Below are 288,358 nucleotides of genomic sequence, written 5' to 3'. Positions count from 1 at the left end.
GGAACTATGAGCAGACTAATTCAGCATTTTCTTCATGGGGATGAATGTTGGGCCTTTAACAGTGAAAATGATTTGACCTTCCCCCCACCCCCAACCACCTGTTTGTGTGTTTGAGAGGATGTTACAACAGACAACACAAAAAAACCCCACGTGTTTTAAAACAGGACAAGCAAGTCCTCCCTTATTTCCTTGATATTTTTGATTAAAATACAGGAAAAGCATTGTAGGAAAAAACTTGAATTTCTAACCTATAAACAAGTTTCTTCCTTGTCTTTGTATTTGTGTCAAAAAGAACTTGAGGACAAAATATTTTCCACACTCCTATTTCATGTTTCTTTAAATGCTCTGTCAAAATTATTTCAGCTTGTGCTGCAAAGAGAACCTAAACAATAAATTTTTATTCTACACTTATCATGTTGCAAAAAAATTAATAGCCAAGTTAACTGCTGCTATAGATACCCTTTGCATAGCCCTGTCCTCAAGGATTTGAAGCCAAAATAATTATTGTTAAAGATTTATAATTTAAGCAATGTACCTTTGTCTTACCTGTCTAAAAGCAAGAAGCATAAAATGATAAAATGCTAGCTCCATCAGCAACCCTTGAAAAACTACTTTGGTTTCCCAAACTACTGAAGAAACTAGAGGAAAGGTAATTCTGGCAGGGGTTACCACAACCACCGACTCACGGACCCTCTACCCAAATCCTACCATCGACTCAAAAGAAGTAGGTTGAGTACAGGACTGAAAATGCATACTAAATTACATGCTAGGCACAGAGACTCTAAGCAATCATTTAATAAAATAATAATGCATCTGTATTAGAAAGTTGAATATGTCAATGTTTTATAGATAAGTAAGAGGTGATTTGAAGCTTTGGTGTGTTGTCTTAGGACAGGCACCCACATCTGTGCACGTATGCAATAAAAGGAAATACCTCTGCTCTGTGTGTGGGTTGGCTCTTTGCACACTGGGTGACAAACCCAACTTTTGGGACAACAATAATTTTTCTTCCTTTCAACTGCAGTTCTTATTACCTCATGTTACACACACAAAAAAAAAACAATTAAAAACTTTAAGACATGCTTTATGATGAAAAATCTCATGCTGCCTCTTAAGGTGATCAAGACTAGTCAGCTAATAACAGCTACAAAATAAAAATAAATTAAAAAAGATCAGCTCTAGAAGTTCTAAAATAAGGAAAAAAACAACCAAGTGAGATAATTCTAAGAGGTTTGTGTTTTTTTCAAGTAAAAAAAAAATCCACTTCAACCTTTTTTTTTTTCCTTTGCCTGGGAAATTTAGTGATGAGAAAACTGAGGGGACGTGGGGGTAGGTATACAAATAATGAAGGATATTTTGGTGGTCATTCACTATTTCTTGTTCCCTTAACATATAACAAGGAAACCAGCACCAAGTTGAGTGGCAGCAACGGCAGTAGATTTCAAACTCATTATATGTACTTTTTAAAGTGCAAGTAGAAATCTGTGAGCAAGAAAGTAGTACATTTCACTCACAGAATTAAGTATCTGTATGCTTAATAGAACTGTTATAGTTTCATTACACACCACTGACACAGCCTGGGGGACTTTATTTTGAGGAGCTCTATCCATGATGAACAATATAGATCTATGGGGTCTAGTCAGGAAGAGACAGAATGCACATTGTTCATGTTTTCTGCTGCTGATTTTCAGTAGCCAGTGGAGACCTGTACTCCCAATTTTGATCAGAAATTTTATTATGTGGCATATTCTGCCCACTGTATTTAATCTAACCATGTCCAAACCCCTTGCTTTAATTTTGCTAACCTTCAGTCACAGTCTAGGGATACCAAAATACCATCACAGGTGCCCAGCTACTGGAGGAGTGGAGACTGTTTGGAGCCTGGAAAGAGCATTTCAGTGTCAGCACGAGGCAGGCTTTGATAGAGGAATACAAATAATTTGACAGTATTTCACTAAACAGTATTAGCAGCCACAGCTAAACTGTCCTAGAAAATGAGCAAGCATAACTACAAGTAAAGTCAACAACCTACAAAAGCAGAAATTTATCAAGAGCAGTGACACCTTATATTACTAAAACCAGGACTGAGCATTACTCACAGAACCAGATGACTCTGACCAGCATCAGCATAAGCTCTAGATATTGAGCTAAAACAACTCAGGCCCAATGAATGCTTCCATTAATGTACTATTTTCAAAGTGCCTGTAAACATCCTTTTCCTTTCCTTCAATACCTTACTCTTTATGCCCACACTTCTCCTGTTAATCACCAACTTAGCTTTCCTTCCACAATGTGTAACCCCGGCAATTGGAATCTTTCAGCATCCAGCCTTTCTGTTTGTCTTAGGCCCTTACAGTATCATAACTTTTATATCTTCTGCACTAGGTAAATACTTTACACATAGTAGGGTCGTGGTACAGAGTAAGAAAAAACAATCTGAGATACCTCAGAAATGCCATATTTATTTTTTAATTTGTTCTTTCAAGCTTTTTCTGATTAGCTGCAAGAATTATTTCAATTGAGATGCCAGCTGTTCTAAGAAACTCAGCTGAGTCCCGCCTAGCCTAAACTATAAGACAGTCTGATATTCTCAGCTGCTTTGAACAGTAAGCTAAGTCATAGCTGGTTTGAGATTCAGAGCTAAGACACACCAGACCATGAGCTGTGTTGAATGTCATTCTGCCTCAAGTGCATTTGCAAAGCATTAAGCAAAGCTGAGTGTCTGAATAAAAAAAAAAAAAAAAAAAAAAAAAAAGCCCTCAGAAGTGACAATATCTATCATAACACGAGTCTTGAAATGCCTCGCTGTAATTGCAAGAAGCTACGTACCACATCGATACAATTTGTGATGTACTTATCACCACATCAGGCTAGCTGGGAAGATCTCTTCTCTACTACTTCTGTATTTTCAGAGATACAAGCCACAACAGAAATTCATCTGAGAATGAGCAGAGTTGGACATCATTGGCACTGCTCACATCTCAGTCATACAATATTTTCAGTTGTTAAGAAAGGTTCATTCTAACTAATGCTAGCAACATAATATATACTTTGTTAGGTGTGTTGTGCAGTTTGGAAGTCTTTATTTTTTTATCAATTAACTGATTCTCCATGAAAAAAAAAAATATCCTTTGCCTTGTGTCAGTCATACACTGTTCCCCTGACAGTCTGGGCTCTCTCTATAAACCAGTATACTCAGTCTGACTTTATCAGCTCTCCGTATGGCTGTAACCTTACTTACATTTGTTCCTGTATACTTCTGATTACATCAGAAGAGCTCTCAGCCTTTGGCTCAAGGACTGTGTACAGTCTGTAAGGAGAACTAACCCAACCGAGCCTCCTCAGGGTGGTCTGCTCTCCACCCCCATAGCTTTCCACAGCACCCTGCCCCGAGCCCTTGACACCATCCTGTCCTGCCAAGCCGCACAGCACAAGTGCATGTGTATATTCCATTTTCCTCTGTCACCTCCAGGACTGAGAGAGTGTCAGCGGAGAGCCGGTGGCATTCACCTCTCCCCAGCCACCAGAATGAGTCATAGGGTCTACTCTTCCAAGAAGACTGGATCCAGCTGGATCACATAATTCATTTAGAAGAGCTGAACGCTCTGCTTCAGTGTCTGCTGTGAAATCTGAGAAGACTGATGGACTATTGATGACAGCATAACTCTGCCCTAGCAGGAGAATGAAGACAGCCTGCCAAACATTGCTGATTTGCTAATGATGCTTATCTGCTGTAACCGTCGCACAGAATTGGAAGTGGCAGAGTGGAGAGAAGAAAAACCTCAGGGAAATCAGTTTGAAACAAACTTATAGAGTTGGCCAAAGGAGGAGGAAGGCTCAAATTTGTGGAAGACTCCTACTACAATTAGAAGTTCTCTCAAATAATACACGAAAACTTAGAGGTTATTTTGCAGATTTTGGCCATGGGCTGTCTTTAGAGCTGTACATCTCATGCACTATGTCTACTAGCAAAGTGGTTTGAATTAAAAAGAGCTTTTACAAAGATGTGCAAAACTTAATGAAATCTTTCTAGTCTTTGAAAGACGCAATTATTACTCAGAGTATCTATGAAGGTGGGGATGGAAGTGGTCTGTGGGAGGATGTACTTAACCTTGCTGGGGGGTCAGCACCGCTCCTGGGGCTGAGGACAGCTGGACTATGGGTCTCCATGTACCCAGAGGAAAGCAGATGAGTGAACACTCTGCCATGCCAAATTAAGACACAGCATTCATTATGGGCCAGATCCTGTGACTGCTTCATCACTGTGGTTGAGTTCGGCAGTACAGCGAACCTCCAGAATAAGGATCTAACATAGATTATAAAAGGTATGGTTGCAGTCTATTGAAGCTAAGAAATAAAGAATAGCAGGACAGATTTCCAAAGATAACTCATTTGTAAAAATCAGATATGCATCTATTGGGTCTAAGCTGTACTGTTTCCAACAAAGCATTTTCCACTATTTTGACAGTTCTCACTGACTGATCTGTTTTTACTTGGACTTTCTTCACCCAAGAAAATTCACTGCTTAGCTAGAAAAAAAAATCCGAGTTGTCCAGGAAAAGGGTACACAGTTCACCTATAAACGAGGCCTGACAGATTATCAGGGATAACTAGGGCATACAGAAAAGGTTTTACCGTTCTGCCATCTGGTACCACAGTCCGAATGATCTGCATTCCCCATGGAAATGGCCTTAGGGCAGCATGTATTTTCCTTGATATGGATCTTCCGTGTGCACTTTTATCCTAAAGAAGGCAGGAAGGGCTTCCTTTCCCAAATCTCTATTGTTAGTAAGTCTTCAGTAGCATTGCTGTAAAGGAGCATTATCTGATGTTCTTGCCATGTTAGATATATTCAGACCATATTTATTTCCTCTTTCTTTTCTCCTGTTCCCACTGATGTTGTCTGTTTTTGAAACACTGTTATTAAAATAGCAGTTGGCTGCAAAAAGTTTGATGAAATCTTATTTTAGTCTTAGATGCAGTTTGTGAAAATCCACATTCTTCTGAAATGGGATTCATCTGCTATGATTTATTTTTTATAGAATAAAACTGGAAAAAAGTTCAGCCAGCGTTGAAATATCTTTTTTGACATTTTTTGACTAGAATACAGCAGTGTTCTACATTGAAACAATAGCAGGTTATCCCTCTGCAGAGGGGAGATAAGAAGTATTGTAAATGCTTAATATCAAGAACATCAAAAGCTTGCTAATGACCTAAAAATAAAAAATTAATTGTTTAAAAATGGAAACATGGATGCTCACTGAACATAACTTAAAGTGATTTGCAGATAACATCAGAAAATCTGAGGCATAAAGTGACTGCAACGAGCAAAGGACATAAAAGGCAGTGAGAGAAGCTTTTATAAATACATTCAGGATAAAAGATGGAGAGCATTGCTCTGGTCTTAAGCAGAAATGGTGAAAAATGTATGAAGGAATGTAAAAGGACAAAGTGTTCGGAGCCTGAGCCTTCATAAAAAGAGCAGCTGTGACCAGATTCTTAACACATTTCAGTGGTCTGGAACACCAGCTAGAATTAGGAGAGACAGATAGCAAATATTTAGCTGAGACATGTACGTCATAACGGAGCCTGCTGAAATTCATCTTAGAAGATGAAGAAATAATTGAAACAATCTGAGGACCCTTTGAGGACACAGAGGACTGACAAGAACAACTACAGCACCCTTCTGCAGAAAGGGAAAAGGAGAAGCTGGGAAATTGTAGGCTAGTCAGCTTAAGTTTAATACCTGGAAAAATAACACAACAAAATGTGAAGCAATCTATGTATAAGCATCTAGAGACATAAACATGATAAGAAACAAGTAGCTTGTATTTATCAAAATAAAGTGTGTTACACCAAGCTAACTTCTTTCCAAGTGAATAACCTGGCTTTTCAGAATAACTTGCCTTTTTGTGTGGAGGAAAGTAGTAGATGAAATGGAGGGTCAGTGTAGTGAAGCTGTTGCAGTCTCAGACAACCCTCTCCACAAGCAAACTCAGGGAATTTGGCCTCTATTATATCACCATAAAACAAGCCTGTCGGCTGTGGAAAAGGCATCCCCAAAGAACAGTCAATAGTATTCTCATTTCAGCCTGGAATTGCGCCAGCTTTTGAAACACTAAAATCCTTCACAGTGTGGAGCTCCTCTTCTCAGCACACCTGTAATGGGAAGGGGTGATTTCTAGCCAGCAGTGAGAGCAGCCCCACGCAGAGGAAGCACACCAGACCATACCTGCACTTGTCCCAGTACAAACTGATGGAGCCTTGAGCAGATTTTTAGCCTGGAAGCAGTAAAACATCTCTGCAGGAGAGTGGCCACTAAGCCAGTTCTCTGCCCATGCAGGGTGACCGGTACTGGTAGGGATCTGTCACAACTGAGTTCCAGCAACCCACATGGTCAGTGACTATTCATGCAATTAGCAGTTTTACCTCCATCTATAAACCAAAGTGTTGCTAGGAAATAGTTGTTAGTATTGTGCTACACCACTGTGGCATCTGGCTATGCTGGATTTTCTCTTCCTTACTACCCTTTGGCCTGAGGATCCTATGACTTCAGGAGGTGGAAAAAAATGCCTTTCTCAGAGGGCATCTCCAAAAGAACTTTGTTCAGCATGTGTCATAGTTCAGCCCTGCTTGGGAGCAGACTACGCAGTCTCTCACTCACTGTCCCCCCCCTCCAGTGGGATGGGGAGGAGATGCGGTAAAGAAGAGAAGGCAAAAACTCATGGGCTGAGTTAAAAAAAAGTTTAATAGAACAACAGAAGGAAAGAAAACAGATACAGAAAACAAACAAACAAACAAAAACAATAACAGAAAATACTTAAGCACCTGACTTACAGTACAATAGCTCACAGCAGATCCTGACGCCCAGCTTCCTCCCAAATAACAGGAACGTTCCCTCAGCACCCTCCCCACTGATATACTGAGCATGACGTCACAGGGTATGTCACAGGTGACATGACATCACCTTGGGCCAATTTGGATAAACTATCCCAGCTGTTGGCTGATTAGTAACCTATCCCAGCTGGGTCCCCCAGCCACAGGTGCCTCCAGCTCCAGTTCCTCTCCCAGCTCAGGTGAAAATTAACGCTATCCTAGCCAGAACCAGTAGAGAATGTCAATAGAAAGGAAGGAGACAAATACCTGTCTCATGTCCTTGAGGTACAGCAAACAAATTAAATTTAGTTGTACCAGCCCTGTGATGGCTGTCTGGTAACACTTAGTCCCAGATGGGAAAGGCACATGCCCATATAAATTAATCCAGCTGGTCTTTACTGTTTATAATTTAAAGTATCTACAACTTTATCAGTGTTCACCAATTCACAGATTGTACAATAATATATTTATACTAATTCACAGTGACTGAACTGATACTTTTAGGTCATTAACTACAAGTCCTAAATTTTTATATATATGAAATTCTAGCAAAATAGATAATTTGGGAAGAACAAAGGGATTTTTTGAATCCACAACATGCGTTATTTTGCACATGTACATTTGTTTACAAGGAATATCAGTAAGTTACTTATTATATCCCTGAGTTACTGATCTTCATCAACTGAGATACATGAACTGAGCAATTAACTGAGCAAGTGAGGCATACATGCAGTTCCCTATAGTAACTTTAGCTGACAGGCTGCCATAGTGCATTGGATCACATTGGATTGGATCACATGTGCCTAAGCCCCATATTACATCTGGATGTAGCCCAGTATATTTTTATACATCTTTCCTAAACTTTTCTAGGCTTCTTTATTAATATATAATAACAGTCCTTTACTAATAAAAGCAGTTAAGACTCCTTTTCTTTTCTTCCTGTGTTCTTCTTCTTGTCTTTAAAAACAGGAGATCAAGTAATAGGTTCTATTCTTACCATGAAGTAAAAATACAGCTTTAATAATAAATATTCTGTGACTAAAATGCTTCTTTTTCTATCAGCTTTCCTATGGGTTGTTTTCTTTCAATAAGCAAGGTCAGGGACAGCTACTAGACCATGCAAGACTAATCTCTCCCTCAGGAGGGTTTTAAATTAGAATTTACCTTATCTGATTTAAGTTCAAGTAGAAGCTGATCTATAGGTTCTGCTTGCGGCCTTTGTGGTGCCACAGAAATGAGGTTATTAGCAAGAGTCACCTCAGGGCTTGTCTACAGGGGACACTCAAAAAAAAAGGGCTAAGATTTCATCCAAAGGCAAACAGTACAAAGCCAGAATGCCTGTAATTAACAACCAGTTAAGACAAAGGTGTAATGGTAGATGACTGTCCTGTGTCAAAAAGCAAGTGTTGAGACATCCTTAGCTTCTTAGATTCCTGCTCTCAGCTTGATGAGGGTGGAGAGCAGGGAAGGGAGAAATCTTCAGCACAAGTCCAAACTACAGCCCATATATATTACCTTTGTGTCAACAGAAGGTGTTTTACCAGATTTGTTTCTGCATCCCCCATCAAAGTAGTACCACCTACATTAGCAAAGCAACTTTACATAAAATATATATTTTCCTGTGGGGCTTGGAGGGGAAGAAGAGTAATGACAGGAGTCTAAAATTGCCATGCCAAGTTATCATCCACTCAAAGCCATTCTTAGCTGGAAAGGAACGAGGCAGTAGAAGAGGCAGTAGCTCAGTAGAAATATATTAGATGGCAGTCAAGAGGTCAAGGGGAAAGGGAAGAAGCAGCCTCTGGTTTGTCCACTTCCAGAATTATGAAGAAATCTTCGGTGTCTCCTTCCTCATTCATCAGTAGCAATGACAGAAATGCTGATGTAAAAAGGGTTTGTGAGTGTTTCTACTACAGGTTAAGTTGATAAAGGGGCTAAGTAGCTTTTTTTCCACCACACTGCGTACTGAGTGTTAAGGTAATAGAGAGATGCAGCCCCCGAGGCACTGAGTTTGCTATTGCTGATACCGCTGCTGAGACCTCATTAGGGATGACTTGCAGCTCAGAAATTTGCTAGTGTGACTGTGGGCCACCTGGTCTCTGGATTCAACAGACTCATCGGCTGTTTCTCTGTAGCACTTGTTCCTCTTTGTCCACCCAGCCTCAGCTGCCTCTTGTCACTGACTAAAATGTCAATTAATTCTTTCATCAGCTTTAGCACAAGAGAGCCTCTGGTCTACTCTTTACAATATTGGAAGGTCCTGGCATTTGCCAATTTGTGTGGAGCAAGCTACAGGAGAATTTAAATTTGAAATATAGGCTATGTATATTAGAAATTTAATTATAATAATCTCAAGGACAGTGTTTTCAACAGTTCTCCTGAACTAATTAGTAGACTATCTTTTTAAAGCTTAACTGTTAATAATTTTATTGTCACAGATAATACTTTGGAATGCAGCTAACAATCAGTGTAATTATATCCTTCACTAATTTTTCAATAGGTAACCCTAATCAGGATAACAGGCCTGATCGTCCCTTGCATTAGCTGGCATGTTGCATTGTTATTGTGCTTTGGAAGCCTCAGAAAAAAAAGCAAAACCTGGTTTGGGCAAACATCTCTCAGTGTCTGCAAGGTTTTCTTTTGCCTGTTTTCTCACCATCACTCTTTGCTACCACAAAACACTTCAGTGCTAACTCAAATATATCAGAAACCTTCTCATGCTTCTTTCAGGACAAAAACTACTGGCTAGCATTAGAAAACAAAATTTCACATTGTAGGATCAGAAAGGGAGGCAAATAAATGTTCTGAGGGACTTGGGGTTTTTTTGGGGGGGCGCACCTAAAAATTAGAGAAAGTTGAGAGGCAATATTAAGTGAAGCAGGAATGATTGTGCATGGGATGCTAATGAATTAATTAAGAATCATACAATAACCTTGATTTACCCAGAAAACAACAGTTTAACTGATCAAATATTTTTTATTTGAGATCTTTAGGAATCCCAACAATTTTATAAGTTGTCTAGAGCTTTAACAAAACCACATCTCAGAAATTTAGGACATGTAATAACCAAAGATGAGCGCACTCTAGAACAGAACTTGGTAACTTTCCACTCTGATGTTAAAGGCTAAAAAACAGTAACTTTTAACTTACCCTTAAAAATCAAGCTTGCACAGAACTTACAGTGTAATTCCTGCTCTTAGTCTTGCACTGACATTCAGTGTCAACACAGTTCATTCTAGCCATACACTTTTTACATATGGATTGATGGACTTGTCATCACTGAGAGCCAAATGCTGAAGTCCTTATTTAGCAACTAGCCAACATTTCCACAGGATTAAGTCAGTGGAAGTTTTGAGGTAGGTGTGAGTAAAATGCTGACTGAGGATGCTCCCACAGGGCATGATGTGTAAGTGAATTGACACAGCTTTAATTCGAATGAAATATACTGAAGCAAGAGTCACAGCTGAATGAAGTAGGTCTCAAATTCTAGAAACTCAGTCCCACTGGACTTTAATTTTTACCTTACATGACTTTAAATCAACTGCCATTAAATAACTGATGCTGATGTCCTTTTGACTTAAGCAAATACAGCATAAATTTTATGAGACAAAACAATATAGATGCCACCATCATCTTATTTTAGAATTTTATTTCTAAACTTTCTTAAATTCTGTAGGCCACGGTGAGCAACCGTATTTAGAGCTTTTGGGATTGTTGATAGCAGGAGAATATAGTTGGTTCAGGAAGGTTTATTAAAAAGCAGCCTTGGTAAATCATTTAGGATTAAGCAAACTACTCAGCCTGAATCCACATCGCCTGCAAATCTGATGTTTATAGAGGTCTCTGTATTGCCCAGACCTAACAAACTATTTTTAGTGGCTAATTGTCCAGCTGCATTACATCTTCACCTAGATTCTCTTTCTTAGCCAAAAGGAAATTGAACCCCCGAGGAAGCAGAAAAATCAAGCTGAATATTAAATGACATAGAAAATGCTGGAGTAGTGGGATATAAATGTCTTGCAAAAAAAGGAAACTGAAAAATCATCACAAGAAAATCTATCTATTTTAAGGAGGGCATGTTTTTTATATATAAAAAAAAAAATTTAACTTTTCTGTGAGAGTGTGTTGAAAAAGCATATCTAAGGGCTTTTGTGGTGGGATAAAGGAACAAAGAGGTATAAATTAAAGACCGGCTTTTAAAAAGCAGATTAGAACAGTAAGAGATAAATGCAAATGAAGGGTCGAAGCAGCATGAAGCCGAGAGAGCAAGGATGTGTGGAAAGCCCAGGGGAGGATGGAGGAATGGATAAAAGACACGCTGGATCAGAGGCTTGAGCTGTTACAGCAGCATCACTGAGTGCTGGATGAGATACGGGCTCCTGTCAGTGGCAGTTTAGGAGTATTAGGTTTGCCTGAGCCAGTCTGACATTTCCTCAGATGTGTTTATCAACTCTGTTTGAGGGCAGCTGGCCCCTGGCACTTTGCAGCTCTGAAGGGAGGAGCAAGAATTGATTCTTCATGATTGATGCTGCTGTGCTTGAATGCAGTCACTAATTCCTCTGCACAGCTGCACAGCCAGTTCCCCTCATCCCTGAAGCACAGCTGGAGCACAGCCTGTCTGTGCAGTGTGGGGCTGTAAAAGCCCCAGTTTACGAGGGACACCTGTAAGACTTCAGCAGTCTGCTTTTTCATCAGCTGGCTGGGGGGGAATTGAGCAGACACGCTGTTGTGCTAAGCAAGCTATGCAGAGTGAGGCAGAGAGATGACAATCACAGTGAGGACCTGGCATTAAAAATCCCTGATTCTGATGTCAAGGGTTTATCTGCTCAGTTCCTATCAGGTCCACACTCGGCCCTGTGTTGAGATTTCTTCTCTGCTGCTCAGAACTTGGAATGTGGGCTATTTGTGTTAGCACTTTAATTATAATAACCTCACAGGCAATGTTTTGAAAAGCTTCACTGAACTAATTGGCTGACTGACATTTTTAAACTAAACAAGCAGCAGTGGTGTTGCAGCATATTGCAGCAAACTGTCTCCAGTTACATCTCTGTTGCTGTGCTTGCTTAGCGCTCTCCGTCAAACACTAACTCCTTTATCATTCACAAAGCCCTCATTTTGGGTCTCTCCTTGGCTCAAATTTGGAACACGCAAACCACTTCACCAAGTCGGAAGCACAAGGCCAGATGGACCAGCTCAGGCTGACACGCTGCACTAGGGATTCCGTCAGCTCAGGCTTCCAAAAACTAGCTGTAAGGTACAGTTGGAGCAAAGCTCTGAAATGTTTTCAAGGGGCAACAAGGCGATTTTAGAAGTCATGACAGTGCTTTGCAGTTCTGCTCCCACTGTTGTGGTAGTAAGGAGCCTGCAGAACTATAGTTATTAAGCAGTTAATTATAACATCTGAATAATCTGCCCTTCCTTGACAGGTGAACAGTCTGCTGGCACACACACACATCTGATTGCCCTGGAGATCTGCTGCACGTGCACTGTGATTGTAATTTTGAAAGTTTTACACTGAATAATGGTTTCTATTATTAATTTAAAAAGGACCCAAATATCTTAGAATCATAGAATAGTTTAGGTTGAAAGGGACCTTTAAAGGTCATCTAGTCCAACCTCCATATCCCAGCATTTCCATCAGCCTCATGGGAGAATAGATCTGCAGAGCCTAGGAAACTCATTAAATATAAGGAAAAATATTACAATCATAGGAGAAAACTCTTCTGTTGAAAACATAAAAGAAGCAGGGAGACCTTTCTCATACCTCTTCTTAGTAGCCTGTTGACTGGAAGGGTATGTTACCAAAGGCAGGGCTCTGCACCAGAAAACAAAACTCTTTCTGATTCACTAAAAACACTTACAGTTTAACTGAGTAATGATCAAACAGCAGTGAACAATCTATAATACAAATAACACCCAGAATGGTAGCTGGATGCAAATACTATTGTTTCTTGCAACTCCAAGATTTTTAAAAAGCTTATATATCAAAGATATCTGGTTTTACTCTTCCAACTATCAGTAGTCGTCACAGAAGTCCACTTCTGCAAGTATGGCAGGTATTCTTAACATAGTCAGTTCCTGGGGATTTTTTTTTCATCCAGTTTCTAGAATAAAACAAGTTACAAGTAGTAACTGCAAGTACCTCACTGCAAATTAAACATGCACATCCCAACTTCTTACGCAGATAATTCTAACATGACAAGCCCAAATGAAGTAATACATTACTCAAGCTTAAAAAGTTATAAATAGCTGAGGAATTTCTAATCTACAAGGAAAGTCTCTCATGGATTACACTCCAATGTCTTAAATTTAAGCTTTCTCATGTTATTTACTTTGTTTTAAAAAACACACAGTGCTTTCAATGTAAATTAAGCATAGAAACTCTACATCCTTGTCTTGAGGAAGCCACTACAGAAGGATGTAGTCGAGTTTGAAGTACAGCCCCCTTATTGCACAGTTCAAGTGTATGGCTTTTCAAGGACGTATTTAGAATGGTCTTATCAATCTAAAAATATATTAGTGTGTTGGTAGAGACAGCTGTCTCTATACAGCTGCTACATGCAGTGAGAAATACGCATCCTTGTGGGTTTGTTCTTTATTAATTTCTATTACAAATGGCTTTTGGTACGGATTAATGTTCTTGCTGTGGCAATGCGACCTCCAGCACCAGTCCTCTGAAGGGAATGAGCAGACATATTCATAGCCTCTTTTCAGAGGGAACATACTGTGATTTGAGACTGTTTACATGTACAGGCACTGCAGTCATTAGCAGGTCTCATGGATACAGCAGGGGGATTGTATGCAACAGCATTTTTGTCCAAAAATAGTCTGTAATGTGGTGACCAAAAGGAACAGCTCCTCTGTTTATCTCCAGAAGAAACGAATGTGCTTTACTTGCAAGAAGCCAATGCACAGGCTCTGTCTGAGAGATAATCAGATACGTGCGGATGGGCAGTCAGGCACACACAGCATTAGTTAGCGTTCTGCCTGCTCTGTTGCTGGCAGAGCAGCCTCTCTGCTTTGAATAGAGGTTGACACAGTTGATACTAGCTTTATTTTATTGTAAAAGTTCTCCATTTACAGTCTCCAGATTAATTATTAAGGTAAGCTGGAACAGGATAAATGTAGAGAACTGGTCCTAGAGAAGCAGGCAAGAAAGTTGAATTATCTTTTTGTTTTTCTTAGTACTTTAAGGTAGCACTTCTAAATTTTATTTAACCTTCACTTTGTCCCTAAGACTACTTCTACTTGCATACTTATTTTTGGCCACCTGAAAGCCAGAAATACTGTAATAATCTGAAGAGTCCATTGAGTTTAGTTATGTCAGCAGGGATTTTTCTTTGTCTATACATAAGATATATAGATTCTAAATAAACAGTGCTTCATCCTTTCTAAACTCAAGCTCTCTTGCTCTTTTTTATCCATTCTCAAGTCAAAATAAATCACACACACAAGATTTTTAAAGGACCCTCCCCTCTACTGCTCTCTGGACTTGGTTATATTCAAACCTACTGTATTGTGCCTTGAATCTGTACTGCCAGGACCAGGCATTCCCATCCTTAGAGGACAAACTGCATGGAAAAAAGGCCATGTTTTACCTTAGGCAACATCTCTCTGCTGAAGTGCATGATCAAAACCTATAGACAGAAATCAATATTAAATTATAATCAAGGTTAGTATCACATATTGCACAGTTAGTGAGCTAAATATTTTGGGGAGCTGCAGTAAGACATTTCTTTTTGCTTTTCTTCTATTCTTAGTGTTAGGAAAGATTCCTGGAAAATACAGAAAACAGTATTTTTCTTTAAAACACAACAGTCACTCTCCTGGCAAACACTGAAGGATTTAGTTAATCTGCACGTTCTCATTAGCAAAGAGGCCCCTATTCTTTTTAAGGATCCTCATTCATATTCTAACATCACAGTAAATAACATCCATACTAGAAGCCAAATGGGTTCATTAGTTGTCCCTCCATCCATAGCTAACTGGCTCAGAAATATGGTCTTTTGCCAAGAATACCAGTAAGCACAGATTTATCTACTGTTACTCCCATGTGAAGATTGTCTCACATCATCATTCAAAGTTCTAATGCATTGAGCTCCTCCTTCATCTGGGGATGCATTTGGTCTGCATCAGGTCTTGAACAGTGTATTTTAATTACTTTCTTTTAAAAGGGAGAGGTTTCTTGTCAGAGGAGGAGGGAGGAAAAGGGGCAGGGAGACTGCTCAGTCTGGAGGTCAGGATACCAGACTGGATCAATATTATGGTGATTGTGATGTTCAGACTTCTTTCTACCCACCTTCAAATGACTCTTCCAAATTTGTTTATGACACCCTACGAAAGGAACTCTACACAAAGTAACAGGACCATTAAACTTGTAAATATAAGTGGTCAGGCATCAAGGTGTGGAACATCATAGAAGAGCCTGACTAGGAGCATAATAGCTTGTCACGCACAAGGGATTTTGTATTGTTTTAGCAACCAGAACAGAATTAAAAGAGCAATATCCGACTAAAAATAACATATTTAGAAGACAAACACTTTTTTTTTTGGTGTTGCTGTTAATACCTTAGGTTATTACAAGTCAACATTTTCACTCTTCATTGAAGACTTTCTAGATGGCTGTATCCACGTCAGGGGAAAAAATATCTCAACTTTCACTTTTTGGCTTTACCTGAGTGGCACAAATCCAGAGTCATCAAGCTTTAAGAACTTACAGAAAGTCCAGAAACACAAGTCAGAATTTCTTTAGTTTTTTTCCTGACTAAACAAATTGAAACATTCTTTATTAATCTTAGATTTTGAAAGTGCTTGGAGATTGGTAGGGGAGAGGTTGTTTGGGTTTTTTAGAAATTGATGATGTTTTGGCAGCATCTGTACAATTTTAAAACATGTGGAATATTGAAAGAGTGTTTATTTCATTTTTCCTCTGATGGCTAAACCAGTTCCACAGTCATTGACTTTGATTCCATATTCCCAGTGTCAAAAATGATACCACGCTGCAGTAAGCTATGCTTAGATATGTCAATTTAGTTACATATCTGGAAAGAAAAAAAAAAGTAGACTCATGAAGAAAACAGTCTCCTCTTGTATAAGGCCTCCTACTGTTGAACTGAGCAAGACAGGTATCAATTTCCTGGAAGAAACATAACAAAGAGGGGTCACTCCTTGTCTAGGATCAAGAAATGGTGTATAGGTGTCCCACGGGGGATGGAGAAGGCAAGGAAAATCAGCTCGGAGGAGGCCTGGGCACATCTCCCTGCCTTCCACTCATGCAGGTGTGTGAATGCGTTTGGGGCAGGGGAGGTGGCACGGATTGCTCCTGCCACTGGGCAATGCTAACAGACAGGTCTCAGAGAAAGGTGAGGAGCGGTGCCACCAAGAGAAACTAACTCGAGCCCTGGGCACAGCACAGCCACGCTCACGGAGGGGCCAGCATGTGCGGCTGGGCCCCGTCCCTGCCCCAGCTGCAGGAGTCTGCAGGGTTCTGTGGGGTCAGCTGTAACAGCAAGGCACTCAGTCTGCTATGGAATCATAGAGTGGTTTGGGTTGGAAGGGACCTTCAAAGGTCATCTAGTCCAACCCCCCCTGCAAGGAGCAGGGACATCTCCAGCCAGATCAGGTTGCTCAGAGCCCCGTCCAACCTGGCCTGGAATGTTTCCAGGGATGGGGCATCCACCACCTCTCTAGGCAACCTGTGCCAGTGTTCCACCACCCTCATGGTAAAAAAATTTCACCTTATAGCCAGTGTAAATCTACGTCCTTCTAGTTCAAAACCGTTACCCCTCGTCCTAATATGTATAATACGGGGGCAGAACAATTGTAACTCTTAAGTCCGCTATTTAAAACAGGCCTTGTAAAGAAATCTCTCTGAAGAATGAAAACCCAATGACACCAGCAGGAACCTCAGGATATAAGGCAGCAAGCACCAAAGCGCGCTCCCGCCTCCGCACAGAGGGGCCGAGGCTGCCCGAGCCCCCGGAGCTCGGCCGGGCCCCCCCGCCCCACCCCGCCCCACCCCGCCCCACCCCTTCACTCGCCCAGGCTTCCCCGCCCGTCTGCTCGTTACAACCCACCCCGCTCTGGGCCCAGCGCTCGGGTGCTGGGGCGGCCCGGGTGGACCCGCGGCCCCAGGGCCCCGCTCCCCGGGGCGGGGGGGCCGCGCCCGGCGCTGCGAGGCGCTGGCTCTCCCCCTGCAGGCCTCCGGCCGCATCGGCCGCGCCCGCCGCGGGGCAGCCCGGGCGCCCGTGGCTCCCTGGGGAGAGGCCTAAAATGGCAGCGGGAGCTCTGTGGCGGCGATGGGTGGCTTAGCTCCCACTCGCACTTCCAAACTGCCACCACGGCACACGCAGCAGCCTGTCAGCACTTTGTAAAAGCCTCCGTGGCAGCTCACATACATATATATCTCTGTCACACCAGGGGAGCAGCAGAACCCTATTCCTGTGGTATTTCGTGGATGTGGGGAGCACAGCAGCCAAGCGTGGCGTGCATGATCTTCCCTTCCACGGCTAAAGCGTCATCATTCCATCCCTTGAGCGCAGACACCGACTGTGCTGGACTGTGCTGGGTCCAGCTGCAGGGGCGCTGCCGGCGTGTTCGTGCTGGATGATCCTGCCAGAGACCGAACAAACTACGCGGCTTTTATGAGCGCACACGTAACTGCTGCTTCAGACCAGCAGTGGCATCCCGGGGATCTGGTAATGCTCTGGTTGGTGATGGCAAAACCCAGCTCCCCGACAATGGAGAAACTGCAGCCACGCCGTTCCCAGTCCCCCTGGAGAGAAGGGATCCGCCAAGGGATAGCTTTTACCATCACGTCCGTGAGCCTGCCGCAAGGACTGTGGGAGGACTGCGGGACCAGGGAGCTGGTGAGGATGTCAGTCAACTGGTGACAGAGATTAGGACAAAGCACTGCTTACCCAGATGGGATGGGGAGGCAATGTTGCAAACAAGAAGTCATTCCAAGCAAACCTCTTATGTGCAAGAATTCCAAACCACAGCAAATTCACATGCTTTTTGGGCCTTGTGGCGTAGCATGGCTCCTGCCATAAGGGGGAGATAGCCTGTCAGCCCCCTGCTCCTCTCACTGCGCAACAGCAGCTCGTACAGCCCCGTGCGTTGCCACGGCTCTGATCTCTTCTCAGCAGAGAAAGGAGGCTGGAGAGAAGCTGTGAGAGCAGCCGGGAGGCTGTAACGGCCTGCAGTGCCATGCTGCAGCCCATGTATCGACACGTGAAGACACAGCCTCCGGCCGCTGCCTGCCTGTTTGACCCCCTTGCAGCATGTGCGCTGCAGGTGGTGTCCGTTCCCCTCACCAGAGCCTATGAATTCATTTCCCTGCTCCATGTCAGTAACAACTGCAGTGGTGCGTACAGTGCTAGAAACGAAATGCCTTCCTCACAAGATTTCTGAAAAAACCGAATGTATATTTTTTTAAAGTGTGGTGCTCAAGCGGATATGTGTGGAGGTTTCTAGCTCTTTCCATAACCTAAAAACACACTAAAAAAAGGCACAGAATTATTACACATCCTCTGTCCAGCCTCCAGCACAGAAATAAAGCCAACAGCTCAGCTTGCCTGACAAGCTGTGAAGTCAGATAATCCTGTCCAGCTTATTCTCCACTCAGGGGCAATTTGTTCCTTTTAAACCCCTTAACAGCATTTTGCCAAAGCTCCCATCAGGGGAATTGTGATGTGAGCTGTGCTTCCCAAAGACATTCTTGTTCCCCCCCCGCCCCGGGCCCTCCCCTGCCAGCGCCAAGCACAGCCGAGTGAACTCGGTGACCAATACGACTGTTACTCAGATTTTACTCAGCGTGCTGGTTTCCAAAGTGATCCCCTTAACAAGAAGCCCGCGGAGCCCCCACGCACGCTCTAGTCCGCCGCCACCACCAAAATAAAGCTCGCTAATTATGCATGCAGTAATACCTAAAAACACACACAGGCCCCAGCGAGGATCGAACTCGCGACCCCTGGTTTACAAGACCAGTGCTCTAACCACTGAGCTATGGAGCCGCCGCTCAGCGTATTCTCCGCTTGTTCCTAACGGCCCAGCACCGGCCTTCGCCGCCGCCCCCTGCCGGCCGCGCCGCCGCCCCCCGGCCGCCCCTCCACCGGCCCCGCGCAAGGGGCTGGCCCCGCACAGCGGCCTGGCCACCGCCGGGAGGAGCCCGCGGGCCGCCAGCAGCAGCCCCGTGGCTGCGGTGCCGCTCGCTCGCCCGCCCGCACCGGTCAGTCGCCGGCGGCGCGTCCAGCCGGTCAGCGCCGCGGGTGCGTGCGGAGCGCCCAGACCGCAGCAGGGCCCGGGGGGCGTTCGCAAACCGAGAAATTAAACGGATGGGAAACGCACGCAGCCAGTCCGGCCAGAGGAAGCGGCAAAGAGCTTCGGTCGCTCACGGCTGGACTCACCTTTTTTTTTTTTTTTTTTTTTTTTTAACTAGGCGCAGATAAAATTATTTAAACTCCAGTCACATGCCTTTCCAAAAGCAATATGCAGGCCTCCGTCTTGATTCTGCAGGAATATCTATTTCCAGAGAATTCACACTTGGATCAGCAGGTGGGAAAGGGATCCGACGGGATAGCTCATAAACCTGGCTCGGCTAACAGACGTCTTATAAAGAATGTTATACAATTTGGGGAAATAAACCCCAATGTCCACAGCAGGATCAGGGTCTGCACTACTCTGGGCACTGGATGTATAAATATGTGATTTCTGCCCAAAGAGCTTTCCTGTCAAAGGATTTTCTCACATTAACCCCCTGATAGTTTATAATAAATGACAGCAGTAAAATTTGAAATTAAACTTTGAACAATTATTGCTGACTCTTGGAAAACAAAGCTCTGTGGGGCAGCTAGAGAGTAGATACAGTCAACAAAGCAACAGGGGGCAGGTCCATTTTCTCCACTGAATGACATTCATTACATGGGTATGAATTCAAATTGTGAAACTATTCGGTGCAGATAAGTGTTTAAATCCACTATGAGTTTCCTGTTAATTCTCTGTTAACTCTGGAAATAGCAAGAAAGTCTAAGTTGTGTTTCTAGTCATAATGACAAAGATATTCTTGTTAAAATTACAGATCTATCTATTAATCAGGCATTATTTGCTATGTTGTTACTTGCTAGGGACGTGTCTCCTCTGAGATACCATACTTGATGATAAGCCAGGTTGCAGGCTTTTCAATGTTCAAAACATTATTTTAAAAACCAACAAGCACACAAAAAGCCCAACAAAAAAAAATGCTTTATGAAAACTTGTTTATTGTTTGTTCTTTTAAACTTCTGTTGTGTTCTGCTACTGCATGTGACTGCTAAGGCAGAACAACCAGAACAGATTTCAGCAAGGTTTTTTAAGTCCTGATGGGGGTGGCCCTGTCACCCCTAGGCCAAGAGCTGCCCCAGATTCCAGCTATAGGACAAAGGGACCCTCTTTGAACAAGAATAATTGCACTGGGTTTAGTATTTAAAACCCTTATACCCTTAGTCCTCAAGAACTAATGGGCACTTCCACTGATAAAATTAACCTGGGAAAAGCAGACAATTCTGCACTGAAAAAAGTGATAGAGAATGCAGCTGATACTTTCTTTAGGAGCTGAGACTCACAAAGGCAGGATTGTACAAAACCGGTGTGAGAGCTGGCAGCGCAGCTGAGGCGATTGGCGCTTACCTTCTCCCTTCAAGAGGGACTGGCTGCTGGGCTGAAAGATGCTCACCTTCCTCACACGCCAAAATGTGTGGTACTTGAGGAGAGCACAGCTGAAAGTGGCAGCACATACCAATGGGAGGAGTAAAATATCTTCTGCATTCTTCAAAGGGAGCATTATTAAAAAACCCCTACAATGACAATTAAAAATAAATTCTTACCTCTCTTATCATCATCTTAAATGACTGAAAGCAAGGATTTGAAAGCCTGGCTTTCTCTTTCCTTGCTGTCTCTTTATTCTAGGCTCATTTAACAGCAATAAAACAAGATTGACTGGTTTTCATTTGGTCCTGGAAGACGTGTGTCAAAACCCCATAGCAGGAGTGCTGAATCTTGATCGAGCAGTTATTTAGTCCGAAAATGAATCACAAGGTCAGAGGTGTCTGAGAATGGTCCTGGTTCTCAAAGTGGAGCTAATTGTGCTTTAAAATTTTCATGTGCTGGCACTTTGTTGCTACGTTCACATCACTTTAGGGAATGTACAGATCTTCTCTAGAAACTCCTCTGATTACTGTGGAAATAAGAATCAACAAATAAACCAATAAATAATTTGCATCCCTACCAGTTATCTTCTATTCCTCTACACTCTCTATTTTATCTCTCCCCCCCCCATCTTTCAAACACATTTTCAGAGCCAAACCAGTATCTACTTGGCAATATTCCTTTAAACACATATTGTTATTTCAAGTCAATATTACTGAGTATTTCATCTTTTTATAAAAGGGGGCGACTCTTTGCATATGAAGTCTAAAAATGCTTGTCTAACTTCAGCTACCAAAATCTATTACGGCAGTAATCACTCCCTCACTAAGTCTGTACATCAGTGCCTGAGCTGGGAAACCCTCCATTTCTTCAGTGCATTAGTATTGACAAAGCTAGTCCTTCAAATACATTTTTTAATAACCTTTTTATATGGTGCAATATCACTGAAAGTTCACCACATTTATTTTTTGTCAGTTCAGAACAGTGGGATTTCATATGAAAGGGTTGAAAATATTTTTCTGTTAGTGCTCTTCATTTTAAGGGCCCCAAAACATTAATGCTGTGAATGTTAATATTCTGGCCCAATAAGTAATCTCGTTCTGCATGTATTGCAGTTGGGCCAATGGGAGAAACCAGAAAAGCAGCTTTGTGGATCGGGAGCACTGCCAAATTGCAGGGATCTCCTCTATGGTCGATGATTTCTCTCTCTTTTTTTTTTGTTTTTCAGATGTCACCGTAGCAGAACACTGGCATAGGCTGCCTTTCATGTTACCTGAGACATCAAAAGGAGGTACTGAGGACCTGCCTCTTTACTGTTTTCCACCTTTTTCAGGCACTGACACTCACGTCTAATGACTGCAACCTACTGCAAAAATAGCATCCCTGTGCGTGAGGGGCATGCTAGTCTTTGTTGTGTCGCAGGATCCAGCTGTAGCTTTCAAGCTCTTAGAAGCTTTAAGCCTCAGTCTAGACTGTCACATCTAGCCACATGGTAGACACGCTCATGCCTTGGACCATGGACCAGTCCTGCTCCTGAGCTCACCAGCTCACAGTGTGGGTTAGGAGCCATGACAGGAGGCTGTGGGTGGGGGCAGCAGGGCCTGATAGCATGTTCCTCCATTACATTGCACCCGGCTGCTGCTTTCCCACAGAAAGAAACCTCCTGTGCTGGGCACGTGAGGTGCCAAAGCAGAAGGTTCCTGCTGGAGCTGTGATGCAAATGTCTGAACAATAAGTCTCCTGGAAATGAGGAGGAAATGAAGTCCAAAGGGATGAGTTTGCAGAGTCAGCACATGAGGCTCCAAAGATCTGCCCCAGCCAGGTGTCTAAATTCCCACCAAAGTAAAAGAAGAACCAGCTCTTAAGTGGTAAGTTGGGTGGTCACCTCTCTGAAGCTGTGTGCACTTCAGGAGCCATCAGTGGGGCTGGCACTGACTGGAATCTTCCTGGCAGTCTGAGCAGACGAGCCAGGGAATAAATTGATTTGCCCTGCATATTTACAACATTGCTTACTGATTTGGTCCTTTGGTCAGGGGAGAGGTCCTTGGAAGAGGACGTGCCTCTGCTGTGAATTAACAAAGGATTTTGACATCATCCAGCGTCTTTCAAAAACATGAAATTCATTTTCCAGCTGTCACTCACAATTAATCTATTTATTCATGCAGGGGGATAAAATTTACTTCTCTCACATTACACAGCTGTAAAGATCACCTGGGCATTCACTGTGCCAGTCCGTTTGCCCAGCAAAGAAGGAATTTCCCGAGAATGGACCAAGCCTGCTTCCTGCAAAGGGACTGCCACAGCCTCTTTGTTTCCCATCACAACAAAAAAAAAAGTCCCTTTACACTTCCCTCTCTTTAATTCTTCCTGTGTTCACTTCCATTATTGGTTTATCTTTCATTAGGAGGGTAGGCCAGGAGGAAGGCTCGGTGTGTGTATGAAATAGTACTGCAGCAAATGAAAACACCAAAGCAAGTTTCTTTTTTTAATAGGCAAGCTGATAGGAAATGAGTTCCCTGTGGGACAGAGCCGGAGGGGAGTGGAGTTCATATAAGATTTTCTGCACCATTTCGTAGCTATCCAGTTAAGAACAGGCATCAAGCTACTGCAAGGGTCAACAGGTAATTTTCTCTGACACAGAGTGCATGCTGCTCATGCCATTAAACCATGTCAAGGTAATGCAGTGAATATTACACTGACTTGCCAAACGGCATTAACCGTAATGCTTTCTCTACAAGACTTTAAGGTGATGCCTCTTGGAATAATAGCGGCGTGAGGCTGCTGGGAAATCTGACCAAGTATTAGCATCTTTGCAAAGGCTTGAATCCTTCAGTCTTCTTGAAGCAGGGAAAAAAATCTCCCTGTGAACAAGCACTCTAATGTTCATATGAATATGAATAGACATTCAAAAGGAACGAGAATGGGTTATTAAATGAAATACAGGGCCTCACCAACAACAAAACCGGACTGGTTTTCCTTAAAAAGGAAACAAACAATCAAAACCTTGAATATTATTTCAGACAATCCTGGCTGTAAAATCAATACAGAGATCTGTCTCATCTCTAATTTTTATTTTGCACAGTGCAATATTATAAAGAGTAGAAGCAACTCACTCTGCCATTCCTATGGAAACAACATTGGGCATTATTGGAAGACCAGGAAAGTATGAAAATCTCTTTGAGAGCCCTGAGAGCAAAGGCCCATTTCAGTTTATATGGAATTTCAATGTAACCAGTACATTTCATCACAGGCCATATCGTATCTCCAAATTCCTGAGTTATTTTCACTATTTCAGGGGGGAGGGGATTATCACATCTTCCACTCCTTCATTTGATTTCAGCTGAGTCTCCCGGAAAGCAGTACATCACTCTTCTCTACCTACATTTTATGTTGACATCCTCCTGTGTAAAATGACAGGTGTGATGGGCAGATCTTGCTTGCTTACGCAAGACTTCTTTTTATAGTGTAATACAAATTCTTCTTGTTTCCTCTCCGCACTACTTTTAGGTGGCTAATTTAGAGTCCTGAGGCTGTTCTCGTTGAAACCTAGGAGCTCTGTGTCCCAGTAACAAGCTCTCTACCAATAGCACCATATTCTCCTGCTAAAACATCTCAGTTTTGTTTGGGAAAAGAATTCAAGTGGTCGCTTGGGCCATTTATTGAAACTTCAAGCAGTCTCCTGCTCCTGCTTGCTTACTGTCAACAGCAATATCTACTGTAAATTAAAACTCCACCAACTCACTTAAACGGGCTGCGAGGGTGATGACTTTATCATCACCCAGTTGAGCAGCATCTGAACCTCAACCTGTATTTCTGTACCTGTGGCCAGGAGCCCCAGTCCTATATTCACAAGCCACTGGGAGATTTAGAGGCCAGGGCTAAACAGCACCATCACAGCCCAACCTCAATGGTGTGGAGTTCATGCCAAGGTGAAATCTGCAGGAGGAAACAAGTAGCATTTTTCTCTCTGTTCTTAGAAATGAGACACATGGTCCCAGAACTTTCTTAATTATAATGAAGAGGTTGTAACTTCAGTAGTTTTCCAGATGGAATTTTGTCTAACAGAAATCACAGTTTTTGACAGCTAGTTATGATAGTGAAAGAAGAAAGTCTCTAAACTAGAAATTAATTGATATGGAAAGATCTGGCTTTTTAATTAAAAAAAAAAAAAAGTCCAGCTTCTGAAGTAGATAGGTTTAATTTTCCAAATATGTGTGGAGAGTTGCTTTCAAAATTTGCACCTGCACATGCCAGTATAATTTTCTTAGTGCTAACGTACTTTTTAAAAACATGTTCTCATGATCCCTTTTGCCTGGTTTCTATCTCTGTGATACTACTGAGCCTTGAAATGTAACTCTTTGGGGACACTTAGCAGCAATACGCTGGTGCTTTTCATGTATTACATTATTATTCTTTATTTGCACAAACGGCAAAAAGAACTTTGCATTAATATCACGATGACTCCATTCTTCTGGAAGAAAAGAGTACCTGACAAAAGTCATCATCAGAGCTCCTGGCAGTATCTTCAGTGTGAGTTATTAAGGACTATTCTGTCAAAAAGCCAAGTTTCTTGTTTTGAAAAAAGCCCAAAGAATTCATTTAAAATTACAGAATAAAGTGGCTTGGAGGACCTATTAAGCATTGTACAGTAAATAAAATCAGTCTGGTTTTAATACAGTAAATACCATTGGCTGCAAGTCATATTTTAGAATACATTTATTGTAAGAAACTACTTAGATAATGAAAGTAAAGAAAATCTAATTTAATTTTCATCATTTATGCAGTGTGTTTGCTTTTTTCATTTAATTCTGCTTGGATAATGAAAACAGATCGCTTTTTTCCCTTGGCAGTATCATTTTTCTGGTTGTCAGGCATTTGCCAAGGCTGCAGTGATTGGGTTTCAGACACCTCAGGGGAAATGGTTAAATCCTGTTCTCAGTGGAGGGGAGAGCAGGAGAATTCTTGAAAACACATATGTGTAATTTGCTCAGATCAGAGTCTGGCCATGACTGCACTGGTGACAGTCAGCCAAACAGCCCATAACAGACCATGCTGAGAAGGTGCGGGTCACGCATTCCAACCCTCAAAAATCAGTGCAAGACCTACCAGAAAGTGTGCCCATAAGCCATGTCAAAGAATCATAGAATCATAGAAACATTAGGTTTGGAAGGGGCCTTTAAAGGTCGTCTAGTTGAACCCCCCCCCCCGCAAGGAGCAGGGGCATCTTCAACCAGATCAGGTTGCTCAGAGCTGCATCCAACCTGGCCTTGAATGTTTCCAGGGATGGGGCATCCACCACCTCTCTGGGAAACCTGTTCCAGCGTTCCACCACCCTCAGTGCAAAAAAAATTTTGCTAATGTCTCATGTAAATCTCCCTCCCTCTATTTTAAAACCATTACCCCTTGTCCTGTCACAACAGGCCCTGCTGAAGAGTTTTTCCCTGTCTTTCCTGTAGGCCCCCTTTAGGTATTGGAAGGCCGCTATAAGGTTCTTGTATCATATCTTATATGTCCTTCCCACGCTCACAGCCAGGAGCCAGCGCTTGGGGTGGTTTGGTTTGGTTTCAGGAGCACATGGGTTTTGCTCAGGTTCCAGACACAAAGATCTGAACTGTCACTTCAGGTCCCAACAAGGCCAGTTCAATTTGTTCATCTCAGTGACTGGTTTGACATGACGAGCAGAACTTGGCATAAGTGAAGTCACATCTGAAGAATGAGAAAGTGACCCACAGCTGTAAGAGAAGATTTTCAAAGGTGTTTTAAGACCTAACTTCAACAGTGGGATGTAATTCACTGTCAGAAATTACAAGTCTACTTACTGTGACAATCTGGGCAGCAGTTCCTGGAGGACAGATAAGCACAAGCCTCTCATTTTTACAGTTTCTGTTAACTGGAGTAAAGTCCAGATGCAAAGACCCCTGTCCTTCAGTGAAACACAGCTACAAACTTTATCTCACTAATGGGCTGAAGCTGGATCTGACACCCCTGGATTCCAGGAAGGTATGGATTTGAATCATCTGTTTCAGTACAGTCTCATTTTTTTTTACTGTAAATCTCTGATATCTTCTAGTAGGATAAAAATCCAATTCGGTAGAATCCATTTTCAGGTCCTACAATGGTTCAGTACAAGAACATGAGGGATTACACCTAGGATGATCTTTGAGTTTACAATCCTTTCTCTCGAAGTTGTTAAGACTGTAACAGAAAGATTTTATTATGGTTTATTATTAAACATCCTCATTCAGCTAAGGCTGTAATAAGAACCTGATTTCCTGCAAATTGTTATACACTAGGGGGTGCAAACATCCTTTTAACGAGTCCAGAAATAAACAGTCTTACCAGTGCCAGCAAGAAAAGCGCCTGGTCCTGTACTAAAGCCTGCGTGGAACATATCTGATTTTTTAAGTCATGTTTGGCTCATACAGATGAATAAATAAGAGCACTGCTTTCAGTAACAGCTTTTGGATGTTTTCTGGGTTTATATACGGAGCAGAGAAGATGCTGACGTAGGAGTTACATAAGAGGAGAAGTCAGACCCAGCCTACTTTGCATGCTGTTGCCTACAGCTTTCTCATGTCCTGTGGTGACTCAGACACTGCTATAAGCTTCGCCTTAACTTTTTACCCCCACATTTTCGTATCATTGTGTGACGAGTTAGTCTTCTGACTCAGGCACTGGCTGAAGTCCTCATTTCAAAGCACTTATTCTTCTGTTGTTATATTAAGACCTGGCTCTTGCAAGTCATGGTGTGAGGCACAGTGGGCTAAGCAAGGCAATGTTGTTTCACCTGCCTGGGCTCCATCTGACAAAGTGTTGATTTTCTCAGCTTGTGACAACAGAGCATTTAAGCGCTTATTTAACAGGGAACGGTGCTGGTTCTGCTGGATGTGATGGCATTGCTCACATGCATAAGCATTAATCATGTGTTTGCGCACCTGTAAATGCACTGGAACAGAGTTGGGTACAAGCAGAGAGTTCCAGCTCCAGCAGCAGTAAGCCTTCAGTCCCTCTACTTATGCATCATTACTTACTCGTGCATCTCTACTTACAGATAAGGAACAGAGCATCTGAAGACATATCATCCTCTCACAATAATGCATTCTCCTTTTAGGTCACAGAAAACATTGTGCAGACACAAATAAATACTTATGAATGCAGGATCCCCTTGTGCAACATTTCTTTTGCATTTATTCATTTGCCCATTCCTTATCTCGGCAAGGCAGGATCCAGGTCAGAAAGTCCTTTCTTCTAAATCATGTACACAAATGACTAAAATCCAAACTCATAAATAAAGGTTGGAAAAAATCCCATGGTTTAATGCACTTAGGCTTTTACGTCTGTCTTGCGTAGACTCCATTTTTTCAGGGATTTTGCAGATGTCTTTGCATCCCAGACACAAATGCCATCTTGTGATTTATGGAACCCTACCTAAATACCTCAAACTCTCCACCTGCTACTTGGTACCGTTCCTACCATCAGCTTTTATTTCTGCAGTGTTTCATATAACCCTCTTTCTCCCGTATTCCCTTCTATGCCACTTCATCACTATATCAAAACAAAACAAGTGTATCAAAGCCAGTCTAATGCATTATGGTTAAATATTTCTTTCTAAAGGAGAGCAGACCATTCAGAACACCATTAAGATGGAATCCAAATTGAATCTGGTGCAGCCATAAACTATCTTAAATGAATGTTAATAGAGAAGGACAATTACTGTTGACTTCAGAATGCAAACAAGAAATTCAGACACTGATTCCTATCAGCCCATTAGAGATGGCTGAATTCTGCACACTGTTTTAACAGTTGCTTAGCAATGGAAAATAAGCTGTTCTGTCTCTTATCATTAGAGGTATAGTTAGAACAATACCTATTATTGAACTGAATAGGTATGAAATTAGTTTATATTGTTCCTCTTTTTGAGATGGCACTTGGCAGCAAAGTGAGTTGTTTAGGCTGCAGGCAGAAGCAGTGATTTTTTTTCCTGGAGCTATCTATGGAGATAAAATGAAACTGAGGCTTTGCTGTGGCTGTTTATCTGAAAGCATCATCAAAAAGACTTTGCTTGTGTGTGTTTTTGTGTGCAGGAAGAAAGAGGTTCTCATTCAAATGTCTTCTTTGAGTAAATTTCCAAAGATGTGACAGCACTGATGACTGGAGCCCATTCAAAAAGCAAACGCAGCAATACTGCTGTGCCACCTCCTCCCTCCTTCCTGCACGGGCACCTCTGATGAGGTACCTCGGCTCTGATCTGGGGAAAAATATGGTGATTAAGCCACCAAAGCCAAGATCCAGAAGGACATTTAGGCATTTGTCATTTGCTGTGGTAACTCCTATCTTTCAAGTGTGCACCTTCCAAAACGGAGTCCACACAGCTGTAGAATTCAACATCTGCAGCAACATTCACACCTAGCATGTGGGATGCGCAGTTGCCACAGCAGAGAATGCTTAGCAGGTCAGTCTGTTTTAATTCCTGGTGCTGCAAGGTCTTAATTACGTCTTTCTAGTTAGGATTTATACTCACAGCTCCTGCCTCCCACAGGAATTCCCCAACAACATGGTATTGTTGTTTAGCCGGAGTCACCACACGTTTTCTCACTCACCCTCCCCCTCCCCAGCAGGATGAGGGAGAGAACTGGGAAGAAAACTCATGGGTTGAGGTGAAGACAGTTTCCTGAAATAACAAAGGAAAACTACAATAATAACAGAATATAAGGATATTAAAATACACAAAAAGAACAATGTACGTTTTCTCACCACCTAATGTCCCAATGACCGATACAGCCCATCCCGAGCAGCAATCACGGAAATGAAACCGAGCAGCAAGCAAAGGAGCTAAAAGGGAGCCAGCAAGGTAGAGGGAACGATGCCAGCAAATGAGAGAGAAAGGTGGATGCCAGGAAGGCAGATACCTGCCCTGGCCAACCTCCACTTACATACTGAGCATGACGTTTATGGCATGGAATACTCTCTTTGGCCAGTTTGGGTCAATTATTTTGTCTGTCTTTCTCCCAGCTTCCTGCACCTGCACGTTAGTGAGACTTGGAAAGCCGGACAGTGTCCTTGGTCTCATGAACAACAACTCGTATCATCAGTGTGTTTATCAACATCTTTCACATATGAAATCCAAAACACACCAGCTACCGAGAGGAAAATTAACTCCACCCCTGCCGAAACCAGGACACATGGCTGCTTTGAGGCACATGCTTTACAAGACAAACTGAACTTGATAAGGGCTAAAGCAAAAATTTCAGATAGGCCAATAGGCCATAGGCCAATTTGTCATCTTCCAAGTCTGGTGCAATAAAGTATGAATTATTTTAAGTACAGGTGAGTAATTTCAACAGGAAGTCTGAAGAATACTTCCACTTTGCAATAGTATAGTTTTGTGGCCAGTAAGGTTTGGGTTTGAATATCTCAGGCTGAGGAAATAACTTAACTTGCATCTCTGTGGATTCTCTACCAGAGAGAACCACTAAGCTACTGCAGAGATAACATGCCACTGCTTACTCTTTCTCCAGCTACATTTTGTAGAAAACAGCAGCAGCTGCAGCTGTTGGACCCACATAGCTGATCCCTATAGATCCCTCAGCTCACTTACCGGATTTGATCAGGACAGACTGACAAAGGCACCCCTGTTTCTGACATCTGAGTGTAACTCTCTGTGTCTGTGATCTTATCTACCCGGCTTCTGAAGCTTCTCAGTACTGAAACACTTCTGTGCACAGGCAGAAGTTAAATTAGATGCCTCTGAGATGCTGTGCATGGGGTGGAGCAAGGGGCTTTGGGTGCCTCGCGCTCCACTGGCAACACTGCATGGAGACCAGGCCACAAAGAGGCTCTGAAGCTGTCGGATGCAGACATCCACGGGAAGAGAGGGCATGTGCCAGCTGAATTTAAGCAGCAGCTGAATATTGGTTTTGGATCATGGAATCACAGAATTGTTGGACTTCAAAGTGACCTCTTAAGATCACCTAGTCCAACGCCTCTGATCATCAGGGTCACCTGGAGCCACTTGTCCAGGGCTGTGTCCATAGATGGAGACTCACAACCTCTCTGGGCAACCTGTGCCAGTGTTTGACCATCCTCATGGTAAAAAAAAAACAAAAAAAAAACCCAACCAAATAAAAAAAAGTCTTCTTGTGTTCAGATTTAATTTCACGGGTTTTAACTTGTACCCATCACCTCTTGTCCTGTCACTGGGCACTACTGAGAAGAGTCTGGCCTCCTCGTCTTTATTCCTTCCCATCAGGTATTTATACACATTGGTAAGACCCCCTCCGAGCCTCCTCTTCTCCAGGTTTAACAGTCCCAGCTGTCCCAGCCTCTCCTCATATGAAAGGTACTTCAATCCCTTAGTCATCTTCACAGCCCTTGGCTGGACTCACTCCAGTAAGTCCCTGTCTGTCTTGTACGAGGGAGCCCAGAGCTGGACACAATTCTGATGCAGAACTGAACCAATCATGAAGGCAACTCCAGTCTCTCTCTGGATCTGAGATATTGTCTTCACACCAATTTACTTCTTCAGTTCTCAGCCCTTTGGTGCCGCTTCCAGGTGCAAAATGTAGCAGCGATGTTTTACGGTTTGCACACCTTTCCGTCAGAAGTAGGTTTGAAGTTACCAGATTCATTATGGCAACAAGCACCCACAATCTGGGAATGATTTAGGAATTCCTGCTATGAAAATCTCTCATGTTCTCTGAAAAGAGGTTCATTACCAATTTCACTGCCTTCCAAAAGGTGCCAGATGCTTCCTATTTCATTAACTTGTATTTCATTAACTTTTCATGTAACTTTCCAGTGTACTTCATGGAAAAAAAAATTATTCATTTTTTTTGCTTGAGCTACTGGGTTCTTATAATGCCTACAGTATTAATCAGTCATTTACACTGATTCAAATTAGTCCAGTTAATATTTTTACTAGTAATTTGATTGCATTAACGAGACACAGCAAGAGGAGTTTAACCTGAGCTGACAGTTGGAGTCACAGATGAAAAGTCTGATAGCGCATTCTTACCTGAATTCCTGTCCTGCAGCTAAATAACTACTTTCAGATAACTAAATGAAAAAAAAAAATTCTCAAATAGAAATATAAAATGGAGTGGAACTACAGAATTTCCTATTAAAGATGTGAAGGACTTCTTATGGGAGAAGCACAGCCAGGAAGATGGGCAGGCTGAAAAATGGCTTTGGCTGCTCAGTAACAAAGCAGCCCAGTATGAGAGGGAGCAGTCCAGGGGCCAGGCAGCAGTGGAGCCATCTCCTCACTTCTCTGGGTGTTGTGGGGCACCTGGAAGCAGGACTGCCTCTTAGGGGTAGGTGGGGGGATCCCAGTAACCTGGAACACCAGTGGGCTTGCCAGGGGATCTGAAAGCTGGGCTGGTCAGAAATGAGCTGTGGTCTTGGAGAAGGGCAAGAAAGGACAGAGCACCTGCCAGTCAAATCTTCTTGAAACCAGAACGTCATAAGTGTTTCCACCCCAGCTTGATGCGCAAAACCTCAGCTGACCCATACACATGCTTTCCAAACATCTACAGCACAGGTTTGCGTAATCTGCAGTCAGAAAAATAATGAGAACTGAAATGAGCAGGTGTTCTGGTTTTGTTAGTGAGGGGGGGCCTAAGGTGGTAGCTTCTGTAGGAAACTGCTAGAAGTCGCTCCCCTTTGTTCAGTGGACTCGGCCGGGCCTAGGGCGGACCCGCTGCTGGCCAAGGCCGAGCCAATTGGTAGCAGAATGTTCCATGATAATGCCTCTGCGATAACATATTTAAGAAGGGGAAAACAGGAAAAAAAAAAAGAGAAGATGTGAAGAAGCTGAGCAGGGGCAGAGGCGCAGAGGGGGCAGCGCAGGCCTCATGGGCCTTGAAGGCCTCACCCTCTGGCCTCTTGCCAGGCAGCCGACTGGGCCCGACTTGGCCCGGCCCGGCTGCAAGAAGTGGAGAGGAGATGAAATGGATGATGTGAAGAGATTCTGAGAGGCGTCTGCCAGCCTGTTGTGAAGAACTTTTCTTGTGAGAGGAACAGCTGCAGATGCCAAGGTCAGTTCAGAAGTGAGGGGGAGGAGTAATGCGGCTCCTGGCCAAGATTCCCCTGCAGCCTGTGGTGACGACCATGGTGGAGCAGGTTGTCCCCCTGCAGCCCATGGAGGTCCATGGAGGAGCAGAGATCCACCTGGAGCCGGTGAAGGACCCCACACTGGGGGAGGTGGATGCCTGAAGGTGGCTGTGGCCTGTGGAGGGCCCGCTGGGGCAGCCATTCTGGAGGGACTGCACCCCGTAGAAGAGATGACCCACGCCGGAACAGTTTCAGGAAGGACTGTGGCCCATGGGTGGGACCCCACAACAGAGCAGGGGAGGAATGTGAGGAGTTCTTCCCCCGACCATGAAGCAGTGGCATGAAACAATGCGTGATGAACTGACTGCAACCCCCATTCCCTCTTCCCCGCTGTGCTGCTCGGGGTGGGAGAAGGTGGTAGAGAGAATGTTAAGCTCGGGAAGAGGGAGAGGTAGGGGGAGGTTATCTTGTTCTCTGTCTCATTATCCTGCTAATTTTAGAAATAAATGAGTGTTTTTCCCCAAGTTGAGTCTGTTTTGCCCGTAACGGTAACTTTAAGGATTTCTCCCTGTCCTTATCTCAAACTGTTTTTCTTATATCATCTGTTTTTCTTATATCATCTCCCCCTATTCTCTCAGAGGGTGGGGGGAGTGAGAGAGAGACTGCGTAGTCTGGTCCCGATTGAGGCTGAACTATGACAGCAGGAGAACAATCAACAAAGTATTTGCTATAAATATGTAGCAAATAAGTGCTATAGCAAAGTAGGTAACGAGATTGTCCTGATCACATTTAAATTAATAACAAACTTTTTGCTTTTTTTTTTTAATATTTTAAAAGAATGGCACTGCAGAAATCCCAGTGTGCCACAGAAAAAAAAGACAGTGCCAGCAGTCTGATATTCCTGAGAAACTCAATAAGAACAAATCTCTGCTCAAAGAAGAGAAAGAAGACTGGAATGACTGAAATGGCTTGTGAACCCTATAGCAAACCCTCATTTACAATTGCCTCAAAACGGCTCTCAGCAGGGCCAGGCAGAGTTGGCACGTCCAGCTCGTGTGAAGGGGCTGCAGAGAGATCCCAGTTTTTTCTCACTGGGGAGCCTGTGTGTGCTGTAAAATGAGGGGAAGGCTTCCCAGTGGTGAAGAGTGATGGGGTAGATGGTATTTGTGACGGAATAAAGAGACAATACTTCAGGGTGCTTTGAACATGACCGTAACTAAACATTGGGGGTTTGATCCATCACATAATCCTGTGCTCTGAATAACACCAAGGAAGTCACCTAAGGCTACAAATGAATCTGTCCCTAAATGCCAACAGATGCTCCAACTCAATCTCTTGCCTTCTGTTGTGAGAACTCTTCACCAAAACTGTAATCTCATTAATACGCACTCCTGAGGCTTGCAAACTAGATTATGGCTTTAAAATACCAGGCTTTCTGGTGTCTCTCTCAAATCCTACACCATCTCTGTTGTTGTCTCACATCCCTGAAGAGATTAACAACATTTCTAAGGTTTCAAATATAGATATTTCTTTTGAGAGCTGTCTGCTTTGCCTAGCATGAGCAATGTTGTTTTCATCTAAATAGCTCTACCCACATCACTCTGTTTTTAAAGCTCTGACAATTGTTGTCACACCACAACCGTCTAATGGCAGGATCTAGAGTTCTGGGCCTAATAGCTGTCATCTACTGCAACCTCACTGAAAATTTTGATGGGGTCCTCTCACTTTCAGCAGCCAAGTCTCTGGCACACAGAAACGGTGTTTCTCAAATCCAGTGTAGGATCCTATTTATATTCAATATGGGAAATAAAATTGAAAAAAAACTCCAACAATGCAACATGGAATCCTGCCCACGCTAGAATTTTGCACTTCATTTTCCTGTACTAGGGTTTCACACACAGGATTTTGCTGCCTACTTTCACCTCGAAAATTGTCTGCTAATGTCTCACATTTTATAACAGCCCTTTATTATTTTTTCAAATATTAGCTTCTGTTTCATGAGCTCTTAAACCAAAATTTCTGAAGGAGGAGGAAGGTTTGTGTCACCCACCAGCACAGTGTGAACAGGAATCTCATGCAACTCTCAACAGAGAATCACCTTCAAGAGTTTGCAATATTTTTGCCACTGACGAGCTCTAGCCTGCACCTCAGCCCTCTGCTTTCCTCTCTCCTGCATTATGCTACTGCTGGCTGCTGGAATTTGAGGTTAAAAAAAATAAACAGGAAAAAAAGCTGCCTGTATGCAAATTACTGTTAATTCTACAAACAGATCTTTTTCTCCTTTAATGTGTTACTTACAGTTCTCTCAAGTGTTAATTAAAACAGCAGTATGAGCTTCCAGTAAGTTTTGTGGGGATTTAAAAGATTATTTTTTTTTAAAGATGAGAGCGTCTCTTTGAATCAGTCCTGCTATTACAATGCACTGCTAGCAGGAGGTTTTTTCCTTAACCTCATTACAAGAGAAATATTACACACAACATACTTTGCAGTTTGAGTTCCTATTGGAGGACAAAAATGGATACCGAAATTTCCTAAGAACTAAGCAGCACACATGCCATGATTACAAGCCATAGTACTGTTTCCCATACTTTGACATCTAAGCTTGGCCTTATCCAACTTCCCCATCAATCACCACACACTACTCTTTGGTATCATGTCATCGTATTTCCATAATCATTAATCATGTTACCCAATAAATGCTTGAGCAATTATTTAAGCTGCTCTCTTAACAGCTGTCCACTTCGCGTATTGCCACCTTGGCTGCTCATTTACCAGCGTGCCTTTGATCTGGGAACTGTTCAATCAGATCAATAACATGTAAGGGAAATGCAAATGGTTTGAAACAAGAGAAATTCTTTCATGTGGAATATTCACATTTGGAACAAGCCTTTCAACTCTGCAGCCGAAGCTTTTCTTTATAGTGATAAAGTTCTTTATAACGATTTAACAAATTACAGCTAGGTAATGGCAAAGCACATTGGATTTAGCAGCAGAGCAAGCAGTGGGTGTGACGAGGAGCTGGGAGCTCCCGGTCACACAGGCACTGGCAAGTCCCCTCCTTCCCGGTGACCCAGGAGATGGGATGCCAGACTTTTCCCTATGGGAGACAGATGTAGTGAGACACAAAGGCCATTTGCAGGTTCAGCTCTGTGGGAAACTGCCTCGTTTATCCCTGTGCCCATCAGCGGTCTCAGACATGCCTTCCCCATCCCTTTGTGGGTCCTGGTCCACCCTGCAGACCCTTTCCTGTCAAGCTCTCCTGCTCCCTTTCCCACCCTTTCCTGCCCTCCTGTGCATTGCTATCGCAGGGCCACTGGCTTTAGGGGATCGTTTGTGTTGGGCTGGTTTTGATGATAGGTTTTGTCATGTGTGAGAGGACCTCTTTGCCTTTGGGCAGATGTACAGCTCCCATCTGTCTGTCAAGAAGACGTGTGAAGAATAGGCAGATTACTGAATACAGTTTAGTATCTCCAGTGACTAAATGCCAAATACAGATATAAACTGTAGTGCACTTGGAAAGCTGATTAATTAAAAAGCCTTAACAGCAGAAATGCTCAAGTTTTGAATGTTACTTTATCAGCATCATCTTATTCTTCCTATACTGAGGGCACATTATCATCAAGTATTTTCCAGCCTTCTCTAGTGAAACTTGCATAAACATTTTAGCGTTTTGAAATCTCATTCCTTCTGCAGCCCTGTTTTCTAACGGTACCAACTCTCTTAGTCACAACTTACCATAGTGTTGTATAAATTCCCCCCTAAAGAAGACAAAAAGAGAGGAGGAAAAAATAATATACATCTTTATAAATTACTGTATTCCATGCTTTGTGTGTTGAAGTGAAGGCTGCGTGATAAATGATGCCGCATGGCTGCACTGTTCATCATTTTACCACAAACCTGCACAGCTAACATTTGTATTGCAGTACCACCCCGGGGCCTCCAGTCAGGCAGCCCCCTCTGCTAAATGCCATACACATATAATGAGTGACAGGCCATTCCTCAAAGACCTTACGAGCTAGAGACAAGAGATTCCCATAATCAAAGATGTCTCCTTTCTCCAAATGCATGAATGGTACAGTTTGTTTCCATGACACTTGTAGCCACAGATAGGCTGAGTGGGTGGGAGGAGGACAATTTTTATGATGCTGTAGGTAAGAGGCTGAAGAAAGAAGTCACCCTTCACGAGAGACGGAAAGGATGCAGTGGAGAGCACTGGAAGAACCTGGAAATACCCAAAAGCAATCTTCCTGCGGTACATGCTTCTGTGGTGCAGCAGCATGGTTTTACTGGCCTTCATTCGGCTTAACTTATTTGCCTCTTGCCTGTCTTTACCACTCATAAATAATTTAGTTCCCAAGTTCCTGCTGATAAATGCATGATATACACAGAAAGGTACAGGATTGACTACATAAAATATGAACAGGTGTTTGGGTACAATGCATTCTTTTAATATAAATAGTTACCAGGACATGATAATTTATGCAAGAGTTATGAAGATATATAGCTGTGTAATATCTGCATTGGCTAGTTAACGTAAGGAAACTTGATCTCGACTTCAACATTTTATATGACAAGGCTGGCCAAATCTAATGCAATTTGGTACTTTCCTCTTGACAAGGTACATCATAACCTATTCTGGAAAGACTGGAAAAATTTGGAAGACTGTCAAAAGGTTCTTGTTACATGCAATTTATACATCCAGTTGAAATCTAGGCCACCTTCTATTCAAAGCAATGCGAACACTGTCATTGAGTTCAAAATCAGTAACAAAGCCTCCAAACAGAACGTTACAGAATGGTTACGCAAGTGACAGAGACAAATAGGTGAGCTGAAAACTGACTAGTATAATTGGACAGTCATTTGTGGAATATACTTCAGATTTTCTGTTACTTCCACCTTGAAGTACTGCTCTGTGCTGAGAAAATCATCATTATTCCAAGGATTTTCCTTGAGACATGCACAAGAAATCTCTAGGCATAAGAAGGTGCATACATTACAACAGCAGGTCATGCCATGAGCTGCGATAAATGGCGTAGTTCCTTTGGCTTCATAGTTCCATGACTTCATGTGAGCAATGAGAATTTCTACCACTAAGAAATTGCCCATTGCATGTTTGTGAACAGTGCTGGGTACAGCTAAGTTATGAGATCTGATAACAAATGATAACGTGGAATTGTGGAGAAAGAGGCTGGCTGACAACAACTGGGGAGCCATTTAGGTGTTTAAACATGGGTGTCCAATGCCACTTTAAAATCCTTCAGCATTTCACAAGATGATGACCAGTATGACTCAGGTGATCTATATCTTTTTAGAAAGGATGCAAAGGAGGGACAGGTGATACCTTTTAGATTATGTGACTACAATAGCACTCAATAGCTGCTGCTCGGAACCCAAAACCCGCTGCTGACCTTTCTTGCAGAAGAAAGAAAAATGTTTCTAAGGGCTATGAAGCAGCAGCAGCTCAGCAAAAGCATGGAAACGTGAGTGGTGGCAATTATATATAGGAGGAATATTTAATCTGAAAGAACAAAGATTGGAAGTAGGAGGAAATAAGAGAGGAGACCTGGGGGAGGAAGGCATAGCATGGAGCAGATGTTCCCTTTGTGGTATGCGTAATGTTACCACTACAAAATCTGCTTCAGAGAGGGACATGGCCTGGCATGAACTGGGAGCTGCTGCTGATAGCAGTGGCTAGCAAATAAAGTGTGGTAAGGGGGCACAGTAAAAGGAAACGAAGCAGCAGCAGGGAATAAGATACGGTTGTAGAATGAGAAATAAGAGGTTTAAGTCCATCCCATTTTGTACAGATTGCAGTGGGACCATGGTGTTTTCTGATGATATGAGCCAGTACTCAACAGACTTGCCTGATGGACACCAGCTTATGCTCCTGAAGAAAAAAACAACCTGACCTTCCCCTGTGTTTATTCCTGAGATTCATATTCACTTGTATCCGTTCTCCTCATTACTTTTGAGGCAGGCGACAGTAAAATGAAGGTGGGTGACACTCTTTTAAATATTTTTTAAACTGAGATCTCCTCTTTTAATTTTGTTGGTTTCAAGGAATGGGATTTACATATTGATTTAGACAGAGATACTCAATACCATGCTACAGGAGTGCAGTGATTTTTACAAATGGCTTACAGACTCACTAAGAAGGAAGGCAACCAAAGATGCTAATAACAGCAAGCATCAAGCACCACAAATACTACCTGAGACTTGTAGCTTAATTCCAGCCGTATCATCACTAAGCTCTTTAACGGCTACTGCAATATCTGAATCTAACTGACTGTGTTTGCTTAAAAACAGTGAATCCTTTGTGCTACTATGACAGCTGCCCATGAGCTAGAAAAATCGTAAGTCAATTTAGCACAGGGCGATCGTATACAGTAATTAACAATTTCACCGGACTATGTCAGATGCTAAGAAATGAGACTGAAGTCCGGATCCTACTGAAACCAATATTCTTGGGGGCTTAAGGGGTCAGCTCTTCACTCTCCAATTTTTTTATCACCTGGATAAAAATTTTTAATATGATTGCACAAATTATATAACTGTATTGGTCTCTTGGCAAAAAGTATTTGCTTATATGAAGAGCTGTTACAAGAGCATGTCAAAATAAATGTTCCAAGGAACACACACAATTGTTCTGCAACACCCGACCTATTGTAATGTCCCATTTTCTATTAAGCAACTGTAAGATTTTTTTTCCTCCTTGGAAAAGAAAATGGTTGGTTGGATCATCTGTTGATACTCTATGGTCTGGCATGATATAGCCTAGCATTGGTACCCCTGGCTCAGATTTTCCCCAACAGCTCATCTTCTACATTCTTCTGAGGTGTAGCTCACCCAGATGCTTTGTTTCTACTTGTAGTTTACAGCTGCTACTAATTAAATTACTTTATTTCTTAAAAACTAGCTTGCACTGCGGGATGTTAATGTCTCTTCTTCTGGCATTGCTGGTTCTAAGCAATAAACAAAGGCTGCCACCAAAACCGGAGTGAAAGCAGCGGAGAAGCAGAAGAGAATGGCTCTGAGAAACTAGCCAGAAGTAATCCTTCTGGAAATTCCCTAATAACAGTAACTCCCCACCCACAGACATATCTCGTCTCACCAGGAAAAAAATTGAAGTGGGCAGCAGCGCACTGTTAGGGCTCAAGTGGAAGCAGACAAATGGAGCTCAAGCAGACGCAGTGACAAGACATAAAACTGCTTTAGAAATAACTTCCAGCAGCAAAAGTCTACCAGCAAGGAAGGGTCATTTGCAAGGGTTGTTTAGAACAAGGCAAGAGTAAACACTATGCCCACTCCCATGGCTTTCTGAGACAGATGAGGTTTTGAGGTTTTCTGCAGGCCACCAACTCCTCCTTCGGGAGCGATGGGCAAGATATTTCAGAATTCCTGTCTAAAACATGCAGTGAAGGATGTAGAAAGTAATACAATAATGTATTGAGTCAAAGGTGGGTCATCATCTTCCTCAGCAATGATATACATAAATATGGAATTCAAAGGAATCTTGGAGAGATCACACACACTGAGAACCACAAAAAGAAACTGTCTTTAGCTTATCTCTACCAAGTAAGTGGATGGGGCTCTGCTTTTAGGGTTTTGCTTCGTATTCTGTTACCAATTCTTATGGAATTATAAACCCTTTTCTTCAACAGCCATCTCCTTTGGAAAACAGTCTCTTTTCCTCCCCGCTGCAGTTGCTGCACGCCTAGGGACAAAACCGTCCCACATTAACCAGCTGTGTCAGAGTACCGGTTGGGAAAAAAAGCCCTTGAGTGCCTGAACACAAAAAACTACCAGGCATTTCCTCACACCGGTAACGCTGGGAAGCTGTGTCTGCCCCAGGCCTTGGCAGAAGGAAGCTGCCGCGGCCCCTGCGTGGCTGTCTGTCTGCATGAAGGATATGCTCTCTGTGGGAGGTCTCCACCTCCAGCCATGGGGTGCCAACTCTCGCAAGTTGATGCCCCAACTCTGGAAACACTCAAGGTCAGGTTGGAGGGGGCTCTGAGCAACCTGATCTAGTTGGAGATGTCCCTGCTCCTTGCAGGGGAGTTGGACTAGATGGCCTTTAAAGGTCCCTTCCAACCCAAACCTTTCTATGATTCTAAGTACTGGCTGTTCGGAGGAGCTGCCCGTGCGTCACGGCCCCTCTTGCGCAGCACACCTGGGCAAGGAGGGCATGTGAGCACTGCAGCAGGTACAGGAGTTTGATTTGAGGGACGAAGGTGGCATTTGGGTTTGATCTAGTAGCTACTACCTGACACTCACACCTCGTGCCATCCTTCTGTGTTGCAGATGATATACTTAAACCACCGATAAATCGGGCTATCTGCGGGGTGCCAACACTCAAATAACACTCAAAGCAATCTGTGCTGCGCAGTGTAAATAACCATGGCCTCAATTTTTTAATCCCTCATCTGTGGTCTCCAGTACACAAGATATGTAACACAGATCATTATTTTTTTCCATTCAGTGCTCAGCCAATTTTGGCTCACTTTTGTTTCTGGAGATCTCTAGTGTGCATCTTATGTGTTTAAAATAAATACACATTCCATAATTGGATCCTAACCAGACATCACTAAACAATCATATTTTTCATTGATACTCAAGATTTATTTCTAATATGAGTGGAAGGCTCTTCTGTGTGCTTTAGCTGATAACTAATAGAAAGTGTAGGACTATTCAGGGTCTCATTCCTCAGACTCCACTTTCTATGTGAATTGCAGATACTATAAATATGTAACAAACCTTACCAAGAAAAATAACTTTAATTTACACGGTAACCCAACTGGAGAAGCTACATATAAGCCACGCCAAGAAAATGTTCAGAAAAAATAGCTGCTCAATAATTTCCATTTATCATTTGCTTAGTCACAGTAAAAAAAAAAAAAAAAAAAAGTCTGTAATATCTTTTCCTTTAGTTGAAGTGCTGAATTTTTCTGAAAGGCTACATTTTTGTTCAGGATGGCAAAACTATTGTATTTTTGGTCCGTGGCTTTACAGTGGTTCAGGATATAAATTCAAATATTAAAAAAACCCCAATTACCTGGGCTAAGAAATTGAAGATTTGCAACCCTTTCTCACCTACCATTTATTCTTCTCTCAATGGCTGATGAAAATGGACCAACCAGCTTCATGCTCTATTTGCACCAATGCAAAGCTACACAAGTTGCATTCACAAATTTTCTGAGCAGGCTGCGAGTGGTAAAATATCCTTAAACCTGTTTTTTTCTCCTTCTCTTTTACAGCCAGCTTCATGCATTGATGTAAAAAAACAAAACAAAACAAAACAGGAATTATGTTTCTAGTCATTATCATGACATTTCATGAAACTAATATTATCTACTGTACAAGAATAGGAAGATGACATTATGTACTCTGCTATTTAATTAGCCAGCTAATAGCTTTACCGACCTGCTACATTTCTTCTTTCCAATCTGTTTTTTGTGGTTTGTACTTGCATGATTTTTTTCCCTATTTTTGCTTCTGTTTCTTTTGTGTATGAACAGACTTCGCTACACAGGAGCCTGCCAGCTTTCTCTTTGGACAGTGCTATCACACCTTCATAGTCCTGTGGGGACTGCACCAAGAATACCTTGTGCTCAGGTATCCCCAGTAACTCAGGCTGTCCTGCTTACAAGACACCTTCTATGGAATCAAAGTCTTTTCATTTCCCTGCCTGGACATGGGCTTTGGTTACACGTGTATTAACTCAGTGGAGAGAAAGAGGGCTAGGAAGACTGGGGAAGTAAAAGCTTGAGAAATAAACTGAGGAAAGCATCTGAGCTGGAGCAGCGCAGAGAGGTGGTGGCTGGCACAGGGCTGGTTAGGACATAATCTGTGGAGGACACCCATCTTCAGCCAGAATCTGCTTGGCGCACTCCGCGCCGGAGAGAGGCTGAGGCTCCCTTTCCCGTGGGTGGTCACTGCAGTCAGAGGACCAAGCTAACAATTTTGTGGTCTGTAGCTGTTTCTCCTTTCACTCTGCAGACCTCTCTCCCACAGAAACCCACTCTGCGCCGGATGAAAAGGGACCTATTCTCATACCACCTGCCTGCAGCGCTGTGTGGGATAGGGGAAGAATAATTTCTCTCCTATTCATGTCTTAGACTCCTGTGAGGACCATATTCCAGCAGAAAAATCTGACATCCCTCATGAGAGAAAGAGAGGAAAGACTTCCCCAACACATGCGCCGGTCATGCCGCCACCAAACAAATACAGACACAGGGGATGAGGGAGAATATGTTACATTTTCTGTTTGGGTTTGGAAACTTGCCAGCGTGACTATTTAATTCTGTCTCCTGATGCTTTTATCCCTCCCTTTTAAGTACGTTTTATGAGAAGGCAGACTAATTTCTAATGACCTTTCCTCTTGTTTTGTTTGCTTGTTTCTAATCATGAGAACTTTTGGATGAAAGCAGATGGCCAAAAGGCAAAAAAAAAGCAATAGATTAGCATGCCATTTACCCTCCAAACAACTTAAAAAATTCCCTTGTGTAAAGTTAAGAAGAAGAGGGATCCAGAGAAGTAGAAAGACTTCAGGATTTTTCTTTTTGTTTCCCCCCTGCATAGTCAGAGGAATAGAGAATATTTGTAAAAAGCCACCACGGACTGAGCCTGCAGTCTGATAAACAACAATAACCTTTTTCTTGACACTAATTCCTTTATTATATTTTTAGAAGAATTTAAAAGCCACTTATTTCTGAAAACTATGATTCCAGGAAAAAGTATAATTTTCACATTTCCTCTGATGTGTTGTATGCCCTGCTGTGTTATGACATTTCAAGTTTCATCAAGTCACATTAATTTACATTCTCACATGTTTTCTCAGTGGAACCTGCTCTTTGGGTCAATTTTCATTCATTGCTTGATCACTTTAATGTATTTGTATTGCTGAATACTTGGGCCATATTAACTGATCTTCCCATACCCCATGCTTGCAATTCATTAGCAATCATTTCCCTTCTCTGCACGAAAAAAAGGAAAAAAGAAATAAGAGACAGATAAAATGAGAGAAAGACGAAGACTTGGAAAGAAAGTGAACAGCAATTTAGTATGCAGCCTGGGATGCAGCCTGCTGTCACTCGGGATTTGGTTATATTGGGAATTTTCTCTGCTATGACCAACATAGACTGGTGATCCAGCAGGAACCTGTATAATAAATGCAGTTAACTGGTTTTAAACCATTCTTTATTTCAACCTTCTCTACTTGGTTAACTGCATTCAAAGCAGTGCAAGTCTGTGTTAGAGATTTGTGTTGGCATTAGGTAAAGCAGCCTGTTGGATCCCATCACTGCAGAAAGCCAACAAATTTTCCAGGCTCATGAGATGCTGATGTGAGGGAGAGCTGGGCACCAAGTCCCATTTATGGGCTTGTTCCTCAGAGCACCCTTTCAGTTGCCCATGCTTCAGTTTGAGCTTGAGGGGAGGCACAAATTCCCAGATTTGAGCCCCCTAAATTCAGTTTGTCCAGAGCGGCCAGCACAGCTGACATACAATATCACCATTCTTCATCTCCTGACATAGATAAAGGCCAAATGATAAAAATGGAAGTGAATACAAAATGAGCCATCAGGTGCTCAGAAAGCTTTGCAGCCTCTCAGTAAACTCCCATACTCTCCTCAGTAGAAGGGTGCTTGATCTGCTTTGGTACTGCTCTCAAGCCCTTACTGCGTACCATGATGAAAATCAGGTAAAACGGGCCCTGACACATGGTGCAGGCAGCTGCTAATCACCCAGTTCAGAAACCTGCAGCAAGGGTTTCAATGACAGTGCAAGATGTGAGCCTTTTTCAGCCATCGTGTAGCTAAACATGGTGTGGGTTGCAAGTCTCAGGCTTTGGGTGGAAGACGGCAACCTGCACTTAAAAAAGTTGTGTTGCCTGCAACTCTCCGTCAGTGAGGAGTCACACACATGTCTGAGATGATCATGCATCCTAGCCAGTTCCCTCTGCTATTAACACGCTCCCTTGAGTTACCTGGTATTGAAATCTTGCCTGTAACCCCATCTTTCTGAGTTTGCAGCCAAACCGTGCTATCTACAGGGAAGTGAAGCCTGCAGCAACATAGCAGGTTGCAGGTTGTGTTCCCCCACCGATATCCATGTGGATACACAACTCCTCCCACACCTACCCCTAGCCATGAAGACACCCCATAGAGTCCAAAGTATATAATGATGACCCCTGTCCTAAAAGCAGCTCCATCAATGGAAGGAGACAAGGCTAGGGGTGGGGAATTGTCCAAGACAAACATTTCTGGCATTTTGCATTGTCATTAAGTTGTTTGGAGCAATCACAGTGAGAGCTGGACTTCAATCCAAACCTCTCCTCCAACCTCTGCCAAGGAGCTGCCATGAAGATCAAACACTGGAAAACTCTGAGGGCAGAGGGGAGATTCCGAAATGTGACCACAGCCACAGAGACCCCAGCCTGCCCATCGTGATGTCCTCCCACCCCTGAATGAGTAGGAGGATGATGCTAAAGCTTCCCGTAGAGGGTTGACTGGAGCAGCCTGATGTACCAAAGCCTTGGGAAGGGGGGCAGGGAAGGCTTATCCTGGCCTGTGTATCATTGATGGCAAGCAATCCGGTGCCACGTGCTCAGTAGGAGAGTGATCATCACAGCCCAGGGAAAGCAGCGCAGATATGACAGCACGTCCATTATCCACTGGTCACTGGTGACAGAGTGGAATGTAATCTGACTGTTTACGTTCAGAGATTAAAGACAACAACCAGCTCCAACAGGACATGCTGTCCTGCGATGGAGAACAGAAAAGGATGCTTATGTAAAATGGCCTGGCAGCAGTGCGCAGGAGGTACAAGCAGACTCATTTTCTCCTGTGGGCAGCACAGAAAGGGATTAGTATTGTAGGGGTAGGGAGGCAGGAACAGGGAGAGAGAAATTATGAATCCAGATGTCTACTCTCTCTATACGGTTTCCAAGGGCTTTGGAAATAAAAACAGAAAAAAAACCCCACCATACTGTGCGACAAAGTCAGACATGTATGCAAGTAGTCCACATTTATTCAGGACTGAGGTTGTGTTACATGACCTTAAGCAAAACTAATCAGATGGAATGAGTCTCCCCAGTCCTCTCCAGCACCTGTGAACCTGAGGGGCCGATTTGGCAGAGCTAAAAGTCAGTCCCTCCCTTCCACTGGGATGCAGCTGTCTAAATGTCTTGGTCGCTCTTAAGAGATCTCGCAGTATAGGGTGGGAGAACTGTAAGGGAAGCTGGGGCTGGTGTGATTCCCCTCATTCACAGCCTTGGCAGCTACCATCCGTATTAACCCTGCTTCAGAAATCTGTGGCCATTAAATAATTCAACCCATTCTGGAACCTAAGTGCAAAAAGAGACAAGCTTAAGTTGGCCACAATACAGTCAATCAGAATTTAAATAGTATTGTAAATAGTATTTAAGCCTAATTAGAGCTGAGAGAAGGAATGCCAAAATGCCAGAGGCTGCCTTACCTTACCCCTTGGAGGAATACGATTCCTTGCACTAGCAGACTAGAAGAAAGCAATAGTTTATAAGCCCTGATGCCTTCCAAACACCAGGTGCAGCACTATCAATATCTTACCTAGACCACAATTGACCTTTTAGCTCCTTTTTGTGTCTTTTGTCATGGGAGGTACCAGTCATCTCTGCTACGATGAAAATAGAAAAACTGCCATTTGTGTGTGCCCAAAAGTTTATGAAATAGGAGAAGAGTATAAGAAACAAAACCAAGTGGCACTCTTCTTGCTATCTGTTCTCTGCTCCTGTCTTGAAGCCAGTGTCCGTATCCTTAAAGATGCTGTCCTGCTGGTGGTAAGCCGCAAGGTGGGAGCCCATCACTGGAAAATGTGCCAAAGTTTCCTCTTTTACTCACTGCCAGTTGACAGCGGGACAGAAAATCAGTCAGTCAGCACAGGAAAGTTACATTTTTAAGTGATGTGCACTGCACAGTATATGGAGACTGAGATCAACGGACGACAACAGAAACCTAAATTGACAGTACACTAATAATTGTTGGCATTAACTAATCAGATGGGATTTTAAAGTTCACACTGTGAACATTGATATTTGCTATGTGATGGGAAGGCAGTTTGAACTGATATTTTTTCTATTAATAAGTGTTTGAAAGGCTGTTAGAAGAAATTATTGCTGTAGTAATCAGAGCTCTCTGTGTGAAATCACTTCATAGGCTTTGAGTTTCATAAAGCAGGAGATAGTCTGTATTGACAATAGTGTGAGCCTTTACCTGGCCACCTAATAACAATATGAAAGTTGTCTTCGCTTTAAATTGTCTTTTAATTAATTCACCAATATGCTATTTTCATTATAATCTCTGGAAGACAGGCAGGGCCAGGGCAAGGACATTGAAGAAATTTGGGAGTTATCTGGAGAGGGGTCTCGGCCACCCCCCACTGATGGGCAATAACTCTGCCCTACTGCCTAGCCCTCCCACAGACTTCACTGGCTGGTACTGGCCAGGATGGAGCTACCCATAATAAACCATCCTGTGTCTCTGCCAAGAGCAACGGAACAAAGGACTCAGCCCTGTGTGTTTTCGATAAAACTGCCAGATGCCACCAGTTTACGTGCCTGCAGCCCTGAGGCACCCTGCATCAACAGCGGAGTGGGTGCAGTTATGATGCTTGTTTAAGCAAACACTGTCGCATTTCTCGTCTCACTAAGGAGGGTCAAACCGTATCAGATGGAATGGCATCTTTAGCCTGCAGTGCACGTCGGGTTAGATGGCTCCCTGTGTTTGCGCAGGTGCTCTGTGCATCTGCTGGGGTGTACGGAAGAGCCATGCTGGTTCTTACAAACAAACATGCTGGTTCATACAGATGAAAATGCTCTCAGAATAATAAAATCATAGAATCATTTAAGTTGGAAAAGACCCTTAAGATCACTGAGTCCAACTGTTAACATAACACTACCAGGACCAAGTGGCTACACACAATGGCTTCTACCTCTCACTTGGACTTGGGAAAAGTGTTATTTCCATTTCCCAGAGTGGAGCTGAGACTAATACTGCAATGTGTGCTGATGTTCAACAGTGCTGTGCTAGCTATTGCATGTCGAATCCAAACCAACCTTCCTTTTGCCAAAGAATTATATTTATGATGTAATATACCTAGAATATTATGCAAGAAAGAGTCTGGAAACCAGTGTTTGACACTCAGTCCATATCGGAATAAATCTTCAGTCGAGAAAAAAACCAACTGTTTACACCTTCTGATATTCCTTCTCAGCAGCCTGCTACAGAGGTGAAGAGATTCACCCTCACTTCAAATCAAAGCCTTCCGTTTTCTCCTTGTGTTTCCCACTCTCCTTTCTGCCTTTACATTATGATCAATATGGTCTAAGCTTAGGGAATATTATCAGAACCATGATTGCAACCTCTAACATTATAATCCATAGGGTTGCTGGGAGCATTAGAACGTCCAGGATAAATTAATTCAGTGTAAGTAAAAGCTTTGAAGCTAGGGGCATCACCAGGCTTTTGAAGCTTAAGCCCTGTTTAGATTACTTGATTAAAGTAGGACCAAAGCTTCACCAATCAATATATTTTGCTTAGGAGCAGTGTTGATACAGAAGCATATTTAATTGGATCTGCAGTACCCCGCCCAGAAGATGGTCCTTTAGAGCAGAACGAGACAACGTGCATGGGAGGGAGGGGGGTAAAATCATTGCCACGGTTTTGTGGGTGCCTGCCGAGATTACGTGCAGAGGTTGTACAGAATAGCCTGTACAAAGGAAAAGGGAGCATGGGAACGACAAGAAAATTACAGGCTTGGAAAAGAGGTAACTGAATCTTCTGTTAGTCTAAAATTGTAAAATATGGCCAAATGTAAATAGACGTACCTACAGATGTGCATTACTAAAAGGACAGCCCTGCTCTTCGGCCAATTTAATTTTTGCCACCGGCTTCAGAGTAACCAGGCCTGATGGTTTGGTTACCTGGATGGCAGCATCTCTGACAAGATAACCAACATCATAGTTGTGGACCAGTGTTGACAAAAAGGGAATTCTTTATACTGAAATTAAGAAAAGTTTAGCCTAACCATTAGATCATAGTTGAGAAATGCCAAAAATACAATCACATAATAAAAAATTTTGTCACAGACGAAGTTAGTGGTGCCGTTGGCAGAATTGTGGGCAGCCCTCTGGTTAAGAACTACCAAAGTCTTGGTTACAGGATGTGGTGGTTTGGCAAAAAGTGCCTGAGGTCCCGGGTCCACCCAGCAGACAAGGGAGCTTGCCCATTCTCAGCTGTGCAGCAGCTCTGCAGCGAGCAGACAGGAGGAGACCCTCAGAAATGAGCTGATCTCGGAAAAAGGCCATGCACGCAGGAGGCATGCCTTCAGGGCTGCGGGAAATGCAGACCCACGGCTTCCGTACCAGCACCAGTGATTAGAAACAAGGCTGTCATTTGTATCCCAACGGAAAACATAATCCATTTAGATTTCTAATTGAACTTGATTAGACAACTTTTTTGCAGCAGCAATTTAAATGAATTAGTTATATTTTCCAGCCTACTGAATAGATTAGATGAGCAAATCGTGTGCTAGCTCCATGGCACAGCACGCCCCATCTGCAGTGCCTAGGAGGCCTGTAGCTCTTGAAGGAGCACCACGAGGCCTGACTCCTCCACCTTGGTGCCAGCAAGCCGTGAAGACAAGCTGCCCCTAAGAGACACGGACCTCTCCAGCCAGAGCTCGGCCCCACAGTACCTGAGAGAGGGGAGCAGGCCAGACCTGGAGACACTTGCTAGGATACTTGTGTGTCTAAAAAGGATTTTGCTCTGCAGCATCCACCCCTGCACTGAAAACTTTGAGCATAGCACAGGGTGGGTTATCTTAGAGAAGTGCAGGTGTTTGCTTAAAAGACAATGTGAGGCAGTGCAGCCTTCCTTTGCCACATTAAGGATCTACGTAAAAAGATTTTCTGACCATTTACGCTGGACTCCCTTGGCCAGCACCGCTGCTGTCTGGCCTGCTGACCCACTGGCACAGCACAGAAGGCCCCCATGGAATGTGAAGTGCAAAGGTATCTCCAGCGTCTCACAGACACGGATCATCCCTATTGCCAGTGTTGGACAACGAATGCTCTACGTACGCAGTCCCGCTGACGTCTACCCAGCAATGCTGTACCGAGGTGTCAGGCTGGTCCTGACGGTGTTTTCCTGCTGTACTGTTCTCTGGGTAACTGAGCTCCACTGTTCAGAGCAGAGCAGCTGGGATGTGCTGACCTGTCCCCCTGGGTAGCTCGTTCGGCACCAACCACCTTGTATACCCGCACCCAGAGGGCCCACCAACCAGTCTCCTGGCCTCCCCACAGCTTGAGTGGGGCAGTGAGGTGTCTTGGATAATGTCAGAATTGGGACTCGGGTCTTTTCTATGAGTTCATACATCAGCAGAAGCCTGAGCAGCTGAAACCCAGCAATCTGATAAGACTCACCAGTAAGTAGACGCAAATGATTTGAAAAGACTCACTGGTACAAGAGTCCAAACGAAACACCCCAGCCCAGATGAAAAGCTGTCAGGGCAGGTCCCTCTCAGACGATTATCCCTTGCTTTGGCAGCCCCTCCGCATCCTCGCTCACACTGTGGCTCCAGGCTCTGTCCCTCTCCCTACCTAGGTGTGGGCTGAGCCTTCACCCCAGAATCCCAGCCCTGGCTCCTATGAAAAATTGCTATTTTGGCGACATACCCCTGCTCTTTGCAGCCTGACTTGTACCAGGGCTCCAGGCTTTTTCCTGTTCCTTACCCTGACCTTAACATAAGGAGTGGGCTAAGTCTCATCCAACAAACCCTGGCCCCAGTGAAAAACTTCTGAGGGGCTAATCCTTCTGGCAGCCCACCCCTTCCTTTGGCAGCCACTTTCAAGCTACTCATTTTGTCTCAAAAATCTGTATTTTACAGTAAATGTCTTCTTTCTAAAATGAAATATGTTTGTCTTTTTATTTTTATACGCATCAGACGGTTGTCCTCATAGCGAGCTCTCATGTATTTCAGTGGCATTTACAGTCTGCATGAATAAACAACTGGAGGCACTTGAAGGGATACAAGCTTTGCCTGCCTTTGAGCAAATAATCTTTTCTTCTGCCCCTGGACCCTGAACCAGAAATGATTATAATTCTACCTTGCAAACACAGCCAGGCACAAGTTATTACTTGGCTGTTTCAAGACGAATTGCTTTAAAAAATAATTTCTCCCACCTCTTGGAAATAATCCTTTTTTTTTTTTGCCACTGCTCCTTAACCCTAAACAAGGCCACTCAATGTAAGTGTCAAAGCTACTCATGGCTACTTGGCCATGCCCAGTCCTTACTTTTTCAGCAGTGACTTGTCCTACAGACCAAGGTCCCCGTATGATCCCTCCAGTCGCTGCAAACACCACTGTTGATGGAGATGAGAGTACCAGCGTGATGGAGGTGACTGATTTGCTTCCAGTTAGATGCATTGTCACAGACTATTAATTTTACTGCAGCCTCATTTGAAGGGAGTGGTAAAGCAGCAGGGCAAGCAAACAGCTACCGTCTGCATGGGTGCACTCGGTGCCCAAGCAATTAGGCTCCTTGCTCACCGAATTTCAGCAGTCCTCTGTTTTCACATGTGTTTACACTCCAGCTTACTAAAGCAAACACAATGCCTGGGTAAGGTGAGACCTGTCTGAGAGGTCAGACACCGGGTTAAGTCTGCGGGCTCTCTTTGCAAATAGCTGTAAAAACAGAGCTAAGAAAAAATGGCAAAAGGCGCTTACTACCCAGATTTTGTGTTTGAGGCAGTCAGCCTGCTAACACCTAGGACAGGTTCAGTTGCCCAAAATGAAGCCAAACAGGATAGTGAGGAAGAGGAAAGGAGGACCGAGACGTGACTTTTCAGGAGCAGAGATGTATGCTGACACGGTACCGGGAATCGGTTGATAATTCTCTTCCAAGTCATTTAACAAGTGGAATCATTTCAAGGCTGTGATTTTTTTCTCACTCGCATCAGCACTCATCAGCCTCCATCCAGCCCACTGGAGGTAACGGCGTTTAGGCTAACAGAGGTTCAGGAAAGCTCTCTGGGCACTAGTTTAATATCATTTAGCTTTGGTACCTGGGTGAGGAAGTCACAAAGGCCACTGGGCCCTGGATGGCCAGGAGCAGCTGCAGTGCCAGGACAGTGGCACAGAACAGGCAGCCACGATGCTTTAGAGTAGGCAAAACACTTTAAAAAGTGGCGAGGGAGAAGTCCCTCAGAAATGAAAAGGCTCTTAGCAGAGACAAAGCCACATTGGCTTTCTACATCAGATACCAAACACACGCTTCTGACAGGGCTTCTCACCCAGCCCTTTCCCCTTGGCTCATGGATGCCTTAGGCAGTACCAGGAGTCTCCTATGCTATCACCTTTTCCTCCTCGTCAGCCAGTGGGAGCTTTCCCTTCCCTTCCCCCCTACCTTGCTTGCAAAGCTCAGCAGTTCAAAATGGCTGACTGAATGCTGTTTGCAGCCTTTTAGACAATATTCTCCAAATCCTTTTTTTTTTTTCATGGTGGATCACCAGCTAGCTCTCGCTGCAGGCAGGGCTCCTCACCGCTGCTGTGCCTGGAGGAGACAGCTGGTGGTGGCCACCAGGAACAGAAGTCGGGGCTCTTCCCCTGATTGATGATCAGCTCCTTACAATGCCATATTACGCAAAGCCAGTTGCATTTGATTACACCCCAGGTAGCGTGGCTTCTGTAACCGAGACAGTGAATGAACTAGATTGGAATAAGCGAGAGTATTAATTAGTATGCTGATAGCAGAATAAAGCTATTTTTAAAATCACTGAACAGCACTGCTCTTTACTATGATTGCAGAGATTATGTAAGATGATGATTAAAATCAGGTCCCTGCATCACGGGCTGATCCCTGTTTTAGAGATGAAAAAACAAAGCTGCAAAGGAACAAGAGGAGACTGTATTATTTTAAAAGGCTCTCTGTTTGCCTGTCCTAATTGAGGGCAAAGCAGCCATGTCATCAACCTCTTTGTTGTCATTCTAACTCATCCTACTCTTTCTTTTCTATTTTGCCAATAAGCCATTTGTTTTTTAAGACTGGGTGTGGACCTATGGAAATGTCGGCTCAGGAGGAATCTGCTGTGTCATCCCACAACGAGCAGCAGAGTTTCAGGGTGTCCCTCATGCACAGCTTCTGGCTCCTAAAGTGCATCTAGTGAAAGAGTTTTACTCTGATTTGTTGATGTACTAACATTCATTCAAAAATCAGGAGAAGAAAAATGTCTGTGCTATCTTTTTATGTTGTCTCACTGATAGAAAACAGACAGATAACAAGAAGTTGTGTCTCAGCAGTGGGAAGATAGTGCGTTTCAGGACCAAGCTACCAAAAAGATGCTGTTGTTTATAATGACGGTTATTTGGGAAAAGCCTCTAGAAACTGATAGTCATTAAAGATATGGAGAGAACATTGCTTATTATGATAAGCAGAGATTTTTAAATTTTGTGTTTACAGTCTCCTGCACTGTAATGCTTAGATTGTTATATATACACAATCATTATTTGATTTCTTACACCACGGTGAATAGCAGCACTGCTGATCAAATATGAAGTGGCAACCAATCCTAATGCAAATAGAAATATAAACAAAACCTGCAGATTTATAGGCAATCAAAATTATGTCAAACAGCATAAGATTAAAAGCAGAGTGTATGTTTGTTATTAATTCTGACAGATGTTTACCACAGAGTGTTTTCCATGGAGTTTCTCACCATTGTTAATCATCTGTATTTTATGATGAAGTTTAAAAACTCTTTAATTATCTTATGCGGATTGAATGTGCCCAGTCAAAGCATCACGCTGTGTTAAAGAGGAAGATTTATTCCTTTATAATGTTTCTTTAAGAAGTAGACATCACAGAAACCATTGTTATGTGATTTCCTGGCATAATACAGGATCTAGAGCACACAGAACAAAGCCTTTTGTTGCTACTTACCTTCTCTTCTTTCTTTGTAGAGGACTTCACCAGACAGCATGCATATGCGAGTACAAGGGTCAAATGCTCCTCTGTACAGGGGAGTCAGTGTCACTGACTTTGTTGTGTAAAGAAAGGAGTTGAACATGGAGGCCATACAGACTAAGGCATTTTGGGCGTAGCCATTTTGTGTGAGACACCCTCTAGGTCCCTGCCCCTGCAAACAAGCCGGGTGAGCCTGGGGAACCGTGGTTTTTCTCCCATGAGTGCCCTGACCTGGTGAGGTCTGCTTTGCTCGCGCTCCTTCGGGCCCCGCAAACCTCGCGGCCCCGGCTGTGCAGCAGCCAGGCCTCGGGCAGGAGCCTGCTGGGGTATCCGGGCGGGGAGGCGTGGTGGCAGCTCTGCAGCCTCAGTGGGAAGCGCCCGGCCGGTGCCACCTGGGTTGTTTGGACTTCTGTAGCCAAAAAACAGTGATGTCAAGGCTCATAGGCCTGCGCGTGCCTTGCGTCGCACACTTGCACAACCACATGCCCCACCACACCTATTCCCACATGGTGAGGGGCAGGAGCCCTACCATCCGGTAGGTGCTCTCCCTCCACCCCATGCAGCCCCCAGGGGCTCCACCCCAGATCACAGCCATGGCACCTGCCCCCCAGGGTTTCTAAGGGCCAGGGCAGGCCCTGACCAGGCCAAATACTGCCGCCACCCTGACTGAGGTGCTGAGGGACTGAGGAGCTGCAGCAGCCTGGCAGGAACAGATTTTGGCACAGGGCTGGCAGCACCCTCTGCGTGGAAGCCAACCAGGAACCACCCTGAGCTAATCACAGCCACTTCCAGCCAGCTGAGGTCAATGACAAACCTGCTGGGCACCACGGTTGTGAGCAGCCAGAGGAGCAGGCAGTACCCCTTCTCAGATGTATATAATAAAGGAACCGGCAAATGCAGGGCTGTTGGAGATCCACTTGATGTCAAAAGGCATCTGCGTGCCCCTGAGGGACTGCAGCCCATGGGCCACCCACAGCAGGCCAGGAATGCCCTGGAGCAACTGTGGCCCATGCTGGAGCAGGGACACCCCTGAAGAAAGAGCAGCACAGGAACCAAGTACGCCCAAAGCAGCAGGACAACCAGCCAGCACCAAAGAGCAGCAGAGAGAGCTGGTACATAAATCACTCCAAGTGCTCATGCTGCCCAACAGCTTGTCAAAGGCATTTTGACAAACTGAACATAACCTGTAGTGGATATAAGGCTGTTGAGACTGGAGAGAAGGCAGGAGAGGTGTTTATGTAAGTGGTTGGTTTTGTCCTTTTCTAAATACCCAAATGAGCGATCAAAAGTCTGCGTTAATTGGCAGTGAAGGAAAATTTGCAACGTGAACTGCTTTGCCCATGAAAGGCAAATTGCAAGGTTGCACAAAAAGCCTGTAGCACAACGGGGACGCAACATATCTCAGACAGCAAGCCTGATATCATTAGTTTAAGGCCCTCATGTAATGCCCTATGTTGAAACAAGCAAGACCAGTCTCTTGGCAAGCTTACTGCCTTGCATATAAAGGCTAAAACATTTTCTGTGGAGTCTGCGGGTCTCCCTGCTCCTCTACGTGTCGCTACGGAACCATCCACAGAGCATGCTGCGTGATACGTGCTTAACTGGCAGCAGATGGGAGGGAGGATCCATTAGAGGAAGACGGTCCAGAGCATAGTTAAGTGTTTTTTCCTTCTCACCAGTCTCTTCTCATCTCATCTCCTTGGCTGATGTTTTTGCAGCAGCGTCTCAAACCAGGTGTGGGAAAGATTTTCATCTGAGAAAAATACAGAGGGGCTTTTTCTCTTCTTCCCTTAAAAAATGTAATCTATAGATACATAGGGCTGTTCATAGAACACTTTCAAACCACACTGTTTGGGAAATGATTTTATACGTAAGATTTTACTCTAAGGTTTAATTGGAGAAAGCCATGAGGCAACTACAATTTTTTTACACCCTCTGTTACTCACTCTCTGAAGAGATGATTTCTGCGCTGTTTTCTTCAGCTCTAGACTTAGGTTGGACTGCTGAATGCACACAGCGAGGCACCGACTGGGCAGTTTTTAGCACCAGTGACCAAAGAGCATTACTGATTCCTGCAGCAGTCCATGGCGACGAGGGGGGGCCTCGAAGTGTTTGAAGAGCAGGATACCTCCTAGGCGGTTACGGATCATGTCAGTTTAGGCAACCAGCTTTGAAGCTTTTGGCTCTACAGGATTTCCTCCTGCAAACAGTCCCTTCATGCCGCAAGGTAAAGGAGTAATGTGGTGAAAGAATTAAAAGAGTTCCAGTGCTGCAGAAACCAGAGTAAAGCCTTGGGAGGGCTGATGAAAAGATTAGAAAGCAGTGTTTTTCAGGATGTTATATATACACTGTTGGACATGTCTTATTACTGAATCTTTTCGGATTGTTGCCAATTAAAAAAAAAAGATACAATTCCCAGTGAAATCAGCTTTGTTTCCAGGCTGCAAAACTGACGAGAAGGGAAGATTAGGCCCCAACTTAACAGCAATTTAGTATGTCTAGCCATTTGCACATGACAGCAAATTAACATGAGCTGGTATCAACTGCAGTGGAGATACAGGTAACATCCCACGGGGGCTGGAACTATTTAAGGAATTAATTTGTAAAAAAATCACTGCTGTTCCTCTTTAATATCTGGGCATATTTTGAAGCCAATATTCACACAACTACAGTTGTTCAATTGATGCAACTCAGTAATTTTTATTGCAACTGGAAGACAATACATCACAGAAACTTTATGGTAGGTTTTGGGAAAGTGTTATTTACAATAATAATTGATGAAATAGTTTGTCTTTGGCAATATGATTACACATCAAGAAAATGTAAAATGCAAGTATGCCTCTAAATCAACATTTTCATATTTCCTAAAGATCAGCTGATTGCACTTGTCTTCGGACTGCTCATTTAGGTAAACACAAATACAACTTAACATCACTGTTCATTCCTCATCACAGTTTGTACTTTAATATTGATGAAACTGGCAGTTTCAGACGCCAAGTACAGGAAAAAAATTGGCTTATCACTGTACTAAACTAACTTATTGGCCAGTTAAGGTCCTGTGACCCTTAAGCATTGATAATAAATCTCTTGGTCTTTTGATTGCTTTATCACTTTTTTTCTGTAAAACAAAATATTTCAGAAATTACAGATCAGAGTATAAAAAAAAAATGTACAAGTCCATAATGCTTTTCATACACACACAAATCATTCCCCCCAACATTTTACATCATGGCAGTTTTAAGTAGTGAGTGTGAATGATGCAGGCATGGAACTGGTTATCAGATACAGGTATGACTTTCAATTGTCCCACACACATACTCAGGAATCGTACAATGCTCTAGTAACTTAAAAATGAACTCAAGTTCAATGTCATCTGAATGAAAAAAGAAAGTCTTGGGATTTCAGACCAGAGTAAACAAGTGAAAAAGCTTCCCATTTCTAGACGATCACCCATCCCAGAATCCAGCATGTAATTTTAGCATCCAGTAAAATCCCTTCTAGCACTGAGGGCCAGCACAAGTTGTCATTTATCCCTTCAACCCTCAGACGATGAGCTATTGTAACTGCTGGCCTGATCCAAAGCCTAATAAAATTCACTGAAAATGAAAAAGTGAAACAAAACCCCCTTCCACTGACTGTGAAAGGACGTTACATCAGATTGATTTCCCCCTCTTTGCAAAAGGAAACGTGATACAGTAGAAAAACCATTATATAGCTTCAGATAAATATACCTTGTTTCAATGCTAAAACAAAACCCAAACTCCCCAAACCAGGAAAGGCTACTTATTAGAACAACTCAAAAGTGACCTTTAAATCATTTCTGGTTTCAAATGTACACCAGCAAAATACAGCACCATAGACACATTAGGTTGAGACTTTTTCTTTTGGTCAGTGAAGCTAGTACTTGTTTGCTGAACTGTGGAAGAATTATAAGGTCATGTACATGATTAAAGATAAAGCAACCCAGCTGACAAGTCTCTGCTTAATTCAAGAATAACCAGTACTAGAAATAAAAATGCAAAAGTAAAAATCCCTAATAAACCACCATCAATTAATACTTTCTAAATAAAAGGGGATTAACAGATGAATTCACAAATGTATGCAGATTTATACAGAACACCGAATGTTGTGTGTAAATCCTTATAAACTCCAGCTCAAAACAGAAACACACAAAATGTATAGTTTGACGGAACACATCCCATTTCAGAGGGAAAGAGACATCATTACAACTTGGTAACTGTGCTAACTGCAATATAAACCAAACAGAAATCCAAAGTTTGGCAGATAACTAAGAAGAGGGTTATCACTTAGGTTATATAGCAAAGTGTTGATGTATATTACATAGAGTAGTATAAATAATAAAAAAGTATTATTTAAATTAGATCACAGTGCTGCATTATGTGCATAACAGTGTTTGATATATTACTGGAGGGCTGTGAAGAACACTACTAAAACGTAACTAGTCAGACGGTCAACACTGATTTTCTGTTACAATCAGGAGGATGTATGGTTCAAATGCTCTTTTGGTGGCAAAGTCAAGAAAACATTTCAAAATATTTCCTACAAAATACGCCAATGAGCTATTCAGGCAGTCGTGACATACCTGAAGGAGCTGGGTTTGCATTCTCCATGAAGTGAAGTAAAGCGCATTGCATCTGAAATTGGAAATGCACTCTCTCTCTCGTTTTATTCTGATCCTGGAGCATGGGAGAGTAATGTTTTCAAAAATGCCTAGGGCCAGATTCAATGAAAAATGGTAATAATAATAATAATAATAGTGAAACAGTAAAGATTTTCAGGAGCACTTGGGTGTCTATAGCTCCACTAACTGCAAAGGAGATCAGACACCTTTGGGTTCTAAAAAACCTGGTAGTGCCTATCATCTTTAGGTGATTTCGGAGCCAAAATCTCAGTGAAAATCAATCACTGCTACCAAGAAAAATGGGACAAAGTGTTGGACATTTTATCCCTGGTGCCATTTGGTGCACAGTTTAGGATTTCTTTCTCTGCTAAAGTATGTCGATGTAATTCTACCTCACTCCAGTGAAGAATGCAGCCCCCAGAGTTTCTCTGCATCTTTTCTAACAGTAGACAGTAATTCAGTCGAACACTGTGAGCCGATGCACCTCTTTCGGGATTCCCTTCTCCCGTTAAGGTGAGAGAGGAGCCAGAATATGGACCTCAATTGAATTGCCAGTGAGAAGAGAATGCAGTCACAGGACAGCTCTCTAGTCCTACGCGGCACACCCCCTTGCTCCCACATCAGGCTTTTCAGCTGTAAAACCCTGTGGTCTTGGTAGAACTGCTGCTGGTTTTGCCAGAAGATAAGAACCAGACCGCTTTCAGAAACAGCTATGGGGTGATACATTAAAGCTGTTCAAGACCTGCGCTTGAACTTTTAAATGCAGGCAAAATCTGCATCAAAATGCAGTAGGACATACAACTGCTTGCAGAACGCAAGCATGACTGGCAGATTTCACCTCCCTGCAGACGCCGGTGAGATCTGCTTGTCGCATTAGCTCTGGCCTGCAAGAGCTTCTTGCTGCAAAAGGCATATTCCAAAGGAACCTGCCGCGAAGTCCGAGCGACCCTGACAATGCACGCTGATGTGAAACTCGCCACTAAATGCTTGCTGACCTGCTGGGATTCCCCTAGCCCCGACCTGTCTTGGAGAAACGCTAATTTGGCAATACTGATACGGTGAGGAAAATGGAAAGTTAGAGATTTGCCAACTTTTCACCCCAAAATGGCTTAGTAAGGGAAGCAAACAAGCAAAACCAAACCACCTCATGTCTGGCAAGTGAGAGAGTTCGTAATACAGTGCAATTACCACTCCATTTTGGCATGATTTCGTCAAAGTAGAGACAACTGGATTGAAAAGTCGACATTATATATTTTTTTGGAAAACAGATCAGTCTCAATTCTTACAAAAAAAGAAAACTTTTCTGATGAACTAGCATCAGTTCTGACAAAGCTGCCATTGTCAGCCAGGCACAAAAATGTTTCTAAAAGTGACTCCTAAATATTTTATACCAATTCAAATTACGCTCTTCTCATTAACAGTCAGAGTAAGGGTCACTAAGGACAAGTTGTTTTTCAACTCCAGAAATAATCTGTTGATGGCATGGGCCCTCAGCCAAACTGCTGGATCCGGAACAGAACTTTGTAAACTCCTACTGAATAACACCTCCTCAGCAGATCAGACTAGGAGCAACAAATTTTACACGAAAATAGATGCTTGCCAACATTTTCGGTTTACCAGCAAGTATATAAAGGAGTTGCTGAAGTCTTAGATAGATTATATATATATATATATATCAAAAGATAGCCTGCCTAATTAGGTATTTATGCAAAATGACTGTTTTCTAGGGTGAGTAATACTAGTGGTAATTACATATTTAGCCACCAAGAGTCCACATTAATGAATGGTACTTCTTGTTCAGCAGATACTGATCTCATTTGCACCGACACACTGCAATCAGTGAAGCTGCTCTGGAATTAGTGCCGTGACTGCGGCCACAATCTGGCCACTGGCACACAACCACACAGCTTTCTCTGGAGGACAGAGATGGCTGAGCCACAGTTTGAGTGTATTTTCTGCCACTACATTTGACTTTTCAGTGTTGCTTTTTGATAAATATTAAACCACTCTCGAGCTGGTGCATCTATGCATTAATGAGCAAGGGTGGTGGCAAACAGATGCTGTAGTATTTTCTCCTTCAAATTACTCTTCCCAAAGTCCATACAAAGATGAAGGACCAAGTTTTCTCGTGCAGGGGTTGCGTGGTTCACTGCCTACAGACTCTGGCTGTAGGGAGCACGGATCTGGGAAGAAGCCAATTATCCCAGTCCTGTCACACAACGGAAAAGCTATGGCTCATTCATCTCCGTGCTACCTGCCCAAGGGACTGGTCCTTCCTGTTTTCCCCAACTTTAATATCTTAAGGCAGCCAACGAAAGTTAGTATCCATGTACTCCTGACTTAACTAATGCTGGGAATCAACCCTGCTGGCATCGGCCCCAGCAAACTGAGGGAAGCGCAGAGCTGTTCCTTGCACCATCCTTGGCTCTCCCCTTTCATCTGCATAGCTGGCAGTTGTGCTGGGCTCTGGCAGCTGCCAGGCAGCTCCTGGATCCCAGGACATGCTGGGCAAGATGGGAGGAGAGGCACCGTTTTGGTGTGCTGCCCCCAGTGGGCCCTGTTCTTTACATGACAAAATGCTTGTGGAGCACAGGACCGGGTCCAGACCAGCCCACCCTTCAGCCCTTCCACTTCCTAAATGAACACACACCACAGGCATCTCCAAATGCAATTTTTAGTTCACTCCATGGAGTGGAAAGTCAAAGCCTTCTCTAACTCACTCTTCATAAACTACATCTGTCTTGGTGAAATTGCTGCCTGAAACAGTTGTTAGGGATAGACATAAACCTGTATTCTTTTAAAGAAACCAACAATTTTGGTAAGTCGTTGGTGCCTGGGATTTTCTTCTTGCCTCTAGGATATTCTAAATGTAGAATTTTTCATGCCAAATTCACGAATCCAGGTGAGAGAGGCTGCCTTACTTATTTTACAGCTTTCCTCTGCTGTAGGGGTCTCCAATCTAATAGTCATCATTACCAGGAGAGTAGCACTATACCTGAATCACACTCTCTGTAACACTGGTTTTCCTCTGGACACCTCAGTAAGGCTCTTTACTAACTTCATTTTCTCATGGCAAATTAGCAAAGCTATTTTCTTGTCTACTTATTCCTGAATCAAATCAGAGAGTTTTCCTCATTTAACCTCCCATTATTCTCTTGATTCTGTCATACACACTCACTACTAAATTTGCCCTCAGATTATTGCGTCATGTTACACATGTACAGACGAAGAAAGGACACACTTTTACTTTTTTTTCTTTTTTTTAACCTTTTTTTTAAACAGAAGTAGGGAGAGGGGGGCTGAATGTGCAGACAAGGCAGTATAATTCAACCATCCAAGCCCTACCAGAGCATGAAGATTTTATTTTTTTAATATTGCAGAGTAAGTTCCCCAACAGTCAGTGTTTGTCCCTGAAGAAGGTTAAACCTTAAACACCTGCTTCAAAAAAACCCCAACAACAACAAAAAAGAACCAAAACAAAAACAAAACAAACAAAAAAATAAAACCCCAAAAAACAAACTCTAAGCCTAAGGGCTTAAAAATTAGAGGCATAGCCTTTTTCTCTATTTTCTATATTTATATGAAAATAATTCATGCTTCATGCTAAATACATTATTTACCTTACAAGAACTTTGTCATCTTTGAATAAAAAAAAATTGTTTGCTTTTTGTATTCCCCCCCCTCCCAAAAGGAATCCATGCAACGCGGATCAAATTTCTTCTGCTGGCTACGCTGGTTGAATCTGGAAATCTGTTGTCATTTTTGCACAGATGAATCCTGACTGACGGTAACTGCACACTCACTTCTGAGGGCAGTGTAGGAGCTCTTTTGTTGAACTTCTGAATTTTACTGTTCACCAATATGCTTTCCTTTTATTTTTTAATACAGAATACTAGTAATGGCAGGTTTTGTAGCTTTGTTTCCCCAGTTAGATCAAGGATTTGATCCACAGAAAAAGATTCTGATGTATTTCCTTCCTTAGTATCTACTGTAATTTCTTAGACTTGATTGCTTTTCACTCAGGCAGTTTAGAAGACATAGCTTGTTTTTCCCTATTATTTTTTGCACGCAGTGCCAATCTTCAGGCTTATGGCTTTTTGAACATTCTTTTAATTTAATATAGAAGACAGAATTCAATGATTAACGATGCTATAACAGTGCACCCCCCTCTTATTTCTTCTCATTATTTCACTGAAACCCATTGCATACATAGTTCAAATTTCCAAACTTAAAGTTATCAGTCTTCACATTATGAGCCACATACAGTACACGAAGCACTAAAAGTGCGTTACGGTTTGCGCCGTTGCCACCCGTGGCTGTCCGAAGACTTCTATGGCACAAGGTATCCAAGTGCCACTAGGTGGTTCTGGGTTTGGTGTTGAGAAGTATGTGCCTCCTCTTTCCCCCAAACCTCTTTATTGACATTCACTTCTAATCCAATCATAGGCCATTAAAAAAAATTCTTAAGAGCCAGGCCTGAATGATTACTAAATTATGCACAGCTCTTCTACTATAAGAGGGATTTCCAAGTGCCCAATTTTATTCTCATCATATTAACGCTGATGTCACTATGTATTCAACCATGCATTTTTGACAAGCCGGAGAAAGTAATGGCGATTTTGGCTTTTTTTTTTTTTTTTGTTAATTTTTGTCTTCAGGTAATGAAAAGCTTTTGTAAATTATCTGAGTGTCAGTATGAGTTCTATGGCTTCAATCTCCTTTAAAAATAAAAATCTTAAGGGTCCAAAAAAAAAAAAAAAGAAAAAGAAAAAGAAAGAAACTAAACAAAAAAAAAAGAAAGAAAAACAAAAAAGGAAAAAATTGCTGATATTGCCACAAATCATTAGAATTCACCTGACGTGCTGAAACAAAACTTTGTAAGTTCAAACAAATCATTGATTTGTTCTAATTTTTTGTGGTTTCCTTTTGCTCTTTCTGCCCCTTTGCCGTCCGATTGGTGATGTTGTTCAAACAGGATCGAATTCCTGCTAAATGCAGGAGCGATCCTGCTGCTTCTTTCATCTCCTCGTCGTCACTCTCAGGAGGCTTTTCTGTACGTCTCTTTTTAAGAGGCAGTGTGTCACTTGGTACTTTTTTCGCCTTCATTAAATGTTGCCTTTTCTTGTGCTGGGATGCATACCCACTGTCAGCTAAAGAATCCTTGGTCTCCTTCCGATTTTGCTTTTTGTCCTCCTCTTCTGTTTCACTATGGCTCTCGTGGCTCTGGAAGCTAACTTCACTTCCTTCACTGCTGTCTTGGCTACCTTTAGTTGCAAATTCATACTGGTCATCAGCAGAGGAAGAGGAAATGGAGTCACTAGCAGGTGATGTGCTCCTGTGGTTGGAAGATTTGGCACTGCTGTAGTTGTGATCCTCCTTTGGGTCACCGCTAACAACTGGAGAGCCACAGGACTGCTCGCTTTCTGTCCGCATCCGGCAGTTTGTAATTCCATTCCTGTAAAAACAGATCGAAGGAGTCTTAGAAGCCACAGAAGTGTGATCCTGCTTCAGTGCAAAAGATGATAAAGTAAAGCCAACTGACAGATAATCTGAAACTCTGACTATCAAAGTAATGTCCACGCAGGCAGGTGTCAAAGCCTGACTCAGACTGCTTGTGGATTGAACTCCACACATAAAACAAGCCAGAAGACATGTAACCATGTAACAGCACAAGAGGCAAGAGCAAGCAGGGGATGGTCACAAGTAAGTGATGTCTGAACAGTCCTGATTTACGTTTCAACTAACAGTTTACACTTAAAAAAAAAAAAATTAAAACTAAAAAATTCCCCTTATTTTACCAGACAGGTATTAAATAAACTCTGATGAGTTGCATAAATATCCTCTTTATCATATAAAATGATACTACCAAAACTGTGGGGAAGATACACTAACGAGCTTTCTGGAGTACTGGTTTTGCCTCCTCTCAAAGACTCTTTTCCAGGTAGGATTCTTCCTGACAGAAGGAGCAACAAAGTGTAGCACCCAGGTAGTAGTCCAGGCACATTTCTGATTGCGACAGTTTATGAATAATCTTAAAAGCAATATGATCTTAAGCCACTAGCTGCCAACAAAGTATTAAAATGTGTTTAAAAACAAATTGTAGAAAAAACCCTGGTTTTGCTCTAGAAGTTGTCATGCTCCCCTTTCCTTTTATGGTACTCGGCACTGTGGGAACTATGGCAATACGATACATTTAAAAACAAATAGCGTCCTCTTCTGTACTGGAATTAAAGCATTGTCACTGACTTTACAGTACAGAATACAATGCTTGCAAGTCTATTAAAGAATGGACTGACCCTGTGCTGTATTTAATTCCTGCTGAAAAAAAGTAGAGGAGGATGCTCATCAAGTAAAGGCATCATGTTTGCCACCCACCAGTTCACCAGCCTTGAACTCCTCTGTCAGTTAAAAAAAAAACAAAACAAGCAGACTGTTTAAACTACTAGATGATAAATGGCTTTAAAATCTAGTCTTGCCATCTTCATGCCATCACTACAGTGCTTTTGCACACTCATGGCAGTGTTGGATTAAAACCTTTTCTTAAACGCACATCCTGAAGACAGATATTTCTTAAGAGGAACAGCACAGTGAGATGCCCAGAGTATTACTGCTCTTCTACTTAAAAAATGGGAAAGTGCTTTAGGTTTCAGGGAATGGACCTCACATCTGGTTTCTTTACAGAAGAGCAGAGTATTATCCACTTCTGAAAGGTGGAAAATACAAGAGTGGTATATAATTCACGGTTCCTATTCATCTAAATGCTCTTGTCTGTAGAGCTTGCTGAAATACGAAACGGGCTTCCGTGAACCATGGACAGGACAATGCTAGAAGGTAGCAAATTAATCAGTCATTCCAAACGTTCTTATTTACAATATTTTCAAAGAAATGTATATAATAGAAGGCCCAGTTATTAGCAAAGAAAGCCTCCTGCCAACCTCTTTTGCTCAACAAAATTATTTTCCCCTAGATTTTCGAGTAGCTTTATGATCCATAAATTATATACAGAACCCAGAAGGAATACACAAAGCTCCTTCAATTATTAATAACTAAATGCAATGTCATTCATGATTGTGCAGCAAGCCAGCTGCATTTACTCTGTGATGGCTTGCCACTGCAGGGGTTGTCATTAGAGGATGCCAAATGCTTAAAAGGAGAAATCATCCATACTAAACTAGTTGTAAGGTGAATTTATAACCGACTCCTTAAGATCAGTCATTACAAGGAAGCATGTGATGCATTTTAAGTGACAGATTCTTCATTTTTAGGGTAAATTTACATTTAAAGATGTTAAAAATTACCATAAATTAGCATAAAATTAAAGTTACTTGATTTTACTAGGCAGCTAATAGTCAGAACAATGTGGCTCAATAAAAATCACATGCTACTAGTTTTCCATTAAAAAATAGCAATAAATTCTTGCTCCAGGGAAACAAACAGAGGACAGAATAGGTGGGAACTCAAATGGGATTCCTACTGACTAGGTTATTAGTGAACAAGGCTTCTAAAGGATGGGATTTAAATCAAGATGCCCATTTTCATGTTGTTAGATCTACTCCTATTTGTTAGTTTGTACTGAGAGACTATCAATAAAAGGCAGGCTACAGTTCCACGGAGCAGAGCAACCGCATGTCAAAAAAACATCTCCCATTTGCCCCGCTCTTGAGGGCCATGTGCCCATGGGACTTAATCCAGATCCCAGTCCTTTCAAAAAAGCCTAAAAACAGAATGAAAGGCACAGGGATTACAGAAACAATATCCCGGAGGAAGGTGTACTACTATGGGGTTAGCATCTCACAGGGAGGGACTGCAAATAGGGATGATGACAAAGAAAAATAGAAAACCACAGAAAAGTAAAAAAAAAAAAAAAAAGAAATAAATATTTTTTTTTAAATGGAGGAAAGGAAATACCAATACACTTGAGAAGAAAGGCATCTATGGTGGAACTGGTCAGGAAATGGATAGTATTTGCATCTCAGAAAAATCTTTGGTTTTCACTTACATTTTGAAAGATTTCCAACCAGTTCTGCTTGGGGAAATAGAAAAGGAAGAGAAAGCAGGTCAAGGAGAGAATTAGCAAAGGATATTCATAGAAATGAAAATTAGTTATATAGACAGAGTGTTCACATGTTCACATGTACCCTGAAAGTAAGTTCATCTGATTTGTATTTTGATACACAACAGCTCAAACACATACGATATGAAGAATCACTTACAACGGATATTAGTAGATTAACAAGAGTTAAATAAACTAATATCTAAACCATTCATATCCTGTGCACGCTTCTGAGACACTCTAAAGCTTTATCTTGCCCTTAGACACTCACACACTCACTAAGAAATAAATCTGTGATTCACTCAGTTCGATCTAGATCTTCAGGAGACAGAACTCCCCTGGGTTTCAGGGGACAGATTTTGGCCAGTGGAATCTATTTTTGCTCACAGTTCTGGTTAGAATTCTAACTTTATTACTGAAACAGTAATAGATTTTTAAAATAAATGCTTGCTCTGGATTATTTTTTTTTAAATTACAGAGGGGAAGAAAAAGTATTTAAGAATTCTGTGCTTATTATAACAATGAGGGGGAATTTATTTAAAGTAATACCTTATTTTTTTCCCCATATTTTTTTTGTTGAGAACTTTATTTCAGAATTTCCAGAAATTGTCATTTTTTCCAATGTTTTAAAGCAGTGCCTTGCTCTTTCAGGAAAGTCCATGGGACAGTCTCTAGAGCTTTTCATCTTGCTGACATGGACTCCTTTATTTGCTTGAGGGATCTTAACCATAGTTACAAAGCTAGAAGTACCATCCACAGATTCTTCTTAAAATATTTCAATTTGACTGTAGCACAATGATACAACCCTCAAGCACTGCTGAGGTAAGTTTGGATTTTTGAAAGCCCAACTCCATTCGCATTGTCAATGGATTGGAGTTCTGCTACTGATGTCACCAGGAGCCAGACGGGACTCACAGCAGCTGGATCTTCTCAAGTTAGTAAGGAAATAATGTCCTTTGTGCAGTCTTAGTGCCTCTGCTTTTCAAAGGGGTCTTCCTCAGGATGAGATTAAAGTAAGTCTCAGCCATTTTACCAAGGGCAAACACATCTTCCTTAAATTTCTTTACTAGATTAAAAAAAAAGGTAGGTAATCACATTCTGTTTGCAAAAAAGTTTTCCTGAAAATTACTTACTGTATTCCACACAAGAGACAGGTAAATTTCTTTCATGAACAAAGCAAACCTACGTGAAGTTTAAATATCACTTTATCTACTCTGATCATCTGGATGACAGATAATGTATACCCACAGGTGACAGTTTTGGCATGTAATTGGAAACACCAAGTTAAAAGATACGAAGAAAGCCATATAGGTAAGTTGGGTTTATGGATTTTGACATGTTCCAAGTTTGCTTAAAAAAAAAAAAAAAAAAAAAAAAGCAGCACTCTTTTCTACCATACAGGTAACATAATTTCAAAGGGAAATTCAGGACAGTCAGAACCTCTAGCTACAGGTATCTGAGCTGTTACTTAAAACCACTACATACCAGCAGAGAGGGGGATGAGCAAGCGTATGAAAAATAAGTGGTGCTCACTCGCTGTACGATGAGATCCTATCAGGGGTTATTGAGTTAAAAGTCAACAACAAGAAGTCAGTCACACTATTGATAGAAGCTCTTACAAAGGTATTTCACCACATAAAAACATATGCAAAGGACTACAGTAAATGTCAGTCATGAACTGCCGGCAGAAAGAGCACTCTGTCAGTATCAACAAGCAGGTCTAAGTTAAGACAAATGCAGCCCTCTGCATTTTGCAAAAAAAGAATAATCAAGTCAGCCAGCATTTTCATCCTTTTGTTACTGAAGAATTCCTTCAGCTACCAAGGATAATTCATCCTGCTCAGATGGGACAGGGAATGCAATGTAACAAGGATGATCTATGGTTTGTTAAGCTGATCACGCCAGTAATAACCAAGAACATTAAGAATAAACAATTAAGAATTTATAAAAGGAAGTACCTACCAGTTCATTTACCTAAGCAAAAAAAAAAAAAATCATTCACAGATAATTTAAGTATATAATTTTACTTATGTTTTGGCATCTACACTGCATATGTTACTTATGTTTGGTTTATTTAATCGCTGCTTGAATGGCTGCTTCAAGGGAGGGGAAAAAAAGCAAAAATAAAGCCAGCATGAGAAATAAAGTCACCTTAATGAAAGCTAGGCCTGAGGAATAATCCAGTAATTGCCCTATATATAACAAATATATGCCCTAAAATAATAGCAAATAACAATCTTCCATCTTCAAATAAAGTTAGGCACAAAATTCATTCTTTTCACACCCCAATGATCAGGAGCTCCACAAGGACTGTGGCATTAATAGCAGAAGAACAGATATTTAAAAATCTGCTCATTATGAAGTTGGTAAGGTTTGTCAGTGGTGCATTTTCAAGTGTTTCGTTTTTCTGGGGGTTGGGTTTGTTTTTTTTTTTTCAAAATAAAGGAAGAGTAGTAGCTCTGCCAGTGCCAATGCACTTGCTTTCCCTCGGAAGAGGGAACATCTCATCTTGGAAGCCGGAATGGAATTTTTTTTTTTACTTAGGAAACTCCCTGGAAGTTTGTGTTTGCATTTTACAGATAATTGTGAAATTCCTTCAGAAGCTGCAAACGTTTGCTGAGAAAGGAAAATTTTTAAAAAAAGGGGGAAATCCCAAGTAATTTCCCATTAATTCTTATTTTTAACCTGCAATAATTTTTAAAAACCAAAATATTTCTAACAAACACTACCAGAAGTAAGTTAATGTATTACCTAGGCACAAGTGGCACATAGAGAAGTTTTGCCGAAGTTTTCAACTAGCCTGTAACAACAGCTTGGATTCATTCTGGGGAAATAGGAGCTAAAAAAGGCAGTTAAGCAGTGGAGTCTCTCTCTCCATCCTGACATTTCTGACGCACTGACAAACAAAGAGAACAGCAAATCCAGTCAAAGCACCTTTACTGGGACTGGCTCTGCTTAGCTCTTCCCAAATCCTAAAGGTTTTACTGGCTCCTTAAGGTCTCCCACCAAGGTACTCTTCTTCCCTATTTTTCACTTCCATCTCACGCGCATTTGTGGGCTGGTGTTATGGGATGGGCTTTTCATGTGGCCTGCCCATAGAACAGACCACTGAACAGGCCACTAAGCCCTGCGGGCCAGGACTAGCAGCACCTTAATCTGGCCCAAAAAATGGAGATGCATGCCTACAGAAAAAGCACTGAAGACTAGAGCTTCATAAACCCTGGATTCCCTGGGAGCCCATTCAGTATCTTCTGTAGCAGTGCACATTTGGAGCAGAGGAGAAGGAAAAAAAGGCCTAATACATAAAAATTACCACAGATAGTTTGTAAAACATCTTTTGCAGAATAACTTGGACCAAATTACAAGGCCTATGCCACACAGCTGGCGAGATTCTCCGTGCAGTGAAATTCCACCAAACTCATCTCAGTGGATCTGCCCATGTCAGGCAGATGAGGCTCAGGCTCAGTAGGCCTACTGCACTGCGGCAGGACATGGACATAGACACAAACCACGCATGCACTACGGATAACCAAAAGAAGTCACAGACATCATGGTGGAGGCTGGCTGCTGAATGTACCGAAACTGTAGTTCAAACAGCTCTGATATTATTTCAGCTTCCAAGCTTGTGCTCTTCCAAAGGGTTGGTGTAACTGGTAACACCTTACTCATGTGGAAGGTGATTATATACGATAGAGCTTCTTGCACCTTGCCAAGATACGCATTGGCAGATGCACTGGCCACTTTAATAGAGACTATGCCTACTAAAGTGGACACAGAAGTCCTCCGAAGTAAACATGTAAAAGGTATTTTCCCATGGATGCACACAGTAAGAGCAAGAGCTCACCTTCAAAGCACAGCCAGCTCCTTGCTGCACGTAAGGCTCTACTGGCTTTGCTGGCTTTCATTGAGTACCTTTGTAAGTCAGTATTTTCTTTTCTACACATCCAGACTACCACTGCATTTGCTTTTAGATTCTCTCAGGGAACTGTATGGGGATATGATCTGCCAAAAATATAGATGATGGATCTCATGTTAGAGACATGCTACACGCTGTGCAGCTCTGAAGCGTTATTTTCCCCTGCTGTCTTCATGTGGGTCTTCGACTTGTCAGCCACAACATGGAAAATATGGATGGTAAACAAGCTAAAAGTGGTGTGAATAAAGTAAATAAAAAGCTACTGTCAAAACACATCCAATTATGCTCTGCTGTGGAGATTTAACACCAGAGGACGATTTCCAAAGTAAAAATAGTGTGGGATGCCCTTTTTACTTGTAGATTACTTTGGAACGAAAGGCCTATTTGTGCAATTTAAGCCAAATGCACAACAACATAATGATGCTCTCCTCAATTGCTATTCTCTATTCATGGAAAGTGGTGGATTTGTCGTGTTTGTTAAATACTTTTCAGTAGGGTTTTTTAAGCCAAACTACTTAATTTAATTGTATTTTATTTTATATACAAAAAATAATTATATGTAATTACATGGGAACAGTAACACATTGACACCTTGTGCAGGAACGAAATACCTACTACACTCAGTCACACTGTTGAAGAAGACTAGCACAGTGAACTTTCCAACTGATGGGAGCTAACATATCAGAAATCACAGATTTCAGCATCTTAGTCCAATGCTAGGGTTTTGGCCTCCCTTCTGAAAAACACATTAGTCAAAACACTCACCCAATTACAACTGCAAATTTAACCTAAGAAGAAACTGTTTTGACACTAATGGCATTCTGCACAACAGAACAACATACTGCAAGTTATTCACCCGCGGTTTGGGGGAACAACAAAACCAAAGACCATTATTAAGATGCTGAAAATGAAATGATGAATGACACATGAAATGAAATAAATAGCTCAAACAGCAAGGAAGTGCCAACAGAAGACCAGCACCTTACAGAAGAACCCGTAACTCCCACACATGGCAACTAAAGAAAACCAGTTAAAAGGTTTAATTTATTATGCAAGGATCCACTATCAACAAAACGCTAGACGTCCTCTATATGAATAATGAAACCCACCTTCTTAGGTGGTTTTAAGTCTTTCACTTACAGCACCGAAGGAACTCTTCTCAAGAATACACACATTTCAGTAAAAACTTCTTGGAAAGAAGCTGTCTGGCTTCTCAATACATAGGCAGAGACATATAATTTCTGCAGGTAACTGTAAGAGGAGACTGCACCACCCTCCCGTGGCTGACCAGCAGACCTTGCTCCTGGTGAAAGCTGGAAGAGGAAGTCAACCTTCTTGCACCTGAACAGGTCTAAATTAACTTCTCAAAAGCTTTCAAAGCCACTTCTCCCCCATCCTGCCCTCTTTCAAAGAATTAGAAGAGGGGATATTGCAGGAGCCCTTAAATACAAGCAGACATCATGCAGACCAGGAATATATTCATAGCAAGCTATTTCTAATACTGCCTAAGGCTGGAGAAGAGAACAAAAAGAATTAGAAATGTCTGCATTAACTAATTATAAATGCTTTTCTCTGAGACAGCAAAAAGGACATAAGTAAGGGAGGAGTAAAATCCCTAATTTCCCAAATCTACATTAGCAGGTAGCTGGTAAAGATCCTGTTCGACCTGCTGGGAAAAAAACATTAAGTGGTCCTCAGAAAACACATAAAAATTAACTATATACAGCCTTACAGCATAGCAATTTGAGGCTGTCTACACAGAAGGAAATTTTGAACTGGCTTGGAAGGAAAAACAGTTCTATCTCCTCCTTGAGTCAACCCTGATTATGAAACAGGATCTAAGCAGGAAATGCAGTTAAACTCAACAGAGAATATTCAGACCACTATGTCCTCCATTTAGCTTGGACATCTCATAAAAGTTATATATAATTAATGATGCAGTACTCCCACAGCTCTGCAATCCCCACTGGTGCAGAATATGCTCTGGCTGAAGCCAGCAGCAAAGCTACTGAAGTCGGTTGACCTCCACTGCTCGCAAGGCCAGACTGGTAATGCGAGATGGAGAGGAACTCTGCAGACTTCTGGAGGATGACCCTCAGGGCTGCATCCCTTCAGTGCAGCAAATGTGAAAACAACTGAAACAGTTGCCCATCAAAAAAATATGGATTTTATTCCAATTAGTGTCTTCCCCTCTATGTATTTTAAGCATCAAGAGCATATGAATGTCATAGGTTCTCTCTCTCTCTCTCCCCCCCCCATTTATTGGATGGAAATACTGCACCCAAAGGGCTAGACACTGATCCTCTGATTCTGGAAAGGGATAAAAAAATAAAGAGCAAATGGGGAAAAAAAATCCCAAATAAATAATAACAGAATAAGTAGCTATCAAGATACTTTATTTCACTGCCTTGCAGCCATTTTCTGAGATGAGAAGGTGTAATAGGAACGGCCCCGCAAAGCGAGGTCAGTGCTCATTATGAAACCCCACCCAAAATACCCAACTGCCTGAGCTGAAATAGCTCTTGCAGATACTGAATTCTGGAAGAGAGGGCACGGGCAGCACACTTGACCAAATTAATCTCTACTGTGACTGACTGAAAATGGACCTACACCTAAGGCAAACTGCTCTTCCACCAATAAACCATCACTGCTTTAAGTAAAGGAAACCACTGAACCACAGTTCTTACTGCCATCACTAGATGTCTCTTACTGGCCTGCCTTCTGAAAAAGCTGAGTATCTTCAAACAACCCTTTACCCTTGAACGTTTCGTATAACCTTGAAATAGAAGTTGTAGTGAAAGAAATTGCCTCACAAAGACCTAAGTTAATTACAAAGTGACAGCTATATGTTTAGTATCTTTCAGAATTTGCTTTAGTATTATTTATATTCTTCTAATTGGTATTTAATGCAAGAAAAAGGTCTTTAGGAAAAGGGAGGGAGGGAGGAGCAGGAAAAAGCATTTGCACTTAGAAAAACAGGTGACTCTAGGAGTTTCTCACCATCAACCATCTGCAATTTGCTAGTGAAAATAAAACTGCTTTCTACAAACCAGTGTGCAACAGGTGGATAGATCTGCCATGACTATCTTGCGAAGAATAATAACTCCTCAAAAATTTTAGGTGGCAGAGTTTTATTTCATTTAGAACCTCAGAAATATTAGCAAGTAGCAAAGTATCTGTTCACCAGAGCTTACATACACTTTTACATTCTCTGCACAATACGGATTTACTTCATAAAGATCCTGCAATGAGCCACTCTTACCTTACTGCAACAGCCATGCTTCCTATGGGGTTGATTGGCAATGGCCTGGCTCCAGGAAATATTCCTCTACTCAGAACTCGAGCTCCATTTTGTATCACTCCCGGAGGAACTAAAAAAAAAAAACACCAAAAAAAGAACATTTTTTGTTTTAAAGGAAAAGTTAGAAAAATGTGGGAGCAAAATGTGGAACTTAAGCTTTTCAATAAATTGAGAAAACATTAGAGAGGCTCGTGTAGTACATTGCTTACCTTGAACATCTCAGCCTCAGCTCTTGTGAATGCCATGCTATTTCCAGTGCTATTTTTGCGGCAAAAAATTTAACAGCAACCAATGATAACATGGCTCGTGAAACCTACTGCCTGACCTATTGCTGCAGATCACTCCTTGGACAACGGAATCGCTTTAGTTTTGTAATCGTCATTCTGCTGGAATGCATGTGCTTCAAGTCAAAACCAGCTACGAGCAAAGATGTAACTATTTCATCTACAATAAGAAACAATGACCCTTTACAGAGAAACAGAATATAAGCACTTCACTGCAAGAACATAGGTCATAGCCTTTTATCATCCCGGCTTACTTCCTGAGCAGCAATCTCTTGGCCTCTGTCTCCTCCAAAATAAAATATTAACTACAAATGTGGATTCACTAGGAAGGGAAAGACAAGAGGCTAAAAAGGCATTAGCTCCGTGCCACTAATTAGCCCCTCTCTCTTGCCCCCAACGACCTCTCTCACCCAGCCTGACAGCAGCCATGCGCCTCCAGCACACGGCCAGGTCACTGCCGCGCCTCCCCCATCCAAGGCCACCGACACCCAGCTGCGTAGGTACTGGCCACTACAGACAAGAGATTTCACTAGGGCCTTTCAACTTGGCCGCAGCTCTGGCCAACAAGATTTTAACCTACAACACAGTATTTCTTTTCTTTCCAGGCATGTTTCTGTATGCGGCTCAGTCTAGGGCAGCCAGCTCCCCAGCCGAAGGAACAGCAGAGGAAGCGCTACCAAGGCACCACCAAAGGAAGAATTTGTCCTTAGCAGGTCCCCAGCATTTTCCTCCTCCACTGTGGGATGCAGGACTAAGGAACACAGGTTTCACCCGAGGCACTTACCAGGGCCTTACGCGTAATGCCACTTGTTTGCACAGCTATTATGTCCCTTCAGGGTGGAACAGTAACCTCCAACAGCCTCAACCCAAACCTTTCTTTAGCATCCTCAGCTAGCCAGTTCACTCACTTTTTCTTTACTATAAGTCATCATTCATACCATAACTTCCCCTGAAGGGGAATGTCCAAAAACATGACAACCATGTCTCTGGCTGTATCATTTTTAAATGTACAGATATTATATAAATATATATAAGATAAATGTAAACCATACCACTTTATATACACCAACAGAATTTTATTTGTAAACAAATTACACTGAGACTAGAAAAATCATTCAGCCTAAGAATCAACACATACACTTTACATGCCCAACTTCAAACACTCAAAAATATTAGTGTATTCTGAGGTGGAGAAGGCTCACAAGTCCGTTATTTCTAAGCTGCTGAGGTGCATTTCAACTTCCTATCACCACCAAGCCAGATCCACACCTCCCTTCCTGCTATCCCGACGCTCACCTTGCTTCACTCCAGACCGCACAGATTACGCTCCCAGAACTAATCTTCTTTCTCCTGCGGGTGAGAGCACATCACCCCCCTAACCAAATCCTGTCACTGCCTTATACCCACCCGTGCTTTTGAGCACCTCTGAAGAACAGGTCACTTATATTTAGGTGCTTAAGTACAGTCTAAAATGGCTAAAATTACAGAACCTTCTTTGTAACAATGAGGGTCATCTTTCAATGACCAAAATAATTTTAAAATTGCCTTTTGCTATTTATACTTCACTACTTTGTGCACTTTTCCCCCCCAGCACTGGATTATGAGAAATCTATCAAATCTGTTTCACTCAGGGGACACTCTCAGGCTTTCAATGCTCTGACGTTTGGGTCTGTTGTTACTGTAGAGGGATGGTAGCTTGGTAAAAACTCCCAAATCTGAATTTCTTATTATATTTGTTTCAACAGCACTTAAGATGGCTAAAATACCAGTGTCATAACAGAAAAGCAGTCTGCTCAAGGATACGGCTACACTAAAATGCACAGGTAACAGATAAATTAAAAACAACAGAAAAACTTGCTAAATATCAAAATACCAGTAAAAAGACAGAATTTCCAATGGGCATGGTTCTTCCAACAGGCTTTCAAAAGGGACAGATTTTGTATTGCACTACACAGTACAGTTTCTCTATGTTTACAAAGTCCTGTTAAAATAAATGAACCAAGAGTTTTGATCAAGAAAGATTTGGTGATTTTCTCTCTAATACAAACCACGAAGTTTTATATTGAAAAGAAACATTTATGCATACACACAGAGCCACGTGTCAGTTACCTACGGATGTTGCCTAAATATATACACACCTAAAGCTTCAAAGCAAACACACTGACAGTTCTACTGCAAAAAGAGAGCAACAGGCTCCTTGATGCCCAAACTCTTCTCTCCACGGTTACCTCATTATCCTGGTCTGCTGGCAGTTAGCTGATGCTTATCTCGTCCTTGCTCCTCACCTACCTTCTCTGTCTGCCTTACTGACAACTCTCACCGCTTCTTTAAAAAATCCTGTTCACTTCCCCATCACTTCTCTAAAAATACTGAAAAATATCATGTCTCTTCTGCTTTACCTTCTCCGAGTTTCCTTTTTTCTTCTATATAAAATACGCTGCCAAGTCTCACAGCTTATGCTTTCTATATATTGACATCCCCACTTGAACCCATCCTCCCATCTTCCTCAATCCTGTGGAGGTTTGTAAGTCACAGTGTGCTATTCATGAACACACTCTTCAAAAGGTTCACATTTAGAAACACCCCCACCTCTACAAACACACTCTCTTCCCTTCAGGAATTAAAAACCGTTTTGTTTTTTTTTTTTAAAAAAAAGAAAAAGTAGAAATTCGCTGTCCTCTGAAAACATCCCCACAGAGATGGTGCCTATTCCTGCCTATGAAATCCACTTCAGTTACGCCCGGTCTGTTCAGTGTGCCAGCACTCACTGAAAGGCTTCCAGAGGACTGCCCGTGCCAGAAGGGGCCTTTGCTTCTCTCTGAAGTACCCAGCTGTACTCTACACACCGCAGCTCCCCATACCGAAATCGCCACTCAGAGTTCAAGAACTAAGTCAGTTTGCAACAGCAGTGTTACTGCTACTGATTTTTATTTTTGTTTCCCAAAACTCTCTGAATTATGATGCAGCAATACCACTACATCACTAGCTAAGTTACGCAGACAGATAAACAGAAAGGTTGTTTGCAAGGAGGACGCTGCATGACGCAGGGTATCCTTTCACAGTAAACAGCTGCAACCATAACTAGAAAAAAATCCAACACAACTTGCTGGTAAACTAGTTTCTAAACCTAAAATGAAAAGCAGAATCAAAATAATTTAATAGTAGAAGTTATTAATTTCTAGTTATCCACATAACCAATGTACCACTGTAAGACTGATCTCTATTGCTCACGCATCTCTATTTGTAGCATTTAAAGCTTCAATACTCATCCTTCCCAAAATGACACTAATTACTTTCTTTTTAAAAAATCTATGTATGTAAACTGCTAATACATTGCCTCTGCTACCCAGACACTTTCCCTGCCTTCGTGCAGGCTGTATGAAGATGGCTACTTACTATCACATGTTGGTACTTTTGAAGGATTGTGGATTATTTACTGGAAAATAAATGGTGCTTTTATTCCAAAGATATATTTATGCCTTACAAGGTTTAATTACATTTCAAAACTATACTTTAAGGTGAGGCATTTATATTTTAGATTGAAGATTCAAGGTGTGGAGGTAAGATAATTTACTCCAAGCCATATCATCAATCAGCGCCAGCCTGGACTAACACCTTACAGTCCAGATTCCTCTTTTCTAATGGCTCTTTAACCAACAGTACAGGCAGGTTACATGGTCCCCAGTTCCTAGGCAGAAGTGTGAAATGTAATTTACACCTCTTCTGTGCAAGTGCCAAGAGACGTTTATGTCTGAGAAACTCAGCTCAAGAAAACAATGCAAGAAGATCTGTGCATCTCTTTGATAAAGGTTTCCTCTTTTAAAAAATATTCCTAGTGAAACACAGAGTCTGAAACATCAAAATCATATTCACCCTTCAGCTTTCATCACTGCTATGCTTCCAAGGAGGCAGCAGATCTCATTCTGCTCTCAGAAAGCTTAAATATGAAAATACTTCCACTGGAGTACAGTTAAACTGCGTGCAAAGAATCTACCCCTAACAAGTAGACAAAGGGGGAAATGACTTTTGGATCTTGTGCTACTCTGGTAGAATTCCACAACCTGAGGAGGATCTGACAGCATTTCAAGTCTCCACGGGCTAACTGTGGAGAGAGGCAATGCATCCAATGTAAAAAATCAAGACGGCATCTCTGAAATTCTCCAACGGGGAAAATAATTTTTCTGTCTTTTGTAGCAAACTTCCACGTTACAGTTTAACAGACAATAAAGTAAATGCCATGTCGGAGAGAGAATACACCATAATCTGAATCCATCAAAACACTACCTTCAGATAGCGTTAAAAAGATTCAACCAAAATCCACTGTTGTTTTGTGGCCTGTACTCAGCCTCTGGAAGTGGAAAATAAGTAGCAGGCCAAATGATCACTCCACAGCCACTGTAGGATGTTTTAATTCAGAGCACGGTTTGTGTGCACATTAGCTGAGTAGAATATCCCAAACTATGGACTTCTTTCATCACAACCCTCGACAGATTGCATCCATAATCTCTTTATTACTTGCAAGCACCTGTGTGGGTAAAGCAAACTTCTCCCATCCAGCTGAGGTAACCACCTCATCCAAGGCCTTTGCAAGACTCAAAACTGTGTTAGACTGGGTCCTTCCCTGAAAACTTGATTGTCTAACACACAATATAGCAATTTGGCAAAATTGAAATGGAAAAGGAGGAGGAAATACTCAACGGATAGAGTCATCAGACACACTGACACCCCAACAGCTCACTAAATAAGGAAACCAACTTCTTAATTAAATGTTGGCACATGGAAGTTAAATGAAATATCAGTGCTGTGAGTGATCTGCTGTCAATCAAGGGAATTAAAGGGCTAACAAACATGTTCTTTATGTCATCTGAGAAACAAGCATACACTTCATTAAACTGCCTAGCTCAAGGTAGCCAACACTGAGACTAGTGAGGAAGACTGAATGATATTTATTGAAAATGAACTTTAAAAAAGCAGAATATTAGAGTGTGAAGATATCCCTGTAGGGACAGACTGGTTCCCTGCCTCTTCTGTCATCATGTGGCACATGCATTTATCTCAGGGCTCTCTTCCCTCCCTCATCTCATGAAGCACAGAAGAAATCATTACAGACAAGAGATACTACATTTCTGCTAATATCTGCCAGCTTCAGCTTCTTCTGCCAATCTCTCTTTCAGGTCAGTGTTTAGCAGAATACTTTATCTCAGGCTACAAGAACTGAAAATAGGAAATTGCTAATGATGTATAATTGATGGGACATCAGAAGTTGCCAAAAGCAAATGTTACCTGCCAAATGTGTAACTTTATTAACTTCAGTTCTCTTATCCCAGGCATGTATTTGATACCATCTGCCTAACTTCTTCTATTTCACTGCTCAAGGACAATTTTGCAGCTCTTAAATTCCACAGTGTGTAGTCCTAACAAACTGCAGATCAAGAATGCATCCAAAAAGCCGTTTACTCTAAAAAAAAACTGGGGGAGAAGGGGAGAGAAGTGTATTCTGATAATCCTATCACACTCATACCTTGTCTAAGGACATTTAATAAAAATAATTCAATCTTCTAAGGTTTTTTTTTTGTATGAGTAGAAGACCACAGCTAGCGATTCCTCATCTTGGTGATGCTGGAATTGCTCAACAACAAACTAAACCATGCTGCTAAATTAACATATGAGGGGTAGGGAGAAAGAAGTCAAAAGTACTTAATAAAAGTAAGTTTTGTTTCCAATTCTATTTCCTTACTTTAATGAGTTATTACTGAAATTCTGAAGTAAAGAAAAAAAAAATCCTCTTTAATAGAAGCTGAGGATGCCATTCCCCCCAAAATCCCAGCAAATGGAAGAGGAAGCGTCAACCCTATGACAATGTCTTTTCACAGTTTTTACTCTGATACAGAATTGTCAGCAAAAATATGAAACATTTTGCAGTCAATGATTTATCATTTTCTGATATAAAAAGTTAGGCTGGAAGTTGTCTAATACATGATAATAAGTGAATTGTCCAGAAGCAGTACAAACAGAACATTACACTTATCAAGTTTCATGCAATAAAAATGTCCCAAGAAAACAGCATGTTCTATTGGATCCTATTTGGAGGACTTCTGTCTGTTATTAAGGCAACTGTATACAAATTTTTGTCTTGATTCCTGTAAATGTATCTTTGACGTATACAATCCATTTGCATTAGCTTAAAAAGCAAATTTCATCGGAGTACAATTTTAGAAATGTAGAGGTACAGTATTAATAGATGTCTTCAGGGAATTACTTCTCCTCCCACCAACTGTAAAGAATATATATCTATTCTGGGTTTTATATGCTTTGAGCAAATAAAAGACTAATAAAGACTTCCAAACAGCAAGAGATGTCGATCTCACCTTTGGAAAGTCTGCTTTTCAAGAAGCACCTAGTAAAACTCCATGCTCCTGTCTTCCCAAACTTCTCTACCACAGCACTTCAGTCTCCTGTAAGGAACCACCCACAAAACCAGTGTTGCAAAGTCTCCTGAAGGCCACAGCTTTGCAGCTAACTTGGGTGAGTAGTGGCGAGCAGTATCGGAAACAGAAGGTGAATGTTCAGAGCTGAGAGGACTCTGCTTCCTGGTTTCTACTGAAACCCTTTCTGCAATCACTGTTTATAGCTGTTTGCAGTATTAAACTTCAGCTTGAGCAATGTACTTGCATTTCTGTGCAATTCCCAAATTATATAGCAACAGGCAAAGGACTGCTCATGAATTCAAAGCTATGTATAATATTGCTGAGTCAGGAGGTTCTTGATTTAAATCCAGATTTCCAGTATAATCACCTTGCCCGCAGCGCTGTTTCCCCAGCAGTAGCAGCAATACGCTACACACACTCCCCCTCTTACCGGTCCTTCCCTCAGAGCAAATGGTCCCAAGTTCAGGATGCCCTCACCGATTAAGAAGGTACTGCTACTTAAAATGCTTAGAGTGACTTGAATCTCATGAAGTCCAAACACACCGCAAAGCCACCCAAACTGATCTCCATTTTATTCACGGCAAAACACAACGGTTTGGCATGACCAAATGACGTGCCCGGGACGACACACTCTTAAGAGTCAGGAATGCTACACTGGAGTGACAGCTGGTAACGTTTACTTTCAAAACACTGGTAAGAACTGAAGTACTGAAAATCTTAACAATTGTACAAAACTAACCCATGGGCTTCACTGAGTAGCCATGACTTCTAAAGGACTTCTAAACTGAGCTTTACCATTGTTCACCATCTCCTTTTCCTCTGTCCTCTCTGTGAGTTAGATTCCTATCAGGGAAAACAAGCCCAGAAATCTGACGCAACTTGCCCAATACGGCCAAGCAAGTGCTGAGTCCTTGGCAGGTCAAAGTACAGTTTTCAATAGAGGTCATTTATTTTGGAACTAATATTCATGTACTGGTGTCCTGGTTTTCTGTTTACTAATAGGCCCCCCCTCACTTAACAAAACCACAACAGTTGCCTAAGACTTTCCTAAGACGGTAGGTAAGTGAGACCCAACTGCAATTCACAGCACAGGCTGATTTACTTCCTCAGGTATCCATTCACACCCCTCCCAAAATACTTCTCCTTTGTAATTTATAGGACCTCTGACGTTACAATAAAAACTTCTGCCCTTTCCTCCTGACACCAGCCAATTCTACCCAACATTTGGAAGGATTCATGAACTTCTGAGCAGACCCTGCATTTCAGTTAAAAGGCACAGAGGAAGGCCGCGTTACTTGCAGACATTAAGGAGGGAGCAATGTGAATGAGGAGCCACCTTTCTGCTTTCATCTCCCTCTCACTTTTGACATCTTGACACAAGAGCCCACTGGGAAGGTGACATGTGGAGAGAGATATGTCAAACTCGTAGAAGGCTAGAATTTCCCTCTTCAGAGCGACCTCTACAAACAAAAATAGCAATGAGCCATTTGCCAACCTGCAAGCTCTGATCTCTATGAAATGACAGCCCCCAAGTCTCCAAATCACTTCCACGCAAACACCTGCAATGCTGGCAAACATGCACGTGCGATAGATATCTGCAGTGCATTTACTGCAGCTTACTATGGATCTGCTCCCTTTCTTGCCTGCAATCTTCTCCTGCTCTCTAGTTCCTCCAGTTCAGATTATCCTGCCTTTTCCCCATCCTTTTCCATGCACATACTGCTTTATTTCTCCTTCCCTCTTGCCCCTGCACTCTCATTCTACTCCAGCTTCTTTTCTCATTTCTCTGCCCCACAAACCTGGCTTCTTTAAATTTCTGATCCTTTGAAGATCTTTCATTTTATTCTTCCCACTAAGCCCAATGAGAACCTCCACTCCCCAACAAAATCTTTCCTTTTTCCTACCTACATAGAGCTAGGATCGCTCACCCTTTTACCACGCGCAGTCCTTGAAGGCTGTTTAGGATAGGACGACAAGGATCACTCTTCTCCCTTTCCAGCATGGACAGTTTCTTGATACATCACGCTCTCTCCAGAGAGGAGCTTCTAAGAGGCATTTCTCTGGCAGGGTCACAAAGCAGGCCGACAATAGCTTTCCCTGGATGCACAGGAAATGCTTTGATGGTAATTGACTCTCTTCCCCAGGCAGAGTGCGAACCAAGGCTTCCCCTGGAATTCGGATTTTGTTGTGCGAGCTAGAACAGCAGTGGTGATGCTAGACAGGCTTGATAATGACTTCTATTTTAACTTCTACCTTTATTTTTTAGTGCCGTCTGTCACTTGGCATTAATACCATGCTTGTTGACCAGCAATATGTTTGTTTTGTTGTACTCCCTGCCTTTGTGTGGCTCTATTCCTGTATGCATTCCTCTAATACCTTCACTGCAAGCTCTGTGGGGCAGGATGATTCCCAGCCTATCTGCACAGCCCATTACAGGGGGGGGCCAAGGCCCCTTCAGTGCTAATACACAGCATGAAAACCTCGGGTCTGGTCACAGAACAAGGACGACAGTACTGGCAGGAAATGAGACCTTTCCTTGCTCCCTGGAGCCTGCCTACTGCCTTGCATCAGGCAGAGCAAAAAAGCAAAACAGGCAGGATGTGTGCAAGGAAGGAGTTGAAACAGTGCCCAAGTGAATGGGAAGTATCCAGATGGCTGTGGTAACTCACACGATGGGAGTCAAATCAAAACAAAATGAAAACAAAACCATATGCCATGTACCCTTCCCTCTCTTGCTCTCTTTCTCTCTCTGCCTTTCTCCTGGCTGTTGCCCCAGGTCTTTCTATCAGTACAGATAATAGTAGGTTACTCAATTACGTGTAGGTCATGAATAACAATAACCCCTCTTTTACATTAGAGATCATGGATTACTATTATTCATGTAACAAAGAATGTAATAGGAACCACAAAATTATACTCATGTAAGGGTCAAGAAAGTGTAAGGGTCTACAAGGGAAGTTACATTTCTCCATTAAATCCTTCTTTTTATCTGGTATGCTGTATACTTATAAAAGAGAATATTAACTTTACACGTCTATGTTGCTATATGCTATAGAAATATCTACTCACAACCTGCTTGTATCTCAGGGGGAGTATTCAAAAGCATCATGGCAGTGGCAGCATCAATGTCAGGATCTGGAAAAATCAACCAATAAATACATTATTTACAACTGGGCTAATCTTCTTGCCCCCGTTGCTAAACTATAGGTTCAACCAAATCTCTGTAGTGAAAAGGTATAAGAGCTCGTTACTCAGAGGGCTTGTTGATCACACACTGAATTTACCCCCAAACTTGCATGGGATCCCATTGCTACTATTAAGTAGAGCACAGCGATGAATGTCGCCAAACCATACTCATGTGTGCACAATACCTTTGCTATCAGCCTCATGAGTTCGCTGTTTAATTCTGTGGAGAGTTCGTGGATTTCATTACAAAGGAGCTGTGAAAGCAGGGGCAACACCACAATTTGGAAGCAACACACAGGGATGAGCTGACAGTAGAGTGGGAAAGCGTAAGGAACATCTACACGTGAGCAAGTACAGAAGATGACATTTGGTCATTTCGATTTGTCGATAACAATTTCAGCGATGTTTGAGAGTGCTGGAAGCCAAACCGCTACAATTAGGGGAAAAAAAAAAAAAAGAAACTAGCATTGCATCGAAGCACCAACTTATTTGCATCCTCATCCACTGTCACTTTAATATAAGCAAAAATCATCGGCCGGCTGCTGTTATTCTTCAATTGGTTTCTGAATCCATCACAACAGTCAGTTGACAGATGGTAAGTTACAGAGACAGAACAAAATATGATCCTTTTATAACTATATTCACTTGCTTCATACACAGCGGCTCGGCTGCTATGGAAATGCAGGTAGCTATGACAACAGTAAACAACCCCACAACGGCCACTGAATAAGCTGAAAAGAACATCTGCCCCAGCAAAGCGTCCCAGCTGCCCTGGGGCGCAACTCCCTAATCGCGCGGTGATGCCGTGTGACAGAGAAAGCTGCCTATGCCATGTCCAAACAAATGAAGTGTGCAATTGAAGCAGACATAAAAACGCGCACCCTGGCCGACTGCTGCCTCTGCGCTGCTAAACTGAATGACTAATGAGTATGCGTTTGTTGTTTGGGTTTTCTTTCTTTTTTTTTTCAGCTTGTCAGTATTTATACTAAATTACATACCAAAAAAATTCAATTTACTGCTAATAGCTTCATGGCACTTTATTTTGGCTATTATGTCAGAAAATTACTTTTCACTGTTAAAAATATATGCATATTTTTATATATTTCAAATTTATTTCCAGTGATGTGATGTGGTATAACGTCCTGCAATTTATTAACAACACAAATGACGTAGATAGGATTCACTTGACCAATTAAGGAAAAAAAGGGATTTTTTTTTTAATTAGTTTAAGTATGTACTATTTTTCTGTGAATATCTGGAAACACATTTCTAACGGCTACTCTGTTATTTAATTGCTGAAACAGTAAACCCAGCAACAGTGTAGCACGTGTAAAACTAAAGTTGAAGCAGCAGCAGACTACATCAGTATAAAAGGTGCCCACACACTGGAAAGCAGGTGCTTGTCTGTCCCCTTTTGGAAAGGGATCCAAAAGTCACCAGGCGACTACGGAGAAAAGTAGCTTTACCAACCCATGATGTTCTTCACATCTGAAGACACATCAAAAGCAGTATTCCTGCTGCTGAAAGTGTCATTTCCAAACAGCTTCGCTCCCAAACACGCGCCATGCTGCAGGACTGGGTCCACACACCACACAGCAAAAGTTCCCCTTTAGTCAAACTCAGGAGGGATAATCTTTCTAACATTAAAAAGCAAGACAGAGAGTAAAGAAGCCTGAGAAATAAAGCCAAACCGAACTAGAATTCTTCCATCTCTTTCATACCATAAAATCTGAAGAATGTTAAAACTTGAATTTACTGTATCATAATCCATACAGCCACCTTCAGCTCCCAAATTCTGTTTCGTTGTTTAAATAAGGTCCCACTGCTGGGTAACATTGTAGCATACTGTAAATTTTGCTGTTGAAAGAGTAAAAGGACACAACCAGAAAAAACACACTTTCTGCTGAATTTGAGTTTTCTTTGGGTAACAAACTCTGTGCTTTGAGATAAAAGTGATGCAACGAGTTCACCCTGACAGGTGCATTCTTAGCCTTCGGACCACTCATGGTACCACCATGTTCTCGTAATGACTTCATGACACTAACCCAAGCTGTTTACAACACATGACTGCAGCCAGCAGCTCTTTTCCAAAGCACAACCATGACTCAAGGCCACACTTGCTATGGTGTCTAGCTCTCTTTCTATCAGTACGTTCCTGGAGAAATCAGACAGCTATTCCATAATGCCTTGGCAGAGGTAAGAGGGCTTGGAGACAGGCACCCAGGGTGGTGCCAGTAGGATCCAGGATAATGTGCTTTGGGTTGTCCTTCTGCAGAGAGGAAAGAAAAAGGAGGGACTGGGTGCACAAGGACGACAAGGGCTGAGAGCCAGCAGCCAGAGGCCACACGAAGAGGTGCGGAAGCAATGTCCAAGGACAAACTGAAAGGCCAGTTCATTCTTGCGCAGCATTTATGCTTGCAGTTTGGAGGTGTTCTCCTGAGATGGACGTCAAGAAGAGCCAAGAAGCAGTCATGAGGAGCAGCACTGAAGGCTGGCGAATGCCAGTCCTTTGCTTGGACCCCCATTTCCTGCTTAGACTCCTCGTACCCGCCAGGGTACCCACGCTGATGGTCCTTTCCCTACAGTTGGGGTCTTCATGAAGTCTCTTCCATGTGCATCCTCTCACGTCTAGCAGTAAGGGCTGACCCCACGTGGCAGCCTGACCAGCCTGGTAACTGGATCCTCTCCCTTCTACCTCTCTGCCTTCGTGAAGCTGTAGATTTCATGACTGAGATTTCTGCCTTACCTGACATCTGTGATCAACACAAAGGCTCCTGAAGTTATTAACAGTGGGTGGTTAGTGAAAAATGATTGCAGGAACATCTTTCCCTAGGAAACCAGGTTAAAAATAACTACATATAGAGTTTCAGAATTTAGGAAATTAAGTATTTAAATGAATGCATTCTGTTATCTTTTTGTGAGATTAATTAAAGTGGTGAACTGACTGCATACACAAACTGTATGTTAATTTTTTGTTAGTGGAAAGTAGAAGGATGCCCAACTTTCCCAGTGAAAGAGGAAAGTAAGAAACAACAAAGAAAAGGAAGGATTGTGGGTGTTGTATGAAGAAAGAGTACGTCAAAGTTTCAAACAGGCAACACTGGAGAGTGACAAAAAAATAATGACAAAAGTTGCCAGCAGCCTAACAGACAACTGCTGTCTATACACTCAGTGCTTCAAGCTACAATCTGAAGTTTCAGTGCTAGGTCCCTCATCCACCAAAGTCACCTTCACAGGGTATCAGAAAGGACCTGGAAGAAACCTTAAGCACTTACACAAACTCGTAAGGCATGAAAGCATACATCCCAATGCAGGTCACAGAGGACAAGAGGCAGGAACTCCACCACAGCTGCAGTACCCACACTTGCACTGGGAGCCTACTGTTACTTTTGCCAGCATTGCTTTCAAAGACAAAACTTCTTTTGATGAAGATGACACCAAGGAAGGGTAAGTATCAAACCTCATGGCAGGTCTGTTCCCTGCATTTTGGACTCAGGCTTCTATTCAGCAAAGTGTTCAAAAGTGAACACCAAATTGGTAAGCAGCATCTAGTTCTTTCACTGAGGAACTAACCTTCAATTTATCACTCTGTGGCACTGTGATCCAGTGCATACTGTCAAGACGTGCTTTGAGCCAAACTTCACTCTGCACGTTACCTGTAGAGATCAGAATCTGTCCTGCACAGACATGTGAAGTGACGAAATAGCAGGCATGAAATATTTTGGCGTAAGATTACATACAAACATTCAGCAATGCAGAGGATAATCCTCAAGCAGCAGTCTGTTTGTTCTAGAATGGACAAAAATAATTAAAACCAAACAGGTACCTGAGAAAGCCGGATGTGACAGCTGTCCTTTTATTATGTTGTGATCTCTGATCCAAGTTAATTTCATAGAGAGAGGAAAGTGTTTTATAATGATTCCTATTAATTTGCTCTTTTTATTTCCAATATTGATCTCACTTCACTGAATGCTTCAAATCCATCCCCTTCCAACTAAATTGTAATCAAAATTAGGATATCACAGTCCTTCTTGATTTTGCTAGAGGGTACTTATTTTTACAGCCATACTATAATCTTTTAAAGAAAATAACAGTTGAAGCAGTTCAAAGCAACCATGGCCTGAATTTTCCAGCACAGATGCCTAGAGAGAGGCACTTAAGATGCACATTTAGGTACTACTAAAATGTTACTGCCAACTGACGTAAAAAATATAGTTGGTAAATAAACTGCACCATCTGCACACTACAACCATTGCCATGTTATCTCATCAGGAAGGAATTTATAAGATCTTTTAATTTAAAGTTACTACGTCTAAAAAGGATCTATTTTTGTAAAGAATTTTACTTCACCATCCAGTATGCCAGTTTCTGGCCCCTTCTACTTCTGCCTCAGCATCCTCCAGTGGTTTTTAAAATTCAAATACTCTCTTCTCGCTGGAATGTGTAAAACTTACTGCCACTGTACCCAGGAGACAGAAGTCCAGTTCATTCCTTTTCTAAAAGATCAATCTTTTTACTCCCTGCCTCAATTCCTAGCACAGTCCATTCCTACACACTTTTTATGATTTGATTTTTTTGCTATTTTCAATTTTTGGCAGCAGGAAAATGTTGCAAAAGCAACACTCTTGTCTTCCACCTTTTACTTTCATGCTTATTAAACTGCCAACTGAGCAAACAGCAGCTTGCCCCTGTTTAACTTGTCTGTTAACAGATGTGCCTTTTCCCTTTCCCACATCATGATGGTTAACCTTGCCATGAGTCAGGTTAGGTCAAAGAAATAGAGAATAATTTTTTTTTCTTCTATTTTTAATTTATTTTGCCTGATGACAGAATAAGAACATAGCTGTTAAAATAAAACAGCGATGTGTGAGATAGACAGAAGTACCTGAAGAGAACTGTAAGTAATGTAACTCTGTCAAACTCCTTGGTGTAGGATGCTACTGAGTCCACTTCTGAAACATTTGAATAAGGTTGAGTAGAGCTCTTAAAATAAACAGAATATTTGTGGAAGCTTACGGTAAACCAACAGGATTCAGAACCAAGATCTTGGGAAGAAACAAGAAATTACATTCATACCTCAGCCACAGTGCGCGAAAGACCAAGAATGAGAATTCTGGAAGCTATAACAGAGGCTAGGAGGAACCAATTTCACTAGCAATGCAAAACTGGTCTGGCAGTCACAGTGGTTCTCCCACTCCTTTGAAAGGATCTAGTGTGAGATACAGAAGAAGAAAGGTATGGGTCTAAACGAACCAATAATTTTTCCGGTTTTTAAGTTAATTTCCAGCAGTTTCAAGTAAGCTACGGCACAAATTATTCTGAGAGGTCTAATTTTCAAAAATACTGAACATTTGTAACAGAAACCTTCTTCCTGCCCCTCTATTTTGTTAAATTCATATCATCACGAAGCTATACATAAAATTTCCATTCTCTAACAATACTGTTTTATCAGCTGAAAATCTGTATAAACAAACAGTTACAACACATATTCTTGTTAAAAATAACAGCTTTAATATAAACAAAGGTAGGAGAAAGACTTACAAAAGGTCTTGCACATGCCCAAACTCAAAAAGGTTCATCTACCATTTGGAAAGCTGCATGAAACCAAAACATATAATCCTAACTTTTCATCTCAGCAGTAAAGATTAAGATCAATTAACTGTTAAAACAAAGACTCACAGCACTGATATATATTCTACCAGTGCAAGATACAAATCTTTTAAGAGACAGGTGATTAAAGAGAGATGAGATATACATCTTATACATAAAAATGGCATATAATAATACAGTCTCTGCTTAAAAACAAGGCAGAGATGTTTGCTTTGGTTTTGGTCCTTTATTTTTAAAATAGCTTTTCCTTTTGGTGTACATTACTGGGAAACTTAATTTTCAGTGCTGAAGAATGTGAAAATAAAATTTACCCATCACAAAGGCAACAGTAAAGTCTTTTTTGACTCCATCCAGCCTGTGTAGCTTATAGTACTGAACAGAAAACATCAGCTGCAGAAAGCACTATCCAGTGAGCCCGGTACAGAAGATGAGGGAAATAATTTGCTGTTTCATCATGTACTTACCTAATATACGACCAGGAATTTCAACCATCTTCTTAACTGATTGCGGCAGCCTCAGCTTCTACAGTGGAAGATGGGATTATAAGGGCTGTAACTCTTTGCAGCCCTACAGGTTGCACACGTTTTTTTGACCAAAAGATAGACATACACACAAACCCACATGCTCTTTGTCCCCATATGTGTGTTATCTATCTCTAACTGGGATTGTGTACGCAGATGTGTGTTATCTCTAACTGGGACGACATCAAGGTCATCACTGCTCAAGCGCAAGCTCTCATAATGTCCCTGCTGCTGACAACAAGTTTTTCCTCCAACAAAGTGGGGGGATGGCTGGCAGGAGGAGGAAGCCCTCTACAAAACTCTGACCATTTAAGATCAAATAAACCATACCTTATTGTCCCATACAAGTGTTTGTTGTCAGTGCTCATTTCCTTCTCATGCTAGTTCAAAATACATTTGTGTCCACCAGAACCAAGTATGTCTTTCAGTCCAGCAAGCACAGGACACATCAACTGGAAAAGAACTGGTGCATCTCGCGTAGTCCAAGCGACCCTTGGGGAAATGCTTACCATCCCTATCCTCTCTCTGTCACTGGTTTTACAGGAAAAGGAGGTTTTTGGGTACTTTCACGGTAAGATGAGTCTTCAGGAGGACTTCACCCAAACATCCCTACTACTGGAATCACCATGGCACAACCCACTGCATGAACATAGAATCATAGAATCATAGAATGGTTAGGGTTGGAAGGGACCTTCAAAGGTCATCTAGTCCAACCCCCCTGCAAGAAGCAGGGACATCCCCAACTAGATCAGGTTGCTCAGAGCCTCATCCAGCCTGGCCTTGAACGTTTCCAGGGATGGGGCCGCCACCACCTCTCTGGGCAACCTGTTCCAGTGTTCTATAACTCGCATTGTAAAAATTTTTTTCCTAATTTCCAATCTAAATCTACCCCACTCTATTTTAAAACCATTACCCCTCGTTCTATTGCAACAGGCCCTACTAAACAGCCTTTCCCCATCTTTCTTGTAGGCCCCCTTGAGGTACTGGAAGACCGCTATAAGGTCTCCCCAGAGCCTCCTCTTCTGCAGGCTGAACAGCCCCAACTCTCTCAGCCTGTCCTCATAAGAGAGGTGCTCCAGCCCTTCTATCATCTTCGTGGCCCTCCTCTGGACCTTCTCCAACTGGTCCATGTCCTTCTTGTGTTGGGGGCTCCAGAACTGGATACAGTACTTCAGGTGGGGTCTCACCAGGGCAGAGTAGAGGGGGAGAATCACCTCCCTCCACCTGCTGGCCACATTCCTCTTGATGCAGCCCAGGATGCGGTTGGTCTTCTGGGCCGCAAGGGCGCATTGCCCACTCATGTTGAGCTTCTCGTCCACCAGCACTGCCAAGTCCTTCTCCTCAGGGCTGCTCTCAATCCATTCCCCGCCCAGCCTGTATGTGTGCCTGGGATTGCCGTGACCCAGGTGCAGGACCTTGCACTTGGCCTGGTTGAACTTCATGACGTTGGCACAGGCCCACCTCTCCAGCCTGTCAAGGTCCCTCTGGTTGGCATCCCTCAGTTCCAGCGTGTTGACGGCACCACACAACTTGGTGTCATCGGCGAACTTGCTGAGGGTGCACTCTATCCCACTGTCCATGTCGCCAACAAAGATGTTGAACAGGGCCGGGCCCAGCACGGACCCCTGAGGGACGCCACTTGTGACCGGTCTCCACATGGACATTGAGCCGTTGACCACCACTCTCTGAGTGCGGCCATCCAGCCAACTCCTTATCCACTGAGTGGTCCATCCATCAAACCCATGTCTCTCTAGTTTAGAGAGAAGGATGTCATGAGGGACAGTGGCAAAAGCTTTGCACAAGTCCAGGTAGATGATGTCAGTTGCTCGTCCCTTGTCCACCGATGCCGTCACCCCGTCATAGAAGGCCACCAAATTGGTCAGGCACGATCTGCCCTTGGTGAAGCCATGTTGGCTGTCACCAACCACCTCCTTGCTCTCCATGCGCCTTAGCATGGTTTCCAGGAGAGTCTGCTCCATGACCTTGCCAGGCACAGAGGTGAGGCTGACCGGCCTGTAGTTACCCGGGTCATGGCAAAGAAAGGCTGCAGGAGGCGAACATAAATTCCACACTGGTTTCCGGATCCAGAAAGCAAAGGGGAAAATGTCAGATAAACATGAAAACAACGGTGAGAAAGGTATTTCAGGGATTTGAAGGGGAAAAAAAAATGCTACTAATGATGAGAAAAGGGGTCATGCATGTGACACCGCCAGTGAAAAGACTGTACATCATCTAACTAGGGAGCCAAATGCAGTCTGAAACCAAAAACAAGAGCAGAGAAGGCGAACGAAAAACCCAGCAGCTGAAATAGCTGTGTGCTAACAATGCAGGCAGGCTGACATAACAGAAGAGGAACTCAAGGCACTGGTGTTATTACAGGAAAATTCACAAACAGGGTGGAACAGCAATTATTATTGAAACAGGTGTCAAAAGGTCTGTGCTTTTCAAGGAAAAGAAATCTGGGTTTTATGCGGTAGGATACTGTCACGAAATAATGAAACAGTAGACTTTGGAAACAGAAGAAAACGTTTGGAAATGCCGTGGAAAGATGGTCAAAGACGACTTCTTAGAGACGCTGGATCTCCTTTTGGCTTCTTGCACCATATACGGACCTGGAGAGAGCTCTGCATCATTAAAGAAATGGGAATTATGTCAACATGGGAAACTAACTTCACGGATTGGAGAACAAATGCTATTAACCACGGTAAGGCCAGTTATTCCTGGATGTGACAGCTGACAAGTTTCTTTATCCACGTTGCTGAAAGAACAAGAACGGATTCTTTTCTGCTCTTTATCTTAAGTAATGGGGACGACTCTGGAAATGGGGACCATGAAGTGATTCAGTTTAGATTAAGTGGGAAGGATAACAGCAAGTCTAATTTTGTTCAAGAGCCATGATTTCCAAGGAGCAAGTTTTGATGAACTTAATGGTTCTTCTGGAATGTCTGGGAAAGAGACTGGGCTGAGGAACTCTAGACCTCAACCTGGGGGAAGCCGCAGTTTCTGCAACTCACTGTGCAAAGAGCTTGCTCCAACTTGTATCCCAAGAAAAGTAGGAAAGATTCATTCTTTGAATAAAAAGACCAAAAAAGCTAAAAACCCAAGCTGGATGAGTGAGCTGACACAGAAACCTGCTTAAGGAGAGAAAACAGAGAGCTTGGCTTGCTCAGTTAAGCAAAACAAAGGCAGAAAAGAAGTAAGACTATCAATACAATGAGGTGACCATGCGATGCGGGGGGAAGAGCAAGGAAGAAGAACTATTAAGCGCAAAGACAGTTTCAGTAAAAGCAACATTGGCTGAAGACAAACTTGCAAACAGAACATTTCTAGACAATGGAGCGATGGTATTTTGGGAAAACTCTTCTAACAGGAGCTGGAACCATGTAAGAAGTTTGAATGTGAGTTTTCAGAAGTATTTATGCGGTGTTGCTGCTCACAATGTGACCAAGGTAAAGGGACTCTCCAGAAGCTGTCTTCCAAACTCTGCTTCTCTAGGGCAGGTAAGCCCTCTGCAAAACTCTATGACAGAGAGGGAAGGAGCACAAAAGCACAGTCATGAAGGAACTATGCCAGTGGAAGCCTATTTGCACAGAAGGTCATCTACATAAATCTGCAGAAGCACCAGCATGATGTCTGGCACTCCAGGACCAGACCCCACATCACTTCATAACAAAGCTGACCTGCAAAAAACTTATGGGCCATGCTATGGATGCACAGGACCGATGCTTATCAGCTTCCAGCATGCGATGTGCCCTGAGCTGCTCAACTCGGGTGGGATTCCTGAAACTCAGTGGCTAACTACACTTGGAGGAGAGCAGTGCAGAGCTGGGGCCTCACACCTGCCAGTCAACGCAGTGTGGAGCAGTGATGCAAGCCCACAGCTGTCACACACAGCCGCCTGAGCTCTGTGGCAACAGCCGTAAGCAAGCAAGCAGGACTCCCAGTGTAATGAAGAGCAGCTGGCCAGAGGCTACTCCAGTAGCACTTGAACCACGGCACTATAAAGGAAAGCCAGTGAGCAAGCCACGTGAGACCTGGCTTGCAAGTGGTCTCATCTCTCCCTTTGCACTCCCATGCCTGCACATGAACTTCTGTTCCCTCTTGCCTTCCCTCTTCTGCTTTCCCCCGCGGGACAGCGGAGCAGGTCCAGACAGGAAGGGGCAGAGAGGTGCCAGCAGGCAGAGCCTCGTTCGTGGGGCACCGCGAGAACCAGAGGGGAAGGATGGTGGACCACAACTTAGGGAGGTCTGTGCACAGGGGGCTTCTTCATGAACCTAAGAAAGGCTGGGAAAATTGGCAGCAAGCTCAACAGTTTCCACTGTGGTGCACACTGTGCAACCCCAGGTTTCAAGCTAGAATTGCCACCAGAAGTACATAAAAAAAAAACCCCAGTAGAAGCATGACCAACCAGCAGGTACACAGACAGGCAGACAGTCTGCCGGAGCTCAATTCCGTACCACACAGCCACGACAGCCAGCCCAGGCTTGCCCTCCTGCTCTTGATTAGGTGGTTTTTTTTGCCCAGTAGGGACAGTGCATAAATGGAGGTGTGTCAGTACTAATTCTTGAGTAAATCACACCTGAGAGAACAGATCACTTCCCGTCTTCCTAAGATTGAGACCAACCAACAGTCACTAGTATGAATAAATCAATAAACAAATAAATCAAATTACTACTTTTGAAAACCTATTATTAAGCACATTAGAAAACTCTGCTGGGGCAGTGTTTTGCCAGTATATCCCCATTAAAGACCAACAGGACTAGACAAAAACTTACCCAAACAAAGGGAAGCAGACTAAAGCCTATTTTCCATCAGAGCACTTGACAACCGACATTTCACATTGCTGTGAGCCAGCCCCAGCCTGTCCATGGAGACGCTAAAGACTCACCCACGTCTGCGGATGATGGCTGAGCACTCTCCACAGGGAGCGATGCTCAACACGGCTGGAACAAGCTGCTCTTCTGCTTCTCAGAAAGAAATCGATGGAGGAGCTAAGGCAGCCCCAGCACCATTGCCACCATGTGACAAAACTCGCTCCACTCTTCCTGCAATACTCCTTCTAAACTTCTTTAATTTTCAAGTAAAGGAAACGACAGAAGAGCAGGAATCTACTGTTTAGGCTCTTTTGATTTTTTTTTGCTGGAGAGTTTCCCAAGTGGGCTGAGGACTGAGACACAAGCCAACGGTAAGGCAGTGCAGGAACTAACGTCATTTTTCAGGAATTATTATACAGAGATACAAAACCAAAGATAACCTTTGAGCATCTTGACATTCCCACTGCAGATGTCTACAAGATAACCAATGGAGCAGCAGAATGATTTTCTAATTACAGCAATCAATATTCTGAGACTGCATTGGCCTTTTTTTAGTGAAAGCTCCTGCTGAAAGCAACAGGGTGAACATAAGCTGCCTGAACACTGAAGACACTTTAAGAGTGAAAATAGTCAGCCTTAGGTTAGGGCTTAAATAGCATACATAATAATAGGATTTATTTAAAACCACTGCAACACAGTTTGTTTAGACTAAGCATTACACCCTAGTTATTCAGGTTTTTTTGTTTGTTTCTTCAATGCTTCATAAAAGAGATTTTGTAGAAGAAGTTGCAAACCTGCAAAAAACTATCAAACTTGCTTTCATTTACATTTTTCTTCAATTCAGTTGCATATGTGCCTCAGGTCTTCCAGTAAATACCTTGCTAATGCAAAGAGTCAGTACGATTTGCACTATATAGTAGCAAAAATTAAAGTTAAATATTGGCTTTGCTGGAATTTTTTACTCAAACATTTCAAAACCAGAGGAAACACGAAATGCCATGAACCAAAATGCTTTGAGAAAATAATTCACTGGAGTCTCTTGAGAGCGAGCACTAAGGCAAGAGTTTGCAGCTAAGTCACATTTGCAGGCCCCTTGGATGCCTCTAATGTGCCAAACTGCTATCATGTAGCTCTTTTCTATCCAAAATGGTTTAAACATTCTTTTACTTACTATTATCTGGTTTATTTTAATTAAAAAAGAAGGAGAGACACAGGATTTCACTTCTGCCAACTTCTGATTTGCTATGAACGATCCTGTTCAAACTCCTTGGACTCTTAATCACTGTTAGCTGACAGGTGAGGTTACTGGAGTAAGGAACGGGGGGCGGAATACAACCAGAATTCCTTTGCAAACTCTTTCAGATCCTCAGCTGAAAATTATAAAGTGTATTTACCTCACAGAGTGGCTGGGCTAAGGGGCTTTCGTCCTGTTCTCTGTATGTGGTGAATGGGAACCCAAACTGACTACACACACAGGCTGTGCCTAAAAGAAGTTGCTGGACATTTAAAAAAAAAAAAAATGAAGCTTTCTCCAGATTGTAGTGAGAGCTGTGGCTGTAGTCCAGGAAAGCACTTAAATGCGTACAGAAGCCAGAAAACCAGTAGTCCCTGTGGAAGAGGATCAGAGTACCAGCATCCTGCAGGGCTCAGCCCCAGACTTGAACAGCTGGGCAGCTTAACTACATAGCTCAGGACAGTTTTGTAAAAAATTAGTGCTTTCATTAACAAGAATTACAAGTGTGTTTTTTGCACCATTCTCACAGGCACCCAGCCAAAGTGGAAATGGTGCTAGATCTCACTTCCCCCGCAGCTCCCCAGCATAGTTCCCAGTCCCAGGCAGCCACGTCCCTGCTGCTGAGGAACGGCCACTGCTCCAGCCACGCTGCTGGCATGGCGAAAGCTGCCACGAAGGAGAGGGCTTGCTTTTAGTAAGTATGAAGTCTCCTGGTCAATTTTGTGTTTACAATCAAACAGAAAAATGCCCCATGTTTCTTTTTGTACTCCAAAATTCCAACAAACTCTAGTGAGAGCTGGTTTAATGATTTTAAGGACAAGTTTCTGCAGTCCCTGCCAGTGCAGCACACAGGCATCTCTCTGGTCTTTCAGAAAGTTCTGCTTCATGTACGTACAGGCAAACGCTTCGTACTACTGTTGCCAGCTCAGATTCAATTTCCTAGCGTGATCCGTGTGTCAGGTCCGTGTGCTTGTGAGAACAAAGCGGGGGCTGTCTGCAGAAAAAAATCTTAATAATGTTCAGTAGTCAGATCGATTGCAACAAAACAAGACAGAGAGAAAACATTCGTCCTGTCCCCCTCCCCATCTCTGCCTCTGCGCACCAATCGCTAACGACCGCCTGCCCTCTCATGGAGCTGAAGGGACAGCTGCCCACCACCACGCAGAGGCCTCCCAACTCATCTCACCACCTTTCACGGCCAGGAGACGATGAGTTTCCAGGCACCCCAGTGCCTCTTGAAGATTTCTCTCCCCACTCTGAACCTCCCTGCTTCTCTTCTTCCCATCTCCAGCAGGGGGTAGAAAAATCCCAAAGTATGACGGTGGCAGACCTCCAGAAAATCACATGCAAAAAGAAAAAAGCTCCTATTTATTTTTTACTTTAATGTCGTCATTTATAGGCAAACAGCTGTCTTGCACGCAGTCACGAATTCAACTGAAAACCTTATAGGGATCCTTCCCTTTCCCTTCCCCTAGCACATACCTGCTGCCCCAATTTAGAAACAATTATTCATAAATCTGGTGCAACATTTCATCCGGTACGACAAAAATGCTAATGGCATGTGTTACAGTCTTTGTAGAGCCTTTGTTATAAAAGCCACAAATATTCTTCCATTGGGAACACACCAATGAAAATATTTCTATTTTACGCAAAATAGTCAGTGAAATTCCAGTAAAGTTAGACACCTGGAAGTTACAGGACTGCTTAGTGCAGGAAACCAAGTGTTAGATTATACAACGATAATACAGATCTGGAAAACAGTGGAAAGCCTTAAAATGGCTGGAGGTAAGTTGTACCACTCACTTGTTTCAGGAGACTAACAGTGGTAATTATGCCTGATAAAAAATCAGTGTTGCTGGACTTGATACTGGCCGGGAAGGGCCTGGAATATGTAAACCCCCAAACTCTTAATTCTGGGAAAGCACTCAGCTACATCTTCCTTTATCAGGGATGAACGTAAGCACCTCCCTTCCTTTTAGTTTCAAGGAAAAGTACCTGGAAATATGTTTGAGTTTGGTCTTCATGTCATTATTGGGTATTTTAACAGAGGCGTGAGGATGCATTTGCAATGTTACAAAGAGCTTATTTATAAAGTTAGTTTTAGAACTGGAGAAACTTCCTTTTCTGCTCCTCTGATGTCAGCCAGCAACATCAAATACGATCTGGCCCTCAATCATGATAATGCAGCACAGCTTGCTTAGGCTTTTTACTGATGGGACTGCTTAGAGATTGCTAGAAAGGATGCTGATGGGTATTAACTATGATGTCTGTCATTTTGTATCTCTTGGTAATCCTACAGCTCTATCATTATGATAGCAAAGTGCTTCTCAAGAGTTTAAACATAGAAATGTTCTCTTTCCTTTCCAAACTTCTAGATTAAGTAGTTTGACTAAGGGTATATGTGTACATCAGAGAAAAAGAGACACACATGCATGTGCATGGTACTGAAGAAAGAGCCCAAAAGGCAGAAAACCGAATTTTACAGCAAAACCAGTGACAAGACTCTGGCTGAGCATGTATCCTATGTGAACTCCACCTTTCACGGTCCCCAAAGCTAAGGCTCACTGGAATGTAATTGCCGAAGGAGGTCACAGCTTTTCAGGGGGGAAAAAACTGTAGGAAACCTCTTGGAAAGCTTTGACTATCTGGACAACTATGTTGGCTTTTGAGAATGAAAATTAAACAGAGATATTTGTAAGAGCCTCTATATATCATAGTAGATTTTTTTTTTAAATCAGCTGCAGGGTTCTGTCAGAGCAGCAAATACACTTTTACTGGGAAGTCATTTAAGAGTATATACACCCCCAGCCCAACAGAGAGGATGCAAGTCCACTGTTACAGATGGATGGAGCAGACACTTCTCACTGTCCTAGCAAAATGGGGATCCAGTAGCTCTGAAATACTGAAAGGCCCCTAGAGCAGAGGCAGAAGCAACAGTTTGCCACAAGAAGGAATCTGCCTTGTGCTGTCCCATCTTCTCCACCACCACACTTTCGTCATTTCCTCACACAAATATGGATTTGCTAAAACAGACGAAAGCCCGGGTTGGAAAGAGCTGCAGGCCTGTCTCCCATGTTGGCTGATGCTGTCACCTCCATGAGATGAGATGCTCACATCTCACATCACCACAGTGCCACCAGCTGACCAAGTCTAGAGGAAGCTCCTCGCTGACCCCGCACAGATGTTCACTCTTCTCCAAATTTGCTCATTTGCACGTGTTCTTATCAAACCAACCCTTACCTGGCTTTGTGAATGCGGCTAGCTGACCACAATCACGTCTGAATTTCACAAGCTGGAAAAAGTGTCTTCCTTTCAGATAACCTAACCGTACCCACAGCTACTGCCATTAGTGACTCTCCCCTCTTTACCCCACAGGATGCAATCAAAAACATACTGATGGTCAAAACCTTTCACAATACTTAAACATCACTCCCCACTCCCCTACAATCTTTCTTTATTTCTATTTTCCTGTCACTCTTTGGCATGCATCAGTCCTTCCAGTAGGCTTTTTCACTTTTTCCACACAGGTAAGCACAGGGTGCCCATCACTGTGGTACCAGAGCTCCTCACCTCCGGACAGACGCCCCTCGCGCCCTGCTCAAGGACAGAACCACAATACGACTTTGCCCAGGACCCCCAGCGAGGCCGGGACAGGGCTGGGGCCCTAAGTTTTCATGAGGTCGGAAACAAAACCCCTCTGGGGCAGACAGCCGTAGCTGAACACTGAAATACAATGCGTTAATAAGTAGGTCAGCTTGTTCCTATAAAAGCAAGGGGTTTAATGCCGACAATGCCTGCCAGAGGGAGCAAGAAGTGACTGCAGTTTCCTCCGTTTCCCACATTCAGCCCCTTTGAAGCCATGACACTCCCCCTCTGCCGTTGCCCTCCCTGCGGCAGGGCAGGGCTTGCGGGGTCCCCGCAGCCTCGCGTACCTTGGCCCGCAGCAGCTCTGCCTTCAAGGGCTGCAGTTGGGAGCCACGGTGAAACCTTGCACCAGAAAGCAAATTCCAAGAAAACAAACACTATCACTAGGCAATTGAAATGCAGTTGGTAGCAACAAACAAACCGTCTGCAACAAGGATCTAGGGCTCTGTTCTCGCCAACAGGTTCAACAGGTTTTGAATATTAAGTCATCCCAAGCTTTAGCAGTGCCTAAAAGGGAAACGCTGCAGAGATCTTGTCACCTGGGGTTTCACCACTGTCCCTGCTTTAGTGCAGCTCCTCCCACCACTTTCTCTGCCTTCTGCAAGGAAGTATTTTGATCCTCTTTAAATTAGTCAAGAAAAGTTTTTCCCTCCCGTCTAACTAAAACATTTACGCGTCCCAATCGATTGCGCATGCCTGAGGCTGGGCTGCACACAGGCACCTGTGGGAAGGGGAGGTGCGGGGGGAAGCACCCTGCCCACAGGGGAGTGGGCGCACTTTTCAGTTCGCACTGAGTTTCCGGTTGTGCAACGAACGGGACGTTGGAGTGAAGGGTGGTGCCGAGGCAGCGCTGGCTCTTCACACCACAGCAGCGCACCTGGGCTGCCTCCTCTCCAGGCCCACCGCAGGCGACCCACGCAGCCACAGAATCATAGAATTATAGAATGGTTTGGGTTGGAAGGGACCTTTAAAGGTCATCTAGTCCAACCCCCCTGCAAGAAGCAGGGACATCTCCAACCAGATCAGGTTGCTCCTCTGTGATCCCACCATAAAAACCTGGGGCTGAACCTCACCCGCGCAGCTTCTTCACCTTGTCAGAGCCGATACAGAAGGCTCTCCTGAGCAGAAGGATCACTGCTTGCAAGGGACATCAGTTTATTTTAAGAAAGGCTCTGATATACTCTTGTCATTTTCTATAAATATAACAGCAGTCAATGGCATTTACTAAATATAGCACAAAAGGCAGGAAAGCTCATTCAAATGTTTCTTCTCCTCTCAGTGAAGCAGCTCACGACAATGCCTCTGCAAAGGGATCTCCACGAATCAGCCCAAGGTGGCGTCACGTGGACTGCAAGACCACAACACAGTGCCCAGATACCATCTGCTCCTCCCAGAGCTGGTCTCCAAAGCCTTTCGCTTTTGTAAACAACTGCTGGTCCATTTTATTTTGAGATGCTGCACAGTGTAGCAGAACACACTTACAGGCTGACTATAAACAAAAGCTTTATAGTCTGCTAAACTTGTTTTAAATAATGCATAAATACCAAAAAAGACACACTGTACTCTTCATCAATTTTCATGCAAACTCAGTTCTCTGTTTGTTGCATTTTCTGTTTATAGCAGCACACTTCAAACCACAGAATAAGTAGTATTATTTTCCATTCCATTTTAGCTCTAGTCCCGAAACATACGCTACATTTAATTACTGTTTTGGTAGAGTCCACCTACGCAGACGGGCTGTGCTTGCATGAATCAACTGGTATCTCTGGATTCAGAGTGCAGAAGAGGTTAAAAAAAATGAGGGCACTTATGTCAGCCCCTCCTTCCTCTCCCCTGCATTTCATCACACTGAAAGGGTTTAAAAGTAAAAAATTCCTTCCACATCATATAATCCTGGCATCTGCTGTGCAGCAAATCAAGCTCACTCATTTTGCTCTGTTATTCCCAAAAGTAACTGTACAGATTCGGGTCTAGAACTCCATTTTCCACTCCCTGAAGTTTCCAAATACCCGGTTTTCCTATTTAGGCACATCAGAAAAAGCAGTAAACACAGCTAGTAAATACAAAGCAATCTCCTCTGTCTAAGTGCAATTCTGATTGCATTACTTAAGAAATATAATTTCCTGAGGCTTTTTACTACCTGACTTTACGATACACATGATACGGTATCAACCTACCAACTTCCCTCTGCTGCCCCTTTCCTCAGCGGCCCGCAGCTCACCCGTGTCATTCCGCAGTTCAAATACGAAGCCATTACCAAGATTAAGGCACAGAAGGAATCCAGTCTAGAGAGTGAGTAGGTCGCTGTGGTTGTATTTATTCTTTAATAACAGTGGGAATAATTCGTATCACAGCAACAATTCTCTACCACTCCATTCATCAGTTTCAAAGTACAGTACATCAGACCTCCAGACAGGAGACCGAAGGCTCACTCCAGCTGGACTCTCTCTTAAGCGCTGGGCCTATATTCAAGGCTGGACTCTGGAGTAAGATATATGGGAACAGTCCTTCTTCACCTATACAGATGTCCAGCAAGCCTGTGCCAGCAAAGCCTTGGGACAATTTCTCAGATTTTTTAAAATGTGATTGAATAAGAAACAGAATATCCTGACTAACACCTTCATCAGATATATCTTCTTCGCAAAACATGGCAGTGTCTCAGTTACTAAGCTAATATCATCACTAATTTTCCGCTTTAACACGCATTCCTTCAGACCCTTAACTTAAAATTTTATTCCAAGAATCTTCCCATTCCTACAGACCTCACAGATGAGGCATTTTGCTTTCCGCTTGCTTTTTCCTACATGCCTTTATCCTGTGGCCTCAGCAACTGATGAACTACTAACTGGCTTTCCAAATCTTTACAACAGGGCTTTTGCCTTTTTTGTTTGGCTAATCTTTTCACATCTATTTGCCTTGCTGCCAGGACAACTAAACAGCAAATAAGTGATTTGGGTTCATTCAATAGATTCCAAATTGGGAGCCTGCCTATTTTGTTTGCTTTAGGGCAAAAGGAGGAAGCAAATAGTAGCTTTGTAAGTGAAGTTGCCGATATTCTTCTCTCCATTATGGCTGTGAAAAGATACAGAAATGCAAAGTACTTTTTACAAACAAAGTCACTTCATGCTGATCCAACTTGTTTCAATTCACTTTAATTTGATTCCACCTCTACAAATGGTTTAACTTTGACACCTGCTACGGTTTATTTGCATTGACAGGTTGTTTCAACTCGACAGGACAAAGTAATGTTAATAAGTTCCATTTAATTTTGAGGATCTGCTTAAAACGTGGGCAGGGGGCTTGCAACCAACAAACCCTGAGGCTCTCAGGGTGCCCACCGCCACCTTCTCGTGCCTATCATCTGACCAGTTCCCAGCGCTGACACTGGTTAATATTTTGAAGACCTCCACAAAGGTGGAAAAGAAAAAGCTACTTTAAAAGGTCTAAAAAAACCCCTCACAAAAGCATTTTTTAATAATTGCTCGCCAAGGATGCGATGCGGCATAATAATTTTGCAGAGCAGCTGCAGCTGGCAGTGAGGTCTGGCGTACGCAGTTCAGCCGCGGTTTGAAACAGGTACGGCTCTGAAGCACAGGCTCACTGCTCCATGACTTTACGGCAGTAATTTGAAGACTTCTTCTGCAACTTAAAAAATATTATGAAAAAGAACCCACTGGAATAAACATATTCTTTCATAAAATAAATGCATTTTAAAACTTTCAGAGTTCATTCAGCTTCTTCCCAGCCTGGCCCTGGCAACTAAACAAGTACAACACCCATCATGGCAAGAGGCCAGAGTAACACCACAGCTTGGAATCCCCTGTCTTTGACAGTCCACCCAACTGCATGAATGAGAACCAGCATTTCTTACACTGATTTAAAAACCAAACAATTCCCACATCTTCCCTGAACGGGAACTCTCTCTTACAAAACTCTGCAAGGAGCAGAGACCAGGAGTATGGGACACAGGGAGACTGAACTCACTGGGCTCCTCCAGCAGCGCAGGGGCATCTCCCCTTTCAGCCACCCCGTAAGCACCACAGGCACTGGCAGAGAACTACGAATTCAGCAACGGCACGCTGGGACGTAAAACCCCATAGCCACTAACACGCAACTATGAGAAAGTCCCTAACGGTGCCTTACTACTCCAGTCCTTATTGAGTATTTACTCGGAAACAGCCAGGGCACTGCTAAAAATAATTTAAAAAAAATAACCGAGATTATTGTTGGAGGGGAGGATGAAGGAACCAAAGAAGGGGAGAGGAGGAAAAACAAATTTCCTACCTGGTAACCACACCTGAAGACGTAGGAGAAAACCAAAAAGATACCATCTCAGAGGCCCAAGAAATCCTGGGCATCTGGTCACGCAAATACAAAAACGTATAACTGACATAAGATTGATGGACCTGGAGGGGCACGGAAGTTTAGTCCTTTGTAAAGCTGAAGGTAGAAAGGCAACCAAGAAGTCATGAACAGACCTCTACAGAGTTGACCCAGCTCTAGTTTCTGGTGTTGATTACAGCCCCGCAGAGACACACACCCCCCGCACCTCCCACATGAAGCTTCTCGCATTACACGAACACTACAAATGATTAAAAATTACATGAAATTTTACAAAATTACATGGTATGCTTCTGCTTCTGTTGCCAGCCCCAAAGTGTTTAGCACACTGTTACGCTATCAAGTTTTGTACTCTGTGCCAGTCGCTCCCCAAGGTGTTTATGTGAAGCACTCAGGCAAAATGAACAGAACATCTGTATTCTATTTGCTAATGAGCAATCATCATTTCTACAATTCTCCAGCCAGGGATTTTGGTGTTTGGAATACTAATGCCATTTAAAAAAATTAAAGGAAAAAAAAAAGTTCTGCACATCAGCACTACAGTTTCTAAAATACTGTTGCACTATTTACAGTGCAAGCAGTATTTACAGTGCAAGCTTCCATTTCCACTGCTTTCCAGTATTTTTACAAAATTAGAGCTTTCAGAAATAAAAACTTCGATGATATATACTTAATATATTTTCAGAATTAGCATCATTTGCAATGCAGCTCTTGCTTTAATTACATTTTACCCACACAGAGGCAAGGATTTAAAACAAACTATTATAAAAGATTTTCAAACACACCCGACTGAAGATCCCCTTCATTGCTTGCTTTTTATACTGCAGCAGCACCCACAGCAGGCTAGATGAAGTAAAAAAAAAAAAAAGGGTTATAAAAATACAGGCCATATTCTACAAATTGAATTACACAAAATTCCTCTGTGTGCAGAGAGAGTGAGGGTATGTAACAGATCTGACACTTGTGACATGTTTTGTCTGCAAACAGAAAGACCTATCAGCTTCCCTTCTAACAAACGGGCATTGGCATCACGTGAGGATCAGGATTATTCTGGTGGAATGGCCACATCACGAGAACAGCAAGGGAGCATTCCCGGCTGCCTCTCCTCACTGCAGCACTTGGGCATTTTGGATGTGAACCTCCTGTATCATCCTGTGCATGAGAAATCATTCTGCTGAAGCCAGTGAAGTTGAAGAGCAGCAAATGAGATCAGAATGGGGTATTAAAGTCGACAAACTCAATTAATGTGGCTTATGTAAGAATCGACTTTATACTCGCTCATGGTGCACTGAAATGTAGCTTACCAAGCAAGAGAAAGGTGACCAAATACAGGATTTGATTGATCTATCTAAGAAAGTCCGATGTGGTACTCACGCTCTCACATGAGAGCAGATGAGGGGAAAGTATCCTTGCTAGGCAGAAGGAAAACAGGACGTCAGAAAAGTCTGGTTTTCCGCACGAGAGCAGTATGTCACGATGCCCTTTCAGCCTAAAAATAAACACCCTCATCCTGTGATCCACAATCACATCAGGTAGGGTTCAGTCGCCAATGAGACACTCAAGGGCAGCTCTGCTCCCCAATAGGATGAGATGTCTCTGCCGCTGTAGTGAAGACATTGCGATGGAGCGTTTCCATCCTCGGCTGGGGAGGCTTTCTATTGCCATGGCAACTGGCAGCGGTCCACACACCACAGAGGACCGCATCCGTCACCCCGCAGGACAGGAAATGCCGTGCCATACTTAAAAGCCACCTTACTTGAAGACAAAACAAAACACAGGAGAGAGCGGGAGACCCCAACTCTTGTGGATGTCAGATTAAATAATCTGCTCATCACAAACCTCTCCCTCGCCCCACATGCTGGGCTGCAGACTGTGCCTTAAATCACTCTGAGGGAGGTGTTCTGTTCGACTAAAACACCTGACTGCCCTCATTTCAGTCAGTCAGACAGGAGGCAGCCTTTGGGTTTTTTTCATTATTTTCCTCTCTCCTTTCAAGTAGTCCCCAATCAACTTGGAAATCCTCGTTTCTCCTCCTCACAGAGCTTCCAGCCCGTGGCGGAGCCAGAGCCAGCCTGGGCGGAGGAGCTATCTGCCTCAGAAAGCAGCAGGCCCCCAATGCCCCCCACCTCTCAGCTGAGTGTGAGGCAGACCAAAACCAAGGCTGGATGACAAGCAGGAGCAAATAATTGTTTCTTGTGCCATGGTAAGGTAACATGCACCCGTCCTCTTCTGCCCTCAGCGTGCAGGCTGCCTCTGTCCAAGCCAAGGAAAGATGCACTACCAGGGCTACCTCAATTTGGTTAAAGCTGTCTGCCTCTGTTTAAGGAAATAACACAAATCTATTTTAATACATAGACGGCCACAAACTGTAACTCTCTTTCGCTTCCCCAGAACTAATTATATACATGTCACCAGAGTGCCATACATCTCTCTCTTTCCACCTAGAGAATACATTTTTCACTGCCGCTAACACATTACATACCGAACAGTTCCCTCCATGCAACAGTTTAGGGGAAAAAAACCCTAGTCCTTCGATTGATGTGTGAACTTTTATAAACTTACCTAGAAATAACACTGAGCTATGGTGGTTATTATTTAACAACACATCCAGGGAGGAAAAATAAACCACACACCTTGTATACATATTGATAAAAACCTTTCTTCGTACTGGGTTAGCAGCAGCCCGCACCCACACCAACAGCAAATATGAAGGACCGCCACGTACTGGCACTGAAACAAGCCAGCATGCCTTCACTGTGAAAGTAAAGCTTGAAACCACGTTCAAAGGCAAATGAAGTTAAAACCTGACCCACGCCAAACACAAAGGCGCAGTTCACTCGAAGGTACGGAATTTGTGACCTCGCAGTTTGAGCAAAGCTGCAAAATTACCTACAGAGGGACAGGAGATTCTTTTAAAGGGAAATACAAGAGTAAGCACCCAAAAGAACCTGGCAAACCTCAGAAGCTATTGAAGAAAACTGTTAAACTGACCACATATAAATGCCTGTGATAAACAAAATAGCGGGGAAACACTAGACTGAAAGACCAGACAAGAAAATAGTTTATGCAAATACAGAGTGCCTTTTATTTGCACATCAGGATTTCCCTGTCACCGTGAATAAAACGGATGCTCAGAAGCAAAATTATTTGTTTTCATCATGCAATGTCTTTGCTATTTTGTTAGAATATACCAGCAAATAAATATGCCAATTGTGTTTCAAAATGCTACAATCACAAATATTGATGTGTTTCCTCAACTTCAAGAACAGAGAAACAAAAGTAGTGTTGGAAGCTGAATGGCTCACAGTTATTAAAAAGCAATGAATTAGAACTGAACAAAAAAGCCCAAACAAACATGAAAAAGTACAGACAGGCCTTTGCCTCCTCTCAAACCTCCAGACATCCTCTCCCCCCTTGAAGTATGACAGCGTGCTGTGTTCAGCCATGTACCAAAAACACACTGCAAACAGAACAGGCTGCATTACTGAACCAGCATCAAGAAACCACCTCTTAAAACTAAATTTCAAATTACGCACGTTCACGAAAATTGAAAAATATAATGACACCAAGAAAATCTGATGGAATTCAGTATAACACAAAGAAGGCCAATAAAATTTTCAGTTTCTGTTTTAAGGCAAAGAGACAGATCTAGAGGAGGTTCTCACAGTCAGGCCACTCACTAATGAGGAAGTTTGATGTTTCGAGCATAAGAAAGATAATATATTCAAATTTTAAGCATGGGAATAAAGTCACCTACCTTCAAAGTACTTGTGACCAGCAGAAGTCAAGGGAGTTGAATCTTACTTTCTTCCTACACATTAACGAAGTAATGGCCACTCTCGTCATTACTGAACTAGTTTAAACAGTGCAAGATTGTAATTAGGAGAGAAAATTCTTACGCTAGTCCCAAAAGGAGACGCATACAAAGAGCATCCAGCAGCAGGACTGCAGGAAACATCTGATAACCAAATGTGTGCACACAACGTAAAATGGAGACATTTGTTTACTGACAGTTGCAAAGTAGGCTGAGCATTTTATTTACTGTTATCTCATTTTCAGTATTACACAGATCATTTGAAAGAGGGCAACAGGGATGTAAGTTTAACAAGCATGAAGCACGTCCGTGTGCATATGTTTATGCTAACAACCACGGGGAACTCCAGCTCTTTGCCTTCTGCCTTTTCCCGGTGTGGGGCTACAACAGCAGAACAGCTTCAGTGCACGCCAAGCATGCAGCGCGGGGTCTCTGCTCCCCACGTCTTTAGGCAGCGGCTGAAGCAGGCCAACTGCTGGCAGCCTGGGCCATTCCCTCTCGGCAGCAGCGCTGCCCGCTCCAGGCTCAGCTCGCAGCTCTCTGGCTTCTTCCCTCGCCAACCCTGCGAAGTGAGGGTTCAGTTCTTCTTGCCAGTCAAACTTTGGCTTCTGGCACGGAGAACTGGCAGAAAACACTTCTGCCAGTAGAAGGCAGAGCCATGCACTCTGTGTTCTACAGTCAAACTTTTCAGGTTGGGATAACGCGTTGGTAGGGTGCATTATCCATCTACTGCTGCGGGTACAAAGGCTTGAAATGAGAAGTCCCCAAAATGTCCTGCCCTCCCACATTGTCTGGATCCCTTTTATGATGGGACCATTCAACCAAGCTGTTGCGTCTAAGTTCAAACTAGGGAAAGAACAACCAACCCAATTTTAAATGATCAAGGTTGGGACAGAGACATACTGACAAAATCAGAAGGCCAAGTCAATGCGAGTGCCGTGCAAGTGACAGAGGATGTCTCTTACCCCTTCCTGTAAGACAGCATGCATGACTGCACAGACCCAAAGACAGACAGGCACCCTCGGTCCTTCCAACCCAGCCTCTCCAAGAGGCTCTGCATGAAGTCAGCCTCCTCCTTTAAGCGCACTGTGTTGGACAACGCCGTTTCCGAAAAGCGACTCACAGAAACGATTCTCGCTCCACCATTAGCACGCACGTGAGTATGGAAATTCAGACCTATGGCTCTTGCCCAGTTCCAGCCCTCCTGTACTGAGTCCAGGACAACAATTTTATAACGCGCTGCAGCATCCCGCACAGCTGTGTCAAAATGGCGTAACACTGATCGCCTGTGACAGGAGGCATTTGTACTAAGAAATTTCTGAAAGCAGTACAGTATTTCTTTGTGTGAAGTAGCCGAGAAATAATACTCTCATCCCCTCCACAACCTTCTTTTCCTTTGTGCACTGCCAAACAAAACGGGCCCAAAAACATGCTCTCTTTATTCTTTAACTGATGGAAACTACATTAGAGAGAAGCCCAGCACAAAGGAAGTTTTGGCAAGGAATGTGTCTTTTATGTTACGTTCCATAAAACACTCAAAGATGTATTGACTGATATTTACAAAAAGATGTCCTTCATACATCTACACACGGTGGCTGTTGCAACGTTGACTTCATCTGCACTTCAAACTGGCAACATAAAACATAACATTTTTAAACATATTTGATATAAGCAATTTTTTAAGAAACAAAGACTTGAAAAAAACCCAAAACAACTCAAGCTCTAGTTCTTTATGCCTGCATTTTAAACTAATTATAGCGAAGAAATGCCAACTTCAGTATTTCTGAGAATTACTGAAAACAGAAGTGGCCTACAGTATAAGCAAGCGGTCACAAATGTATATGGAGTCTTTGTTCTTAAATAAAACCCATCATAACTAATGACACAGGCAATCCTTTTAACCTGCTTTTCTGAGCCTTGCAGTTGGATTTATTCCCCCTGCTCGTCTGGTGCTTTGCCATGGGCAGCACTGATTTTCTGCCCTCCTCAGTGACTGCTGGAACTCGAAATCCAGAAAGCCCTATGGTTTCAAACTTGTGCTCCATTTTCAGCAAGAGCGGTCTGGAGTAGTTTTTGTTGTGAGACAGGAAAGAGCTAACAAATCCCACAAACACAGGCAAGGTGTGCAGCACTGTGCCAGAAGAAACAGCCCTTCCCAGTAAAATCTTTCCCTCACAGGTGTGAGCTAATCTATAGCTGTGGAGTTTTGCTTATTGCTGATACTATCACTGTGCTCTCAAATGCTTTAACAGTGGCAATTCTTCCCCAAAAGGCAGTCTTACCCACACAACAACGAAGTCGTTCAGCAGTAGCAATGCTAAAAAATTTTCCGGTTTTAATAAGGATAAATAATACACTAACACATTCGCCAATTCCAACTTCTTGCCCAGGTATAGTCGGCACACAGATCCCGTTTGGTCCCCCTGGGGCGGCGCTCACCTACTGCTGAACGTCCCGGTGCAGCAGGATCCTGCCCACCGCCGGCCAGGGACATGTCCACGTCACCTCTGTGGGGGGCAAGCAGAGGGCAGCAGGGCCGGGGCACGATCCTGGCGTGCACCATCTCACACTCTTGAGGAACCGGATCACAGCCAGCTCTCAGCAGGTCCCCAGGCGGGGTGAGGGAGCGCTGCTCCAGTGTAACACAGAGAGATTCACCAGGTGCCAATTTGTGTTTGCTGATGCCTCTGAAGATACACTCTAGTTAGTAAATGCAACTGTGCCAGCAAAAATGCTTTTTTTTGGTGGTACACAGTGTTCTTGCAAGGAGAATTTACCTGTAAAACCACATTAACAAACCCTCACTAACACAAAATTTGCCCAAGCGTAGCGCTCAGGAGGTACAGCTACAGTTCTGCATTTCTTGTAGAACAAAATATAGCACAACCCATCAAGTAAGAAAAAGTGCTCTGAATTATTTCCAAATAAGTACTTTTAAATATAGTAATTGCAGTGATGCTTTAAAAAGTTACTAATATTTCAAAATATTGCTGCTTTGCATATTGAATTATTTCTACTGCACATGCAAGAGTTAGAAGCTTAAAGATCTGGAAGGTCTTTAAAGAAATGAGCTTTCAAAACACTACAGAAACTTATTTTTCTTTATTTCTTTTGGCAAATTCAATCAGTATCATAACTCAGCTCTCCCTAATTTTCCTAAATCCCTCTCTTCCCTGAACACAAGAGAGGATTAAAACCAGCCCAACATTTGGGAAGAGTTTTAGGTTACAGACAAACCAAACATTTTAAAAGACAGAAACTGAACTGAAGTAATGACTCGTCACCCACTGCATCTCCCGAAATTTACCTCACAAATGCTTTCATTTCTGGAGGTATGGGAAATGCTTGCTTGAAAGATCCAACTAAAAAAAAGCCACAAGGAGCTGTTCTCCTCCCACTATACATGTGTTGCCCCCAGTAATGTGACTGGCAAACTCACCTGCACAGATGAAGTAAGTGTATACAAAGAAAATATTTTAAGTTGAATAGTAGTCAAAAGGCCCCTTAGATGACATGATAGTACTGCTGCAACCTCTTCAGAGTTTTAGTCTGTTTACTTTCAAACACGTGTCCCAGCGGTAAATCGTACAACTATCAGAGTGCTGCATAAGGAGCATGAGTCACTAGGAGGAAAAGTTAGATAGTCAGAAATCTGGCTTCTGTAACGTATTCCAAGACCACAGTAAAGCCTAAACTTTTCATAATTAACGTTATGTTACAGTCAGTAAATGATGTTTATGTAATTAAACACCCGTCAATACTGTGGGCAAAGGAGGGCCACTGCCAAAGTCAGCGGAAGCCTTCCATACACACGCTGCGCTGCCACGGCGTTTGCCTGGGCAAAAGCCCAGCAGAAATTCAGGCAATGAGTCGCTTCCCTACTGCATCTCTTGAACATTAAACTGTTACACCTTTTTATTTCACTTCCAACTGCTTGCCTCCTCCCCCATTTATCACTCAATACACCTCTTTGCGTTAATTGGTTTTTAAATATTGCTCACACTTAAAATTCAAACTCAGCCTATATCATTTACTTCCCAATATAACTTGATGTTCAGAGTAAAACACATAATTACTGTATAAAAAGTTGTACAAATATAATTAAAAAGAAGGTGGAAACTGTCCCCCCCACAATTAATTTTACAACATGCATTCCCTAACTAAGCTTAAAGCCCTCAGTTTATGCTAGTATTTTGGAACAAGCTCTTTTCTGCCTGTTCAGACTACGGCTACATGAAAGGGACTTGTCAGCCCTAACTTCCACAGTAACCTCTCAGCCTTTATGGGACAGTTTTCTTTAGATCTCCTTCACTGAGAACACGTGCAGTCTGAAATCCTTTGGTGAAAGCTCCTGTAACGCAACAGACTTCCAGGCGCCGAACAACTGGTTCTTCACGTGACGTAGCTGCACATCACATTTCTGTCCCTGCACACCAGCCCACCAGCAACCACACTGCACTGTGTGCACCAGACACGCAGGTCAGTACCAGGGCTCTGCGCATGGGCAACAAAGAGGTGGCTTTAGCACCAGTATTCATAAACTGTGTACATGAAAGCTGCTATGCTGCTGAATCAGCTCACATATCACTCTCTTATAGAAGAAGGAAAACAATTAAAACCTATATTTAGAGAAGGTAACACTGGAACACTGGCCCCTGCATCAACACGAGTAAAGATGCCCAGTGCAACTCTGGCACAAACTTTTTTTCTTTATTAATGTGTCTGTGTGAAATTAGGACTTCCCCAAAAACTAAGCAAACCAATACTGTCAAAACGTTAGAAGGGCCTAACTTTTACACCTAAAAAGAAAACAGTAAAAAATATCCCAAGACTACTCATACCAATACCCAGCACTGCTTGCTGTGAATACAGCAAGGTAGTCCTTACACCACAGGCTCAAGTAAGAGGAATCCGTTTGCTTTTATTCCGCTAACAGCCACAGGAGAAAATGACTGCAGGAATTATCATCAAATCTGGAGCATCATTGTCTTGAATTTGTTTACTCTCTCAGGAAACGTAAATTTTTATTCATACCTGGACAACAAGAAGCTCAGTTCTTCACTGCAAAGTTTGGGGTTAATTATTCTTGGAAAATAAAGATTTTCACAAAGAACTGAAGTTGTAAGATATTCTGGTTTTAGTTCAACAGGATAATAGTGACTTCCTTTCCTTTTTAATTGATCTCCCATGTAGTGTTTTGAGTCATTGCTGATTTTTTTTTATTTTTATCTACCTAGAAAATCACCTTTTTATAATACTGGCACAATAATATGTGCTGTTCTCTACAATTACATGGTTTAATTGGAGTGGTAGAAGAGAGAGGGGAAAAAAAAGGGAAAAGCAGAGCTGGGAAACCATGATCAAAACCAGCTGGAGTGGATATCAACAATTTGCTCCTGCTGTTTGTCCTGAGTAAACTGGTCAGTGCCTCATGGAGTGGGTACGTATCACTCTCCGAAAATAAACAACCAAGCTGTGCTAAACCACTGCCAATAATATGGACATGGCATCAGCGCAGCAAAAAGGCTCTGTCAGGGAAGAGAAACTTAGGCTAGCAACAGATGCTGCAATTAAAATGGAAAGAGCTGAAAGCTCCTCATTTCACTCCAGAAGTAAATTGTTGAACCATAATTAATGATCAGTTTATTAAATAAGCATCAGGCTTTTACGTCATAATTCTCCTAAAACCCTCAGCTGTTACATAACACACAAGACTGAATTTACATGGGCTACTTTGATTCTGAAACATCAATGTTCATTTACCCACCAGGGGCCCAGCAGGATAGAGTTTACCATTCCTTTTAAAGTCAAATGCAGTGTGATTTTACTTGCTCTTCGAGATTAGCTCTGTGTTTGCACTTTCACGTGTCAGGCCAGGTTTAAAGAATCACTTTCAGAAGTCCCTGGAACCCACTGCATTTATCACAGCAACAAAGCCACAGGAAAGGTCTTTTTTTTTTTTTTTATGTTTGCCTCGTGTTTTTTTTTTTCCCGTTCGTAAAAGTATAGTAATTTCTGGCATTCTTTTCATTTCGCTGTCACTTTTAACAGACCAACACTCCCACAAAGGCAATCCGTTCCATCACATTTACTGAGTCCTTATTGTGAGGAGAGACCATAGATTTGTCAGTGAAATGCTGAAGTTGTTATCCTCTGCTAATAAAACTCGCTGTAATACAGTGCAAAACAAACAGTTAATCCTAGCCAGTTTGCAGAACACAGTAAAAACAAGAACGTTCGAGGCGGTGACATCATCACGCTTTCTATGGTACTACCTGACAACTCAGCTTCAGTACTAACAGAGAGAAAAAAAAAAAAAAAATCTATGAGTTATGCTTGAAAATCCCTAATCCATAGTGGAGCAAAGAATCACAGGTTTTATAGCCCTTTCTACTAACTCCAGAGAACATGAGCAAAGAACAAAATACCACCCTGTCAGCTTTGAGAGAGCCGTTATGCTCCGCTACCCATCAATGCAGAGAATGATTAAGTCTTGATTCCTGGTGCCAAAGCCTTCAGATGAAGAAGCGAACCATTCATTTCCAGCCATGATCGCACTTAGCAAAGCAAGCGAGGGGACCAACAGGAGAGTATGCTCAGCTACTCAAGTTTATTGTGAATCGCTTGGAAGTAAGATTTCTTTCTACAATGATGTTGAAAAATCCATTACATAGAGGCCCTGCAGATATTTATTTATCTGAGGTTAGCATGGCTTCATGAAGAAGCAAGAAATACTTAGTTTGGATGACAAATCATTCCACAAACATTATTAATCCTCCGAGCGGTAAATATTTCAGGTTTCAAGAGCCAATTAGAAAGGTCAGCATTTATCTTTTTGTCTGTTTCTAGCCTTAATAACTTTTGCACTCTGCCTGTAGATTAATCATTGAAGGGAAAGATACAGAGGTTTATAAATAGGAAAAATAACCTAGGCATAATAAAAGAGGGTCAGACTGCGCAAAAATTATTTCTACCTGTTCTGGTTTTGATGACTATAGCCTACCTTAATCCAAAATCTAATTATTTGGATTAGATTAGACAGTGGATTTACTGAAATGCCCAGGCAAACCACATGCAATTTCATATTTGGGGCACAGGGTTGCATTTCATTTCCAAATCTCTTTTAATTCCCCACAGGCATTTGTAACTTATTTTTCCCATGGCAGGAAATATTTGTCCCTCTGTAAAAGTTTAAAAAACAAAATCCCTGCCTTTAAACCCAGGAGAAGACTGTTATTTGGCTTTCATTGTTATTCGTTTGCTACACTTGAGGTCATTGCAATTACTAGGAATCAAAGAAATTCTACAGTTTTTCAAGTGAGAAATATTTTGCAGGGAGATTGGTTTGTTGTTTTTTTTTGAGGCGGTATGTGCCTATGTTCCGTAAAAAGGCAAAGCAGCAAACATGGTATCAGCAGTACCCACCTCTGCCAGCGCAGGAGATCATTCCACCCGAGATGCAGAATATGGGATGTTACACAGAAGCAAAGATGCATACAAATCAGAGTTATGAATGCACAATAAGACAGCAAAGAAAACAAAACTGACCAGATAAGGAGAAACATGCTTCCCATGTAAACATTGTCTGATTACTAAATGGTAACCTTGTTTCTACACTTACCAGAAATAGGCAATCAGATCCATCTACAACAGGTTTAACTCATCCAAACTGGTTTCTTGATAAGTTTGTTCAAGTAGTCTTCATGAAGAAGAATCACTAAGCAATAAGTTAAACTTAACTGCTATAAAAAATTTGCTTTTAAGACTGATGACTTCTTTCTGTATTCTTGCACCAAATTCTTCCATCTTACATTGCTAATCTCTATTAACATCATTAACATATTAACACTGTTAATCTCTATTAATTCCTCCCTGGAGAGAATGAGGATATCTAAAATGTATTATTAAGAACAAAAGAAAAACAGTTCCCTCAAAACTATCGACATACATACAATCCCGTTGCTTAAAGAGGTCATATAATTTGGCCTGTTTGCTTCAGTACAGTTCTTAGAGCAGGCATGCACAACTCGCAGTTTGCTTCCAAAATATCCCCTTAGGAAAAGATCCTCCCAAAGATTTCCTAAATGCTCGTTTGTACACTGTGTGTTTTAATTAACGTACAGAATAGAAATTACCATTCAGATAAGATAATAATCCCCTGTCACCCCACCCCTGCATTCTGAAACTCTGACAGGTTTCTCAGCCCCTCATGCGTGCTGGTATTTCTAGCAATCCTCAGGCCCTGGTTCACATTAATTCAGCTGCAGCTGGAGAGCCTCGCCAAGGCAGGCTCTTCAATTCCAAAGTGCATGAAGGGCTTAATTCGAGTGCTCTGCCATTCGAGTACTTTAAAAAGAGAAAATACTGCAGGAAATAACAGACCTCATGGCTGCTTACGTGACTGCCCCAACAGCTGTACGGACAGAGTGTACGGCTCTAGCTGCCAGTACAGACACCTGAGCAACGACACCTGAGAAGCCGCTGGTCTCCTGGCTGAAATTTCAGAGAGCGCGCATGAGAAAGCTGAGGAACGCACAGCAGAAGGTGTCACTGGAGTCTGTCACATGGAAGCTTGCACAGATCTTACACAGCAGCCACGCCTGCAGCGAAGATTATCAGAGAAAAAGATACTCTCTTGGGTCACGGAGTACTAACGGGATTTACAACCACTTCACACAGACAACCTGTTATTCCCCTGTTCCTTTCCCCACTCCTTGGTCATGATGTGCACTTTCTCACTTGGCCAAGTGCAGAAGGTCTCTCATCCCCTTTACCACCTGCCTTCTTCTCATCTTCTGCAAAGCCATCTCACAGTAGATGTCCATCACTGACAAAGAAAACCTACGGCAAATTTCCTACCAAACTGAGAGACCACACAATTATTCATTCAAGCCTCTGAAACTCAGTGTTCAAAACACACAGGCAGATATTTAAGATTCTAGGGCACACTTCTAGACTATGATGGAAATCTCTCTCAAGATGGATTTTAAAAATGTATGCAGGAATCGAGGAGGGATCAGGGACCCTGTTGCTCCTGCCACATCTGATCAGCACAGGCTTGCCTTGAAGAAGTTGCTCAAACTCTCCATTTAAGCCAAACCCACTAAAGCAGGGTCTCTGTGATTAATTTGGTAAAGCTTTAAAGTACTTTGAAGATGTGGAGTGTTGTGTGTGGCAACTGCTCAGTTACTACCATGATCAAAGTAATTTATAATTCTTGAAAATATTCCATAATTTTTGAGGACAAAAACAATATCTAAGAGGTCCTATTTAGACATGTTACACTTAGATGTTAGGTGTCACAGGGCAAAGCTCTGTCATTTGGATTTCCTGCTAAGTGCCGTGTCACCTACAGGAAAGTACTGCCTGAATAAACATATTTGTATTAGAGTGACCAGATTATGAAGTGCTAAAAAATGCAAATGGTTTTCCTTGGTAACAGAAACTGAGCCAGAGTTTCATTTTCAGTGAAAGAAATAATAAATAATGACAGCATGTGTAAGGGACAGAGGCAAGAGGAACAAACCCTCACCTAAACAACTAATTAAGGGAATAATCCTTATTGTTAAATGGATACATCAGTCTCTACCTAAGTGGATTCCAACTTTTAGAATGGGTTCTCGAGTTCTTTTTTTTTAGTATTTTCTGAGCACCTCAGATAATACAATAAACATGCAGTCCATCCTGGTTCTGGCTGGGATGGAGTTAATTTTCTTCCCAGTAGCTGCTGTGGTTTGGATTTAATATGGGATCTGGTATGTGAAGAATGTTGATAATACACTGATGTTATGAGTTGTTGCTACGAAATCAAGGACTTTTTCAGCTTCCTAGGTTTTTCTAATGTGCAGGTGCAAGAAGCTGGGAGAGATATAGCCAGTACAGTTACCCAGACTGGCCACAGGAAGTATTCCATACCATAGATGTCATGCTCTGTATATGAAGGGGCAGTCCAGTGTGCAGAATTTTGGAAATTGCTGTTCCAAGATTGCTGCTCGGAATTGTTCCGAGACCACTCTTGGTTCTGCTTTGTGATCACTGCTCAGGATGGGCTCTATCAGTTGTTGGGTGGTGAGAAATTGTACGTCGCTCGTTTTGTATATTCTACTACTATTATTATTATTATATCTTCCTTTGCTGTCCTAGTAAACTCTCCTTACCTCAACCCACGGCTTTTCCTTTCCTTCCCGCTCTCCTCTCCACCCCACTGGGGAGGAGCATGCAAGCGGCTGCCTGATTAGTTGCCAGCTGCGATCAAACCACAACATCATCTCATACAGAACTGGCACGCAGCATACAAAAGCATGGCACAACCGGCAGTCCAGATTTTCTTACATGGACGAATAACTAACCTAAATGACAAGTCATGAAGGTGGTAGACCCAAAACCGTCAAACCCCAGATCCAACTCCACCCGCCAGAAGGTGAAGCACTTAAAAGCCAGGAAATGCTACATTTTGGTGGATTTGCAGAAGCCCCCCAAATCTCAGTTTCCACAGTTAATGCACTGAATAAAGCAGAAGACTAATGGAAAGAAAAAAAAAAAAAAAGATCAAGCAATTACATAATAAGAGGAACTGTATCCTAAAGTACACATAACAGGAGAGCTGAATTAAAATTGCACGGAAAGAAAATAAGCTTTTTTTTTTAACCCAAGCTATACTCTACTTGTAGTAGATAAATCATTACCACTAGCTAATTAACGCAACTGACAGTCAGCCCTGTCAGTAGTATATATTATGGCAAAACAGCAGCCTGATGGGTTCAGGAAGTGTAGAAGAAATACGACTTGTGAAACCACCATCACAAAGCAGCGTAGCAAAAGCTGGGATGAATCTTTGTGCTGGTATAACAAGAACAGCATGTCAAGATCTTCCCAAACTTCAGCACTTCTCCTGAATTCATGAGAATTAGTTAAATTGTGAGTCATTTAGGAAATGGAAATGTAGTACTCAATGTAAAACTGTTCCTTGCCAGCGCAGAGAATTCAAGCAGAGGAAAATGTACACCCAAATTCTCAAACAGGTGAGTTGGATGCAATGGGGCATTTCTAAAGACAACTTTAATACTTACCATCATTTACCCCAATTAGCCCTCATCACCTAGTTTTTCTTCACAGGTTTGAACGCTGCTTTTCAAATGGCCTCTTTTCAAAACGGCAGCTGCTCACACAGGGACTGAACTGAGAGATTGTTTTCTTTTATGGAGGCCACCTCACTATGCCCTTTGCAGGGAATTCCTGGCACCGGTCAACTGAGAATCACCACCTTCCCCATGGAGGGCTGACCGCAGCTCCCTGTCGTTCAGCCCTTACCGGTGAGTCTCCTGGCCAAAGGCAACTGCTGCTTTCCAACCAGCGAGGACAACAGGACACCCTCGCTTATAATTTTGCATGCAGTCTGCATACCTGGAGCTACTAGCACACAGGCTTTTTTTTGCTTCTGAATGACCAAATGTCATGCCTGCAGGGAAGACCTTCTACAGCCTTCAGCTTGTTGGCTTCCTAGGTAAATTCAACAGTGTTTTTCTTTCTGATTTGTGGTTAATAAACACTGAAGAAACACCTAAATGAAGAATGCAGGAAAGCAGACGTGTTAAGAAGACAGTGCCTCAAATGTGTTGGGTGCTGCACTCGAACACAACAGGCAGTCCCAGAGAGCGGTGCGGGTGGCTGTTTTAACCAGCACACACACAACCAGCGGAGGCTCACGGTGCTAATTATGGTTGCCGCACAGTAATTCACGCAATTCATCTTCTTTGGTAAGAATATTCCAAATCTCATCAAATTATCTGTGAAGTAATATATATAAAATAACCTGAAATGTGTGCCAAGCGTGGCAGGGGGGGTTACACATTTACAGACACAGTTGCTCACATGAGTTAAGAGTTCAAAATGAAACCACAACCGGTCCTTTTCAAACCAGAGTTTTCCAAGGCGGCAGACAGGCAGCTCCTCTCCTCTCTCAGGACCCTTGGCCAGCTGCCGCAACGCTTGGGTGTGCCCCAAATTGCAGGTTACGGGCTGTTCCAAGAAGCAGTTTTAAGATTCTTTGCATATTGTCTCGGGTCTATAAAGCTGTCCCTCCTCCTGTCAGGCTTACAGAGCACACTCCCCTAGGATATTATCTGGAAAAGAATTTCAGCTTATAAAACAGGTTTACCAGCTGAATAAAACATCTAGAGGAACTGTGTACTTTAGGATCTGTTTTCATGTAACAGACCTGTTATAAGGTACGTTTTTTCCTTGTTATTATTTTAAGCTAATCTTCAGTGAAAAAGGATATTATTCTGCTCAAAGTACTGCCACAACATCTCTATTTGTTCAGATAAACTCAAAAAACCCAAAAGATGCCTTTAGTTCGACTGGTACTTCACTATTGTCATCTATCTAAACAGCTGCTCAGTGGTCTTGTGTGCTAGCAGATCTCTTTCTGGACCTTTACATTTCATTTTCCTCCTCTTGCAAAATAAATATTTAAGATTTTTTTTTTTTGTGGCAGTTAATCACAGAGAAAGTAAAATATCAGTTTAAAAACTCAGCAATGTTTGTTTTATAATCTTTACTCACTGTCCTCCCAAGAGTAGAAACTAAGGGCTACCTGGAAGAGTTTAATGTGTGTCAGTCTTCAAGAAAACATCTACATGTAGACAGAGGGGGCATCTCGGAAGATAGCCGTCAAATCATGAAATGTTTACAAAATAAATCATGATGCCACTGACCTATATACACTTGCAAGTCTGGCAAGAGAGTAACTGCTGATCCTAGCAACAAAATTTCAGAAGGATTCATTTCAGAAATCTTCCAGTAAATTTGGATCCTGTTCTTCAGAGGTAATTGGAGCTCTGCTAGCCCCATCGTGACTGAACAGAAACGCCAGGGAGTCATGACCTTGCAGCGCTGCGAGCTCGCTGGGTTCTGTCCCCATCCAGTTCTGCCCTGCCTCATTTCTGCCTCCAAGCATTAAGCTTGGTATAGAGATGGTATAGAGAAATTAAGGGTTTGCAGGGTATTAAGTATCAATTGCAGCAGACTGTACCAAGCTGCTTCTCTTACCGTTCTGTAAGAAACTGTGCTCTGAGTACTTGTGTCGCACACGGGTTGCCTCGTCAGTGATTAATACCGTCCAAAGAACAAGTGTGAGTGCTGCACTCGGCACCAGTCGTGTCAAACCCTTATTCAGACACCAGTTCACCTTTCAGGCACCAGCTTCATTTGCACAGGAAGGGTAGAAACAGCTGTATTTGTGCAAAATACTGTAACCCATCTAAAGAAGCAGCTAAGTTCGAAAAGCAAAACCAAATAGAACACCTCAGAGACTGACTACAACCCAAAATAAATAAATAAATAAAATTATCTAATTTCTTAATCTATCATGCACCTTGGCCAGTGTTTCCTCTTTTATGCCTTTAAGCCACTAACTCACTTCTACGACGTTTGAAAATGTAGACCTAGTTATTCTTGTGGTTTATCAGTGTGACCAAAGCAAGCTGTGATATTATTAAAAATAAAACCAAGTCACTATAGCAAAATTTGCAAGAGACAGATCCAGAAGTAAACCTTGACCTCTCCAGACATCATGCAGTAAATAAAGTGTCTTCTACCTAAGACACAGTCATAGAAACCTATCTTTGTTCAGTAACAGAGTAAGTTGTTATTGACATAATGACACCCATGGGAACCGGGGAGGGGGGGGTGGGGGGGGAGGTGTGTGTCAACACAGACTCGTGATGGTCTTAAGATTAAACTACTTTTTTTTTTAAAAAAAAAGGTCCAAAGGACCTAAAGAGAGGACTGACAGAAACACAAAATACTAGAGAGAAGAGAATGTTTATAGAGGAAAAAAAATGGGGAAAAAGGTAGAGAAAGGACAATAGGAAAGCACATGGAAAGGACAATATTTGCACAAAAAAAGGTAAAACTTCGTATTTTGCTGTATTGATATCTCAAGCCTAGCATTTGGATGACTCAGAAAACATTTCCAAACAGAATGGAAATACCCAGGTTTCCCAGAAAAACATTAGAACATATTTCCTCCATGGATGGGTTTCAGAGTTTACAAGACTGGAGCAGATGCACCAAATCTCCAGCACAAAAAGGGGTATTTTTCTATATAACTGTGTATTTCTTTGTACATGTTCAATATATTAGATAACCACACATTTATATTTAAATGCACTTATTTAAATACACACACTGGCACAGACATATTAGTACACACACAGCTCATCAGGTGCTCTGGCCTTAGCTACTTTATTTTTTCTTCTCCAAGAGAAACAACTTACTGTTCTTGTTTCTCAGGAAGAAACAACTTACTTAATATACTAGTAACAGAAACTGACTGCTGAAACTCAACATGTAGTTCACAAAGTAGCATATCCTATTTTATTATAAAGAGAAATAACATATGTATTCACAAACAAGAAATAAATTCTGTTTAAAAGCTGCAAAGCAAGGACGTACTGTAAAAATACGAAAATGAAAGACACAGGAAGTGTTATTATTTTCATTCAAACTGTGAATATATGTAGAAATCAGGACTGGAGTTTCCCTTCGCTGTGTGAACAACTTTAATTTCAATTTCACCTTATCCTTCTCACGCACCGGAGCGCAGTATGATGAGCTAGGCATAGAAATAAATATTGTCAGAGAGAAACAGAATTTATTACCTTTACTGTATGCAATTGCAAGCACTGCGAGACTCTGACCTATAAAGAGAAAGGAAACTAAGAGAAATAACATGTACAAGGAAGCCAAGGATCCTACGGTAGTATTGCCAAATCGACAGAGGTTGCCCTAAAATAATTTAAAGAAAAGTAACGTTTCTTTGCTATTTTGTGGTTGGTATTAAATGCATTAAAGAGAGGATAAACTCTTTCACCAGCCTAAAAGTCTTAAAGATCCTTCCCAAAGATTACCTTTGTAAGAAAATGAGTTTATCCCATTCTGCTGATTAGAGAGGACTTTCTCGGTTCATCTTCCAGGATCCCGGATGCAACTTATCTTTCCTTTACGAAGAAGGAGGGATGAGAGGAAGAAGTGCTGTATACAGTAAATACACGTTCCCAATCTACTGCCTTGACAGGTGTACTTCAACTAGCTCGAAACCAGAAACTTAAAGCACTACTTACCCCAAAAGCAGCCCTAGCTTTCGTTTGAGGGTTTCTGAACACACTGTGCTTCTACTGATAAAGAAAAAAAAATCCTGCCTCCTTCCCTCTTGAAGACCCAGTTCAGTTTTGAGTCCGTTATAAATTGCAGGAAAATCAAGTGATGCATTCATAGTTCTAAGAATGAACTTGGCCATCCCAGAGCTACGCGTGCTCTCAAGTGTACAACTGAAGAAATGGTAAGATTTATTCCAATATTTGAAACCAACAGATTTTTTTTCACGTTTAGCTTAAATAACACACAGCAGTGAAAGGTGCAAGTCACTGACCAGCCTTCCAGTCTGAGATAGCCTCTACTTTTCACAACTGTTCAAATAAAATTAAGTTCTCTTAGTGATAGGTCATGTCCATTAATTTGACATTTCTTCTAGGTATTTAAGAAATGCCTTTTATATAACCAAGAACTTACCAATCTTTTAACCAGCAGCACAGAGATCTGCTCTGACCAGCAGGGAGAAATTCTTAGCATGTTAGGAAAAATTATTGCCAATGTTAACCATGAACAACATCAACACAGACAGCACAAAAAACCCACAAGATATGAACATCGCTTGGACTCGATCACCATCACTGTTTCCCCTATAATTTTATTCTCTTTACTAGTTATGAAGCTTTGGCTTCCCCAGGGATCCAGAAACACAATTGCCCAGCACACAAGCAGGTCTTAGCAAGAGAACATCTTAAAAATTCCCAGAGCTTCTGTGTCAATTCTCTCAATATAGGTCTGTCTCAAGAAACCCAACATGTAGTCAAGGAACAGCCCAACTTGACAACAGCTTTCTCTTGCTCATAGCAATCTGCACATAACCAAAACCACTCATAGCAACACAACTGCAATATTATTCTTATTTTAGTAATCTCCATGTAAAGCACAGGCTTACACCTCTCTCGTAGCTGTGCTCTCAAACAGACTCTAGAATTATGAAAGCCAAGATTACTTCTAATATCAGCCACCTTCACATTTTAGGAATGCCAAACATTCACAGGCTCTCAGCATGGAGCATATGCTCCAGCTCATCAGCCCAGAGATTTTGATGGCAATAATCACAATAATTTCACAGTTACGGAAAATAAATCTTTATATACTCTAACATTTTCCAAGTTACCATACAAATTTTAATGCTAGTTTCTAACTGTGACTTGTTCAGAGAACTGCTGTTGTAAAATGGGATCTAACTGGTGGCATGCTGCATCCCTGTCACAGGCCACTGAAATCTCCTGCTCTAAGCCCTAGCCTAGCCAGAAGTGGCCTGGCCCCAGATTCCACGTACAGGGAAGGTTTGACACTGACTGCTGCCAGACTTATCTCTGTATCTGCAGTGATCACGTCCAGGACTTCCCAGCTGCACGACAGCCCCGTAGGAGATGCTCTCACCGTGCCACCAGGCATCCAGAAACCCTGGGCACACGCAAACTCCCACGCTCTGAGCAGATTATAACTCCTGGTGCGGAAAAGAAAACATTGGAGGAATCCTGGATGCGTGGCAGTCCTGGTAAAGGAGAAAGCCACTGAACTTGCTGTTTCTCTTGCTGTATCTAGTCTACACCTTCCTTCACCCAGCTGAAACCCAAGGGCAGCACAGTCAGCTTTCCATTTGTAAGTCCCCTATGTGTTTCTGGCGGGGGGAAAGGGACATAATCTCTGGACAAAAGCACCTGTGCCAAAGCCTACAGAAGGGCCAGTCACAGAAAATACTCTTCCTAAAAAAGGTGAGATTAGCCACTGGCAATTTAAAGGAAGTAGATTCCAGTGTTCAAATCACGAAGTCACAGCCATATCAGCTGCAGCACCAACCTGAAAAGAAGCTAAGAACATATCTGAAGCCATTTAGCAGCATCCTTGGAGCAACGCTACCTGCAGACTACCTCAGCACGCTGAACTCTCTCTGGGCAAGGACCATCCAACTCCTCACCTCCTCCACGCTTTGGACAGCCTCCCCGTTCTTTCCCACACTACCACTAGTTCCTGAGGCAGCCAGGCCAGCACTGCGGGGACTTGCAGCGGCAGCAGCAGTTATTTCTCTTTAGTGTATATTGCAAAGTGCTGTTTTACTGCCATGGCTCACAGCAGTTGACACTGAAGGTAAAACACGCAGGTACGCACAGAACCATCCTCTCATCTGCCCAAGGTTAGCACGGCAGTAGGACCTGCCTTGCAGCACTCACTCACACTCTCCAGTTCTCAAAGAAAGTAAACAAAGCCAGTAAACTTCATCTTGAGTCACTCAGAAGTAATGATTTCAAAAGTCACGACACAGGACTGTTACAAAATAAGCAAAGTTATCTGTAAAGATAGCAAAGACACCTATGCAGATTTAAAACATAAGTCACTGAGTTTAAACACAGTAGGAATTTAACTTATCTTTCTGTACTCTGCCATGTGATCTACCATTAGCAAGACCTGTCTGCCGCAGTTCGTTTTTCTTCTTTCTCAACTTCAGAGGCCAAAGGTAGCTCAGATGTTTTGGTCATGGGTAATATAAACAGCCAGTGGTCATGTTTCCTTACTAATGGCTCTAACATCAACAGGCCCACACTTCAGACACTTAATAAATAACAGCTTTTGCCATTGTCCTACACAGTCAACTAGAAAAATCGTAATAAAAAGACTATATACACACTGCACAGCTAATGCATAGCACCCTATATACAAATGTCCTACACGGAGCTAAAAATGTCACACCAAAGCGACCATTTCTGTATGAATCCCTGCAAAATGCTCTCTCTCACCAGGATTTTTTTCCTATTGAATACATGGTGTTAAGGCCATTTTAAAATCCTCTCACAAACACAAGCCCTTATCAGCACCCTCAGGACCACAGCAGCCCGCCTAGGGTTCTACCCACTTTCCCAAACAAAGGAGAGCTCTGCTGTTCAAATTACTCCCTTAGGGACACGCTACATGACTCCTCTGACTTAATTTTACTTCTTCAATAATACCACTGCAAACATACTGAATGCTAATAATAAATAAATTATGCAAATATTCGGTCTCTACGGAAGCATCACGTGAATCATCTTCCTGAAAAGAAACTCCTGAAGAGATTGTCAGGTACTCTCCATGTGGGAAAAAAAAGAAAAAAAAAAAAAGGCTGGAAAAAAAAGCTGATTTAAATAATAATGCCATGTGAGTGAAAAGTGATCTATTGTAACACGGAGAGACAGTAGCTTTGCTGTTAATTCAACAGGTTGACCAAAGCCAAGTCGCCAGCAAACGCGGAGCATGACTGTCACCACAGTTTCAAAGAGGGTGGAATGGGAGCTTGGAGAAGCAAAATTTGAAGAGAGAACATGGGTAAAGTCAAAAGGTTTGGTGCTCTTCTGATGAAGGTAACTAAACTGGAACTAAACTGGAGACTGAAAACTCCGGATCTCCACACAAAACAGTCATTTATGGAATTAAAACAGTCAATTTCCAAGTGTATCTCTCAAAGTAAGGAGCTTAATTGAAACTTCAATGGGAAAAAAAAATCCCCAAAACCTAAACCACACTTCCCTGCAAAAGCTAACAAATAGCACTGTTAGGTTCCCCCTGCTTAAGGTTTTCCCAGTAGTGGAGCACTGGAACATGATACAGAGCTAATACTTTGTAGACTGACAGCTCTGGGCAGTGAGAAGCACTCTTATTATCCTCATTTCATAGAGCAGAAAACCAAGGAATTATAACCCCAAAGCAAAAAAAAAGTATTTCGATTCTCAGGGACCATGAGGCGCCCAAACACACATTAGCAAACTACTGTTTAGTTGGATTTGTGTCTGTCCCAGGGTAGTGTTACAGATCACAGCACCTAAGTACCAGTCCTAAGGCTGGACTGTCTTGCATCCCGTTTAGCCTTTCTTCTTACGGTTTTCTTTACATTTAACTATTATGCAATATTAATTATCTGTAATATATATGCTACCTTGCCATGTTGGTTTTTGTTTGCACTTCTAGGTAACAGAAGAAAATAAGAGCATTTCCCTCCAAGTTCGTTTTTCTTTTGAGGTGTAAGACATGCAATCCTGAAAGTTAAAAGCATGTGAGCCTTACTGAATCTTCCAGTCTTTCAGCTCTCCCCTGCTCCTCCTCTCCTCACCCCCGTCAGCTCCAGCAGGTACAGGTACCTTGAGTTCCAGGATGGGCTGCACCTCTCGGCCATGCGCCCAGGACTTGCACCTGCCCTGCTCGTGCAGTGGGAAGAGCAGAAGAACGGAATTTCCACCAGAAGAAAGGAGTCCACCGTGTCCATGCAGGCTCTCCGTATTATTAGGGAGAAAATGTGTGTGCTGCATACATGCAGGCACCTTCTATTTGTGAATTTGTTGTCAATGTCCATCTTGAAGGTCACGAGAACAACTCCTCCCAAATCTCTCCAGAGAAAATACTGAGTAGCTGGTATGGGCAGTACTTGTCTTCCAAAGAAACTAGTCTCTACTGTTTTTGTATCTTCATCCATAAAAATGGATGGACATTTTAATTTATAAGAGGGGATGATTCTAATTTAGTCTTCACAAGGGAAACCGGCAATAGTTGCCCCTTTCTGCCTCCTCCCTGCTGGCTTATTTCCACCTCAGCAAGTGCTTCTACTGATAGCTTACACTTGGAAATGTGAAGTCCCAAATCTGTGTTCTCATTTCTTACAATTACTCAAAGGACAATGGACTAAATGAACTGTTTGGTCATTTCAAGGATTCTCACGCTTATTAGAGAAGAAAAATAGCTCTATACAAATGTGTACATGTGTTCATAAACGAGCTGGCTCCCCACCTTTTTCTGTACGAGTTCTCAGATCCAGTCTGTCCATATTTTGTACAAAATAAACTTTCAGAATCAGGGATGACATTTCCTTTCTCTCCCAAATAAATTACCATTCTAATTCAAGAACAGAGTGTTCCAAGTGCTTTGACAATTTCCTTGAAGTCTCATGTTATGGACAGATATCAGATCTTAGTACACTAAAACATGAAAGTCACCATCTTGGATTTATGGCATCAAAGGCTGATATCTTGTCTGCAGCAGCAGTGCCCAGAGTTTACATTTCTACTCTGCAACAAACTCTGGAGTCACTGTCTCACACCGGTTTTGGTGATAACCTGACCCTGTGAAGACAGCGTCTTCCAACTTTTTCCTGACACAGCTCCTCTGGCAGTGCCAGCTACAACCGTGGCAACTGGACCAAGGCAGATGACACACGGGCTGCTGGAAGCATCAGTCAGAGATGAAAGTGTCTCATACAATGCTTCCCCAGAGGAGAAGAGGCCAAGCCATCCCCCATGTAAGCATCCTGTCGCTTGCTGCTCTGGAGCAGGAGGGTGCCTGTTCCCTGTGGCCAATGGTACAGAGAGAACAAAGCAGCTTCTAAGGTCTGGGGAAGACAATCCCTCTTTTCTCAGGCTCCCTCAGCCAAGAGGGATTGGAGGCCACATGCTTTCCCCTCTTGTGTTCTGCGAATGGGAAGGGGTTTTGTCAATCTTTTTTTTTTCCATCTTAATTAAAAGAGAATTGCAGCTTCAAAGGAAAGCCATGCAGTCTGAATCCAGTTCACTGACTGCTGCAATCCTGCTCACAGGTGCGAGTCCGGGTCTCCAGGATTTCTGGAGGAAGAGCTCATACCTTTGACTTAACATCCACAGCCAGCAGGTTTAAAGAGTACTGATCTTCAGAAGAGGAAGTGGAGAATCTTGCTCACACAACAAAGCAGACAGCACAGCAAGGATCACAGCTGTACCTCCAGTTGGTCAGGAACTGCTGGAAGCAGCAATCCAAGGTAGACCATCTAGTCACAGTGATGAAGGTTGTCTTTGTTTTCAGCTTCAACAGCAACAGGGATTGGATGACCCAGGTTCACTTTCCTTCCATGGATGAAGAATCACTAACTGTGCTACCATGAGGGTCTGCTTCTGCCAAGCTTTGTCTAGGAACTCAGGATGCTTACCCAAGAATGGCATTAAGCCTGGCAGATGTGTACTTCCCAGGGGAGTACACAGGTGGAGGCACTGCTTTCTGTCAGCTGCTGCCCAGTCACGGGGCTCTTGCATTTTCTGGGGCAACTCTTGCAGCTCTTGCACTCTGGTTTCAACCCCCACTGCAGCAGCAACAGCAACCGCAGATCACCATTTTCACTGTATGGCACTCACTCACAGGCACCTTGTGGTACACAAGTACTTCTATGCATGCTTCCTGGCAACTCAGGACAGAACAAATTCAATATAAGAAGACATAGGAATAAATTGCATTTAGTTTATTAAAGTGTGAGGGCAAATAAGGCAAAAAGAGAGTGGTAAGTTCAGTATTTTTTTCCCTCAGAATGAAAGTTGTATCTTAAAGAAACAAAACCAAACCCCTCCACGGTCCAGTTACATCTTACAAGTGGCACTCAGCAGCTGGAATTTACATGACTGCTGCTAAATGTTAATTTGAATATGTATTTTTAATTTACTCACGGAGAATGTTAGATATACTGAGAGCAAAATAGTATTATTACTACCACTGATCCAGGAGCAACTGCATTCTCAAGACTAAAACATGAGCTTATACCTAAGACCAGAGCAGAGGCAACAAAACTGACCTTATTCGAACATGATGCATCAGTTTCAAGGTCTTGAAGTTAACGTGATTATGTCCCCACATATCTCACCTAGCACAAGCTCCTGAAAAGTTTAGAATATGTCTAAATCTTTTCCACGATAAAGACTTTTTTCTGCCATACATTTTATTAAACAAAAATGGATGTTTCGACAACTGGGAACAGAAAAAACAGTGGAAACAAAGGCTCTCCATATAGTAGGTGTTAAAAAATGAAGCTGTCATATGAAATGAAAACACAGTATGTAAAATAACAAGTTACAAAAACTGACAGAAAAAATAAGGCAGTAAGAGCAAAAACCTGTTTCATCTGGGAATCCTGAAAGCTAGAACACAGCAATTTCCACAGACATACAAGTAAGTTTAGACAGAAGGTAACAGCCTGGTAAGGTTGAAGGTCCTACCTATATTATGTACTGCACGGGACTTCATGTGAAGACCAAAGAGCACAAGGATATAAGGAGCAATCCTCATCTACTAGAAGGAGCTCAACATTTCAAAAAGCACCTGAGCAAGTAACTTACTCAACACAAAAAGTAAATTTATTGCTTGTTTGTTTTGATTAGAGAGTTAATGCCAGGAACAACAGTACCATGATCCTCAAAAAAAGAATGGGAAGTAATCATCTTACATCTAATAAAATTATAGGCAAAAAGAAAACGGCACATATATATTTTGTCCAAAATTCTTCAACAAAGTCAGCCAGAAAGGAATAGAGAAATGAATCCTGCTCATGCCAAGGACATTACGGACACAGCACAGCTACAATTAATTTTCTCTTCCCTTTCTCTTCCCTTGTTACTCCGAGGTACACAAACAACAGGTTTCTCAACCACCCTCTCTGGAGAAATACGTTAAATGCTTTACAATGGTTAAGATTACTTTGCCAAATAGTTCAGGTATCAAATGAATGGAAACTAAGAGTGTCTACAAGTCCTTGGCTAAAAAAAAATACTACTTACCTTGTGGAATCTTTTTCTCTTAATTCCCCAGACCAGAATTAACAACTCAGAAGAAATTAGGTGTGACGAGTGCACGTGAACACCACATTCACTAAAATTTCAGAATTATTCTGTATTATTTTCTATAACACTCTCTGAACATTTTTTCAAATGTAGCAAAACATTTATCAAGTAAAAATAATTTCAAATCCTTTTGTTACCTAAACTTTTGCCAATCAAAAGGCAATACTGTAACTGGAATCCGATAATTGAGTAAATGTTTCATTTTCCTGTTTGCATTAAGCTGGACACAAGCACTGAAAAAAGACTTGAGATGGTCACGTAAGGTAGGACTCCACAAACCTCTCCACCTCCTCATCTCCTACCTCCGTGTACCCACTACCATCCCTCTACACAAGTCTTCTGGAAAAAGACAGAAGCAGCAAAGAGATGCATGTGCTATTTGCATGCAACCTGCTGAAGCCTGTACGTGAAAGAGCTTATTGCACGGAAAAATGAAAGACAGAAAGACACAGAGAAAGAAAAAAAGAAAGGTTTGGTTGAGTTATTTTCTTATTTTAAAATTAAAACCAGGAAGTGTTAAAAGATTACTTTAATGAGGTTTTTCTTCACACTCTCTCCTCCTTCCAACCTCAGTTGCATCATGAATATTAGAGTTCAAATTGGCTGGGTTTTCTACTTGAAATGGCAACGCAGAATGCCAACTCAGTTAAAGGTCTGTTAGACTTTGTTAGTTGCTTGAAAAGCCCGTCATCTCTCTCTTTTTCTCTATTTCTTTAATATGCTGAAATGTTTTGGGCTTTTAGGGTTTTTTTTCCCAATCTGAAAGGCAGAGGACCGCAGAAGAGAAGAGAGTGGAGAACAGCAGGCTCTTCTTTATTGGAGAAGGCTTTAAGCAACAACTGAGACAGGAAGGACTACGAAATAGTTGTTCTTAATTCCTGGATATCTTGCATCATATGAAGAAATAAAACATTTGTGCCATACAGACTTGACAGAGTAGTTTACATTTTACGAACTCAAATTACAAATACTGTGTATGTGCAGGTACACATTTAATATTGGAATTGTTGAACAACTGAAAACAAATCAAGCATAGCCATTCACAATAGTTTCTTTTTTTTTCCTTACAAAAAAAAAAATCTAGTTCTTTCCATTAGGAAGGACTGCAAAGGCAGTAGATCTATCCTATCAAGACAAAGCCAAAAGCTGCCAAACTCTACAGTTTATACCATCTCCTAGTGTTAAGAAATAATCTGAACATCTTAATGTATTTAAAATTTGTTTGAACAAATTTCAGCATAGATATTACATAACAGAATGATGCAAATTCTTAGATATGTGCAAGGAATCAGTTGAAAAATATTCTTGGGTAAACTACAGATGCTGGATTACTTTGGTGTGTGGAAGGTGAGCAGTACTGCCTGCCAATTATTTGCTTATGAACCTAGTTGTGAGTAAGGCTCCATCCGAGGTGATTTGGGTAAATGTTCCGAAGAACATTATACGGCATTTTCTTCCAGAAAGAAGGCCAGAAAACTCTAGGCACCATGAGAATGAACGCAAAACTGAGACACTTCATGGACAAAGACTTGCAAAGACCACAAAATAATCCTAAATGGTGGAAGCTGCTTTTGCACCAAAGACAAATGCATGGAGTCTAGGGAAACAGCCTTCTGCATTCCCAAGACACTTCCGTTAAGAGCGATGGTAGCTCTATGTACTCAATGGCAGAAATACAAACACACTTAGCAGTGAACAATGATTTTTAAAAGTGCCGTAAGATAGACTGAAAATCTTCACCTATCAAAACAGCAGTCATATAGCTTCTGTTTATATTGTCCATCCAATGGAAATAAGCTTTTTAACATTCCTCTATGAATACAAGCACCCTTAAACACGGCACATTTCTCAAGACAAACACTCTGCCACTGTTTTCCCCACTACAGCACTGCTACCCACCTCCGGGTACATTTTGCTATCAGCACAATTAGGGAGTAAAAGCAAGCATCTCTCTTAAGGAACAACCGGGCTTCATCCACAGAGCTAAAAGCAGTGTTCCTAGAACATTTCCTTCTGGGCATTCTTTATCCACACAAAGGAACAAAAAAAACCCCACCCTTTGCCATATTTTACAGTAAGCAGATTAATAATCTGAGGAAAGAAAAAAAGCAGCAACTTTCATAGACTACACTCACTGTATGCAGTAAATCGTCATTTTCAAGGCACCAGATGCGAATGAAGGAGACAGGTTAAAGGAAACAAAAAACATTTGGTTACTTCTTGCCCAGGGAATATTACAAAAGCTGTGCAATTTGCAAGAGGTATTTGTTAAGTAGAACAGTTATTCCAAGATGTAGTATCCATCACCTACCTTGTAGAAGGGCTCCATTTCTCTTGAAAAAGGTGCTTCCTGGCCAAATGGGTGGACCTGATGTGCTAAAGGTAATAAGAAATAAATGTAAAGAAAATCTCATTTACATTAAACAATTTTAAGTAACTATGTGAGTGAATTCTGTTTGTATTTAAAGCTAATGTAACATCATGGCATTTTTGCCTTCAAGTAATGGGCCTAAAATTTCACGTTAAAAATAGGTTAATTTGATTCAAGATTCATGTTCTCTTCACAGCGAAAAACCTCCTCAGCAAAGCACATACCCACACTTTCTTAGAGCAAGAGAAAAAATAATAAATTGAACTTCTATTGGACTAAATAATTAAATAACTAAATAATTAGATAACTGAATAATAATAATAATAAAAAACAAATCGATGTCAAAATTACTTACGGAATTCTCAGTACATCAAAATATATGCCTTTCACCAAAGCCATCTGCTAAAAACCCTAATGCTTTATGGCTTTCACTCAACCATAACAACGCACTACCCCAGCTAATGCATCAACTTGGAAAAGCCTTGGCCAGACACCAGGCAGTTTCTGTGCTTCCACCAGCGCACTTCGCCCACCAAATCCCCTCACATGCAAAGGTCACCTCACCGCATCAGCAAAGACACAGCTCAGTGAGCCGCCCGCGAGCAGCAGCGTTAACGAAGCCTGGCCTCTGCCGTGCTTTGTGACCACGGCTGCTCCCACGAGACACCTGGCAGGGTGGTGGCCATGGTGGGCCCTTGAGGCGCCTGGCACGTGTGAGTGCCTATCTAAACCAAAGTCCTCCCCTGAACTTGGGACACCACTGGGTTGCTCTTTCGCACTGCCTCCTGCTCACACAGGGGCTGCCCAAAGGTAACAGCCTCCAAGAGGCCTCTCCTTTGACACATGCAGCTGAAGGTCCAGAATGGATTCAAATATGGGAACGGAAAGAGGAGGAAGCACCGGTACAATCCTCTAAACCTTGTCTCCTTTTTTGCCTAGGAGCTCTGGGCAACAGAACTATGGAGTACCCACTCCAACACCTGTAGTTCCGGCAAGTCAGAGAAGAGGGGAAGCCGTGAGGAAGCGCCTAATGGCCGCCCGTGCCCCTGCTCTCCGGCAAAGGCACCAGAGCACCCCTGCACCTACCCACCACACCAGAACAGCTCCCCTTCCTGTGGCAGCTGCCCACAGCCAGGCCTGTCGGCAGAAGGACCAAACTCCCTGGACATGAAAGGCAACCTTCCTCTTTTCTTAATGGCGCAGATGATTGCTGGCCAGGTGCACCCCTCCTTCCAGTCCGGCACAGCTCGCCCTCCCCAGGAAAGTCCACAGGCAGAGCTGCCCACAGCTGCTCTTGGGGAGTCCTTGACGGAGAGGCACTATCTGCAGGAGTTCACTGATCACATCCTATGGCTCAGGACCAGCAAGTATTTCAAAAGCACGGTACCTAGGGGAAATAACTAAAGACAGGAAAGATTTGTTGCAGCGTTGTCAAGGCAGGTAGAAGAGATAAGATTGCCAGGGGGTCATTCCTGTAGTCATGAAACAGTCCTCTACAGCCTGAAGACAGTCACAGGTATTTTAACACATTAAGCTTTTATTGAAATTAGTATCATGAAACAAGGCTATCAATATATAAATAATTGCCCTACATCCAAATTTGAGCACAAATTAAAAGCAAGGGATTAAATATCCTTCAGTAAGACCACCATCAGGCACTGTGCCTCTTTAAGGTAATCCATCTTCCTCTTCGGATGCACAATGCGAATCAAGGCCCACATGCCATTTCTGTCCAAAGTTACTTCTGTCTTCTCTCAAGTTGACTACCACTACACAAAATGCAATGAAATGGAAAACAGATGTTGTGTATTACATTGACAGCATTAGTAAAGTTCTGATAAAATGCCGTCTAGAAAAAACACATAGCTTTCACAATTATTCTGTAAAGACTCTTGTGCTAACGTATAAAAACTTCACTGTGTTAAAATACAGACTGTGAAAGGATCCACAGCAATTACATGAGTAATAAAAGCCTTCGATACTCGTGAACAAAAAGGGGAGTTGAAAGAGAGAGACGTCAAAACGACCAAAAAGAAGTTAAGTGGGTCTACACTCATAAGTGCTGGAGTGCACTGGGGCATGCACCCGTCTGAATACACACGCTCACTTCATAGGGCTTAATGTACCCAATTGTTTGCGTTCCTTATAGTAAGCGCCAGCTCTTCAAGTGTTAGCTCCTCAACTCGCATGAAGGTCAAGAGCTGTTGAGGGCCTTCCTACTCCTGTAGGACAGGCTCACAGCTTTATAGTGCATCAGAGTCCAGGGTAATCTCTGGGACTGGACCCTGCCAGCTACAAGTAGCAAGTCATAGTGTAGTCTTCATACTGTATGAATTTGCCACAGAAATCAGAAATCACAGTATGGCAACTATACACCTCTCCAAAGCCCAAGAGAAAAAAAAAAAAAAAGATGAAATTCTGAAATGAAGCCATAGAAAAAATTTACTCCTGGGCTGCTGTATGCCTGTACGTGGGTGGAAGAGGGTTAAAGAAAGGAGTGAAAAGCGTATATATTTGAATAGACAAAATGTCTCCACTAGAGAAACAAAGCCATAGTGATTTATCTCTATTTTCCAACTTGAAAAAAGGCCCAAGGCTCTCATAAAAAACTCCATCTGATTCAGCACAAACCCACATGAACTAAGAAAATTAACTGTGCCTTCCCAGGGAAGGAAGCTAAAGAATTCAGCCATGTAAATAACGTACCGCAGCGACCGGTCAAGCCTTTCAAACAACAAACTTCTGTGTTTGCAGGGCTTTGCTGAAGTTTAGCTATGCCTGATCTGTGTTGGATAAATTCTTCTGTTCCCAAACTCTTGCACGTGAAGTCGCACATGGTATTAATTATTAAAATGTATTTCAAGTTGAGAAATTACAGAGTTAAACTATCTCTCACTTTAAAGTGCTCAAAAGCTGCTTCCTCTCTGCTCCAGATTAAGAAACCATTTGAAGAAGTTAATTCTTCTAAAGACCATCTATAATAAAAAAACATCTGGCCCATCGCAGTCATTTTTTCAAACAAATTGTTTCTTCCATTTACTCTATAAGCTACTGGAGAAGAGTGGCTGGTTCTCCTAACAGCGTATTCTGTATTTAGGCAAAATAAAAATGCAAAATCCAGTTTTAGACTTTTCTTTTGTAATCAATACATGTTATACGATTAATATTTATGCAATTAGCATTACTAATGGCAGTTTTTCCCCAAACTTAGCAACCAAACACACTGACTAAAGTAATATTTAATTTCTAATAAATCCCCACACAGCTACTGAAAGAAAAGTAGTAACTAGTTTTAACTCTTATATCAGTGTGAAGAAACTTGCGGCCAAAGACATTTTTGTTATATACAGATTTGGACTGACTTAACTCCCAGCAGCAGGGCACTCAGGGGAGAGACTGACTTGGATCAATCATAGAGAGCTGAGATTTCAAAAGTGCATCTTGAAAGAACATGAATTAGTACAGTTTATGGATAACTGACATGTGAAACACCTGCCAAGGACTGCTGGCTTGATCCGCAGAAAATACCATCGTTTCAAGCATACCCTCAGCCAAAGGGATACCCCAGCTGCAACAGTATTTGTAGCAGATGCATAAAACAGGATCCGGGGGTGTAAGTTCACCGTCACTGCGGCATCCGCGCACCACCACAGGGAGTAAATGAAGTATTCACAGGTTTGCTGAAAAGCAGTAGCTGAGAGAACCAACGACTAACAGCGTTTAACCCGTGAGCATCTGCTCGTGTGAAACGAGATACCTGGAACTAGGAGCCACCCTTGACCAAATCCAGCCTTTCCCAGATTTGCTATCGATTTTTCATGACAAGTGGGACTCCATTTCTGCACAAGGCAAGCAATGAACTATTTCTCCTCTGATGACACAACCAGTAGGAGACTTCATCGTGCTGCATGGCCCCGGGCATGGAAAGCCGCCTGACCAAAGGCTAGCAGGGACTTTTCTGAGGGAAGGCTTTTCCATAGGAAAACGTTGCTCTGCTGAAATCTAAAACATTCCATGAGAATGTGTTGATTTGGACACCACTTGTGCTGGAAACCAGGCCGATGTGAATGCTGGCTGGCCAGTCAGCAAGGGTTTGTGGCAGCCGGCCAGCCCAACCAGGAGCTTCCAGGGCATACAGAAGCAATAACGTGTGTGAGCCCCCCCAATTAATTATTTCTACCAAAATGTGTGCCATGCATTTATAAAAATCTTTAAAAGGTGCATAGGCTTCAAGAGACTTACAAACGGAAATAGAAATCCTTTGTCTTCTGGAATTCACATTAGAGCAAGGAGACTGCAGTTCGTAAAGTCAAGTGCTAAAAAAAAAGCCAGGGTATGAATTCTCTCTCACAGTTGCAGTATTTCACAACTATGCCAAAAACTCTCACAGGCCTCTTTGTCAGAGAGGCCTGATTAATAGATTTAAAAAACCCAAACAACTAAAAATTCAAACCAAATTCAATTGTGTGGGACTACATGCCACAATTAATGGATGATGAAAACACAGAAGAAAAGCAATAAATACAGTCCAATGACTGTGTTACCAAATATGTCCTGATGGTGATGGTAAGCAGGACACAGAAAGGGGGGGAAACAAACAAACAAGTCAACAACACCCTTGAATGTACACTTGAAAGGCTGCTGAAGCTGAGAGCTACTAGTCAGAAGAAGGAAGGCTCAGGCAGGGAAGACACTCCACACACACCTTGGCCCACCATGGCCAAGGGGCAGTGGGCTCAGCTGCTGGGGCACTGCTGGTGCCAAAGCCCAGCCTGGGTCTCAGAAAAGCCTGGAGCTCAGGGTAACCAGCTCAGGAAGGGGTGGAAAGACGAACGGTGTCAGCTGTAAGCTAATAAGGTGTTGCACACGATATAGCCAACACAGAGCCTGCAGTAAGCAAACAGCTGCTAGGCCACAACCAGGCTGCAGCGACACAGAGGATCCCCCCTCTCACTCTGACCAGTGGCAAAATGGATGGGCACAAGCAAAGATGATGGACTGGTGTGCCTCTACATCCAGCTCAGCCCACGGATTTTGAAAAAAGGTGTGGCAGGAAGAAACACAACTCTTCCCCTCCTGACAAGGACAGCAAGTCCCCAGTAATGCAGAACAAGTGGATGGGAGAGCACCCAATTCACTGCAATCGCCGCCCTTTGCCTCAGGGTTGACTGCAGTTATCAGGACAGTAATAGAATGGAAAATTCCCGGGAGCAGAAGCTGCAGCTGCCAGATGAAGGGAATGAAGGCATCGCTGTACCCACACTGTAAGTACTCCATCACCAACCATCCACAGTGCAAAATACTTCACTGCAAGGCTCACCGACACCTCCCACAAACAGTGAACTGAAGGAACTGTCAAGGACACCAAACCTAGAAACAACAAACCATTTTGTCAAAGAGTAACCAACAGAGCATCTTGCACGTATAGAAACCCATCTCCAAAAGTTTCAGAAAAGCAACTAAACCACAATTATTCTTACATTCTAGTTGCCGAGACAACACTAGCTGTAGGTGCCTTTATCTGGCTGTAGCCCATGAAACCCTGCGTCAAATGGCAGCAGGGACAGATGCTCTTGAGAGGTACATTCAGCTCCCAATGCAAGCTGGACTTGGACTGCAACCATAACGTCTATACATGGATGTCCAGTTAAGCTGGAAGATCATAGCTTTTACCATTTCTTAAGAAGTAAATTTAGGTTGGGGTGTTAACTGAGAAAAAAGCTTAAGTAGTATACTTTTGTGGGAATACAGCATCCTTTGGTGCTGGAAGATGAATAATACTTCCTTACGGCAGTTGCTCTGTGTAAGGCATGAGAAATATTCATGACTACAGCAACGAGCAGCCTTCTTGGCTCCCACACTGTCCAAACGTGGTTTGCAGAGTGGCTGTCGGACGGCGTGGGAGGAGGTCACCTGGTCCAAACCACACTGCCACAAGCTTGCAGAGTGAACAAGGGACAGAAGGCATCTCATTCTGGCTGATGACTCCTCTAGCACTTGTCAGCTCTTCACTGCTTGCACCAGAGAGCTCAGATCCTTCTACTGCCATATCAGCTGTTTTCTACACTCAACTTCAATGCCATTACCGGACAGGGGCTAACAAGGCTACTGCACTGCAAAGAGGGGTTAATGCTCTATCCTGGGCACACAACCGCAGCTGTATTAAAGAATTTATTACTCTCATCATAAATGTTGAGCAATACAGAGGCATTTAGATACCGTAGCACCTCTAACATGCATTTTGTTAACAAGGAAAAAAAAATTTATAACCCCTGTCAGCAGCTTGCTGGCAGTTAATATCACAATTAGCGATCACCTAGCAACAGGCAAGCAGGCTTCCTCTCCAATCAAAGGGAAAAAACCTCTACTAACCCGGGCTAATGACAATACGTAAAAAAAAAAAATAACTGGAAGGTACGTGTTAAGGTATTTCCTGATTTTAATGAAAATTGATTACTTCAGAGATTTTAAATATATAAACCCATTACTCCATCTTCTCGACTTTTCCATAACTGACAAAACATTATTCTTAAAGAGATTTATGAATTCACAACACCAATTTTTAATTTATGAAGGCTGATCTAATATTCTGGTAATGCTTCTCTTTCCTCTGCAATTCCCTCTTTTATTGTCTCTCGGTATCTCTCACTTACTGCGACATGCGAGATCGAAACTTTAAGCTCCTAGATGGAGTCTTTCTTGGTTTCTCTAGGGTGTCTAACACATTTTCGAGTGAATAATAAAATTTTGATCTCTTGCGCACTCTAAATGAGTTTTCTATATGACACGACTGCCAGAGGGATTACATCTGAATTTTTATTAAAGACAAAAGAAAAGTTGCTTGGGAAAGCTATTCACGAATGAAATGCCTGAAAATAAAATTTAATGTTACTTTTTGAAGGATGAAGTGGAAAGTTGGCCAATCTTAACGTTCTCCAAATAGCCAAAGCCATTCTCCTTCCTCTGTCTCCATTTAAAATAAGTAATTAAGCAAGAAAAGAGAGAGAGAAAAATAATTAGGATTAAAAAAGCTTCTCAAATTTCCAGAACTAGGGATAAAAAGGCTAATTCCTAATTTAAAAAAAAACATGTTCATGTGTCTTTTGGAGTCTATCAATGACTCTGCTCTGGTGCTCCAAAGCCCCTCTCACTGCTGACATGATATATGAAGACTTCTGGTCCCCTTGGTGAGACTCTGTAGCCTTCAGCCAGAATTTTGGTCTCTGCCAAGAGGTGAATATGTATTTACGGACAACAACAGAGGATTTTTTTCTTTAAATAAATAAAACCATAATGATTTCTAGAGTTTCAAGAGAGATGGCTATTTGAGGTATGCCAGCCATAGTGCAAAATGCAAATTTCTCACTAATCTGTGTTTAAATGTTTTAACGCATTTATTGTGAACATATTATAATTCCAGGCTGAATACTGAAAGTCCAGATACATTTGAAAATTCAGGGTGACACAATTGTCCCACGTTACTTTTAATTTTAAAAGATTTCTCTCCATTGGGAACTGGGGGATGCCAGCTATCAGCCTCCAGTTCTAATTCTGCCTCTACCGCTGAATCACACAGTGACTTCAGGCAAGTCATTTCATATTTTCTGTTTCAGTTTTATTTTTCTTCTTTTGTGTTAAAACCAGGAATAAGTTCTTACTGACAGTCTGTGTATCTCTGTGAGGAATAAAGAATTGTTAAATAACAACACAACAGGTGAGGGAAAAGTCTTTTGAAGTGCATGTAGTTAAGGAACAACACAGCTCACTTCTAGAGCACAGGTTGTTATTTGTTCCTGCTTTCCTTATTTTGAAGTACGGAAAAACACTGCAGGTTACTTCACATGCCGTAGTGCTGTGTTTCTTGTTATTTCACAACTGCTATTAAATGATTCCTAGACTATCTATCACTGGATGAAAACCTAGTGGTCATCGGGCTGGGGATTCTGAGTTATCTAAACCTGCTCATGTGCTACAAAGCACGCCTGTGCCAGCTCATGCAGGCACCGCAGGTCAGTCCCCTGAAGCCCAGATGAAGAGAAGATTCTGTTTACAGACAGCCATCAGCCTCTGAGATCACAGAGGACCACGTGGCAGGACCAAACGCCGAGCTGGCCAGTGGCGAGAAGTTTGATTCTCTACTCGACAAAATCAGAAACGGACTGCTCCAGTTTTCTGACAATAGCCTTCATTTGCTTCAGAATAAGTGAGGGGGAAAAAGAGCTTTTTTTCTGTTTTGGTTTTACTTGATTGGAATTGCACTGGAAGGAAAAAAAGTCTTTAATCTCAGATTCCAGAAAATAAGTGAGTCCTAGCAATTGCCTATATCTAGGCTCACCTTCATCTTCAACTGGATGTAAAGAGTCTGCTCTGACAGTTAATGCCACAGCACAGACACGGCTTTAGAAAGCTTCCACGCTGACCACCTGAGCAACCGCACTACAGTGAAACCAGCACACGCCCAGGCACAACGCTGTAAAGCTCTACTAGAAGCACCATTTCTCCCAAATTGAAACAGATTTAACTTTTAAAAAACCCAACGTCACCCAACTGACTTCTGTTACTCTAGTCAGTTTATTATTATGAGTCAGAATTCTCAGTTTATTATTTTTGCAGAACTTCAGACAGCTTTGCTGGTCGACCTGCCTGGATTTCATAAGTACTTTCTCTATGCGGCTCCCACTCATATTTCTAACCACGGTTTAACCATGGCCTGTCAGTCAACTGGACTTGAGATTAACGATACATGTAACTCCGCTAGAATGGCTTGTCACCCATTAGTGAGAATACGCTGCTTGTTAATTTTAAAGACACCGATGTACATTGAACACGCACAAAGTTACAAACGTGCACATGCAAAAGAGCAAATCTGATTTCCAATAAAACAGAAATAGATGGGAAAAAGGAAGGAGAGGCCTTTAAGTCCCCCACAATATGCTTCCACACTGCTTGCTGAAATTCTTGTTTATCCAGTATGGTGTGATTCCCCTTTTCACCAATTTAAGTACTAAGGAAACTCAAAACCAAGTACGACCCGAAGGCTGCTGCCAGTGTGAACTCCCCCTCCACCACTTGCTCCAAGCCAAGGCGCTTACCAGCTGAAATTTTCCGTATTTGGTCTTTCTCATTAATCTTGAATGAATGTGGTTCAGATGATTCAGAACTAATCTGGCTTCTGGAATTACAGCAGCAGAGGACAAAACGAATGTTTAACCTCTCCCCTGGAACATTTAACCTCTCCCAGATGCTGAGGGTATTTTTCCCTGGGAAGCTTAATGTGCTTATAGGCTCTGCAGCATTGCTGCAGAGGAGCGTGCAGAGATTTGCAGTCGCTGGGCCATATACCAAAGTGTTTGATGCACACGTCAGAAAGTTACGTAAAAGCAGAAAACACAGCAATAATAATAATAACAAAACGGAAGTAAAGTACTCACGGATTTAGAAAGCCCCAATTACCTTTTTTGATTAATCGCAATTCTATCTCTCCTTGCATATCCACTACGCGAGTCCTGCATTCAGTGGTCACACTCATCCCCTGGAAGACCAGTGCCTGAGGATCATACTGCACAGCATGTGAGGTGCTCACAACATGAATGACAGACAGTTTGTGGGTGCTTCTAACAAAAGTTTAATGCGTAAGTATCAAGTTATCCTTAGAGATACATTTTTAGAAGTAAACTGCTAAGGCATAAAAAATTTAGTATCAGTATTTGACAGTTTTCACTCACTCACTCACTCACAGTCCTGTGATTACTCAGTTTGAAGCACTCAGAGCTGTGGTTTAGGGACGGGGGAGGGACAGACCAACACACATGGAACTATGGCACCTATCAATGGTCTGTTCACCTCACAGTCTGGGTCTACAGAAGTAACAAAAGAGGGAAGAGGATATAGTATTTTTTTGCATTCGGAAGCATTGTAGAGATATTACCTAGATCAATCCTCGCGCTCACAGAGCTACAGAGATACTGTTTCCATTCACAGAAAGGAAAACATACACACAGAGATAACAATGTACCTCTAAAGGACCCAGTAAACCATGGCAGACCATGACCAGCCTCAAGTCATCCCTCCTCTCAGATCCAGGCCCCTGCTGACAGCCCGTGCCACTGTCGCTGTGGTATTAGGGCTCCTCATCACTGACGGACGTTAGTCGCACCTACAAGAGTTCAGCGTTTCTCCTAAACGGATCCCAAATGCCTCAGGTTGGACGCAGACGAAATTATCAGCAGAATTATAATATGCCCTGCGCCATGCTGTAAATTTAAAGCAAATGGCACAAGTTTAACCAAATCCTAGCCTATCGGCCCCAGTCCAGTCAGGAGAAGATAGGAATTTTCCATAGTATCAGAAAAGTCTTCAACTCAACAAAGTCTCAAGTTCAAGGGGCAAAGCAGATGAGACCTCACAGGTATGTACACTGCAGAAGTATCTTCCCTCTTTACAGTCTCCCTCAAAATGCAGAAGCCCCACTGAACTGCGGTTAGGAACTGTACATGATCTGTACCGCTCTGGTCTCCAGAACAAGAGCACTCTCAGTTATTTTTACAGCAGCAACAGCCACAGCACCCAACTGGTATCTTCTACTTAACATTTTCAAAACAGAGCTATGAAATAATGAATTTCACATGTTCTGCAAACCTAACTGTAAACAAATACTCGGAGGACTTAATTTTGACTTACTTTTAATTATCTTTAGCCACTTTCATCTTAGCAGAAAAATAAACCTTCCACTTGTAACGGGAAACAAAAGACAGTGTGCATCTTTCTCCCTAATCTTACCTCTCCAAACAGCTGTTCAGTCTGTTGAGAATACTAACATTGTACTTAATAATTTTCTAATAATTTTCTCAAGTTACAATATTACCTGCATGAATGAAGGAACTCATTAAGGAAAAGGAAAGCTGACCTTCACACAACTTATAGCAAGAAGTCACCCCTCTACCTTTAAGCCAGCGATTCCTCCTATGAATGATGAAGCTGCATCTCTACCAAGAAGGAGACTACTTTTCCAGAAACTGTCTTACAACATTGTTATTTCAACAAAACTTGGCTCTCCTGGTGGAATTCACAATCTGGTCTACGCTTCCCTTCATTTGCTGCTTTTCCTCAGCTCTTTGTGCAGAAATTGGATGTGACTCAGTAAGACAGGACTTAAACACTGCTCTTCACTCTGGGATTCGCAGCAGAAAGCAGAGCTGTAGAAATAAAGGCTGAATGAGGAAAGGTGATGGTGGACACGCAATCGCTTTCGCAATGAGATATTGGTTTCTACATCTCTGCTTTATCTGCTGTGATTTCATGTGGGGAAGGCTGAAAAAAACCATTCTGAACATGAAAAAAAGTCACAAAAAGTTGCAAATATCTAAGTTTACTGTTTGGATATACTGTGCGGAAACAGAGTCTAGGCCATTCACTCTCTCTTGATAAAGCTCAAGAAAGTTAAAGAATAAAACCAAATACGACAATCCAGCAACCCTCTGTGCCTCTCACTTAACAGCTCTGGTTTAACAGCCAGTGGAGGACACTGCAAGCTCCCTCCTTGACAAAGCAAGAGGTAGAAAGTCCCCTTGCTCAATGGGGCTCTGAGCAACCTGATCTAGTTGAAGACGTCCCTGCTCCTTGCAGGGGGGTTGGACTAGATGTCCTTTGAAGGTCCCTTCCAACCCAAACCATTCTATGATTCTGGGAGATCCATCTGCTGGTGGGAACCCCCAAACCAGAGGTATTTCACTAACGAAGAGCACAATCTTTGCAGGCACCAAAAGGAGTGGTTATTTGTTTGATACTGTGTAATTCTCCTTCCAGTTGAGTCAGTAACGGCCATGTGGTTGCAAAAAATCCTCATTAGTATTAACTAGCAAAAATATGTTCACAAGTGTATATGCACTCTCACTCTCTCTCTGTAATTAATCCCTGGAGTAAAGCTGTTCCTTGGATCACCTCAAATATAGAAAATCAATGAGTTAGATTACAGGAAACAATTAATTTTGGTTCACCGGTGTTTAGAAAGAGACACTAACACCCTGACATCCCCAGATTGCATTGAGCCCTCTAAAGCAGCAAATCACAGAAAGTAACAAACTACGCTTTTCAAACATCAGATGACCTCAAGCTTGCTCATTCCAGTGAAATGATACTAATCAGTCATAAAATAAACGGGACATAACCTTTTAAACATTAAATAGGCAATTAATTTACAGTGCATCCGTTTACTACAACCAATTAAGCGGAAATATTTTCTTCATGTGTTAATGTAACTAGTGACAAATCACGGGGGGGGAAAAATGGAACAAACGACTTTGCTGAACTCCTCCAGTTAATTCTCATGTTGGTGGTTTCACTGATAGTCAAGTCTCTTTTTTCAATGTCAGGTACAGTGCATGACCGAATTTTCCAGTCAACACACAAAGGACTGAAAGTAACTACGCATAAATTGGAAAGCAGCAAGCCCAGGCACTTGCAGCACTGAGCCATCCAGAGAGCCGCCTCTGCTAGGTGCAGCAAATACCACTTGCGGTTCTCAGTTCAACTGGAACCTGCTCAACCAATAACTTCTTTTTAGAAATCCCTGCACCTAAATTTTAGATCTCTAAATTTCAGATCATAGAGAAACATGACTTAAGTAAAGCAGGACATGGATGCCATCAGCAGAAATTGTCATCTCATTGTACTCTTTACCCTTTTCAAACCATTCTTCTGTCCTACTCCTAAGAGGACTTGTCATTCTGTTGTCTTAGCCAACCTCTGCTTAAACTATCTTCTCCTCCACATTAGCTTCTCTGCTGAATTCCTTTTGTGTTTTATTATTGTCTTTATTCTACTTCAGAAAGTTTATGGCCTTTAGCATCTCAGCATGGGACAACTTCACAACTAAGGTCTTATTAAAGCCATTTAAACAAGACTCATAGACAAGACAAAGAGCGTGTATTTCCTCACCAATTTGCATGAAAGCTCTGTTCATCTCACCGTCTCTTTCCCTCTTTTCTTGGAGGGACTCTAGAACAGGTTGTGAAGTCTAGAAAACAGCAACTCAGATTCATTAGATTCTATGAGACCAGTGTAATGGAATAAAAATCAAAATGGACAAAAATGTAGCACTTAACAACTGCCTTGATGGGAATTAAAACACTTGTTTACAAACAAGTCAAAAGAGAACAACTAAGCTCCAAGAACAGTATGCAGAATGTCCTATTTTAATGGTTTTGTCTAGAGAAAAAGGGTCCCCTGTATTAAAAGACAGGTTTTTCTCAAACAGCATATTCCCCATAGAACCCCATTTTGCTCACTACTCAAGCTACACTAGCTTGAGTGGCACGATGACGCCTGCTAACCTCTCAGCGCCACACTGGAACACAGCTTTAAGCATTTGCCTATGACAGCGGGTTTAACAAGGGCTCATGTGAGACACAGCAGTAAGTGAAATCAAGAGCATGGCAGAACTCACTGCTCCTTCATACTGAGAAACTCCCCTAAACTTGTGAGCATAGCAAACCGAAAGCAAGGCTTTCAAGCTTGCCTGCATAGGTGTTTCACACCGAGAAGTTCCACTGAAAAATAAAAGGAAAGAAAGAGAAAAAAGCTGGTACTAAATACACTCATGATCCCTCCACACCTTCTGAGTCTAAGTCACACCAAGAGAAACAGCTTCCTTCTCAGGAAGGGCAGAAAAAGAGTCACCACTTCATGCAGCCTCGCATGAACAGACTAAATGAAAACATTTCCTATTAAATCCACAACACCTGTAATTCTCTTTGGTAATTCTCCCTTTTATAATTCTCCTTCTGGAGGGACAGAGAGGGGGAAGACCTCTCTTTCTGCCATCTCCAAGCAAGCTCCAGGTTTCAGCCCCAGACACGCCTACTGTCACATGAGTGCGTCCTGCGGTCTCTTCAAGAGAGCAGCAAGGCTTAGTGTCCCTCCCGGAGGAAGAGAAGGGTGCACACCACCGTGGCACTGCAGGAGACAGTTCTTTCAGCTGAAGCAGGAACTCCCTGATTTGCATCTCTGAGCAGGCCAACAAACAAAAACCAGCACTGAAACTCATCTGTAGGATGGGTGGTGAAAGGGTGACTCCAGTGCTGGTCTCATAGTAACCACCAGGAAAAAAGTTTCCCCAAAGAAAAAAAAGGAGTTCAATCTGTCTCCCTTCCTTGGCTCCCCTTTTAAAGAATACAAATAAGCTTCCTGAAAAACAATGGGCCTTTTGATGAGGCAATAGTTTTCCTCCGTGTTTTTGTTTGTTTGTTGAAAACACTTTGATTTCGCAGGAAGCACTAACAAATGCAACCAGGGATCAACTTCGTTAAAGAACCTTAAAAAGCAGCAGGACACACATCTCCCACTTCAGCCACTAAACTGGATTGTCTCACTGGCTCGAGCAAAACTGCTGAATTATTTCCCTAACAAAAGAAAGGAGCTTTTAGGACTTATAATCTCATTTCAAATCCTTTTACCCGCTCCCTACTCTTTTTGGCCTTGAAATTGCAATCCTCTTTCAGGACTAATCTCAGGACTAATTGGTGCCAGCACTCCAGTTTTTCTTGCCCCTCCCTCTCGCATTGTTCAGGTGCCGAAAAGGACGGCGGGCCAGGGTTCAGCGCCCCTATAATGAGTCTGTTCCTACAGAGTAACTGTTAATAATTAGCAGGAAGCATTTTGTCTTTAAATCGCACAGCATGAGCAGCAAGATTTTGCAGAGCCAAAGAACTGCTTCACTGTTGCTCAAGCAGCTCCGCAAGTTTGTGGGTGATCTGCAGGCCGGGCACGCGGAGGGCTGAGCGGCGTGCAGGGCTTTGCGCCCGCGCCGAGCCCTGCCAGCCAGGCGTGCAGGGTGGCACAGACAGCACCGACGTCTTCCGGAGCTCTGCCGACAGTGGGAAGGAGGGAAGTGAGGGAGCGCCCTGCACACCTTGCTTCTGGCACTGTGGCAAGGTGGCCCTCGAGGACCGCGTCAAGGACATGACGGAGTTGATGTGGTGAAAGGAGAGCCTTTGTTTAAGAACTATTCCAGAATACAATTGCCTAAAGAATAATGCGCAAAGAGGAGATTTAAGAGAGCCTGCTACTTTTCAGCTAATGACTGTATTTGCAGGTACTGCCAAAAAGGAACAATGACTTCTCTTACCGAGGGACTATCAGTGTTGACCATTTCCCAGCCAGACTTGGAAGCAAAATCAGTTTTTCTGTAATTGGAAACTTCAATCTAGAGAGTGCATTAAAACAAAACCACAAAAAAAGCTATTTTCAACGGACATCTGTTTCCAGCAAACTGAAAGCTAACCTTGAGCTTTGATTCAGGCAAAATAAGCTAAAAGCTTCAAAAGTTTTTCAGGCTGGTGGGACTGCATCACCAAGAGTCCACAGAAAGTTCTAGCACTTAGATATTGTACAGTGTCTTCTACTGTCTTGAAGCTAAAGGATAACACAAGAAACTCCATCTGATGAAAGATATATTGCTTCCATCCTACTGCCAAGGAGTGCTCTGGAGTTTAAATGCAATTGCAACTACATCCACACCTGCATTCACTACTGTGCACCTTTAGGCATCTGCAAGCAGGTATGCTATGAAGAATATGTTAGCATTTAAAAGGTACAACTCACCTTGCCCTCCTGAACAATTAACTCTTCTTGTGGAGCAGCAATAAGAGACGGGCTGTCAGGTGCCAAAGCTCCTGCAGAAGCCAGCACACAAGACACAAAATCTGACTAGATTTAGGGAATCTACCGCTAGTGCAAAGAGGCTAGACCAAAGGTTTCTATGTAAAATGGCACACTCTGGCACGCTGAGCCAGCATCTGACTATGACGAGAAAAAAGCACAGTTGGTTACTGCAAGTACCCTCTAGAAACAATGTGCATACTCAACAGTCACACAGTAGGAACTCGTCATTTATCTCCAGTCACAGAAATCAATAGCAGGTTTGAACACAGAGCTAAAATTACTGATGATTTTTCTTCATTTGCACCAGAGCTTGAGATCAGGGGGTGTCTCACTGGCTTCTGAATGAAGATGGGTAGTAAGTATGCTTAGCTCTGTGCATATTACTATCCTCTGAATGTTGGGCTTCACCACCACACTCAAGTCACCCATCGCATGACACCTCGCTGAGGGAATCACGTTACAGAGATCAGCTGGAACAAGTGCATTTAAACTCTCCATCTCTTGAAAATGCAGTTTGCAAACCTCGAGCTCAGGATCCATCGCTTATTTCTGTTTGCCTTTGCGTCAGAAATCTCAGACAGAGGGCTCTCCTCAGGTCATCCAATTCAGCTTTCTGCCAACAGAAAACTCCTTCCTACAGTCAATTTTCTAGGTTTTATTGAGTCTGCTTTTCAGCACTCTACCAGATAGATTTCAGACCATTTCCTTTAAGAGATTAATTCAGTCTAATAAGTTCATTATTTGCACCTGGTCAGCGACCAAGGAAAGATAAGCCAGAGTCTGTGTACTTGTTTCCTCCTCATATGCTATTTAAATGGTAAGTTTTCCATCCAAGTGTCAAAGTCTGTTCACAACAGCAACACAACAGAGCCAGAGAGACAACCCCACAAAAATCGAGCGCCTGTGTTCACAGAGGGATACTGTTAACTTGTGTATAGCATCAAAGCAACCTCCTTTTTCTGCTCTGCAGTTTGAAAATCAGAAATCAGAAGACAGCAAGTGAAGATCAGTTCCTGTTGCCAGTCCCCTCTCCCCAGGTCAGAGGCCCTGGCACCATCTGCCTGCTTTGGTGCGGTCCAAACTCGTGAGTCAGTCCAGGCTGCTCTACTGCTACAACATTAGAGCATGGGCTGAGAGACGCAGCACCTTGCCGAACTGTGTCATGGGAATTACCCTCTCTCACCAAACTTGTGAAGACTAAGGAATCATGAAGTTGAGGTGCAGCACCTCTTTCCCCAACTGTTGCTTTACTTGGCACTGGAAAGTTTCTCTATAGCGTGTAAATGACTTGAAAACATAGGTTTGCAAGCCTAGAACCTTTAAGGCAAGCTTGCAGCACTCACCTCCCAGAATACACCTGAGTCAACACTAAGCATGGTGATGCCACCATGCTCTTCTGTGCAGAAACCCTGCTTTGGGAGCCAGTGTAATTTTACTAGCACAATACTATGTCATTTAACTAGCCCCAGTGAGATCATGGCTCAATTCTATATTTTCTCTGGTAGGAATGCTTTAAGAAAGACCTCATCCTTCCTTGACAAGCCCAAATCCCTTAAAAGAATAAACAACTCGCCAGGATTCCATTCACAGTACAACTGCACAAATGTCTTCATCAGCACAACTGAGAGGACAGTTTGCTATTGTGTAAGGGCAACAAGAGCATCTTAAAATGACTTTGCAAAGGAAAAACAAAGAACACACAAAAATAAGGGAAAAATCCCCAAATAAAAACAAACCAAGCCCCCAAACCAACCCTCTGCTCAGCAATCCGAAGATACTGCTCCAAGGATCCTCAAGCAGCTCTTTGAGAACTACTCTGGAGACCGCTGCATGCCACCGTCACATGTGGTATGGTTAAAGCTCAAGTATGCTTCTGTTGCCTTAGACACTGTTCTGGTTTTGTTAGTGAGGGGGGGCCTAAGGTGGAAGCTTCTGTAGGAAACTGCTAGAAGTTGCTCCCCTTCGTTTAGTGGACTCGGCCGGGCCTAGGGCGGACCTGCTGCTGGCCAAGGCTGAGCCAATTGGTAGCAGAATGTCCCATGATAACGCCTCTGCGATAACGTATTTAAGTAGGGGAAAACAGGAAAAGAGAGAGAAGAGAGATGTGAAGCAGTTGAGTGGGGGGCAGAGAGGGGGAGGCGCGAGCCTCGTGGGCCTTGCAGGCCTCACCCTCTGGCCTCCCGCCAGGCAGCCGACTGGGCCCGACTCGGCCCGGCCTGGCTGCAAGAAGTGGAGAGGAGATGAGAAGTGAATAAGATGTAAAAAGGATGCTGAGAGGCGTCTGCCAGCCTGTTGTGAGGAACAGCTGCAGACGCCAAGGTCAGTTCAGAAGGAGGGGGAGGAGTAATGCGGCTCCTGGCCAAGATTCCCCTGCAGCCTGTGGTGACGACCGTGGTGGAGCAGGTTGTCCCCCTGCAGCCCATGGAGATCCACGGAGGAGCAGAGATCCACCTGCAGCCCGTGGAGGACCCCACGCTGGAGCAGGTGGAGGCCTGAGGGAGGTTGTGGCCCATGGAGGGCCTGCTGGGACAGCTGTCCTGGAGGGACTGCACCCCGTGGAAGAGATGACCCATGCCGGAGCAGTTTCACGAAGGACTGTGGCCCATGGGAGGGACCCCATGCTGGAGCAGAGGAAGAATGTGAGGAGTTCTTCCCCCGACCATGAAGCAGCAGCGTAAAACAACGCGTGATGAACTGACTGCGACCCCCATTCCCTTTCACCCCCTGTGCCGCTGGCTGGGAGGGGAGGTAGTATAGATAATGTTAAGCCTGGGAAGAGGGAGAGGTGGGGGGAGGTTATCTTGTTCCCTGTCTCATTATCCTGCTAATTTTAGAAATAAATGAGTGTTTTTCCCAAGTCGAGTCTGTTTTGCCCATAACGGTAACTTTAAGGATTTCTCCCCGTCCTTATCTCAAACCTTGAGCCGTTTTTTCCTGTATCATCTCCCCCTATTCTCTCGGAGGGTGGGGGGAGCGAGAGAGAGACTGCGTAGTCTGGTCCCGATTGGGGCTGAACTACAACAGACACACAAACTGAACTCCTAAAGCTCTTGCTCCAAATCATTACAAAATACAGACCTCATCAATACAACTTTACCCCTGTTTTCAAAGGGGGTTTTGATGGTAATATCCCCAGGGAGAAAGAACAAGACTAGCTCTAGCACGTCCAGCACAAATTTCCATTCTTTTTTTTTCCCCAAAATCTGAGCAAGTCTATTTCTACATCTGAAGGCAAAAGCAGCAAAATATACTTAATAACCAAAAGATCTACATTGCTTTAGCAATACAGCTGATTATAGCTCTTAAACTATCATGGAATAAATGTGTTTGTATAAAGTCTTCCTTTTACATTATGTTATACTTTCAAGTTGCAAAATAAAATCTGGCTACTCCAGAAGCTTTGTTTGTTATTAATTCCCTTAAGTTTAGGAAATTATTTCATTCTTATTAATTGTTTTATTTATTTTTTTAATCTCATGAGAAAAATGGTTGACTTCATCTTTCATATGCAGAACAGCTAATGAGAGAACAATTCTTCATAGAGAGAAGGAACACCAATTAATAGAGATCTTAAATACTTGGGGAGCTGTTATGAATTTTGCCATTGATCAGACAGCTGCTTGGGAAAAAAAAGTCTTTTCATGGAAGTTACATAATTAAAGGTAACCCAGTTCCATTTTGTTTACTTTTGTTCCTCCATATGGTAATCCAGATTAAGCATAAAAATTAATGAAACCTAAAGGATGCTGAATTTGCTGAATTTACATCTCTCTTCCATGTACTTTTACTGAAACCTGCATCCTGCACTGCCATCAGTTAAGAATTCCCAGTGCTGCATGGACATTTAAAAGTATCACTACATTTTTATTAACTCAGTCTTCAGTGTCAGCATTGCTAGGCAATTACTTTTTCCAAATTTCACATATTCTGTCTTAAAAAACACCACCACCATCCTCACACAGAACTAAAACTCAGAATTACACACACTTTTAAACATGAAATGAAACTGTCAAAAAAAGAGCCTGTTCCACGCATCTTAATTTTTCAAACTAATCTTACAAAGTTTTCTATCAAGCCTATAATCACTGTTTAAACAGAATTTCTTTTGGAAGGATATATAATGGAATCCTGATAAAAACAGCTACAGAAAAAAAAAAGCAAGGAGAGGCATAGAGCTCTGCAATATTTACACTACCCAGGCAGACAACACAGAGAACACATCACTGAGGTTAAAAACTGCAGCGCAGAGAACTGGCAACAGCAGCCAGGTGTAAGGGGCCATAAGCAACAAACACAAAAAACCATCAGCTGTGTTAAGTTGGATGCCAACTATTACCTTTGTAAAGGGTAGAATAATAAACTACACCTATTCCACTTTCACAAATAAAGTCCATGTAGTACTGATTCTAATACCAAAAATATGTCAGACAAGCTAATGAAAAGAAAATTTAACAAGTGCACGCATGCTGCAGCAAGCCAAGAAAGAAATACATTTACATTTGTATTAGCAGGACCCATTGGCTCTGCAATCTTGGATGCCTTAAGAGCAGAGCAACGAAAAATTACCATACAAAACCGAAGCATACGCATGAGCCCACAGAGCGAGTTCTGGCAATTAACAGGAGGAGACTGCCAACAAAGCAGAAATGAATCAGGATGAAAAGAAAGGAAAGATCTTTTATAAAACTCTGATCCACATTCGTATCTGAGCTGGCCAATCTTTTCAGCCATTCCCCTTTCACAAAGGAAAAAATGATCTTAAAACAGAGAGGTGGAAATTGTGTCCCTCTGTAAACAGACAGGCAGGTGTATGTGACAACCCAACCAACTTCACCCTGCGGAGCAGAGCCAGGCTGCCCCTCACCAATGCTCCTCTTCTGGCATCTGCAAGTTACCCACCGACGAAATGAGCTTCTCTAATGTGTTTGCTAGTCAAACCGCTTCCACAAACCCACTTCAGACCAGTTGTCTCAAGCAATTCTCCTATCGCTGTTGCTCTGAGTATTTACTCTTTTGTAACGGAAATAGGTCACCTGCACTAGAACAGTACGTTTTGTTTCTAAGCAGGAGAGAGCAGCTTCCCTGGCAGCCAGGCTGCCTTTTGACATAAAAAAATAGACTGTATATACACATACCTGTGCACTGAAACCCCCAGGGGTTGGCACATTTATCACAAAAACAGCATAGGGAAAAAAAGCCTCAGACGCAAAACCGGGAATCTTATCAAAAGTGTAACAAGATGAAAACCACCCAACCGCATGAAACCCGCAGCCTGTTTGGCCCAGGGTTTCCACGACCCAATGCCAGAGATGGACGTTTCACAGAAAGTGGAAGAGTGGCACAGCACAGTAAATCTCTGCTTGCTGCTGCAGCGCATGGGGACTTGAAATAGCAGAGAGACCAATCCAAACCTAAAAATCCCACGAGGTCGTAGCATCCTCTTCCAGACGCATTTGTACTAGCCCCGGACATGGCAGTTACACAGAACTCCACCTTTCAGGAGCCTATTGCTTAATCCTTAGCCTCAGCACCTCTCTGTGGTAGCAAGTTCCACTGACACACTGCCTAACCCTCCCGCCCTCCTTTTTTTAACCAGTAGGAAAAAAATAAAGGAAAAAAAAAAAAAGACAAATGTTGCATTTTACAAACAGTTTCATAATTTAGAATCAGAACAAATGCCACCAGCGAGCACCCCACGCATACACACTGCCTTCTGGGCCACCTGGAATGGAAAGAAATCCAACAAGAGTTTCTTGAAATCTTTCTAAAGCATAACCCCTTAATTCTTATTTATGTTTAGATGTACCAAAATTGCTTGCTTCTCTTTAAACAACTGTGGGGTTCCCAAAATTAAGTCAAAATATCTGTGAAAAAATATAGTATAGATAATCAAATGTAACCTTCAGAGTTTCATCGTGATTTTACTGAAAAAGAACAAGAAGTGCAAGTGCTGGGCCGTTCTGTTTTGCAAGGAGGAAGAGGAAGGAATATTTTATCAGGCCACTGTAGCATAAAATACATTGGACAGGCAAAGTGTCATAGCTCTCACCTCCTGTCTTTCTACTTTGGGACAAACAGGTGAACAGGTGAGGAAGACAGTTTCTTCTCCCAGCCACACAGGGCTTTGCTGAGAATGGAAATTTCTCTACTAAGTACCCCCCACCTCCTCAAAAAAACAGTTTTTATATAAGTACTTCATTCTCATGAAACAAGCAGCTTGATTTTTCCAAGTCAAAATTCAAAACCCAAGTGTAAAGAAGTGACAGTATGAAAAAAGACTACACTTTTTGTTCCAAAACTTCAGAATGAGACATTTTAATACCGTTTAAGTCCTTTCAGTTTCTATTCCTCTGAGCCATGGAAGTTCCTGTAACATGAAACAACTCTAGCAAAATAGTTTAATTCGTACAAAATCCAGTTCCATCAAAACAGGAAGAAAATCACTTTTACATAGTAGCATCATACAATCAAGAAGACAGATTCACATACATAAAAAACTGGGTAAAAGAGAAATCCAGGTATCATGGTGACAAAGGGAGTTCTAAATGCCAGAAAAGACACGGTCAGTAATGCGACCTGCACCTGGCAACTCCAGCCCTGAGCTGAGGTTTCGTGACGTCAGAAGTGATCCAAATAGACTAAGCCGTTGAAACTTGTTTTGAGCTTTTTATCGGAGAATAAATATTTATCAAACAAACAGCTTTCAAGGGGAACTGTCTTTCACTTTAAGATTTAGAGCCACCGGCACTGCAAAACAGTGGAAAAGCTCCAAAAGCTGAGGAGCATAACGCAAGGCCAGATGGGCCACCTCGATCACCTGGACCCCACCTTGTCAGGATTCTCCACAGTCACAACGAAACTGGACCTTCTTATGTTCTGCTTCTCACTAACACTGTGCAGAGAAAAGAGGAATTGATTCTCACTGGCCATGCTCCTTTCCCAGGATGTTTTTCTACAGACAATCAGCATTTTTAGGCTGCAGTTGTCACCCTCTGTTACGACCTAGGGAAAAGCCAGGTCACTTGCAGTCAGTTCCTCCAGCTGTTGGACTCAAGTGGACCATCCCAAGACGATGAGGGGCTACCAAGCAAGTCCGCTTGGCCTCTAGTCTTTGCCAAGGCCATTGAACCTGTGTGCAGAACTGACGTTCTCAGGTGGCTATCACATGCGGAACAGATTGGTTACACAAACATTAGGAGTTTTGCATAAACTGCAACAGCTCCTTTGCACTTCAAACATGTTCTCTATTCCCCAGCATACATTCAAATGTTAGGTAAAACGATAAAAGGTCCAGGCAGGTTTTTGTTTAAGGCACAGTTGCAATTCTTGGAAACAGTCAATGCACCTTACTATTAAATAGATAATGAAGAGTTAAACTGCAAAATGCCTTAAAACACGAAGTGTAACCATTACAGAAAAGCCATCTTGTCCAAAAGATTCTGAAATTATCGTAACTTTTTCATTCATAAAAGTTTGTTACTGTTAATACGACATTAGAAACTGTTCTAAGAACGTCAGTCTTACAACAGAATTGCAAATAAGGTGACTTTCCCTGTAAATCTTTCTTACTACAGGAACCAAAGGAAAGAAGTCTACTAACTAACAGAGAAGTGAAGAAAATCTAAAGGAAAAAAAAAGAATTAACTTGAATTCTGCAAATAAGAAACCTTTTCTGAATTCAACAGCAGTAAGATGTGACACGCTATGATACTATTTGCGGCTTCTCAAGCTTCATGAGTCTGTTTTCAAATGCAGAAGTCAGGTGATTACCACTGCTATAATAGTGTATGATTAACACACGTGATGCTCATGTCAGCCACTGCTCATCACACAAACACTTGTTCCCAAGTCCTCATTTTCAACTACTAAAATTTCAGTGAACTGTTCCTGAATTGTGTAACACGGGCTTCCCCATTCACACAACTGCTGCAGCTGCAACAGCGATGCAACGCCTATCAGCGGGCTGAAGGGTGAGAGATGGACTGAACACCAAGTAGCCAAAGGAGCGGTGTGCTCCGTACTCTGCTTTTTTCCTGTACCATACGGCCTGAGCACTGCACAACACATTCCCTAACTGCACAAGAACACACCCTGGGAACAGTGAAGAGGAGGGATGGGGAGCTGCAGAAGACAATCTCAGAAGCACAGCATCCACCCGCTTCCAAGTTCCCGCAGTCAGCAGTTCACAGCTCCGTCAGTGAGGCTACTCTAACAACTTCCACTGGGAAATACCCAGGGCTAGAGAGGAATTTACAAACAAACCAGATATTCAAAACATGTCCCTAGACTTTCCTTTTCCCATGAAATGAATTGGAAATATCAATGGTACCATTCCAAGCTATCTTTGGCATAAGGCTATATTTATCTACAGAAGGCACAGTTGATGAAAATAAAAGAAGTCTAAAAAGCCAAGTAACCAGGAAGATTGTTCAACAAATGGGGCTATAAATAATAATAACATAAAGCAAGGAGCTGGTGTTTGCCCTGCATCTAGAGAAACATGACAGGCCAAGGATGCTGCTTTACAGTTCTTTACCAAAGGTCTGCAAACATGCAGTCACAACAAAGACTCAAAGAACCAATTCTTTATGTATTTAGCAAATGAGAATCAAGACATTTGTCCTATTTTGGGGGTATGGATGAGAAAGAATTGAAAACATCTCAGCTGAGAAGGCTCAGAAGCGTTTATGTAATTTTCAGAGGAATTAAGTTATGATTAGAGGGTTATTTGTATTTGTATTTCCACCAGCCGCTCCTGCTAGGCACAAGGGTGCTGCAGAAAGGATGCACAAACTGTTGTGTGAAAGAGGACAGACTCAGACTTTTTGCTCTTCTTTTTCTGTCCAGATCTGCTGCCACTTTTCCCAATTTATCTCCCTCCCCTCTGCCTCCCTCATAGTATAAGGTAGAAGAAAATTAGTTTTAAAGGTAAGATTTGATACGTCTTGTTTTCTGAAACTATGCTCAACAGGATACTTCCCATATCACAGAAGTGTACCAGCTAGAGAGCTGATAAGAATATGTTAGAAAACAAGTCCTGGATTGGTGAATCCCCAAATATTTATGCACTGATAGCATTACAGACATCCACTCAAGCAAAAGTTATTTATTCTTTGCAATTCCTACCTGGCATCAAGCAGAACCAATGTTCTTTAACTTGCCAGAAAACAGAAATAAAGCATCATAATCCCAAAGTATAGACGCTCTTCAAATCAAGGCATGTTATGGTGTCAGAGGGCGCAATTTGGAAGAATTTATGTTCCCTGTAATCTCTGACTATAAAACCAGCGAAACAGAATTCCCCAAAGACTCCACCTTAACACCATACCACAAGAAAAAAAAAACTATTTTGACTCTATCCAGGGAATAAAATATCTAGATTGATCTCGATAAAGGGGTTGCAAGATGCACAGAAATTAATATTCCACTGTTCTATGGTCAGCTTCATTTCCCATTGAAAGTAAAAACAATAATACAAAATTAAATCCATGTTTCCAGACTGCAAAAGACAAACAATTAATTCCTTTTCTAAGTCTCTTCTTGCAAGGAGACATCCTGCAGTGTCTTTCAGTGTCTCAAAGTTTTCGGTGAACGGGAAAAGGTTGTTTCACCAGCTTCACCAAATGGCCATAGATCGTTTCTGATCTCAACATATAAAGCGTGCGAATAAAAAGAGTGCTTATACATTGTCCAAAACTATAACCTACAACACGCTGACTTTGATGCAGGTTTACCTTCCTTAAACAACTCCAAAAGGGTGAAGCTTGTGACAGTAAAGCCAAAACTCACAAATATTTGAAGGAGTTGGTCCACTAACAGCAGTTTCCTAAGCAGCCGATCTACAATAGCCGTCCTCTGGCGGGGAAGACTTGGCTGCTTCACATCTGTGCAAAAGCTTCAAAGTTCCTCACCCTGAGCGGGTTGTATGCAACCTATGTTCCAACAGCACGGCAGTGACTGCTCCAGGAGATTCTGCTGCAGCCACGCGTGGGGGGACCGGGGGGGCTGGGACGCATGGGCGCTGCCTGAGGAGCTCCCACTGCACAGCCACCCCTTGCCCTTCCCACTGCACAGTAGGAGGACTTGTACTGGTGAGGTGGAAGCAGAAAGCTAGGAGCAGCAGTGGTAAGACTGCATATTTTCAGTCTCAAAATAGGCAAATGCAGGGTTTTTTTAGTTCAAATTCAAATGTAAGTGTGCACAGGACACCTCTCCTGTTGTTTACCGCAGGGCTTGCGGCAACGGCAGGTCTTGGCAGCTAAAGCTTTTTTCCTGAAATCCAATTTTCACAAATTTTTCATTGTGTCTCTAATAATAAATTTCAAAAGTTAAACAGAGGTTCATAATCACAAAGTCCCCTTTTCTTAATCTCTAACTCAGAATAAATATAAGGAAAAATATTTTTTGTCAGAAACGGGTATCAGAAGACAAGACACTGCAGAAGTGATGAACATTTAAAAAGCTCACAGCATTTCTAGTGAAGTCAGCAGCAGCTGACTGATAGTGATAAGAGACACTGAATTTGAGAAAATAGAAGCCACTCCAATACTTTCAAATCTCAGACTAGTAAAATTTCATAAAATGTTTGGTTACTCAAGCACTTGCAGGCCCTCTGTGCTCCATTGGCCTAGGCCTGTACCACACACTTCAACAAGGGATGGGGAAAGGCAAATTAGATCACGAAGCCATTCGCATTTAAATGAAATACTGTTCTGGAAAGTGACTCTACTCTAGCAGTACAGGTGGTTTTCTGCTGTCTCCATGTGGGGCCTCATCCCAGCACCGAGACCCCAGCAGCGCAGTTGGGGCAGCTCTGCAGCACCGGCTCTGCCAACAACTGTCGGGCACCACGTACAGCAACTGCGGGTCGACTCTGCTCTCCAACAACCAAAACCGCGCTGCAGTTGAGTTTTTGCTACACGTTCTCCTGTCAGTTCCAGCCCTACAGGGCTCAAGCCCTCTCTACAGAGGGCAGCCCGGCTGAAATGCAGTGATGCATGCCAGAGAAGGCACTTTCCTGATAAGTGTGCTTTGATGTGCACAGGTGGACTCCATGTCCAAAGCTCAGCACAAACCTAGTTCGGGACTAACTAGGGTCTCAGTCATTCCTGAAGCAGAACATATTAACCAAACTCAACCACGGAGCTGTTCCCACGGGAAGGAGCAGACTAAGACAGAACATAACGAAGCCTTTATGAACACGTAGGCTGGGGTAACACAAGAAAGAAATCAGTTTCCATCTTGGGCACGTTTGCAATTTCACCAGTTAGATGGCAACTTAGGACAGACATGTCAACATTTGCCACTGGTTTAACAAACTACAATTAGCAAAACACACTGGAAGAATAAAAAGCTGTGCAATAATGCTCCACAAGTCTGTAAAGGGATCTAGTCAATACTCCTAGGTAGTCACTCAAATCTTCAAATATTTTCATCCATCAGTGAAACTAATAATTTCTGTTATTTTATATTACATTTCTTGATAGTTTTCAGCAGTAGGAGAAATACAATTGAGAACTAGCCCCATATAATACAAACAGAGAAAAGAAAAATCCATGTCAAGATCTCCTCACAGCACTACCAGAAGAGAAAATCCCACCTACAGTTCAGTTAGAGTCAGAAAACTGGAAACAAAACATATAGATGAAGTATCAGGGTACTGACCTACATAGTTACTTAACCAAGTTTGTGTCTATAAATATATTTCAAGGTTGCTACTGCCAACACAATTGTAAATATTTAAAAAGAAACACATTAGACTAAAGCACCGATTTTTCCACACCAAGGAGAGAGATTCTTTGTAATGCTGTGTATGAGTGTTAGTTCACCTTTGAAATTCACGGTAAGTGACATGATATATGCTTCAATTAGAAGAACCAGACAAAAATCCAATAGGTTTTTTTTTCTGTTTGGCACGAGTATTGTTTTTTAAGAATACACATCCAATCCAACTAAAATTAAATAATTCTCATTACTCTCTTCCTCTTCTTCTTACAGCTTGCAGATAATCCTCACTCTGAGTCGCAGTAGCAATTCAAACTGTAGTCTGAAGTTCCTTCTTATGTACAAACGCTGCAGGGTTGCTTTTTTCCCCTAAACTATGCTCTTCATACATGGAGCCCAACGGAATCCAATCTTCCTGCTTTGAGTCATGTGTCCAATCTCAAACAATACTGGCATGACACTGACCCAATGCTGTAGTTTTGTTTAGTGAGGGGGGGCCTAAGGTGGTAGCTTCTGTAGGAAACTGCTAGAAGTTGTTCCCCTTTGTTCAGTGGACTCGGCCAGGCCTAGGGCAGACCTGCTGCTGGCCAAGGCTAAGCCAATTGGTAGCAGAATGTTCCATGATAATGCCTCTGCGATAATATACTTAAGAAGGGGAAAACAGAAAAAAAAAAAGAGAAGAGAAGATGTGAAGAAGCTGAGTGGGGGCAGAGGCACAGAGGGGGACGCGCAGGCCTCATGGGCCTTGCAGGCCTCACCCTCTGGCCTCTTGCCAGGCAGCCCACTGGGCCCGACTCGGTCCAGCCCGGCTGCAAGAAGTGGAGAGGAGATGAGATGGATGATGTGAAGAGATTCTGAGAGGTGTCTGCCAGCCTGTTGTGAAGAGTTTTTCTTGTGAGAGGAACGGCTGCAGACGCCAAGGTCAGTTCAGAAGGAGGGGGAGGAGTAATGCGGCTCCTGGCCAAGATTCCCCTGCAGCCTGTGGTGAAGACCATGGTGGAGCAGGTTGTCCCCCTGCAGCCCATGGAGGTCCACGGAGGAGCAGAGATCCACCTGCAGCCCTTGAGGGACCCCACACCGGGGGAGGTGGATGCCTGAAGGCGGCTGTGGCCTGTGGAGGGCCTGCTGGGGCAGCCATTCTGGAGAGACGGCACTCTGTGGAAGAGATGACCCACGCCGGAGCAGTTTCACGAAGGACTGTGGCCCATGGGAGGGACCCCACAATGGAGCAGGGGAGGAATGTGAGGAGTTCTTCCCCCAACCATGAAGCAGCGGCGTAAAACAACGTATGATGAACTGATCGCAGCCCCCATTCCCTCTTCCCCCCTGTGCCGCTCGGGGGAGGAAGGCAGTAGAGATAATGTTAAGCCTGGGAAGAGGGAGAGGTGGGGGGAGGTTATCTTGTTCTCTGTCTCATTATCCTGCTGTTTTTAGTAATAAATGAATAGTTTTCCCCAATTCGAGTCTGTTTTGCCCGTAACGGTGACTTTAAGGATTTCTCCCCGTCCTTATCTCAAACCTCGAGACGTTTTTCCTTATATCATCTCCCCCTATTCTCTCAGAGGGCGGGGGGAGTGAGAGAGAGACTGCGTAGTCTGGTCCCAACGAGGGCTGAACTACAACACTCAGCCACCCAAATGTGTCGGTTCACATCGTAAAACTCCTTCATAAATGGTCCCCCGTTACGTTTATACAGGATGCTCTAGTGAAGTTGTAAAGCTAAATTATCTCATGTGATTAGCTCTGCTCAGAAAAGGAGAATTTGTTGGCTCAGTGATCATCTTGCTTGGGATATTTTTACAATACATTCCTCCACTCTGTGCTCAATTCACCCCTAAGCTGCTTACGCAGATACTGAACAGAACATGTGATTCATTTGTGTATCCTTATTCTTTTAAAATATCTGATAAAGACAAGCAACAGGTCAATTTGCCCCTGTGGACTCGCACCAACTGATCCTTATAAACCTTGTAATTCCTTCGATTAATCCCATTCCTAGAGGCAGGAGTAATATGGGTGAGTTATCTGGTTCCCGACATATTTCATTAGTATCAGGTGACATCGTTTCTCCTAGTTGTGGGCTTCAGTTATGTAAGACGGATGGACAGCAAAACCTCTGTCACCCAAGGATTTTTTTTTAGACATTTGATCTTCACCATCAGAAAAATTTCCCTTAGAATTTGTTACTATGACGATGTATTGCTCTGGAGGGCTGACGATGGCGGAGTGGATTTAATTTTCCACCCGTTACTGAAGTCCTTGTACACATGAGAAAGCAATCACATACATACGGGATTACTGTTTTTCCAAACGCACAGGGAACATTCAACTCCCTGCGAATATATCAGAAATATAATAAAAAAATTATTTTGCCACTTAACTGCCAATGCGCAATTAAATTAATTCAGCAGTCACTGATGGCTTAGACCAGCCTCATGTTGATCTTCTGCCAGTCATTAGTAGATGAATAAACAAATATTTTAGAAGACCATGGAAAGATTAAGTTTTATTTGACAGTGAAACTGCTGAAACATATTAATCTAAAAATAACAGCGAGATCACAATTTCTTCACACGAAACCTGGCCTCCTTTGGGCCTCTATCTGCGAGGCACTTGCTCCTGCAGCCACGCAAGCTCTTTGTTTTATGATGCAGACATTACAAGGAAGACTTGAAAGCACTTGGCAGCACAAGCACTGCAGCATCAGCTCTGACATCCCTCAGTTTCCAAGGAGAGGAAGTTTCCCTTTCAGTTTTGAGACTTGTCTGCGGGTGTTTCGGTAGCACCCTCCTTCTCCCTTGCTTTGCCATTCGCTCAGCTACATCTGGGCATCAGTGAAAGCAGGCGGTCTTTCAAAAAGCTTCCTTACATCCCATGCTGTTTGGCAGGTGCCGGTACACGTCTCCTCTCCCACACATGAGAACAGGCTATGAGGTTCTGGCCACCCACTCCGTTAAAAGAGGGCAGCAGGACTTCTGCCGAGGCCTGTGGCTCCGCAGGCATCCTTTGCGGCGTGCGGGGCGGCCGGGAGCACGGCAGGCAGGTGGCTGTGCCAGACGCAGGGCAGCTGCCCCGGGGCAGGCTCCCTGGCACCCAGCACCCAGCCGGGACGTCACTGCAGGCTCGTCCCTGCAAGGAGCACTCGCACCAGCACTGCTGCGTCGCTGCCTTCAGCCTGACCTGGAAAAGCTCTCTGCGAGCTCCCGCAGGCAGCATCTGCCAGCAAATTGCACAGCGGTTCTGGCAAACCCAACCCATTAAGTCAACAGTCACTTCATGTATGAAAAACAAACAAAAAAAAAAGCACAGAGATCCTCCTGCTTTCAGCTGTGTCTGTTTGCTAGATTTTTTTTTGCTTGCAGGGATTAGAAGAGATCAAAATCCATCCATTTCTGTCAGATGTGCATTACACTTTTACTTGATATGAAAATCTCTGAATAAATCGGTGTGGGCATAATTAAAACACTCTTTAAAAACCATAGAAATTATAAAGTGAGGCTCTGGAAACAAACCTTGTTCAAACACACAAATTACAGTTTTAATGCCATTATTCAAATTATTTTTCTGTCCTTCTGCAAAGCACAGTGGCGGTGGGATCACTGGGAACGGGGGAAAAAGCAGAAGTGAAAAAAAATCCCTTCCAAAGGTGGTACTACAGAAAGTATTTTTCTAGAGCTCCACGAGAAGCAGAAGACAGAGCGGGCCTGTGCTGCAGCCGTCCCGCAGCCGCGCTGCCTCGGGAAATCCCGGGCGGCCGCTGCCTCCCGCTGCCGGCCGAGCGCAGGCCAGCCTCGCGTTTCAGAACAGCGGGAAAACCCCGTCCCCGCGCCCGCCGCTCTCCCGATCCCCGCGGATCACAAAACCCGGGACAGGGTCCCCCCCCATTTTCTAAAAAGGTTTCGGAGCGGCTGCCGTGGCTGCGCAGGACTGCCCGTTACCACGGCAACGGCGCGCGGCTGAGCCCCAACGGCCGCTCGCGCAGCCCCGTGACGCAACGGCACCTGCCCGGGCTACGCGTTGCCAGGGAGACGCCCGCGTTGCTATGGAGACCATCACGCTCATGGGGCGGCAAGAGCGGGCGGCGGCCTCTCCCGCGCCAGCCCCGCCCCCGCCCCCCGGCCCTTCCCGCCGCAACGGCTCCGGAAAAAAAAAATTTAAAAAAAAAAAAAAAATTCTCACGAGAGCCACCACAGTCAGTTCTTAGTCCTGGTGACGCTGCTGACCCCAACTACGGCCGGTTACCCGATCGTGTCGGGCACGGTACAGCCCTGGCCATGACTAGCAGTTCTGGCCCAGCTGCGACACGCTGCCACATTCGGAAAAAGTGAAGAAAACAATTTCCATATCAGCAGCAAGGAGAAAGCAGCTGTGCCAAAACCCAGTGTCTGCTTCCCCGCTTGGCGGATGGCAGCCATAGATGAGCTCTCTTCCTTCACTTACGCTAGTCATAAAGCAAGGGCCAGATCAAAACAAATGCAAAACAAATAAAAAAAAACCCCACCCCACGCCTATTTCACTGAAGCAAGGCAGAAGACTGGCAACTGGCCTCCCCCACGCCTCTCTGGGATAACCTGGAGGGCAGGAGCCCCACAGGGAGCGCGTAACTACAACAAAGGCTGTGGAGTCACCCGAGCGCAGGCCTGGCGCGGAGACCGACACGGGCACAGGCAACACAGGCCCCACAGCTCGCTTTGGGGAAAAATCCAGCCTGTTGCCTCCAAGTGAGGGTACTGTGCTTTCACCTACGGCAAAGCAGATAAACGGACACTTCAGAGATCTCCGTTTGCTTGTATGCATTTTAATTTCAGGTGTCCATTTGCCAAAAGGCCCTGCGGCTCACGCCGGAGCAGGACGGCAGGCTCCGCTCAGGGGACGGGCAGGTAAGGCATCCGACACAGGCTGGGCGAGGCCAGGCTGCCGCCAGCGCTCCCGGGCTTTCCTGGCTAGCACATTTCCAAACTGCATCGCTTATTACATTCAACGTCTTACCCCAGATTCATAGGCAACACTGGATGAAAACATTTAGAGTTGTAAAATGCATCTAGTTCTTACCTTTGATATGCCTGAGGAGATGTGGGAGGTGTACTGAACACATGCGAATATGGGTGATAGGGTGTCTTTTTCAAAGCCTGAATAAGATTTTGTCTATATTCTGGGTCTATACACCACAAGGACCCCTTTCCAATACTCTGCAAAGAAAAAAGAATTAAAAAAAAATCAAATATTTGATCTAACGGCATAGCCTTATTTATTTAGCAGTATTGTCAGGAAAAGCAGTGGGTTTGGGTTTTTTGTCTGACAGGAGTGAACACAGTCTGCTTGCCAGAGATTATTGCTCCATTAATAATGTATTGCAACTGTATGATTTATATCACACTTCTGGGGGCAAAAAAGTAAGAATGAATGTTTGGTTGCTTCTTCCACCCCTCTCTCTTGTTACTAGTTAGGATGATTTAATAATTTCACCATCACTCTGTATTGGAAAAATAAGAAGCTACAGTTGCTGTTAAATGGAAACTTCAAAGAAAAGTAGATTATTTCTGAAAGTTATTTTCTTCTGCTTTTGCTGTTATACTAACAAGAAACAGGGCTAAATGGGAGGGGTTTAAACATCCTAGTAACTACTTTAAAAATAAAAAGACTTAATCCTTCAACCACATAACATCAGTGCCATTATACTACAAGAGGAAGTTAATAATCTTTTCTCCCCTAAAGGGAAAAAAATACCCCCAAAACTCAAAACAACAAAAAAGAAAGCCCACAGAGTTTAAACCATTTCAGGGTGTTGTGAAATTGTGATCAGTTAAAACAACAGTTACGGTAATTACCCTTTCTGGACACACGGAGCAACTCAAGCAGTCAATCTGTAATGGGAAGACTACACAAAAATTCAGCAATTATTCTGCAGTTATGAGCAGTGCAATTTCAGCCCTTGTCTAATCCCACCAGAGGTCAGAGGGTGCAGACATTCCGAATTGTTCTGTGTGAGTTCTCAAACAAACAGAAAAACAACTTTCCCTCAGCTCCACTATACAAAATGATAGCTCGAGAGCAGCCTTGGTCTGCTCAAGCATATGTAAAACCGAACACCAATCCTAATTATTGACTGAACTCCACTGGCAGGCTTTCAAGGCATTATGACAAGCTTTTTGGTAAGTCTTGATGTCTTCCGGAACACGCAGGGGAGGCTGCACTACTGCCTCTAGCCAGTTTTCAACCCAGGGCCATCCCTTTTCTCAACTCCCAACTTTCATCAGCAGAGCAAGGCTCTCTGTTTCATGTGTTGAAGAACAAACACACACACACACCACACCAAAAGTGGGATATTATTTTCTAAAGCCACAAGGAAGACCAAAACCAGACATTTGTTTCCTTTCAAAAACTTGTCATCTTTGTGGAGCCCTACCAACTCCTAAGTGCTCCTCTGCCTCACAGATGGCTTCAGGATACACAGTGCAAAGTGCTTAGACCTCCTTCCAAGCTTACAGATAGCAAATCTGCACTAAATTTTCCCTTCCAAAAGAAGAAAAATGAAAAAGAAAAATCTTCTCCAGCATCACCGGATGGTTATGTGGGAGCATCTAGCAAGTTCACAGCACCGTGTGAGACTTGGCCTGAAAGAAAAGGGCTGGTACAACCTGCAGGAGCCATGACTGCTTTCAGAAACAAGCACATCTGCTGGAGGGGATGAAGAAGGAACCACCTTTTGCATGCTGCTCTGGTAGAACCAGGAACAGAGGGTCAAGCCTCTTCAGGATGGCAGGGTCCAAGCCCATCTCTCGCCTTGCTTCCCAAGACCCCCTATCAGAAGGCCACTGAACAGTCTAAGGGAGACATTCTCTGAAGGTGAAGCATGGCCCTTGCATGGCCAAAAAGCCAAATACTCAAGGGGCGAGAGAGAGAGCGCAGTAAGACTCCTGGGCTTTCGTCTCAGTAAATCACTACAGCAGATGACTGGAAGATCCACTGCTGGTGTCAGTGGTGGAAGCTGTGCCCCACACATCTCAGACTAGTTTGCAAAAAGGAGACTGTTATGTTTAGCCCTCCTTTAAACATGGGACAATGAGCCAGACACTTGACATGATCAGGCTAGTGACTTTTTAGGCAAAGAACAGACTCAAAAATACAATTCAAACCTTTCAAATTCAACTTCCGTGCTCCATCCAAGAGCCAGAGCAAGAACATAAAATTTCCTTTTAAGCAAGCGACATGCAAAACTAGGAATGTTTTTCAGGAGAAAACCTTTGCTGGATTCCTTACTCCTTACAGCATGGGATAAGCCTAAAAAAAAAAAAAAAAAAAGCTACACTTAAATACCATCTACCTTATTTGTACTTGCTGGAATAAAACATATTGTTTCCAAATCTTTGTTTTTTTCATTTGTTTCCAAGACAGACTTTTCATTTACCTGGAGAAGATTACCCACCAAAACCCACCAGACTCAGTTCAAGGGCCTTACAAGATGAAGTCACTACTGAAGAGTAACTTCAAAACCTTCAATTACTGTTAAGCTAAATTTGTTTGGCTTGCCCATCTTCTTGCAAAAGCCAAAAATAATCTCACTGAAAACCATAAACTCTCTCACACAAGAAGTATTGAGAAGAATTATACTCTTTGTTAAAAGAAACACTGGGAGGGCACATTTGCTGTATTTTCACTGCAACTGAGATGACTTATAATTTAGCAGCAAAAATAAATGCAATTTAAGGCAAAGCTCTCCAACCATGCAAAGTTCCTTTCTTAAGATAGTTACTTCTGTTTTTCCACAATCACGCAAGAGAGCAGACATTAAAAGAAAACTGAAGTGTCATCCGGTTAAGAATCCTTCTTGACTGTTGGAGGTGTGAAGAGCTTCGTTAACTGTCTGGTTAGATGTGTCATTAGTCTTCCTGTACACAGAGCAATCACGGGAAAGGAAATCATTGGAACTCAGACCCATCGGTTAGTGATTAATTTCCATCTTACGACACTTGGCGTGCTGCTTCACTACCTCCTCCAAGCCAAAAGTCAATAGTGGGTCCAATCAAAAACTAGCAAGGAATGAAAAAAAAAAAAAAAAAATCCCTGGATTACATTTGTCTCCCAGGAAACAAGTGACTGAGGAGTGGATAACAGCCCCCTGATCCTCTCAGAACTGGAGTGCTTTCAGACCTCCCGACACGCCGCCTCCTCCCAGGGCCAGGCGCAGCTACCTCCCTCCTGCCCATCACAGGTTACTGCTTCCGCATTCGTGCTTAAGGTTGTTAAAAAAGGAGTGTCACTACGAGTCCCCTTCATCTTAGCCAAGAGCAGGCTATAGCTGCAGGTAAGCTATTTCAGAGGTGCTAATGGGGAGAGAAAGCAACACATAAAAGTTACTCCATAGACGTTTATGACTGAATAGTTTTTCTTTAAAAAAATTCCTGATTATATTTTCTACTAACAAAATTCCTGTTACTTAATATATATGCAGATTATATCAGGATATTGTGTACTAAATCCCAACTTATTAATTAATTTGCTCGTTCTCCTATCTCAAACATATAAATCTGATTCCCTCCAACAATTAAAACCAGTGCATTGCCATGAAAAGGTACATGATACACTCAGTGTCCAATTGTTTTTTTCTCCCAATGGACTGCATATGTCAGTTTTTAAATCCTACTTTACACAATCTATTAGGATCCAAACAAAAATGTTTGGTAATCTATCAGTAGAACTGAAAAAAGTTTGACATTTAAAAATAAAAGAATCAAAATGCTGCTTGTCAGCTCTTTCAGTTGTTATAGTTGGGGATAACAGCATTACCCACTATTAAAACTCCTCACTGTAAAGATTTTGCTTCCACATACCTCACAATGAACTGCCTGGCCTTACGTATCACCTATCATCTACCCAAAGCTCAATTAAAAAAATTGTGCATTGAGCTCTTTCCAAGACCAATGGCTGGGAAAAAAAAATTCATACCCTGCCTATATTAAAATTCCAGCAAATGTTTATTTGAGGAATTTTGTTCCCTAGTTATTTTAGCATAGACTTCAAATCTGTTAGGAACGCAACTTTTTTCCAGGGTTGTTCTTTTCATTTCCATACAAACAGTCTGCCCAAAATAAAGCTTTGGGAAGAGAGCAGATACAGGAACTGCAAAACACGCAGGCTCGGAGGGACACTGGCAAATCCTACCTTCTGAAGCCCCGGTTACACGTTCGCTTTGAATCCACATGGGACTTTGCTGAAACTGGGGAGGAGCAGCTCCAGGCGCTCACATCTCTTGCAGCAGCATCACCACCGAGAGAGTCCCTAAGGGAACAGATCCCTAAGGGAACATCCCCCAAAACGGATGTAATGGATGGAAGGGTCTGAGCTGCTGCGGCTGCTTCCCCAGTCCTTGCTGCACTGTTCTCCTCCCGGCCCTCTTGTATGTGCCCAGATCTTCTTCCACAAGCTGATTTCAATCTTTCTCCTCAAAGAAAACTGTTTTGCTGGCACAATTTTATGTCATTTAAACTCATTAAGCTGGTTCACACAAAGGGTCTGATGAGCACCCACTGCTGCCGCTAAGCACGGGATGCACATGGGGAGCTAGGGACAGGAATGGAGCTCTCCCCTGCTGCAGCAGGTGCCGTGGTACTCTTGAAACAGCACACTGAGAAAGGAAAACAAGGACCGGCTGGACACAAAGCAGCTTGGAAGAGGAACAGGAAAACTGGTGTGACAGAGAGTAGGTGTACATGAGAGCCGAGGCGAGGTGGCAGACATGGCCCTGCAGGAAAGACCAGAAGAGCCATGCAGCACACAGCAGGGACAGGGAGATGCTGGGCAGGGATGCACAGTGGCCGTTGGACGCAGGGTAGGCTGGGAGGAGAGGAACTGAAATACAAGATCCACAAGTGCATGAGTGACTGCACAGCTCTGCACAGGTACCCAGGCTACGCCAGCAAGCTGAGAATTACTAAACTGAACTCTTTAAGGATCTCGCTACTTTAAACAAGCAAACAAAACCAAAACCAAGTCAACAACTCCCCACTGAGTACATCTGTCCTTTTCTTCTCCACTACCAAAATAAAAGGGGACAAGTGGCCAGGGCTAGACTCTCCTGAACCAAAACTGCCAGTGATCTGAATTAGCTATATGGCAGCTACCCAGGTTGAAGCAGTGTAGATGTACACCATCTTTGACAACTGTGCCATGGGTTACAGAGGTGCTTCAGGAACTGTAAAAACAGGCAGAAAAAGTACAAATTTCCTATTACTCGAAAAAAAAGAACATTTCCAACTAGCTTGTGAAGTCTCAAGCTATCAAATCTTGGAATCACACCACTGTGACTTATCAGTCCCTGCCTACCTCAGTGTAAGTTGTTGGCAGTCGTTAACACAGGAGCTGTGAATAACACTAATGACACTTTCTGCAGTGATGAGGAACCTTCTGGTGTCAGCATTCACCATTACTGATCTAAGGGTTTGCTCTCAGCACAGATGAAACCTACCATTGTTACAGCAAATTACCTCTTTGCAAGTAACAGCGGAGAGATTACTGGATATCAAAGGTTCTCACTCTACAGAAATATTTATCTTGAGCTCCTTGCACCCAGTTACCCTCCAACAGCAGGGTTGAAGCAAACCCTTTACACAGATTTGCCAACAAGTTTAACCACAGGAATGCCACAGAGCTTCTATAGGCGTCCAAGTATGCCATGTGAGCACAGAGCATTTCTCTAGGATCAAGTTTTAGTGAAACAGTTTTTGAAATGTATATTTCAAAAAAGAACTAGATGATAGAAATATCCATGATGTCACCACAGAATTTACAACAACTGCTTGAGTAACTACAGCCAGCATCAGAATATGAAAAAATAATGGTTTTAGACCAAAACAGATTTCTCTACATAAGGTATGACAGAGAAGAACGTTTTTCATCTTTTATGTCTGCACCACATCTAACATGTAAGCATGAAGTCATCAGTCTCCTGTTCAGAGACGTCACATCTCTGGAACCACTGCTGACTGCTCGTACCTGTGCATGAAACTGCTGGTGGTGCTGAGAGCATGCCCAGGGCTGTGGGGCAGCAAGGACAATCTCCGAAGATGGCACGATGGAAACTTCTGTCCATTAAAAGAATAGCTTATTTCACTTACCACTGGACACAGCAGTCACCCGAAACACAGAGCGGTTCTGGAAACCTTGACTAAAACAGGTTTCTAGTTGGTTCCCAGTACAGCAAACTAACACCAAGAATTTCTTCTGAACAAAATTCCCCTCTCCTCACCTTATGGGGGGGGGGGAAATCAATCTCCTAAAAGTGACAGATTTTTGTGAGGAGATGGAGAGGCAGGAGGAAGGGAAGTAAAATACTGCCCAAGTGGCACCTCATGACACCCTGCTTCTGGCTCTGAAATGCATCAAGAGGAACACAATAATCACTTCAAAACCCACCTCAGGAGGGAATGACTTGCTTAAGTAACTTTCTTGCACTACCCAGAGATGCCTGCCAAGTGCCTTAAAAACCATCCTGCAACACAACATAGATTACACAGCCTTCACCAAATATGCTGCTACTTTTGAAGGTTTGCAAACATTGTGCAGGCACTATAGGAAGCAAGCTGCTCACAATTACAAAATTCACCAAGATCAGAGAATGCAAGTCTACCGCAACCACTGATGCCGTGTTGAATCAGTACTGCAACAGCAAGAGCAGAGAGGCTTTTCAACATCCAAAGTGAACTTGTGCAACCAGGAACACTGCTCAAAGGCCAGCTCTGTGCTGGCTTCACTCGCAGATAGCGATGCCGAGAAGAGCGTGACTTACTGTTGTAGTTCAGCTACCCATCCCTCACGTTAGTACCACCCTCCTGTAAATGAAGGGCATCACTGCTAAAACAAGACCAACTCAGAATGGTAGTTCCTTCATTTACATCAGGCAGAATTACATACTAGTATCAAAACTGGAGAAAGACACTATACAACAAATTTTAAACTATTTAGCTGGCAAACACTCAGGAACATTTAAGATTAAGATGTCGAAGTTGGTCTGATGGTCTGTTTAAAACTCTGCTGGTTATCTTTACTCACTGGTATTTCAAATTATCAGGACAGACATAATGTTGCTTGCTCTGCTTGCCAACATGCCAACAAAACTGCTCTCCAGTTTTAAATAGTTTTTATGAGAGGTCACAGGTAAAGGAAACCTTTATCCTCTTTAACAGCTATGTACCTTGCACATGAGACTGCTGGGTTCTCTAGCTCTTTTTTAAACGAATGAAGTAATTTGCAGAAAGACACAAACAGAGCATTTGAATCTTCTGAGGTCAGCTAGTCAAAAAAAAAAAAATACAACTGCTAAGGAATTCTTAAAGAAAGAAAAACAAAGCCACTGCCAACGATTGCTATTATTATAAAACACATTCCTTAGATCCACTGTAATCTCACATAAAAATTACAAATAACTATTCATGCAGTTTCAGGGTAGCTTTTCTTCATTCTCTTCCAACATTTCTAGCACAGACCAGTGAAATTCTGTATGGCCAGTTTTGAAGAATCAGACTACAGACCTTAACAGTAATTTTAGCAATAGAACAACTGCATGGTAAGCATGTAATTTTCAGAAACCCTCACATAAATTTCCCCTTACCTATGAACTCAAAAGTTAGAAACTTCCCTCGCCCTTCTGAGGAAAGTTTGGCAATGTTATGTGACAGCCAAAAACTAAAGCATTTGCACTAAGCATAACACAATCCTCACACCCACTTCTGAATGTTTTCAACTCTTTTTTTCAGTAAGCTAGCAGCCACAGCTCAGCTCAGCTACAAAGCTGAAAAAGAGCTCTGACCAGCTAACCAGCTAAAACACAACTTCATGACCATAAAGACATGCCCATTTAATGTACGAAATTAAAGGTTTGATGGGAAGGCTTGCTGGAGTATAGTGTTCACCCCAAGTAAACCAGTTGCATCAAGAAATCACTGGCTTTTCTCAAGAAAACAAAAGGTTGGGGCTTTTTCAATCTTATTTTGCTTCAAGTAAAAACATCCATTAGTTCAAATCACGCAAGTCCAAGTCTCTGCTTTCATGCTCACGTCTCAATATTTTTGCCTGTTTGCTCAATGAGCTACCCCAGACATCAACAGAGCCATCAACCTCTTAAACTCCTGGTCTGCCTTTAGGAAACTGGCCTGATTCCACTCCAAGTGGTGCAGCGGCATTAACTGTCTCCATGCCTCTGGTGTCCTTTCAGTTATGAAATGGGCACTGGAGAGGCTGGGTGGGTAAGTAACTTCACTGAGAATGAGAAGTAGGATTACAGTGGAAAAGGACTGCTTAGCCTAGAAATAAAATAAAACAAAAGCCCCTAAACCAAATGGGAAGCCAAGCATGCAAACCAGCAACGCTACAGGAATAAAGAGGCCAGACTAGCACTGTGAAGTAACAGCTGGAGAAAAGGAAAGGCTGTGGCATTCCACAGCCAAAAAAAAACCCCAAAAACCTATTTCACAGGCAAGATGACAGTTGTTGTTTCCTGCAACACAAGAAAAGTGCTACTGAAACACACACTGTCCAGTGGTCTTCCAACCACTGGAAGTTCAAGTCTCACCAGCACAAGACATACCAGATTTGTTTGTACCTTTGGACTTGTATGTGCTATCAGAGTGAAGGGCCCGCTTGGTGAAGAGGGCCCTGCTCCCTTCAGTGGTGCCTTTAGAGGCTGGCCCCCACACAAGCCCCCAAAGAGCACCCCATAAGTAGAGCCATAGGGACAGGTCCTATGGCCTTGTCTGCCTGCCACAAGTAGAACAAAGAAACAGTGGGTAACATGTCACAGCAATGGCTGCGAGAGAGCACAGGAGTGACCGCATGGACAGTTCTAGTTTTAAGCAAATAAAGGCATTCATGGGCTTTTAAGCAAATTTTACCCCCTTATGAGTATAGAGAAGACAGAAACATCTTCTAGTGCGTAACCTGGACACTCAGCAAGTCTGAGCTGCCACCAAAGAGCACCAACCCAGGGCAGGTCCCCAGGGTCCTGATCTCACAAGGGGCACTTCAACACTGTGTCCGGAACAATTCTCTATCATTATTTCTGTCACAGTCACCCACTGCCAGACGGCACCATGGGCACAGCTGGTCCACTGCTCCTCCTCTAGCTCCTCCAGCACACCAGCACCTGTATGTCCATTAACACAGATAAGCTCACACGACACTATTGCCTACAGCCTGCAGTGGATTTGCTACACCATATTAGCTTCCTGCTGCTCTCACCATAAAACGACTCCTCCAACAGGCTCAGGAGATGTTGCATTATATCACCCAACTCCAAGAGTCACATTTATCTTGTTAAATACCTCCTTGTTGAGTTTATCTGCAAACCACCCTATAAAGCTCTTAGGCTGCCATATGGAAATCCTGCAAGCAACTGAAGAGAGCAGTGTCATTAACTGCCCTCAAACAATTCCTGGCTCTTATATAAAGTAGCAGGATGTTGTTTCATGCTAGTGCCTAGCAACCTCAGACATTCCCCAAAGCCTCCCCAGGCTAGGTGAAGTTCCGGCGCTGAAGAAGACAGGCTGCGACACTGCTAGGGAGGAACAAAGCGCAAGATCAAACAGACGCAGGGAGACCCAGCTGGGAAGGCAGGAAAGCCCAGAAGACAAGCCTGTCAGCATGACAGGCCATCACACGACATACTTGAGGGAGATTAGGTAGCAAGCACCATTAACAATGCCGTTTCAGCCTATAGAATTCCTGTATATACATAGGAAGTGTAATTATCCCTACTCAATTGAAAATAAAATTGAGGAGACACAGAAACAAAGGAATAAAAAAAGAAGTTAAGTGCTCAAGGTCACCTATAAAGTCAATGGCAAAAGAGAAAAGAAAAAAAATCCCAGAGACTCCAGACCAATAGTCCATTTAATAAGATGTGCTAATTTCATGTCAGAGGGGCACTCATTCAAATACTCACTGGTCAGCCAATACTCTTCATGTTACCTAGATCATAAAACTGGAAAAAAAATACAAATTGCCTTTTCTTACAAATATATAGTTACACTGTACATGAAAACCTAGTGACAATTTTAAAACACAACCCTTCAACCCACAGATATTCAAAAATTATTCAACACTTATATCTGTGCTAAAGGTTTGCAGGTCATTTTTTGCCTACCAGTGTATTAATAATGAACTAAGCCAGTGAGTGAATTTCCAGGGGAAGGGGTTAACAGCTAGCAGACATGGGTAGGAGGGAGTAGGTTGCACTAAATCCATTAGCAGTGACAAATAAAAATAGAAATAAGGAAGACCTGACAAAAGCTAATGGATTTGCACAATTTTCCCATATAACTGTTTATTTAATGTAGGGTTTTTTCTTGCTTAGTATTTAATATTGGTTCGCAAGACGAATTGAGGGGGAAAAACAGGCACTTTGATAAATGGTTTGAGAGGCTGCCTGGATGTGGGGTTTCCAAGCACCCCTGGGCTCTTTAGGGAAAGAAAGCTGTGCTCCGTCCTGAGCCCTGCTCAGCAGCTTCAACAGATCCCTGTCACCTGCAGCAGGCACACGCCGAGCAAAAAAAATGTTCTCCTGCAACAGAGACCTCACTGTGCACATCTATCAACAAACAAATTATTTCTGCCTCTTACATACACATACCCTACTCCGCCTGTGTCCTATTTCTACACCGAAGTCCAAAGACACCTATTTTTTACTATCATTTCTGTTTCTCTCTCCTCTTTCTCATGGCTGAATGAAACCTCAGAAAGCAAAACAAAATACCCTGCCATGCTGCAAACATCCTCCAAAATGAGGCAACTCCTTGACTACATTCAAAGCTTTCACCTCGCTCACACAGCACAAATCAGCCCAAACTCACCAGGGCAGGGCCTGGCTTCAGGAGCATCAACAGTACCCACGTCACAAGCCCAAACCTCACAGACTCAAAAAAACCTTGGGATTTCACCGCAACACGGTACCTTTGCAAGCAGCCTAAGCCACTTGTCCCTCCTCCCAAGTGCCAAGTATCATCATGAGGCTCTGGAGAAATGCTTCCTAAATTACTCAGTAAAGGATCCAAGCAATGGCTCTGCAACGAAGGCAAACTAGGGCAGGACCAGTTTAGTTCCAGGAGCAAACTGGCCTCCTGCAGCGAGGTCAAAGCTCAGCTGCTCCAGTAAGCACACTCCCTCTTAGATACCAGGCACTCTGGTGGGACTAAGACTGCAGCGCCTGCGGGAGAGGACTTTGCTCATCTGATGGGACTTGGCATCTTTTTTTTATTGTAATAAAAAAACAAGCAAGAAATCTTGCCCAAGAGCCACATCACTGAGACCTACACATGGCCAGACAGGGAGCAGCAAGCGCTTGCCCGGCCCAGCTGCAGAGGAAGAAAGAGCACCACCACTTTTGGCACTAACCTCTTCCCGCATCTTCTGGAGAGCTGGCCATAAAAACCCTCATGGGAGAAGCAGAAAAACACCTCAATTGCACCAAGCCTTCCAGCACAGGGAGGCTCTGACCTCAAGACTGCAAGGGAATTATATAGCCGGGTAGAGACAGGGAGCTGGCTGCTAAACTGCCTGCCTCCATCCACTACCATGTTGCAGGTGGCTAAAGCACCCTCGCCTGATCCTAGCTGTAACTTCGGTCTCCTCCAGCAGCTGCCCCATAGCCCATCTATACAGAAGAGCTTGAGGCTCTTCCCGCTGCAGCTGGTGAGATGCCCCAGCCCACCGGCAGCAGGAGACAGCCAGGGCTACAGCGTCACTGCAAGCACAAACAGGAAACACCGTGGCATGCGGGTTAAAGGCAGCACGTCCTCCCACCCTGGCCACGCAGGCAGCAAGCCCAGGCCCCCCAACCGCCCCGCAGGCTTAGCGCACCAGCCTGCAGCCAGCCCCAGGGGATGGGCACCCTACCAGCGAAGGCTGGGAAGGGGGAAGCAGGTGAGACATTGTCCTCAGCAGAAGGATGCAGTGGCAGGGGGAGAAAGAAAGCTACATTGCCAGGTCTCATCAAAATCATCCTAGAGGTAGAGTAAGCTAAAAGGAACAATACAGGCACTTCTCACTGTGGGAGCAAATAATTCAGCTGTGCTTATGTTTCCTCTCATTTTCATTTTAAGCCTGCTGTAGAAGCGCAGGCTTGTAAAAACAGTAAGAAGAGACAAAGTTGCTTAGCCTTCAAAGTTTATTCACAGATTCACCGAAACTGTACGAAAACTCCTATTTTTTTTTCTCCATACAGCATCTCAAAAACAGATTTCATAATTATAGTTTTGTTGTTGTTGTTGACTTGGGTGTTTCAAGTATCTGTATTTTTACAAGCATGGCTACATGGGCTGCAACCGGTAAAACGCTAAAAGTGGCAGATGCAAGAAAGCTTGGCGTGTGGAACTTCTCCAGCATAAGCCACTCAATCAAGCATATTTTAGAGTGGATAATTAATACTGCATTTCAGCTTCCCTGAGCACCTCTACCAGTAAAATAGATTTGAAAGTGTACAGACAGTTTATTAAATGTGGCAAAGTGATTACATTAGAGAAATAAGACGTAACCTCACTGGTGTGTGTGTGGATTTAAAGAAAAAAAAAAAAGAAAAAAAAAAAAAAGAAGAGTATTTAAATCTAGATTTTTTTTTTCCAAGGAAGCTAGCAAGTCCCTGAGCAAAACCTACAGCTTGAAAATAGGATTCACAGGTTTATTTATGTTATTTCCCAGGCAGACGAGTTTTGCATTAGCAGAGCATTAATCAAAGTCTAAATACTTAAGGATCCTGACTCAATATAGATTCTTCCTCTGTTTAAAGCCCACTTCATTTTTCCAGATGCTATTCTAAATCCCACAATGATTTTGCTATTTCATACAAAAAACAAAGGAAGAGTGGGTTTCCTCAAATTCACAGAAGAGAATTGAAAGTCACGTGATGCAGGCAGCAGAAGAGAGCCAGTCTGCAGATTCACTGAAACGAACCCAACAGAAATAGAAATGTCACTCTTCAGGGTGCTCTTTCAGCTAAGCTGGTAGAAAACAGGATGTGAGCATCAGTCACTGTGTGCAGAGAAGAGGTTATTCAGAATAGCAAGTTCAGGCACAGACCCGGTCTTTTACCCGGTAAGGAAAGAGTTGGAAGGTGAAAAAAAAAAAAAAAAAAAAAAAAGAAAAAAAAAAAAAGCTTTCAACCCACACACTGCAGCCCTGCCTACTTGGGTTTTCCCTCCTCTCTTTTTAACTGAATTATCTCACAAGCAGTCGTTTTCAAGTGCAACGTTCACAGGCAGCCCCCATGAAACAGGGCTGCACAAGAAGCCTGCATGTATTTCAAGTGTGCTGGGAGAGGAGAAACGACAAGCTCCTTGGGAAAATGAGACTGTGGACAACCTCACCAGCACCAGCAGCCCTGAGAAAAGAGGCTGGGACACCAGCTGAAAGACACACCGTCCACAGAAAGGAAGGATTACTGCTTGGCTTGAACGAGAGAACAAGAAGAAAAACAGAGTTTGGAGCAGAGGAGGGAAAAAGATAAGACAACACTGTTTGATGGAGTCTAGAAACCTCTGGAAATTAGAAAAGCTGTATCAATTTCTACATCAGGCTAACTCATCGTCTTCACCCTCCCACTCCTCAGTGTTTACTAGCAAGCTATTACTCATTCTGATCATCATATACAAAAAAGCTGCTGATCAGTATTGCACAAGGGTGATTAGTGCTCAGTGATTAAGGATCAGTGTACGAATTTATGTGACTTAACATGCCCAGAGTGGAAGGAAACAGGAAGACACAATTTCTGAGCAGACTCCAGTGAGGAAAATTGACACTTTGCCCAACATCAGATGTTGATGTTGTGAATAGTTCAGAAGTAACAAGGAAGAGAAGATGTATGAAATTCTCAGAAAGACAGAAAATTGTTTTCCTCCAAATTATTCATGATCAAATATGCCTTTGAACAGATCTACCATCTAAAGGAAAAGAAAATCTAATTTAAGGATGCCAATGCAAGGCTATTTTGATGACACAGGTGTCATGCAAACAGGCCTGCTGTGACCTGAGTCACTGCTCCAGGTCTCTTGTGATCTTTTTCTCTATCAGTTTCACACAGGAAGCCTTCATATTCGACACACCAAAAATAGCAGATGGTTTACAAATGAAAATCTTTCTTCAAAAAACGTTGCAAGTTTTTTCTTTTCTGAAATGCAAATGCACTTTCAGCACAGTGCAACGATGACTTAAAGCACTTGCCCCTGCCACACTCTCCCCGAGATGTTTATGAATGGTTCCATTTCTAGATGATGCAAGCAAGAAAAGAGAGAACTAAGGGGGGAAAAAACTACAAAAATAGCAATCAGAAATGAACACTTGAATGTGAAAAGCAACCGAAAAATAACATGCAAACTCTCTCACAAAGACACACATAGCTAGAAAATGAGGTCCAAACTGCTGAAGGCCCTATCCAAAGACTCAGCAAAAAGGAAGGGACACATTATAATCGACCGCATCTGTGCTACTGATGAGGAAAAACTTCGACAGCAGCGATCTTACCTTTCAGAGCTGCATAATGTACCAAATCCTGCTGAAAAACAGTAACCCGGCCCTTGAGCATGCTGGTGGTGTGAAAATCCACCATCGCTTGCTGCACAAAAGGAAGTCAAATACACCAACCCCAAAGCATCAGCCTGTGGAGAAGGGCTTGTCCTTCTCTTCATAGTCACATCCAGTGACCACAAACACTGATATCTGCACCATACAGAAGAGGATTTCTGTAATTGCTGTGTTTTCCTTGCAAAAGACTCTCCAAGGCAATACTAAGCACACCACCACCAAAAGAGTCTGAAAGAAACTTGACAGATTACAGCTTTACTGTAACCTCCAGAATCTGGCTTTAATATTGCTGATTTGTAGCATTTTTAGCATGTTGGGATTCCAGGTGTTTCTCTTAGAAAGTCATGAGATGCTGCAAAATCATGGGGAGAGGGCAAAAATACCAACCAAAACTGTTTCCAGTTGTGTTCCTCTCTGTAAAAGAGCCTGTAAAAGATCTTAAAGGCTCTAAAATAAGGTGCACACCCCCTTCCCCATTACTTTAAACAATAACATGATTTTTCGAGCCTATTTCATAACTTCTAAAGTCAAAATCTCTACATCAATAGCCCCCCACACTATCTTCACCATATCCATCTGTATTATTACACAAACATACCCCTAGATGCTACCATTCCTTGGTCTAACTTAAAAGCAATACAACGCAAACACAGATAATTTATTTGGGCAATTACAGAATTCCCTCCCTTTCCAAACAAAAGCATGTCTCTGTACACAGTGTGAGAAGGCCAAGGTTACACATGGTGCAGATTGAAAAGCCATTCAAACCAGCTCTGGAGCCGTTTTATTGTTTAACCTGATGCCAAACAACAGGAATCGACAGACAGTCAAAACAGGAAAAGGAGTTCACTGATGAAGCAAATTCTTTCCCTTTTTAATGCACATCTAAATTAAAGATTTAGAGTCCAAATCCAACAACAAGTTTGTGAACCCTGTTTTATAAACTGCAAGGAAATAAAACACAGTTGATGTGGCACACAAGTGGATAATTCTACCTAATTACGACACGGACTCTTGTCCCATCAGCTCAAGCCCAGGCAAACACATTTTTGGCATACTAGACACTGGAGGGTGAGTGGGACTCAAGTGCTGGTGAAGGAGCAGATGTTAATTAGCAAAAGTGGTTAGATCATAAGCATGTTTACTTTGAAACTAAAATAACACAAGTATTTTAGCTGAGGGGGAGGACATTTTCCTATTTTTTTCCCAGTCAGCAGAAAAATAGGATGAGAAAGTAAGATCTTCCCTACAATTTCAATACTACAAATTAAAATCAAAGCTTTCTAAATGAAAATTTTGTATTTTGTCTCAAACAAGAACAGAAAAGCTTGTCTCTTAATGGAAAGGGTCATAATTAAATTTCTGCTTTTCCAAATTCAAAATTATTCTGCTCTAAAAGCCAACAGCAAATGAAACATCAAAGCAGACTTGCTAAGCCAAGAACAGAGAACTTTATCCCTCCAAACAAAAGCTGCATTCCCCAAGAGGTATTGAAGTCTTACAGGTGTTTTAGCAAAACCTGAAAGGACAAAAAATTAGTCAAAGTGGAGGTGTTTTACTAAATTTCAAGTGCTGGTTTGTTCTGGAAAAACAAGAGAGATGGTTCAGGTTGGCTAGACTCTCAATTCAGAGTGATCTGTTTAGAATAATTGGTAACCAGTTGTGGCAACAGAACATGTCTGTTCTCAGGAAATTTTGCAGAGATGTACAATGACAGGATCTCGTTTTCCTAGCACAGAGACGCAAGAAGATAGAAAGCTTTGTGTGACAACCCGAATCCATACTACTTTTTGCTCCCAATTTACCTTAAAAGTGTTTGGATGTTCTAAAAACAATATGACTACATAATGCTTTTTATATATAAAAACATATCTTTATACACACACACACACATATACAGAGAGATACAAAAATAAATGAATGTAAGCAGAAAAGGAGGCTCAGCCTGAACAATAAAATCCCATTTGTCTCAATAGCTAGGAGCTAGCACCGTACTGAGTCTTCTGTGCAATTTGTCTCTTTGACAGCTTCTTTCCTCTTTCTCTGCCATGCAGCCAAAAGTCTAGAAAGTATCAGAACTTAATACACAATTGTAAAAAACAAATCTACCCTCTTTTACAATCGCTGGGTTTGTATATTTAACCCTGAGCACTGAGGGGGAAAACACCTATCTGTAGAGACGGGGTGTAAGAGAGAAAACTCAAATAAATTGGTGCAATGAGGTAATTATGTAACAATAAATGTATTATGTTAATTGCCAAACCAGGAAAAAACATTTTTGGGGAAGTTCATCTGACTGCTTCAAAACAAACCATGCAACGCCAAAAGCGCCAGCATTTGTCTGATTCCCAGCCATCCTTGCCACATCCCGACTCTCCAACTTCCCATCTCTCTCAGCTAAGACTGAAAACCTGCATTTTCCACACACACCGTGCATGTCTTCCCACAGCAGCTCTGCAGGCAAGCCAACAAATTATTTACACTATTTACCTACAGCTCCTTAATCCTAAAGTACTTCAGGAAGGGTGGAATTACATAAGAATCGCATCATTATTTCTAGTTAAATTTATAAATAAATATAATCTCTGAAGGGGATTCCTGCAGAACTATATACCTTTTGACCCAGGAGCTCTGTACCATTTTCTCTCAAACTCTGAGTGTAATTGTAGCTCCATCTGAGCCGGCAGCATGCAGTTCTTAAAGTCATCAAACAATCCTCTCCAGAAGCCTTCCAAGTGCTCCCAGCAGCAGAGAGGACCTCTGGAAGTGCAACGCTTCTGCATTACTCTAGGGCTGGAGAAAGCTGCATGCAAACTGTCAGTGCAAGGCAGTGGTACTGAGGAGAATCCTGCAAATACAGCTTTTCCTGCACAGCAAGGACTTTATTCCTAAAGATGAACAATGCAAGAACTATGTATTTCTCTCCAACAATTAAAAGAAAATAGATCTAATTGCAAAACTGCTATGTTTACTACGTTCTGTATCACTAAAACTTAACAGTGGTGTTTACCACCTCCCCCTCCCAATCTAAAACCAGATTTCCCTACTTTCACTGGAACACACATAGCCTAAGGAGAGGTGTGTTCCCACTCTCTCACTGAAGGGTGAGGAAAATAAATAAAAATATGTAAATGAAAGCTAGAGATAAGGTATCTAATCCTTAAGTACCTAACGTTAGCCTTGTATGAACCTCCACAGCCCCTGCAAAAGTTAACTGTAGGCATTTTGTTCAACTGTAAACTCAGAAAAACATTTACACTGGTTGCCTCATCTCAGTGAGTACCCTCCCACAGCAGGCAGCCATGGGATCTCATAAATATAGCTCTGGAGCAGAGCCTAATTTTCTGCTCACAGCTTGAATGAGTGTGAATTCAGCATTCAACTAGATTCTCTTACGCAAAATCCCATCATTAAGTTTCTGCTCCACGTACTGCCATAGACACTTTTCCATGCCATTGAGACTTCCCCGTACAGTTGCACATTCATTCCTCTGCTTACCAACAGTCATCTTTCAGGAAGTTACACGGGCATTTAAAAATCCTGCTGCCACTTAGCTACTGGTAAATTGCTACTGTTCACTGCTGCAACGAAATACAGTAATTCAGCATGCCACAGACAATGTTTTGGTATGTGAAGTCACTGGCCTAGGGCAGCAGTTTGGTTCCTTTTCTACTGTAGCAAGGAAAAATCCACTCATATTTAAGATCCTTGGAATGAGTTCTCTCGCAAATTCCTACATTGGTTCCCAGGATGAAATTTCCATAACACTCGGAATGGAATTTGAAGAACATAATTAACAAATTAAAATGTACTGTCTCCAAAATTGCTATTATGGATAACTGAGTAAGATCCAGAGGCATCATTTACGGCCACAACTGCTACTTTCCACAGCACTCAGTCCCAATTCTGCTGTTTTTTACTCAAGAGTAAATCAAAAGCAGCTCCTCTGAAGTCAGGAGTGCAAACTGGTGGGAGAACAGAAGAAAACAAGCAACGTTCCAGGATAAGAAGGGCAAATAATGACCTACCAAAAATTCAGGAGGAAAAAAAAAAAACTTATGCCAAAAGTAGGAAGGTCACTCCCCCTCTTCCTCCCTACTGTTGCTTATCTTGCATGACCTCTATCACTGATGAGTCTGACAGAAATTGCAGCTACAAGAAATTTAGGACTTTGTGGAAACCAGTTGAGTTGCCAGCAAGTAGATAAATCTTGTCAGCATCCAGACTGTTATAAATGTGCTTATTCTCCAGGAAAGATAGATAACCATAGTTTTATTGCCATTGCAATAATCTGCACTAAATGATCAGACACAGTAGCGATGATAAGTGTGGTATAGGGGCATTATCGCTACTACCAGGCATCTCAGCAGCTCCAGCCACTTGACCGGTAAGATCTGAAGGCAGGCTAAGAGGAATCACGGACACGATGGCATGGCACAGCCAAGGCACTCTGCCCGCCCTCATGTAACTCAAAGTGAGAATTGCTGTGAAGTTCAGTCCCAGATACTAATTTTACTCAAAAAGGAAAATATCTCTGGAAGCTCTCGCTAAAAGCAGCACAGCTGAGGAAGCTGCTTCTTGCCCTCATCTACAAGGCCAGTTAGTCCCAGGCCAGCCAGGCTCTGCCAAACGGCGAGTGTCTCAGCAGCCATCCACAGGGCCACTGTCCAACAGCAACAACGTTTCTGCTCCGTCAGAGGAGCTGCCTTTGTCTCCACAATTAAAGAAAATGCACAGTATCACTTCTGTGCCAAATTATTCCAAATCAGAGAAAACACACACAGGAATTAAGTCAGAAAAACACAAGACTGACATAAGCATTCAAGCAGATGTACATTTTACCTCTGAAGACATCAGAGCGCAAGCATCAAGGACAGGGACTCATAAGCGCACCTGAATGGACTGCCTGTGTTTCTCTGCTGCTCGTCAATTAATCACTACCAATCAATTTTGGCACCTCTTCTCTCCTCCAGCCCACCCACGATAATTTCTTGGCTCTGGAGCTGAGCAGGTACCCTGCTTTTGGCCAGCTCTGAGACACTGGAGCAGGTGGGGAATGCTTGGGAGAGGGACTGAAACTAATTGAATTAGATTGAATGACATGTTAGGAAGCAAAATTAAGTGGTTTTTCCCTTGAGATCAAAACTTAAATACTGAATCATAACAAGCCAGTTGCTACTACTGAAGAAAGCAAAATCTCATTGTTCTTAAACTACTTAAAACCAAACTGACTTAAACCAGAAGTACTAGAAAACCAGTAAGATTCATACACATCTCATTAAAGCAAACTTTCTTCAGTATCTTCCTTTACCTAGAAGATAGGAGACCTGACTTACACCGGTTCAAAATCTCAGACTATGAATCAAAAGATAAAAGCAAATACTTAGGCACAGAAATCTTTATTAGCTTAAAAAATACATATAAGGATGCAGCACAGTCTTTCCCTAGATGCTTACCAAGCAAAACTTAACCAGAGGCAGCCACATGGGGTTTTTTTAAGCAAACCTGTGTTCACAAGACTAACTATCATAACATACTGTTTTGTTACAGCTACATATTGTGTTTGCACCACAGACTCACCTAGCAATGGTCTGCCCAGTCCTGAAATGACAGAAGTGAATCACTTCTATACGCTAAACCACCACTGACCAACACACAAATACCAAAGTAAATTAAAAATAGTCACACTGGGTCCCTTTCTCATAAGGACTCCAGCTAGTGTTACCCTGGACCATTCATTTGTTTTAACTAAATTTATGATCAACATACAGCAATTAGCTGAAAATAACACAGAAGGTGCAGGTACGAGCAGCCTGGAGACTGCTTCTCTGTTGCCCAAGTGACTTCACCAGAAATGTGGAGCTGCTGCAAGAATGAGCCAAGGTTTCAGCTGCCCGGGTCAGCAAGTAGGATGCAGCAACTGCCTGAAACCAGAAAAAGGAAAGGAAGCTTCTCCAGCAACTCAAAGGCTACTTTCAGGCTGCCTGAAGAGTATTTTCAACCCTTCGGTTATTTTCAACTGCTCAATTACAATCAAGTCTTTTAAACGCTTTTCACAAGGTCTTCACCCAGGAAAAGCTGCCACACAGCACAATTTGCTGTAATCTTTCAGTCAACGTAAAACACTTCACTTCCCTTTTGGAAAGGAAGGAGGAAGTCTAAGGGACACATATTTTGTAACTAAAAAGAATTCTTTGATGTTTTGCTGAAGAACTGAAGTGCAAGACTGAAGAGCGCACACTCGGCCACATCAGCAAGCCCAGTTCATCTCTAATGTCCAGCCATAGTGCAGCCGCCATTGTGGGCCTACTGCTCAGGGGCATGTCTTGCCTCCAGCCACAGGAGTTTCACAGTGATCCCTCACGGGCCAGCGTTCATTAATGGACATGTAAAGCGCTCCTGTGCACGGACGTACTCCGGCTCCATCAGTGAGGCCTCTTGTGCTCAAAGCAGAGCACGGCCCCAGGATCTACACTTCCTCTGCTGGCAGTGGCAAGGGCAGCTTGTTAGCTTTCTGACAACTAGGAAGAAGAAACCTGTGTGGTAATGAGGACGTGAAGACAGCAGCATGGAAAAGGCTGACAACCAGTCTTATGGACATCTTTCCCTCTTCCATAACAGCTTTTCAGAGGACCCAAAGCACAGCTCCACTCAGAGCCACCTCTACCGCCAATATGAAAACCTCTGGGCAACATAAAAAAACAAACCTTGAAAGAATGAGAAAATACACGTGTGCACACACGTCCCCATGCAGTTTTATTAGGACCACTTCTCCCATGTCGTATGGGCCCAATCCAGCACCAAGCACATACCTGACCGAAAGTACAAGCAATCCCGGTGACTTCAGCACAGCCTGTGCTCTGGATGGTAAGAGCACCCCCTGCCCTTTCCCTTCTCCATCTTCTACCGCCACTGGGTCAGCTCTGAGCTGGCTGTAAGCCATGGGCACGGTTTCATGCCAAATTAAACAGAGCTGAGCCCACGGCCTATGCTGACACTGGTGCTCCTCTGACCGCAGTGACCATGAGCTAAGCAAGGAGCTGAAAATTAATCCAAAACACAAATAGTTTTCAGGCCACTCATTGTGTCATGACACACGTGCCAGTATGAGCTCAAGAGAGGCTGGTAATACAGTCCAGTCCCCCAGCAAAGGGAACAGGCAGCCAGTCTGGGCAGGGACCACGCCTGATGGTGGCAGCCCTGACCCCGATCACTTTTAAAACAGCTGTAAAACACCACAAACAACAAATAGCACAGCCCTACTCCTAGGGGAAAACCAAAAGAAATGTCTTCCCATTGTATTTAAACTTTTTTTCTCATTTCACTGTAGCCTTTACTTTGTGGTAGGGACCACATCCATTACCCCACCAAGCAGTCGTGCACCAATTCTCCCTGCTGCTGCCAGCCTCTATCAGGCAGGCCTGTCTTCCGTCAGGAATGGTTGGCCTCCTCAGCAATCCTAACTGGAGGTACACCCCAGCCTCCCCGTCATCTTTACTCCCTTCATTGTGTCGGCACAACTGCCTGTTGGACTGTGCCGTGACCTGAATCGGGGAATTGAGCTGAAAAGCAACTCGAGAATTAAAAAAAAAGAGGGAAAAATAAAAGTCCAGCCAGATCAGATCTCTGACCAACACATATGAACACAGAAGTTCATATACCAGGCAGGTGCTGGAGCAAACAGCCAGAAGTAAGGGAGGTGTGACCATGGCTGAAAAATGGACTCATCTATCCCACCACACCCCAAGCCCAACAGGTAAAGAACGGCCACTCCTGCCTGTCTGGACCCTTTCAGTGCTGCTTAACATGCTTTGTATCCTCTCTGCTGTGGGTTAGGAGCGCAGACACAGCCAGTTACTCCAGTTTATCTAACTTAAGTAACCAATCCCCTCTGGCAGGTCAATAGCCTGCCAATGTGCAACTAACACCCCAGTTACTCAGCAGGGTGCCTGCCCACAGGCTATCTTAACCAAGAGCAAGATAACATAAGCACCTTAGATATAAGGTTCAGAGGACTCTCTGGATATTGCCAGCTCTTCATCATTACTTGAAAAAGAACTGATTATGCTTTGTACAGCTCTAAACCAGTTAATACAGTCAGACTCCACTGCAAAGAGTAAGCTCTGATGTAAAGTCAACCAGCTGTAAGCTAGTGAAAGGCAAGCATGTTATTACCATGCACAGCTTTAGAAAATCTATTATTTAAATATTCTGTATAATTTCTTGGGTTTGCACTTCAAAAACAGAACTAAAAGGGTTCAAGAAAAGCTTTCCATAAATCATCTGATATCTGGAAACCCTGTGCTACAGTATGGTTCTAGAGATTTTTATGATTGCTCTGGAATGAGATGACCCTCATTTCTCTAAATATCAAATTAAGGAGAAAATTTCTGATACTAGAAAGGTTTTTATAATGACAGACTGGGGTATAAGAAAATGGATTTCAAAGATAAACTAGACGAATTCCAGCTTAAAACAAAAACAAAAAAAACCAAAACACCTCCTCTTAACGATTCGGGAAATTAACAGTTGGAGCAGCTTATTTAGGATATTATTTTATTAATGGAATCAATATAATCTGAACTCCTTAACATGAAGCTCAGGGGTTGGTTTGTTTGTTTTGGGGGGGGGGGGGGGGGATTTGGGCCTTGGGGTTGGTGGGTTGTTGTGTTTGTGTTTTGGTTGTGGGGTTTTTTTGCTTTTTTGGTTTTTTGTTCAAACACACACTAGCTCCACCAGATGTTATAGACGCAGTGAAATTCTGATGCTTGTGTTATTTGGGTCAGTCTAAGTAATAATATTAAAAATGGAGGAGATAATTTCTACCCCCAGAGCGCCACTGAGTTTTCACAGGAGATCTTCTCGAACAATAATGTTAAAAGAGGGAGGACAGGATCCTTCATGCCCTTGCCTTTGTGTATATGCAGATTGGATTAGGAGACTCTAAGGAAGAACAAGCAGGCTCCTTTCCCTCTCACTCCAGCTAGCGCTTATCTTTCTGCAGGGTTTTACCTGTCAAAAGTCCAGACATTATCACATCCGAGAAAAGACGTTGGCAGGATGGACTCCTAAAAAGTCTCCTGTGCCCAAAGGGGCCCCCACGGCTCTTGTCAGGTGCCCTGGCAGAGGGCTTATGAGAGGCAGAGCATTTGATGAGGACAAGCTGGATGCCAGCTCTCGCAGAACCAGAGGACCACTCGGGAGTCCTCAGATCTCAGAGCCTGCTCCAGACAGAGGAGGAGCCTGGCTGGATCTCCATGACCCAGTTATGGTCCACATACTTCTAAGAATAACTTTCACATCAAGCAAGGAGAATTTTCTTCTCCTATCCCCATAAACATATCCTTTACCCTCACTACATTTTTATTAAGATGTCCCTCAGCACGAGTGCCAAACAAACCTTTAAGAGACTTGAATTTCTTCAGTGAGCACAAAGCCAGGAGCATGTGTGCTTTCTCTACCTCAGACAACACAGAGCGGACACAAAGAGGAACCCTCTTGATAGGATGGATGCCCAAAGAAACACAGCAGAAAAGACAGCAGAATAGCAGAAAGGAGCATGAACTCTAACCGTGGACTGTTCACTGAGACAAAAAAAAATTGCAGAGAAGCCAACGAGGTCAAACATCCTTTCCCCTCATGTACTCATTTGATAATAATGATTGCGGAAGTTTGCATTCATAAAAGGCACAGATGTATCTGACACCCTGAAAATATAATGCTACCAGCCTTTGTTCAAAGCAGGAATCGCTACATGAATAAAACAAACCTTCAAAGGGGGAAAAAAAAATAGGGCTTATAACAAAATTTTTCACCAGATCCTTAGCTAGAGCAGCACTAGTGGGCGCAGCTATAATTACAGCAAGCCTACATAATGCATCTGAACTCGCTTAGCCCTTTCCCTGCAAGCAGGGAAGCTGCCACATCAGTAACTCCGTTGCTAGGGCAACTGCTTACTTTCCATATCAACTGCAAACTCGTTGCTATGGAGACACATATACAAGAAAAATTCCTCTCTATAGCCAAGGACCAGATGGTAGGGAAGTCAGGGAAGTCATGGGCTAACGGGCTCTACTAAATGGGACACACACTAGAGGACATTTAGATGCGTACTTTCACAATAGGATTAATCCAAATGACTGAATTCACAGGTCCAGCAGTATAAACAAAGCTAGGGAACTCCTCCTCTACTCCCCATCATGTGATACTTCATACTCTGGCCAACTATTATTAAACTGCTGAGCTCAATGCAAAGAGGTTTGTACAATCAAGGGCTCAGCATTTTCCCTTCTTCAGCCCGGCTCTCTGTCTCGATCTGGGAGATCAGCCTCATCGCAAAGTTACATGAATAGTCACTCTGTCGGCTTGCCAGGTAAGTCTGATGGCATTGCAGCTGAACAGCAATAGCGCATAAACAAATCCAAGGAGAAAAATGTCTTTTCCCAGAATTTCACAGGAGACCTAAAAGTACCAGGACAGGGCAAGTTCAAAACTTAAGTGATGCAGCCTGTAAGCCTTTTTTTTTTTCTTTTTTTTCTGCTACAAGCACATCAGGAAATGCAGTATTCATATGCAGGCAGAAAAAGCCATATACTATTAAATACATATTTAGCCCCATGAATATAAATTAGTGGAGCCCAAGATTGAGAAAACCACTATGCACAGGGAATTCAAATAAGAATTAAGTGTTCAGCAGAACTTTTTTAGAAAAACCATTACTGAAAGGCTACACAAACACTGGAAAGCACAACTAGGAGAGGAAAAGCTTCTAGCTTTTCACAATGTGTCAAGGCGCATCAACCAGCAAATGCCTGCAATTCCCAGCACTGATTAACTCCTTCCCCCTGCACTGCACATGTTTCAGAACCTATCTTGTAAGCATTTTATAACACACCATTTGCTATTTTTTTTTTCCCTACATAAAAACAGTTAGACAGGCAGACACCAAACCTGCAATTTGTCAGATCTGGCTGCAAAGGAGAAGAACTGGCATGAAACGATTCCTTACAGAGGAGAGTCCCCCCACTCCTTGCCCTGCCCCAAGCCCCAGCCCAAAACCAGAGAACCCTTTAGATGCACACCTTCCTTCTGAACAGTAGAGATGCTGGCTGCAAGGTACTCGAATTAACCCCAACTGTGCATGTGCACACACACAAAGGTATTCTGAAAGCCAGCAGTTGACGTTTACTGCCGCTTTCCAAGTCCACAATTAGCTGTCGAGCACCTGATTCAGCAACTCTGACCGAGTGCCAGTTCTGCGCTCGGGACTCTGTCTGCCACATCCCTTGGCCAGGACACAAGAAAAACCCAGCAGGGGATTTAAATGACTTGCCCTGCTGCATTTTATATTTGAGATTCTCATCTCATTCACCTTGATGCTGGCTACCTGCAGTTATTAGCATCTCCAGGAGATGGAAGAAATTCTTTCTCATAACCTGGGATTTTCCAGCAACGAACAAAACCCCACCTTGTTATTCATACAGGCCTGGCCTTCCACCACACCTCGCTGTCTCGCTATGTAACCATGGCTCTAATCACGAATTCGAGACGTAGGTGACTAGTCATGCATTGTGCTCCGCCACTTCCCCATGGAGAAGCAGCGCGTCGCGGTATTGTTCATATGAGCTCAGCAGACTGTCGGATATTTGACAGAGAGACATGAAGACAAGTTCCTCATAGGAAGGAAGCTGTAATCTAAATAGTCAACTTGTAAACAGAGGAAGACGGGTAGAACAAAATACAAATGGCAGTGTTAAACACATGCCTTGCCAGTTAAAATATTTGGGGGTTTTTAAAGTGTATTGTGTGAAGGTTTCTTACGGTCTGGGACAGGATCATAAGAGTCTGGTGTGGCACTTGTTATTATAGTCTCACTTCCAAACTTAAGACTGGTTTACACAAAACAAGATCCGGTTCAGGAACAGGTTTTTTAATCCCACAATCGTTCACAGCAACTAATTTATAAAAATACTAACATATAGTGCATGATCACCAATATGTGGACAGTGGATTTTAGAGAATGATATTAAAAAAAAAAAAAAGAGACAAAAAAATAGTCAATCATTTAAAAAAAGGAAAGCTTCAGAGAAAATAATGTTAAGTAATATAAAACGAAAAGCTGCTAATTTAGGGTAATGTATGACACTTTCTCTAGAGTTACTTGAGCTCCTATTTAAAGTTAAATCACACCCAAAATAGGGAGAACAGCACCACCAACAGAAGTCTAGTTCAGGGTAACCAGTTACAAGACAATCACAGCATTTACTTCACTGACATAGAAAAGTTGAGTGCATCTATTGTTTCTGCCAGGAGAAAGTGTCCACTTTCTGATCTTCAGCCAATTTTAGAGACAGACGGTCAGTGATGTGATTCTACCCACTATTTATTTCACTAAGCTGTGAGAAGGCCTGTGAAATTATTCAGCAAGCTGATATTTTTATCAGTATACTCATAGTTTGCCAAAGATTCATGCAGGCCACTGCTTCTGAAGATGGTCCCCTTTGGAAAACTGATATCTACTCCCAGGCTGACTGACGTGGTAGATGGCTACGCAAAGGACTGCCTCCACTGCTCAGCTCTCTTCCCCATTCCCTCACACACAGCCTCTTCCTGCAGACGCCGCTGAGGATTCAGCAATGAAACCAGGCGACAACAACAGAGATTCAAAAGCAAAAACGTGCTTCCCAGGCTTCTGCCACCACGCTGGTCGCAGAAGCTACACGAGCCCAGGGACGGTACAACTGAAATTTTAGTGAACAGTACAGCATTCACCTTTGACGCCAGACTTATCTCCTCTCTTTGAAGAGTTTCTCTAAAACCTGCCTGAAATGGAACGAATCTTCATCACTAAAATGCAGAACTACTTCTGTTTGTTTAAAATACAGAAAAGTTTTTTCAGATTACAACACAGACCGAGGAAAAAGCGATGGACTCTTACATAAGGCATACCCTTTCACTATACATTTGTATAAGCCAAGAACAGCAAGCAGCCTATTTATAACATGATTACATTCATCTCGTATAGCTGGAAACCATTACCACAGCATGATAACTAAAAACAATATTTAACCACTATGCATGAAGACACCAGCTGGGGGGAAAAGAAAAAACACACACACCAAGTACTTTCTTACAGATGTCTAGACAATGAATTTAACAAAATCAGAATGAGCCATGCTAAAGAAATGGTGGCTCTCTGAACTTAACGAACTACTTTACCAGGGACAGTGTTGCATATTCTGCATTTCACTGTTACGGACACGTTCTGGGATTAGCTGGTGAATATTTTCAGAGTCAGACAGGTTTCCATAGTTCCAAACTTACCTGACTTCTGTCTTTGTCCACTTTCTTAAAACACTTATTCAAGGATAGATTATGTCTCACAGAATTTTTCCATCCAGTGGGTGCGTTTGCAAAATATGGAAAGTGTTCCAAGATCCAGTTGTATATATCCTTTACGGGCAGTCTTTTGGTTGGCGAGTCCTCAATGGCCATAAATATGAGGCAGCTAAAGGAATAAGGAGGTTTGCAGTTGGGGTTCTGCTTGGCATCATAGGGCATGTCAGAGTGGGCAGGAGATGGTGGCGTGTCATCACCGAGGTCCTGAACAGGGCTAACGCTCCTTAACACCGAGTCTCCAAAGCTTTTCAGCAAGTTCTTGCTCTCATGTAACCAGTTCAAATTAGTTAGTTCTTCATCTTCCATGGCCCCTTTATCTAATCTGATGGCAGGCAAAGAGAAATCTAGGTCCTCGTCATCGTGAAGTGCCTTTGATAAATCGCTATCTTGGTAACGTTGGCTCAGTCCGCTGGGAACGCTAATTCCTGAGCCCTCTGGCTTCTTACTGGGAGGCATGACTGGACCCATTTAGACAGCAACTCCTGGGACAGCGAATCCAAAGCAAGGGAAGAAAGAAACAGAGAGAAAAGTTAGCTCACAAAAAGATACCACATAACATTTGACAGCTTTTCCCTTAACTGGTCACTCGGCCTTTTGCCACCTATATTAAAAACGACAGACTCACATAAATGCTCATACACAACCACTGAGTAAAATAAACTAAAGTCAAGACAAGGGAAGAAATTTCAGTCAATGGAGTAAAACGATAATCCCAATACACCTCAGTTCCGCACGTACGCAAAGCCCCACACAGGAAATCCTAAAGACATGTCCCTTTAATGAGGAATATGTGCATCAAATCATTGAATACTCCGATTGTATCACTTTAATAAGCATGTAGACTGAAAAAAAAAAAAAAGGGAAAAAAAAAAAAGAAAGGCTTAAGGCCAGTTGCTTCAGATTAAGTTCAGCTGTTTCACTTTTGAGGACAACACAACAGCATCATGATTAAAGTCACTCTGGCTAAAGGTTAAGGCAGACAAGCATCCAATCTGACTACAGTCGCAGTTGCAACAAAACTCAGAAATGACAGCAGAACTTCAAAACCAGCAAGGGTGGGAGAAGGGAGGAGGGAAAGCAACGCACGGTAGTTTTGGGATGAGGGCCAAGACACTGGGAAACAAGCGCCAGAGGAATAGAACACTTTAAAAATGTATGTAAACAGAGAAGATTTTAACATAAGCTGAACCGTATTTCAAACATGGTAGAAAACAGAGCCAGGAAGACTGCTGTGATGCTCAACAGTGGCCCAGGAGAGGTGGGATGAGCTGCCAGCAGGCCCCAGGAGGACCTGCGAGCGGTAACACTTGGAAAAACTTGAGCCCTTCAGAAGCTGGGCGCCTGCTCAACTCAAAAGTAGCAGACATGAGCCCAACAATTCTACTTCAGAAGCAAGAGACTGGCTCCCTTAGCTTCTCCATACAGCAAAACTGCCAGGATCTAGGCCTGCAGATGTGAACAGCAGTGAAATAAAAATTAGAAAGAGTTAATAACAGATTTTAAAATGATGAAACTTCCTGTACAAATGCTGAACAAGAGCAAAATGACTGCCTGTATCTAAAACATATCCTCAGCGGTTTCCTGAAGTAACGCAGTCACACAGTCTATACCTTAAACGAAGGGCAAAAACACTACAGGTAACAACAGAATGAACCATGTACCTACAAGGAAAAAAGAGCAACACAGCCATTCTGGAAAAGGGAAAGAGTAGACTATCTGTATTTTAGCTGTTACAAAGGGGCAAAAAAGAAAAGTTCCTTCTTTCTATAAACACTTTACACCAAAGCAGCCATTAGCAAAAAAAGAAACATACAGAACTTTTATGCACAGCAGCCCGTTAACACACACCACCACCCAACAAGCTCGGCGAACACGTGTGGTTTTACACAAGTATCTGGAAGAGGAAAAAGTACCGAGGCAGATATAAACACCGAGAGGCCAAACTTACGTAGGTCCTACTTCCTAGCTTTCAAAACAGCGTCCAGCACGGCCAGAAGGTAAACACCAGCATCGCCGGCATCCAGGGGCACCGGCATCGCCTACCTACACCGCAGCACACTCAACTTTTGACTCCAAATGGAAGTTACGTCCCATGAGCTTCTAAACAGGAAAATTATATGATGGCTGACAGTAAAGTAACTTAATTGCACTGTTGCTATGACAACACGCTGCTCTCTTTCTGTTTAATTTGCTTATTTGCCAGTATCCTCCCAAAGGGCCGTATCATACCATCCCCCTTTATTTTTTTTTTTCTTTTCCCTTTCTTTTTCCCCCTCTCCGGGCAGCGTTCTTCACGGGTGCCGGAGCCACCGGGCGGCCCCCTCGGGCCGGCTACCGGCGCCCGCAGCGAGGCCCGGCGGAGCCCGGCCGGAGAGCGCTTCCCGGCGGGGCCGCCGCGGACGCGAGGGGTGCCCGGGGCCGGCCCCCCGGCCGCGGGGCTCGGCCGTGGCTGCGCCCGCGGGGTGGAAGGGGGGGGCGGTGAACGAGGCCCGTGGCGGCCGCCGCAGCGCCCCGCCGCCAGACAAAGGAGCGCCGGTCACATGAGAGCCATGAAATGTTGGGCGAACATTTTTAATCCGCTGCCAATTGCGGGTGCTCCACCGGGTACCCACACCGCCGCTCGCCCGAGGGGGCCTCCCCGCCCGCCCGCGCCGGGCGCCACCGCCCGCCTCACCCGCGGCACGGCGGGGGCGGGAGGAGGGGGAGAGACCGGGGTGGGGGGTGGGCGCACCGGGGCGACCCCCCCGCGCAGGGCTCCCACCGTACTTGCCGCACGGGGGGGTAGGGGGGAAGGCGGGGGGGCGGGCGCCCATTGGCCATCGCCGCAGCCAATCAATGGCGTTGCTAGGAGACTGGGACTGCTCCGGCCGGGCGAGCGAGGGCGGCCGGCGGCGCGCATACCTCCAATGCCGGCCAGATGTCACCGGCCCGCGCCGGCCCCGCCGCGCCGGGAAAGCAACTTCTCCCCGCGCCCGCCCCGCTGCGCGCCCCCGCGCCCCCAGCGGCGCCCCCTTAGCCCTCTTTTGTACAGATATGTGTCTGCCTGCGCGCGTGTGCGCGTAGTCAAAAAGTCCTCGTCCGAGCAGCCCCCGGCGGGACCACCTCGAACCGGAGGCGGCTCCGCGGCTCGGCCGGCTGGGCTCGGCGGGGGACACGGCGGCGCGCGCGCCGCGGCCGCGCACCAACTCCTGGCCAAGTTGTGGCGCGGAGGCGGGCCGGGCCGCGCCGCGCCGCTCCGGGGCGAGCTCAGCCCAGCCGGGCCGGGCGGGACCGCGCCGCCCGTCAGCGCCTTGCGCAATCCCCGCCAACAACAACAACAACAACTCCTCACCTGGGGGGGGGCGGTGGTTTCACCGCGGTCCCTTCATGGCTGCGACGCAAACTTTCATCTGACGGAGCCCGGCATCGCGCGCCCCCCGCCTCAGCCCGAGCCCCGCGGGGATCCCGGCGCCGCGGGCGCCGCCGCCAGCATGGGGCCCGGCCGCCGCCCGCCCCCCCGCCCGCCCCGCGCTCCCGACGGGCAGCGGTCCGCCTCGGTGCGAGCCGAAGAGCGAGAAATTGTTTCCACTGCAAACAAAAAAAGGCGACACATGACCAGGGAGGGAGGGGAGAGAGGGAAAACGTGGGCTGGGCCAGCCGAGACGGGAGAAGCCGCGGAAGGGAGGGACGGCCGCCGGCGGTGGGGGAGGGCGGCGGCGCGCCTCGCCTCGCCTCACGGCAGGCCGCGGGGACCCGGCCCCACGCCGCCCCCGCAGGCCCGCCAGACTCGGCCCGGCCCGGCCCGGCGCGGCGCGCGGTCGCCTCCGAGGCGGGCGGCGTTCGCCGGGGGCGGGCGGGTGAGGCGGGAAGCGGCCGGGGAGAACTGACAGCGCTGCCGGTCCGCCCGCTTGTGCGAGTCGCTGCCCCTGCCCGCGCCGAGAGGGGAGGCCCGTCCGAACCCACCCCGCCTGAACTGCGGTGAACTCACACGGCCGCCGCCGAAGGCATCACCGCGGGCACCAGAGGTGCAAAGACCAACGCTCCGGGGCCGTGCCTCTCCCTCCGCCTCGAGGGGAGCAGGGGAGACCTCTTCAACGCCGAAACGCCCCGCTCCCCCCAGGCAGTTCCATCCTCCCCGAGGCGGGGGGGCAAACGTTGCAAGCCCCCCGGCGGCACCCGGCCTCCGCGGCGGCCACTCCAGACCACCGGTCCTGCGGGTGCCTGCGGGGGCCAGCTCCCACAGCGGCGCGCAGGGCCGGAGGGTGCTGCAGGGGGTCTCTGCTGCTGGCTCGCTCTGTCATGAAACTATGGGCTCTGTTCTCACATTGTGCCCTACAGAACCCTGTTGCACAAATCTGCAATAACTGCCGAGGGGAAAAAAAAAAAAAGAAATCCAGTTTATTTCTTTAGTCTAAGGAAATTTGCTTTAAAATAAGGCCTGATTTAATTAGGAAGAACGGTGCATTTTCTCCCCTGCTACCCCATACCTTGACATAACTAGTATGAACTTGAGTAAAAAAACCCTTACCATCAGTTAAGAGAACTAACTTGATTTAAAAACAGAAAAGAGGTTGCCCAGTGCAGCCAGCACCAGTTAAACATACAGTCTCCCACATGCAACGCGCTTGGTCTCAAGCAGCTTCGGTGACCGGCAGCACAGAGTTAAGGTATGGCTGCCCACCTGCGAAACAAGCACATGAAATTGTTTTGTAGCTGATCCACAAAAATCAAGGATTTTCCACTCTGAGTAAACAAGGCTTGCAGATTCGGCATACTTCAAAATTAATTTTCCTTTCAATATAGAAAAGGTCTGCTGCAGAAACGTATAAACAACATAATACGAGTTAGAAGGACGGGTATCTTGGTAGATCCTTTCCAATGCAGCCCTGGACACAGAAGTTATTCCTAAGCCGAGAAGAAAAGCGTTTTAGCCATTTTACTTTGAAATGTTAGGACAGCTGTCTCAAGACTTTGCAGGAATTGTGTGCTGGCCCACACAAACAGTATTACCCTGCTTAAGCAGGATCACCACTGTAACCTCCTGCATGTCTGTGTCCGTCCTTGGTCATTTCCCAAGGCATGGGCTACCTCTTTTAATGTCTGACACTTGCAAAATTCACATTTTTAGTCAAGAGAGGGGCAACTACTTCGTTTGCAGGGCTGAAAAGACTTTCGTTGATTCTCTCAAACTAGAAATTCCTGTCATAACTCGCTAAGACCTTCTCTTGCCGATAGCTTTCCCTCCCCTACCCAGTGAAGTGCTATTTCACATTCTTGCATATTTTCAAGAAGACATGCCAGCAGCTGGATTGAAGAACAGGAAGCATACCTATCGGGCAGCAGAGTACCATTGTGACCCACCGGTAACCAGCCCTGCCCTGTGACTCCACCAGCCCAAACACTCCAGTAGTCAGCAGACCATTGGTTTACTCAGTTCTTATCTCATGGCCGTTTGGTTTCAAACCCAAACTAAATTACCAAGTCATAACTCCACCCACCTGAATTTACTCCAAATGCCTCAGACGTTTGAGTGAATCAACACGTCTCTCTATCAGCAAGCAAGGAGATCTATCACATTTATCATCACTTGTAAAAGTCAAGTGTCTTAGAACAGAATACCAAGAAGAATTCAGCTAATGAGAAGTATTTCAGCTAATGAGAAGGGGGAAGCCTCGTGAGATGCAGGGTAGTACGCAAAGAATAATTACAGCTTGAATACATTATGTATGCATCCTATTCAGGTACACAGCTCAGTTCTGTTCAAAATTAGTGGCAAAATTCCCCATCGATATTGGTGGAATAAGATCAGTTCCAGAGTTGTATCTTTTCTGCAGCGGGTGGGAATTTCCCCAGAGTGCACACTAAAGATTACAGCGAAGGGCAACTGCGAGACATTTGCCGTGTAGCCAGAAAAGCCAGCATGATCAAGCGCAGGGGCCAGCAGCAGCTGACGCAGAAGTTTAGGAGAGCAGGGGGACAGACTGCCCACCGGCTTGGAGAGCTGGCACGGGGCTCCCCGCTGAGGTACCCCGCGAGGGGCAGCAGCGCAGGGCAGGCTCCCACTGCCTCCTGCTCACCCCTGAGCTCAGCAGCAACTGGGGCTGCTGACGTGCAGAACAGTGAAACACCAGCAGCAAGGTAAACACTGATACCTTGCCTCTTGGGAAAACTGACCCCCAGCTTCTTCCAACTCTGCTGGAATGCTTAATAGAACTCATTTAAGAAAGGTGAATAGTCTTGCACGATACCACTGAAAGATCATTAACTGCTGCTTAGAGACTACAGCAGCATCAGAACATCCAGGGTATGGCCATCAGGTAACTCTGTAATCTCAGGCAAGCCACCAAATTTATTAAGTGTCAATTTCCCCATTTCTAAGACAGAAATAATACTAACTCATTTAGCAAAGATTTGTAACAGTGACAGATGAAAACTGTTTATACATCCAGACCAAAGTACTTGCCGCACCGGAGGCCGATTAGAAGTACCAACAGTGCAGAGCTGCACTTTAGCCCTGTGGGCTAATACACAACAGTCTAATCTTTCCACTCAGATTCCAGAATACCAAGTGCAGATGTTGCAGCATCTTATTTAATGAGGATTTCCAGTCATCTCCCTATACTCCTTTATCTCTTATCCTCCTCTAGATTGGAATCCCTGATAACCTCCCACAAGCCGTAGTTGCAAAACGAGCACAGCAAGGGTCACGGGCTCTTTATCAGCCCTCCAAAGCTCATCTTCCCCCCTCCCCATCTCCATCTCTACTGAGAACATCTTCCTTTGCTAGTATTATGACCATGCCACATGACCTTGCTAAATATTTCTACTTTCTGCCCTCTGACCTCACCAGTCTCACCATTCAGCAGATCTGCATTTCTTATCCTCACCTTCAAGCCCCCATTCCTAACCTGATCTCCAATTATAATGTCCTCATTGACTGGCATGCTTATCAATATTTATTCTCTCTACATGTCTTGGTTTTGGCTGGGATAGAGTTAATTTTCTTCCTAGTAGCTGGTATATTGCTGTGTTTTGGATTTAGGATGAGAATAACGCTGATAACACACTGATGTTTTAGTTGTTGCTAAGCAGTGCTCACATTAAGTCAAGGACATTTCAGCTTCTCATGCCCTGACAGCAAGAAGGCTGAAGGTCCACAAGAAGCTGGGAGGGGGCACAGCCAGGACAGCTGACCCAAAATGGCCAAAGGGATATTCTACACTGTAACAACGTCATGCTCAACATATAAACTGGGGGAGTTGGCTGGAGGGAATTGCTGCTCAGGGACTGGCTGGGCATCGGTCAGTGGGTGGTGAGCAATTCCACTGTGCATCACTTGTTTTGTATATCCTGTTATTGTTATTGTTGTTATTACTATTATTTTCTCTTCCTTTGCTGTCCTATTAAACTATCTTTATCTCAACCCACAAATTTTACTTTTTTTTCCCCAATTCTCCTCCCCATTCCACTGGATGGGAGTGAATGAGCGGCTGCATGGTGCCTAGGTGCTGGCTGGGGTTAAACCATGACACTACATCAGAGTCAAATTTCTTCCCTGATGGTCTGCGGCAAGTTTGCTAACTAAGCTTGCTTATGAGGATTTATAATTTGATATGCAGCTGTACCCAAAACCCTCCCAATTCTGAAAGGGTCTTGAAGTGCAAGGTACCTTTCAAGATCCTTGCTCCTTGTGATCAGCGATCAGACCCTCAGAGTGGGACACATCTCAGGCTCTGTCACCGTACACTGGCCGTCTAGTTTTGTTCCCATTCTTCCTCCATGCAGAATGACTGGTGTCCTCCATCAGCCTTGTGTTTCTAAATTTCTGTTTTCTCTGAGGCGATGGATTTAATGTTGTACAGAGCAGAAGCACATTGAACACTTTTGGGCACTAATAAAAACTAAATTGTGAATACAGCATGTTTGCTCATTTCCTCTTACACAACTCCCGTTCCCAGCATTCTTCTCCAGTCCCTCATACAGAACCTGCAGTATCAACACTTCTTTATTCTTAACCATGGCAGACCAGCCTGGTTTTGTTGCTTGCGCTATGCCTGCTTTTGGGGCAGAGAAACAGCCGCTTCTGCATTCCCACCCCAACAGCCAGCGCCTCTGCCTCGCACGGAAGTAATGCAACAAACGGGCTGACAAGCAGTGCCTCGCGCCTGTGAAAAAGAGCAGCTCTTGCCTCGCAGCTGCTCCGTCGCAGTCGTGCCCTGCCTTCCTGCCCCATGCCTTTTACAAGCACGTGCTCCCTGTTCTTTTCCCACCCCAAGCACTAGCTCAAGACGTAAGCTGTACACGCAACGAAGGCCCAGCTTACTCCAGCTTACTGATAGGAGATCTGTCTTTTGCTTATTCACTTGAGACCATGGAATCAGATTTACAAAGCATTTTCCCAACCTTTCATTTAATTATTCTTCAAGTTCTCGTTTGCCCCAGCTGGTGAAACCCAACAGAAGCAGAGCTGAATCGGGGAGAAAGGGAGCACTGATATGAAGCTTTGTCCGAAGTGCGAGCAGATAAAAGTATCTACATCATTTCTGTTTCATAGGCTAAAATACAATGAATTTCTTACAATAAAATCCAGAGTTTTTATTAAATAGTTCCTTTATAAAATAATGTATGCACATTTACGTTATTGTAGTAACACTTGCTTGCAGCTTCTAAGAAAATGAGTATACTTAGCGCTAAAATTACATACAGCTGACAAGCTACCAGCAAGTGTGTTTCTGTACATGAGTGCGGTGGGAGGAGAGTATCATGCATGCTAGTTTGTCCTACATACATTTATTAAAACAGCTCCATATGAGAGATGCTTTCCCAGTGCAGTTGCACCAACATACTGGCCCCCCAAGCACAAACCTCGCTTACGCTGGGAAAGGGAAGCTTCTGCCAGTGCAGTTTATTTTAGTAGCCCAGCCAGTGGGAAGCAAAAAGTTGCTGGGATAAACATATCTTTACTGGAGTCTTTTGCTATAATGGAGATACTGGTCTGAAATCACACACCTAGCCTCACACAGCTGGAACAATAATTGCAATGCAAGCCAGCAGTTCTGGTACTGTTGCAGCATTTGAAGAGCTGAAAAAAGAAAGAACTGTTTTCTGGGGTTTGGTGCCTTGACTCTATCTGTCGTACAGGTGTCATGCCACCAAATGTGGCCTGGAGTTATCTCAACATTAGTATTCACCATTTGGCAGCTGAAGTCCAACTCACAAGTAATCAGCAGAACCAGAAATCAACAGTATTTTTATTCTTAAAAACAAGGTGGAGGAAAAGCAGCAGCCAACACTGCACAGAAGTAAAGATCACAAGTTTGGGGAAAAACTATAATGGAGAACTAAGTTCTTTTTTATAAAGTTCCCACATTGTATTGCCAAATTGAATTTCTAAAACTAAGACAAAATTCTTTCTGGACAACATCTCAAGTCCTGCCTCAGCTTTCCTGAATACAAGCTGTTCCTTTCCTCAAAGACTTCAGGAGTTTGTCCTTTATTTGTGTACCTACACACGCAAAATGAAGCTCCAACAGCACCTCACAGGTAGTGAAGTTTGTGTTCACATCTCATCAGCCGAGGGCCTCAGGAACTGACACTGAACAAAACTGGCTGTCACTGGAGCTGTAAGCCAGTAGGTAATTATTCTCCCCTGACCATTTGCTTGAGCCAATGGATTTCTTAGCCACAATCATACCGAGTCCCAGCTTGAGCTCTTGACACAGCAGAGGATATTTCAGGGTGCTGTCCTCACCACTCGGCACTACTTTTACGGGACATTTCTTGAACGCTGTTCCTGGAGGAAATCCCGTGAGATGCGGGTCCAGATTCCCAGACTACGGCAAGGCAGAGACAGCTACGAGAGCCCGTACGAGGTGATGCAGTGATGAAGCACAAGCGCGGCTGACCTATGGTTGTGTCTGCAAAGGGAGGCTGAGAGGACGCAGGTTTTGGGAAACGAGCAAAGTGTCATAAAATGATTAAGCGGACTTCTGTCCTTGGTGTGTTGTTAGTACTACATACCAGCCTACCAAACACATCAGGGAGCAAGGAATGGAAAGCAATGAAAAATTGCAGTGGGAGGACTAAAAAGAGTCAGGGGCATCAGCACAAAACTTCTGTGCCGTCCCGTGCTCCCCTCTGCACTCAGGCAGAGCAGGTAAGTGAGATTTGGGAAGGAAGGAGGAAAGCTGGGAGAGAAGAAAAGCACAGCTAAATTACCTGCATCCCAGCAGCAGCTTCTGTTGCCAGCTATGGCCGAGAACCAGCCCTGGGCTGCCACATTCATGTCCTGTGAGGTGGGTTTCCCTGCTTTTGGCTTCTCCATGGTGACAAAAGTTTGCTATGATTATGGGCTGACTTATCCACTGCGGCATTAATTTATATTGGGCCTTCCGGCACTGCTCCAGTCTTTTTGGCACCAGGTACCTTCAGTTAACAGCTGCAGTCATCTGGGAGGTGCAGCACCTCTGACACCTCACAGATTTTTTGCAGGCAAATTTCTCATTCCACAGGTTTCTCACAAGGATGCCACAACAATGGAGTGGGCCTTGGCAGCCAAAGCACTAGGAAATAATCTTAGGAATTTTTTTTCTTTAAATCTGCAGTTCTGTAGACATTGATAGTTATGTCTCCTTCTAAGGTTCAGCTAGTTCCAGCACAGTTTAGCACTTCCACAACCATTTCAAGGACAAAATCATGCTATGGCTATAACAACATTTTGAAGCATGTTTGAGGAGAAAAGTCACTTTTATTGCTTGTACACAGGTAAAGGCTTTTACTTATTCCACATCACTTGTCATATAACTGTCAGTATTTTTTTCTATAATGGAAAAAAGAAATACAACATGAAAACAACACAACATCAAACCAAACATCACATAATTAAAAAAAAAATAAAGCTATCACTGGAGAAACTCCTGCAGGTTACTGGACCAGCACTGGGCAGCAGAGTGGAGGTTCAGTAGAAGGGAAGAGCGCTTCGGGGCTGGAAGGAGACGCTGTCCTCCACGAGCCAGCCGCTCAGCTGTCCCTTCGCCGTGCCGCTGAACAGCAGGCCCGTGTAATGACAACCGCAGAACTCACTTAAGCTCTGAAAAGGTGACTAATGAGCTCATTCATGCTGCCTATAAATTATTCACTACGACACCGACCCCACTCAAGACAAACGGTAAAGTAAACTTTAAATACAGGGATCCAGAGCCTCCTGTGTTGTCGGCCTCTGCCTGTAAAACTTTGTGCAGACACTTCGCTCGCTTCTCCCCCCTTGTTAAACTTGCTGGGATGCTCAGGCCTTTTTTACTGCCTCTAGTAGAGTTCAAGCAGCTGCAGCTGCTACGTATTTATTTCTCTGTTACCAAGTCCTTTTCATTAGTAGTTGCAGGTAATCACGAAGCGCTATAAATAGCTTTAAATTACATTCTTCAGAAATTAAAGTCTGACCTCAAAATGAAGGCCAGAGCTAAAGAAGTAAGACGACAATGGCACATGCATGTTTTGTGAGAGGCAGCCTATCTCCAGAGCCTGGGCTTATTGAGACTTCTGTGAACATCTATGATTTGTGCCAAAATGAAAACCGAGGACTTTAAAACACACGCTTTCATTTTTTTAGATGCCAGACCAAACAAGCTTCTGATATGTTTAGGCCCAGCCCATTTCTAAGAATACTTTTGTTATCCTGTTAGCGTGAAGACAGGTTATAGCCCAACGCTAGCGGTGCTGGGGTGGCTGGAGCGGGCACTGTCACTGCGACAGTACTTGTCTTCGGAAGATAAATTGCTCACAATATTTACAAGTTAACTTTAGTAACTCATTGCATGTTGAACTAGCAACTACAAAGGGCCATGAAAGACACTGTCTTATATGACACGTGTCTGATCCTCAGTGGAAAAACGTTACTCGCACCTCGGGTTACACAACCCAACTCCAAAGGTCGGAAACTACTAGATAAAAGGGAAAGCCAGGAATTACACAGCTAAAGTCCAGGCTCTGTGTAAGGCATAACACAAGGTAAAGTGTGGAAGACGTAAGGCAGCATCATAGCGATATCTAAACACAAGAACAAAAAGGGGCTAGCAAAGGAAGTTTGCAAATGAAATAATCACTCCAATTTTCATTAATCACTCTGTATTCCAAGCTGGAAACGCTGTAACTAAGCAGAGTAAGAACTTCTGCACTACTTGAAGAAAAGGACTTTACCACCTACCGGCAGCCATGTGATTAGTCTGCATTGATTTACATTCACGATTCTGAATCTACCAGAGACACACAGAAACCCTGTTGCCCTGTTAGTACTGCTCTTTAAAATAATTATTTAAAAAACCCCAAATCCCCTGACAAACACAAGACAGCAACGGAGCAGCCCACACTACATAGCATGCAAGTCTTGACTTATCAAAAGCTCTCCACCTGACGAGATTCCTCAGCCTCTCATAGCTGAAGGGTGTTGGCAAAGGGCTGCTTTGAAACCCCGACACATGCCGGACCCCACTAACCTGTCTGGCGAGCGGAGTTCACCTCCCAGTTCAGTGGTGGGAAACCGAGGAGGTGCTTCCCCCAGCCCCGGCTCCCCACACCCTGCTCCTCATTTCCCTAACGAAGGCCCAGCAGTGATGTCAGTTTTGCCCCAAGGCATGACTTGGTCAAAATAAAAACAACCTACAGTTGGCTGCAAAATCAGAGGAATGCCAAATCCGGGGGAGGATGAGCAAACAAACTGACAGTACAGCTTTTCACTGTGTGGAACAAAGCCAACCCTTAGCTGCGACTGACAGCGAATCTCTTGGCTGGTCAAGCGCTGCTAATCTGGGTGAGCGTGCCTCTTCAATGGACAGTGCCACGAATCTGGTTGAGGGTGCCATGGATGGCTTTGACCTGAGAGGTCACCTGGGGGTCTTGAGACTCCCATGCCACAGGTATGGCACACAGCAGGCACCGGCTAACCGGGTTGTCCTCACCACTGCTCTGGGGCCAGCGAATCCTGCTGAGGTGAAGGCAGCTGGATCATACTGGGAACCAAGGCAAACTCAGCCCAATCCAAAGCCACGCACAGCTGTTACCTCTACTAGAAAACTGCTTTTCCAACTCCTCCTCCTCCCCCTTGGCTCTCCAAACCACATAACCTCGTGGCTCTCAAGATGCCAGCGTGCATCCATCTCTCAGGAAGTTTCGGCTCCTCTGTGCTTTGCTCAGATCATTGCAATACAGTATGGGTACTTCTTACCAGAAAACAGCAAATTCAGATCTTCTCAAAGCAAAAAAAATATCTATTTTCAACACAAAGGAAAAGCTGTGGCTTCTCTATTCATCTACAACCACACACAGGTCCCAATCCAAAGAAAGCTGACATTTATACACTCCAGTAGCTATAGTCTCACAAGGTGAGAAAGTCCATAAGCCCTAGCCAGAGGAGGCCAGAAAATAATACATGTATCACCTTTACTTTTACTTATTTCTGTCTGTGGTCACAACTCCTGCAATAGTGGAGATGGCAAAGCAAATGGGCTTGAACAAGCGCTGCCATCCATAACTTATTACTTGCTCCTCTGCCACAGTGCTGGTCTGACACACTCCTTGTACATAGCCATGGCTGGCTCTGGACTCTCATACACACCCGCTAGATTTAGGGAGCCAGGGATGCGCTGCACTCACGTGTAAAGTGTGGGACTGCAACTGGGCCTAAAGATGCTCTCTGTCTGGAGATTCCCCGCAAATGCAGCATGGGAAGGGGCCCCTGGCACACAGCTGCTCTGGCAAAGTAATCCTGGCATGTGGTCCCTAGCTACAGACCAAGATCCTGCGGCGCAAGGTACTGAGCAAGCAAAGGAAGAGGAACTATCTCTGCATCAAAATTCTTATCAGCCAAGTTCAAGAGACAACAGGGGAACAGGACAAGAAGGCTAATTTGACCACTTAGGTGCGCACCACTGGATTTGGAGGACTGCGTACTTTCACTGGATTTTTTTTATGTCTCTCCTAATGCACATGTACACTGTGACGCAGCATCTACAAACCCCGCCGGACTTGCAGAACAGCCCCTGTCAAGCCCCTGATCTCTGTGAGCGAGCAAACACTTGTGCAGGGAGGGGGCGTGTGCAGGCACGTACGTGCTCAAGTCTCTTCAAGACTGGGATTTTAGTTGTCGAGTTCCCAGAGGGGGTCCTTTCTCAAGTTAACAGGTTCTACTTGATCAGGGTTTCTTCTTTCATAGGTCAGGCAGATGGAATAAGATCTTGAAAGTGGCCAGATGGAAATTTATGCCTGTGCTTGCCTTACTGAGTGGGAAGTGCGACACCGGTGCCTGCAGAGCCCTTAGGGAGGTGGGCTGAAGCTGCTCTCAGGGGCCCCAGTGCACTGTGGCTCTCGTGCGCTATTTGATTTCACTCTTGGATTTACACCAGTGCTAACTAAATCAGCATCCAATGCTCTACCTTTATTTCGCCCTTTACGTCCCTGCCACATAACTCCATTTAACCTTTATGGTAAGAGTTGAAGAAGCTGGTCAGACCAAAGCTCCTCTCACCCACGTCCTCATTCCAGCCACATCCTGAGGAAGAGCAAGAAATACACAGTGATCCTCTGCAGTGTTCTCCTGTACTTTCACAGACCTGCTGCTTAAAAGCTTCACCTAAAGATGCGATCAGATGCTGTGGCATGCTATAAACCCAAAGATACTTTTTATTCTATCAAGTTGTCTAGAAAAGGTTCATGTAAGCTTCAGCATCAACAACAGCCTGCAGCAAGGAGTTCCACATTGAACTACTGACTGTGTGAAAAAAGTTCTTCCTTTGCTTTAAACCTGCCACCTGATAGCTTTACTTGAAACCCCTATTTCTTGTATTATGATAATTATTGTATATCTAGGACACGTGACTCGTATTTGCAGACCTCTGTTGGTTTTGTAGTGCCTTGCTACTGCTGAGACAGTGCTTCTAATAGACTTAATTCTGTATTTCATTCTTTGAAGTAACTACAGGTATACATAATAAAACATAACACATAAACATACGTATCAATGACCATCTAATCATACAGTCATACTTACCAGTATTGTGTCTACCCAGACAGGAGGAAAGGGTGTTCTTTCTCAATAAACCAGTCCTAACAATATGCTTTGCCTTGTAGTCTCACTCTGTAGTTTTCCCTTTATAGCCTCATTCGAAGTACCTGGAGCTTTTCCAAGCACTTAATATGTCCATACAAAATGTGGAAGCAGATCATTCCAGCTGACGATAATCTTTATCCATGGAGAGAACAGCAGCTGGAAGACGCTGCCTCAAGATCCATTACAGGCACAAGCTGTAACGGATCAGGCCCTGTGCAGGTTCAGTCCTCTAAGAAAGCTGCAGCTTCAGAGTTACCAAACTTCTCAGGGGTGCTCCAGTGCAAGTCGCAGCCTCCAGCTTACACCCGGCACCTGCCTAAGACCGTAGCACGGGCAAGGTGGAATGGCCTGGGAGATAAGGAAGGACCGTGGAGTGTGGTGGGAAGGGCTATGGGGAAGGGACACAGAGAGCACTTTCAAAGAGTGGCATGGGGCTAGGTCAAGTTCAGGGTGGTGATATGGGAAGCAATGGCCTTGCATCGTCTCGTACTCAAGTTTCAGCTCTGGCCTCATGTGAAAAGGGCAACCTCCCCTCCAACAACCTGCACTCATCATTACACATGACCTCCTTGTGCTTGGATCAATGCAATAATGATAATAACTGATAAATAAGAGTGAACATACATGCAGGAACTTGATTTCCGCTCAAAGTATCCTGAATTCTTCACCTGCACTTCCAGCTCCTGGGAGCAATTCCTAACCACCACGCCCAGTGCAGGGCAGGAGACCTGTCCATTTTGAGGCAAAGCCCAGCAGTGTTTTGCGGCTCAGCTGGCAGGACGGTTTTAAAAGCAGCTCAGCTCAGTCAACAATCTCCCCCTGGAGTCCAAGTACATCACCTCGAAAATATGTCTCAGCTCTTCTGGCGGGGAGCCTGGGAACCCAAATTTGTTTCTGATCCAGGTCCTCCAGCTGGCAGCGTAACAAATTGCTGTCCTGCCACCAGGATGGATAAAGTCATTTTTCACTCATTATGTTATTCAAAAATAGAGCAGGAGCTTTATTTAAAACAAGAAAGCAATACACTGCGCTTCAGGAAATTAACAGGGAAAAAAAAAGCTCTTTTGCTCCATAAAGCACAAGGACAAGAGACTGAGTTAGAACAATGTGAGTTAATATCCCAAGGAGTTTGACCAGAAAAAAACATACTCTGGTTACAAATTCTACCGCTCCCAGTCTTGTGGCTAAGCTTAACATTACATCCACGTCAGGCAGCCCGGCTTTTCCTGTAGATCACTAATACTTTTCCCTGCAGTCTACAGAATGGCTTCAGGCAAAATGATACAGAACCATACCAGCTGCTGGATGAGATAACCTACGGATGTTTTCCTCCATGCGCGTGGGATACAGGTGGAGCGTGCTGCCGTGAGGGATACCTTTGCACGCTCCTCGGGTGTGAGGCGTCACGCTTCCCTCTTTCCCAGGGCGCAATCCTGCAGCTGCTCCCACCGTGAGAGGCAGCCCTGAGAAGCAGCACCCTGAGCATGAACTCTGTTTACCTAACAAACTGCGAGGACTCTGACGGAATTCTGTCAGAGGCTTGTGACAGCGATAACAACAGTCCTCATAAAGCCAAGTTCTTACCGAACAGCCAGACAAAGAGTGGATACGTGTATCCTGTGTCACCCGATGGCAACCTGGCTACAGCTGAGTCATTCACAAGCTCCTGAGGAGACCCTGCTCTCCCCTAGGCACGTCTCCCTTGGACTTTCCCTCGCCGTGCTGAGGGAAGGACTGGCCACGCAAGCCCCTCACCCTGACCTGCTGGCTTTTGCCTGCAGCATCCTTCCGTCCTCGCACTGCCTCTCACCCGCCCAAACTGCGTTCCTGGAACAGTGGTTTACCATTAGCTTTTATTACTGACTGGGTTATTTTTCCTATTAACCTAAATCAATATACTCATACAGTAAACATCCCAAAACTCAAGTCAATGTAGAGAATTCATAAGGTATTACAGTTGTATAGATATTTACAGCTTTGATTAGAGATCCTCAGATGGATGGTGCAATGGAAGCACAGCCAATAGATGAGATTTTCATCTACTGATGGTAACTTGTAAGAAAAGCACTGAAAAGATTTAAGACCCCAAATCTCACTGACTTTTAATTGACTTTCAGTGAAGTTAGTATTACTACAGCCTTCAGGTACTTTCAAAAGTGTCACCTTAAAGCCCTGCCTAAAGGTTTGCTTGTCTCCCCTCACCGACACAGTGCGCCTGCGGGAAGAGAGGGCAGCTGTAGCGGGATATTCCTCTGACAGGACGCTTGTCTTGCCTAGGACAACCTCCTGCACAGAAATGAGCATGATCCAGGGTATATTTGGCCGTAAGCCATTACACAAACCACTATGGCCAAACTGTCTGTGGCTGCTGTTAGTCCTGTGCCCGTCCTGCTCTGCAGCCGGCAGGAGAGAGCACTGCAGACAACCGAGCTGGTGTCCTCCTCTCCTCTGATAGCTCTGCTTTTAATTTCTAGCTCAGATGGACAAGATGGTAACACACCCTGTTATACAGTTTCTCCTGTTAATTATTTCAGGACTGAGCATTGCAAGTACTGGCTCAGGTCCCATTCCTGGGAGGCACGGATCCCCAAAAGGGACGTGCCCAGTTCTGCGCCGACTGCGAGAGCACACTCAGAGCGACGGAGGCCCGAGCCAGTCCAGAGGATGAAACCCCTGCCAAATCATGTCTCCGCAGAGTCCGCTTCCTGGATGCTTAGACTGTCTCTTCTCCGTAACTATTAGCAAGCCTCCACTCTTGGGAGCACACATGAGCAATCTTACAGATTTGGAAACTAGATGAAACATAGCTAGCTCGTGGATGTATCTGCTACCCCCTGCACAGTACAGTGTAGGGACAACCAACTACAGCATGTCCTGTAAGCAACTTCCCCACACCAGCACAAAGATAAAGTCACGGTCCAGATGGCTGAAGAACTTCTTGGAGATCTCCTCTGGATTCACTGGGGTACCTTCAGACAGCACTAGGACACCTTTACAGAGCACGACACAGGCACAGCCCTGGAGACCATGGATTGCTTTGGTTTGGTTTCATAAAGAATCTTTTTTAACAATCAAAGGTTAATTTTTATTTAAATAAAGGAAAAGGTACTCATAAATGAAAACTTGTCTTTTTGTCCTGGGCTTCTGCACCGCAGAAGAGGGATTCTCTGCCCAGAACCTTCTGTAAGACTGTTATACACTATTTCTTCTATTTAAATAGGTCACCTGACAGGGGAAAATATCTTTGCAAAATTTCAGTGAAGCCAACAGATTTCTGATCAAGACTGGCATCTGGCAATAGCTATAGATTTCCACAGATTCATCCCTCCCAACACAGAAATCGTATGTCTGATGCTAACTCAGATGCTTATGGAAAAATCCTGCATATGTTACTACAAAATATAGCAGCTTCCTTCCATGCTTTTAGATCATCTTCTAGAAAAACAAAATAGCACATCTCTGTTACAGAGTTCTGAAAGTGGATCAAAAATCCTATATAAGGAGAGATTTCTGTATTTAGCTCCAATTATTTTGACTTCAGTACAGATACACTGGAGCCAAAAATAGACCCGAGAGGGTTTGACTCCCATTTTCTGTTCTAGTCACCACACCATGCTTTGACAATGACAGGTACTTTACAGAAACGTCGGTTTCTTTCAGAATTACATATTTTCAGTTGCCCTTTCGAACGCACTCCACTTTAAGTGGGCTGCCATGTATACGTGTTCTTCGAATCAAAGAGTTCAGTTTGACACTTCGTGGAACTACCTCCTTACAATACAACCCTTGTGATGTATCAGCTAATTACTAGGAACTAAATATATGGATTTTATCAGAACACATCTATGCCAGCTGAGCGTAGTATCAGGTACAGGCACAGATCTAGAAACAATTGCTTTAAAGCACAGAAGCAGGAACGGGACTTCAGCAAGGGGTAAGGTCAAGGCAAACATCTGTCAGGGAAACATCCCAGTATTGCTGCCACCAGTCCCACGCAGGCCAGGTCTCACCATTAAGTGGGTCAATTTAAAGACTTTGGAAAAAAAAACAAAACACTTTCACTTGGACATCAGTCTGAGGGCCCAAGAAGGGCACGTCTTTCCAAATTGGCAGCAAATCCTGCACTCTTTATTCTTGGAAAGGTTTTATTTACATTATTGGAATTCTGGGTAAGGATTGCAAGATATAGCTCTGAGATCAGACCTCTAATCCTGCCTCTCTGTTTACTGCATTGATTGGGCTCCTTTAGACTCTGATCTCGCCATTCCTGCTTAGCGCAGGCTCCCCTCTGTTGGGGATGGGGAATTAAAATGGGATTCAACTGAAAAGCTGAGGCAGAGCCGGGAAGGATGAAAACACATCATCTGCCATGAGCAGCCCTCACCACGGTTAAATTTAGAATATAGGCTCCTCAAGCAGAGAGATGATCCTTTTTCCCTGTGGGGCACCAGTCACACAGTGCTACATAAATATTAAAATAATAATTGATGATTAATTAATAATGGCTTCCTTTTCCTCATGACCATCTCTCAGCTGCCGTAAGAAATATTCATTTCCTTTCTTCTAGATGCAGATACAAACAATCATTCAAAAACTTATCTCCTCAGAGAAAATTCAGTTTCCCATTCCTTTTCACTAAAATATTATTTTCTGCAACCTCAGACATTAGATTCTGGACCATTCACAGGCACTCTATTTAAGAAATAAACACTAGTTTGAAAAGCCTCAGAAGCCACAGTAACCAAAATAAACATCAAGAAGGCAAAGTTGAAGTACAGGGGAAAAAAAAAGCAAAGCTATTCATTCCCTCTTGCTCTATAACCACATCCTTTATAAAGACAAAAATCCTTCAGTAAAAACGTTTTAGATCCTGTGTTCCTTTGGTGATGGTAGAGACGGACATCTGACTCTGATCTTACAGCTGCCTTGTATCAGTGTATTGTTCTTGCTTTTGATTTGCATCAAATCTGGGTTCTGAAGTTAGAAAACCTCCAGAAATTCAGCAACCACTGTTTCCTTTTGCTCATCATGTTGCTCTGCCCATCTCTTCCCCGGGCAGGGCAGCCTTACCGCACCTCCCAGCCTCTCTCCTGCCGCCAGCGAGTCCTCTCGCTAGTGACTGAGCCATCGCATGGCCTTCTAGCAGATCTTCCAGCTACAGGCCTCTCTTGTAACCCTCCTAATTAAGAAAACCACAAAACCCAAGAAATAAAATTCCTTTGTTCCCCCTCTGCCATATTCTCCCAGCATTTAGCCCTCAAGCTCCAAAGTTGGCTTCTCCTGCCTGAGTTCACTTCTCTCCAGCTTAGCCTGGTTCCTAAATGTCAGATCCTACCAAAGCCTTTTCTTACCAATGACACTACTACTTCTCTTCCTCCTCACCCTTTTTTCTGTTGGTTTTTATTTGTTTTTTTTTTCTTTTTTTTTTTCCCAAACAACCAGTCTGAGCCTTTCCCAGCTGCTCAGCTCTGCAGGTGTCAACCAACTAGAAATCACTGACCAAGCCTTAAATTACAGACTAAGCCCTAAAATTCAATTTAGCTTTCAAGATAATTATTAAGATAATTATGCTTTTTAAATAAAATTCTGTTTCCTTGTGGAAAAAAAAAAAACACAACATCATCCAGGACATCAACATTTGTCTAGGAAATTTCTTCATGGTATTTTTACTGATAATGAATGCCATCTCTTAATAATCCCCCAGGCCCTCTTTAGAGGCAATTATTACAAAAACAGATCTTCCTAATGAAGATAGAGTTACTGAGTCCAGAAGTTTAAAATCACTAATCAGGATGGCTGAGAGACTCCATGCAGCAATTAGTTTTAAAACCAGTTTTAAGAAGAAGTTGGATGGCTTTTTCAAAGGATGCCGCAGTGCGCTGACCAGTGAACCCCGAGGGCTCCCATGTGCCTACAGCCACGCAGCGACTGCGGCCTGGGACCTGACCAGGTCATATGCAGCACGGGCAGCGGCACGTATGCGTCACCTAAGCAGAGCAGGACTAAGAGCACATGAAAAGATTGCTGGAGAAACTGAAACAACCAGAGACGTGCGCGCAGGAAGCGACACGGGGAACATGTTGGGGAGCCCCGCAGCCCAGCCCTGGCGAGGGGAATGGGGGCCCACGTGGGCAGCATGTGCTTCGGAGCTCAGCATGAACCCACATGGCTGTCAACGCAAGAAATGCTGGGCTTCACCTGTCCCGTACGTGCCGAACGACAGCCTGGATGTAAGAAACTCCCTCTGTAACGGCTTCATCCCATGAAACAGTTCCCGTAGTGAAAGGACGGGACCTGCCACCACGAACATCATCTCACCGCAATGGATGACGTTCACTATGCTAAATTGTGCTAAAAAAACATATGACTACTGTGCTAAGAAACATGTTTTAAAAATTCCTGAGCAAATGAACGAGGGCCCAGTACTTCAGCCCGGACCCTGCGGCTCCTGCTGCCCTCCGTTCAGGGAGAAGGCTCCTGCCTCCTTACGGGAGGAAGGCCCCAACAAATGAGTGGAATTAAAGCACAGATAATGCATCTGAACATGTGCATTCCTCATTTATTTAACAAGCACAGTTTAGCTTTAATTATTTATGATAACACTTCAGAAGAAACTAGTAAACACAGCGCAGCAGACTTCAAAAGTAGGAACGCCCTCGCTGCGGGAGACTGCTCCGTGGCCTCCTGCTCCCAAACCTCAGGACAGGGACTCAAGCCTCAGCTAGTACAGGAATTACGAGGTGCAAAGACTAGGGCAAAAGAAGAATTTGAGGGTGTATTTAACGTTGAAAGAAAACCCAAAATTTAGCAAAGAAAACAATAAGCAGGACTATAAATAAAGCTTTCCATTAACATGAAGAGTCTTGTGTGTTATTCTGAGCCATCAGTACTGAAATCTTCTTGCCTCACCTACACGTACAGGATGGTAGGTAGGTGTGAGAGACTCAAGGAATCTTTAGACCTACTCCTTCTCCCTCTCCCACCAGGAAAACCAGTTGTTGCAAATTAGTGTATTTACTATACAAGTAGCTACGGGGAAGGGGAAGCCCTGGTCCGTTTGAGCCAGGCCATGTGGGATCAGCCATTGCCCCCCTAAAGCCCACAGCCCACATTAGGGCTGAGGGCAGCAGCACCCCACATGAGCAGAGTGACAGCCTGCAAATGTCATATTGTGGACAAGAATTTCTTAAAACACAGCCAGAGAGGAGCTTTGTTGAGGAGAACAAGAAGAGGGAAGGGGCTCATAAAAGGAAAGGGCAGGGGAGGCCTGGACATGGAAGAAAAGAGAGTGAAGACACTGTGAGAAGAGAGGTAGGAGGGGACAGCAGCCATCCCAGGGGCCCCCGTCCCACATCACCTCGGGACAAGGTGTGGCGCATCCCTGGCCACCCCCTCCTGCACCTCCCGCCACAGCACCGGCAGCACTGGGTATTTGCTCCTGGCTGCCCTGAGCCCCGCTGCGGGCAAGGGGACCTCCCAGGACACACCCCTCTCAGACACCTCTCTGGACTTTCACCATCCTTCCAGATCCAGCTATCTGTGAAGGAAATGTAGCTTTTCTGGCTGTCTCCCTCCTTGTTAGCAAAGCCTCTGCGTGCTTCGTGTGTAGCTCATTGTTTCTGCTTTTAGAGATCACTGGAACTTTCAGTGGAGAAGGAAAGGCCATTGCAGTGGGAGGGAAACAGTACCAACCCTGAGGTTCTCAGTTGCACTGCTGCCTGTCAGCCACCATAAAACACACTGCTGTCCCTTAGCCTGGGTGAGTGCATCTGTCGTGGTTTAACCCCAGTCAGCAATCAAATACCATGTAGCCGGCTTGCTCACCTCTCCCTTCCCCAGCAGGATGGGGGAGAGAATCGGAAAGAAAGGAAAACTCGTAGGTTGAGGTGAAGACAGTTTACTAGGATAGCAAAGGAAGATGATAATAATAACAAAATATAGGGATACTATAATAGAGAAAATGAACAATGCACAATATCTCACCACCTGATGACCTAATGACCGATACAGCCCATCCTGAGCAGCAACCATGGAAACAAAACTGAGGAGCAAGCAAAGGAGCTAGAGAGAGAAAGCTGCCTACTGGCCACCCTCCATGTCTATGGCATGGAATACAGACTCTCTTTGGCCAGTCTGGGTCAGCTGTACTGGCTATACCCCTCCCAGCTTCCTGCACCTGCACATCAGCAAAACCTGGGAAGCTGGAAGAAGTCCTTGGTGTCTTTAGCAACAACTCATAACATCAGTGTACTATCAACATTCTTCACATACCAAATCCCATACAAAATCCAAAACACAGCAGCTACTGAGAAGAAAATTACCCCCATCCCAGCCGAAATCAAGACAGCACACAGTGGTGTAAAATATAATGGCTGGAGGCTGAAGATACTCCAAAGTCATGGTGCTGTTTGCTGCCTTCCTGAGACAACTGCAGTGCGTGAGGACTCTGTGTTGTCTACTGAAATCCAAAAATACTTGCTAATAAATATCATCAAACAAAGCACTGCCAGGCAATTTCAAGACACTTGAACTGTTAGTGTGTTCGGTTGGTTTACGTGGATTTTTGGTGAGTGGACGAATAGTGTATCTGCAGGAACTGACATCCAACCCAAAATCATCCTGATGCCCAGACATACAGAAAGACCATGCAGGCCCTTCCAGACAGCCACGCGTGAATGCAGCAATGTCCAAGTCTCAGGCCAACTGGGGATTGCTATTCACCAGAGAACAGAACCCTGAAACTAAGTTTAGCACTTATCTGGAATCAATTCTTTTGCCCTCACTCTATGAAAGTCAGGCCTCTTCCTTAATGAAAAAGGTGCTATGCACTCTAGCTTTGCCTTTTCTATACTTCGACTGAAGGTATCGCTGGCTGTGTTTAATAGTTTCGCTCCTGCAGAGCAACCTTCTGAAAAGGTCAAAACAAAACACTAGGAGCCAAATTCATCGTCGGTACAACTCCATTGACTTCAGCAGCATTACACCTGGGATAGATCCAGCTGTAACTGTTTCCATTAAGGTAAGTGGAAAAGAAGTGTACTTGCTGTCTTAACTTTACTTTTCAATTGATCTGTTCTGTTCTACTCTGTGTGTTTCATTGCAATCAATAGGAATATATCTATTAGAGAAAGTTACAGCACAAAACATCTAAATAGCTTTTAAAAAACTTGGCTTCTTGGTTTATAATGAATGTCAGGGAGATGAGAAGGTGGCAGGCATTCCGTGTGCACTCAAGTGCTTTATCTTTCGGAAGAGGATAGATGTAAGCAGCTACCGTAAATATTTTTATGTATAAGCTACATCATAGCCAACAGAGATCTTCCTTAAAGATCTGCTCTTGATAGCAGACACGAGCTGCCAGCCCTGAACAACAATGTCAAATACAGTCAGATATTACAGGGATGGGCACTGTAAATGCTTATAAGAAGTCAGATTAGGGGGAAATAAACTTAACTTTTCTGGGGTTGTGTTCACGTTCATCGTGCTCTGCTCTGCTCCACATCAGCCACACTGACAGACTCCTTCTTCAAGGCAGAGGTAAGATTATGGGAATCTTATTTTTATTTCAAGTGCTTGTTTTCCTTTCTAACCTTTCAATGCTTCTTGTTTCAGCTCTTCTTTACATGCCATGATGGCACTCTACCACTATACCAGTGCCCATTGCTCTGACTAAAACACCACCCAAAGCACCACTAACTGAGCCATTTTTAATAACTGATCCTGGAAAAACACCACAAATCCATCTTCTGTATCAGATTTAAACACTGAGGACGTCATGAAATGAGATGACATTACCAGACTAGACAGTTCCTGCCACTAATTGTAGTCATGTGGCTCTTTTAATTTGACATTTAGAATTTCACTTAAATATTTTCCTCAGAACTACAGAAATATATACTAATTGTTGCCATTATTCCACATTTTAATTTTTATTGCATTTCAGTGTTGTGCATCATTGCACTGGAAGCTTCAGAAAGATGTTGCAGGCTGTGCCTAGCAGTGTGCGGCACCTCCCAAACTGGGATGAGCGATGAGTGAGACCAAGACATGGAACAAGCAAAATTAAATTGCAGTTGCATCACTCCAGCACATACATGCTATGCACCGTTTTTAGATGTGGGATTCGGATTTTCGGACAGTTTACTGAGGGAGAGGCTTATCTGTTGCTGGAATGCTACTATGATCACTTACAGCCACAGCACTCTCTCCTTCACCTATGCCTACGCCTATAAAAACTGTCTAAGGACCGGGCACTAGAGTATATCCATGTGTTACCACTTCCGCAGGATAAAGATCCTCTATGCCATACCGGCGACTTACACGCACTCTCATTGACTCCCAGTTTCAAGGCTCCACTGTGAAATCTAGAAGGATTGCACCACCTCTAGCTATCACACAGGTCCTCCGCAATTTATCTCATGACAGCTCAGCCAGCGCCAGTGAGCAGGTCTCAGGTGCTAACGGCCATCATTTAAAGGTTGCTTTTAATGCACAATCAGTCAAGGAAAAAGCAATCATTTTAAGCAATACTATTGTATTGATTTAGTTTGCATCACTGCGATGTCTTAGCATAATGGATAAGGTATTTATGACCAGCTCGCCACACTATTCCTTGTGAAAACATTCTTAGGATATAAATGATGGGACAAGAAGGATTTGGGAAAGGGGCTTTTTCTGCTCTTCATATTTGCTTGCTCTTCTTTTAAACTGAGTATCGTTCACTTTAACATACATATTCTGAATAGCTGTGCAACTGAGAGTAATTGAATTGTTCCACCACAGTCGACAGAATGTTCTTCCCTTGACCACTCCACTTCGTACATTACTTTGTGGCCACTTCAGTATCAAATTTGGTCTTCCCTGCAAAACCCAAATGCTTCTAACACAATTTACAACCTACTCAGAGAGTACCTTCTTGGAAATAATATTAATCAGGATAATTTCTCCTCTTACTTTAAAGAGCTCTTGATTGGGTGCTTTCAATCAGCTGTTAGCCAGAGCTACCTCAGGATTTCTCAGGTTCTTCTGGTGAAATGGGACAATGCCACTTAGCAGTCAGAGAGCATGTTTAATGGATCACATTAATATCAAGGAGGGCCTATGAAACTCTAATTTGTCAGGTTTCATTACATTCAATAATGACTGTAATTTTCCTGAAGAGTTCTGCTCACTAGAAAATTATGCACCATAGTTTTGCACCCCATTTTGTCTAACTCTGTATTCAGAAAAATTGAAGGCATCTTGTTCTCCATGGCTACTACCCAGAAGGAGCCTGCAAAAGAGGGGTTAAGAGTTCACTGTCAGATGTATTTATCTCAGAAGCAGGTATAATTCTTCTGCAAACAGCTAAGTGTCAGTGCAAAGCCAAGCTGATTCAGGGTAATAAAAGCACTTCTGCAAATCTTTTAGGTGACACTATATCCCTCACAAGCTTTCTCCACCCCTGCATCTACTTCATCATCCAGTACCATCATTACCTTGACCAATCTGCACATTATTTCCTTTCCAAATGGATCGATTTCGAAACAGCTCATCTGCTAATGCTCAGCACAGGTTTAGGTGATTCTCCTATTGTTTCAATTATTTCTTTGAGCAAAATTCGATCCTGTTAAGCAAACAAAGCTTTTATCTCTGCTGAAGACACCTGAGCTATGGTCACCACTGACAGATCAAGAGCTTCTGAACCCTCCTTGCAGTTGTAGCACCCTCAAGTGACAGAGACGTCCCAGTTTAGTTTGTTACACGTACCAGACGGTGTTAGCTATAACCCGGCACATTAAATAGGTGAGCTATTAGAATTAACTGAGTCCTGCGCATTTCGGAAGGAAGATGTGCCATCTCAGTAGCTGACTGGGTGATCTCTCTAGTTTTATCTGCCGTGGCAAAGGAATGGTTTCCCAAAGAACAAAATGAAAGGCATGTACACCTTCACCCCAATTTCCAGGGACTACTGTCTGCGCAGCTAACTCTGATTTGGAGGGCAAACCAGCATTGATCAAGATTTTAAAGTGAACCTGTCAGGCTTTCTCAGATGTCTTTGGAGATTTGGCCTGGCAGTCCATAAGTAATGCAGAGTGTGCAGACGGGAAAGCCTCAGGCAGAAGAAAGTGGTCACAAAGGAATAAATAGAGCAAAATAGATGATCTTCCAGTCTCTGCCTGTGTGGCGAGTCTACTGTACCTTTATACCTCTTCACTCCGGGACAACAGCGCCTACGTGCTTTATAAACAGAGACCGGAGCGGCTCTGTCCACAGCCATTCAAAATCCCCTTTGTAAGGCACTATCTACTGAATGGGCGTGAAGTAATTTGATTATAAATGTCTGCGGTTACATTTTAAACTCTATAATAATCTCCCAGGATCATTTTATGTAAAATTTTGTCAGTTATGCTACTTTCTGTTCATTACTGCCTTTAATGGTGCTGGACAGGCCATTCTGCCACCACCAGCGAAGTCCTGAGCAGCAGCCATAGCTTTCCTATGCTGGGCACTTAGTGCTAGTCTAGAATAAACTGGGAGGAACTTAACTCCGCAAAAATGTCGCCTGAATCCTAATCAGACGGCGGAGTAGTATTTTACTTGAATTCCTCTCAGATTCCCCCAGGCACAATTTTGCACACACAGACGTTTCAGTCCTTGTACAATAGCCAGATGTGCGTTTCTTCACATGGTGCTCACCTGAATTTACTTTCAAGTGCCTTAAGTCCCCAAGAGAGTAGCTGCTGGGGACCAGGAAATCAGCCCCGTTCAAAGCAAGGGATTCAAATGTCTCTTAAACTTGTAAATGGCCTGAGCTGAATGCAAACTTTGTGGCTCAGCCCATCACCAGGTATCTAGAGATGCCTTAGCATGCCAAAGCAAATACAGTACATAACCCTATTATTTCTACATGGCATTCTCATTCCTGATTTGAAAAAAGCTTTTCAAGTGAAATATGCTTTGCATTACCTGAATGCAGAAAGAGCTCTCTGTCCCTCAGTGTTTTGTTAAAATGCTTCAAATGGCCCTTGGTCTTCTGTGCCTAGGGCTGACACAGGCTGGCTGATACCAGCAACTCCTAGGCTTGAGTCGAAGAAGCCAATTTGTCATTCACTGCTTTAACATCAATGTAGCAAGAATCAGAACACTCTTGAAATATCCCCCTTGATCACATTCGTGACTCGGGCACTTGGGAAATTCAAGCCACTTTGAATGATGTTGTTTTAGTGGAAGAACATCAGAAGTAGCAGGACGTCTTATATTGACATATTGGTTCCACTTTGCTAGACATACGGGATCAAAGTCATCCCTGGCGGAACTCCATAACCATCAACAGAAGGGATAAATTTGGCCCCATATGCCCGTAGCAGCTGGAGACTACAGTTGTTTTCTTCTTTTCATCCGTATTTTGAGGATACAGAGCCTCATTTTCTGCTTGCAAAGAAACTTGAGATTTTGCATATGTGCGATGTGAGGCAAACAATTACTAGTATAGTATGTGGCCCCGGTATGGTTGTTACAGTCATCTGTGGCACATACCTACATTTTAAATTAAATGCATACTATAAATAGCCTATGAAGAATCAGGCTGGAGATTATTTTATCAGACACTCAGCAATCTGGTCAACTGGCTTTCCTGCTTACTAGACATGGCACCAGACTCCATTTTGAACATACAATTATGTTTTCTTTATGTAGCATCTCCTGTCATCTATTGTATTCACACAGAGAGAAGCAGCTCGTAAATACCATTTCACATTCCAAACAATTTGCTATAGGCAACTACATCGTTTCTTTGTTCAAATCAATTTACATAAATCATTATTAGAATGTTTTACCTTAGCAACTTCATTTTGCTCCCAGAGCACAAATTAAATGCGTGCTTAAAGCAGAATATTTTAGAGGAAGTTGTTCCTGAGCTGTTTATGAGACAGGAATATACATTTCCATCTAATTTTTCATTCGTAATGTAATTTCTTTAGTTTTCTCTGTACATTTAAAACCCACACGTCTAATTTGCAGGGGTTTCCCTGGAAGTGCGCAGTAGAATAGATGACTGTGCCGCAATCTGTTCATCCATCAGCTGGTGCTTCCTTTGACTCACTCTCCATTCTGCTCCAAACACTTTGTGGGAAAGGCCAAGAACGACAGTAAGTCCCACTTGCTGCTTGACATGGTTATATTATAAGCAAACTGTTGTTGTTAACCAAAATTTGCAAATAAAGTCATTGGAAGATAAATCTATTTCTAGTAAATATTTTTGTGTTTGGATTAATTGAACAGAGCTCGTCCTCCCTAGCTCAGATTTACAGCCCCGCATCCACCCATGCGTCTCGTAACAACACGCGATGTTCTCATTAGTATTATTCAATTACGGATGCACACATCCTAATTGTGCTTGACTCATGGACCACGATGAGTGACTCGGAGAAGAAAACCCAAGGAGCACAGTCACCCAGTACCCGTCCCTCAAGCCCAGCTCCTCAAGCGTGCCAGGCCTGAAGACACAGTGGACCCGTCCCACGGCTGTCTATGCCCTGTGACAGGCTCATGTCCGCTCGCCAGTGCCACTGGCAGGTTCTGAAGGACAACTGGTGCTGGCAGCTCCCAGCTCTGCAAGCATCCCATCCTGGACATCTCCGCCCAGCGCCCCAGGGTCAGCCTGCAGGATCTGTCCCCAGCAGAGCCCCCTGTGCAGGGACCAATTCCAAGAGACCTGGCAGGCCCGTGAAGGGCCAGGGAGGTCGATGTGGAGACCCCAGCTCTGTGCTGGGCTGCAGACTCTGTATCAAAGCCCAGCTGCAGCTTTTCCAGCAATGCTGCCCCTGCTCCCACAGCTCGCTGCTGTGCCACAGGATCCGGCCCCTCCACGCCTCGGCTGTCACGTGCTGCAGACCTGCCCTGGGAAAAACCTAAGCCACTCTTTCAATATGCTTTCAAACTAAAATACAAGCTTTTAAACACAAAGCATTTTAAACAAAACTTGATCTTTGATTTACCTCTGTGTCCAACACTGCTCCCGCTTGCCCTCTCCTCAACTTCTTTGTGATGCTTTGCAGAGTCGCTATATTCCCTCAACTCTCTTCTAGGGCAGAGCAACCCCAGAGCAAATGTTAAAGCCCAAGTAAAGACCTCAGGAAACAAGGAAACCAGAAAAAGAACTTTTGCTACTCTGCACTGCTATCATAGATCACCTTTGTGTAGGTAAGGAACCTCTCCTGGCATAGCGGGTAGCAGCTACCGTTTCTGGTACCATCTCTGCAATTGTCCCAGTTTCTTTTGAAATGAAACCCAGGTACGTGAATGGGAAAGAAAATTAATAGTCCAGATGATCCACAGAGGGGTCCCAACGAGCACTGTGGATGCAGACATGATCTTGCTAAGTACTATAATGCAGAAGCCTTGATGAGAACTTCTGCATGACTCCGTCTTCCTCCAGAAAGGCCGCACTCCACGTGTCTGCCATGACACTCACTCCACTTGCGTGTCCTGCTACAGGCATCGCCGGTATGTCTCAGCTCCCAGCCCATCAGCTACGTAGCAATTTAAACACACAGGAAAAATGCAGCAGAAGCAGAGACACAGCTGAGAACCCTGTATCAGTGTTGTGGTTTAGCCCTGGTACCACACAGTCGCTCACCCTCCCTCCCCCTCCCCAGTGGGATGAGGCAGAGAACTGGGAAGAAAGGACAACTCCTCAGTTGAGATGAAGACAGTTTACTAGAATAGCAAAGGAAAATGACAATAATAACAAAATATAAGCATACTAAAATATACAAAACAAATGATGCACAATTTCTGACCACCCGATGTCCCAATGACCGATAAAGCTTGTTCCGAGCAGCGATCACAGAAATGAAATCAAGCAGCAAGCAAAGGAGCGACAGAGAGAGACGTCCTCCTGGCCAACCCCCACTTATATATTGAGCATGACGTTTACGTTATGGAATACTTCCTTGGGCCAGTTTGGGTCAATTATTCTGGCTATACCCCTACTGGCTTCCTGCACCTTCAGGCGGAGTGACAGTGCCTTGCTGAGGTGTATCTGCAGTGTGGGTTTCATCCTCCCAGCTTCCTGCACCTGCACATTAGCGAGACCTGGGAAGCCGGACAGTGTCCTCGGTCTCTTTAGCAACAACTCCTAACATCACTGAGTTTATCAACATTCTTCACATACAAAATCCAAAACACACCAGCTACTGAGAGGAAAATTAACTCCATCCCAGCTGAAACCAGGACAATCAGGATTCAAGGCAAATACCACCTGTCCCTGTGGTGTTTCATCTCAGTCTTGATCTCGGAGATAAGCTGGACTTGTGCAATCTGGAGCTACACTTGGGTCAAGCTGTGGGTGTGGGAGAGGCTCAGGCCAGAGGATGCTCACTTCCAGGCCCTCACAACTTCATGCTAGCATAGATTACTCTCTGCTATTTGGGATAAAGGGTGGGAGGGGAGGTGATTGCAGATAGTGTAGAAACCTCCTGCAGCTCCTTGCCTTTCCCCTTCCCAAGCATTCCTGCCCTCAGAAACCAGCAGAATTTCACGCAGAACAGAAGGACCGAATCAAATCTCTTCGCTTATGCTTAATCTAAGTCTACTGCATATCCTTATAGGTCTGGCCAGATCTGTTCTCCAACTAGCATATCATAGAAAATCGCTTCAAATGTAGAGGCTTTCCATTCCACAGCCATGGTGATACCGTGTGAATAGCAAGTAACTGAGTACTGGGAACCCAGTGAAGCTTCAGTAATATAGCCATGGAAGATGGCAATAATTTATCATCTCTGCAGTAGTTTAATCCCAGATGCACCATTTGCTAATTTATTTCCATATGTACCTGGCAGACAGATTAATTAGCCATCTCTCTCTGAAACCTAGATTGCACTTTATCCCTTTAGTAAGCAAGAGAAAACAAATGTACACAGCAAAATAAGAGTCCCTTACAGAGGAGCGTCGTCAACCTTTACCGCTTGCGGTTTCCTTTTTCAGCTTAACAATGGCTTTTCAAAAATGTAACACTCAAATCTGCTTTTACATCAGTGCATTTCTCCACCTACTGCAGCCTCTTTGCTATCGCTTGTGAAAACGAAGGCGGAGATACAAGAGGGGGCATCCCTTCTGCTTCTGGAGGCAGCTGGAGAGAGGAACGTGGTCCAAGGAGAGGGGCAGCAGCCCTGCACCCGGGGCCAGGGCCAGGGCTGTCCCCACAGCCGGCGGCCCCTCCTCCCAGCCAGGGAGGCTGTTTCTCTGCGCCGGGGTTTGCAGAGTTGCAAAATTGGAATGATAATAATATTTTACAAAACATTTCAAGCTTGACTGAACTAATTACTATTATCAGCAATAATGCGCTTCCGATGCACTTAGCCCTTCTTCTGGAAAACTCTGCAAAGGGGCTGTGCTTGCTGGAGCTGAACAGCTGTTCGCACTTCAGCGATGTTATTGGTAATAAATACGGTGTCAATTCTGTGCCGGGTGCCCTTTAAGGATCTGTTTGCAATCCACTCCTTATTTTGATTATAAGACATTATCTGCGTTAAACATAATTAGTCATATTATATCATTTGCCAATCTAAGCGTAGTCACTTGACAAGACGGGATGGAGCTGAATGAAAGCGCAGCACGGGCTGAAGCCCAAGGAGATGAGGTGAGAGGGAGCTGGCACAGACCCGGAGAGGACGCGGGCTCAGGCATCTCCCGGCCACGGGCTTTTTGTATGAACAGTGTCACTTAGATAGCCATGCCGTGACTGTTCCCCGTGTCAGAGCTGAACAGGCACAGGCAAAACATCATTATTAAACCATGGAAAAGTAATAAAATGATTGCTGAAAATGAAATGATTTATGAGCTTCAGTACTCTCATAACAGTTACAACAATCAAAATACATAAATATTTGGATATGCTACTGACAGATGGCATATACTGGAATAATCATACAGAATATGGCAGTTTTCAGAATCAACTTATTCCAGAGTTGGCATGTCTCAGGGCTTTCTGCTACTAAAATAAGCACCTGGTATTTGATCCTCCAAAAATGTATTTTCGCAAACACAGGGACCTCTTTTGATAGAAAAGCTACCGGGCTTGTTACCATGCACGTACTCTACCCAAATCACAGCGCACTGCCAGCGGCTTCCTTTACCTCGTCCGTGTGTCGGTTGGAAAGGCAGTGGCGACCCTTCTCGTTAGGGCTGGGGCTGTCAGGACAGAGCCACAGTGCCTTGCTGAGGTGTAGCGGCAGTGTGGGCTTGATCCACACGTTGCCTGCGAGACAAACTTCTCCATTTGCAACCCCAGGAAGAAAAATCTGACTTTTTTTTCGCTTATGCTGCTCTGTCGGCAAGTCTGAGAAAATCAGGGCTTTTGGAGAGCTCTGGTTGGAAATAATTGATGTTTATTCATAAAGGTTGGGCATAAATGAAGAAGTAGCCTGTGCCTTCAACTAAGAAACTCACCTGGAGAAGACAGCCCTGGGTGGAAGGGAGGTGCAGAGCAAAAGCCATGTTCCCAGCGGGCTGCTCGTCCATCCCCGTGCCCAGGACAGCGGGGGACAGGATGGCAGGCACGCAGGAACGGGGATGCCACGCTGTCACCCCTGCAAGGTTATTACTGAAGAGCTGGCTCCCTCCTGCCCCAGAGGAGAGGACAGCCTGGAGGAGACCCTGCCTCAGGTCTGAAATGCATCGGTCACGGCCCTCCCAGGTAGTAACTCCTCTCCATGAATGCCAGTATTTCGGAAAAGCCATTTACAATGTGCCATTTAACAAGCCATTTTAGCAGACACTAGTTTGTGGTAAACAGACAAATTTAAAAGATTAATAGGCTTTCATTTATTATGTTACACTCTTTTCAATTTTCCCAGACAATCAAATTGGTAAATTAGAGCCATAATTTTCCACCAATTAATACCAGATGTGACATATTTTGACACCAAAAGAGTAAATAGAAAAGAACTGTCAAATACTTCATACTCTTAATATAACATTGTCTGAATGGAAAACCTAAAATTGTCATGCCTCAGACCTGTTTCAAAACACACACACACACAGGATGCTGATGTTTCCAATGACTGTGCGTTTGCGTGCTTGCACATTGACCCTTGGCAGTCGCTAGCACCTTTTCCAAATGTGTGCTGACTAAAAAGCCCACACCTCAAAGCAATATTTATACCTGTAATCCAGTGTAGGACGTACTGCCGTAACATAAAGGGAGATGCCAATAAAAAGTAATAGAAAATGCTACAGACAAGCCAGGGTCATTGCACATCTTCAGTGCAGTATGGGAAAATTATAGTTACCAAAGCTTTTAGAAAAGAAAATGGAATCCAAAAATCTTGATTTGGGTGCATTTATAATCAGCTGACCTTTACAACTGTTCCTCCCCTAGGACGCCACTGCCTCAGTTACGGGTCAGCCTGCAGCGTGCCAGGACGCTGGAGTCAGCAGGCTCTCTGTTAATACACCTGACCAGTGCGACCCAGTCAAGGGGACCTGCCTGGCATGAGGGGACCGCAACGTGCAGGGGTCCAGGGACAAGGGGACAGACCTGCTCTCTGCGGCCGTCCTGGCTGCCCTGGATGTGCCGGACCCTGCTGCACAGGACCCAGCGGGGCTGCCGGCACTGCTCCAGCGCTGCTCTGCTATTCAGAGAGGAGAGACACCGAGCTCTGGGAGCAATTAAGCCTCATCTGCTTTTAACTCTGCATCAGCTACAATTTTGGGGAGGAGGGAACATACCACACAGCAGCTCTCTTTTACTTCAATTATAGCCATACCCTCTTTTTCCATGTTGTCCCAAGCAGCGTGGAGTTTTGATACAGGCTGAAGGTGACTTTGCAAAGAAGGAAACAACGCCTTCACATGCCGTTGAGCAAATCTCCCTATGAATTTTCCCCATTTGTGCTGCAGAGCTGAACTGGGATCGCGCAGTCCATCACTGGTATCACGCAGCCCTCCCTCCGTCAGTTGTCTGCCACAGCCTCCAGTGTCACTTCCCCAACTCACCAGGCAGCAATTGCTGCAGACAAAAGGGAGTGAAACCAGGAAGATGCCTGGAAAACGAGAGGCTTTTTCCATCAGTGGTTGCTTTGCAACCCAGGGCAGCAGGCAAAGCTCCAGCATAATTACATCCCGCTGGCAAATCACTCTCCCTCTTGTGTCCCACCATGCTCACAATGAATGGGATTCTCACACACAACTGTATGTCATGTTTTGCCAGTACAGACAGGTATCTGACACATTTCCCAGTGGCCAGACCTAACTGGCCAAATCTGGTACTCAGCTGACTTCAGCAGAAGTTTTTTCTCCTGATTAGAATTAATGGGCTTTGCATGCCTTTGGACCCAAACTAACTGGCTCCATCAGGCTCCAAAATCTGCAGGGACATTCAGCCACAAGAAGAAAAAAGCCGGACTGGAAAGGGGCTCACCCACATCTGCAGTGATGTTACCAGGAAACTGCAGAAGGTCCCCGATCCAAAGCAGACAGTGCAAAGCTACAGTCAGCTGGCCCAGGGGAAGACCATCCCAACCCGTGATGGGATGAAATACAGTTTGAGGCTCCAGAGCAACTACAATGCCTGCCCCAGCCGCTGTCCAGACACCTTCCTGGAAAGATGTGAGAATAGAGCTTGAAGCAGGATCAGAGCTCAGGCAGAAATCTCCCCTTCTCAGCCTTCCCGTAGACAGACAGTGGGGAGCAGAGGGGAATGGACTTTAAATGGCTTTGCAACAGGAACCCAGATGAAAGTAAATCAGCTACAACTGAGAAAATTCAATCTACTTAACTGTCCTGCACAGAACTAATTTTGCCCAGTGCAACTGTGACCTTCATGAACATCAGGTCAGTAGCAGCCTTACTATCTCCAAATGAAGGTGGAAGATAGTCATCCCTTAGCAGGCCACCACAATGTCAGGGAGAAAAGAGCTCTTTTATACAGCATGGTCTCCAGATCAAGAGGAATGTTACTGGAAGATTACACTGCAAATCTAATCCCCTATCCTTAACGCTCAGCGATCTGATACACGAACCTGACTTTCATCAAAGGGGCTGGCAACTGCAGTTTCCATAATGCTGGTGTAAACTGTCTCCTGACTGTCTTGTCTCTGGGTATTTGCAGAATGCCCATCAAAGCGGGATCTGACTGCTTTCACTCTTTAATGTTCAAACTCACTTATGGCAATCTCATTCTTGCCTCCCAGAAAAGGCGGGGACAGCACAGGCCAGCTACGGGAAAAAGTCATACCCATTAACCTTGGCTATCCAAAAGCCAGGCATGTGCAAAAGGCAGTTGTCCAGGTCCCACCCGCACAAGGCAAAGGACCAATGGGTCCAGTGACTTGCACCAGTATATGTTGGCCAGTTAGTGCTGCTCAACTGGTGATGTGTAGTTAATAGACATCACTGGTGTTACTCCTCACCTTCCAGCAAGCATGATACCAGGGCAGGCGGAGGAGGCTACAAGGCTTGCATTTCTAAGCTCAGCACCTGTGAAAAAATTGATCTTACCTTCATAGTCTTAAACCAGGAATAACCTTACCAAAAGCTGGTATATAAACACTACTTTGAAATGAGAATCGGGCCCATCAGCTACAATAAGACATTTAAAAGCACTCAGAGTATACAGCCTAAAGAAGTGGTTTACATCTGCTCCCTGCAGGAGTGATCTCAGAGCGCACAGAAACTACCTGTGTCACAGACTAACGGCTTTCTACCAGCAAAAATATTGTGAACTACATGTAAAGTATCTGCAAATAGTAATGAGGAGGAGTAAACCCCTTGTCAGGAGGTGTACGTTTGCTATACATGGAACCCACAACACCAGGAAAAATTTTAAGTGTTCCACAGTGGAAAGAGGTGTAAAACCACTGCTGGAGATGCCTCTGCAATTGGCTAAGGGGCAGAGATTGCCACCTATCTCTGCAGCAGATAATTCAGTTGGATGTTGAAACAATAATTTGGCCAAAGAGAGAAACATGCCAAAAGTTTCAGCTTAATTTTACTCATTCAGTTCCCATCACTTCAACAGAAATAAACGGCAGAGTTGGTTACAAGAACCATGCATGAATGGCACATGTAAGCACAGTGCGCAATACTAAGATCTGTTTTATCACACACCGTTTTCACAGGATTTGTTACCACACGCTGGTTTTGCAGGAGCCTGCATTCTGGCTCTCTGAAGATGAGTCCCAGGCTGTCATCTTGAGAGAGCAGGGCACGTTCAAAACACAGATCTCCTTGCTCTGCAGAGAGATGTGTGTCAACTGCCGGCTGGAGGTGAAAACTAAACAGACTAAAATTAAAAATAGAAACAATGGAAAAAACTACTAAGGGAAACAGTGATCTACATCTTGTCATCTCTGACATGTCAGTATACAAATCCAAATAGCGTTTAATAAAAGACCAGTTATTGGGTGCACTACTCGTCTGCATTATATAGGGTGTCACGCTACCCAGCAGATTGAGATCTTCTCTACTTACAATCTGGGACTCTGCAAGTCCTCATCCATGTATGCGACAGAGTGACTGCTGTGCTCATTTTATGATATACGAGAGATGTGAACCATTCTGGACTTTTTCCAAATCAGCAAACGTATTTTTTTTCCTGTAGCGATCTCCAATTTGGACTTCCTCTGGTTCTGTCGGCGGAGTTCTTGGTGACTCACATGTGGATTGGGAGCTCTCGCAGCCCACAGCTGAAGGCAAGGGTGTTAAATATTTAATAGAGAGACAGCTTTTCTCCCAAATGTTTTGGATAAATAGCTGCTAAGAGAAACCAAAATACAAAAGGGTTTTAGCTGCTGGAATAAAATTATCTTTTCCTCTTTCGAACAACCTGGCTGCCCTTGCCTAGGTTCCCTCCCTGCTGCTCACAGCTGCCCCAGCTGCCACCACCGACTCCTGGCCACACTCGGGAGGGACCCACGCTTCAGCCAGGCCGTATCCACCCCACAGCCAGGCTCGGCCTCCATCAGTTTAACTAGCAGGGTAGTCTAAAAGCTGGTCTGGCCTTAGGAGCCCGGTGCTCTCAGCTGGGCCTGGCTGGTGCCAACAGTTGTCAAGCAGCAGAGACGGTAACAGTGGCAGGGTGTTTTGGGAATTTCTGGTAAAATACCCTGTAACTCTTGCCACATAGCAGGGCAGGGGAGACATGTACCCTCACTTGGTCTCACACTGGTCTGGTTGATTTTTAACAACAGGAAAGCAGTGAACAATCAAGAATTTCTACTTTTTAATGTCCAATAAAGTATCTGTATCAAGCAAGTAATTGGACCTTCTTAGGCCCACAGTTTCCAATGCCTTATTATCTGCTAACTTTATTCTGTGCAACTTTTAGGTGATTATGTTCTTTATTCTGTTAAAGTAATTTCTATGCGGTTACAGTACTGCAAGTTGGAATGCAAAAAGAGTGAAAGAAAGGATCAAATCCTTGGACAGTGAATTATAAACTCAGTTCGGTATCTGCCTGCACACATAGCAGGATGAAATCCTTATCTAAGCATCAAACAGGATTTATTCAGGTATTCTATTATTTCTGTTGAAGTATTAAACCAGCAGATACCATTGTAATGCCAAACTCTCCCATCAGAGTACCTGCCCCTACAGAGGTGCGAAGATATACGCACACTGGGCCAGGATTTGGCCACCACTCAGCTGAAAGACAGAAACGCACTTTCTCTGTGGCTGTCCTCTAGTTCCACACTCTGCTTTCAACTTGAAGTGTACGCTGAGGGTATACGCATCTGCCTTGGTGAACCTTCTTGCACAACAGTGGCACTGCTGGGATGCAATAAGCATGTCCTGCATTGTTCCAAAGCTGCTGATGTCTGTCAGGAACAGTCAATGTTGCTTTCTCTACTTAAGTGAAATGGGCTTCATAAAAATTTATGTAAATAATGCTAAGAATAATAAAAAAAAAATTAGTTGAAACAGCATGGCAGCAATTAGCCACAGGTCTCACAGGGACTGGGCAAGCGCCGCAGCAACACACCGCTAACAGACGCAGCCCAAGCCCTGCCGTCCGCAGGAGGACGGTGAACCGGAGACGAAGGCTGCGTGGCTGTGCTCGGTACAATGCAGGACAGGACCCGTGCCTAAAATAACGCTTGCTGTGGGAACTCAGATTTTAAGATTCAAACTTCACGCCAACTTTAGCTGTAAAGAAGAAAGCCAAAATTTGACGAAACCAACTTGAAAGCTTGTTACTGATTCAAACTGAACAGAGGAATAACGACTAACTCGGAAACATCAAGTAGAGGTCAACATCTGCCTCTCTCTGTACCTCACATAAATACGCAGTCTTTTCTACCCACTTCAATGGCCACTTCAAAAGAAGCAAGATCTTTGAGATATCTCACTGGAGTAAAATCACAAATTCTGGTTTTGCTTATGCCTTTCTTCTGCTGCCTGCAGTCTCCCCATCTGTTTTACTACAGGATGCAACTGCATGCAGGACAGGACCAACCTTTCCTGTCCCATGGTGAGCAACAGATGGGACTGAAGCCCTGGGACTGAGTGGGGCAGCAGAGGTGGTCAGCAGCGCCTAAGAACAGAGCGGGGCTGTTGCCTACCAGTAACCAGCAGACAGTAGCTAAACATCTACAGTTATAATCATGGGAGCAGTTAACATACCACACATATAAGAAATTCCTTATTTCTGAGGACCTGTAAGTATGAATCATTCACCTTCCTATAACCTCTCAGAAGACTAAAATAAAAGATATTTTTCCCCCAAAAAAATCACTAATTTTGCCCACTTGACTCAGAGAAGGAGACTTTGCTTGTTCTATCTTCAAATATTAATAGAGAACTGCCAAGGCACAATTCTTATTATGATGCACTTGTATAGCTCTGAGTAATTCCCACTGGCATTAATGAGAATCACTTATATAAATCCCCTTGCAGCAGGTTAAGAACCTCATCCCATAATCACAACCGTGGCTTTAAAGAGGGCAATACACAATTTCTGTCTCTCCCCATTACAGGACAGTTCCTATGTTCAAGTTCTCTGTACACCCCCAGTGTAGCCAAGCTATGCTGGTCAAACACCAAGTTAGGGTATCCCAGCTCTCTGTCTCTCATGGAGACAAACTGCATTCGCTTTCCCAAGAAAAGTATTGTCCTTGCCTGGATGCAACACACTGTCTGAGCCATTGCTGGTTCTCCTTTGGGATCTTAAATCCCTGCTGGAAGGAAGAGCACAAAATGCTTCTTTTCATTTGGAGGTGTTCAAAGAACGTGTAGAAATGGCACTTCAGGACATGGTTTAGTAGGCATGGTGGTGTTAGGCTGATGGTTGGACTTTATGATCTTGGAGGTCTTTTCCAACCTTAAAGATTCTATGATTCTGTGATTTCCTGTAACGTCCCATTATAGCAGTTCCCATTACTATCATTTCATGCTCCCTTTTCCCTGCCAGAAGAGCTTGGAGGGCTTTTAGGGCGAAGGAAAGCCTTCCATCTTACAGTGACAACCTTAGCTCATAGCGTTCATCTGAGAGTGATTCAAAGAGCGGAGATGGCCTCTGGTACCAGCAGGTGAATTCCCAGATTCGGGGCTTGGAGGAGCTGCTGGCTCCCTCCCTGCCCAGAGACCTTCCTCAGTCCGTCCTGGGAAGCCTCTTTGAGGGCACTGTTTCCCTGGTGCCACTTGGACGCTGCAGCTCTGCTCCGCCGAGTAACGACGCCTGTCTAATTCTGAAACAACTCTATACTCACACTGCAACAATGCCAGCTCATCTGAGTCCAATCAAACCCCCGAAGAATGATTCACAGCAAACTGAACCGTATTTACTTTCAGTTCATTATCACACTCGCAACTTGTAATTTTGCAAATTTTATATTCTGAGTGTGGCAGCAGGCTACAAGCTGCACACCTCTTGCTACTGCATTGAGGCATGCCTGACAGAGATGTCTTTCTCTTTTCCTTTTTTCCCCTCCCTCTCCTTAGAGGGGAATTAAGGCAGCAGAGAACTTTAAAAGCTTTCATGGTATCCACAATACAAAATCCTAGGTAACACAGGAACCAGAGGAAACTCCATCTTTAAGCGGCTGGACCAGTCCAGGATAAAGGTTTGCTCTGGGCAAGGACAAGACAAGTAGGTTCTTCAGTATTTTTTTGTTTAATACCCTTTCAACGTGAGCCTGGGCTGGTGCACATATAAACACAACTGCTCAGATGAGCCACATTTGTTTTTAGGGCCTTATTCTGGCAAAACTCCCACCGAACTCAGCAGGGGTTTGGCAGAGAGGGAACTGAGGAGCAGCCCAGCACCCAGACCTGCGGGACGGGTGTGTGAGTGCAGGGCAGCGTTTAATTAAACACGGCCAAGTTCTACCACCTGGGAATATTTGTAATCTTCTCGAATGGTAAAATAATACAATTAAAACCAAAATGCTCATCTCAGAGACGAGACAAAACTGGTGCTGAGATGCCAGATTGCATCGTTATCAATTCTTAAAGCTCATAGTACCTTAAGTGCATTTAAAGGATCATAACTATTACAGCTCAATTACCACTGGGACACCAGAGCAGGTGCACTCATCTAAACAGAAGCCTCAGAGAAAGCAACTCAAATTGAAATTGCTACAGGATTTTCAAAGTGTGAAAGGGACTTGTTGGGAGTAATTAAAGGCTCCAGGATGGAAAATAAAAAGGACATGCTCCATCCAGACACGCAGGAGAGAAAGCACCATCTCCAGGTACGCAAAGTGACGGTAGGAGGTGAGGTTGCCCGCAGCTGAGTGGACACTCAGAGGATGCCAGGGAAGACAAACCGGTGGGGTAAGGAGGGGAATCTGTCTGCATGAGCCCTGCTTGATACCATGTAGTTATCACAAAACAATTAGTGTGGCAATTACTGGATAAGGAGCACACCAGTCTCCAGATAAACATGGTATCCCCCACGGGCTGGCACAGCTGAAGGAAGGCCTTGGCAGGCAAAGGTGGGCGGTGGCTCATAGGAATATCGCAGCCATCAGGACCTCGGGTTATTGCACACTGTACGTTGCCTCTGCTTTGGGTCACACCACAGGGACCAGGGCCTCGGCCCCCTGCCCTGCCCTGGGAGCCGCAGCTAGCAAAACACAGGAGAAACCACCATCTCCCACGTTCTCCTCCTTTTCAAGAGCCTGTGGCACTCCAGATCGGGGATTTTCACAGTCCATGAGAACACATGGGCGCTCCAGCTTAGTCTTGAGAGTCAAAAAGAAATTTAAACATTGGAATAAATAAGTAGCAGTGCCACCCTGCAGAGGTTATTAAAGCATTAATTTCAACAAACAGATGGTGTGGAGAGAGAAGGGCCATGTATAGAAAAGTAGAGCCAGGAGCTGGATGTGAATTTTTACCCCTGACATTTCCATCCTTTGAAATACCTCCTCCTCTCATGGAGGAGAAAACAAAACAAAACAAAAAAAACCCACACTACAAAAAAGCCCTAAAACAAACCCCATTGCTTGCACCTTCCATTTGTAGCAATAATGTGGGGCTAGAAAAGTGCTGCCGTTGAAGAACGCGAGCCTGAGGTTCACCACAGGCCGATAAATACCGCCTTTCAGAGGAGGTGCTGTAGCAGCAGCTTGTTTCCCACTAACCAACCCCACACAAAAGCCCCCGTTGTGTTTCGGCGCCCCAGCAGCCCCTCACGGTGCCACGCGCCAGGGCCCACGGCGCTCAGCAGGAGGGCGCAGCGAACCAGGATCATCTCTTTCCTCTACGGCTCAGTTTGGTTTATACGCACCTGACTGGGACAACACACAGAAGGGAGGAAAAGTTATGGGCACATGCCTAGACTCTGGCTGCCAGAAATTTATAATTTTATTGCAGTAATATATCTGTCATAAAAGTGATTTTGCCTGTGGCTATTCCACCTTGCGCCACGATCCCATCAGATCTCAAAACCCAAAGGAGGCGGCGCAGGGCGCGAGCAGGAGGTGCCCAGGCGCGCATCCGGCTGCCAGCGCTCGCTCCCCCACAACAGCCCTGACCCTGTGTCCCAAAACGGAGCCAGGGGGAGCGGCGTGCATGGGGGTGCACTGCCTGAGCGATGCCCTTCACCTGGGCCCACTGTTTTATGCACCACCTTGCCTGCCCCACGCCCTGGCTGTCCTCATCAGTGGTCCTGGTACTCCCACAACGGTGCTTTTCCCTGCTCTCCCCGGTCCCCCCTTACCCTGCAGCGCCCCAACCCCAAGAAGATGGGGCCGGTGCTCGTGCCAGCCCAGGAGCAGCAGGGAGCTGAAATAGAGTTCTGCCAATGCTGCTGAAATAACTGGATTCATCTCTGGGCATATGGCGGTATCTTCAGGGAGAGAGGAAGCCGCTGCTGCCTCCTTGCCAAATTCCTAGTATTTATGGAGTATTTACATGTTGTGCATCTCGAGTTTCTCTTCTTGCTCCGGCTGCTCGTTGTGGCAGGATGACGCAGCCTGGCTCGCGGGGGCTGAGGATATCCTGCACACAGCCCCTGCCACGCTAACTACAGACAGGTAATTTTAGCTATCTCAACCTGCTATGGTCTTCTCTCATATTTAAGTGGAATAGCCTACAAAAAACAAAAAAAAAGAGCCGCTTTTAAATGCATCCGTAAAACACCACAGCCTTCCCCTCCAACAGAGCCCAAGGAGAACTCAGGAGGGGAAGGGACTCACCTGAGTCCACCACAGAGGCGGGTTCCTCACCCCTGTTCGGAGGTTGCTCTGAAGGACCACGAAGGACACAAGCATGAAAGCACAGCTATGTCTTCTTAACATGGAAAAGATATGTTCCAAGAGGTGACAGCTTCACTTTTTAAGTGAAAGGTGAAAACTAGAAAAAGGGGAAAAGCTACCAGCACCAAACAACCTCTGGCACTGGACAGCCTCCAGTTCCAGAAGACTTCTGTAGGAAGGACGATACAGATAAGAATCTCAGCTTCCACTAGGAAATCCATCACCCTTGCTCTCAGAAATGAACTGGAAAAGCTAAAAACCAAAACTGAGTGGACAATTGCCCAAGCCCAGGCCAGGGCCATTTCTTACAGATCCTAACATTGATTTGGGCTTCACTAGAAGAAGGTCTCACCCAGCCACCCTGTGGTGTGGTCCATTCCCCAGCAGGAAGGGGTTAAGCAGGCAGGGAGGCAGCCCACAGGAGCTGAGGCTGCTGCTGACCAGGAGAGGGGTTCAACTTCACCGACAGAACCCTTGAACTCCTTCGAAATGACGTTCACATACAGAAGTTGGCTATATTGTAAAATGACTCTTCCCTCCCGACATGCAGTTCTGTGTTTAAACATGAACATCGAAAATGACGTGTCCTGAAATCTTCAAAACTTGAAGCAAGGCGCAAGGCGTTCTTCTCAGCTCTTCCCGCAGAAGAACCACAACCACAGATCGCTCCATGCGAAGATAAAAAGAAACCAGGACGCACACGGTGCTTGGAGTTGCCTCCTTAACCCTGTGCTTGCTCCGTGAGCTGCCATCAGCTACGCACTCCACCTGCCCAGCAGTTCATCCCCAGGGCCCAAACCTCTCCCAGAGCCACAGTTTCAGACATGAAGACATTACAGCTTACGTACCTTCTAGACAAAATGAACACTGCCGTGTTGATGTCACCATTGGCAAGCACAACTACGTTACTTCGAACTGAGAGGAGAGGAAAAAAAATCACTTGCATGCCCAAACTGAAGCCAAGAATAATTTTGCCAATATATCCAGAAAAAGCATAGTCTTGTTCCCAAATATTTCCAGAAGGTATTATGGAAGGGTCAGATCTCCATTAAAGTGTGACAACAGTATAAAAATATATCACAATGACTAAAACCAAAAAAATCTTCTCAATAGTACATTTTTGAAAGGAAGCCAGCTGGCACACAAACAGGTGATGTATTGAACAGGTTACAAACAAATACAAGTTCTAACAAAAGTGTTTGCAACTTTCTCCACTGAGCATTTAAAAGATATTCACAGCAATAATTACAATGTTCCCTGAATACTTAACAAAGAGACAGCTGCAATTCAAAAAACCCCCTTTCCAAAGACTGTATGTAATTCTGTGCGCCGGTAAGCTACATCAGAGCAACAACTACATACTTTTTCATGTTTACTCATAATTCATATATATTCCTATATATTCATAAATACATATACTTTATACATATATATTATATATACACGTAAAATACATATACATATAGAAACAAGTCTTGTTTAAAGTTACGTAGTAGAATTTTATCATGTCAGAAATAAAACAAATTGAAGAGTGATGAATCTGCCTGACATAAAGATGGAAAAGACATTTCTGCTCCAGGTTTTTCTTTCGCATTAAAATCTGCACATGCTCTGTGGTACCAGTTGGGTTTAAATTTTTACTAATTGTTTTCACAATTAGCTTTTCACTCTTGCTATCACAATCTGAAAATCAAGGTTTAGGACTGGCTGACAAAGGCGGTGAGAAGTTAGTGAGGAACAAACTCTCCCAAGCTCCCTTCAGCAGCACGGCTGGGACTTACAAGCCCTCCTACCCGATCAGGTACAGACAGACCATGAAGCCTCAGCATTCACAGGGTAGCTGGAAAAGTTCAGTAAATAGATTCACCTTCTCTTTATGTATGTTCTTTAGTTTCAGTCATACTCCAGAGGAAAGTGCCTTTTCCAACAGAAAATCTTCTAAACCATCACAGAGAATTCCACATAAACTTCAATTTTTTCTTTACAGACATGTAAACTTTTTTACCATGAGAGTGATGAAACACTGGAACATGTTGCCCAGAGAGGTGGTGGATGCCCCATCCCTGGAAACATTCAAGGCCAGGTTGGATGGGGCTCTGAGCAACCTAATCTGGTTGGAGCTGTCCCTGCTCCTTGCAGGGGGGTTGGACTAGATGGTCTTTGAAGGTTCGTTCCAGCCCAAACTGTTCTATAATTCTATGTTTTTCCTTATCTACACTTCACTGTAATCCCCAGCTTCCCAAAGGGAATCAAACACCGTTCCTAGGTATCTTCATGAACTACTCCTAGACATCTTCATGAACTGACCACCCTTTCCAAGCCATTACAGACCTGCGCTTGCCCAGTTCTCCCCTGCCCCCTCGCTCCTCTGTGGGCTTACTCATGAAAGAGCAGGAGATACAGCAGCTTTAGCCTCCAGCCAGCCTCAGCATCCAGTTGCCATTATCCATGCAGCTATAACCTGCTCCCTTCTATACCACGGCACCGCTACCCTGGTCCCCTCCCTGTTAACTTCCTCTACCTGATCAGGCAGAGATTTCTGGCTTGCACAGACCAGCAAAGATGAACAGCTACCACGGGAGACTTTGGTGAAATGCAAAACTTTTCCCCCACTCAGGTTTCATTCTAACCTCTGCAACATCCTTTCATCAACAGAAATAGCCCAGAAACTGCTAAATTACAACATGGGTAGGACAGACTTCTCTGGAGCTGGGAAATGAATTAAGGAGTTCCTCCTCTTCCTTGCAGCCGCTCTCTGCGGATGTCCATGAGAATTTGCAAATGATTCAGACAGCAGCATCCACCAGCAAGATCAGCTCTGCCAATTATTCCTACACCTATCTATTAAATTTAAGAAACTCCTGAGAGGCTGAACCTGTCACAGACTGGGAGCTGGAATTAATTTGCCAAGCAAGAAAAGTCTTTAGGAAGCTCTTGCCACAGAGAGCCACCAGCAAGAGCAAAATACTAGCAGACCTGTGTATCCTCCTCAGTGGAGCATGGCACAATTAGCAGCATTAATGAATAGACTACTCATTTAATTCAGTTTTTTGTTCCACAAATAAAGTCTTCTGACTGCTTTTTATTTGGTTTTATAAATTAACCTCTTTCTTTTCTCATTAAGTAAACAATGAATGAAAGATTACTCTGCGGGAAAGAGGCAAGTGCAAAGGGCAGTGGTTTTATACTGCTGCAGCAATTTCCTTCCATGCTTCCAAATAACTCTGCTCTAGAAGGCAGAAAATCATTGATGTCTAATCATTTATTTAGTAAGATACACTGTTTTCTTTTAACTTAGGGAAACTTGTGGCTGGAAAGCCACACTAAAAGTTGGCCTGTTCATGAATGGCCCCTGGTCCTTCAAACGGCGGTGGAAAAACTGGTTGCGTGCATGGGACATGAAGCTGCGGTGCAGCACAGGGAAGGCAGCACCATGGCCTGATGCGGTTGCTTTTTTGGACCTGAAGTTCTCGCCAGTCTCGCGGGCATTTCTGTTCTCACTGTACCTCTGGTGCGATGTAGCTACATAGCTGAGGATCCCAGAGGCCGGGACAACAGCTGAGCCATAGCTGACTCTGAGGTGGACATCTCCAGGGGACACTTCACTGCTTCCACATTTTCCTTAGGCCTTCCACAGCACTGCAGATGAAGAGTTATTTCAGACTGGCAGACTCCCCAAGGAGGCTCCTCAAATGGCAGCACTGCCGAGCCACAGCCTACCACTGCTGTCACACAGAAGCCGAGGGATCAGGCAGGCCAACAGCCTCTTCCCTAGGGAAGCCACATTTCTCCAGAGAGGCCAGCAGACTGAAAGGGCTCCCATAAACCTTCTGCTTTCCAGGCTGGGCAACAGCTCTGTGCTGCACTCCTCTCCAGATACACAACTGTCTTATTTAATTAGATTTAAATGAATTTTGGAATTTTGTTTAGGGACAATTAACCAAGTGACCAAGGGCACTGTATCCTGCTGCCCTCCTTCTCACTTCATCAATCTTTGTATCACTCACAAGTTTTATCAGAAATAATTTTATATTTACTTCCAGATCACTGCTAAAAATGATGAATAGCATGGGGGCTCTGACTGATCCCTGCAGAGTTACACTAAAAATGTTCCCATTCAGTGATGATTCCCTATTGACAACTGCTTTTTGAGCTCTGTCAGTTACCTGGTTCTTGATACATTTAACATGTGCTTCAGTGAAAGTATATAGTACTAATATTTTAATCATAATGTCATGTGGAATAAAATCAAACGCCTTACAGAAGTTTAAGTACATTATATCTACACAGTTATCTTAGCCCCCAAACTTGCATCTCATCAGATAAATGAAGTTTGTTTGACAAGACATATTCTCCAAAAAAGAATGTTGAATGGCATTAATTATATTCCCTACCTTTAATTCTCTAAATCCTCTATCAGTTCTTCTATTCTTTTGCCCAGGATTGATGTCAGGCTAAGCTGCTGGCAGCTACCCAGGATCTTCCTCTTGCACAGGTTCACTCATTGTGAATTTCCACGAGGTGTAAGAAGTGAACAGAAGCAGACCAAAGATCTTCTGCATCAACTTCTGTCAGGATTTTTGACTACAAGTTATCCAGCCCCAGTCATCAGAAAATGTGTGAACACTACCTCACTTCACCATAATGTACAGACTGAACTGACGATGCTGTGAACACGACACATAGCTCTACCCTGCCTTCACCACGTGCAACGGGGTCAGTCCACTGACAAAGACCGACGGGCCAAAGATCTGAAAAGGCAAAGATTAGTTTGGTGGGAAAAGGACAGCAGTCTGAGGAGTCTGTTCACACCCAGCAGGTCCCTTCATGTCAAGGAATGCTCTCCCTTGCTCCCCTCCCCATCCCCGTCAGCCAACCCAGCCTGCAGCCAGGCTTACATTTCACAAACTACCCCACAGCAATCTTTATGAGCAATGAAACACTTTCTATCAACCTTGGATAGGAATCTCCACCCCATTCTAGTAGAATGCAACTTTTTCTGTTTTACCACCTCTTAGTTAGCAACAGCCATGCAGTCTACCCAGGCGTGAAGCCTCTTGTGCTATGGAGACTGCTGCTACTTGTACAAAATGTCTTGGCGTACCTCTTCAGCAACACAAGACACAGCTGTCCTATAAGCCTTGTTCCACCCAACTGTATCAAATCCAAACCAGTGTCTTCTGTTCACCAAGTCCCTCGCAGCTTGGGTTGTCTACAGTATCTCCAACAGTGCCAAATTGAGGACTGTGGCCAGCGGTTGGGTCTTCAAGCACAGTAGAGCTTTCTGCTGCATTGGGAATGCAATGCAGGAAACAGCACTTCCCTGGGAGCTGGGCTGAGTCTGGGGCTAACCTCCCAGGAATTCCTCCCAGGAATTAAGGGAATCTTATCTAATAATACACAAAATAATACACAAAATTCACTTACCACAAAAGACCTAGTATTGCCTCCCAAAAAGGAACCTGGCAGACCAATGCATTTCACTGAAATACCCTCCTCTGCCTAGGGATAATTAATCTAATGTGGGATCCAGATAGCTAGGACGCATACCAGACAGGGAGCTTTATAAATACCACCAGCCTGATGTGCATCCAGAAGGAAATACAGAGCCACTGTGTTTGCTCCAGTCAGTGTTGTTAAAATTGGATAAAATTATGCATTTAAATAAAACTCTTCTAGCAGGAGATACAGCAGCAGTTCAGTGAGAAGCATTAAACACGCTTATTCCACTTCCCCCATTAACTATTTTTAATTTTTAAGCAAGTTATTACAGCTACTATAATATTATAAATATTACATTACTCATTCAAAAAGATTAAATGGTCTCAAATAAGAAGATATTCTTGTTGCTGCTTTAGTAGCTCTTTCTGATTGGCGGCCTGGCTCCTCTACCCTTCCTCCATGCTCTTCTAGGACACTGTCCTGGATGGCACTGGGTGACCTCAATTCCTCCTCATCCTCAGAGAAAGCAGAAACACCCAGCATCAGGCAGAATCAAGCTCCAAACATATTCCAGTTAAGTGAAACCACATCGTGGGCCTGTTCTGGTGTGACATCCGACCCATATCGCGTCTTCTAGGATGCTGCAAAGTGCTTCCCCCCCCACCTATAGCTGCATTGGTCGCCTGGGCTCCAGAAGAGAGGCAGGGTGGCATTCATAGAATCATAGCATGGTTTGGGTTGGAAGGGACCTGTAAAGGTCATCTAGTCCAACCCCCCTGCAAGGATTCATGGAGGCAATCACCTGGTTAGAAGCACTCCTTAGGCTGTGCCCATTTGCACCCCAAGCACTTGTTTCTCTCTGCGGACCGTGGAGGGGTGCAGCTGCTAGCGGCACGTAGAGCATCCACATCACACCGGCCAGGCGGGTCCCACTGCACAGGACAAACGGCAGGGCTAAAACGCTTCCTCCATCTGTAACAAAGGCTCTAACCTGACAATGTACCTGTGGGCACTACAGCACTAAACCCTGTCAGGTGGGAAATAGTCCTTTTTGGTTCGTTTTATACAGCACTGAGTAACCGCAGGATCACAGGTCAGAAGCAGGCTCCTCAGGAGTCTTTACAATCCAAATTAATGACGTGCTCATGAGGAGCAGCACTGGTAAGGGTGAGCAGGCTCCTCTGCGCAAACCCCAGCTGACACTCTTTTCAGCACACAGCTTACAGTACATTGCCATCTGACTCTTCAGTGGGGGGCTGGGGAGGGAAATAGTTGATCTAACCATGGGAAGAAAAGTCTTTCTTGACCTTTCCCTGAAATGGCAACCCACGAGCAGCAAACCACTATCTCTGTCAAAAGGAGTGGGACCCATCCCCGCTGGACTCAGCTAAAGAAAGGAGCAAACGCCAATCTCTCATAATTAAGAGCAAATATGACAAGAGCTGTGCTCAGACTGGGACAGGAGCAAGACCACCTGCTCCCTGATCACACTTCCTGTTGTAAGGAATGTTTCTCACCAACAACTCGCGATTCATTCAATGAAAACCTTGATATGTAGGCTTTTGCTGTTATCCAGGCTCCCATCTGGGAAACACGACATTAGTTTTTCCTAGTCCTCAGTGGTTTCCCAATAAATAAGCACACCAACGTTCTGAAAACATTCCTCCTTTTGAATTTCAGGCATCTGATGTTCTGCTTCCAGGCACTTCTCTCTGCCACCCTGCGTACAGCCATTTTAGAAGGAGCATGGGCAAAAACAATGGTGCTGTCACTGAACAAAGCTCCACTATCCCGGAGATGGAAGTTATTAATCTAGAGTTGAAGGACTTTAACAAAACAAATCAGAAAGAATCCGTATAAGGTGGATGAACGACGAGACAGAACAGCAGCTTTTCAATCAGGAGCCGCACACCATGTGCTTTAGGAAATAACAAGTTCACTAGTGCGTTGATAAATAGCTTGCCACCAGAAAGCGCATTCGAAATGGCACGTAATTGCCACATACACAAGCACAGAGCAAGCAAGAGTCAGGCTGAACCATTCCACATGCAGTTCACTACTGCTGCGCGTTTTCCCCGCCTGCTAATACAAATACCCCGTCAGAGGCAGCCCCTGCTCCCCGACGGGCAGGGGCACATGGATGGAGCCACCCCAGGAGAGGGGCGCGAGGAAGAGCTTTGGAGCAGCTACGCGCCCACCGACAGCTGCTCCCAGTGGGGCAATGGAGGGAGGAACACAGATGAAACTGCAGCAACGTTTCTTGAGCTGGGGCAGATTTACCTCAGTTTAAGGGACTGTACCATGTGGCTACAAATTTTTTCCCCACAGGACAGCTGGTGCTTTCCCTGATACCCCTGTCGTGTTTCTATACTACAATTTGCAGTAGTCAAAGAACTTGACTTGATGGCATCCAAGCCAACACAGCCCATACTGTCTTCTCTGGGCTCCCCGGTCCTGCCGGCTCAGCGACACCGCTCACCCAGGTCCAGATCCAGCAAAGCATGCACTGAAGTTTAAATCTGTCAAGAGGTTCATTAGCTTCCATGAAACTATTAAAAGATTTAAAGTCAAGTACATTCGTAACTGCTTTCCTGAATCAAACCCTAAGTAAAGAGCTTGTCAACATAAATAAAGGTGCCAGAGCCAGACCATGAAAGATATCTGTGATTACAAAGGTAGGATTTTGTGTGAGCTTTTCAGCACGATTTAGTTCCAACCTTTGTAAATGTGCAAGAATTTTAAATTCATCCTAGAGCGCGAGATTGGCACATCTTCTAAAGTAATCCAAACAGTGAAAAAATGCATCCTATAATAATTCAATATTCCATAAAATTAAAGAGACACTGCCAGGTCCTATTTGGCTTCAAAACGCTGGCATTACATACTCTCCAACAGAAAGAGCCCTTTGATTTCTCCAGAGGCTTCTCAGGCTGCATCCCGATGGTTCCCGTTCCACTGCGCACACGGCCGGGCGTCCTAACGCTGGACAGCCACGGGACAGGGAAGCACAGCCAAAGCGGAGCTCAAACCTGGCCCTGCCCCAGCTGAGCCCCATTCAGGAACTACAGAAGCCACCAAAAAGCAAGAGGTCAGTGACATGTACGTCATTCGCTGAGCTCCTACAGCCCATGGTTTGATTTGTTATTATAGATGAAGGCCTTTCTGAAAAGGAGGGAGAAATGATTCTGGTAATGTGGCTTTAAGAGCCCTAGGGAGGGGAAGAGGAACACCAGCGATGTGAACGCGTTCGCAGTATCTGCCCCCAAACCAACATGATGTAGTCAAATGAATTAATGGTTTTAACGAGGACAGCATGAAATGCATTTTATCTGGCCCTCGCACAAGAGCCAACCATTGAGACATGCAACATCCCCCGCCAGCTAAGCCCGCGCGCCCGTCCCTGTGTGTGCGGAGGATGCGGTACCGGGAATATATTGTTGCTCAGCTAAAAGCGGAGCAGGTGGCAGGACATCCATCTTCCTCTGGGAAGGTTGCTGGGCAACTGGCAAGCTTTCGGCTGGGCGCTGACGTCTGTGCGCACACACGCGCCTCCTCCATCACTCGCAACTAACTTGATTTTGATGGATTAACATAAGATGAAAATCTACTACGCTTCCCTCTCTCTCCCCCCGACACACAGGGATCATTAAGATACAAAGGAAAATACGATAAAGCGTCGACTTCTAATGCATGCAGAAGACCGTGCAAAGGAAAACTAATGAGATTAATGCTCTGAAGTGATTCCTTCTTCTCCGGTAGAGAAAAATATTTAGTTGGTAAAATCTCATAATAACCATGATAATAATCAAGCAGAACACAGATACACACCCAAACTGTGATTGCCTTGCATCCTTGACTCTGTCATGTCCTTCAGAAATGCCATCTATTTTTTCACTGCTCCTTGCCAGATGATGTTTTAAGACTATTTCCCTTCACCTGCTGGAGATGCACCACTGGGACACAGAAGTTCCCTCTAATCCCATCCAGCCAGGCATTTATACCGCTCTTATTAGCTTGGTATCCAAGTACCCCACTGCGCTGCATTATCATTAATTGTTTCTCAAGTGTCAGCTACCGGCTCAGCTTTCCAGAGTACAAAGCAAAGATAGGATCCCTGCCCCGAGGAGTTTTACATGCTAAACAGATGGTTAATGACAGCAGCATAACGACAGCCTTTGGACTGGCAGGGGATAACATTTATGGAATGGAGAATGAATTAACTGAGATTCATCACAAACTGCTTTTCCTGGACAACTCTGAAAATCTGGTGGTGACTTTTTCATGATACCCTGGAAATGCGTACCAGGCTTGTGACCCAAAAAACAGAACTTCATTTTTTTTGCAAACCAGAAGATTTATTCTAACTGACATTTTTTTACTGAAAAATTGACCAACCTTCTTCCACCAAACACATACAGGATGTTTTGTCAGAAAGGGGGAAAATTTTAACTACACCAAAAATATTTAATGAAAAAAACCACAAACCATAAAATGTTTTAGTTACTCCTGACTTTTAAAAAATTCTTAAAAAAAAAGAAAGATGAAAAGGCAAAATGAAAAATTACCTAAGAGTTGAATGGGCATCAGAGCCTAAGGCGGCAGACAACGTGCCAGCGGGGTGAACACCGCAGCAAGGATACAGTACCGCACAAGGCTTTGGGCAGCTACAAATAAAGAGCTGCACAGAACTCGGTAACTTCAAGGACAAGAAACTCAGATCTGCAAGGCAGGTGAAGGAAGCTGATGAGGATAACCACAGTGCGCGTGCATTATTTATTTCTCCAAGATCAGCTGAGAGAGCTGGGGCTCTTCAGTCTGGAGCAGAGGAGGCTCCGGGGAGACCTTACAGCAGCCTTCCAGTACCTAAAGGGGACCTACAGGAAAGACAAGGAGAAACTCTTCAGCAGGGCCTGTTGTGATAGGACAAGGGGTAATGGTTTTAAACGAAAATAAGGTAGATTCAGACTGGATATAGGAAATTTTTTTTTTACAATGAGGGTGGTGGAACACTGAAACAGGTTGCCCAGAGAGGTGGTTGATGCCTCATCCCTGGAAACATTCAGGGCCAGGTTGGACGGGGCTCTGAGCAACCTGATCTGGTTGGAGATGCCCCTGCTTCTTGCAGCGGGGGTTGGGCTAGATGACCTTTGAAGGCCCCTTCCAACCCAAACCATTCTATGATTCTATGATCAGATGCAGTGCAAGCAGCCCCAAGCAGCAGCAGGGACATCACTGCTGGGACTGGGCTGGGGGGACCATGAACATCCACCACATGGGCTGGAGCCAGCAGTGGGCTGCAGGATGCCAGGTGGCATTTCCCACTGCCCAGCTGATGGCAGTGCACTGGGTTCAACAAACTAATTCTAACTGACGGGGACGTTTCTCATGCTCCTAACATCTGGCTGTGGCCAAGCTCAAAACAGCATTTCCATACTCTCTGCCAGCACACAGCATTCGTTTCAACATACAAACAAGAGGACTACTGTCTCTCCTTAGCTAAGGGACCACAGATCCACAGAGCCCAACTTCTGAAGTACCCTGTGTGCAGCTGATGCCCATGAGTGGGATAAGCGAGGTCAGAGATGATCTGAATTCTTCTAAAGCATCAGATTTTAGTCCGTTGTGTTGTATTGCTATTGAGACCGGTGTCCGTATCTTCAGTGCCAGAAAGCTGTTCGTAACGTGTGTAACACACAGCATTAAGTACAGGGTATTTCTGCCTGATCTCTAGAAGCCAAAAGCAGCTAAAAGTTTGCACATGTAAGGCAAGTAAAATACCTGCAAAAAACAATGTCACAGAAAACAAAACAAGTCTTCAGCAATTACATTAAGACCAAAAAAGGTATAACTACTGAGCATTTAAATAAGGAGACAACAGAACCTTCTCTGTTTAGATGAAAACCTTTACAGCTCCCAGGAACTTCAATGTGAATTCAACATAGAACAGCCCTGAGATGATCTAAAAATGAATTTGTGAACAGAATAATTGATAAGACTCTTAGGTCCTTATTTCTGTGTGCTCATATAATAGCAATTAAAGCTAAGCACCTTTGAACAGGCTCTAAACAAGCACACGGAAATCGAAGAGAACCTCTGAGTGGGATTATGCATTAACCTAATGTTCATAATCATGCTCAGAGAGTTTGCTCTTTTAAAGCTTGAAACAGAAATGTTAATATTCTCAGGCAAATACAAAACCTTAAGCTATTGCAAAAGGCAACTTTTGAATGAAGTAGATAATAGGTAATAAAACTTCAAAGGATTCCTCGCACGCCGCAATTAAAATGCCCAACACAGATTTTTGAATAGCCTTCTCATTTAGAAGGAAACTTTTTTCCTCCAAGTAAATAGCTAAACTCAGGTGAGCATCAGCTTATTATTTATTTTAGGAATAAAAATATGCTTTTATATCTGCTGCAGTGAAAGGAGCACAGCATCATAGACCAAAGTGACAATCAAAGCCAGTTCACCTTGTCTAATCTTTTTCTTTAAGGGCTCACAGCATCAATCCTCTTCTCAGAAATCTTCAAGTATGAACAGTTAACGCAAAACAACGAGCAGCTGTACACAAGAGAGTAACAAGAAGACCATAGGAAAAGGTCCTGCCCCCTCCCCGATTTCCAGACAATTAACTGGAAATCCTCCATACTGCGGAAGAGGATTCCTGTCTATGCACAGATGGAAGCAGGCTCCAACAATTTCTGCTTACCTCACCTAGGAGAGGCAAAATAAAAAAGGAACACCCCTGTGGAAAGTGAAACTTGTAGCTCTGGCTTTACAATGAACTGCCAAACAAAACATAAGCAGCAGGCAACTCACTGTCAGGTTTGACAAAACGCCTAGAACTAGTACCCTCATCATCACAGCTGTCGATTACGCAGTCCCCAGCACTGTAACTAAAGTCGATGCAGCCCCTCAGACCCGGTCAGGTGAAATCACCCCGTGTGACTGCAGTCCCCAAGCTGCACGAGCAGAGATGTTCATTTAGAAACACACAAAGAAATCACAGTAGGGCAGGTGAATGAGTGGAAATTTTGTCTCAAAATCAAACCACATAAAATAGAAACTGAATGGTATTTATGGCAGGAAGTCACCTACATCAGCCCAAAGGACTTATTTCAGAGTGGGCCTAGTAACTGCTGAACCAGCTCGAAGTCTTACACTCAAACTACACAGTTTAGGCACTCCTTGTTTCCAGTCAGCAGTTTCAAAAACTGACTCTTCTGTAGCACAGAACTAAAGTATTGGAGGAAAAAAAAAAATCCCAAGCACCCATAAAAAATCACTTCAGCTTATTTGGTGCCTTTAATTTTTATACAAAAAAAAAAAAAACCCAAACTTATTTCCAAATAATTTTGCACTTAGTAAACCCTCAGTCTGATAGTATCCATTTAACCACAGACAAGTTCAACTTTATCCCTTGTAATCTGTCCAAAAACATAACACAATCAAGATGCTCTTGTTTCTTTAAAGACCGAATCTGAGCATGACCATTTCCTTTCCTTCATTAGCAGAAGAATGCATGCATGGGACATAGGATGAAAACTTAATAATGCTTAGATTTGGGGGAAAACAAAAAAGCAAAACCAGGACAGCAGGTGCAATCGAGAGAATAAAAATTAGAGAACTACATTTTTGTGGTCTGCCAGAGTCTCTTTCAGAGCATCTAACAGAGGTGGTGAGGTCAGTCTACCACAGCTGATCTCAGGATTCTCAAAAGTCACTGAGACCCTTAATTCGGACCAGGATTTTATCTCAGTCTCTGATAATTAACATTTTTTTTCTGCAGATGGCCTGAACAGAGGTTCAAGTTGCTACTCTATCTCCTCAAATGGTATTTCAGCTGGGACAAAATCCCACGAACAAATAAAATTTGCAAGCAAAGCCTCACAGCAGTTCCAATAGCTCCCAAACTTGCTCCTTTTCGTTTCTGCTGAGGAGAGCGATGGTTTGCGAGTGATCTCAGCCGCTTACCTGGACACACATGGATTTGCACTGGATTTGTGCTCCAGCTTTACCTACGCGCTTCTGGAAATCCTTGCTTTTCCCTGGACCTGAAGCAGCACCATCTGCAAAGCCAGAGCGTGGTGCATGCCTCCCCGGTGCGGACCTGCCTCCAGCTGCAGGCAGCTTCCCAAGAGAAGGGCGAGCCTTGCAGTGGCAACACTTCCCAGACACCAAGCACATCTGGATTTTGCTCCAGGTGTGCCACAGACTGCTAGGTGATATCCAGCCACCTGAAGCATCACGGTCCCCATCTGCTGCATAAGGGCAGCTCCTTTGTGGGATGTAAGAGGTCCTATAGACGACAGGATAAAAAGCAACTTCCTAATCTTTCTATTTTTCTACTGGCAATTATGTCAATGTTCTTCTCATGAAAACAAAACACCCCAAAGTCTCCATGTTACAGCTTTCTTAAAGGACTATGTTTAAAACCCGAGGAATCTGCCAAGTTTAAAGAAGCACAGCAAAAACATCAGGTGTAAACGCAGAAAGCGCATCATGTCAGCAGATACACTATGTCAACAGATACACACCAGCTGAGGAACTGATACAAGCATATGTTTAAATCTCAGAAGAGAGAGACCTAGACCAAAACAGAACTGGAGCAGAAGCTGTTCCCTCTCTGAAATGGCACTGTGTAGGATGAAAATGCTTTTTGCTGTGTTAAAACATCTCAAACATTCCTTCCTTCTTGTTTTTCTTATACTTTCAAACAAGACTTCCATACAGAACGGTGCGAGCAGAACATAATGTATTAAAACATAAACAGTTTTCACCTCAGGAGCAGCTGCAGATCAATATGTGCTCGGTGCCACTGAGCTTGCAAAACTTGCTCAGACTGACTACGGACTACAGGTACCAGCAGTTTGCCAGTTGAAGCCTTTTCTAGCAATTCAAGCTACAAAAGGATGCCCCTCTATACACAATCATCACAGCCTGGCATATCAAAGCACTCCATAAGTCTCAGTGCTCAGCATCGTTATTTTTTAGCAATTATTGTTCTGATGAGTAACCCCCTGGGTAGCGTCCAAGAATAACGGGAATTTCTGCCACAGGATGCCTGGAGCGTTCCTCCTCTGCACAACGAGGCAGTAAAATCAGCATGTGAACGTGTACTGAGATAACGCAACCTCCCTCCAGCCTAAGGAGGTCACAGGGTGAAGAACCGACTGGCTGGTTGAGAGCTCTCTGGGAGCTGCCTCTCGGGTATCCCAGGCTACGGGCTGCACCATGCAGGAGACCAAAAAGCGGGCAGCCTCCGTTACGGGTACCTGAGCAGCAGCCAGCTGTCACTGCCCAAGCACAGGGAAAGGGGCTGGTTCTGAAAGCACGTTTAGCGATGGACCAATGCCAAGCTCTAGCTTTGGCTGGTGAGATCCGACGGCATCCGTCTACACGGTTGCAAACACTACTAACTAGATACTAACTTGATATTAACCAGGAGCCAAAAATAATATTATCATGGTCTACGCTAACAACCAAACCACTGTTTGGCCCTGGATTAATGAATATAATACCTGACAAGAGCAATTGGAGATTAATGGCCTGTAACTGCTTGGCCACCTCGCACTCTATAGGGTCAAGTACATTAAAATCAGCAGAGAAACAGTTTTTCTCAACCTGGTGCTAGTACTACAAGGACCCAGTGAACCTGGAGATTTGGGAGAGCTGTGCCAGGCTCTCAGAGCCACTTCCTGTCACTAAGGTTTGGTGGTGGCTGATGAAAAGAAAAATAATGCAAAGAGAGAGAGAGAGAAAGTCCAAGAAAAATAAGTAAGTGATGCAAATGAAGAAAACAACTGACCGATGCCCAGACTGTTCCCGAGCAGGAGCCCCATTTAAAATCCTTCTTCTTCCAGGTCACTTGATAGATAGGGCTCGCCATCAGATTGTAATGTGGAATTTGCATTCTCCAAAACCCCACAATGCCTACAAAAGCTTGTGGTGGCATCAATGTATGGCAGGTGTTCTGGAGCTTCACTTTGTTCTACTGCAGTCTGGATCAGCCCATGGCAAATGGTGGGGCTGTGTCTCCACCCCTGGGGCAGTTGATTCCAGGTGTACTGGTGTCCTGGTTTCAGCTGGGATAGAGTTTATTTTTCTTCCTAGTAGCTGGTATATTGCTGTGTTTTGGATTTAGGATGAGAATAATGCTGATAACACACTGATGTTTTAGTTGTTGCTAAGCAGTGCTCACATTAAGTCAAGGACGTTTCAGCTTCTCATGCCCTGACAGCAAGAAGGCTGGAGGTACACCAGAAGCTGGGAGGGGGCACAGCCAGGACAGCTGACCCAAACTGGCCAAAGGGATATCCCAGACCATACGAAGTTACGCTCCGAATATAAACTGAGAGTTGGTTGGGGAGCAGCCACTGCTCAGGGACTGGCTGGGCATCGGTCAGCGGGTGGTGAGCAACTGCACTGTGTATCACTTGTTTTGTATATTTATTTTTTCTTCCTTTTCTGTCCTATTACACACTCTTTATCTCAACCTATGAGTTATACCTTTTGTTTCCCCAATTCTCTCCCCAACCCACGGCAGGGGAGTGAGCCAACCGCTGTGTGGTATTTAGCTGCCTGCCAGGTTAAACCACAACAACGGGATGCTCCTCCAAGTGAAAGCAAACTGTGCCTGCAAACTGTGCTGCCAAAGGGACTGGGAAAAAAATATTAGCTATATCAATTGTGGCATACCTTTTCCAAATATTTCACTAGTTTTCCAGGATTCTGCACTTGTTCAGAAGCTGTTCCTTCCTGTTCCTGAAGCTCCAAAACACTGAAGGTGCCCACTGTCCTAAGTGCTCGCCCAGACCACTCGTAACTATCCAGCCTCAGGTATTCTTAAATAGCTGTTTAACCTTAAACAAGACCTGAAACGCGTTCAGGAGACACAGCAATAGCAACACGCTGGTTTGAACATCCCAAGGATATTCAAAATTCTCAAGAAGCCTGCATGACTGTGACTGAGGCAGGAGTTTCAGGGCAGCAAAGGCAGCAGACACAAGTGAGAGCAGGTCGTTCTGCCCCCGGCCAGGGCCGGGACAGAGGCAACCCGAGACTCAGACAACTGCACACAGCCCCCTGACCCCATCTGTTCTTTGCTTGGCACATCTTCGTACAGGAGAGAAATACTGGCCAGTATTTTCTCTTACTCTTGGTCACTGCATTTATTGCAAAAAATTCACTGCTCAAACATTTGTAGAAATATGCCTTTTGCTCTGCTTTCCAAATTAAAGGTGTTTCCAGGGGGCTCGGGACCCGACTCCTGAGCACTGGCTGGATTCACTGGAGCACCTGCGTTCACTTCCAAGTAACTGATGAGCTCAGGCTGTACAGTTGAAACACTGCAACCTACAGCACTGCTCCTCAAATCTGCATCTCTACAGATGTGTCCATACACAGTCCCCAGCTTTGCTTGAATCGGGGTTAGTTGATTATTCGGCTGCTTTATCTTGGGGGAAAGAGAAACAACAGATAATCTGCAGATTAAACTGGAACCACTCTTCCTGAGAAATTGCTTTCTGGAATGCATAGTGAAGAAAAAAAAAAAAGTGACTTATACAGCTCCCGGGGGAAGAATGAATATCCCAGTTGCCCTAAAAAGAGTCCTGAGTAAATTTGTAAGCATGTGATGCTGAGCCTCCTTCGATTCCCTTCAGATGAACCTTTTCCCTACGTCCTTCAGGTAGCAGAAATTATGCTTGTGAGACCGCTGTTCACATGCAACTTCTGGCTGCAGACAGGGGACATGGTTTAACGGTGGACTTGGCAGTGTTAGGTTAATGGTTGGACCTGATGATCTTAAAGATATTTTCCAACCTAAATCATTCCATGATTCTATATTAATACAACAGAAGAATGCATTACCCTACACTACATCTTCAAACAACAGAATAGTCTGAAATAATTTACAAAATCTCTCTCTTAATCCCTCTGTTCCTCAGTTTGTCAAATGTAAGCGTGGAAGGAAGTGCCAGAAGGAGGGGAGAGTGAAGGTGCGGTGCGGTGCCTCACAGGGCTGGCACCATACTGCACACACCACTGACCATAAGTTGCTCCGATACGATGGGTGCAGGAGCCACAGCAGCCAGGACATCCTTCCACACTCAGCACACGCTCGGGAAGTGTGTTTTGGCCACAGAAGTCATACAGCTTTCAGAGGCGCTCCTGGCACTCGGAGAGGAGATGCTCAGCAGCCCAGCAACCCCTCTCAAGCTCCAGGGCTTCCCGTGAGGCCAGCGGCAGCCACAACCCTCCTGCAGTGGTACAAGTCCCCACCGGCACCAGATCCTCCCCTCCTCGCTAGCTCCAGCAACATCCCTTAAAAAGGACCTGCAAGGCGCTCCAGATGTACCCATGCTGTAGGTATCAGCCCCTAAAACATTGCTATGGAGCACACTGGAGCAAATACATGGTGGAACACATCAACAGAAGAAACAGGTGGTAAAAAGTAGCACCTATAAATGCACCTTTTGACAATTTTTACTTTGCAGTCTCCTCAGCAAACCGTGCTTTAACAAAACATAGTCAGGAGAGCCAGCTTCAGCCTGCCGCTGGGAGCATGACCTCTGGCCACGCGTGGGCATGGAGTAAACAGAGGTTTCTGTTCCCAACACCACCTCCTTTTCCTCTTCCAAATCCTCACCCGACTTCACGTACCTCCCCATTGCAGCAAGGTCTTTGGGGCAGAAACCTTTTTAGCTGGGTGTCTGCAGGATATGGACTGCAGCCAGCCCCTGAGCCTCGTAGTGCTTGAATACCATCAATGCTACAGCAAGGTCCACCACGGCTGTTAGACTCTCAAGTGTGAAATCAGCTCTGTCTAGCCAGAGAAGAGGAAAAAGAGACCAAAACAAAACCCTGAGCGCATTAGTCACTGTTAACTGTTCTTTCCAGAAACATAATATTGAGGGGATTTCACATATTTCCTGGCAGGGAGATTTCATGGTGGCTTTTAAAAATGGATGATTAGTAAGATATAAATCCCCATAGCTCAGATCAGTAAGAAATCCTTTCAAACACACATATATACACATTAAAACTTGAGTATTTTACCTTTCCCCAAAAAAGCAATTGCTGCTGTCAAGTACACCCTTCTATTACAGCTACATGCTCTTTTTAAGAATAGCTAATCAGAAAAACATACAGAGGTACTTAATCAGGTTTTTTTTTTCCTTTAATGACCTAATGTTTTGGTTTGCAACTGCTGCCAACTCACGCTGGGTGGAAATACAGTACTGTCAGCATTTAATTATTATTTTAACACAGATTTCTCTACCTTCCTACAGTGAAGAAATAGCTAGAAGAAAACGCAGCAATGAGCAGCTTTTTAAGCCATTAGGCACCATCCTCGTTATTCAGCTGTACTAGAAATTTAAGGACACACAGAAGCTCGCTCTGCCATCCCCTGTCAGGGCAGATGCTCCCCAGTTTGCACCTCCGTAGTCGACCGGAGGGACAGGGTCCAAGGGACAGCCGGGAGGGACTGCAAACACCTTGCGCTGGTAGCTTACCAGGCTGTGACGCGTCCCACCGAAACGCGTGCCAAAGAACTGAAACACACAGCACCTGGTTCGTGTCATACCTTGGGCCATAAACAACAAATCAGACTGGGTCTTTCTGTCAGCTTAAAATCTGTTTTCCTAACTTTTCCCCTCACTATCCGAAACAAATAAACTCAATTATGCAACCTGTAACAGGCAACAGGGAAAATATGTGTGTTGACCTGCTGCAAATGCAAGACAGATTTATTTGATTCATACAGTGGGGAAAACAAATCCCCAAAACCAGGTTGTATGACTTCAGAAGAAACGCAGAGCTGTGCTGCTCATCATAAACTCCCAGGTTTTGTGCAAGTGTTGCACTTCATGTGCAAGCGTTGCTCTGGAGCCGGGACAGGTGCATGGAGAGGGCTCTCCCCACACCCCTACCCAGCCTGGTGAGAGCCTGCTGCCTCCCTTCTCCGAAAATGCAAGATTTAGGCTTCAGCCCTCACAAAAAACCAACAGAGAAATGAGACTGCAGCAAAGCAGGGCTCGTGACAGCATGTGTTAAATGGCGCAAAGCAGGAAGGGCTGTGAGGACGCACATGGATAACTTTATCTTCCAGAGCGGATGGAGTAGTCAGCCTCACACTTATTAAAACAAGTATTAGTCTGTGATAGCAATCTAAGATAACACTAAGAGGTTTGTCACCCAAGGAAAAGAAAATAGAGGCCAAATAAAAGAAGATGCTATTGCTGGACCTGTGTCCATAGAAACCACATTTAACCCTAAGAGAGTAGCTCACTACACAGGTGACTCCTTATGTGAGACACACAAGCACCCTGGTTGGTATACGCTGACCTTTGCATACTGTCACGCTCATATTTAAGAGAGAAACATGTATATTTAAACCGACAAGAATGGGGGTTAGGAACAGGGAAGTGACAGATTTTATTTCTCTCACGGCAAGGCAGGGCTGCATTGGCAGTTGGCAGGAATGCAGCATTGCTCTCCTCCACCTGGAAAAAGGGATCGTGGATGGGGGGTTTAATATCCAGACGGTTGCTAGAAATGGAACCTACCTGTGATAAATAAAGAGGCAACTATTTCATCTGCTTCATATTAACTCTTCTCACAGCGTGCTTACAAGCCACATTCCTGGAGCAAAGGGCATGTGTTTAAGAAGCCACATACAATTCCAGTTTTGCCAAGTAAAAGCAAGGGAAACAGCCTTGGTCCCTGAGAGTATCTGAACGTCACTTTTTTAGGCTGTGCATTGCATTTGACAGAGCTAGCAAAGGAAATGAGAAGTGATAACTGATAGAGCTGTGATTAGATCAGCCACCTTGGGAAAGGTGCTGAAGCAGAGATATTTCACTAAAATAAGGAGAATCCTGGGAATAGATTTCTGGCAAGTGATCGCAAAGGAGATATGGCCAGAATTAGAAATGGATTTTGCAGGCAGATAAAATGTAATAGATAGAATGCAGCTCAAAATGATACATTGTGAGGGCCTACAGAATGACTATAAAGTTTGTTCACAGTTATTTAACATATAGAGATCCTAGAAAGACTTAACTTTGAAATACACTTGCTGTCTTATTAATTTTAATGTGGAGAAATAAAACAATGTTGCATTAAAGCTCTGTAGTAAAAAAGGAAGGTGCCTTCTCCCCAGCTATGCACCTCTGACTTCTATCAGAAGATAGAAGTGGAACAGGAATCTCTTCTTGGGCTTCTGACTGACAAAGATACATGAAAATGTACGTTTCATTATTTTATCTTGAAGGAAGTTGCTTCAATAATGAAGGTTAACTACTGACAGTGGTAATTAATGCACTGTAATAAACTTGTTACATGCATTTCTGTACTCTTAACCATGTTTTCTTCTTCTGCAGCTCACAGATGCAGCAGTTCTTTAGGCTGCTACTGAGGCATTTTAGAGTGTTGTGGTTTAGCCCTGGTCACCACACAGTTGCTCGCTCACCTTGACCCTCCCCAGCAGGATGGGGGAGAAAGGAAAACTCATGGGTTGAGATGAAGACAGTTTACTAGGATAGCAAAGGAAAATGACAATAATAACATAATATAAGGGCACTAAAATATACAAAACAAACGATGCACAAGTTCTCACCACCTGATGTCCCAATGACCAATACAGCCCGTCCCAAGCAGCGATCACAGAAATAAAACTGAGCAGCAAGAAAGGAGAGAGGTGGAGAGAGAGAGAGAGATGCCTCCCCAGCCAACCCCCACTTATATACTGGGCATGATGTTTACAGCATGGAATACTCTCTTTAGCCAGTCTGGGTCAACTGTTCTGGCTGTATCCCTCCCAGTTTCCTCCACCTGCACATTAGCGAGACCTAGGAAGCCAGACAGTGTCCTTGGACTCTTTAGCAAAAACTCATAACATCACTGAATTTATCAACATTCTTCACACATGAAATCCAAAACACGCTGGCTACTGAGAAGAAAATTAACTCCATCCGAGCTGAAACCAGGACATAGGAGAAGAGGGTTAGCTTGCTTGGCTATCAAAAATGGCTTCAATAATCCTACTGTCCATGTCTGTCTGTCTGTCTCCTCCTTAACAGGTTCAGCCAATTAAATTTAAATTTTAAAGACAACTAGTTTCTTGCAGTTCTGTAAAGCACAGTGGCCAAGACAGAGAGCTGATGAGTACGCTAACCCACGGAAAGGCTGCTACCTGGGTTCAGTCATTAGATGTCAGAGCATATCACCACAAGACAAACATGTTGACAACCCATCTTCACTTGCTCCCAGAGTCACCAGACTTTGAGACTGATCTACGGGCTTAAGGGTCTGCAAGTCAGTAAAGCCCAGGGGACTGAGTTTGGTCCCCTGCTCCTAGCTTCATTGGCTGGTAAAGTGTTGAATTTTGCACGAACAAGGAAAGGAGTGCGTGTTGTTCGTAACAAGATATAGATTTCAGGGTTACAGCAATACAAATGTTGCAGTGTATCTGTGTATAAAGAGGTCTTCTCATCTGCTGGCTCCAAAGAGCCATACGTGCACCACTCACAAGCTCTTCCCAGCAGCCCATGAACTGAGCCTGACTTTGTCATCGTTGTTTCGAATGAGCAAGAGGTGGAAGGGCAGTTTCCATATTAATCAATATTTAGGTGGTTTCCTGCCCATTCATTCACAGGCTGAAAATGTCTTTGATAGTAAGAAATCTGCTGAACCTAAGCAGGCGAGTAGCAGCTACTCAAGAAATGCCAACAATACTGTGCATACCCTTCAAATTTCCCCAACGTTCACATTATTATGTTAGCAGGTGACAGGAATCTAAAGAAAGCACGTGAAATATGAAAGCAGGAAGAATAATTGTAATGGTGGAGAGACTTCTATACTGGAGTAATTTTTGCTCCAAATACGTTATTTAGGCTGTAGGGTTTTGGGGTCAGAAAGAAAATCTTTTTTCCACACTATGTCTATGATAGAGCAGGGTGCTTCGGATCCCGCTGCTCTGTGGTCCCAGCTCTTAGCCCCACACAACTGGCAGCAGCTAACAGTAGTGAGGAAGGCTCAACACAAACTCAGACTGAAAAGTACTACGAGAAAAAAATATCTTGCTCCAGATTTCAAAGCAGTTCCTGAACTGCCCATGTCACACCATGAACAGGCATCCCCATCTGAGCAGAAAGCACTTTGCACGAAAAAGCAAGAGAGGAGGAAGCCTGACTTGAATACACCAAGTGCAGCCCAGACGGGCAGTGGGCAGAGTCCACCAGCTTGGGATCTACCTCTTTCAGGGAAAAAGGGTAAGTGGGCAAGAATGATACTATTCTTATCCTCAGCAGAGCCAAGGCTGTTTCATGCAGCATCTTGATGAAAGATAACACAGCTTTTTCTGGTAAAAAAGTCTTTACTACTAGCACTGTGAAATTATCCCCTCAGTAAGGGACTTGAGGATTCTACACTTGTGCCTGGCCCTTTCCTCACCTGTTGCACCTCTTCAGCACTTCTGTACAACTCTCCACCCTGATGGTACAGGAACAGCCTGGTTGCCAGCCCACAAGGAACCAGATCAAGGCCACCACCTAAGCTCAGGCCGACCCTCAACCTCCCGGAGACTGCATGAGACCAGCAGCGGGCGCGAGGCCCTCAGCTCTGTGACCGCCAACAGCCATTTGCAGAGGGTAACCACCGCTTTCTGAAGATAACCCACCTGAGTGACCTGCGGTGAAAGGCTTCGCATCCCCTTACTGTGCCTCCAAGCCGTCCACATCTCTCCTTGCTTTCCCCAGAAGTCACCTCTCAACTACTTTAGCTTCAAGACACTCAGCTTTCTTTTCTCAAGCTGCTGCAATGGCAGCAATGCATGCTTTCGATACAACTAGGAAAGCAAGAAATCATTCCACTTGGAAAGCCAAAATGTGTTCTGTTTCTGAAGACACCGACTTTCCAACCCAGGCTGGCTGCCTCTGAGGTGCTGGACAGGGAGACCACCAGCGTCCCAAACAGGGAATGGGAATGTCCTCACCCATCAGAAACAGCACCCCAGCTTACAAAAACCAAAAGGAGTTTTAAAATGCACACTACTTTTCACTTTTGATGCTGGTTTTTTTTTTTTTTTTGTCTTGGTACAATTAATTCGGTCTCACTTCTAGTCAGGCTGTTTCCAGTCCTTGCAGCAGGCCCCAGGACTGTAAATGGGTTGCAGTTGCTCCAGTAATGAGACCTGCTTGAGAATAAGGGTGACCAACCTAACGCACATGCCTAGTTTCTAAATTTTTCCTCATTTTTCCTACATTTTACCTGATTTTTTCCAGTCTGTGTTTTCTTCCTCCTTGCACAGTCACTCCATGGTGAAATATGTTCAGAGTGAGATCTCCCACCTGATCACAACACAAACAGAAGCTGCAATATTTTCCTCAGACCTTCTTCATCACACCCCAGCCCTGCTCCTGCCGGACATCACAGACCAGAGGGGAACCCATCCGCCGCCTCCCCTGCCCCCCCATGCCCACGGGTGATTCAACATCGCCCCACTCCTCGCCACGAGGCCTAATAACCAGGGTGCGGCAACCACAGTGACAATGTCAGTGTATTTAATCAAAACCCTGTGACTTCCTGGCACCTGTTTGAATTTCCTGAGCGATAACCTGACTGCAAAGCCCTTCCCGGACCCCGGCTGCAGCAGGCACAGTGCTGGTCCCTGAGGAAAACCAGGGCGGACGTGTCCACTTCACCCCCCAGCACAGCGAGGCACCGAGCTCTGCACCAAGCAGCCACAGCAGCACCACGCAGCGCGGTGTCGATTAGCGATGCTGCCGTCACCATCCCCAGGACATTAAGGTCTGCTGCACCCTTACATGAGACTACTTTGCAACAACAGAAGACAAGGAGCAAAAAAAATAGATGTACCAGTTAAGACGTAGTTTATTTAAAGCTCAGCTTTTCAAAGTTTACTAATTGTAGCAGAGATTATTCACGGCTCATGTCTCTAAAGAAGTCAATGTAATTTCCTTTCTCTTCTCAACCCTAAATAATATTTGGTAAGTTTTTTTCTATTCCTCCTTCCAGACTGAAGTCTTCATGAAATTCTGTTTTCTGGCCCTCTTCATCCAGCGATTGCTCTGTGCCTCCACGTCCTCTCCCACCGCTCCTGCTGTGGTTTTGGCCATGGTCTTTTTTCCTTCCCCCCCTCCTCACCGTGTGTGTGATCTTGTTCACTCACACACCAATTGCTACTGTTCCAGTGAGAAATGTACTTTCCATCGATGACTCTCCTCTCCAGCCAAGCTCGTCTCTCAGCCTGCCTTGCTGACGTCCTTTGGCTGGGTGTCAGATCAAACCCAGTATAGCTGCAACGGACCTTTTCATCTTTCTTCATCTGCCTAGCCTCTCTATTGCTTCTGAACAAACTCAGCCTATAACCTCTTCCAGTTCACCCATCCTTCACACCTTCACCCTTCTTGTAACACAGATGGACAGACCATCAGCTGATGTCAGTCACTGTAATTCCACTAACTCCAGTTTACAAGAGATGAGTTTCTGTCCTGGTGCCTCTAAAAGCAAATATATTCTCTCTGACAAGTAAAAAACTGCAGCCAGGTCCCTCAGCATCTCCTGTATTTATTACTGTGATCTCTTGTCCTCTGGTCTCCCAACAGCCACACTCTTTTCAATACATGTAACCTCCTGAAATTCTTACCTGGCCCTTAGTTCTCCACTGCTCACAACGCAGAAGTTTCCCTTCCACTCTCAAGCCTCCTGAACCTACCCACTGTCCACTCCCCAGCTTTGCTTGGCTGCTTATGCCTTCTCAATGTGCCTGAAGTAATTTGGTGTGCATCAGTATTTAATTAGCAGTAACAAACCATGCACTCATTCAGAGTTTTATTTTAGGCTAAAAATAAAGAAAAAAAAAAAAAAAAAAAAAGGAAAGAGAGTCACCATGAAAGTTCAACACCCAATTTCAGATTAGGACACAATTATAAAGCCCACATTGTTCAACACAATGTGGGCACAAACCTGCAAATTTAGTACTTAATCACCAAGGTTACATGACGTGCTACGTGGTATTTGTGCCATCCTAATATCAAGCACTGTGCTGTCCCAGGTAAGGCACCTGAAAGTTTCATAACCATTTTAATACCAGTAGAAATCTCTGCTTAAACCAAACGTGCCACAGTGTAAAGTGATGCAAACGATACCACAATAACACCCTGTGTCTTCATGCTCTCCAGACCACACCATTAATTTTTGTAAGGGCTGGAGGCTTGGCGCTTAACCATCAATGCCATCTTTGCGCAAATGTTTCCATTTTGTAAAAATAAAAAAAAAAAACAAAAAAAAAACCCCCACCAAACCAAAAAATCTCGAACAACCCTCCCCCCCAAATCTTACAGGTTTGTTCAGTTTACTATCTCTTAAAAAAAGATAAAAGCTCTTCCCAAAAAGTAGAACAGCATCTGTGTTTAGGGTTTTCCACACCTGGAGGGATGTGAGAGTACGGGGGCAAGATCAGACCCTTAATGAGAGTACGCAGGAGTTCATCACACGCACGATGCCAGAATGATAAAATGTTAATGAAGTGAAAGTGTATTAGTGAATTATTAAAATTTCGCTCCTCTCTGCAAAGCACAGAGTGAGAAAAACTCAGTGAAGATAATTATAAAAATAGGATCAAAACATTCGGATCCCTTCTCCACCTCCAACAAAAAAAGCTTTACAAAATCTGGTGTTAAAATTAACATATTAATTGGGTAGCTTCTACAAACGATCTACTGTAAGACCCAGATCAAAACAAGTTGGAGTTGGGGGCAAAATGAGATTTAATCCAGTTAAATCTGGATGGGTCAGACCTTCAGCTTCCTTCCATCTCTAATAACCTCTCATAACCCCTCTAATGCCTCCGCTCCTCTCCACAGCAAGCCTGGCCAGCAACTAAATTGGCAACGAGAAGATCTGACTGAGGGGAGTAACACCCAGCACGGCTCTGCAAGGATGGGTCAGGCCGGGGAGCTCGCGTCTGCTCACTGTGCTGGAAGCCAACTGCATCCAGGGAAAACGCTGGCCTCTCTACAAAGCCCGAGAGGAAAAACAAGAAGCAGCTCTGTACCGGGCAGCTGTGGGAGAGGGCAGGCTGGTGAGCCCCAGACAGGAGGCACGGTCATGGGAGACGTGAGGCGGGCGCACGTCTTGCAAAGAACTACACTAAGAAGAGCAACGCCTTTGCTGTACAGTATTAAGAAGCAATTTCCAATAAAATTGCCACTCTGTGAAACGCTTTCCAGAATCTAGCTTGGATTGCCTCATAGGCAAAGCCCCGTCTGTTAGGAAGTCTGCTCCATTCTCCTGGCAACAGCAATACGTGTGCCCAGGCACGGTGAGCGGGCAAAGAGGCGGCAGGTGAGCAGTCTGCCGTTCGGCTCCCACCCGGGAACCTCACACGCAGCCAGAGCAGAGAGAGGTCACACACAGGGTCCCACCACAACCCCACGTGGGAGGTGGGCAAAGGGAGAAGCTGGTGTGGGCCAAAACAACCTCGGTCCTTAAATCATTCCTATTTGTATTTGCTTTTAACCTATTGTCAGTAACAGGTAAAAACACGCAGTGTTGTAAACTTTATTATAGTGGCTGGCATTGACGTAAATTCCTGCTAACGGTGGAAAAAAAAACAGCTAGGCAGATCCTTCCATCCAGCGGCACCCACCAACCCTGCCCACAGGTGCCAGCCCTGCCGCCTGTCTGTCCCGCAGTCAGCGCTGACACACAGAGAGACCATCTCCAGCAAGGAGACTCTTAGACTACAGACAGAGAAATAAAAGGAAAGAGCGATAAAACACTGTCCAGCATAATAGGCAGACGTCTCACCTCCAGCAGACCTAGCGTGTCCAATTTCTGCAGACATTACAGAACAGACAGGTTTTAGGGAGAGTTCTGAAATAGTGTAACATCTTATTTCTGCTCCTCTGAGAGAGAGGTGGGGAAAAACTGACCCCCGGCAAGCAAGCGGCCACCAGCGCCTGGGCTGAAGTGAGGGTGGTCCTACACGGCTTGAGACACTTCGGAGTTGTGTGTCCAGCCACAGTGGGTTTCAGCCATTCCCCCGACCCCTCTCACGGGCCACCTCTGGAGCGGGGCTATCCCATCGCTTTGGGCCCATCCCCGAGGGGGACAACCGGGGCGCAGGGACCCTCGCTCCTTCGTGGGCTATGCAGGCAGCCAAGGTGCAAGCCTTAGGCCAGACAACCAGCTTCAGGCCAGATCGATTAAAAATCCCAGGGCTGCTAAAGACACCTAAAGCCTTACAGTGAAGTTAAGGAGGGTTTGAGTTGTGCTGATGCTTGGCAGCCAAACTTTGGGCATCTTAAATGGAGCAGGATTTCCAAAGCCCAGGAGACATCTGCTTCCCAAAAACTGCCTTGCCTTACAGAGCCTCAGGCTGGTTTCCCAGAATCAGCTGATCACTTCTGAAAAAACACGGCTGTAATTTTTACATTTAAATGAAACACAGTGTTGTTGGAATCTTTTTTTTTTTCCCATTATTCTTGTTACAGTTTTACTTCGGGTTGGCCAAGCGAGCAGGTAACAAGCCAAATGCGGTTTCATTAGAAATATTTCAAAATTGTGGCCAAAGTCATGCTGCGCTGTGTTACGTCTGAAGTCACGAACTGGCGAATTCCAGCATCAGTCCCGTTCCAGCCCAGCTCAGGCTTCTGGACAGCCCTGGCAGCCTCTCCTGCCAGGAACGGCTCCTAACACCATGACATCTCCTACGCCAAGAACCACCACTTGAAGCCACTCAGCATGCCAGGCAGCTTCTTACAAGTTTATGTAACTTTTCCACGTTTCCTCCTCAAAACCCTCTGCGAAAGTTCAGCTTAACGCCACAAATACTCCATTGTGAGCTGACATCAGAGAAATAATGTTTATTTCCCTGAACCTCCCTGCTTACTAGAACACAATGACCTAAACCCCGGCCCTCGCCTTTAGTCTGGACCCTCGTCCAAAGCTGTGTCTAATCTTACAAGCCTCCAGCGCAGCGTCCCGCTCACATCAGGCTGGATGGGGACCAGTAAACGACCGACACGCTCTGGGATCACTGCTTATACTTTCACCCCCAACCCAACATCCCAAATACATACACACCGCGTGGCACATTAGCACGAGCGCGCTCTGGAAAGGCAGATGCATTTTCAAAGCCTGAATCCATTAGCAATTGCTAATTAAGGGGCAATTAATTTGACTCCCAGCTCTGCTGCTAATTTGCCTTGCAACTTTGGGCAGTCCACGTGAAATGCTACGTTTCGCCTTCCTATGCTCATACAACTTCTACGGATGTTAAAAATGAATTTCTGTAAAGTGATTTATGATCCGTGATGAAAGGCAGTTCAGAACTGTAAGGATTGCGCCTATTAGTAAAATAACTGGTGCATTTTTTGATCTTTCATTCTAAGGGGGAGCGGGAAGAAAAAAAAAAAGCCTGAGTATCATTAATGAGGCTCAAAAGGTATAAATTGCAAATTGGATACTTTTGAAAACATGGCCCTGAGAGGTTGGTGGGGTGTTTTTTAATAACAGAAAAAAAAAAATGGCAGGACAACACAAGCATTTAACTTCTTGCGTTTCCCTCGGGAATGACTGACATCATAAAATTCTTACAAACTAAAGCCATTAGAGACAAATAGAGCAGCAGAGACACGGAGGACGATGAAGGGTAAATCTAGAAAGTACCTAATCCAGCTCATTTCCTTCTCTCTGTAAAAACAAGTAACTGACACACTTCCTGCCGGCAAACCTTCCTGCAGATAAGCGTGCTCCCAACAACAGGAAATTCCCTTCTAGAAGCAAGCACACTTTCGCCACAAGCCAAACTTTCTCCATCTGAACCCTGCAGCAATTAAAAGCGGCACCTGGCTAATCAGACCCGAGTTGGCCTAAACGCATCTGCTCAACTCCCAAAGCCTTTCTGCACCGGCCACCAACTGCCTGCTCCCAGCAAAAGGGGGGCCCAGCTCCTGCACCCCGGTGCCGGCCCAGCCCAGCAGCCAACGGGGACTCCTCCAGCAGGAGAAGGCACTGCTCCCTCCGGCTTTACCACTCCTTTAGGCTGCTCTGCCCAGACCAGATTTTAAAGCCAGACCTTGGGTTTTTCAGAAAGCAAGATCCAAAGGCATGGGTGGAGAGGGTGCTGAGCCCCTCCGCCTCAGTGCCCTGCGGGATTTACCTCCCAGTCCACAAGATCTGCTCACCAGCCTCCGGTCTTCTGGAAATAATAATGCAAAAAGTGACATATGCAAGCAAAGAGGCAATGGAGGTCGAAGTGGTCGTTTAAAGTTTCAAAGTGATGATTTGTACAGCGGGTGAAGCATTCAAGTGCTTTTTCTCGGCTTGGTCACTGCAAAATGAAGATTAAAGGGAGCAACAAAATGAAATGTTTTGGAGGAAATGCAGTGAATACTCAAAGACATCTCTCCATCACAAAGATTTGAAATCAACAGCTGCTGCCCAAGAAAATAAGCAAAAACACTAAAACTCTTCTTGTGAGTTTGCTGTGAAATATTTCTCTCCTGCTCTAAAAGCAAAATAGCTCTCTCCTTTCACACACAATAAACTTTCAATAGTCCAGCAAAATAAAACTTCAATTTACCACAATAATAGTCTGATTTTCTCATGCTGCATTCATCAGTAATGAAGTATATTTTATTCTCGTATCTCTGCTTTTGTCCTCAAATAGCATGCTATAACCAAATGGTGATTTTTTTTTTATTAAAAGCAATTGCACAGGGTTCCCTGTAGCCATTTACCTTCTATTTTTTTTTTTTTTTTTTTTTTAGCTGGTGAGGTAGAGTTGTGAAATGGCCTTAATATTCAGGTCCAAATCATTACATTTTAATATAACTTTGAAATGAGGAGGAACAGAGTGAGATCTAATCAGTCCCAGCTTTCTCTCCAGGTCCATAGATTCCCACGAAAAGAAATGTGGCCTGATCATTTGATTTAAAAAAAAAAAAAAAGAAGTCATCCCTGGCTACTATTTTTTTTTTTTAACCCCTGTGGTCCTGCTGCTTTGAGCTTTTCCTCCCCACGCCAGCCCCCAGCTGCAGGCCTGGCTAGGGCAGGATGCCCACCACACAGAGGGCACAGGGCAGGCGGGCTGCGTCCCCCAAACTCCTCCTTGGGTGGAAAGCAGGGGACGATGTCCAGAGAGGAAAGAGGGGAGACAGCGGGCGCAGGGTTTTACTGTAAAATGACCTTGATTTGACAGGCACGCTCTCAGGTTTCAACAGATGCTGTGGGGAAGGCAACAGCAGCCAAGGCGTTCTGCTGGCATTTCTGATCATATGCAGACTTTTTTTTCTTTAAAAAAAAAAAAAAAATGGGGGGGTAGTCTTCTCAGTTGCCATGACAACAGTGTCTCCACTTGTCTGTTATTAGATACCATCCGCTTCCTGTGTCTAAATTTTTAAGCCAATCAGAAGAGTGTTCGCAGCTTTCACAGCTGCCGGGACAGTCCCTCTGCCCCCCGAGAGCGCCCTGCGTTTGGGCTGCGGAGTGACCGGAGTTTCCGCCGCTCACCGGCTCACGCACGGGCGGTGCTGGAGGAACCCGGGGTTTGCTGCCCGATTCACCGCGCCCGTCACAGACCCTACCACGTGGTTTTTTGGGTGGTGGGTTGTTTTTTTTTTTTTTTTTATTAGTATACAAATTAATTTTCCTTGTTTGCTCATTTTCGCCTCCGATTCAGGCCGTGGCACGGCACGAGACCCCTCCGCGGCCGCGGAGGGGCCGCCGCTATCCCACCGGAGTAACGGTCTGCTGTGACGTCAGCGGCTCCGCGGCAAAACGCCGCCCGCTGCAATTAAAGTTTCGGTAAAGTGGGGCGGCAGGAGCCCTCGAACCGTAGCCGCGCGAAGAGGTTTTCACAGACATATCTGTGACGACATAAATAACGACTGACCGCAGCGCAGCTGGCAGAGTAACAAGGAAATCCTTCTGCGGGGCGCGGGGACACGCGTGGATCGTGAAGATGTTAACGGCCAGACGCGCCGGGAGCCAGCGCGGGGGAGCCGCCGTGGAAACGGGACCGCAGGTTCCCCGGCGGCTCCCAGCCCCGCGGCGGGACGCCCTTCAGCCGCCTGTGCGCAGACCGAGCCGCCGAAACACCCAGCGGCTTCACCCGCGCACGGGCCGCCCCGCACGAACAAAAGGGAGACGCGGGGCGGGGATGACAGCCCTCCGCCTCGCTGCCCCGCCGCGTCCCGCCCGCCCGCCGCCGCCGCGTCCCGGCGCCCCGGGGAGCCGGAGCCGGGGCCGGCAGGGCACAGCCCGTCCGGGGTGCGGCCCGGCGGCCGCCCCGCACGCCTCCCCCGCTGGCCTGACCCGCGCCCGGCGGCGGGACGGGAGCGGGCAGTGCGGGGCAACCCCGACTCACTCCCCGCCGCGGCGGCCCCGCTTCCCGCCCGCGGCCGCAAAAGTTTGGCGGGGGCTCCCCGCCCCGGGGCGCGGGGGCGGCGGCTGCCACGGAGGCGGGCTGACACCCACCCACGCACCCGCAGCCACGCATCCGCACAGGCTCCCAATGACACCGCGAAACGCCCTCGCCGCGGCCGTTACCTCCTCTCCTCGCCGCGGCCCCTGGCTCCCGCCGCCGCCCCCGCCGCGGGGGTGGGTGCTCCCCGCGGCTGGCCCCGCTCCGCGCCCCGCGGCGGGAGGCAGCCGCAGCCCGCGCCGCCGCCTGCCGCCCCCCGCACCGGCCCCGCTGCCGGCGGCGCCGCGCCCCGCCGGGCCCTAGCGCCGCCCGCCCGCCCCGCCCCGCCGGGCCGCCTCCCGGAGCTGTCGGCGGGTGCGCGGCCGGGCCTCCCAGAGGGAAAGTTTGGGAGAGGGGGGAGCGGGCGGGGGGTGCCGCTTCCCAGGGGAGTGTTTTCCTGCGGGTGCGTGGGGACGCAGCTGCCGTGGGGCAGGGGGAAGGTGGCGGACGGCCGGTCCCACGTTTCCTTTTCCTTTCCCCGCAGGGGAAGCCCCGCTCGGGCCCGCTGTCCCGCCGCCCAGGAGGGCACGGTCCCCGCCCGGTGCCTGGGGGCCCCGGCCGCCCGCCTTGGCCGTCACGGCGCGACGGCGGGCGTCCTGCGGGTCACCGGAGCCGGACTTCGGTGTGTTGAAATCTGAGACGCGGGGAATGAGAACCGGTCTGTTTGCTGTCGTCTTACCGGCCGGGAGCTCCAGCCGAGGCCTGGCACCTCGTTACACCGGATGCTTTACAGTCAAGTAACAGAGAAAACTCCCCAAGCCGGGAGAGCTCAGAGTACCGGGGGTGCACCCTGCCTCCCCCTCCTCCTCCTTCTCCTCCTCTGGCCCTTTGCAGCCCTCATCCCTGCCTCTTCCTGCTGCCTTGCTCCCAGAAAAGCGGGGGAGAGGGAGCTCTGGGCTGACGGCAGGCCTGCCTGGCTGGCAGGGTCCGGGAGGGAGCTGGTCCCGTCGGCACTGCCACACGCCCGGGGAACCGTCAAGCTTGTGAAGGGCATTTAATTATTCACTGTAAATTCACCTTCCTCCGACCAACCCTACGGAGTGACAACTCAAGGTACATGGGATTGCTGTAGTGATTATAGGAAAAGCTTAACTTCATCCCTTCCGATTTATTTTGCTGCAATGTGGGAATGACCAGTTCGGGATGGGATGAGATTTTTTTTTCCCCGAGGGATACATCCTTTCCTTGACAGTGAGTCTGGGCAGAGGGCAGAAGGAGAGCCATGTCCTGCCAATCCTTTTTCCTGCCTGTCCAAACTCCGTTACTCAGCTGCCGACCCTAGAACCAACGCGCTTTGGTGTGGGAGTGACGCAAAGAAACACAGATTCTGCACCAGCATATTGCAACCTTTGGAGGTCAACAAAATACAAAAAGTAGCAACTCTGAAGTTTGGTTATTAGATTTAAAAAAAAAAATAATGTTTTTCTGTATCTGTACCAAATACAACTTTATAGGTAGAAGGGAATGGAAACATCATTTCTCAGTTCTTTTTTCTTGCTGTCTCTGGATGGATTTTGAAAAGCCAGCATGGGCTGAAGTAGCAGCTCGGTCCTTTCACTCGTAAAAATTGCTGGCATGAAACTTCTCCCTGCCCCCACCTTGGTCCTGGCCGTATCCCTGGGCACTGCTCCTCTGCGCAGATGGCCTTACCCTCCTGTTGATTCCCTGACGCTCGCCTCTTCGATGGATGGATGGGCTTGGTTTATTCCAAAGTGAATATAAAACCCTGAGGCTTTCTGAGCAAAGTTACAGGTTTCCTTTTATAGGTGGTTTTGGTGACATGGAGACGGAGCTGTTCCCACTCCGCAGGATTCCTGCGTAAAACACACAAGTCCCTCGTTCTGCTTGGTTGAAAGTTTTCTACTGACTGCTCTGCAATATGCCTAAGACTGCGGCAGGAGAGATCAGCCCTGCTTACGGAACGCCTCACAGTGCCCTTACAGCAAAGCACTGACGAAAAATGGGAAGGCATGGAATAAACCCAACCCTGGCAATCTTTTCCAGGCTTCTTTCCTGGTTCATCTGGGTAGCCATTGGCGTGGTGGCTGCTGGAGATGCTCTTGAAGCAGGAACACCTGATTTCGTTTTAATGAAAACATCCCAAGAGCAGCTGAGGATTTGGGCTCAGCTACAGATGCAGCTAGAGCTGGGGACCCCAGGCACCATGTTGATAATAAGACACCTGTTAATTGTTTTTAAAAATATTAATATCTTTTTGCAACATCACCGCATAGGGAAATCCCGCAGGTGCCAACAGGAGTCTCCACGAAGCACAAAATCCTGGCCGCACTGAAGGAAACCCCAAATCCCATAATCATCATAGGTACTGCAGGTGCCGATTACTTTTTGCAGGGCTTCTCCATATCAACGTTACAAAGAAGGTGTTTTTTCCTGTGCTTACCCATTAACTCTAAGCCAGGTAATTTTCCTAATGAAATCAGTAGTAGCATTTCTTTGTCCTTTGATCAGGTTGTCTGAATTACTCTGTGCCTGTATCTGTGCTAACCACAGCAGTTTTAAACCTCAGCCTAAGTTCCTGCAACATTTAGCCACAAGTACGTGCATTTCCCTTCTTCTGTTGTTTGCTCCCAGTGATGCGAGCTTCATTATTCTTTCATTTCTTCCTCCTTCCTCCCACTCATGTATTTGAGGCTTTCTTACATGCTTTGTAGCTCTACTTCCCACCTCCTCTTCATTTAGAAAAGACTGTTTTAGAAGACCCACATTTGCAAGGGAAAAATATTAATAGTGGAAACTCTCTCAGCGATGCATTTTTCCTATGTCTCCAAGTGCATCTTGTCTCTCCAGATCAGTCTTAGCACTGTTAACTCTCCCATGCAGAGGGCTGCTTTGTTATCTCTATCTGCTGGATGAAATTAATGGAGATGAAATTCTTACCTCTCTCCAAATGGGGGAGAATTTATTATTTGTGCCATAGAATGTTTTTCCATGTCTGCGTCAGTCCATTGTGTCTAATTTCCCCTTAAGTTTTTTCATTAAGCCTTGTTTTCTTGGAGAGTTGGTAAATCCAGGCTCTCCAGCTGGCTGCTCCTCTTGGGTTATTTCTGGCCCCTTGGCCCAAGAGCTTTCAGCCCCCAGAGCAGCCCCGGGGCGCAGGCAGCTCCTTTCCTACCTCAAGAAAAAGATGTCCCTGCTGCCTCCTCTCTGCTGTGGGCACAACTCAGTGCTTGCTCCGGGGACAGAGAGATGAGAGGCATTTCGCCATTTCCCTCTTGGGAACGGCTCTGGTCCCACAGAGGAGGCAGCTCAAAAGGAGCTTGACTGCATCTCCAAAGTAGCTGTAGGTCCTGCTGTAACCTCCTTCTTCTCTCCAACGACTTGAAGCACCAGGTGGTTACTTACCAAGGAGCAGAGTTAGGAGATGTTGCTTGAGATGTGCGCAGTGCTCCAGCATGTGGCTGGCTGCACGACTCCATTGTGTTATGTTGTTACCTGTTCCCTTTTTTCACTTCCAAAACTATTTATCAAGGCTGCGGAGCTCCCAGGCCAGGTGTTGTGGGTCATGGGAGCCGCATGGAAATGGACATAACTGTGGCAGGAAATGGGTCACCATACAACTGCTCACTCCTGACTTCCAAAATGGCATTTTAGAGCTGTGCTGTTTACCCTTTTTGTTTCTTGAACATGTTTAGTCTCTTCATTTGAGCACAAAGATAAAAATGACAGTGCTTTAAGTCAGATCACACAGTTTCGAGGGCAGGAAGGTGTCAGTGACTTTTTTTCCACTTACCCATTTGCCACTTATGTCTGATTGCAAAGCCAGAAGGCAAATAAAAAAAAATATTCATCTAGATTGTCAGATATACCTAGTATACCTAGTGCCTCAGTTTTTTGTGTGCCTGGCTTGTGTTATACTTAGGATCTTCACAGGGCAAATCCTCACCTATGCAGCTCCAGGTCAGTTCACTGTTGCCTCTCAGATGTACAGGGCGTACGGCCCAGACCCTGCCTCAAAATGCTCCTGTTTCCAGTGCTGTACACATGACTGCTCCACCTCATAAGGCTGAGCCCCAGACAGAGAAGTGAAATACAGGGGGATTACAGTAATGACATTCCCTCTTTCATGCTGATGAATCAAGTCCCACTCGCGTTCCCCATGGACAGCCAGGCAGACCCTTTATGGTCACATAGGGGTACTTAATTATGCACATACATGTGTTCTCGTACGACTTTAATAACAGTGTAAGAGTCACTTGAGCAATAGATTTTATTTTACGAACCAAAAGGATAAAACCCAGGTTCTCTGGTGGACGATGAAACTGGATTTTTTCCACTTTTCCTTATTTTATTTTTGTTAATATCACCCTTAAACTTTGAATTATCCTGCAAGTATTAGGGCTCATTAACTTTTTTTCAGCTTGTGCTTTATGTTAATGGGATGTTTTTTTTCTAACAAATATGAATCACTTGAATGCTAAGGCTTAAATATTTAATAAGTCATTAGTAGAATTACGTGTGAAAGATGATGGTGTTGTTATGGTTACTGCTGTATCTCTGGCTGTCGGTGGTCTTTCTGACTTACCCTCTGCTTATGTCAGGCCTTGAGCTTTTACCTTTCTGTGGATGGGATAATCTGATTCTCGCATACTTACAGCAAGCTCCTGCCTACATACCACATGCATTCTCCAAGCTCACACATGTATGTGAGAACAGAGACCTTCAGCCTTCGTGTTTGACCTAAGCCATGCTTTTAAAACATAAGAGCTGTTTAACCATTGAAATAAAGCATGGTGGTTAAAAAATATTTCACATCCACTTTATCTTACAGTCTTGTCAACGTCGACTAAAGTAGGCATCTACAGATCTGAGCACTTGCAACTGCTTTTGGAGTCTTGCTCTCAAAAAAAATTCTGTTTAAATGGTCCTCTGTAAATTCTCTGGGGTCTTTCATGTCTTGCTTTCTAGGCGCCCACATTCCTCCCAGGAAAATCTCTCCAGCGAGCTGAGTAGGGACCCAGCCAAAACATCACAGTGAAGGGCGCTTGCTTTGTTTCCCAAGTGTTTCCTCAAAAATACATGCCTGGATCCATCTTCTCTCTCCTGGGTACATGTCTTGACAATCCAGCTATTGAAGGAGCTCAATGTATGCACACAGTAAACATGTCAACACATCACACTCATAAATTATTACAGGCAATGCCAAATCTGCCACAAAGATTTTTCGACTTGAAGCTGTAGAAGAGGATTTTCAGTGGCAGAAATGCTGAAAGACTGAAAGCAAAAAATAAGAAGGTGGTTATCTGTTAACCTCATGCAACTGGGATCCAAGATCCAAATGCCGTATGGCCAGTGGAAAAAAAGACTGATGACTATTCAAAGGCAGATTTTAAAATAACGTAAAACTACCAGAAAACATTTATGAAGCTGTCTGGTACTCCCAAACTTAGTCCTGTCTGTCTGTCTGAGGGGATTGCTGAGAAGCATGGTAGTCTGTGATGTTTTGGAAAATAGCTTTCCTTTTTTTTTTCAGTTCTTTGCTCAGTCATCCTGGAATTTACACACTGGTTACAAGTGTTACTTTAGTTACAACCACCAAGATTCAGTCAGTTTTTCTGGCTATTCTAGGTCTAGCCTGAGGCAAAGGGATGCTCACTCAGTCACATCAGCATCTGTTCCCCTCCGCCTTTTCCTCCTCTCCCTCCTTCTCCTACTTCTTCCTGTCCTTCTCAGGCTGCCCCTCCGTGCTGCACTCCTGCCATGCTGCCAAGCACAGGCAGATGTGCTTCCTCCATCTGACCTGGGGGGTTTAAGGATTTTGCTCCCTGGTGTAGCTCTGCTCCCCTCTGAAGTGACGCTGCTGAGCCACCATCACACCCTGTGTGACAGAACCTTCAGTGAAACGTAACCCAGCTCATCCCAGACCGCTTTCTCAGGTGGTTTGAGAAAATCTACTTTATTTGGCATAGAAATGGATTAAAAATGCAGACCATCCCCATTCTTTGTGGCTGAGGAGCGGTCAGAAAGTACTTTGACGCTGCTGCAAGTGGCTTCTGCAGCTGCCCCAGCAGATCTCCTGGAGCTCTTTGCCAGCTCAGCAAATCCAGACACCCCAGCCCCAAATCCACCACAGAGGCTTTGGGCTGCCTTAATGCCTCAGACCTGGGTGGAGTGGCACATGCATAAAATCAAAAGTGTGAAAATCAGACCATTCATCTCTTCATCACTGTTACTTTGGGATTTATCAAAACTTGGGGCTGCAGCTGGTGTGATGACTGTGCCTGGCAACTTCCTGAGACTCGGCTTTGGTGGTGATGGCAATTTTACCTCTACTGGTGCCCAGGTCTGCTCTGGTGTTGTGCTAACTTGCTGTGTGCCACTGCAGCGAAGGGTTCATCCTGCAAGCCTGCGTTTGGAAATTCCCATGTAACTTCATCTGGCTTTGCGTTTTGCAGTTAAGTAGATCTGGTTCCTCCCAGCAGTGCTGTTAGCAAGGCTCCAGACCGATTATACACTGGCCTTCGCCAGAGCTCTCACCAATCGGCCATTTTTATTATGGCAGATATTTTTTTTCAGCATCTTATTTATTTCATTGGCTTTCAAGTTCTGAGATGAATGGCATCTGATTCATTTGGTCTTTTTTTTTTTCCTCTGCTTCTGATACTGTCTTGTCTTTCATGTAAGGAGTAAACGAACAGGAGAGAGATTTTTAGCATCTTCTTATTTGTCCAATATGCCAGCTACACATCCAATACTTTTCAGGCATTTTTAAAAAACCTGATAGTTGTATCAAAATGAAAGAAATGAAAGTAAACAACATGGTGGCAACAAACAATGAAATACAGCATAGGGCTTGCGGGTTTGTCATTTTTGTCTTCAAGTTTGATTTGGGTAAAATCCTCCCTCTCGTTGCCTGTAACACGTCCCATCCCACTCACATCCCAGGGTCTGCGGGCTCCCTCACAGCCCCGCTATGTTGAAGACAGCTGTTGGGCTTTGTATCATCATCTTGGTCTTCTTCAGGAAGGAAACCTCACAGGTATTAGTCCACATACCTGATACAAGCAGTAGGACTGGAGGGTTACACGGCAAAAGGACAGGAGCTTTGTGGCTGTTCTGCCTTGACAGGGATGGAGAACCCTGGCCACAGATTTCCTCATAATCTCTCTCCTTCAAGGCCAGGCTGGATGAGGCTCTGAGCAACCTGATCTAGTCGGGGATGTCCCTGCTCCTTGCAGGGGGGTTGGACCAGATGACCTTTAAAGGTCCCTTCCAACCCAAACCATTCTATGAGTCTGTGATTCTCTTTCTCACTTGCCAAAGTTTGTGTTCTGCTCTATTAATCTCACCTGGGCTGATATTAGTAAATTATCTTTGTTTTTGCTGGATCATGTTTAATTGTTTGTATATTTGGATTAATTTAATGTGACTTTTACTGAGAGAGTCTTTCTTTCCTTCTGCAGGCTGAGAGTTTTCTCTTTCTAATAAGCACAACCACTGTATTATTCTATGGTCACCCCCTTGTCCCTGAGAAAACAAAGCCTCCACATTTTATTGGGATGAATCAAAGATGATGATCAAGTTATCTTGTGAACTAGCTTTCTGTGCATCTCATTAAAAAAACTTAAGTGATAACAATGCAGTTAATTGGAAAACATTTTTTTTTTCTGCCAGTTTTTTGCTTTTCTTACTTAAATGTTCATACTGTGAGGGTAGCCCATCTGGTTTAGATTGGAGGATGGAAATCACAAGACCTGCCCACCATTCCCTGACTTGTAATTCTGGAAAAGACTGGAAGTTGTTTGGCAACATAATATGTTTCCTTGCCTCCTGTTGAAATAAATCTCCAGCTTCAGAGTATATTGAAGCAGACAACAGAGTAATTTTGAGACATAGACCCAAGCTACAAAATGGGCAGCCAAATCCAGATCCAGATTTCTAGCGAGTCAGAGCTGGAGTTCACGTTGAGGTTCAGTCTATTATAAATTAAGTAGGGATTAGCTGCACAATCTATGTCCAAGCCCAGGTTTGGACACCACACCCCATGAAGTTCAGCGACACCTGGATGTCTGGGTCTGGTCTGAGTCTCCAGGCATTTCCCCCTAGGATCCAGGTGTTAATAGTCTGGTTCCTTCTGCAGTCTGATGAAAACAAACGCAAATGCACGCTGTGTCTGCAGCTATTGCGGAATTACCCGTTGCAGGTATTTGCGTGGTGATTGTCTCAGTGCCATTAATGTACTGCCTCTCAGTGTTCATGCAATCAGAGAAACGTTATTGTCTCCATTTTACAGGTGAGGCATGAAGGCACAAAAAGTCTGTGTCACACATGGAGTCTTAATATGTCTGGGAGCTGAGTCCTCAACGAGTGCTGCCACAACAGAGCCAGCCGTTCCCCAGCTGAATTCGATGTGACATACTGCGACAGATATCTGATACCTAAATAGCACTCTCCTTGCAGCGTTCCCACAGCCCTTTACAAAGGTGCCTGAACAGCCTTCTTCCCAATATGCAGGTGGAAAATGGAAAACACAAAAACAAATGAATACCTGAATCAAGAGAAGGACCAGGCTTGTGAAATGCTTTGAGATAGCAAAGTGGAACATTTACCAAATTTTAAGGAATGATTAAATACAGCTGCTCTTTGTTCATAAACTATTACAGGATGCTGTGTCTAGTCGCAGTGGAAACTCAGAAATCCCCGTGTGTCCTTGTTTGGCCGGCAGCAGGATGGGCAGGACGTGCCAGGATGACAAAGCGCTGTATGCTGGCCCATTTCGGCCGCTCTGGGTATATTCAGCCACGTGGAACCAATAAGGGCTTTGAAGCTATCTGGCTGATTTGTATAGAGCGTGGAGGAAGTTATCATTTAGCCTCTTCCAGATAACTGATGTGGCCACTGATTTTCATTACTAAGCGACCATCAAGATAAAGAGAGATTTATTGCTTTTAAGGCAATGAGGCAAGTGACACATTCTTCAGATGCCAAAGTGGACATGGATAGTTCTTTCAGTAACACCTAGGTTTTTATAAAGGAAAGGGAATGAAACAGAGCTGGAGATCTGAACCACTGTCAGCTTTAAGAGACGGCATATCCAGAGGCGGAAGCATTGCAGCTTGGATCTTTCTCTACAGTGGGTCAGCTTGGAATATGGGGGCCAGTTTCTTCTCTTGTCTTCCATTAACATGTATCTGGAGTGATGCCACCAAGGCCACACAGTTCCTCCAGACTATGGAGGAGTAGTGTCAGGCTGTATCCCTGTGCTACAGGAAGGAGCGCAGCCCCTGCGTGGGTGGGAAGGGACTGTGCAGCTGGCGGTGGCTCTTGTGCTGTGTGGTGCCATGCGGAGAGTGCAGGCTGGGCTGGCAGGGGGATGGAGGGGTCCCCACTCTGGTGCCTCCACCCCTCTGTGTCTGGGGCCAAACACTGGGAATAATAAAATTTGTCAACATTTTCCCCCACAGAGTACAACTCTCAAGAGCAAGTGGGACCATTGCTTAGGTGAGACAGGATAACAGTATGATAAAATAGTTGAAATAACAGAAACAACAGAGGAAAATACGAATGCTGGCGAAGATGGGAGGATTTCTGTGGGTTCCAGCCAGCAGGTACTGGCACTTATTTACCCATGAACTTTTGGTTCTGTAACCTGTTTTGTTACTACTGAAAAATAAAGTTATGCCCCTCAGACTTGGGAGGCCCAGACTCTCCTGCAGACTCTCTGAGACCTTGGGGTGGATATTTGGCCTCTTGCTGTCCCAGTCCCTCCCTGTGAAAGGAGATAATAAGTGTGAAGCCCTCAGCTACCAAAGCGATGAAGGCCACTTAAGTGCAGTAAATAGAGCAGAAGATACAGCGTTGTGTGAGGATGCCGATTAGCTTGCGTCGCTGCAGAGTTCAGCAAACACTTGCTGCTCACTGGCTCTGGCATATGGTTTGGGTTGCCACCTTCTCCAATGCCAGAATAATAGCCTCAGATCACCAGAAACTCCACAGCTACCCAGGAACATCAGATTCCTGGCATCAGCTGCTGAAAGGTTTTACCCCCTGTACCGTGGGACCCCTCACACACCCGCTGAGAAATACTTGTGGAGCTAACTTCAGAATTTTCGTCTACAGTATTCCTTCATATACCTGGTTTTATGATTGTTGTGGGAACTATAACTGGGAATTTCCTGATGTTGGTGCAGACAAAAATCTCTATACAGTGTGACGTGGTCCAGCTGGGAGTGGGGCAGGACTGTGGAGCTGGTGCTAGCATCAGGCACGGTCAGTGGTAAACCAGGGGACTGTTGTGTGCCTACCGAAGCTGGAATTGGATTTAGATGATCTTTCAACAAATATGCACATGATATTTTGTCCAGCAAGCATGCTTTCCAGCCATGCAGTCCTCCACTGCCGGGCATTGCTTCCCCTCTTGCTCTTGCTGCGGGAACACTGTGTCTCGAGGGCTCATCCTCGCCAGGAGGATGGACTCCAGCAAGATCTTTGCTCGTGACTGTAACCAAAGATAGAAGCAGCACCTCTGAGCAAAAACATCCACCTATATTTTACTGGAAATGTCTATTTCTGGAAAATGCAATACATTGAATAACAGTGCAGCTCTGTTACCAAAACATGAGGGACTCAGTCTGAAGATCCTTCTGAAAAATGCCTGTTAGCTAGTGCAGGCTGAGTTGCTTCAGGTAAAAATCATAAATGCAGCAAAAATCATATTCTTCAAAAAGATGTTTTTTGAGCCCCAGGGCTAGGTTAGGAGCATATGGGCAGTCAGACGCAGGGAGAGCATGCTGGCTACCCAGCTCTGGAGGTGCTTCTTGTGCTGTGGTGAGTAACAGCTTTTCACCGTGTTCATCCTGTACCCTAACAAAGACGGGATGTCACTGGGACAAATGCTGCTCCTGCGCTGGATTATACACAGGTGCAAGGTACGCGTGGTGCTGCTGTGGACTTAATTCACTTACCGTGAAGGAAAATGTCTGAGCACTGCTACGGATATACTGGCATTGTGCTTGCCAGAGGGAGAAACTGAACAAATCTGTCAAGGAATGCACAAAGATGAGAAGGAGCAAAAAGTTCGAGTCTCTGCACTTCTCACTGAACTTCCTTCTCTGGACAGTGTTACGGCTCCACAAACACATCTCAGGCCTCCCCGTCCAAGAAGTGTCCTCTGTGTTACTTGTTTCCACCAGAATTAGCTGTTTAAAATATTCAGATATGCCTCCCACCTTTTTTTTTTCACTTTTCCTTTGATCCTAGAAATACAGATAACTTCTCTTGGTGGCCCGGCTTATCAGCGAGGAGTGCCTGGCTGAGCTGTGAGAAGCGGTACATCCCCTAGCTGTTAGAAAAATCTCCTAATGCTTGCGTAGCATTGTTCTGAGGTGTGTAAAGACACAACACATATGTTATGGCTCATTACGGGAAACACATCAAAAAGAGCAGTTACATACAGGCACCGCATCTAAAGCCATTTGCTGCAGGATTGTCAAGCAAAAATTAAGAGGGAGATTTACTCGCGGAGAGCAGGGCTTTGCTTTGAAAACACGCTTGCTGACCTCAGTCTGAACAATTTGAGATCAAGGTCTTATTTCACTGCAGGAGGGACCTCAGGCTCTTGTCCTAAAAGGGATTCACAGATTACAGAAAGGCAACACAGCAGAGGAAGGCGGCACGCTGACATGACCTGTCACCAGCTCCCCACCACTCATTTCAGCCAGCGGCTCAGCCAAGCCCATTGCCACCCCATTCCCAGCCCAGCTTGTGGCTCTGAGCTGGGTATTTTGGGTCCTGTCCCCAGCTGAGCAGGTCAGTTCCTGCCTGAGGCTCTGCTGGGAGAAATGCTTAGGCTTCGCCACAGCTCAGGCTGCCAAAGGCACATGGCCCCAGCAGCAAAGGTGGCCCCAGGTCACCTGGCTGCTGTACCGTGTCCCTGAGACCCGTCAAGGGTAGGTGGCATCAGGAAAAGATGGTGGCACAGGCAGAGGAGCAGGAAAACAGATGGGACCTGGGACATGACATCGATCCTGTTTCCTCCTGGCTCGAAGTCCTGCCTGGGTAATGAAATGAAGAGGACGCAGAGACATCAAAGAAATCTGAACAATGCCATCCGTCACCTCCCAGAGATACTAAAAGCAATCCGGAAGAAAAAACATTATCTCCTGGGAGGTTAAATCAGCAAGACATTACTAAAAAAGATAAAGGGAGACAACTTTCCTCAGGAAGCGGCAAGCACAGGGTCCTCAGAGGGATCAAGCAATCAAAAAGATTCTTTCGCCTTTGTTTCTTCAAGTCGGGAATGAGCTAGATGCATATGAAATATTTTTTTAAAATCAAACCCTTACGTTACTTAGTATGCTACATTACTGCATGGTGAAAAAAAGAGCATTGTAATAAATTATATGCTTTAATGAGAAATGGAGCTGTCTCTCCTCACCACTTTTCCCCACATAAGAGATTGGAATGCTCATATCTGGGTTTATTTCCTCAATTTTACACCTGCATTTGGTCTCACAACTGTGGCAGAGCCTTTTGTGGCTCCTCCTCCATTGCTTTGTCTGAAATTGAAACTCCTGGAAGGTGAAGGAAGGTCCATGTTGCAGCTGCGTGAAGATGTGGCTTCGTTACTTCAAATGGAAATTATAACAAAGATTAATTTATCCTTTCTTTGAAGAATCTTAAAAAGATAAGTGGTAAATATGGCCTTGTTTCTGCCCGTGTTTTGTCCTGAGTGACTTAAAAATGTAGTTTGGAGGTCATCAGGCTGGATAGTGTCCTCCCCAGAAACCACATTTCAGGGCCTTTTGCTCAGCCCGTGAGTCAAGGCTGCCTCAGTTTTCTCAGCCTTGCTAAACAAACGGGAGTGTTTATCTGAGGCTGCTCTGCCTTTTGCCCTGGAAGGATGGGGCACATGCAGATACACACACACACACACAAATCCAGGAGGCAACAACCTTGAACTTAACATTTCAAAGTGGAGGCTGCATACTTATAAAGCAAAATATAATATTTTTAATTTCCAATACTGCCCACTGTGATAACAACCCATATCAAAGTGTCTGTGGTATTTCTGGAATGCAGGATGGCTGCATATTTGCAAATCAATGGGTGAAAGACACTATATTTGTAATGATATGAGAGATCGCAGGCGCTGTGAGGGAATCATTCTGACCAGTATCTGTTCTGTCACTCAGCTGCTAGCAATAATAAATGATGGGTCTAATTCAACAACATTTGCATCTAGCTTTTATCTATATAGAAGTCTCAAAAAGTAATCTTCCATTGCCCTGCAATGAAACTGGCTATATTTTTTGATGAACTGTGCTCTAAAAACGTGTCCGTACTTGTTATCACCATGCCTTGGTTATGAAAGCCTAACACCAAAAAAATGAACTTGCTTACTACATTATCAGGACATGCTTGGGTTTCTTTTTCTGCTTTCACCATCTGCTTGCTTTCATATGCTTTCCATTACTGAGACAGTGTATTACACTGCTATCAGAATTAGGAGGAATAATTTAGCTCCCAAAACAAACATGATAGTAAATACAATGGGCAACATTCTGCTCTCTCTTCAGTCTGTGCAATGCACTGAAGTCTGTTCTGTGACACCTAACTGGGTCAAATTATTTTCTTAATCCTAAAGGTGCAGCTCTGATTGACTTCACTGAGGAAGTCTGGATGTAGATGAAGGCGGAATGCAGCTCACATTATACCTAACACCTAATTTAATGCCCTCTGGGTGAGGGCAGCCAGCGACACCAGCTTCACAGAGCAGCAGTGAGCAAGAGGCCCTTTGAAAACCAGTTGTAAAGGGGTGGCCAAGGTGAGGCTGTGCTCTGCATTTGGGCTGGCGGGAAGAGAAGCATCCCAGCACAGCAGTCACCAGCTATCAGGGACTGCAGCTGCTTCACCCTCTTATGAAGAAGACCTGGACCCAATAGGCTCTGCTGACTGGCATGCCTTGGGAACCCATGTCTCGTTCTGGACAGACAGCTGTCCTTGGGGTTGGCTTGTGAAGGAGGACAGTGGCTAGACTGAAAGCTTTTTCACATGGTGTGAGCGCAGAATTTTTGTGCTGACCCAGTAAAGAGGTGGCTTTATGGAGCAGCCTGAGGAGAGGGAGAGCCAGCCATACCTGGTGGTACCCGGGAGACCAGGAGCAGAGAGGGAGGCTATGCAGCAGCATTGCCACAGCACTTCATAGTGAATGCTTTGTAGTAACAAAATATAAAACAAGATAACACCTTTATATGCTACAACATGAAAAATACAAGCATGCTAACGATCCGTAATGACTTGGCCTTTGCTGTTTTTCTTACAGAGAAAAATACGGTTCTGCTCTGTATTCTTCTCTCATTCTGGTGAGAGTCATGCACTCAGCTTCCATGAATGCTCTTCAGCATCAAGATAATGCTATACACCTTAATCTCAACCACGTCCACTAGTATCTCCGCAAGGAGATGATTAGTCTGAATAAAAAGAAAGTAGCAAAGTGAAGAGGTTCACTCCATGGCATAGGAAGAGCAATGCAGGAGAAGGACTTGGAGGTGAAGCTGAACATCTCTTTATTGCATAATTACAGAGAAGAGAGAAGCACCACTTGTCACTGGCTTATGCACTCTCCATCCTGCCGTGTTTACTAAAGCTCGTTTCCAGGTTTCGCCATAAAAGAAGATGAATGTAACCAGGTTTATCTCTCAAATGAATTGAGCACATGGCTGCTGATTCTTTTCACCCATACAGCACCATTTTGAACATTCTGAATTAAAACACTGCTTAACAAAATAAACCGTAGTATATAAACATTAATTAATATTCATAGTAAGTGAACTTCTTCCCAGATTTATTTCTGGTGAATAGATCTTGGCTCTAGTCCTTGAAAACCAACACTGAGAGAGCAGAGCTGAAGCTGTTATAAATTATCATTTGTGATGGCAGTGTCGTAGACTAGAAGTCTATCAATGTGAATCATCGTAAATCAGGAAGGAACTTACACAAAATGTGCTGCTGCAATAAACAACAGGCTTCCACAACTGAAAAGCACGATTGACATCAAGTTCTCAATTCAATAAAACATTACTTTCCTCATGGCACACAAGCTTTGCTCTCACAATATGGCCCTGCACTGTTTTGCATTAGGGTGTTAGAAACGTTACTTCCTTGAGCTGTTCAACCCAGTCTCCCCGCAGCTGGATGAGCTGCAGGCAAATAGAACTTAATAGGAAATTTAGGATATTGATATATAGTGTTATTGTTTTAGCAGGTTTACTTTGACTTCATAACATGAGGAAAACAATTTATCTGGAATATATATGGCTAATAGCTCTAGGAAACTTGGTTATCTAATGTAGCATCTAGCTTACTTGCAGAAACTGTAATGGATTCTTCTCTGTGACATGGTAAATCATAAAGATTGCATAAATAGGTAGATCTGAAGATGAGAAACACTGTTGAGGATCTACCTGGCAGCAGACACTCAATGGAAATCAAATGACTGTTTCAACTGCCAATATGGTATAAATCTTTTGTTATTGAGTTGCTTGGGTGAGGTTACTTGCAAATGAATTTGATTATTAGAAGAGAGAAGATAATAACCAGGAAATATTTGAGCTCAGCAAGTTGTATATACTTCCCTGTTGACTTCAAAATGTGTCTAAACACATACAAATCAAAACTAGTTAGTGGCATCAGCACCATCATTACTCAATCCACTTCAGTTCATCTTATGAACTGCAAATTAGTTCTTCACGTATTTGTCATGATTAGGTTAGGTTTATGAGTGACTCATAATAGATGGATAGTGGAGTACACAATAAAGGATAAGGAGAAACCAAGGAGGCTGGTATCTCAGGTATGCCTCAGGCAGGGATGATATGTGGTAAACCTGCTAAGAGCACTCTTTTCCTCCAGAGAGGCAGTGAACATCAGCATAGTATTTGTACAGCTCAGATATTCTCAATAAAGACCCTGAAATACCTGTTCCTCATACAAGGCAAACAGGTTTCCAGGGGAAGACTTCACTGCCTTTTTTTTTTTTTCATCTAGAAATGCAGCTTTTAAAAAAAAGAGAGAGTTAGAAAGAGAGAAAAAAATGGTTATCATTGTTACTTTTGTTGGGATCTCACAGTAAACTTCAGTGCCACAGCAAAAATAAAGGGTGAAACTGAAACTTTGCTTGATTCTGCACACAGATGAAAGTACATACCTCTGTTCTCTGTCAGCCTAAGGCAGAAGATAAAGTTAAGAAAAGTTAGAGAAAGGGCTACTTAGTCTTTACCAGTGCAGATAAAAGGACTTGAAAGGCCTAAGGAAAATGCTGTCCTAAAAATCACTCAATTTGATTGTGCCTCACAAATCCTTGGAAGGTACATGCTGTTCAGGAAAGATGGAAATTGAGATTATCACAGCAGATTAATGTTGCAGTGCCATGATGCGGTAGTTCATAAAGGAAAGAGAAAAAGCAGCATGGATGGGAGACAATCTGTTCAGGCTAAAATAAGTCTGAGGAAGGACAGTAAAGGCTGATTCTACTGCATCTCTAACAGCCTCCAGGAACAGAATCAGGGAAGGTTATCGCTCTCCATAATGCTCTTACAGAAATACCATGTCCCATGCCCCCACTGCAGAACAAACACTGCCGGCAATATTACAGCCTCAGTACTTGTGGATCGGGGGACTCAGATTTCTTCATCAAAGAGCCACTGAATCATACGCAGAGTGGCAGTTAAGACCTGGTTTGGTGAGCAAGGAATGCATCATGCGAGAGCTAATCATAGACAAGAATTCTGCAGTGAGCAGGCATGGGCTGGCTCAGTTAAAATTAAATCAAATAATAAACAAAAATAGACCTGTTACTATTTATTGAACTAACTACCAGGAAACAACTAGTGAAAATAAGTTGACCAAATAACTTAAGGACTTTGATTTAGGAAGAGCTTGACATTTAGATCAAAGAAACCTGCAAGTAAGTTGAGGGGGGGAAAGAACAACTTCTAGTGAGATGCGTCAGATCTAACAGGATGAATAATCATTTCAAAATGGCTGTTACTCATAGGGAGATCAGACATCCCAGGTTGGCAGAGCCATTCTGAAATCTAGAGATCGTCCTATATATATCCTGGCAAAAATCTCTGAGACACGACTGAGGTCTGGATTTTCTCTGTGCCCCTTGCTCCAGGCAGCGAGAACAACCCCATTCCCAATGCCACCGTGACGGAAAGATGCCGATGGCTTCAGCTCTGCGCCGAGTCACACACCCCAACACAAGGGACAGGCCTCTTTCCACAACACCCCATGTCCCTTTTAAAACAAAGCAAAGTTAATCACTCTAAGTAATCAAAGCACTTAGAAGACATGATAAAAAAAAGACAGATCAGCGACAAAAACTGACTTGGAGGTCAGAGAGTGCAGAAATACAGTGGAAACTGCTGAGAGTAAAGCATTGCAAAGGAAATTAAAATAAAAAATGGCTTCTCAACTATACAAATAAAAGGGGAACAAGGTAAAAACTGAACTGCTCTGAAACGGGAATGATGTGAGGGTAATTCAAGTATAGTTCCAAATCTAAATGAGTACTTCGGTTTTCTGTCATTACAGCAATACTGAATTTAATGGGAGAAAGCTGTATGGACAAAAGGGGAGAAGGTCCTTACCTGGAAGTGTAAGGTAGTGTGTTCAGGTGGGAAAGGAGGGAACGAGAGGAGGTGATGTCTCTCCCTGGCTCTGAGTAATGCAGCACAGTAACCAAGACACCAAGTGACACCATCAAGGGGCACCGGCTCCCTGGAGAACAGTATTAGTAGCACCTACAGAAAGAAAACGAAAAATAATCTGAACAATTACATGTCCTTTTACTTGAGATCAGTTTTGTGCAATTTGTTAGGACAATTTCTGAATAAAATAAAAGTTAAGAACATGAAAGTAAATGGGATAAAATGTAACCTGAGCTTACTGAATAATATATTCTTCTGGAGAAAGAAAAGGAAAAAAAAATACAACTATCTGGACTTTGGCAAAAAATTTGCAATAGTTTTATGGGGGAAATTACCATTTAAATCAGCATATGCAACGCACAGCACAGCCCTCCAGCAGGCAGTGATCTGGCCAGTGCAACAGGACCACAGGCTTTATTGGTGAAGGAAGGACTGTGCTGAGAGATCTCTGCACAACAAAGAGCCAAAAGTAATACCCATGGCCTGCTCTTGTACAATAACTTCATCAGAGGCATTTTTGAAAAAGGAAGTTATATTAATACAGAATATTTAAATATATATTTCTATTAATAACATGTTCTGATGTCACAAATTTAGGAAGTATTGCCAGCATAGCAAAGAGTCAGAATATCATACAGAAAGACCTAGATTACTTTGAAAAACAGAAATAGGCTGAATTCATCTGGAAAAGCAAAGCCTGGTAACAAAACTGTTGTGGTAAGATGGAAAGCTGAAAATTAATTAAAAAAGATAAAATCACAGGGTACTCAGCTGCAGGGTGAGTACTTCTAGAAGATGATCATATGCACTCCTAGACTGTGGTAAATGAACTCAGAAATGTTATTTCTCATCCTTGGCGAAGCATCTGTGCCATTGCAGCCGCTGAGGAGGGTCCCCTGCAGGTCACCGTACTGTTCAGGTAGCGAGCGACGCACCAAGAGGAATTCAGACCCTAACAGATGGGGAAGGACTTCTACCAGGCCTGAAGGTCTGCCCGTCCTGCACAGGGAGTCCGGAGGAGCAGGGGCTGCTCTGCTCAGAGAAAGGCAAGGCTGGGAGGTGAGAACACAGTAAGGAAGTGAAATGTGAAGGAGTGAGAAGAACTTGTTATATTAAAGTAAATCAGTAGTGCACAGAGCAATGCTGGAGGTGAAGCCATCCAGACTCAGCAGGGCCATGGGACTGGGAGCGGGGAAAAGTCCATCAGAATGGGGCTCCTTGCCACCAGTCTCGCTGAGCCCAAGTAGACTTCACATCTCGCAAGGTGGGTGTGCAGGGCCATCGCAGGGTAACAGCCCCCTCCGAGAGGCTGTTGGTGCAGATGCACTGATGCTGGAAGGTGGCATGTGGCACAGAGGCAGCGGTGCCCGAGCCAGAGCTCTCAAGCCCTGCAGACCTCACGCTGGATTCCTGCAAAGAGACAGAAATGCCTTTGCAGCACCTGCCCTGCTGTGGACCCTGGCCAGGCTGGACACTGGCTGAAATCTCAACTTCCCTCTCCACCATCTCAGATAATGAAGTTTGTCATATTTGTAATTGATTTTGTTTATTATGCATACTTCCAGGTATACATGTCCTATAGCTTGAATAACATACTGGCAGCTGAACAAGACACTTCATTCCGTTGGCTGAGGGTTACATCCTCAGGTACTCCAAACCAGCAAAGCTATATTAGCTTGCCCTGGCTAGAGATTTAGCCAAAACATCTGACGGAGGAGAGAAAATACATTAAAAAAACCCCCAGATATTAAGCAGGGCTTTGTGTTGTAGCTAGCACTGGTGCTGTGAAGGCTCTGGTTTACTGAGGGGTCCTGGTGCAGGGACAGGGGTAGCACTTGCCAAAGGAAATGCTTTTTGCAGTGTTAGCTTCCTTCCTGCTTCATGGTGTTCTGAGGCTCAAATCCCCAAATTTTCACAACTTCCCTAAGAAATGGCTGCATGAGACATAGGTGAGTCCCTTTGGTATTGCCATCCAAATACAAGAGCTGAAGCCAGCTATGCAGGTGAAACAATCCTGGCTTCTGTTTCCGTGCTAGTTCAGCAGGATCTGAAATGCTTACATTTTAAGGAGAGTCTATAAATCTAGCTGTGCACACATACACATGCATTCATTTAATTTCAC

The 288,358-nt window shown here is 44.0% G+C and overlaps 1 protein-coding gene and 1 non-coding gene across 14 annotated transcripts; both read right to left on the bottom strand.

Moving 5' to 3' along the window:
* Positions 1 to 18,814: 18,814 nt before the first annotated feature.
* Positions 18,815 to 18,887, bottom strand: TRNAT-UGU (transfer RNA threonine (anticodon UGU)). Its single transcript has one exon. It is a non-coding gene; the product is annotated as a tRNA-Thr (tRNA).
* Positions 18,888 to 56,274: 37,387 nt separating this feature from the next.
* Positions 56,275 to 268,782, bottom strand: FOXN3 (forkhead box N3). 13 transcript variants are annotated; one of them, XM_086750093.1, is made up of 11 exons: positions 268,651 to 268,768; positions 266,261 to 267,393; positions 260,341 to 260,420; positions 257,543 to 257,606; positions 230,033 to 230,207; positions 192,787 to 193,343; positions 164,953 to 165,089; positions 132,457 to 132,521; positions 83,296 to 83,361; positions 73,476 to 73,584; positions 56,275 to 63,699 (listed from the first exon to the last, which is right to left on the bottom strand). In XM_086750093.1, exons 6-11 carry the CDS (start codon positions 193,327 to 193,329, stop codon positions 63,150 to 63,152), a joined length of 1,470 nt encoding a protein of 489 aa, XP_086606219.1. In that variant the 5' UTR covers positions 193,330 to 193,343; positions 230,033 to 230,207; positions 257,543 to 257,606; positions 260,341 to 260,420; positions 266,261 to 267,393; positions 268,651 to 268,768; the 3' UTR covers positions 56,275 to 63,149. The 13 variants fall into 13 exon arrangements, with proteins under 13 accessions (XP_086606219.1, XP_086606217.1, XP_086606229.1 ...); XM_086750091.1 differs by lacking the exon at positions 266,261 to 267,393 and having other exon boundaries at positions 268,651 to 268,772; XM_086750103.1 differs by lacking the exon at positions 266,261 to 267,393 and having other exon boundaries at positions 83,299 to 83,361; positions 268,651 to 268,772.
* Between the last annotated feature and the right edge of the window lie 19,576 nt (positions 268,783 to 288,358).

This window comes from Chlamydotis macqueenii, chromosome 5 (genome assembly GCF_036417535.1).
Source record: "Chlamydotis macqueenii isolate bChlMac1 chromosome 5, bChlMac1.mat, whole genome shotgun sequence".
In the NCBI taxonomy this organism is placed as follows: domain Eukaryota; kingdom Metazoa; phylum Chordata; class Aves; order Otidiformes; family Otididae; genus Chlamydotis; species Chlamydotis macqueenii.
The sequence above is the reverse complement of the archived record's forward strand: the minus strand, read 5'-3'. Positions and strand labels throughout refer to the sequence as shown.

Bases quoted from the DNA above. Each gene is read 5' to 3' on its own strand.
- FOXN3 (XM_086750096.1), bottom strand. From the start codon at position 193,329: ATGGGTCCAGTCATGCCTCCCAGTAAGAAGCCAGAGGGCTCAGGAATT. The intron at 165,090-192,786 runs GTAAGTTTGGAA...TTTTCTTTGCAG, and splicing joins TGGACAAAGACAGAAGTCAG to AGTATTGGAAAGGGGTCCTT. The intron at 132,522-164,952 runs GTAAGAACTAGA...TATTACCTTTAG, and splicing joins TCTCCTCAGGCATATCAAAG to CACATCAGGTCCACCCATTT.